This window comes from Lipophrys pholis (genome assembly GCF_963383615.2).
Source record: "Lipophrys pholis genome assembly, chromosome: 11".
Taxonomy (NCBI): Eukaryota; Metazoa; Chordata; class Actinopteri; order Blenniiformes; family Blenniidae; genus Lipophrys; species Lipophrys pholis.
Genome location: NC_137631.1, coordinates 30,795,056 through 31,083,413, shown reverse-complemented (window position 1 = coordinate 31,083,413; position 288,358 = coordinate 30,795,056). Strand labels below are relative to the sequence as shown.

The 288,358-nt window shown below is 45.1% G+C and overlaps 3 protein-coding genes across 8 annotated transcripts; 1 reads left to right on the top strand and 2 right to left on the bottom strand.

Moving 5' to 3' along the window:
• Positions 1 to 55,083: 55,083 nt before the first annotated feature.
• Positions 55,084 to 91,557, bottom strand: LOC308117063 (proton myo-inositol cotransporter-like). Of its 4 annotated transcripts, none has more exons than XM_080475701.1 (11): positions 91,317 to 91,557; positions 84,137 to 84,602; positions 77,502 to 77,661; positions 77,217 to 77,425; positions 76,980 to 77,088; positions 58,535 to 58,698; positions 58,020 to 58,125; positions 57,103 to 57,228; positions 56,365 to 56,483; positions 56,005 to 56,157; positions 55,084 to 55,916 (listed from the first exon to the last, which is right to left on the bottom strand). In XM_080475701.1, exons 2-11 carry the CDS (start codon positions 84,564 to 84,566, stop codon positions 55,699 to 55,701), a joined length of 1,794 nt encoding a protein of 597 aa, XP_080331827.1. In that variant the 5' UTR covers positions 84,567 to 84,602; positions 91,317 to 91,557; the 3' UTR covers positions 55,084 to 55,698. The 4 variants fall into 4 exon arrangements, with proteins under 4 accessions (XP_080331827.1, XP_080331829.1, XP_080331828.1 ...); XM_080475703.1 differs by having other exon boundaries at positions 77,217 to 77,377; positions 91,317 to 91,514; XM_080475702.1 differs by having other exon boundaries at positions 91,311 to 91,421.
• Positions 91,558 to 93,330: 1,773 nt separating this feature from the next.
• Positions 93,331 to 225,939, top strand: lrrk2 (leucine-rich repeat kinase 2). 3 transcript variants are annotated; one of them, XR_013935810.1, is made up of 52 exons: positions 93,331 to 93,579; positions 98,599 to 98,684; positions 100,069 to 100,178; positions 101,916 to 102,004; positions 116,339 to 116,473; positions 119,069 to 119,203; positions 120,927 to 121,058; positions 131,562 to 131,681; positions 131,839 to 131,999; positions 136,889 to 136,968; positions 137,040 to 137,146; positions 138,006 to 138,135; positions 138,224 to 138,348; positions 144,292 to 144,419; positions 146,612 to 146,756; positions 146,866 to 147,005; positions 151,204 to 151,329; positions 152,203 to 152,373; positions 155,012 to 155,273; positions 155,357 to 155,545; positions 157,147 to 157,250; positions 157,617 to 157,689; positions 157,961 to 158,151; positions 160,493 to 160,743; positions 161,147 to 161,295; positions 161,470 to 161,563; positions 161,938 to 162,124; positions 162,687 to 162,868; positions 163,529 to 163,749; positions 165,111 to 165,238; positions 165,631 to 165,849; positions 181,361 to 181,562; positions 181,914 to 182,002; positions 183,667 to 183,854; positions 183,926 to 184,080; positions 184,166 to 184,312; positions 186,184 to 186,375; positions 187,864 to 188,010; positions 188,107 to 188,219; positions 188,288 to 188,478; positions 188,999 to 189,159; positions 194,272 to 194,442; positions 196,177 to 196,277; positions 201,862 to 202,050; positions 202,868 to 203,061; positions 203,999 to 204,071; positions 204,145 to 204,335; positions 208,858 to 209,010; positions 214,212 to 214,426; positions 220,374 to 220,465; positions 220,727 to 220,859; positions 224,398 to 224,833. XR_013935810.1 is itself a non-coding variant. In XM_080475543.1 (52 exons), exons 1-51 carry the CDS (start codon positions 93,444 to 93,446, stop codon positions 220,849 to 220,851), a joined length of 7,518 nt encoding a protein of 2,505 aa, XP_080331669.1. In that variant the 5' UTR covers positions 93,331 to 93,443; the 3' UTR covers positions 220,852 to 220,859; positions 224,398 to 225,939. The 3 variants fall into 3 exon arrangements, 2 of the variants coding, with proteins under 2 accessions (XP_080331669.1, XP_080331668.1); XM_080475543.1 differs by having other exon boundaries at positions 157,201 to 157,250; positions 220,397 to 220,465; positions 224,398 to 225,939; XM_080475542.1 differs by having other exon boundaries at positions 220,397 to 220,465; positions 224,398 to 225,939.
• A 2,994-nt stretch (positions 225,940 to 228,933) lies between these two features.
• slc6a15 (solute carrier family 6 member 15) lies at positions 228,934 to 261,536 on the bottom strand (the record flags this gene model as incomplete). Its single annotated transcript, XM_080475545.1, has 11 exons — positions 228,934 to 229,314; positions 230,128 to 230,290; positions 230,527 to 230,686; positions 233,348 to 233,540; positions 233,970 to 234,168; positions 234,314 to 234,555; positions 238,840 to 238,950; positions 250,198 to 250,379; positions 254,824 to 254,950; positions 255,404 to 255,561; positions 261,233 to 261,536. The coding sequence occupies 11 exons, from the start codon at positions 261,534 to 261,536 to the stop codon at positions 228,934 to 228,936; spliced, it is 2,220 nt and encodes a 739-aa protein (XP_080331671.1).
• Between the last annotated feature and the right edge of the window lie 26,822 nt (positions 261,537 to 288,358).

Sequence of the window (288,358 nt, the reverse complement as noted above, 5' to 3'; positions counted from 1 at the left end):
AAAAAGATTAATTAAGTTTATTTTCGTTTGGTCGAAAAGAAATGTTAAGCACAGAACTTCCTGAGAGTGTTGTAATAATGCATCACACAATGCTGGAATAGTAAATATACAAATGTGGTATGACTGATTGTATAAAATGTCATTAATGCACAGAACTAAAAGTAACTTGGTTGCCCTAGTAATGATACAGTATAATACAGTCATTGTTTTTTTCTTTATTAATGAAAAGGCTGTGTGTAATACTGTCTTTCTGTTTCCTTTTACACAGACTGTACCTGTTCACGCTGTCTGGGGTGAGTACTAAATCCTACTTTGTAAAGCACATCAAGTTCTTTGCAGAAGTAAATGGTCTAAGCACATTTGAGCTCTTTTAAATGTATTTTTGTTGATCACATAATCAGTGACAGCAAATAAGAGTATCAAAACATCTCTAAATTATTTAATGTATTATTTAAAGAAAATTTTACAATATTAAAATGACGTTGTTATTGTTTGGTTCCATAACTGTCAAAATATCTATTTTATTTAAAGAAGGTACTCTTTTAGAGACTTGCAAAGGTTTAATAGTTCCATTTTTTCTACCAAAGACAATTCTTCTAAAAAAATCAAATACAATCATACCATATTAGCTAAAGTACAGTTGTGCTATTAATTCTTTGTGTTTTTAACAGAACAAAACCAAATATATCACAACCTCTGAGATTGTTCACAAGCTTCAGTCTTTAAGAGAGTTTGGCCAAACGATTGATGCAAATGCTTCAAAAGCTCAAGTCTTTGGGGGTCGGATGTGCGTCACGCTTGGGATCCCCAATAATCGGACCAATCGAGTGCGATTATTAAACACATATGGACGTCACAAGGTAAGCCATTCTGAATTCCATAGTATGACATGTCTTTTTAAAATGTACATCAATCCATCCATTGATTCATCCAATTATTTATCCATTGATCCATACATCCCGTTAGTCTTTTTAAAATGTGAAAAATAGATTTTTCCCTTATTCCAGAAGACTGGACTACAGCGAGCAGATTTTGAGCCAGATGATAATCCCTCTGACCACCACAGCACTGACAGCAGTTCTGCTGCTGTTCAGGAAGTGCACATCTCAGATCCTACGAGTGTTTAAACTAGTTAAAAACTTGGTTCCCCCAAATGTCTCACATACTACATAACCTTAATGCACCAAAGAAAAAAACCAAAACATTTCTCGTAGCTGAACAATAATATTGTGATTTTCCTTCAGGGCACCACCCCAGCACCTTCTGTTGATGGTGATGATGGAACAGGATTTATTAAAATTCCAGTTCCAGAGGAAACATTTTTTTTCATCGATCACAAAGACTGGGAAACTCTTAAAAAAACAACAACCAAGGATTTAGAACAATGGAGTGGACAAATCTAATCTCCAGAGGATTAAGGAGCATGTATCCCTACTGCTCTGTCGCTTTTAAACAACACACAGTCCAGTCTTCACAAATCAAAAGAGGCCCTGTATTCTCCAGCCACGGATACTGCAGGTTTGACGATTGTCCGGTGACTGTACAAGGTCAAGTGGACAATGAGCAGGACTTGAAGGCCACTGTTCATTTTCAGGGAGGAATGTGTAAACATAACCGGACAGAACTGAAACGCCGGCCTGTTTACACGTCCTAGGACAGAGCTGAAAAACCCAGCTTCCATGGTCCATATATCTGAACCGGTCGGCCGAAATCGATGAAGATGTGATGAAGTCTGGCTGCAGGGATATCGCTCCTTCCCCACAAGTCCTAAAAAACATTTCTTGGGAGTTGAGACAAAAAACTCGCCGGCACAGCAATCAGATATTGAGCCTCGAATTGATGGTAAAAAACAAACAAAACAGTGCTGATGAAGTACTTCAAAAAGTAATCCTCCATCCGAATAGGCTTCTCCTCTGGTCCAGGATGTACCAGAGGACATACTATATTTTGATGCAACGGAAAGTGTTATAAAAAACCCAAAAGGGCTCCCCACCATTTTCGGTTCATGAGCTTGTCATAAGAAACCAAAAGAATGTTTCGCCACTACCTGTTGCCACATATGTGACGTGACCACACAACCGCCTCGGTCACAGACTCCCTGGAGGCTTTCCAAACGCATGTGAAAAGGCACTTTGGGAAGGGAGCGTCACCCATTATGGTTGTCTGTGATGGCTCCATGCTTTTAATGCAGGCAATATGTTTTTCATTTGCCAAGAAAAACCTGACAGACACCACAAACCACTACTTCAGGATTTCGACTGGAAAAGCTTCAAAAGAAGATTTTGAGGTGCTGATTCTTCACTGCTGTCTGGGCCACGTCACGAAGAATCCAAAATAAATCTGCAGGAAATAGTAAGTCTGAACAGTTATTACTACAAATCTGAAAGGGGCTCTTCAGATTCCACTTAAAAACACATATACTGGTTAACAGTCTTTACAACATGCTGCATTTGAAACATCAGATTTTTACAAAACAATTTACAACAATATACTGCCAGTGGCAGAGCCAAATTCAAAATCTTACTAATTAAAATTTCCAATAAATGTTTAAAAGTACAATATTATTGAAAAACCTTTATGACTTGGCATACACAACCTGCACAGAGGTTAAAATACTTGAATACATTTACATTTTGCTATACCTTTTGTAAAAATGATTGTATAATATTATAGAAGACAGAGTGGGTTGCACTTGCTTTAACACTATTTTACTGAGAATGATTTCTTACAGCGCACATCAAAACTACCATCTGGCGATGCCCATCATCCGGCTTCTCACCACAGCATCGTCGCTGAAGGACAGGGACGACATGTTGTCCTTTCCAGTCCATGCAGTGGTGCTGTTGTGGAACGGCATTTCAACTACCTGCAGCAGTGGCTGAGGTATACAGGGTCGCAACAGGCTACTTCAGACAGCTGGAAAAGTTCTCCGGAGCACTTTCAGGTTAATGCAAATTATGGGTAAATGACAACACTGAATTACTAAAATGGGTGTGTATTAAGGGAAGAAATAAAAATAAAAAATTACAACTACAAATTTCACTTATAAAATATTTTCTTATTTGAAAAAGCACATTTCACTGTGTGCAGATCAATTAATAAAATAATTTCCTATTAACTGAATTGCATTGTTTTCTATTGAATATATATTGTTTTAGTCTAACATAACACTCAAAGGTATGCAAATGGTTTTCAAATTTTATAGTGTTATTCAGCCGCATGAGCAGTCCTCAAAGAACTTTAATCGTTAATCAGTCAGTCATTCACACACACATTCACACACCAACGGAGGCTGTCATGCAAGGCGCTGTCCATCCATTGGGATTCAGTGTCTTCTGTGTCATAATACTTTGGTATACACAGAAGAAATCACACACACACACACACACACACACACACACACACACACACACACACACACACACACACACACACACACACACACGCCAGTATTTTGCCCTTCATTAGAGGCACTGTTGCTCATTTGTTTGAAGGTATTGCTATAAGATCACGGCCACTGATTCATTGGTGCTGTACTATTTGAATTAAAGAATATTCAAATTATTGAAGATTTGTTTTTGGGTATATATAATCTTAATGAAAAACGTTTCTTTAAAATGTATTTTTCAGGTTGCCAAGTTTAAGTAGATACTTTTCTTTCATATGACAAAAACATTTTGGCATTTCATGCATTTTTAATGAGTACTGTGGTATTCACTATATTTGTACTTTTTTGTTTTTCATTTTAAATAATTGATTAAAAAAAAGTTTTTATGACTATTTTGTTGATTAAAACATTAAGGATAACTTTGAAAAATAAATAAATAAATTTAATATCTGACCTTAACAGGTAGTGCATGAGTAGACTGTATTGACTTTGTGAGGGAAGTTGCTCCAATATTGTACTTCTTGCCCGTCCGTTTTTAAAGCAACATCACGAGTTTATTGGCTAAATTTATGACTTTTTTGTTTGTTATATTCATGATAGATGCATAGTAGTCAAAAAGATGTAATCTATGTATGTTTTGATGCAAAAAAAACTCCTGAAAATACAAACTATTCAAGGAAATTCCAACCTTTATTCTTCATCATAGGACATCCCCAGACAAAACAACTTTGTGACACATTTTACGGAGGTGATTGACAAGGCTCCACTGGACAAGTTGGACGAGCCTCACCTCTACTTTTGCAAAGGACTGATGGACGACATCCTGAAGTATCTTCTCCCTTTTGCTGCATTGTGGAGCAGTATAATGTTGGGTGAGTCATTTTTATTAAAAACATTTTTCCTTTCAAAATTCTTTATAGCCTTTGCTCTTTTACTGTTGACTAGATTTATAAACCCTTTAGTCTTCCAAAATAATTTTGAATAGCTAACTCTTGCAAGATGCAAGAAATTCCAATTTTCTTGATTTACAGATAAGGCATTTGAGTTTCTATCATTTCTGTTTTGTGTAAATGCTAAAAGGGACCTTGGGCAACATGGGACCATATGAAGATTCCTCGAAGCGGTTCAAAGTCATAAAGAATATCAAACGACGGGTGATATATCATTTTATAAATGAATCGAGCTTTACAAATTGTGAAAAATCAAAATCAAAATGTTCCACTGCTCACCATTCAAATAATTTCCTTCCACAAGCTGCGATGACTTTAAACAAGGCAACTGAATTCTGTATGGACTTGTATGACTTTAAAGAAGATATTTTAATTTTGTATTGTGGTGAGCACCTGGAGGGAGTTCTCCCACCCAGAATGGCGTGAGTGTGTCGGTGACGTGTGGGAGCGTGTCGGTGACGTGTTGGTGAAGTGTCGGTGACGTGTGAGGGCGTGACAGTGACGTGTGGGGGTGTGTCGGTAGCGTGTGGGGGCGTGTCGGTGACGTGTGGGGGTGTGACAGTGACGTGTGGGGGTGTGACAGTGACGTGTGGGGGCGTGTCGGTTGAGTGTGGGGGCGTGTCGGTGACGTGTGGGGGCGTGTTGGTGACGTGTTGGTGAAGTGTCGGTGACGTGTGAGGGCGTGTCAGTGACGTGTGGGGGCGTGTCGGTGATGGGGAGGTGTGAAAAGAGGAAGTGCGGTGACGCACGGGAGAAATGTTTGACAGGTGAACTGTCATGCTGCTAGAGGCAATAAAGAAAAACCGACTCGACTCCGTCTGTCTCACCTTTCTCCATCTTGGTGACCCCGACATCTGAACATGTCTGTAGAAGCCAGCAGCGAGACAATCCCCGGCGGCGCGGGAGCCGGAGCCCCCGCTGTGTACACCGCTGCTGTCAAACTGCCAGAGTTTTGGCAGCACGATCCGGAGCCGTGGTTCCAACACATCGAGGCTCAGTTCCATCTCCGAGGGGTAACGGCCGACGACACGAGATACTTCCACGTGGTCGCAGCGAGGGATTCTTCCACCACCCGCCGGGTAATAGTTCTGCTTCGGGACCCGCCGGCGCACGAAAAATACATCGCGCTTAAAACTCAACTCCTCCGGCTGTTCCAGCTGTCTGATGGTGCTAACGGGACTCCCATCCGCACCTTTGGCACCAGGTTCCTGACTGTGGGGTTCAATGGCCGTCAGTTCAGATGGGATTTTGTCATGGCTGCTGTGTCTGTGTCCGTGTCCATCCTGGGAGCACATGTCCTGTGCGCTCACGGACTATTAGTGGACATGACGAATCACCGCCTGGTGGACGCCGTCTCCTTCTCCTCCTACTCCTGCACTTTGGGGAAGGGGGGGGGCGGTGTCCCTCACCAATATCTTAGCTACAGGGGATGTGTACCAGCAGCTTCTGGCTGAGTTCCCTGAACTGACAGTCCCTCCCTTCTCAGCCTCCATTGTCAAACATTGAGTGGAACATTATATCCCCATGAGTGGGCCGCCGGTTTTTGCTCGCCCTCCCTGGCTGGATGCGGCTAAGCTGGCTATTGCTAAGGAAGACTTTGCCACTATGGAGTGACTGGGTATCGTGCGGCGCTCTAACAGCCTGTGGGCCACACCTTTACACATGGTTCAAAAATCGGATGGAAGTTGGAGGCCTTGTGGGGATTTCCGGCGCCTCAATAATATCACTGCACATGATCGGTACCCCGTTCCACACATCTCTTTGAGAGACTTAATGAGCATGGGCTGATCGTGAACCCGGCTAAGTGTTGTTTTGAGAAATTGAGTTTCTGGGCCACCATGTATCCTCACGGGGAGTGGTGCCCTTACCGGCTAAGGTGGAAGCGATCACTGCCTTTCCACGTCCTCAAACCATAAAGTCACTGCAGGAGTTCCTTGGCATGGTGAACTTTTATAACCGCTTCATCGCACACACAGCTCACCTGAAGCGTCCCCTGTATTAAGCTCTGAGGGGCAGAAAGGCCAAGCAGGACGTGGACTGGTCCCCACACTCTTAAAAATGTTGGGTTAAAAATAACCCAACCTGGGTTATTTTTTAACCCAACACTGGTTAACTATTGGACAGAACACATGCTGGGTTATTTTAACCCAACACGTTGGGTTGGCCTCTTTAAACCAACAGTTGGGTTGTTTATAAAACCCAACCACAGAGTTAATATTTTGTTATAATTATATAATATTGTTATTGTCTATTTATTGAATAAATATACTCCGACACAAAAAATTAAGAATAAATATTTATTACAATTCAAAATTCACCAAATACAAAATATTTAAATTAAATTTTATCAAAAACAGGGAACGGTGATTTACACAAACTTTTAAATACTAAACATATGAACAATTTTGCAAAAAAGTTTTATGAACAATTAATTACAATTTACAGAACACAAAAATATTTTAATGAACAAAATTCCTGTAATTGTCATTTAAAAAAAACAGAACAACAATATCTACAAACAATTGTAGGATGATACCTCCGCCAAAACGTTGTCCTGGCCTAACTGGAGGCCAGTGCTAGAAGCTGGCTCCTGAGGAAGCCTGGGGAAACGGTTCCCTCCAGTTCAAAAACCACACTTTGGAGGAACTGCCATGTTGGCGTGCACTCTTTTGGATAGTGCAAATCAAAAACATTAAAAACTTTTAAAACAAACATCCACTGCTGCAAGGGCTGTTTCGGCCTCAATTGTCCTCCCCGAGATCACAGAAAATGCCTGTGAGGAGTGCGTCCCGCTCTCCAGCAGGAGGACATGGGGGCAGGATCTCGTCGTTTTTGCCTGCTCGAGGTATTCCACCATGTTGGTTCCGACCTATGATGAGAAATAAAATAGATAAGGTAAGTATCTCTACTGGGGCAAAGCAAGTATCATTAGCTCACAACTCGAGCTCTTTCAACCCATTCCTACCAAACTTTGTTGAACCCCCTTCCACTGCAGTTACATCTAAAGTCTTCTGGGGTTCTGCCTCCAGCTTTGCAAATCTACACACTGCATTTTTGTCTGTTCACAAAGACAAATATTTTTCATTGGGGTTTTCAGTGATCGACAAACACAAGGTAACACACATTTGAGTAGTGGAACAAAAATGATACATCATACTCAGTCCTCTAATACAGAGGGGGCTAAATACTTTGAACCACATTTCACTGCAGTTACAGCTAAAAGTATTCTGAGGTGTGTCTCTACCAGCTTTGCACATCTACACACTGCATTTTTTGTCCATTCTTCTTTGCACAACAGCTCCAGTTGTCAGATTGGAGAGCATCTGTGAACAGCAGTTTTCAAATCTTGCCAAAGATCCTCAGTAGGATTCACACACTTAAAAATGTTGGGTTAAAAATAACCCAACCTGGGTTATTTTTTAACCCAACACTGGTTAACTATTGGACAGAACACATGCTGGGTTATTTTAACCCAACACGTTGGGTTGGCCTCTTTAAACCAACAGTTGGGTTGTTTATAAAACCCAACCACAGGCTCAATTCTAATTATTAATATTTTGTTATAATTATATATTGTTATTGTCTATTGATTAAATATACTCCGACACAAAAAATTTAAAATAAATATTTATTACAATTCAAAATTCACCAAATACAAAATATTTAAACTAAACTTTATCAAAAACAGGGAACAGTGATTTACAAACTTTTAAATAGTAAACATGTGAACAATTTTGCAACTTTTTTTATGAACAATTAATTACAATTTACAGAACACAATATTTTAATGAACAAAATTCCTGTAATTGTAAAAAAACAGAACAACATCTAGAAACAATTGTAGGATGATACCTCCGCCAAAATGGTGTCCTGGCCTAACTGGAGGCCAGTGCTAGAAGCTGGCTCCTGAGGAAGCCAACTGCTGAGGAAACGGTTCCCTCCAGTTCAAAGATCACGCTTTGGATGAACTGCCATGTTGGCGTGCACTCGTTCGGATAGTTCAGGTCAAAAACATAAAAACTTTTGAAACAAACATCTACTGCTGCAAGGGCTGTTTCGGCCTCAATTGTCCTCCCCGAGATCACAGAAAATGCCTGTGAGGAGTGCGTCCCGCTCTCCAGCAGGAGGACATGGGGGCAGGATCTCGTCGTTTTTGCCTGCTCGAGGTATTCCACCATGTTGGTTCCGACCTATGATGAGAAATAAAATAGATAAGGTAAGTATCTCTACTGGGGCAAAGCAAGTATCATTAGCTCACAACTCGAGCTCTTTCAACCCATTCCTACCAAACTTTGTTGAACCCCCTTCCTCTGCAGTTACATCTAAAGTATTCTGGGGTGTGCCTCCAGCTTTGCAAATCTACACACTGCATTTTTGTCTGTTCACAAAGACAAATATTTTTCATTGGGGTTTTCAGTGATCGACAAACACAAGGTAACACACATTTGAGTAGTGGAACAAAAATGATACATCATACTCAGTCCTCTAATACAGAGGGGGCTAAATACTTTGAACCACATTTCACTGCAGTTACAGCTAAAAGTATTCTGAGGTGTGTCTCTACCAGCTTTGCACATCTACACACTGCATTTTTTGTCCATTCTTCTTTGCACAACAGCTCCAGTTGTCAGATTGGAGAGCATCTGTGAACAGCAGTTTTCAAATCTTGCCAAAGATCCTCAGTAGGATTCAGGCTTCATATTTAGCTCCATCCATCCTCCCATCAACTCTGAGCCGCTTCCCTGTCCCTGCTGAAGAAAAGCCCCCCGCAACTCGATGCTGCCACCATGAACCTGGACACATCATCCACCGTGTGAAACATGGTGGTGGCAGTTCACAGATGTTTTGTTTTGCTAAGAAGAATGGACAAAAAATGCAGTGTGTAGATGTGCAAAGCTGGTAGAGACACACCCCTGAATATGTTTAGCAGTAACTGCAGTGAAAGGTGATTCAACAAAGTATTTTAGCCCCCTCTGTATCAGAGGACTGAGTATCATATCATTTTTGTTTCACTTCTCAAATGTGTGTTACCTTGTGTTTGTCGATCACTGAAAACCCCAATAAAAAGTATTTAAGTTTGTGGTTGCTACATGACAAGGGGCGTATAAGTTCAAGGAGTATGAATACTTTCCCACTTGAACCCACTTCTCAAACAGCTTCGGGGCAGCCTCACCATGAAGGATAGCAAAGTCCTGTGCAATCTAAAAGATGGAGACAAATTGAGAAACAAGGTCATTTAAATAATATGTCATTATATTACAATAGTATGTCAATTTATTTATAATAGTAGTGGCTACCAAGTTAGTACCAATAAAATAATGTGACATTGAAACAACTTCAATTGACTTACCACTAAACCTGTCAATGAGCCCGGGAAGCTGCCACTCAATCAATTTGGATCTCACAAAATCATCCATGAGGTGGGAGAATCAAACTGCAAAACCAACACAAAGAATTAAAATTAAACAAACGTATCATAAATAACTCATTCAGTAACGTTAAATCAGAGGTATTTTCACTGTCGTAACAATTAACTTCTCTACGGTTTTAAACTACTTTTAGACTTGAGCAAATTAGAAAGTTACCGGTTCCGCCTCGGCAAACTCAAGCTGGCTAATACGGCGCGGACTGGCTAGCTACGTTGTTATATATGGAAGCCAAATTGATGAAAAACCTCACGTTGTCCTCCTAACTTTAAAACAAATATACTCGAGTTACTTCGAAACTGCTACGTAGCGCCCAGGCTAACATGCTAACTTGCTATGTTTAATGAAATGGAGTTTGTGCATGCTAATAACGTTAGCTAACAGCTTGCTGACTTACCAATAGATGGTAACGTTGCTCATTGGTGCGTCATTAACTCACATCTAAACCTCATATTCCCTAAAGCCCTGGCCGCAAAGGCTTCCATGTATCTATGTAGCTCACAATCACTGCTACACACGCTCATATTACGTTGAACCATTCGTATGACCCACATACACGGTTACTACAATAAGCTTTATATACATATTATTCATATAAATTAAACAATGTGGTGAAACAATAGTGCACACGTAACAAACCTTGATTTGTAAAGAGCTGAGTCTCAGTATGTCTTGGTGTAGCAAGATCTTTCCGATCCAGCATCCGGGCACTGCTCGCAACTGGTGGTCGAATGAGTGGGTGTCACCTGGGAGGAACGTTACTGTTGGTCGCGCATGCGCGATCGTCAACCCAACATGTTGGGTAGTCCGAAATAACCCAACACAGTATAATGGAAATTACAACCCAACAGCTAATAACCCAACTACCAATGACAATAACCCAGCAAGTTGGGTTCTTAGATTACCCAACTTAATGAAAACAACCCAATTAAACTACCCAACAGTCTTAACTCAGCTGTTGGGTTGAAAAATAACCCAACAATTCTTAGAGTGCAGAAAGGATCCTGGCTTTCCAGAAGGCCAAGGTTGTGCTCTCCAACACCGCCATGCTCGCCCACCCATCTCCAACGGCACCGGTATCGCTCACCACCGATGCCTCAGACTATACATTGGGGGCGGTATGTGAACAGTGGGTGGAGCCTGGCAGCCTTTGGCGTCTTTCAGCAAACAACTGCGTGACAATGAGAGGAAGTACAGCACGTTTGACAGAGAAATATTGGCTCTTTTCCTCGCCATACGTCAGGTTTCTGTTGGAAGGCCGGCAGTTTACTGCTTTTGTGGACCATAAGCCCCTCACCTTCGCCATGTCCAAGACCTCAAAACCATTGTCTGGGTGGCAGCAGCACCACCTCTCTGCCATTTCAGAGTTCACCACAGACATTCGGCATGTAGCTGGAAAAAACAATGCTGTGGCCGACTGGCACACGTGAACTCTGTGCACCTTGGAGGGGACAATGCTGGAATGGCCGGCGACCAGCTGACTGTCTGACGTAATGTCTGGATGTCAGAGTCAGAGGCTGGACAGAGGTGGCCAAAGGCCTGGGAGTGCAGCTACACAGGATGACAACTTTCAACCCTCAAGCCAATGGACTCTGTGAGCATTTCCATCGCACGATGAAGGCCACTCTCTGAGCCACCCTAACGACCTCATTGGGTCGACCGACTTCCGTGGGTCATGTTGGGCATGCGATCGTCCCCGAAGGAAGATCCCCACTCGTCGTCTGCAGAGCTGGTGTTTGGTCGGCCGCTGAGGGTCCCCGGAGAGTTCCTGCCAGAACCATCAGAACCTTGGTTGGTTATAGCAAAGCAGCCAGTCTACGAGGAGGTGGCCCACAGGTTCAACCCGGTTCCAACTCATCACTGCCTGTCCCGGTCCTATGTCCTGAAGAACCTGAAGACATCTGAATATGTGTTTATTCGGCATGACACTCACTGTTCCCCACTTCAGCCGCCGTATGACGGCCCGTTTCACGTCCTGGAAGCGGGGCCGAAGAACTTTGTGGTGGACATGGGGGGTAAACGGGTCCGGGTTTCAGTGGACCGGCTGAAACCTTCCCCTGTCATGCCGGAGCAGCCAGTGGAGGTGACGCAACCCGCGAGACATGGTTGCCCACCAAAGTCGTCAGCTGCCACTGCGTTCCCTGCACCTGCACTAACCCCGGTGCCGATACCTGCACCTACTGTGTAGTGGTGCAACGCAGCTGTTATGGTCGAGTGTGCAGACCTCCCAAACGGGACTAAAAAAACTGTTTTGTTTTGTGTTTTTTTTTCTGTGTTGTGCCATTCTGATTGTTCGCATTTCGAGTTCTGGGCAACTGCTTTGCCGATCGAACAAGCCAAAGTGTCGTTCATTATTTCCCACCTGGGTGGACAGGCAGCGATGTGGGCCGCGGCTGAGTGAATTAAGTGGGCAGCTACATTCGGCATCGCAGCCGCCTTCCTCGGGGCACTCATGGACCTGTTTCAGTGATCTCTCTTGGGCCGGGAGGCCGCTCATACCATCATGACACTGCAACAGGGATCCTTGTCAGTGGCTGATTATGCCATCGCTTTCCGCTCCACTGCCGCTGACAGCCACTGGCACCCTGAGGCTTTGTATGGTGCCTTCCTGTTTGGACTGTCTCCTCGTTTGAAGACTCTGCTCTCCTGTGAGCTACCTGCCAGTCTGGATGAGCTGGTGGGACTTGCGATCGGAGTGGCATTTGGCTGACTGGGGGGGTGCGCTTCAGGACTTACGGAGGAGAGACCCGCGAACTCCAGCATCGGTTCATGGACAACCGCTGTTGCTGCCTCATCAGCTGCCTTCTGTTCCTCCTACCTCAGCACCCTCCTCCAGCACAGAGAAACCAATGCAGCTGGGCCGGACGCGTCTGACACCCGAGGAGTGGGAGAGACAGTTCAGACTCCGTCTCTGCATTTACTGCGGTAAACCTGGGCACCGCCTCACCAACTGTCCGATACGAGGCAAGTCCTCGGATAAGATTCCTGTGTCACTTCACTCAATCTCAGATTTTAAAGACTCCCAGCGTCCAGTGTTTGCTGTTACCCTCTCGACTCTTTGTGTCTCCCTACAGGTGGAAGTGCTGGTGTGTTCCAGGGCTGATGCTAATCTCATGGACTCGCAGCTGGCTGAGAGGCTCCAATTTGAGACTTTCCCCCTCGACCCGACCCACAATTCCACGTGGCCGTCTTTACTCCCTGTCAAAACCGAAGCAGCAGGCAATGGCAAACATCATTCATCATCCCACAACATCAGTCCTCGGTCTGATCATTTCCCCAGGACATTAAGGCCTCCCTGGAAGCAGGTATTATCAGGCCATCTTCCTCCCTCGCAGGAGCTGGATTTTTAATCTTGTCAAAGAAGGATGGGTCTTTAAGACCTTGTATTGACTATCGAGCCCTTGACGCCATAACTGTTAAGAACCACTATCCTCTGCCACTTATGAAATCTGTGACATCACTTTTGAGCTTCTCAAAAATGCTAACTGCTTTTCCAAACTCGACCTAAGGAATGCTTATCATTTGGTTCGCATTCATGAGGGCAATGAGTTGAAGACGGCCTTCAGTACCTCCTCTGGCCATTATGAGGAGAACAATTAAAGCTGAGAAATGTGAGTTTCATTCCATTTCTGACAGGTGTCTTCACCTGCCTCTCAGATGCGGAGAAGAACTACTGCATGGGAGACAGGGAGCTGCTGGCCATCAAGTTGGCTTGAGGGCTCGACCCAACCCTTCATTGTGTGGACAGATCACAAGAATCACGAGTATCTTAGAACAGCGAAGAGGTTAAGTGCGTGGCAAGCCCACTGGAGTTTGTTTCTTGCACGCTTTAACTTCTTTCTGACCTTCAGAGAAGAACACCAAACCTGATGCTCTCTTTCGCATCTACGAGGACGGGGAGTCCTCCGCCCAGCCTGAGTCCGTCATTCCAGCAGCCAAGATCATCGGGGCCATCCTTTGGGAGGTGGAGCAACGGGTGTCGGACGCTGTCGTGGGACAGCAGGTACCCCATAATGTCCCCGATAACCGCCTGTTTGTTCCACAAGAGCTCTGTTCTCAGGTCCTCAATTGGGCTCACGTTTCTCGGTTGGCAGTCCACCCCAGGGTCACTCGGACCTTGGCCATGTCCAACAACGTTTTTGGTGGCCCAAACTGCGGGCGGACATCAGGGAGTATGTGGCAGCCTGTCCTGTGTGCTCCCGTTGCAAGTCCGGAAATTCACCCCCGGCAGGTAATCTCCTCCCTCTGTCTGTTCATTCTCGTCCCTGGTCCCACATTACCCTGGATTTCGTCACTGGACTTCCCGAATCCCGCGGTAAAACCATAATCGTCACTGTTGTTGACCATTATTCTAAGATTGCTCATTTCATTCTCCTCACTAAACTACCCTCTGCCAAGGAGACCACTGAATTAGTCCTTCATGTTTTCCGGCTTCACGGTCTCCCTAAGATCTTGTTTCAGATCACGGCGCCCAATTTACCTCCCACTTCTGGAAGGAGTTCTGTGCCCTCATCGGAGCCTCCCTGAGTCTCTCCTCTGGCTACCACCATTAGTCTAACGGACAGACTGAGCGAGTCAACCAAATCCTGGAGACTGGCCATCTTCTGTCCCACCAACATCACTCCTCCTGGTCCAAGAACATCATCTGGGTGGAGTACGCACAACTCTCTTCCCTCTGCATCTACTGGATGCTCACTCTTTCATTGTGTTTATGGTTTTCAGCCCCCACTCTTCCCGGCCCTGGAGAAGGTTTGTGTTCCCTCTGCAGCTGCCCTTGTCCGGAGGTGCCACAGGGTCTGGATCCAGGGCAACCAACATCTTCTCCAAGTGGCGGCGTCTCATAAGGTCTATGCTGACCGTCGTCGCTCGCAGGCACCAACCCACCGGCCAGGGCAGCGAGTGTGGCTCTCCTCCTCTCCTGTGTTCCCCTTCACTCCACCCCTGCGTTTTCCTGTTTTTCTCCTCCTGGTCACAGCTGTTTGTAATTGCCATTAGTGTCAGTATTTAGTTGCCCTCTCTTGGAGCTCTTGTTGCCAGTTCGTCTGCGTTCTTCTCACCAGCCAAACCTGCCGTTATTCCTCCTGTCTCCTTGGTGTTCTGACCTCCTGCCTGCCTGCCTGGATTTGTTCCTCCATTGGCTGTCCATTGCTGGTGTGCTGGACTGCCTGACCAAGATTCTGCCTGCGTTTTTCTTTTAAACACCTTTAAACTGTCTGCTGTGCTATTGAGTTCCACGAACCCTGACAACAGTATTGGTCATTTCATGAAAATTATTAATTCTGTTATTGAATTAAATCAATATTCTTTGCAATTTATTTTTATATAATGTTTTTTAGAACATAACAGAGGACAACAAAACTCAAGGAATCATGGAAAAATGCCAATGGGACCTGAAACACATTCAGCTTCAGTCCAGAAGGGTTAGGGTTAGCAGACTTGATGTTGTCTAGTCGCGGTCGATCCACATCGCTTGCTCAAGGAGTATGAGGACAGCCAAAGGGTTTTCTGAAGAAAGGTTTGCAAATTCAATGATTTTAGTAAATGACATTTTGAATTTCAATTGAAGGTGGTGCAAATGAGGTTAAGCAGTTATACATCAGAACACTTCACATTTTGACTATGACCGAGAAATTTAGTTGCATATATCACTGAACAATATGATGTCTTATGAAGGTGTACCGTGACCACAGTTTTACATTCTTATTTAATTGCAATGAGTCATCCTGTGATTATGGCATGTGAAAATGAACAATAAGTATTAATTGCGGTCAGTAATGAAATGATTATTTATCACACCAAGTCCGTTTCAGTCCCATGAAAGAATGGAACAATATTCTTGAACTGCCATAATTGAAATCCTATGTTTGCAAAAATTCCCCATCTGACTTTGGAAAATAATTAGAAAATTGATTTTGTCAATGATGGCGAGGTTCACCTGTAACCACCACTAATGAATTTTAGACAGTAAGCCTATTTCAAAGTTTTATTTTCTTAATGACAACCTCTGAAAAAAAGTGTGAAAACTTTGTAGGCTGCATGTTTTGTTTAAAATGGTCAAATAAATAGGCACCCCAATGTGTTTATTTTTTCTGTGCATGTTGGATGATATGCAGTCTTAAAAAGACTATTGGTGTTTGAATTTATGGAAAAACTTTCAATTTATACAAGTTAAAATATATTTGTTATAATGAAATGATCAATTACTTCAGAGAAAAGAATGACTGAACCTTTTAGCAGACACACAGGGTGATGGTGGAAAAGTGGACAGGGAGGAAGACGACAGGACAACCAGCGCCCGCGGCCCATCGTCGCCAAGTTTGACCATTTCAAACAAAAAGAGCTGGTGAAGAGTCGCGGCAGGGAACTACGAGGGACGGACTTCAGCGTCAACGACCAGTTCCCGAAGGAGATCCTGGACCGCCGCCGCCTGCTTTTTCCGGTAAGAAAGAAGTTAATCGCTGAGGGATCCCGAGCCGTCATCACCGTGGACAGGCTCTATGTCAACGGCCAGCTGTTCCGAGACCCCGCCGTCACTCCCTGGCTCTACTGATGGTCCTCACAAGCTGAGTATGACCACTCTAACACACACACATCACAGGTTTACTCAGGTCCAGGTAAGTGTTTAACAGTAACATCAGTGAACATCATGAACAACGTATATTAAAGCGAAGCGAATTAATATTACATCATTAATATACACGATGTTTGTTATATTGCTGTAGTAATAATTATTATGGACTTGCACTGTCAGCACTGGGATATTAAAAAAAAAAAAAAAAAAAAAAGCACTCGTTACGTCACTGCTAAATGTCACCTCTGGGTTTGAATTGGTTCTTTTTCTGTTTTTGGTTTCTCACTTTTCTATTCTATTTCCACCCCCCCTCCCTTGTTTTGATAACAATACATTTCCACTTTCTTTCACTACATTAAAACCTCAACATCACAATCCAACTGTCACGATATCACACACTCATATATTGGCAGACACACACTACTACGTTTGAATAGCCAGTCAGACTTAGGGATCCTAAGTACACACGCACAGATATATGCATCCACACACACACACACACACACACACACATGCGGACAGACACATTCAAAGATGCACGCATGCCCACAAACGCATGCACATAGTCGCGGACACATATACACGCACACACTCACGCATGCGCACACACACACACACGCGGACACACATACAAACACACCCGTACACGCACGCACACACACACACCCACACATACAGCATTAGAGAACCCACCTAGAAGATGAGTGTAGCTAGGAACACGCTCAAGTTTGTCACCTGGAATGTACGAGGAATGGGCACGCAAATAAAAAGACAAAAAGTTTTTGAATACTTAAACAAACTACGGGCAGACATTGTCTTGTTACAAGAGACACACGCACCTACAACAGGACATCACAAATTGATTTCACCACAATTCCCTCACACATACTCAGCTTGTTTTAACTCCAAGCAGAGAGGCGTAGCTATATTAATCAACAATAAAATACAATTCTCTTGTAAAGACACAATCACAGATCCAGAGGGAAGATTTATAATTCTCATCATCTCTCTTCAGAACATAGAGATGTGTATCGCAAACATCTATGGCCCAAATGTTGATGACCCTCCTATCATAATTTCTTCACCACCCTCTCAACACTCTGATAAAACACTGATAGTGGGAGGAGACCTCAACATCGCCTTCAATCAACAAGTAGACAGAGTTAGTAAAGCAGCAAACACCCGACACTGGGAATCTACAGACATAGTCCAGCAGTACATGAGTGACTATGGTCTTTGCGACGCCTGGCGCACCTCTCATCCCACCCTTAAAGAGTACACCTACTCAGCAGTGCACCAATCCTATTCGCGCTTAGATTACTTTCTGGTGAGTAAATCAGTGATTAAAGACATCCTGGACACACAGATTCACCCCATTACTATCAGTGACCATGCACCTGTCACTATGACAGTTACTAATAGAACAATCACCCCTCCTATTAGACAGTGGAGATTTAACACGTCACTGCTTAAGGATCCAGATTTCCGCACATTCTTTAAAAAACAATGGACAATCTTTTTAGAAACAAATGACCTGCCTGGTGTCTCTCCCTGTGTCCTCTGGGAGACGGCTAAAGTTGTCATGAGAGGTAAAATCATTTCTTATTCCTCATACAAGACCAAAAGAGAAAAAAAAAAAGGAGAAAGAACTGGAAGATAAAATCAAAACCATGGAGACAGCTCATGCTGCCTGCAAAGACGACAGCCTATTACTGGAACTAAGAAAATTGAAAATAGAGTTAAACAAAATAATTGAACATAAAACACAATTTCAACTGCAGAGACTACGCTGGGAGAACTTTGAACATGGTAATAAATCCAGCAAACTTTTAGCCAATCAGTTAAAACGAAATAAAGAAAAATGTACGATCCCCTCAGTCCAAACTCAAAATGGTAAAATCACCTTTAACCCTCAAGAAATAAACAATACCTTCAGAGAATTCTACAAAAAACTTTACTCTTCACAAATTGACCCTTCACAATCTGAAATAGACTTTCTGAGCACAGTCGACCTCCCAAAATTAAAAGAAGAACAGATCCAAGGTCTAGAAGCTTCCATCTCAGTAGAAGAACTGCAGGAAGCTCTCCAGCACATGCCTGATGGTAAAGCTCCAGGACCTGATGGATACCCCACTGAATTTTACAAAGAATTATGGTCTTTACTCTCACCTATTTTTTTCAGAATAATTGAGGAAATTAAAGAATCTTCAACTCTCCCCCAACATTGGAACTGTGCAAATATCAGTCTTCTTCTAAAACCGGATAAAGATCCCACACTACCATCTAGCTATCGGCCGATATCACTAATCAATGTAGATCTTAAAATAATTAGTAAAACATTAGCAAGCAGACTGGAAAAAATCACACCCCACATCATACACCCAGATCAAACTGGGTTTATTAAAGGACGACACTCCACTAATAATACACGTAGATTAATTAATCTTATAGACCACTCCACTAATAATACACGTAGATTAATTAATCTTATAGACCACTGCCACCACAATAAACAAAAAGCCATTATCACCTCCTTAGATGCAGAAAAAGCCTTTGATAGGGTAAATTGGAAAGTTCTACTCGCTACACCACGGAAATTTGGATTTAGAGAAAATGACCTCTCCTGGATAAAGATCCTGTCCACCTCACCCAGTGCCTGTGTTAAAACCAATGACCAAATGTCCTCAAGGTTCAATCTTGAGAGGCACCCGACAGGGGTGTCCACTCTCACCATCTCTCTTTGCAATCTTTATCGAACCACTAGCAGCAGCCATCAGACAGAACAATAACATAAAAGGAATACGAACAGCAAATGTAACACATAAACTATGTCTCTATGCAGATGATGTGCTAATTTTCCTGCAAAACGCACAGACCTCTCTTCCAGAAACAATAGGGTTGATGGACAGATTCTCCTCAATCTCAGAATATTCTATAAATTGGAACAAATCAGTCGTCTTGCCTATCAACTCTACATTTCAGCACACACCGAACACCCCACTAAAACCAGGCAACATCAAATATCTTGGCATTAACGTCTCAGCCAAACTCTCAGACTTGGTGAACTTAAACTACCCCCCCTTATTAAAGCAATAGAGGAGGACCTCACTCGATGGAGGACACTCCCAATTTCACTTATGGGGAGAGTAGCAACAATCAAAATGATGGTCTTGCCTAAAATTAACTACATCTTCTCAATGATCCCAGCAAAACCACCAAAAAGCTGCTTTAACACTCTTGATTCTCATGTCTCAAAATTCTTATGGAAAAATAAACCATCACGTATAAGTTTAAAAACACTCCAGAACACCAAGGACCAAGGTGGCTTAGAACCCCCAAATTTTTATACTTACTATCTGGCCAATAAACTACTTTATGTAGTAAAATGGATCAATCAGAAACCCCTAGATGAAGGCTGCTAGACGTTGAAAAAACTTTCTGTGAAGATCTCCAAGTCAGAGATCTTCCCTTCTTCAGTCATCCAGTCATTAAAAAGCACAGCTCCTTTAAAAGCATCAATATAAACACATCGCTGACAGCTTGGTGGGAATTTCTTAAAATAAATGGATCTTCACTCATTCCCTGCAAACTCACACCCATCTGGAACAATCCCGACATCCTGCAAAGAAAGAAACCAAGAAACTTCCGAAGATGGCAAAATAAAGGAATAAGACACTTAGAACAACTTATCTCCAATAACTCTTTTATTCCATTTAATGAGCTCATAGAAACATATGGCATCAGTCAAAGCAACTATCTGGAATACCTTCAGCTTAAGTCAATAATACAAACTAAGTTCAAACTAGAACAGATTAACCTGAACTTACCTCAGACAGTGACAAATCTCCTGACGATCTCAGATCCTAAACCTCTCTAAAATTCTCAATCCTGTCAGGTTCAAATATCTCAATATCCCTTCCCACCTCCAAATGGGAAGAAGATCTCAACATCAACAGAGACCCAACGTTTTGCTCACAAATCTGTACCAATACATTCAAAATGAGCAAAAACCCCAATATACAGCTCATACAATACAAGGTCCTTCATAGAGTTCATTACACAGGACAAAGGATGTTCAAGATGGGGCTCACTCCCACTAACATATGTTCAAACTGCACAGGTGATCTCCCAGATACCTATTTACACGCACTTTGGCTGTGTACGCCAGTCCAAACGTTCTGGCAAAAGATCAGTGAAGGTTTATCGTTATGCCTGGGCCCCCCTATTCCAGTCTCACCTTCACTTTGCTTGTTAGGAGATCTCACAGAAATTTAAAGAGAAAAAAAAAAGAGTCCTGCTGCTCCTGGTTTCCCTAAGCGTCGCAAAAAAGGCGATCCTCATGAACTGGAAATCCAAAAGTAATTTGAATATAAAGTTATTTAAAAACTTACTTCTAGACCACATCACAGTGGAGAGAATGTCTGCTTGTAGGAAAAATCATTTGACACAATTTGAGTCCACATGGTCTCCAATAATTAAATACACCATGTAGCCCTGTGGGGGGGTGGTGGCTCCACCCCGGGGCTCTGGGGACCGTCGGTGGTTGGGGCGTCGTGGCTTTGGTGGTTGGTGGCTCTGTGGGCTCGGGGGGGTCCTAGCGTCTATGCTGGGGGGCTGCGGCCTGGCCTGGGGAGTCCTGGGCGGGGGTGTGGGGGGGGGGCTCTGCCCTGGGCGAGGGTTGGGCCCGCTGGGGTGGGGTGGGGGGGCTGGGCGTCGGGCCCCGGCTTGGCTGTCGGGGGTTGGGGGCGGGTCGTCGGGGCCCTGGGGGTGCGGGGCCTCCCCCTTTCCGGCGGGGGTGCCCGCTGCGGCGCTGGGGGTGGGTCCTCCCTCTGGCCCCCTCCCCCGGTGGGGCGGGTTGGCCCCTGCTGCCGCGCTCCGGGTCTGCCTCATTCCTGGATTGGGGGGAGCGGGGGACGGGGGGGCTCTGGGTTCTGGATGGACGGTTGACTGAGAGTGACCTCCAGGGCCTGATGGGTGTGTGTGTGTGTGTGTGTGTGTGTGTGTGTGTGTGTGTGTGTGTGTGTGTGTTGGGGGGTGGGGCTGTGTGGGCGAATGAGGGGGGGTGCCCTGACCACTGGCCTCCGGCTGGGCTCGCACTGGGCCCTGCGGGTCTCAGACTCTGCTGTCTGGCCGTTGGGTGGGGTGGGGGCTCCCTGCCCGGGTCCCCTTACGGCGCCTTGTTGCGGGGGGTGTGGCTCCCCGGGTCCTAGGCCGGCCGCTCGGGGGTGGGGTGGGGCAGCGCGGGGGGTCCAGCTGGGCCAAGGTCCTAGCGACGGGGGGGACCCCCTCCCTCAGAACCCTCCCTGCCTTACCTCACCTTATATTACTCCACAATAGGGAACAGTGGGGCGGTGCCTAGGTGGGGGGTCCGGGCTACTTAACTGCGGTCTGGGTCCTCCCCCGACTTTGCACCACCCACAATTTTAACCACACTTAGTCACGCAGGGTCTTGAGGGGGTAAGCCGCTTTCGGGGTTCTGCCGCTTGTCAGCGGTAGAACGCCCGGGCCCCGCTACCCCCCAATTTTAAACCGCACCATAGACACACACATTGCATCCACCTCTTCAAAACACAAAGACACGCCCTTACATACATCCAACACACATATAGGGCGGGGGGAGGGCAGGAGACGTGGCTCCCCCCAGCACCTCCCGCTGGGGTCCCACCCCGGCCCGGGGTGAGTGCGGCTGGGATGCGGGGGGGCGCGCTCCCTCGGGCATGGCGCTCGTGGGGGGGCTGGGGCGCGGTGCTCCTTCTCCATTTGCTGTTGGATTAGTGGAGGTTGGGACACCGCGGTGGCCGGGTGGGGGCCCGGCCGGCGGCCTGGGGGGGCGAGAGTCATCGCGCCCCCACCGTCCCGAGTGTGTGTGTGTGTGTGTGTGCGTCTGCGTCAGGGGTGGGTGTCTGTGGGGGGTGGGTCAGGGGTTGGGTATTTCAATTAAAACCAGGGGGGAGGATCATGGGGCGGGTGGGATATGAGGCTCCTGGGGGTGTAGAGTTGACTGTCCTCCGACCGAGGCCTGCGCTTTCCTGGGTCTGGGGGTGGGTCCGGGGCGCGGCGGCTGGGGCCGTCTCTGCCTTGCCGGGTTGGGGGGGGGCGGTGGGTGGGCCTGTTCCCGGGGGTGCGGCGGGACTCGCCGCCGGGGTTGGGGGGGCTCTCGACCCGCTCGGCCCGGGGGCCCTGCTCCGGCCTTTTCTCGGCTTGGGTCGGGGCCTGGGGCCCTGTATCCTTCTCTTGTGGGCCCCTCTTGCCTGGGGGGGATTCCTCTCTGCATTCTCCGTCGGGTGCTTTTTGGGCGGGGACGTGGCTCTCTGGGGTCTCCCTGGGCCTGGGGGGCTTCCGTCTGCCGGGGTGGCGGTGTCCGGGCCCGATGGCCTCGGACCCCGGGACACACACACACACACACACACACACACACACACACACACACACACACACACACACACACACACACACACACACACACACACACACACACACACACACACACACACACACACACACACACACACACACACACACACACACACACACACACACACACACACACACACACACACACACGGTGCTTCTGAAGTTGCTTGTTGTCTGTCATCATTTGCTCAAACTTTAAAAATCATGTTCCTCTTTTGTTGTCGCCTCTTTGTTAATTCATGTTCCTGCTTCATGTTACTGTCTAGATAGAGCTGCTCAGGCTGGTTAATCTAAGAAATCATCTTACTGTCTAGATAGAGCTGCTCAGGCTGGTTAATCTAAGAAATCATCTTACTGTCTAGATAGAGCAGCTCAGGCTGGTTAATCTAAGAAATCATGTTACTGTCTAGATAGAGCAGCTCAGGCTGGTTAATCTAAGAAATCATGTTACTGTCTAGATAGAGCTGCTCAGGCTGGTTTTTTTTTTTTTTTAATTCTTTTGCCCTTGTCCTGTTCGGCAGCTTGGGCCAACAATATGATGTGATTGAGAGCCTTCGGAGTCAGAACAGTTTTTGGTCTTGCAACAGGGAGAGACCTGGAGTCTCCTCCTGTTGCCTTCTCCGTCAGAAGTTGGCATGGCTGCTGTACACGACCGGGGGGGAACGCACAAAGAGAGAGAGAAGAGAAGAGAGAGAAGAAAGTCGAGGGGGGAGGGGTGAGGGGGGAGGGGGGAGGGGGGTAACATACAATGTCCTTGTTGTGCTACATATATTATTTGCAATAATCACACTCATCCAAATACTTTCCAAATGTTATTAACTTGAACCAGCCTGAGCAGCTCTATCTAGACACTAAGATGATTTTCTAGATTAACCAGCCTGAGCAGCTCTATCTAGACAGTAACGTGAAGCAGGAACATGAAATAACAAAGAGGCAACAACAAAAGAGGAACATGATTTTTAAAGTTTGAGCAAATGATGACAGACAACAAGCAACTTCAGAAGCACCTTTAGTGTGTGTGTGTGTGTGTGTGTGTGTGTGTGTGTGTGTGTATGTGTGTGTGAGTGTGTGTGGCTTGTCCACTGGGTGTGGCCGGAACTGTTGTAGGGGGACCCGTGGTGACACCCCGGGGTCCGATGCCACCGCGCCCGGACACCGCCACCCCGGCAGACAGAAGCCCCCCAGGCCCGGGGAGACCCCAGCGAACCACCCCAGAGAGCCCCGCCCCCGCCCAAAAAGCACCCGACGGAGAATGCAGAGAGGAATCCCCCCCAGGCAAGAGGGGCCCACAAGAGAAGGACAAAGGGCACAGGGCCCCAGGCCCCGACCCAAGCCGCCAAGCCGAGAAAAGGCCGGAGCAGGGCCCCCGGGCCGAGCGGGCCGAGAGCCCCCCCAACCCCGGCGGCGAGTCCGACCGCACCCCCGGGAACAGGCCCACCCACCGCCCCCCCCAACCCGGCAAGGCAGAGACGGCCCCAGCCGCCGCACCCCGGACCAGCCCCGCCAGACCCAGGAAGCGAAGTCCGGCGCAGGCCCCGGTCGGAGAACAGTCAACTCTACACCCCCAGGAGCCTCATATTCCACCCGCCCCATAACCCCTCTCCCCGGGTCTTGATTGGGAAACCCAACCCATGACACACACACACACACACACACACACACACACACACACACACACACACACACACACACACACACACACACACACACACACACACACACACACACACACACACACACACACACACACACACACACACACACACACACACACACACACACACACACACACACACACACACACACACACACCGGGGGGGGGGGGGGGGAGTGATGACTCTCGCACCCTCAGGCCACCGGCCGGGCCCCCTCCCGGCCACCGCGGTATCCCAACCTCCACCAATCCAACAACAAGTGGAGAAGGAGCACCGCGCCCCAGCCCCCCCACAAGCGCCACGCCCGAGGGAGCGCGCCCCCCGCACTCCAGCCGCACTCACCCCGGGCCGGGGCGGGACCCCAGCGGGAGGTGCTGGGGGGAGCCACGTCTCCCGCCCTTCCCCTGCCCTATATGTGTGTTGGATGTATGTAAGGGTGTGTTTTTGTGTCTTGAAAAGGTGGATGCGATGTGTGCGTCTATGGTGCGGTTTAAAATTGGGGGGTAGCGGGGCCCGGGCGTTCTACCGCTGACAAGCGGCAGAACCCCGAAAGCGGCTTACCCCCTCAAGACCCTGCATGACTAAGTGTGGTTAAAATTGTGGGTGGTGCAAAGTCGGGGGAGGACCCAGACCACAGTTAAGTAGCCCGGACCCCCCACCTAGGCACCGCCCCACTGTTCCCTATTGTGGGGTAATATAAGGTGAGGTAAGGCAGGGAGGGTTCTTAGGGAGGGGGTCCCCCCGTCGCTAGGACCTTGGCCCAGCTGGACCCCCCGCGCTGCCCCACCCCACCCCCCGAGCGGCCGGCCTAGGACCCGGGGGGCCACACCCCCCCAAACAAGGCGCCGCAAGGGGACCCGGGCAGGGAGCCCCCACCCCACCCAACGGCCAGACAGCAGAGTCCCGCAGGGCCCAGTGCGAGCCCAGCCGGAGGCCAGTGGCCAGGGCACCCCCCCTCATTCGCCCACTCCACACAGCCCCACACCCCAACCCCCACACCCCAACCCACACACACACCCCTATCAGGCCCTGGAGGTCACTCTCAGTTAACCGTCCATCCAGAACCCGGAGCCCCCCCCGTCCCCCGCTCCCCCCAATCCGGGAATGAGGCAGACCCGGAGCGCGGCAGCAGGGGCCAACCCGCCCCACCGGGGGAGGGGGCCAGAGGGAGGACCCACCCCCAGCGCCGCAGCGGGCACCCCCACCGGGAAGGGGGAGGCCCCGCACCCCCAGGGCCCGGACAACCCGCCCCCAACCCCCCCCCCCCAGTCGACAGCCCAGCCGGGGCCCGACGCCCAGCCCCCCCATCCCACCCCAGCGGGCCCGACCCCGGCCCAGAGCAGAGCCCCCCCCCCACACCCCCGCCCAGGACTCCCCAGGCCAGGCCGTAGCCCCCCAGCATAGATGCCAGGACACCCCCGAGCCCACAGAGCCACCAACCACCAAAGCCACGACGCCCCAGCCACGGACGGTCCCCAGAGCCCCGGGGTGGAGCCACTACCCCCCCCCCCCCCCCCCCACAGGGCTACATGGTGTATTTGCTCAGGCTGGTTAATCTAAGAAATCATCTTACTGTCTAGATAGAGCTGCTCAGGCTGGTTAATCTAAGAAATCATCTTACTGTCTAGATAGAGCTGCTCAGGCTGGTTTAATCCAAAAACAGTTGGAAAATATTTGGATCAGTGTGATAACTGCAAATAATATATGTAGCACAACAAGGATATTGTATGTTATCCCCCCTCCTCCCTCAACCTTTTTCTCTCTTTTCTCTTCTCTCTCTCTTTGAGCGTTCCCCCCCGGTCGTGTACAGCAGCCATGCCATCTTCTGACGGAGAAGGCAACAGGAGGAGACTCCAGGTCTCTCCCTGTTGCAAGACCAAAATCTGTTCTGACGCCGAAGGCTCTCAATCACATCATATTGTTGGCCCAAGCTGCCGAACAGGACAAGGGGGGAAAAAAAAAAAAAAAAGGAAAAGTGGAAGGAACAGAAAAGAAAAAAAAAAAAGGGGGGGGGGTTATGTGACACCAATCCAAAAACCATTTCACTTCAAAAGCCAACGGAATAAGGTAAAGTGTCAAACTGTTGCTTAAATGTACCAAACACACCAAAAAAAGAAAGAGTAAAGAAATAGTATGAAGGTGAACTCAACACTCTTAATCCCCAAACGAGTCACACTCAGGTGCAGACAGAGACACGGTACCAGGAGTTCTCTCAGTGTACTTTAATAAAAAAGTGGCAGGGGACTCAAACCAATAAACAAGATAGTGGAGCTGTACAGAGTGGATAAGTAAGAGGACGGAGAAGGAAAGGAGGGGGAGATGTGACTGAACTACTAGTAAACACTAACAAAGAAACTGCTGAACTAAGCAAATAACTCCAAGACGGGACACCATCTACACTGATCCCAGGAGGAGTACAAACACAGAAACACTACCACTTCTAAGGTCACGCTCAAAAGTAACTATTAGGACCCGGCGAGAGACTGAAGTGAGACACTGCCTGGTATGAAGTGGATACCTGTGGGAGGGCGTGGTCGGCGGTGAGGGAGCTGGATGGAGCCTGATGGAGGGGGATCAGAGAGCCTCCCGTTGAGCAGTCCCAATGAATGGAGTCACAAGCAGAGGCTTAGTGCAGCAGGGTTGGTCCAGAACTTCAGCAGGGGGAAGACGGGATTAATGCAGAGCAGAGCAAGGTTCAACTAACTGTCGATAGTTTACGGTCCGGCGCCAAGTCTTGATCTGAAGCCAGTTTTATGGGGAGAGAGGGGAATTGATTGGTGTAGCCACACCCTGCCTCAGGTGAATGCACTCAGGTAATCAGACTACACTCCACACCTCACAGCATGCAGCACACGCCCACCTGAGAAAAAGGAAAGGAGGGAGGGGGCGGAAGGGAAAGATGCTGCTACGAGGCAGAGTCAGAGGTGGAGGTCATGACAATTCCTTCTTAATGAGCAAGGCATACATCAATTAATATGATTTTCAACACCTTTATTGTCTACCCAATATTTCTTTTATACAAATTAGTTATTTTCAGCAGTTTCATGAGTCATTGAACTAAATTCATAATAGTGTTCGGAATATAATAAATGCAAACTCTCTCAATAGGTTGATTCCTCATTAACTGACAGACCTTCAACACACTGAAAGTCAGACCTGCAGGGGGATACAACAGTGATGTCTGAAAGTCCAGAGGAGCTGGTAGGACAAACTGATATTTTTAAGTGTAGTGCATTACTTGAGTGATATCTAAGACTAGCAGATATTAAACATCATGGGGGCGCTACTCTGCCAGAGTGACTCCTGACACGGCTCTGAGTGTCTGCGTTTTTTATTTTATTTGGTGGTTTTGAGTGTGTTTCTGTGAAAATGGACTGTTTCAATGGAGAGCTAACAACAACAGCACCTTATTTGTTTAGCCTCTGGCTGGTTTTAATGACTCTGGCCAGGAAACAGACTCTGTTCGCCACCTACACAGGTAGGCTCAAGTATTCACAGAGTTACCTGTTGGAGCCCGGCCACCAGCTGCTGGTACCAACACCCGCACCTCTCCTCACTGACAACTTCAATTCAATTCAATTCAATTCAATTCAATTTTATTTGTAAAGCGCTAAATCACATCAACAAACATCTCAAAGCCTCTTACAATGATAGAGAACAACAGAACCCAACTAAACCTTCCAAAGCAAGCAGGTGTAACAAGCAACAGTGGAAACCAGGAAAGACTCCCTCGCATGGAGAGAAGTTCATAAGAACTTCCCTCATCAGATATTTTGCAATCAGAAGCGAAGACGCATCCAGAGGAAGAGGGGGTCCAGAGGAGGCGTAAGGAACAGACTGAGGAGGAGAGGCAGCCGGCTCCCGTTACCTGCCATTGCGCTGTCAAATGTGCGATCGTTACGGAACAAGGTAGATGAACTTTCCACCCTCCTACAGTTCGATCAGGACTACCAACAGACCAGCCTCTTCTGCTTCACGGAAACTTGGCTCACTGGGGACACAGAGCTGAAACTGGATGGCTTTAACATCGTTTGCTTTGACCGGGACGCAGCGAGAACCAGGAAGTCGATTGGGGGCGGGCTCTGTATGGCTATCAACAGTCAGTGGGCAACAAACTTTACAGCGAGAGACCGAGAGCTGTAAGCACTACGAGCTGTAGATGGTGTCTTTCAGACCGCATTATTTACCCCCAGAGTTCTCCCAGCTGACTGTCATTTTAGCATATGTCCCTGGACCGGACTTGGCGATCACAGAGCTGTCAGTCAGAGTGAAGCGCAGGCTGGATTTCTCCTGGGGGATTTTAACCTCTGTGATGCCAGACCTGGAACAATCCGTCACCACTCCCATCGCAATGAACAATATACTGGATCTATGTTATGGGAATATCCCAAACGCATATGTATCAGAGCCACTTGCAAAAAATCACTACAGGAAAAAAGTAGAGGATAAATGAACATCTGGGAATGTGAGGGAGGCATGGCAGGGAGGAAACATCGTGATGGGCGGGCCACCAAACCAACTGCAGCTGGTTGCACAGACCCTGCCTCACAGACCCTCCATCACAGACTCTGCCTCACAGACCCTCCATCACAGACCCTCCATCACAGACCCTGCATCACAGACCCTGCATCACAGACCCTGCATCACAGACCCTCCATCAGAGACCCTCCATCACAGACCCTGCCTCACAGACCCTCCATCACAGACCCTCCATCACAGACCCTGCATCACAGACCCTGCATCACAGACCCTCCATCAGAGACCCTCCATCACAGACCCTGCCTCACAGACCCTCCATCACAGACCCTCCATCACAGACCCTCCATCACAGACCCTGCCTCACAGACCCTGCCTCACAGACCCTGCATCTCAGACCCTGCCTCACAGACCCTCCATCACAGACCCTCCATCACAGACCCTGCCTCACAGACCCTGCCTCATCTGCAGAAGAACGAAACCTCTTCTTCAGTAGGTTCAACCATAACAACACATCAGGACACTTTAGTTTGAACTGTCAGACTGATGATGAAGCCATCACTGGAGATCAGCAGCTTGTGACCTCCATCCTACACAAAGCTTGTGGCCCTGACAGGCTCAGGGGCAGGGTGCTGAGAGACTGTGCTGTACTGTGGGGGCCAGTCATCACCAGACTGTTCCAGCATCTCTTGGACTCTGGCTGTTCTCCCAACCTGTGAAAAGAGTCTTTAATCATCCCCATCCCCAAAGAGGAACGGGCTAAGGACACCAAAGACTTCAGGCCTGTGGCCCTCACATCAGTCCTGTGCAAATGCATGGAGAGAGTGGTGTGTGGCTTAATGTCTGGATCCTCTCCAGGTTGCTCACAGAGCAAACCGAGGTGTGGAGGATGCAAGCCTGACTCTTCTAAATGCAGTTGCGGAAAACATGGACTCTGCACAACCACATACTCGGATTATATTTATGGACTTCTCCTCGGCTTTTAACACGGAAACACTGACACTCTGCTGCACTGCCTCCAGAACCTACAGGTCCAACCTACTTGATTTTATGGATAAAAGACTTCCTCACGGCTCGACCACAGCAGGTGCTTTTAAATGGTTTTAAATCCTGTAGACTGCTTTTAAACTTGGGGCTCCCACAAGGATGTGTTTTATCCCCCGTTCTGTCCTCTGCCTACACTAATGACATCACCTGTAGCAGGGAGGGAACAAGTCTTTTTAAATATGCTGATGACTTGGCCCTGGTGGTCCACATGGTCAGTATGGAGGCTCCCATCCAGTACCAACTGGCAGTCAATGACCTGGCCAGCACCTTCAGGGGGAAATCACTGGAGCTAAATGTCCAAAAGACAAAGGAGCTGTGCTGTGTGGACAGGGACAGGGACAGGGACAGAGCAGCGATTACACCTCAGCTTTTTAATCCTCTGATTATCCAGGTAGAACAGGTTGGACAGGTGGACTGCTTTAAGTATCGAGGGACACAGAGACACCCGCCTGTCCCTCCAAACACACTCCGACACCATTTACAGTAAAGCGCTCCAGCGTCTCCGTCTTCTCAGGAAGCTACACTCCAAAAAATCAACTATGCAGTTTTTCAGTTTACATATCAGAAATATGTTTGATTAACATGAGCATATTGAGTTTCTTCTTGTTAAATGGTTCATTCTAATACATCTTGTTCAGATAACATGAATAGATGGAATTCAATCTACTTAATATGAATAGATGGAAACGTGTGACATGATTAAATTACATTAACTCAACAAATTATTTTTGTGTTTGTGGAAATGACTGAGAATTATTTTTTTCAGTGTAAAGCACTTCAATGTCAGTAAAAAGATTCTAACAATGGTTTACCAGTCACTCATAGGATCCATTCTCACCTTCAGGATCACATCCTGGTACAACTTCCTCACCAGCAAACAGGAAATAAAATGATCCTGCGTCACCGACCAGCCGGCAGAATAAGAGGCTCAACACAAACTCTACTGTCCCTCCTGGAAGAGCGCTCTGTCATCAGGGAAGCCATCCTGATCACAGAGGAACCCCCCACCCCTCCATCACTCATCCACCCTCCCACCCCTCCGTCACTCATCCACCCTCCCACCCCTCCGTCACTCATTCACCCTCCTCCCACCCCTCCATCACTCATTCACCCTCCTCCCACCCCTCCATCACTCATTCACCCTCCTCCCATTAGGCAGAATATACAAAGTCCCACGGGCCATGGTGGTGGTTCTAATGATTCCAAGTGGGACTAGATAACACATTTTGGCCTTTTTACATTTTCTTAAATGTCTTAAATTTTTCGCCAGTCCTGATAGCATTCCAAATTTGGTGAGTTTTTCAGGGTGTTTAGGTTTAATTTAGGTCTTATGACCCAGCGGAACAATAATAAAGAAGAAACATCACAAAAAAAAATGGGGTCCTTGCCTCCGAAGGAGGCCTGGTCTTTCGGGCTCGGTCCCTAATGATAAGAAACGGAGCATGTATGCCTACCTTCCTGTTTCCAGTAGGTGGCGCTATGCCCAATGGTTGTTATCGTCATATGGCTGTGATCAGATCTGGACTGTCATGCAACACGTAAAGTTTGAGCCTGAGCGGACAATAAGGGTATTTAGAGTATACTTCCTGTTTGATAGCGAGCATTAAAGTTTGTGGCGCGGGACGTCCACGTCCTCAAGTGGAGCCAAGACTGAGATTCATGTGATGAGTACTGGACTGTGACGGACTGTGATGGACTGTGATGGACTGTGACGGACTGTGAGATGGACTGTGATGGACTGTGATGGACTGTGATGGACTGTGATGGACTGTGAGATGGACTGTGAGATGGACTGTGATGGACTGTGATGGACTGTGACGGACTGTGATGGACTGTGAGATGGACTGTGATTGACTGACGGACTGTGATGGACTGTGATGGACTGTGACGGACTGTGATGGACTGTGATGGACTGTGAGATGGACTGTGATGAACTCTGACGGACTGTGATGGACTGTGAGATGGACTGTGATGGACTGTGATGGACTGTGACGGACTGTGATGGACTGTGAGATGGACTGTGATGGACTGTGATGGACTGTGTGGAACATGTGAAATTTGAGGCAGAACAGAGCATGTTCAAATTATTTTATACTATGCTTATAAATCTTTGTTTGGACAATGAAATATTGTCTAAAGAATACTAGCGCTAGAGAGTACAGCCTGAAGTCAAATCCAAGAAACACAAGGTTTCCTGTCACAAAAAGTATTTTTATGAAGTATTTCTCCTGAGGTACAGAAACAATTCTTTTGGCTAATTATGTATATATTATGTTTTCATAAATAGCTCGATTGGAGTAGCTTTTTGTTTTCTTTTGTATTGCTGTTTAGTTTAGAATAAGAATGAAGGGGAGGACTTGATAAGCCGTGGCTGCTTCCTTTCCCTTTTCCAACCAGTCAAAGTGTTTTATATAGAAATGGGCTTTTTTTATTTCTTTTCTTTTCCATTTGTTTCATCTAATTTTAAATTGTTCATTTGTTCGAAATAAATAAATAAATGAATAAATCAAATCAAATCAAGAGCACTATATCGTATAAAAATGACCCCTAAATACGCTTGTGGCTTTCCACTTCCCAGTGGGCTGTTGTGTGGCCCTCTCACCTCTCCTGAAGCCTCACAGAGACACCGGGTCATGCCAGGGGTTAAATGGCTGTGTTGGCTGCCAAAATGGATCATTGTCCAGAGGCCGAGGGGGTTGTGAAGGACACACAGCCAGGGGGCTGAAGCAATGCGAGTGCTGCACCGGGCCCCCTCAAGCCACGGGAGTCCTCTGGGCGACCCGACAGGGTCGCTCTTACCACGTTTCATCTCCTGCCCTGTGTAATTTGAAAGGGGTCTGGAAGATAAGCAGAAAAATTGAGTGACGCTTTACCTGCTGGTGGTCTTCCACCACACAGGAGCATCAATGTGTGTGAATACTGGCGATACTGAAGGACTTGTGAAAATAGTCAGAGGTTCTCTTTGCACTGACGCCATGCGTATCAGACATAACAAGAGGAGAGCTGACATTCCTCACTGACAGGAGGATCAGCTCACCCTGAGGAACAACCTCCTGGAAACCAAACTTTTATCTACCCTTGTTTTGGTTTTTTGGTTTGTTTCTCAACAATACATTTGTTTTCACTTTTCAAACGTGTTCGTCGTGACACCTCTTGAGACACAAATATTTTAAACAGAACAATTGTTATTTCAAAGCAGAAAAAAAACTTCAGTAACCACTTTTTTTGAGTAGGACAGTGTTTCTCTAACTTGGCTCGTTTAGACCTACTGAGAACATGTTGAAGTTTATCCACTGTGACCGACCTGAACGTACTGTCTGATTATCATGTTACCTACATCAGATGATTATTTCAGGATCATTGTTACTGTACAAAGCAGCGGCTATGGAAGAGACACACAATCCTAACAAGCCTATCTCTCATAAATACAGGGAACGATAACATTAAGAACATCAATACTACATAATCTTCTGCAGCAGTTATGACCTGTACATCCAATTCCAGCCAACTATTGAGGCAAGGTAGGGTACACCTGGACATGTCTCCAGTCCCTCACAAAACAACCACAGAGACAGACAACCACTCACACTCACACCAAGGGCCAATGTAGAGTCACTAATTAGCCTCACATGCATGTTTTTGGACTGTGGGAGGAAACTAGAGCACTCAGAGGAAAGCAAAGTACACACAGGGAGAACAAACTCCTCAAAGAAAGGCCTGAACAGTATATGAGCCCATGACAATGTCACTGTGAGGCGAGGGCGCTAACGACCCCCCACTGTGTGGCTCATCTAACACATCCTGTTGCAGCTTCTTTCACCTTTTAGCCACTGAGAGTTTGAGGTCGGGTCCTCGGGTTTGTAGATTTGGGACGCGCTCGGAGGCGGTGGTGATCGATACGCTGAGATCCGAAGGTGGGTATGGTGCATTTATTGATCCCAAACCACACAGAGTTATTACAGCGCAGCACAGATGGATGAATGGAGAAATAAAAACCAGCGGATTAAATGGGAAAAGGGTGATGAATGAGTGAATGGGTGAATGAGTGAATGGGTGAATGAGTGAATGAGTGAATGGGTATCTTAGTGGTATCGTAGCAGAGCTTAGCGTCACGGAGCGGTCAACAAAGATGAAGGCTATTACCAACCCTGACTCTCTCTCATCTGTGACAGGTGAGTGTGCACCTTCACACACAACATACATAACCAACATACTTCCTCATGTGGACACACCTCCTCCCATGTGAAACCCCGCCTCCTGCAACACAGCCACTCAAACACACCCTGCTCCTCATCTTCCTCCTCTATGTTTCCTACACACCCGTGGAGAATAACTGATGCTTAATACTGTGTTTCATGTTTTATAGAGTTTCACATTATTTTTATTAATGTTAATTTTAAGGTGGGTGGCATGTTGGCACAGTGGTTGTAAGGGTCCGTGTGTGTCTGCGTGTGTGTTCGTCAAGTCCGCGTCTCTTACACAGTTTTCACTTCCTGTTTTGTTGTGTAGTCCTCCGTCTGTCTGTGCCTCTGTCACTTGCCCTTCCTGTGTCCTCCTCTGTGTCCACATCAGCCTGACGTGTCCCACCTGTGACTTCCCTCTTACATATTTAAACCTGCTCCTTCATGTCTCTCTGCTTTATAGTCTTTCACTCAAAAAAAAGATACGTTGGATTTAATGAACAATGTTTCTTCAAGTGGTTCCACATATCTTTGTTAAGTCGCTAATAATGAACCATTTTTAATACAATTTACTCAATAGATTTAAGTATATTGGACAACAGATACTTAGGTGACTTAAACTTAATTGGGTTAGTTCCTTTTTATGTATGAAGCTTACATTAAACTTATGTGACTTCGTTAACTTCAGCAAATGAACTGGATATAAATTAGAGCAATACAGGGCTATTGTGTAAGAGTAACTTGATTAGATTAAGTTAGTCTTACTCAAAAAAAAGATATGTTGGATTTAATTAAAAATGTTGTTTCAAGTGGTTCCACATAACTTTGTTAAGTATCATCTACCTAAAGTTATGTGAACCACCTGAACCAACATTTTTAATTAAGTTTAAAAAACAGAATCAAGCTGTTATAGAGGGGTAAGAATCACAAGTTTTCTCAAAACAGTACTTTTATTTGCCATTAAAAAGGCCCGTTATACAAAACACTAGAAAGCATAACAATGCTTCACATGTAAGAACATTATATGTCATTAGCTCCACATAAAATAGCTTTGTTTCTCAACCTAAAGAAAAAACAATCTAAATGAGATTTTAAGAGAACTCTTAACTTTACTTTTATAAAGTGCCACAAGAAATGTATTTCCAATAATCATATTGCTAATAAATCCTTTTTTTTTTTTTACTCCAGCCATGGCAAGGGCACATACAAAATCTTTAGATATCTATTATGAACTTCCACCTTTCAGGCACGACAGCAAAGTGTCAAACAGTCAAAACTCCACTGAGTGTCCTCCAGATCAAAACACTGCAACGGCTTCAAGCCTTCATTCCAGCAGTTTGGTTTTGAGTACCTGGATTTTGTTTGAGCCTGTGTGTGTCAAGTTCCTCCAGGATCTTTTATATAAATTCGAAAGTGAAAAGGAGCTCAGGTTCAGGTCGTACCTGATCCCAAACAGTAAGGCACAAGCAGTGGCGACATCTCTGAGACCATGAAGTACCTTTTCACCTTCAACTAAGATGAAGACATCTTCTGGAAGCTGATCAAAACCTGCATCTGGAGTTTTAACCACAAAGATACCGATGACTGTCTGATCCAAATTTCTCTGTGTCTCATCAGGGTTCTCACTCTAAAAACGCTAAAAAAAGGGCCAAGTTAATTTAATAAAAACTCTCCAATGAAAACACACCATTTTGATGAAACCTGAATATTCACCTTGATAACTGACTCCACTAGTAAGTAAAGTCAGATAAATAAAAATAAATTTTAAAAAAACTACTTTTTTAGGGAAAATGTAAAGACCTTCTCACAGGACAAAAAACCTCTAACAACTCTATTGGTTAGGTTCATCAAATACGTATAAATAGGGCTGCTCGATTATGGAAAAAAAATCATAATCACCATTATTTTGGGCAATATTGAAATCACGATTATTTACACGATTATGTCTGTGAATTTGGAACAGATGAACAGTCGGAGGCAACGTGTTCAGCAAGGAACTCCTAACTTTATTTTCCATTCAAACACACTTCTCAGTACGGAAGAGTTTTAGAGCCACTGGAGAAAAAAATTTTCGGAGGCTAAAAAAAACCAAAACCCTTCATGCACTTCAGAAAAAGACGAAAATCAAAGTCGAGATTTTTTTCTTCACGCTGGAAAAAAAGTTTATTTACAAAGTCCGTCCATCCACATGTCAGCAGTGTGACTGCTGCTATAACATGCATGGCGGTTTAATGAAGTGATGAAAAGATGCTCCAGGACAGAATGGAGCTCATAAACACAGTCAGTCATCAGTATCAGGACCAGAAGAGACAGAGCAGCTGCTGCCTGGTTCTGTCCTGGAGGTTGGTCCAGTATGAAGGACAAAGACACGGATCCCGGCTGCTTATTTAAATGTTCTTATTAATCAAGGAAATCCAGTGTAAAATCACGTCCATCAGCAGTCAGCAACCCGATATAGTCACAATTAGATGATTTAATGTGAATTCACATCGACGGACAAATGATGAGTGATGGACAGACGGTGAGGGATGGACAGACGGTGAGGGACGGACAGACGGTGAGGGACGGACAGACGGTGAGGGATGGACAGACGTCTCTCCGTGAAAAAAAAAACTCGAGTTTGATTTTCGACTTTTTCTGAAGTGCATGAAGGTTTTTGGTTTTTTTAGGCTCCGAATTTTCTTTTTCTTCAGCGGCCCTAAAACTCTACTGTATCTCAGAAACGCTTTTCTTTCCTCTATTTTTCTCTCCAACGGAGCTCAGATGCAGTGTAACAACAGAACTACTTCCACTTGGAAACCCCGCCTCTCTACAAAATAAAGTACCCTACAGTAAATGGGTGAATTATGACCTTAACAGATCACCACAGTGGGGAACTATATTTTGTGGCGAGGCGGGGTTTTTGGAAGGAAGTATTTTGGTCATGTTTTGGTCACACGTGTACCCTTGGGTACACGAGTACCCTTGGGTACACGAGTAGGAGACAAAGTACTGCTCCAATTCTTAGGCCGTTTCTCACTGAGTACACATGGAATACCCAGATGTGTTCTGACTCCGCCCATTTTATCGAGGATGCATCGACACAGACCTGTGCAGGCTCGGGAAGACAATTTACCCATAATGCATTTAGCAAGAGATGAAGGAGGAGATCCTGGAGGAGGAAACACACAATGGTGAGTAAAAACTCTGAAATATTAGCATCATTGTTTAACAGAGTGTAGTTTTAAGAGTGTTTTAGGCCAGAATATAGTTGTTTAAAATGTTGTTATGAGGTTGATATTTCAGAACATTTGTTCTGAGGTTTTCAGAGATTGTGGATCCAGACTGAGACGAGGCTGGCTGTGGTTCTCTACTGTGGTTAAACATGAGATCTAAATGTTCTAGTGTAAATCTAACAGTGTTCATGTACTTTTATATTTGCTGCTGAGGGGAAAGATCCTGTTTAAAACTATTCAACTTGACTGAGAGGTGAAGGTTCTACTGGCCATAGTGTTTTGTCTCAGTCGTACAAATGTCTTCTACTGGTTCTACTGGAGGTTCTACTGGTTCTACTGAAGGTTCTACTGGAGGTTATATTGGTTCTGCTGGAGGTTCAACTGGAGGGTCTACTGGAGGTCCTACTGTAGGTCCTACTGTAGGTCCTACTGGAGGTTCTACTGCAGGTTCTATTGGTTCTACTTGAGGGTCTACTGGAGGTTCTATTGGTTCTACTTGAGGGTCTACTGGAGGTTCTACTGGAGGTTCTACTGGAGGTTCTATTGGTTCTGCTGGAGGTTCAACTGGAGGTTCTACTGGAGGTCCTACTGGAGGTCCTACTGGTTCTACTTGAGGGTCTACTGGAGGTCCTACTGGAGGTTCTACTGGAGGTTCTATTGGTCCTACTGGAGGTTCTACTGGAGGTTCTCCTGGAGGTTCTACTGGGGGTTCTACTGGAGGTTCTCCTGGCGGTTCTACTGGAGGATGCTGTGATTCAAACTAACACCATGCAGTATTTGAATCCAGGACTCCTGAGGAACCTGAAGCCTGGTCCAGTGGAGAAGAGGAACCCCTCCAGATGAGGAGTGAGGATTGTTTTTGATGCTTGAATTATTACATGTATATATTTTATTCATACATGAGTTAATAACTTATTGAATTGGTAGTCTGTCTTTCTTTTTGTTTTAAGAATGACCTGCAGGCCTCAGAGAGGAGAACCACATCTAGACAGGAAGCTTTCCTCATGGAGTCATGTTCTCCAGTCATGTTCTCTCGTCATGTCCTCTAGTCATGTGTAAATATATGTAGATAGATGGATAAAGACAGAGAGATCAACAGACTGTAAATGATTGTTTATGACTATAAAATATAGAACTGGACATTTTTCTCTTTTATTTGATAAACAAAGTTGCTTTAAAGAAGAAATTGTTTCGGGTGAATTTAAACAATTATGAGGTCTATGAGGAGAACATAGAACAAAAAGAAAGACAGACTACCAGTTCAGTAATTGTTGTTAACTCATGTATGAATACAATATATTTGTGTCTACAGACGGTGTTGGGAATTGGTCCTCAGGTGGAGAAATGACAGAGAGGCCATGCTAACAACTAGTGCAGGTTTATTAGCACACAGCAGGAAAAACAACAACAGGCAGGCACAGTCCGCTCCTTACTAACCCATGCAAACTCTGCTTGGAGCTCCCCCTGTGGTTTCCAGGCGCCCCCTGTAGACCTAAACAGGCTATAGCAATTCACTCAGAACAGAGTTGGCTTCACTGTAAACGAATGCCCTTTTCTTTGTATTCTTTTCTCTTAAACACCACATATATACATGTAATAATTCAAGCATCAAAAACAATCCTCACTCCTCATCTGGAGGAGTTCCTCTTCTCCACTGGACCAGGCTTCAGGTTCCTCAGTAGTCCTGGATTCAAATAGTGCATGGTGTTAGTTTGAATCCACAGCATCCTCCAGTAGAACCAGTAGAACCTCCGATAGAACCTCCAGTAGAACCTCCTGTAGAACCTCCAGTATAATGGGTAGAACACTTCAGTGCAATTGAGACAAAACACTATGGCCAGTAGAACCTTCACCTCTCAGTCAAGTTAAATAGTTTTAAACAGGATCTTTCCCCTCAGCAGCAAATTTAAATGTACATGAACACTGTTAGATTTACACTAGAACATTTAGATCTCATGAAAACGCCAGAACAAATGTTTAAGTAAACGTGATCTTGAAATATCAACCTCATAACAACATTTTAAACTACTATATTCTGGCCTAAAACCCTCGGTGTCGATGCATCCTCGAAAAAGTGGGCGGAGCGAGGATACATCCGGGTATTCCATGTGTACTCGGTGAGAAACGGCCTAAGAATTGGAACAGTACTTGGTCTCCCACTGATGATAATACAGTTCAAAGGGGAGGAGGAGGTCGTTTCGGACCCCGCCCCATGCCGCAACCAAACGATGCCCGCTACACTTGCGGACAAGTTGGCCATTTTTCATGAAGCTGCCCCAACAAACCACCTTGCCGTTCACCAAACCTCTCTCTGTCACCATTGCTGGACAAGTTCATCTGCACCAGTTTGTTGTTGCTCCACACTGCCCAGTGTCCTTACTGGGAAGAGACTTGTTGTTGCTCACAAAGCCACTCATCCGTTGTACTGCTGATGGATTGTCACTGGTTTTCCCTGATGGGAGACAATTTCATTGTACGGCAGATCAAGGCTCCATGCTGGCTCTTTTCCCCTCACCAGAACAGTTGGATGACCACAGCCAGATGGCGGACATTTACTGGATGGAAATAAACCCAGATGGCTGGCCTGAGACCATGCGTCTCTATTATGATTGGTTGCCGTGGCTCAAGGGTCTGCACCTTCCCCCTGTTGATCCTTTTGAGTGCACCTTATATTATGATAGGGATGGCGATTTGCTATATCAGGAGGCTTTTCATGACATCTGTGGCACCACGTGGCAGCTGATGATTTCCACTCTATATGCCGGGCCCCAAGGGGTCGCTTTTGGTATTGATTTAACCCCTGATCAGTTTCAATGGTACATGATGACCGAGGAGTCGTTCCCTCACATAACCATGGCAGTAGCAGCGTCACACCAGGCCAAAGACCTGGGACCAATGGTGCCGCTAGATTGGACTCCAGCTGCCTCTCAAGCATTTATTCTTTTAAAGCAGTTGCTCTCTCAGGCTGCAGACACGGAGGTTCCAGATTATAAAGCTCCATTTTTTATGGATGTTTCTGAAAAAGCACAGTCCATTTCAGCTGTACTTTTCCAGAAAAGGGGGGACGGTAGAAGAGTACTAATGTATCTATTGGATCCAACAGCGGCACTTTGTGCAAAACATGCATCAGGACTGGCCAAACTCATTCAAAAAACCGCACACATAGTACTGAAACATCCACTCACAATTCTAACACAGCACGACCTGATAACCTACATATCAGGCACAGCCTTCACCATGACCGCGCAAAGACAAACAAGAGTAGAAAAAGTTCTACTCCAACCACACATAACATACACACATGATGGGATAAACATGGCAGAAGACATGAGAACAGCGGAACCCCGTCGATGTGAGGACCGAGCAGAGATCGAAACTAAATTTAGACAGGAACTCTTGGACACACCACTGACTGATCCAGACCTAACTTTATTTACTGACGGCTGCTGCTACAGACACCCTGCTAAAGGACTGATAGCATCATATGCAGTGGTAAGACTGGATGAATGGGAGGCAACTCGAGACACGTTCATTGTGGAAGAAGCAGCCACAATACCAGACGAAGACAAACCCTCAGCTCAAGTAGCTGAGCTACATGCGGTAGTAAGAGAGTTAATGGAGGCACTCCATGCGCCTCGACAAGTAGCTGTGCTGAAATGTAAAGGACATGACAAAACCCACACCACCGTGGCTCAAGGTAATGAGGCAGCAGACAGAGCAGCGAAGGAAGCAGGTGGATATAGATGTGAAATGATGATGGTGAACCAGGAAAGTGGAAAAGGAAAGGAAGTGTTGGAAAGAAGCATGATAGAGAGAGAGCAGGAACTAGCGTCCCCAGAAGAGAAGACAATGTGGATAGAAGCAGGTGCAGAGAAGGACCAGGGAATATGGCAAGGGCCGGACAGACGCCCAGTCCCAACTGCTAGGTTATTGAAGGATCTGATAAGTGAAGCACATGGGCCGTGCCATGTTGGCCAGAGTGAAGTCCAGAGGCTGTTACAGAATTGGTGGCACCCCTACCTAAACAGAAAGGTGGAGGAACAAGTGAGTCAGTGTGAAACATGTCAACAATTTAATACCAGACCCACCATCAAGGTGGGACAGGGAAAGCAGAGGTTTCCTCTGCTCCCAGGACAGGAGGTGGTAATGGATTTTACTGACATGGGAGTCAGATCTGGGGGATATATGTACCTGCTCGTCCTGGTGGATGCATACACCGGGATGGCCGGAGGCTTATCCCTGCAGAAAGGCAGACTCCCGGTCAGTAATCAATTCAATTCAATTCAATTTTATTTGTAAAGCGCTAAATCACATCAACAAACATCTCAAAGCGCTCTTACAATGATAGAGTACAACAGGACCCAACTAAACCCTTCCAAAGCAAGCAGGTGTAACAAGCAACAGTGGCCAGGAAAAACTCCCTCGCATGGAGAGAAGTTCAAGAACTCCCTCTTCAGGAAGAAACCGTGGGGCGGACCCTAGACTCTGGAAGGACGGCCATCCGCCTTGACCGGTTGGGGGGAGAAGTACATGGGATAGGACAGGGAGAGAGAGGAAAAGAAGAGGGAGAGAGAGAGTGGCAGACAGGCCAGATAAGTACAAATACTAAGAAAAGTCTATGATGAGCGTTGGTCTGATGATGAGCCAATCTCAGTCTGGAGTTTAAGGGCCGTGCCGTTGCGGTGGGGTCCCGGTGCTGTGGTGGGGTTGGGTAGTAGGACCGTCGTAACTCCACTCTGTGAGTCTTGGGTCTGATCCCCTGGATCCTGCTCTCCTCCTGTCAGGGATAAAAAAGACTGCGGCAGTGTCTGGTGGCTCCAGTAATGTTGTTACACAGAGAGAAAGAAAGAAAGACAAGAAACAGAACCTCCAAATGTAGAGTTCCTCCCTTTAACGGGAGAGAAAAAAATCCCCTCAGCAGTCTAGGCCTATAGCAGCTCAACTTAGTGGTCCTATTTTATTCCTATTTTATTCCTAAGGATAAGCTTTATCAAATAGGAATGTTTTTAGTCTACTCTTAAATAAACTAATGGTGTCGGCCTTTCGGACCGAGGCTGGTAGTTGATTCCAGAGTAAAGGAGCCATATGGCTGAAACTCCTGCCTCCTGTTTTACTTTTATGGACTTTAGGGATTACCAACAGTCCTGCATCCTCAGAGCGAAGGGCTCGTGGAGGGTGATAAACTTCTAGAAGTTTCTCGATATAGGACGGAGCCTTCTGATGAAGAGTTTTATATGTGATCAGAAGGATCTTGAATTCTATTCTAGATTTAATTGGAAGCCAGTGTAAGGATGCTAAGACTGGGGAGATGTGCTCTCTTCTTCCAGTTCTGGTTAGTAAACGTGCAGCAGCGTTCTGCTCTAGCTGGAAGATCCTAACAGAGGAGTTTGGACATCCTGACATTAGGGAGTTACAATAATCTAATCTTGAAGTCACAAAGGCATGAATAATTTTTTCTGCATCTTTGAAGGACAAGAAGTTTCTAATTTTTGCAATATTCCTTAGATGGAAGAAGGCTGTCCTGGAGACATGTTTAACATGGGAAATAAAGGACAGATCCTGATCAGAAATAACACCCAGGTTCCTAATATCACTGTTAGAGGTTAAGGTAATATTATCTAACCTAATCAGACTGTCTGAAAAGTAATCCCTGAGCTTTTTAGGACCTAGGATTAGAACCTCAGTCTTGGATGTGTTGAGCATTAAGAAGTTGATAGACATCCAGGACTTAACGTCCCTGAGGCAGGACTCTAGTTTAACAAGTTGGTCGGCCTGATTGGCTTTAATTGATAAATATAGCTGAGTATCATCTGCATAACAATGAAAGTTAATGCTGTGTTTCCTAATTATATTTCCGAGTGGCAACATATAGAGATTAAACAATATGGGTCCGAGGACGGAGCCTTGTGGTACTCCACACCGGACCCGTTCATGCATTGAAGATTTGTTATTTACATGAACAAATTGAAACCGGTCAGATAAATATGATTTAAACCAGTTTAAGGCTAAGTTTTTAATGCCGACGGCATCTTCTAATCTCCTTAAAAGTATATTATGATCGACAGTATCAAATGCGGCACTAAGGTCCAGAAGAACTAAAACCGATAGAAGACCTCTATCTGAGGCCGTTAGAAGGTCATTAGTAACTTTTAGCAGTGCAGTCTCTGTACTGTGGTTCATTCTGAAGCTGGACTGAAGGTCCTCTAACAGATTATTCTCCTGCAGATAATCCTGGAGTTGTTTAGCCACTACTTTCTCCAGAACCTTTGACAGGAAAGGAAGGTTGGAGATGGGCCTGTAGTTTGAGAGAAGGCTTGTGTCTAAGTTTGGCTTCTTAATGAGAGGTTTAATAACTGCTAGTTTAAAGGATTGGGGCACATAGCCTATTGATAGAGACTGGTTAATAATTGCGAGTATAGAATTATTAATTAGTGGCAGTGCCTCTTTCAGAATTCTAGTAGGAATTGGGTCCAACAGGCTAGTAGTTGGTTTAGCAGAAGAAATAAGGGAGTTTAGTTGGACTAGTTGTATTTGCTGAAAGCATTCCAGATGACTGTTAGGTTTAACCAGTTCCTCTGTTATGGGGCTAACGGACGGTAGGGTTTGATGGATGTTATCCCTAAGCCTTGTCATTTTATTTTGAAAGAACTTCATGAAGTCCTCACTACATATATTGTTAGGAATGGTGGGCTCAACGCTATTTTGGTTCTTGGTCAGTTTGGCTACAGTACTGAAAAGAAACCGAGGGTTGTTTTTGTTTTCCTCTATTAAGGATGAGTAGTAATTAGTTCTACTTCTACTCAGAGCTTTCTTATAAGTTTTGAAGCTATCCTTCCAGGCTATATAATCTAGCTCTGTTTTTGTTGAACGCCAAGTTCTTTCTAATCTACGGGAGCGTTGTTTAAGCTGGCGGGTTGATGAGTTAAACCATGGGGAGGACTTTTCCTGTTTTTTCATTTTCATTTTTTGAGGAGCTATGTCGTCTAGCGTTGTTTTTAGCATATCTGTCAGACTGTTTGTTAGGTATTCAATGTCTGAGCTAGCAACAGTATACGGGTCAGGAAGATCCACTACTGATTCTATAGCAGAGGGAATTCTTTCCTTGAATTTAGTTAGTATGTTATCAGAGAGAGACCTGGTTAACACGGCTTTAGCCGGAGGTTTATAACTATTTAGAACAAAGTCAAAGGTTATTAAGAAGTGATCTGACAGGAAATCATAGTGAGGAGAGATGGTCAGATGCTCTATATTCAAACCATAAGTTAGAATAAGGTCTAAGGTGTGTAGATGTTTATGGGTAGGCCCGTCTACTACCTGAGAGAAACCTAGAGAGTCAAGTGTAGATTTAAAGCTGGCACTGAAACTATCATTTTCTACGTCAACATGAACATTGAAGTCTCCTACCATGATAACCTTATCTTTAGTCAGGGCTAGATCTGACAAAAATTCAGAGAATTCAGTTAGAAAAGTTGAATAAGGTCCAGGAGGACGATAAATGATTACAAATTCTACAGAGTTTACTATTTTATTTGACGGGTGTGGCATGGTCATGCTCAGACTCTCAAAAGAACTAAAGTTGGGTTTTGGGTTCATGTTAATTAGTAACTGAGAGTTAAAGATGGCTGCCTCCACCCTCCTCGACCACTTTCACGAGCTATTTGAGTGTTAATATGACTTGGAGGGGAGGCTTCATTTAGACTAACATACTCATCTTTACGTAGCAGGTTTCTGTTCATCCAAAGAGATCAATGTTGTGTTCGGTTATCAGATCATTGACTAGAAGAGCTTTGGATGATAAAGATCTAATGTTTAGGAAACCACATTTAATTTTTTTGTCTTGATTTTGTCTAGTTTCACACTTGATACGGATTAAGTTTTTGTAGTCATTAGAAGTTATTTTCCTAGGTTTAGATAGTTTTATACTTGTGGTGGTCCGAGGGATAGACACAGTCTCTATGGGATGTTTAACTAAGTTAGCTATGGTTGGTGACTGCCCAGAGGGAAACTCAGAGAGGCGTGTAGGACTGCGACTCTGTTGCCTGGTCCCCACTCTGGTGCGTCAGGATGGAGGAGCTAATCTTTTAACTATGTTTCTAGATAAGAGGTATGCTCCATCCAACGTGGGATGGATGCCGTCCCTCCTGATGAGACCAGGCTTGCCCCAGAAGGACTTCCAATTATTAATGAAGCCTACCGAGTTACTGGGACACCACCCTGACAGCCAGCGGTTAAAAGATGACGTGCGGCTAAACATCTGGTCCCTGATGAGGTTTGGGAGGGGGGGGGGGGGGGCCAGAGAAAACTACTTCGTCTGAAATGGTCCGCGCGTATGTGCACACTGACTCTACGTTAGCTTTGAGGACCTCAGACTTCTTCAGGCGAACGTCGTTTCCACCGCAGTGGATTACAATCCGTTTAAATCTCCGTTTATTCTTGGTCATTAGCTTTAGCTGGGACTCAATGTCGCCTGCTCTGGCCCCAGGCAGGCAGCTAACTGTGGCCGCTGGTTGTCCTAGGTTAACGTGTCTCACTATTGAGGAGCCAATAACCAGCGTGTCCTTCTCAGCCAGCGTGCTGCTGAGTGGGGCAAACATATTGGAGACACTGACGGAGGCCTGTGGGGTGTAGCGGGGGTGTCCGGTAGACTTCTTGCTGCTACGTTTACCCCTGGCAGTCACCCAACCGCCCTGTTCCCCCGGCTGCTCGGGGGCCACTGAGGGGGGGTTAAAGTTAGCAGCTACCTGCGCTGCTAAGCTAGAACGCATTGGTAAACCATTATATCCCACATCATGGTTTTCCAAAAGCCATCAGGTCTGACAATGGTACACATTTCAAAAACAAAGACCTGCAGGAGGTTGAAAAACTACTAGGGCCAAAACATAGATTTGGAACAGTTTATCATCCACAATCCCAAGGGAAGGTGGAAAGAATGAACCACACATTAAAAGAAAAGATTGCCAAAGTGTGCAAAGACTCTAGTTTAGTGTGGACAGATGCTCTCCCTGTCGCACTAATGACTGTTCGAATGGCAATCAACTCACAAGCAGGGTTCACTCCTTTTGAGTTACAAACAGGAAGACCGTTTCCTGGACCTGCAAGCACCCCACCGCATCTACAACCTACAGGTAAGATCGCCCATCGACAATGCTATAAACCTGTACAGTGTATGCACTCCAGGTTCGCCAGACAGATCAGAGACCAGCAGAACCAGCCAGGGGACCAGCCAGACGTCCAACACACCACGCAGGTCTGGTTGAAGGCCATCAAAAGAAAGTGGACGGAACCAAGGTGGACAGGACCGTTCCGAGTTGTTGAAAGAACGTCTCACGCTGTGCGTCTGGCCGGAGAAGGGAACACGTGGTTCCACCTGTCTTCCTGTGCACCTGTGTGTGACACCTAAAAGGTGGACTCTCAACCACAGGGCAGAATAATCCTTGAGTCACCCCTGGCCGTCAGGTAGTCTATCCTGACCCACCCAACTCCGAAGAAAGAGGGAAAAGGTGAAAGACCTCCCCTCCAACCCAAGGGAGAGAGAAGGAGTGCTCCTCCCCGTCATGTAGCGTGGTATGTTTGACATCAGGTCTTACCAGATGTCAAAAGGGGATTAAAGGAAGAAATATATGTTATGAGCTATCAACGCACTAGCCTGATAACCAGTATAATCAGCTTGTCTTTCTTCTGCTCAGAACTGTTAATAACACGACCATATATGGGAGGATGCAACTACAAACACAGCAGTTTGTAGCATATGTCAAGGTGACATCCTGCTTGTGAGAAGATAGTACGATGGTGATGTCTAAAACTTCTCGGGACAGAACACGAGATGTAGTCAGTTTAGATAAAGACAACATGTGATCTCCGCACTATATGTGCAGGGAGGGGTGAAAGAAATGCTTATAAACCAATGTTTTCATTTACTCTGGGCTCTGGACCATCTGAAGCCTGGTCTTCCCGGACAGACTGGTGCTTGAGCCCCAGATCTGGTATTATTCCATGTATTCTGCTTAAGGTAATTATCTGTGAAACTGTGTGATTAATTCCACTCTTGTTGAGAGCACTGTGAGCCTTCGGCAGAGGAAGAGAAAAACAATTTGTATTACCAAAACAGAAGTGACACAACATGAACAACTACAAGCCGCTGCCTTAAAATGAAACCAGGGTTTAGTCAGTTCGAAGCACAGTCTTTGTCATAATTGTGTCATAATCAAAATCTTCGAAATGTGACAAAGCAAACATCAATTTTTCTGGGTGATCACTGCAAATAATACCAGCTGCCACAGTATACATGGTTTGTTTGTGACAGTCGAGTGAAGTCCTTTATTTATCACACACAACAGTTATACACAGTATAAATGTGCAGTGAAATACTCCGCAGCAAAACAACAGGATAGAGTAATAACAATTTAAAAAATTACATTTTGAACACAAATAGACAAAATAGCACACAACATGAATATATTAATAATGTTAAATAAAATTAAGGCACACGAAAGATAAATGATAGATAAATATAGGATGAATGAAAAATTTAGTATTTCTAGTTTACAAGTTTCAGGATATCTACTGTATGTTGATCTTAGACTGTGTACCCAACAAAATGACTTAAGTACCATTCTTGAATAAATATACTTAAGCATTTTTTCAGTAATCCTGGGAGGACTGTAAAAGAGAAAAAGAAAAAGCAGAAAAAAGAAAGAAAAAAAATAAAAAAAGAAAAAATTCCACTCTTGTTTCCTCATCAATAAAAGAACACACTAATGACTGTTTTTCCTTCTTATTCCAGCTGTTTGTATTTGATGTTTTAAAGCTTGTTGTGGCTGTGTGTTTATAAGAGAAGCCATCTCTCTATGATGTTTATTTCTGCTTCCATCAGGTACATACTGCTAGTTAACAATCAAAGTAATCTAGAGTTACTCAATCCAGTCTGGGTTGGAAAGAAATAACCTATAAACTAATCTGCCTTCACAGAGGTTTCTGGTTAATCACCTTCTTACAAACTATTCATGCTTAAACTTTCCAACTTGTAAACGGATCCATTGATACATTGAAAGTATTGCATAGATCTCTTGTTGAAATATTGAGTACATCAAATCCAGTCACCTGAATGTTGCTGACTCAGCAGTGGTTGTTAAAGCCATTGAGGCTGAGATGCTCTTTGTTTTTTACATTAACTTTTGACTTTTGGTGTTTTAATTGAGGACGACACAGTCGTCACAGATTCTGTTTCCTGAGCCGTGACAAGTCGTCCGATATTTGTCTCAATGTGTATGCTATATTATAATATTTTTGAAGAACCTGTTTAAATATTTGCATTTATACGGAGACTTGATTACACACAGGTGGATTCTATTGATCATCATCAGTCATTTAGGACAACATTGGATCATTCAGAGATCCTCACTGAACTTCTAGACTGAGTTTGCTGCACCGAAAGTAAAGGGGCCGAATAATATTGCACGCCCCACTTTTCAGTTTTTTATTTGTTAAAAAAGTTAAAATTATCCAATAAATTTCGTTCCACTTCACGATTGTGTCCCACTTGTTGTTGATTCTTGACAAAAAATTTAAATTTTATATCTTTATGTTTGAAGCCTGAAATGTGGCGAAAGGTTGAAAGGTTCAAGGGGGCCCAATACTTTCGCAAGGCACTGTAGTTATAAAAAAAAAAAAAGTTGAGGCATTGACAGAAGCTGTCTGCTCTCACAGTCCTACACATTTCACCCTGTGTCTTGTGGGATCCACGGGTTCTTTTATCGTACGATGTCCTCGCTGTAAACTCTGAGCCTTATGTCACCATTGAGGGGCTGCTGCACGCGTCATTTATTTACTGTTTAATGACCTTTATGAAAAATATTCACATTTTCATTAAATTACAGTAATTTTGCTCAATAGCTCCCAGTTTATGGAACCTATTGACTCCAAACTAGTGTTGGATTGTGTCAGACACATGTCGTTGAACTAGCGTAAAATGGTCTTTATGAAAATAGTTTTTTTTTAAAAAAATTTATGAAAAATACTATAGTTTTGCTCAATAGCTTCCAGGTCATGTGACCCAATGACTCCAAATCGGTTTTGGATCATGTAACTAGTCATGGTTGTTGAGACACACGTCATTGACTTAGCGTTTATTGGTTTTCATGAAAAAAGTTTCGGGTGAGACCTCGGGTAGGTCTAGTTTTTCAAACAAATAATTTAATTGACTTTCATCTGTATGAGATTCTGAGGTGTGCAGCTGGGAGAAGAATGATTTAAAGGTACTATTTATTTTGTCTGGGTCAAAGGTTATGGAGGCTGATTCTTCTACTATCTGGATCATTTGGTCCGATGCTGTTCTTGCTTTCAGCTGGTTTGCTAATAGGCGTCCAGCTTTGTCACCGTGTTCATATACGAGTCCTCCAGAGCGAAGGAGGAGCTGTTCAGCTTCAAAGGTAAGGAGGACATCGAGTTCGGTCTGGAGTCTTATTCTTTCTTTGTACAAGTCTGGTGTGCCGGCAGTTGAGAGGTTATCCAAGTCTCCGATGGATTCCTCTAATTCTTTCTGACGAGACCTCAGCAATTGATTTGCGTGTGAGGTGAAAGAAATAATTCTACCCCTTAGATAGGCTTTGAGAGTGTCCCATAATATAGACGGGGAGGTTTCATTATTCATATTAGTTTCACAGAAGAATGTAATGGAGTCAGAGACGTACTTACATAAGTTGGCATCTGCTAGTAAAAGAGGGTTCAGACTCCAATGTCCCTTTGGTTTCGTACTAAACTGGAAGTCTAATAGTACCGTGGAGTGGTCCGACACTGTGATGGGCAAATACTGGGTGGAGACAATTGCAGAAGAATGTTTTTTATCTATCAGGAAATAGTCTATGCTCGAGAAGGAACGGTGTGCATGAGAAACAAGGGAGTATTGTTTAGTGGAGGGGTGTAGAGGTGGCCAGGGGTCAACAAGTCCATATTGTGCTATAAATGTGGACAAGGCCTGGGACATTTTCGTAGATGTGGCAGATCGTGTGACAGACCTGTCCAGCTTCGGATCAATCACACTGGGTTAAACTGTACATTTTTCCTGATCAATATAGCCGTGCGCCTTGCTTTTACGTTAAATTGAGAAGGAAACTATTTGTCAATCCAAGGCCTGTTTAATTTTCTGTGATCAGAGTTACATCGGTGAGTCTCTTGAAGAAACAAGACGTCTGCGTTCAACCTTTTATGAAAAATACTGTAATTTTGATCAATAGCTTCCAGGTCATGTGACCCACTGATTCTAAATCAGTGTTGGATCATATAACTACATGATTGTTGAGACACACTTTGTTTAATAAGCATTTAATGGTAATTTTTAAAATAATATTCACATTCATTAGTAGAGGATAATTAAATTATCCGATCTCAGTGTGGCATGCACATAGTTAGATAAGTGTATAGTCACTCAGGCTGGTCTGAATAATAATTTATTTGCTGTTCAAACAGCACATTTCTTTGTAAAGAAAATACTCAGTGCAGCTAATTAACATATTCAGACACGCTATATGTTTTACTAACCTTCTGAAATGTCCAGCTGCAGCTGTAGAGTGGGAACTTCTTTAGGAGCTTCTCCTTCTGGGCCAGATTCTGGACCATATTGGTATGTTGAACGGCGCTGTCTGCTATGCTGATCTGCCATTCGTTTACCTTCCTGGCTGCTGGGAAGCTCCACCTCTGCATGCTGGGAGGCTCCACCTCTCTTTGTGATTGCTGACTGGCTCCGCCTGTGAGGAAGTCTATAGAAGCAGGCTTCCTCAATCCATTCTGCCCTCTCACCCGGACAGCCCAGATCCTGCCCGTTTCTCTTTAGTTTGGTTATTTTGTTTTACACACACGACTTTCATTGCACCCAACATGTCCACCTCATACTGATTACTGATTTAACACTGCATACCTTTTTGTTATGTAATGATTTGTTATAGTTTCAAGTAAAATTATTGTTTAAAACTTGAGCTTTCTGTGTGGCTCTCCCTTATTTGTTGTGGCCTAAACGAGCGGGCCATAACACATAGCAAGAGAATGTAAACAACACCGCATGGCATAAGGAGAGGAAGAACGTCCTCCTCTTCCCAAGACGGGCATATTGGGCGGAGCTAGTCCAGCTCCTCGAAACTCAGCAGATTCTGAATGTAGCTCTAATGATTGAATATTCAACTGGCTGAAGATCAAGGACAAGCTGGATTTGGGGCAAAGAAAATTTAATACAATGTTTATGGACCAATAAGAAGCATGTGAAAGTGTTGAAAAGTTGTGTGATATGACTCCTTTAAAGTACCATCACAGTGTTTACATTTCCAACATAATGCTGAATACAACTATCCTATTCTATATAATCTACTTGGTGTCCAATAAAAGCGGTGTAATGTTTTGAACTGCATCAGTCTCACTGTTAGGTCTCTGGATAAAGTACGACCATTAGCACAGGATTTTGCCCAATCCTAGTCATCAAAAGAAATCCCTAAATCTTTTTTCCATACTGTGGCAGAGAGGTGATGAAGCCCTGATGTGAATCAGGTGTGCTGCCTCACCTCTCTGCCCATAAAGGAGGAGCTGCCATACACACAGAGTGACAGGCAGAAGACAGGCTGAAACACTTGGGTGCAGACTTGGGGTGAGCGCTTGGTTAACTTTAATAAAATAACTATGGTTTTGGGAACTCCTGACTCCACGTCTCTGTGGTGGAATGCGGTGGTGGCATGCTCTATTGCCACACATACCCATTTCAGAATTGCTATGCTTTTATTCTCACCAAGGCTGAACAACAGCTTGAAATATTTAGTCCATACAGCAGTTTAACAGGACAGGTTCCTCTCAGAACAGGCCTGGTCTTGGTCCAAAGAAGTTGAGTGCACGGGCTCAGCGTCATATTAAGAGGCTGTCTTTGTAAAATAGACGTACGAGTGCTGCCAGCATTGCTGCAGAGGTTGAAGGGGTGGGGGGTCAGCTTGTCAGTGCTCCGGCCATATGCCGCACACTGCATCAAATTGGTCTGCATGGTTGTCATCCCAGAAGGAAGCCTCTTCTAAAGATGATGCACAAGAAAGCCTGCAAACAGTTTGCTGAAGACCAGCAGACTAAGGACATGGATTACTGGATCCATGTCTTGCGGTCTGATGAGACCAAGATAAACTTATTTGGTTCAGATGGTGACAAGCGTGTGTGTGGTGGAAACCAGGTGAGGACTACAAAGATAAATGTGTGTTGCCTCCAGTTAAACCTGGTTGTTGGGGCTGAAGATTCCATTGAACTCCTCCAAGCATTCTCCCCCGAAGGAGAATCACCAGTGACAATGAACAGGCCATAAAACCGCAGGGGAGCGAGCCACACCCCGGAAGTGGCCAATGAGGATGCTCGAATCCGACCCGAACACCACAGGGGTCCGAAATTCTAGCCTGGGTGAAACTTCTCCTTCCAAATCTCTCGACTTCTCAATCTACCCTTCGAGGGAGACACATGTCTCTTCTGCCTCAAGATGGTATAGAGCACCCAAGAGGAATAAAAGAAACAAGACACCAGCCCGCTGGACGAGCAAGACCCAGTTCGGACTACATCTTCTGTTTCCTCTATTTTTGCCTTTTTTGGGGATTCTGGAGACCAGAGCCAGCGTCTCCTCTTCTCCAAAATCATCCTCTCAGCTGTCCACTCCTGCAGCTGAAGCCAAGCCTCTGAATTCAGGACGCTGAATTCAGACCTGGTAACAACCAGTTACCAGAACCAACAGCACCACGGTGAGAGCTTTTGTCTGGGCAGAGATATATTGTTAGAATGATGTTGTGTTGAAAATGCAATGTGTTTCAATGTGCCGCTCAGAAGGCCGCCGCATCGCATATGTTTGTGTATGTGCGTTCACGCGCGCCAACCAAGTCCAGGACTCTGGTTTTCCACCTCAGAACCAGAGGTCCAAGTGAGCTCCAGGCCCACTGGGAGCTCTGTGTGGAGGAACCAGGGTTCAGAACCGAGCCTCGTCAGAATTCTCTGTCTTTCTCTGTCATTCACCCTCCTCCTTCTACTAACCCTGATCTGCCGGTGATCTGCCTGTCATCCCCCGCAGCTACGACCCCCCTTTCTTGATCAAGATATAGTCACAGACACACTCAACTGCATGTAACACCTATGTGTTATCTGCTGCAAGGTCAGAGCTGCCTTGATCACAAGAGTTCTAACTGCAGGTCCCGACCTCCACTTAGGACTCAGGTGCTCAGAACCGGGCCAACAGAACCGCCCGTTCGTTACGCCCTCGGTTGACTAACTTGCTCCGAGACCACCCTCGCGCATGCGCGCTCGACGGACGTCTTGTTTATCTGGCCGCTAAGCAATTGCCGCGTCCCCAGAAAGAGCGAGTCAAACGCCTCCAGTGGTCACGTGGGTCATCGCAATCCCTCTTGACGTCCACCTAGTGGACACATCAAGTCATTGCGCTCTCCCTCTGTGCGCCGCCCACGCACCTAGTGGTCGTCACAGTCACCGCACTGACCCAGACGTCTGCCTCCACCTGGTGGACGTTCAAGGTCATTACACCCCCTCACCTTGACCTGCGGACGTCTGCCTCCACCTGGTGGACAGTTGAGGTCATCACACCCACTCACAGCCGTCACTCCAGACCACACACACACACACTAACACTGGACACTAACGGCATTGCAACACAGCCACACACACACAAACACCTCCCCTACTGTCTGCATACACACACACACACACTCTTTGTACATAGTGTTGCTGTTTAATAGATTAGATCTCCGTGTTCGATGTCGTTCGCTACTTGAATGTGTTGATTTATGAGATGATTTCCAAATGATTGATGAATTAATACATTTTTATTAATAAACGCCTGTTAGCTGAATTGAACGATTCTTGGTGATTATTGTGTATTTATTGTTGACAATTCACTGGTTTAACAGTCTGTGCTCGGATCTCACACCTTCCCTTTTATTTAAGATTGTTATATTTTATGCAGAAATATTAACTAACTTAAACTTTTTACAAACGAGACTGATATTTTGGTATTAGCTATTTCCAGTTTATCTGGTGATGCCCCATTTTATTATTAATACATAAATAACAAATGTATGCAAATTAATAATTCTTTTATTAATAAATAATTGTTGATAATTTATTCATTTTTTTCCCTTTTTAAGTAATTACTCAATTACTTTAGGAGTTAATGAGTAAATGACGTTTACTTCCATTAATAATTTTAATTTTTCATAAATTACTTCCGTGATTTATTACTTTCAGTAATCTATTACTTACAGTAATTTAATGCTAATAACCAACCGTAAATCCCAACATGGTGGAGGGAGTGTCATGGTCTCAGGCTGCATGAGCGCTGCCGGCACTGGTGAGTTACAGTTCATTGAGGGAACCATGAATGCCAACATGCACTGTGACATCCTGACACAGTGTGATCCCCTCCTTATGGATACTGGGCCGCAGGGGAGTATTCAAACATGATAACGACTCCAAACACACCTCCAAGACAACCACTGCCTTGCTAAAAAAGTTGAAGGTTAAGGTGATGGACTGGCCAAGCATGTCTCCAGACCTAAACCCTATTGAACATCTGTGGGGCGTCCTCAAACGGAAGGTGGAGGAGCACAAGGGCTCTGACATCCACCAGCTCTGTGACGTCGTCATGGAGGAGTGGAAGAGGATTCCAGTGGCAACCGACGAAGCTCTGGTGAACTCCATGCCCAAGAGGGTTAAGGCAGTGCTGGAAAATAATGGTCGCCAAACAAAATAGACACTTTGGGCCCAATTTGGACATTTTCATTTATGGATGAATTCACTTTTGTTGCCAGTGGTTTATACATTAATGGCTGTGTATTGAATTACTTTGAGGGGACAGTAAATTTACACCGTCATACAAGCTGCACATTGACTACCTGTCAACAAATGGTTGAGAAAGTGAGGAATGGATGAAGGTGATTGTGTGCGATCGGTGGACTTTAAAGATGACAAAGAAGCAGTAGGTCTCTTCATTAGTAATGTGTGACACAACATGTCAGCACAAAGCTTTTTCAACTTAAACACTACGGTCCTGTCGGTAGTGAAGGAAATCTGAGACGTAAAACAATACAGAAAGTTTAAGTTAACCGCTGACAAAATATTGAATGAGAGAGAAACTCCACCAAAATAAACCATGAGTCATCTTAAATATGGACTTGATCTCCACAGACTGAAGCAAATGTATTTTCAAACCTCCAAAAAGCCTTTACAGAATGTCTTGGTGTGATTTTGGGACATCAGTGTTCAAACTGATACTTCCTGTAGCTGTCGATACTGTAAAACCTCCTTTCACATCATAACCTAAAGCTTCTCATCATATCTTTGTCCATGTTCCTGAGAGAAGAAAGACTAGTCTGTGTCCGAGTCCTGCACGCCAGAGGGCAGGTAGCTGCTGTCATTTACCCGGCTGTACTGAACGCCCCTGGGAGACGAGTGAGAGCAGGAGCAGAGTGGACCAGCGAACAGGTTCTCCACTTCCTCAAGTTGAAGGCCACAAGTCTCCGGGAGGCAGGTCAGGACAAAGAGCAGGGCCATGGCCACCAGCCCTGTGTACATGAAGAACACTCCTGGAAGAGCAACACACTTCAGTCAGCTAGAAACCTTTGTGTTTGTGTGATTTTAAATAGCACTTTTGGCTTCCCACTGGAGTCGTACCATAGTATGTGAGAAACTGTGCGAGATGGAGGAAGGTCAGTGATACAAGGACGTTACAGATCCAGTTGACCCCGGCGGAGCAGGCATTCCCGGTGCTACGTGCCCACACAGGGTAGATCTCAGAGTTCACTGTCCAGGGTGTGGTGCCCATTCCTTTATTATACATGGAAACATAATATCATCACATCAGTAGAGAACCATTACAACAGAATGTCTGGAAACTACATCCTGAATGTTAAGATCATCTAACCACAACACACAGAAACAGCTCCCATTGTTTCCTTAAGGACTTTCCCTCTTGGACGAATAAAGTATTTCTATATTCTATATTCTAAATTGTTAAAGTGAATCACATCATACCTGGAGCGAAGAACGCCAGGTAAAGGATCAGGCCCAGGAGGACCACCCAGGAGTAAGAGGTGGGACAGTAGTTATAAGCCCAAAGTGGGCTGTCAGCGGCCTCGCTCTGATTGGAGCACCTGGAGAAGAACCAAGAGGGGCACAAACTGCTGATCAGCGTGTTTTCATCAAGTTTTAGTTCAGTGATAAAGAATAAGAGGCCCTTTTGCTCGGGATAATAGAAATGTGATGAGAGCCACATTACATTCAGTGTGAGATGTGTTTGAATCCATGTTTGACTTTGACTTAATTCATTTGGTTTGGAGCGACACTGATTCAGATCTTAGAGCAGGGGGGTCCAAACTGGGTCCTGGAGGGCCGGCGTCCTGCAGGGTTTAGCCCCTCCCAGTTGCAAAACACACCTGATTGCCATGAAGGGCTCCTTATTGGGCTTTTTCACAACCTTGGTGATGACATGGTCATTAGATTCAGGTAAGCTGAAGCAGGGAGGAGCTAAAACCTGCAGGACAGCGGTCCTCCAGGACCGGAGCTGGACACCCCTGTCTTTTAGCATTAGCAGCTGTTACTGATCCAATAATCCACCTTCACTCTCGTCGAACATCGTACATCTCGGCAGAACCAGCAAAGCAAGACTGTCTGAATGAATGTTCAGCTGCAGACTTAGGTGAATGTGATCAACACAGAGCGGTTGAGAATAATAAAACAAACATTCACTAGTGAGGAACCACTGTGTCAGACCTGCCCCCCGCTGGCCCGTCAGTGGATGCTTCGTCAACAGGAACACAGGACGAGTCGAACACTTGTGATGCGTTTTCTCGGTAACAAAATCCACAGTGAGGATCCAGCATGCAGGACTCACAGGACCTGGAACACACAGCCAACATTCGTCATTAGAATGAAGCATTAACATAACAATGCTTTCAGTTTGTGTATTAGTGGAGTTAGCCGACATGTAACTGACGATCTGATTACAGTTCTGAATGTCCATCCATTGTACAAACACATCCAGTTCTTTATGAATTTATCAAAAGCACTCTGAACCACAAAGTCTAACTTTATAGGTCGAAATACAGACAGAAGCATGAGGGCAGCTGGAGGTGCTTCCAGAAATCTATATTGGGGAAAATAGTGTTTCAATGGGAGGCGCAGATATTTTAAGTTGGCCTGAATGAGGCTTAAATTTCTTTCTTCATAAAATAAAATTACACAAATCGATCAATGGTGCAGAATTTGGTTTGTGTTCTGGTGTTAGCAGAGAGTGCACCAGAAAACATCTGCTGTGTAAGAAGAAAGAAAGAAAAAGGGGATTTCAACCCTTCAAACACAACTAACATCCATTCTGGGTGTTTTCCTGTGACTTTGATATATTTGTAATAAATTCTTCCTGGATGTTAAAATTGGACTCAATGAATACAAGATTACAAATTAGTAAAGCCTTTGAAAGCTTGAGTAGCATCACTTTGACACCTTATCACCTTGAACATGGTATGAGAGCCGGTCAGTAACCGGTAACATGGACTTTCTGGGCTTAAATATAAAGTTTAGTCGTTTAATACAAATATACATGTCAGGAAGAAACTAAAGAAAGTATCTTTGTCCTTAATTGCGTCCAAACAGTGCAGGTCATCAGGTGTGCGGATAAATGGTATTCTTACTCATACAGGCTGCAGGTGGAGTTCTGTGGGTGGAGGCTGATGGGTGGAGAACTCAGAGCCGACAGCAAGAAGCCGACAGCCAATAACGACAGACTCAAACCAGTACCTGTGTTAGGAAGAGAAAAGAACTCATTAGATCACAAAGAAGGTTCAATGTAATGTAAACAATAAAAACTATTACTATTACCCGAGGTAGTGAATTCTCATTTCCACATTGAGAGAAGATTTATACAGCCAAGCAGATTCCTTCAAATCATGGAGAATTTTTTTTAATCTGAAAGTAACAGTCTTTTGGGGGGCTGGTTTGAGGATTTAAGACTTTTACACCAGAATGTACTTTTGATATCCATCCCAATCAATGTGAGTGAACACTGTTAAATGATCACTTTGCATTATTCTCACTTGCTGCTGAAGGTTCATTGCTCTGTAATGTGATAACAACTATCACTAAACAAAACCTGAAGATTTCATCCCATTGACGTAAACATCAGTGATCAAATGATGAAAAGACAAACCTAGAAGACTTCCCAGGGTCAGCTTCTTGCGGCCAACCCTCTCCACAAGCCACACTCCCACCAGGGTGAACATGAAGTTGGTGGCAGACGTGACCACAGACAGCCAGATGGCCTGTCTGTCGCTTCGAACGCCGGCCATCTGCAGGATGGTGGCGCTGTAGTACCTGCAGGAGAGAGGCCTTTCATCATTGTGCTCCGTGATACATGTTGAGCCCTCACACAGGTTTGTGCAGGTCACTTTTCAGTAACAACAGAGAGGACATCTTTCTTTTACATTTATTGAGTTTAATATTTATTGTATATTCATTCCTTTTCACACAACAAAGAAAATATGAATAAATGTGGTTAGTTCAATAAGATAAATGTGTGGACCCAAGCTGACCCAGGGGTTAGAAGTCCCGATGGAGATCTGCTCCAGCATCCCTGAGCGTCTCCTCTTTACCAATACCACAGCAAACACAACCAGAACATGCAATATTGACAATGTAGAAAAATATGTAACCTGTACTAAAGAAAGTCACAGCTGATAAACCTCTGCAGCAGAACATCTCGTCTCTAATAACCTGGAAGAAATCATCTGTGTTTTCCACTTCAGCAGCAGCACTTTCAAAGATCTCTGTGGTCATTTGATATATATATACAGTATATATATATACAGTATATATATATATATATATATATCAAGTCATTTTGTATTTCCCTGGAAACATTTTGGTTGCTTCTGTGTGTTTTAGAGTCGATTCCACATCTTTCTCCAGTGATTTTGTTAGGGGATTTATTTATTTATTTCGACGAATGAAGAATTTAAAATTAGATGAATGAAATGGAAAAGAAAAGAAAAGAAAAGGAAAAAAACATCTGATAAATAAAAAAACCCATTTCTATAAAAAACACTTTGACTGGTTGGAAAAGGGAAAGGAAGCAGCCTCTGCTTATCCAGTCCTCCCCCCATTCTTCACCCATTGACAATGACAAAATCCAAGAAAGTAACTAAACTGCAATACAAAAGAAAACAAAAAACAAAAAACTACTCCAATGGAGCTTTTTATGAAAACAGAATAAAAACACACAAAAAGAACAAAATGAACAAGAACCATGAACATCTGAGAGGTTTTCATTCTCATTCTTCATTTCTGTATTTTTCAAAGATATATCTTTTGTACGTGTATTTAAATTGCTTTATATTCATACTTTGTTTAATCTTGTCCACAGAACCAGTCCACAGATGGAAACACGTACTTTTTAAATTGCTCCGAGCAGAATTCTGTTTCAGGTTTAGTTTCCCTCTAAAGTCGACCCCCCCCCCCACTCTGTCTTTGAACAGTTTGTATGTTTACAGGAGCAGTTTATTTATTGCTTTATACATTATTTGTGCAGTTTTAAATTCTACCAGATCCCCAAACTTTAAGGTGTGTACTTTTAAAAACAGTGTATTGGTGTGTTCATGATGTCCTACATTATTTACTATAGGAGAGGCTCTGTGTTGTTTTGTGCTCAGTGAATGTAAGGTGCTTTTCTAGGTAGTGCCCCATACTTCCACACAGTACTTTAAATATGGTACCACCAGTGTAGAATACAGAATATACAGTACTCTGCCTTGCTTCCCATCACTCCGCTGCTCCAGCTACTTTTGATCTCACGTTTTATGTTTCCAGCAGATTTTGATGAAGAATCACACCCAGGGATTTATTCTCATACACTCGTTCTATTCCAACTTTATTTAGCAGTACTTTTACTTCTGTATTTATTTAGTGTTTTTCAAACAGCATAAGTTTGGTTTTATTTAAATTTAATGATAATTTATTCAAATAAAATAAAAAATCAGGCTCTTCTTTATATCCTCGATTTCCTCCTTCCTCTTTGGTGGCATTTTGAGTGCTGCTTAGAGATACTGGAGCCTGGTTCTGGTGGGAGCTGGAGCCTGGTTCTGGTGGGGGCTGTAACCTGGTTTTGGTCGGGGCTGGCTGCTGCTGTAGCCTGGTTCTGGTGGGAACTGGAGCCTGGTTCTGGTGGGGGCTGGCTGCAGCTGGAGCCTGGTTCTGGTGGGGGCTGTAGCCTGGTTCTGGTGGGGGCTGGCTGCTGCTGGAGCCTGGTTCTGGTGGGAGCTATAGCCTGGTTCTGGTGGGAGCTGGAGCCTGGTTCTGGCTGCTGCTGGAGCCTGGGCCGTTAGAGTAGAAGACGAGCTGATGCCAAGCAGATGCGGAACCGCCGCCTTGTCCACGGTGATCCACCTCCACGCCGCCAAGCTGACAAGGAAATGCTTCTAACTCTCAGCCGCTCTGCCGCCGGCCGCCAGCCGCTCTCCACCAAGGGAACACCAGCATCCCGGCCCTGCTTCCTTCAGGCACTAAGACAGAGAAGGCCACAGCGGAAAAACTGTCCTTCTGCTCTTTCCTCCAGCAAACAAGATCTCACAGCTTCTGCACAGACAACGACCAGGTCAAAGTGACCAGATCCTCAGGCCTGCAAGACAGACACTACAAAGACTGTTCCTGAAACACAGGTCTTTCTAGCGTCTCCTGCCAGGTTGCAACAAGCTACAAAGCCAGTTAGCACAGAGCTGCTAATAAAGAAGCTATCAACCCGTTAGCACAGAGCTGCTAATAAAGAAGCTATCAACCCGTTAGCACAGAGCTGCTAATAAAGACGCTATCAACCCGTTAGCACCGAGCTGAAAAAGGAACCACCAGCTTCCTTCGGCCAGGATGACAGACCCATTCTTCCATCCATTCAAGGACTGGTAATTATATTTACTATATAGTTAAACGAGTTAAGCTATGAGGAGAACTGTTTGATATGAAGATGTTATTGTTATTGGTATGCTATTAGGAGGACATCCCCCTTGAACTGCTACCTTATCGTGGTGGGGGAGTTTGAGTACCCGAATGATCCTAGGAGCTACGTTGTTGGGGGGCTTGCCCCCCAGTAGGGTCTCCCAAGGCAAACTGGTCCTAGGTGACGAGTCAGACCAAAAGCAGTTCAACAAGCCCCCTATGACAAAACAACAAAAGAAAAAAAATGACGTCGCCCGGCGAGGCGCAGCCGGGGCCTCACCCTGGAGCCAGGCCTGGGGTTGGGGCCTGCATGCGAGCACCTGGTGGCCGGGCCTTTGCCCGCGGGGCCCGGCCGGGCCCAGCCTGAAGGGATGACGCAGGTCCCTCCTCTTCCTCCTGTGAGCCCACCACCCACAGAGGCAACCGTAGGGGTTGGGTGCAATGTGGATTGGGTGGCAGTCGACGCCAGGGGCCTCGACGACCTGATCCCCGGACACGGAACCTAGCTTTTGGGACATGGAACGTGACCTCGCTGGGGGGGAAGGAGCCTGAGCTTGTGCGGGAGGTAGAGAGATACCGTCTAGATATAGTCGGGCTCACCTCTACCCACAGCTTGGACTCTGGAACCCAGCTCCTCCACAGGGGCTGGACACTCCACTTCTCTGGAGTTGCCCGCGGTGAGAGGCGGCGGGCTGGCGTGGGCTTGCTTATTGCCCCACAGCTCAGCCGCCATGTGTTGGAGTTCACTCCAGTGAACGAGAGGGTCGCGTCCCTACGCCTTCGGGTAGGGGACAGGTCTCTGACTGTTGTCTCGTCCTATGGACTGAACAGCAGTACAGAGTACCCGGCCTTCTTGGAGTCCCTGGGAGGGGTGCTGGATAGTGCTCCAACTGGGGACTCCGTTGTTCTATTGGGGGACTTCAATGCCCACGTGGGCAACGACAGTGAGACTTGGAAAGGGGTGATTGGGAGGAATGGCCTCCCTCATCTGAACCCGAGCGGTGTTCTGTTATTGGACTTCTGTGCTAGTCACAGTTTGGCCATAACGAACACCATGTTCGAGCACAGGGGTGTCCATAAGTGCACTTGGCACCAGGACACCCTAGGCTGGAGGTCGATGATAGACTTTGTGGTCGTGTCATCTGATCTCCGGCCACGTGTCTTGGACACTTGGGTGAAGAGAGGGGCAGAGCTGTCAACTGATCACCACCTGGTGGTGAGTTGGATGTGCTGGACGGGGAGAAAGCCGGACAGACTCGGCAGGCCCAAACGTGTCACGAGGGTCTGTTGGGAACGCCTGGCCGATCCCTCTGTCCGCGCAGTCTTCAACTCCCGCCTCCGGGAGTGCTTCTCACGGATTCCAGGGGAGGTTGGAGACATTGAGTCCGAGTGGACTATGTTCTCCACCTCCATTGTTGAAGCCACTGCTCGGAGCTGTGGTCGCAGGGTCTCTGGTGCCTGTCGTGGCGGCAACCCCCGAACCCGGTGGTGGACACCGGAAGTAAAGGATGTCGTCAAGCTGAAGAAGGAGTCCTATCGGGCGCTGTTAGCTCATAGGACTCCTGAGGCAACTGACGGGTACCGGCGGGCCAGGTGGGCCGCAGCCCGGGCCGTGGTGGAGGCAAAAACTCGGGCCTGGGATTAGTTCGGGGAGGCCACGGAGGAGGACTATCTGTCGGCCCCGAGAGAAATTCTGGCAAACCGTCCGGCGCCTCACGAGGGGGAAGCAGTTTTCCACCAACACCGTTTACAGTGGAGGTGGGGAGCTGTTGACCTCAACTGGAGATGTCGTCGGGCGGTGGAAGGAATACTTCGAGGACCTCCTCAATCCCACCATCACGTCTTCCGCTGAGGAAGCAGAGGCTGGGTTCTCAGAGGTAGACTCGTCCATTACCCAGGCTGAAGTCACCGAGGTAGTTGCTAAGCTCCTCGGTGGCAAGGCACCGGGAGTGGATGAGATTTGCCCTGAGTTCCTTAAGTCTCTGGATGTGCAGGGATTGTCCTGGCTGACACGTCTCTGCAACATCGCGTGGCGGTCGGGGACAGTGCCTCTGGAGTGGTAGACCGGGGTGGTGGTCCCTCTTTTTAAGAAGGGGGATCGGAGGGTGTGTTCCAACTACAGGGGGATCACACTCCTCAGCCTCCCTGGGAAAGTTTATTCCAGGGTACTGGAGAGGAGGACCCGGCCGTTAGTCGAACCTCGGATCCAAGAGGAACAATGCAGTTTTCGTCCAGGTCGTGGAACACTGGACTAGCTCTATACTCTCCACCGGGTACTCGAGGGTTCATGGGAGTTCGCCCAATCAGTCCACAGTTTTGTGGACCTGGAGAAGGCGTTCAACCGTGTCCCTCGGGACGTCCTATGGGGGGTGCTCCGGGAGTATGGAGTCCAGGACCCTTTGCTAAGGGCTGTCCGGTCCCTGTACGCCCGGAGCAGGAGTTTAGTTCGCATTGCCGGCAGTAAGTTGGACCTGTTCCCAGTGCACGTTGGCCTCCGGCAGGGCTGTTCTTTGTCACCGGTTCTGTTCAGAACTGTTATGGACAGAATTTCTAGGCACAGCCAGGGTCCGGAGGGGGTCCAGTTTGGGGACCACAGGATCTCGTCTCTGCTTTTTGCAGAGGATGTGGTCCTGGTGGCTTCATCAAACCTGGACCTTCAGCGTGCACTGGCACGGTTCGCAGCCGAGTGTGACGCAACTGGGATGAGGATCAGCACCTCTAAATCCGAGGCCATGGTTCTCGACCGGATAAAGGTGGCTTGCCCCCTTCAGGTTGGTGGAGAGACCTTGTCTCAAGTGGAGGAGTTCAAGTATCTCGGGGTCTTGTTCACGAGTGGGGGGAAGATGGAGCGTGAGATCGACAGGCGGATCGGTGCAGCGTCTGCAGTTATCCGGTCGCTGTATCGGTCCGTCGTGGTGAAGAAGGAGCGAAGCTAAAAGGCGAGGCTCTCGATTTACCAGTCGATCTTCCTTCCTCCCCTCACCTATGGTCATGAGCTTTGGGTCGTGACCGAAAGAACGAGATCCCGGATACAAGCGGCTGAAATGAGTTTCCTCCGTAGGGTGGCTGGGCGCACCCTTAGAGATAGGGTGAGGAGCTCAGTCACCAGGGAGGAGCTCGGAGTAGAGCTGCTGCTCCTCCACATCCAGAGGAGCCAGCTGAGGCTCGGGCATCTGTTTGGGATGCCCCCCGGACGCCTCCCTTGGGAGGTGTTCCGGGCATGTCCCTCCGGTAGGAGGCCTCGGGGCCGACCTAGGACACGCTGGAGAGACTATGTCTCTCGGCTGGCCTGGGAACGCCTTGGGGTCCCACCGGAAGAGCTGGAGGACGTGTCTGGGGCGAGGGAAGTCTGGGGTTCCTTGCTTAGACTGCTGCCCCCGCGACCCGGCCCCGGATAGGCGGAAGAAAATGGATGGATGGATGGATGGATGGATGGATATTAGGAGGAGCGAGCCAATCTGTAAATCAATGTCAGCTGTGCCTCACACCAATACAGGACTTGCATGCCAATCTTTGCTTCACAAACCTGGTAACTGACAATCCTACATAAATCATATCAAAGATAATATCATACATGTAATTCAACACCATCTGAATGACTTCAGATGTTTTTCAAAACCAGTTGCATTCACATAAACTCATCTACAAATTGGCTTTCGACAGAATTACACTAGCAGAAGTAGTGTGCGACCTGGCGATAATAGATTGCAATAGATAAGAAAGTGTTGATCTGACAAAGGAGAGAGATTATTTATGAAGGAGGGGTGGTATTTAACAAGTTATACTTCTTCCACTCCTTTTTGGATATGCAAAATGATTCTATTTTACTATTGTTAGTCACTGTTTGATTGGTTAAATATCTTTGCTTTATTGGTGTTTACTGTTGATTTTGATATTTCAATTTAAAAATGTTCAAAATAAAAAAATGCAATGAAATAAAATCATATATCTATATCCACACACACACACACGCAAACGCACACACACACGCAGTGCTCAAAAAATATAGGGAACACTAAACAACACATCCTAGATCTCGATGAAAGAAATATTGCAGTTGAAAGTCTTGATTCTATATATAGTACAGTGCGTTGAGAACAAAATAACATAAAAATGTTCAACGTAAATCAAAATGATTATCCCATGGAGGTCTGGATTTGGAATCCTATCAAAATAAAAGTGGAGAATCATATTACAGGCTGATCCAACGTCAGGTGAAATTCCTCCAGACAAGTCAGAATGAGGCTCAGTAGAGTGTGTGGTTCCACCTGCCTGTAGAACCTCCCTACAACACCTGGACATGCTTCTGATGAGATGGTGACGTTCTCCTGAGGGACCTTCTCCTGAAGGACGTTCTCCTGAGGGATGTTCTCTGAGGAATGTTCTCCTGAGGGACGTTCTCCTGAGGGATGTTCTCTGAGGTATGTTCTCCTGAGGGACGTTCTCCTGAGGGATGTTCTCCTGAGGGATGTTCTCTGAGGTATGTTCTCCTAAGGGACATTCTCCTGAGGGATGTTCTCCTGAGGGACGTTCTCCCGAGGGACGTTCTCCCGAGGAATGATCTCCTGAGGGATGTTCTCCTGAGGGATGGCCTCCTGAGGGAGGTTCTCCTGAGAGACGTTCTCCTGAAGGATGTTCTCCTGAGGGATGTTCTCCTGAGGGATGTTCTCCTGAGGGATGACCTCCCAGACCTGGATCAAAGCATCAGTCACCTCCTGGACCATCTGTGGTCAAGGTGTGGTTGGTGGATGGAACCAGACAGTTGGATTGAGGTCTGGGGAACCGGCAGGCCAGGCTTTCTCAATCAGTCGTTAGGTAACTTTTTAAAGTGAAACTTTCTGCCTTGATATTATTCCGGTAAGGGAGTACAAAAAAAATCAAACAACGGAAGTAAACAAAACTGCGTTAATTACGTTACTTTTTATTTAACTAGTTAAACATTTAAAATCAATTAATTAAAGACATTCCTTTTTGACAGCACTAATATATATATATATATATATATATGTATGTTGGGCTGCAGATTCCATTGAAGTCCTTCAAGCAGTTTTCTCTGACAGAGGAGAAACACCAGGGACAATGAACAGGACATAAAACAGCAGGGAAGAGGCCAAAGACCCCAGGAAGTCTCCACCCCCCCAGGTTGGCGGCCAACGATAATGGTCAAACCCGACCAGGACACCACAGGGGTCCAAAATTCAACTTGGTGAAACTTTTCCTACCAACTCTCTCTGCTTTTCAATCCGACCACCGAGAGGGACGCACGTCTCTGCTGCCTCGGGACGGTAAAGAGAGCACCAAGTAGGTCCAAGGGACAGAACCAAAGCCAGCCCGCTGGATGAGCAGGACCCAGTTTGCACTACTTCTTCTCTTTCCTTTCTCCTTTTTTGGGGGATTCTGGAGACCCGAGCCAGCGTCTCCTTGTCAGGATTCGGTGGATTGGTCCTGGCAGTTTTATGTTTTGTGTTCTGCTTGTTTTGGTGAGTGTCTTTCTGTTCTGTGTGTGGTGTTCCTTCCTCCCTCGCATTTTGACAGCAGAGCAGGCGCAGCCGTGGGGGAGGAGAACTCCTTTCACCTGTGGCTCATCAGCGGCTCCGCCCTTAAAAGCCTGGAGCTGCCAGTGGTCCTCGCCAGTCCGTACTCCTGTGAGGGTAGTCATCTGTGCCAGCTCTCTCTTCAGAGTTTTTCCCCCTGGTGATGATCACTGAGCTCGCAACAGTTCCTGTTTTCCTGAGGACTCCCGGTCCTCGCCATCCTCTCCCATCCTGCACCGTGGAGAAGCTTCTCTGCACTAGTTATCTGGGAGCTGAAGGATCCCCCTTGTTTAATAAACTTTTGATTTTTTCCCCTTTTAAACAAACGTGGTCTCGTGTGTTCTGCATCTTAGGTCTGCCCTCCCGGAATCATGACACTCCTCTCCTCCTCTCACCGGCACTCCTGCAGCTGAAGCCAGGCCTCTGAATTCAGGACGCTGAATTCAGACCCGGTAACAACCAGTTACCACAGCCTCACGGACAGTAAGAGCTTTGTCTGGGCAGAGATATTGTTGGATTAGCATGAAGCTAACATGCAATGTGTTTCAATGTGCCGCTGATGAAGCCGTCGCGGCCCAGATGTTTGTGTACGCACGTTCATGCGCACCAACCAAGTCCGGGACTCGGGTTTTCCACCTCAGAACCAGAGGTCCAAGTGAGCTCCAGGCCCACTGGGATCTCTGTGTGGAGGAACCAGGGTTCAGAACCGAGCCTCATCAGAACTCTTTGTCTTTCTCTTCTTTCCCCCCCTCTTTCACTAACCCGAGTCTGCGGAGCCCTGCAGTCCTGTTATCTGATCAAGATAAGCTCACACACACACACACAGGCACAGTTAGCAACCAACTGCTATCTGGTGCTGCTAGACCACCTCTGCCTCGATCAGTAGTTCTAACTGCATGTCCCGACATCCACTTAGAACTTCGGCGCTCAGAACCAGGCCAATGGAACCACCCGTTCGTTACGCCCTCGGTAGACCGCCTCGCTCCGAGATCGCCCTTGTGCATGCACGTACGATGGACGTCTTGTTTTCGTCAGGTTCCCCCAGAAAGAGCGAGTCAAACGCCTCTAGTGGTCGCGTGGGTCATCGCAATCCCCCTTGACGTCCACCTGGTGGACGCATCAAGTCATTGCGTTCTCCCTCGGCGCGCCGCCGCACGCCCCTAGTGGTCGTCACGGTCACCACACTGACCCGTCAACGTCTGCCTCCACCTGGTGGCCGTTTGGGGTCATTACGCCCATCACCCTCATCACTCCAGACCATTCTCTCACACACACACACACACACACACACACACACACACACACACACACACACACACACACACACACACACACACACTGTTTAATAGATTAGATCGCCGTGTTAGATGACGTTTGCTACTTCAATGTGTTGATTTATAAGATGATTTTTGAATTAATACATTTTATTAATAAACGCCTGTTAGCTGAATTGAACGCTTCTTGGTGATTATTGTGTATTTATTGTTGACAATTCACTGGTTTGTAACAGTCTGTGCTCGGATCTCACTACTTCCATTTTATTTAAGATTGTTATATTTTACACAGAAATATTAACTAACTTAAATAAACCTTTTACAAACGAGACTGATATTTTGGTATTAGCTATTTCCAGTTTATCTGGTGGTGCCCCCCCTTTTCATTATTAATGAATAAATAACACATTTATTCAAATTAAATTCAAAGTAATTACTTGATTACTTTAGGAGTTGTTAATGAGTAAATGACCATTTACTTCCATTAATAATTTAAATTTTTCATAAATTACTTAGTGATTTATTACTTTCAGTAATCTATTACTTACAGTAATTTAATGCTAATAACCAACCATAAATCCCAACATATATATACATACATCAACAGTAGAACCTCTGAGGAGCGGACACGTCACTGTGAACGCACACATATTTACCTGTTAACACACCTTAATGAGGACACCCTGCCTGACGAGGACAACAGACAGGTTCTCCTGGTAAATTTCAAGCTGAGCGACACTGAAACGGCCAAAATACTTGTGCTGGACCCGATTATTGGAATATTCAGATGTTGTGGTGTCAGGAGAATAGTTTAGAGATCTGAATAATGGCTGCTTCCCCACAGCACGGGGCTGCTCTGTGCAGCTCCTCTCCATCAGCCCCTCCATGCTTTCCACATTGCGTGTCCGCTGACTGTGCGCAGCCCGCCGGTGCTACATGACTGCGTCCATACTACACTGTGGGCTCACTTCCATAACTTAACGTAACGATCCAGAACCTGTCTCCACTTCTGCTGTCCGGCGTTCTCCACCGTTCCTAACGTAGTTTATGTTTCACTCCAGGAGTTTTGAGCCTCTGGATCTTTATTTTCTTTTAAATTGTCACTTTTCAGACGGAGAGACGGAGGATCTCCTCACGCATGGGCATTCGGTGTGCACAGGTCGTGCGGTCACAAAATTTGGGCAGCGCGGTTGACCGCAGAGGGTCGGTGCAGACCCTAGCGCACGGGGGCGGTGACGATATTGACGTCATGCGTACTCTGCCCACATGAAAGTTTGACTTTCCCTTTCCAGCAGAGAACATAAGGCCCGGGGGCCAAAACCCAATCTGGTCCCACCGAGCAAGGAGGTTATAGAGGATTTATACAAGTTTAATTTTGACATTTCATTGGATTTTGCATCAGAATGTATATGAATATATTGAGATTGTAATCATTTTCAGAACTGACTATTTGATCTTGCAAAAATATAGATAATCTGATTACGTACACTGTGACCACAACAAAGAAAAACTTTCATGTCTAAATTTAAAGGTTATTATAGCAATATTTTACCAGTCTGGTCCACTCAAGATGAAACTAGACTGTATGTGGTCCCTGAAGCAAATTTAATAATTATCTTGTATACATCTTATATACATCTTTGTATTGATTCAGTTATGTGCTTTTATATAACCATAACATTTGGTTCTTTCAATATCAACTGTTCCTACTCTTTGTCCTCATGACCTGTCCCTCCAAAGTGAGGACACCTGTCTTCAGGGGATATTTGGCCTTGGATTTTAAGGCGTCCCTACATCAGAGGTTGTACTGTATATATGTTAGGGATGCACCGATACCACTTTTTCCAAAATGAGGGGTGGTGTGCTCTGTAGAACAGGCCAAACACAGGCAGAATTTTTCAGTGGACTGTTTAAGGCAGCGATACTCCAACCATCATTTGGACGGTCAATTTTCAAAAAAGACAGCCGAAAAAACAGCGCACCGCTCACTGCCCGCCTGCGCCTTGCAATGAAGTGCCGTCAACCACGTGCTGCTGTAAAGTGGCATCGGTGGCAATTTTATGAGTACGAGTACTCATGCCTGGTTTCGAACCAATACTTGATCGCAGTATCAGTATACCCCTAATATATATATGTATATACACTACCATTCCAAACTTTGGGGTCAATTAGAAATGTCCTTATTGTGAAAGAAAATCTGTTTTTTCAATGAAGATACTTTAAAGTAATCAGAAATACACTCTATACATTGTTAATGTAGTAAATGACTATTCTAGCTGCAAATGTCTGGTTGTTGGTTCAATATCTACAGAGGTGTATAGAGGCCTGTCCCTCCAGTGTTCTAATGGTCCAATGTGTTGCTCGTTGTGTCAGAAGGCTGATGGATGATTAGAAAACCCTTGAGCAATCATGTTAGCACATCTGAAAACAGTTTAGCTGCTTAGAGAAGCTATAAAACTGAGCTTCCTCTGAGCAGCTTGAGGATCTGGAGCATCACGTGTGTGGTGGATTCAGGCTCCAAATGACCAGAAAAAGAACTTTCATGTGAAACTCGACAGTCTGCTCTGGTTCTTAGAAATGAAGGCTATTCCATCGCCAGGAAAGTGAAGATTTCCTCCAGCGGTGTGTCCTACTCCCTTCACAGAACAGCACTAACAGGCTCTAACCAGAGCAGGAAGAGAAGTGGGAGCAAGAAGAGAAGTACATTAGAGTCTCTAGTTTGAGAAATAGACGCCTCACAGGTCCTCAACTGGCAGCTTCATTAAATAGTACCGGCTAAACGCCAGAGTCAACATCTCCAGTGAAGAGGCCACTCCGGGATGCCGGCCTTCAGGGCAGAGTGGCAAAGAAAGAGCCAAATCTGAGACTGGCCAGTAAAAGAAAAGATTAATATGGACAAAGAACAGAGACATTGGACAGAGGAGGAGTGGACAAAAGTGTTATGGATGGAAGAATGGGAGTTCGAGGAGTTTGGATCACCTAGAAGAACATTAGTGTATAACTCTCAGTTACTAATTAATATTAACCCAAAATCCAACTTCAGTTCTTTTGAGAGTCTGAGCATGACCATGCCACACCCGTCAAATAAAATAGTAAATTCTGTAGAATTTGTAATCATTTCTCGTCCTCCTGGACCTTCTTCAACTTTTCTAACTGAATTCTCTGAATTGTTGTCCGATGTAGCCCTGACTAAAGATAAGGTTATCATGGTAGGAGACTTCAATGTTCATGTTGACCTAGAAAATGATAGTTTCAGTGCAGCTTTAGATCTACACTTGACTCTCTAGGTTTCTCTCAGGTAGTAGACGGGCCTACCCATAAACATCTCCACACCCTAGACCAGGGGTGCTCACACTTTTTCAGCATGCGAGCTACTTATAAAATGATCAAGTCAAAATGATCTACCTACTACAAAAATGCAAAACATATATTTATTTCTAAATATATTGAGGATTCTTCATATCTACAATGTATGTTGATGTACATGCATCACCGCATGAGCCAATATTGCACAACACAACACAATTAACTATGTACATTTTTTGTCATTACCCGAGTTTACTCTGATGACTTGCACTGAATTGAATCAGCCAGGGATGCATAGTCCGGACAGTAGCTGCTGACAGCCAGCCTCAAGCACACTTCCAAATGTTCAACAGTCATGGTGGAACGGTACTTGGACTTAATGATCTTCATGTGGGAAAAGGCTGACTCACATAAATAAGTGGAGCCGAATAATGCAGTCAAGGAGGTAGCACATTTCCTGATGTTGGGGTACTTTACCTCTGTGAGTAAGTTCCAGAAGTGTCCATGAGCTCTGGACTTCAGCTCAATGTCGGCTTGTAGTGTCAGAATCTCCTCTTCCACTCCAGAAGAGTTCAGGTGAAACAGTGTCAGAATCTCCTCTTCCACTCCAGAAGAGTTCAGGTGAAACAGTGTTGCAATTTGTGATGCGAGTGAATCAACCTCAGCATCTTCCCGAAAAGGATAGCACATGAATGTAGCGACTGGCTCGAGCAAAGAAAAGTCTTGAAAGCGTTTGTCAAACTCTGACAGACGATTGTCAATCTGCTCTGTGTAGCGTGCACTGTCAAGTTTCCCTGGCATCTCCAGCTCTGACGCCAGGTTCTGGAAGTTTGCCAAATCATGGCGCTGCAGCTTTGAGGAGCGATGTTGCATCTTTCGTTTGAAAGCATTAACTGGGCTGATCATATTGATCACTGTTTAGTCTTTTCCTTGCAGCTCTAGATTAAGCTCATTCAACATGTTGGTCAGATCGGTTAAAAATGCCAAGTCTAACAGCCACTGACCGTCATTTAGTTGTGTGTATTCTGCATGTCCAGCTACACGGAAAAACTCCTTAATCTCTGGACAGAGCTCTCGAAATCTTTGCAGGAATTTCCCTGGACTAAGCCATCTCACGTCAGTGTGCAGCAACAACTCAGAGTGGTCGCAGTCAGCCTTCTCCAGATGTGCAAGAAATAACCGTCTTTGAAGAGATCTGGCGCGAATAGAACAGGCGATCTTCGTTGCAACATCCATGATCTCCTTCATGTTGAGCATTTTAGCGCATAACGCTTGTTGGTGGATTATGCAATGGTAATTTAGGAAGTCCGGGAAATCATCGTCCTGCCTGCACTTGGCAATAAATCCATTCAAGCGGCCAACCATAGCGGGAGCTCCATCCGTGGTGATAGACATCAGTTTGTACACTGGGAGCTGAGTTTTCTCCATAAAGTTTTTAAACGACTGAAATATGTCCTCTCCTCGCGTCTGTTCTTTCATGGGCAGTACTGTTAATAGCTCTTCTTTTGTAGTGATGTCACTAAACACCATACCAATGAAAATGCACATCTGGGCTGTGTCACTCACGTCCGTAGATTCGTCCAACTGCAGTGAGAAACACTCGCAATCTCCGATGTCCTTCCAAGGTTGCTGGGTTAAATCCTCAGCCATGGCTTGACAGCGCCGTGTAACTGTACTTCTTGACAGCTGGAGAACTTTGATCAAAGATAATATTTCTGCCTTATTTTTAAAGTCTCGGAACAATGAGTCAGCTGCTTCAACGAATGCCTCCTTTACCATCTCTCCGTCTTGAAGGACTTCTTGTTCTTAACGATGATGTGACTCACCCGGAACGATGCTTCGGTGGCGGCCTTCACTTTTGAAGTTTGTTGTGTGAAAAATGACTGCTGTCCGGACAATTGGGATGTCAGTCCCTTCACCTTTCTCTTTCTCAGCTCGCTTTTCAGCGGGAAGTCGGTGTCGTATTTTCCATGAACAGTCCGAAAATGCCGCTCCACATTTCCCTTCTTTGGTATTGCGATGGTAGACTGGCAGATGAGGCAAACGCACTTCGAAAATGTCATCGTGAAAAAAAAGTCCTCCTCCCATTCCGTATGAAAGTGATAAGTTTTTGTCTTCTTACTTGGTCCAGCTCCCCCACTCATTTTTATACCCTTTCTTAGGTTTAAGAGAAAAAACCGAGGGCTGAAAATTGGCGGTAACTCGCTGACAAGCTTGTTAGTTTTGCTGCACTGAGCGCCGTTGTTTGCGCATGCGCAGTGACCTAAGTGTCAGAAAAACGCAGATGTCATCTGACTGGCTGTTTATCATTCAAAAGACGGGATGGATGATAGGCTGGCGTCAATTTTTTTTAATGTAATGCGATCTACCAATACTACCTTTGCGATCGACTGGTAGATCGCGATCGACGTATTGAGCACCCCTGATCTAGACCTTATTCTAACTTATGGTTTGAATATAGAGCATCTGACCATCTCTCCTCACAATGATTTCCTGTCAGATCACTTCTTAATAACCTTTGACTTTGTTCTAAATAGTTCTAACCCTCCGGTTAAAGCCGTGTTAACCAGGTCTCTCTCTGATAACATAGTAACTAAATTCAAGGAAAGAATTCCCTCTGCTATAGAATCAGTAGTGGATCTTCCTGACCCGTATACTGTTGCTAGCTCAGACATTGAATACCTAACAAACAGTCTGACAGATATGCTAAAAACAACGCTAGACGACATAGCTCCTCAAAAAATGAAACTGAAAAAACAGGAAAAGTCCTCCCCATGGTTTAACTCATCAACCCGCCAGCTTAAACAACGCTCCCGTAGATTAGAAAGAACTTGGCGTTCAACAAAAACAGAGCTAGATTATATAGCCTGGAAGGATAGCTTCAAAACTTATAAGAAAGCTCTGAGTAGAAGTAGAACTAATTACTACTCATCCTTAATAGAGGAAAACAAAAACAAGCCTCGGTTTCTTTTCAGTACTGTAGCCAAACTGACCAAGAACCAAAATAGTGTTGAGCCCACCATTCCTATCAATATATGTAGTGAGGACTTCATGAAGTTCTTTCAAAATAAAATGACAAGGCTTAGGGATAACATCCATCAAACCCTACCGTCCGTTAGCCCCATAACAGAGGAACTGGTTAAACCTAACAGTCATCTGGAATGCTTTCAGCAAATACAACTAGTCCAACTAAACTCCCTTATTTCTTCTGCTAAACCAACTACTAGCCTGTTGGACCCAATTCCTACTAGAATTCTGAAAGAGGCACTGCCACTAATTAATAATTCTATACTGGCAATTATTAACCAGTCTCTAACAATAGGCTATGTGCCCCAATCCTTTAAACTAGCAGTTATTAAACCTCTCATTAAGAAGCCAAACTTAGACACAAGCCTTCTCTCAAACTACAGGCCGATCTCCAATCTTCCTTTCCTGTCAAAGGTTCTGGAGCAAGTAGTGGCTAAACAACTCCAGGATTATCTGCAGGAGAATAATCTGTTAGAGGACCTTCAGTCCAGCTTCAGAATGAACCACAGTACAGAGACTGCTCTGCTAAAAGTTACTAATGACCTTCTAATGGCCTCAGATAGAGCTCTTCTATCTGCTTTACTTCTTCTGGACCTTAGTACTGCATTTGATACTGTCCATCATAATATACTCTTAAGGAGATTAGAAGATGCCGTCGGCATTAAAAACTTAGCCTTAAACTGGTTTAAATCATATTTATCTGACCGCTTTCAATTTGTTCATGTAAATAACAAATCTTCAATGCATGAACGGGTCCTGTGTGGAGTACCACAAGGCTCCGTCCTCGGACCCATATTGTTTAATCTCTAGATGTTACCACTCGGAAATATAATTAGGAAACACAACATTAACTTTCATTGTTATGCAGATGATACTCAGCTCTATTTATCAGTTAAAGCCAATCAGGCCGACCAACTTGTTAAACTAGAGTCCTGCCTCAGGGACGTTAAGTCCTGGATGTCTATCAACTTCTTAATGCTCAACACATCCAAGACTGAGGTTCTAATCCTAGGTCCTAAAAAGCTCAGGGATTACTTTTCAGATAGTCTGATTACCTTAGATAATATTACCTTAACCTCTAACAGTGATATTAGGAACCTGGGTGTTATTTCTGATCAGGATCTGTCCTTTATGTCCCATGTTAAACATGTCTCCAGGACAGCCTTCTTCCATCTAAGGAATATTGCAAAAATGAGAAACTTCTTGTCCTTCAAAGATGCAGAACAAATGCTTCCTGCCTTTGTGACTTCAAGATGAGATGATTGTAACTCCCTAATGTCAGGATGTCCAAACTCCTCTGTTAGGATCTTCCAGCTAGAGCAGAACGCTGCTGCAGGTTTACTAACCAGAACTGGAAGAAGAGAGCACATCTCCCCAGTCTTAGCATCCTTACACTGGCTTCACATCAAATCTAGAATAGAATTCAACATCCTTCTGATCACATCTAAAACTCTTCATCACCAGGCTCCGTCCTATATGGAGAAACTTCTAGAAGGGTCTCACCCTCCACGAGCCCTTGGCTCTGAGGATGCAGGACTGTTGGTAATCCCTAAAGTCCTATAGTCCTATATATATATATATATATATATATATATAGTTAGAATCTGTGCATTTTGTTTTGCTTTGGCCCCATTTATACAACAACACCTAATCCATTAAAAAAAAGGAGTAGGTTTACACTGCAGCAGGACACACTGACGATTAGTATGCTGGGCCACTGGAGGGCGCTGTTGCTTGAATTTCTGATGAAACAACACAGACGTTAAACATGAAGAAAATGGAGAGAACCTGACATCCACATGGACTGATGAGGAATCAGATGCTATCAGGGAGAGTCTCAACTATTAAACTACTGATCCGGACGATAAAACTAGAATACGAGTCAAACCACTACGAGGTCGGCCATGTTTGTTTCCAAGTGGATGAGCAGGAGGGAAGGGATGGAGGGCGAGAGAGATGCGCACGCACAGTAAGTGGCTCCATAGCCTCCATCAGTCGCTGCCGGAGGGAATAGCAACCATGAAAGAATCTTTCCACCTTGGGAGCCGGATTAAATACTTCAGGATACAGTGGATCAGAACACTGGTGTCGTGTAAACGGACCCCCCAAAAGTGAAGAACGTTTTGCGGATGTAAATAGGGCCTTATTAATGTTGCACAAATATGGATGAAATGTCAACCTCTTTTTCATCAAGAACTCCAAAATTCTTCGAGTTTTACTATTAATTTTGTTAATTTTTATAAATATAATTATTCCAAATGAATATTGTAGTGTACTTTACGAGACTGGGGTTATCATTAACCTGGATGGTACCCCGAGATCATCTGATGTATATCAGATCCCATTCTTAAAATAATTACTGACTATCTTTGATAATTATTCATCTTTATTGATAGCCAAACTGCCCATAACGTTTATTCCAACATGAGTGATTGAAAAATGTGTAAATACAATTAATTTTTACTGTCCAGCTCACTGCAGGTCAAACTGGGCTGAATGTGTCTCCGCTGTGCTTAGAGAGTCCACTCACATGACAGTATTGATCCCAGACAGCTGCTGAAACATCTGCAGGCCACACCCAACCATCAGAGCTCTGCGAGTGGGACCATGGCGGAGGATTCGCAAAATAACAAGGCCCCCTGAACACAGCACAAACAGAAACAACCGAGGGAGCTTGGTGAAAACACTCATTCCTCTCCCAGTGCAGTAGAGTCGCAGTGAGTCAAAACTGATGGCAGTTTTTAATTACTAGAGTGAAGTCCTTTACCTTCTCCCGCCTCCTCCTTCTCCTCCTCAATGTTGGCCTGGATCCTGTCGTACTCCTCTTTAATGTCCTGGCCTCCTCTGATCCTGCTCAGAACCTGGTGGGCTTCCTGGCTCTGGCCCTTCTGGAGGAGCCAGCGGGGACTCTCTGGCAGGAAGATGAAGCTGAAGAACTGCAGAGCAGCAGGAATGATGGACAGACCAAACATGTACCTACGAGCAGACACATCGAGGCAGAACATTGAGACAGAAGCTCATAAGTCATATCTACACAGTCACAAAAGTGTACCTCCATCCGTCATGCTTCAGATAGCTGAAAGCCCCGTCTACCACACTGGCGATGAACTGCCCCCCAGTGATGAACAGGGAGTTGATGGTGACGAGCTGCCCTCTCAGGTGAGATGGGGAAACCTCTGCGATGTACACAGGAACAGTCATAGATGCAATGCCTGATGAGAACAAGAAACCTTCATGTTTATGTTGTTGGGATCTGACAAGACCACAGACAGTCGGTTCATTTCTAATGAAAAACAATCTTCATTTGTCCCTGAGCATCTCACTGCAGGGGGGTCCTGTTGCCACTGCAGCCCCATGCATGAACCCCCCCCTGCTCAAAGGAGACTGACTGCCCCCCATGCACTCAGCCAGTCACCGATTGGTGGAGGCTCCCAGGATTCCACACCTTGGAATCCCCCACCTCACCAAAAGCCTTTTGGAGGGATTCTCTCAAAGAGCTTTGCTCCTCCGCTTCAACGGAGGAGGAGGGTTGCTGGAAGCAGCAGACCCCAGAGGTCTGCAACCAAAGACCTCAACTCCTCACCTCCTCTTCTGACCGACCACCAGGGTCAGACCTTCCCTCGGATCCAGAGACCAGAGACCAGCACCCAGAGTCTGATCTCCCATCAACCAGGGAAGACCAACCGGTTCCTCCAGGACGAGACCAGGAAACGACACCTCACAGAACCTCTTTGTGCTTTTTCCTCAACAAGCAGGAAAACCAGCACAGACCTGAGCAACCAGCTCCTCTGGTCTGGACAAGGGAACAACCAGGAGGCTGCAAAGGAAGACTCTCCTGAACCATCAACATGGTCTTCTTCTCCTCCTGAACCATCAACATGGTCTTCTTCTTCTCCTCCTGAACCATCAACTTGGTCTTCTTCTCCTGAACCATCAACTTGTTCTTCTTCTCCTCCTCCTGAACCATCAACTTGGTCTTCTCCTCCTCCTGAACCCTCAACTTGGTCTTCTTCTCCTGAACCATCAACATGGTCTTCACCTCCTTCTGAACCATCAACATGGTCTTCACCTCCTTCTGAACCATCAACATGGTCTTCTCCTCCTGCTGAACCATCAACATGGTCTTCTCCTCCTGCTGAACCATCAGCATGGTCTTCTCCTCCTGCTGAACCATCAGCATGGTCTTCACCTCCTTCTGAACCATCAACATGGTCTTCTCCTCCTGCTGAACCATCAACATGGTCTTCTCCTCCTGCTGAACCATCAACATGGTCTTCTCCTCCTGCTGAACCATCAGCATGTTCTTCTCCTCCTGCTGAACCATCAGCATGGTCTTCTCCTCCTCCTGAAGCATCAACATGTTCTTCTCCTCCTCCTGAACCATCAGCATGGTCTTCTCCTCCTCCTGAAGCATCAACATGGTCTTCTCCTCCTCCTGAAGCATCAACATGGTCTTCTCCTCCTCCTGAACCATCAACATGTTCTCCTCCTCCTCCTGCTGAACTCAGCCAACCACAGGTAGCAGGAGGAGCTACCAGCTCCAGGAGCAGCAGCTTCTCTCCAGCCTGGACAACAACCAAACTCCTTCTTCAGAGAGGTGAAGGAAGTGGTACCAACCACCTGGGTGAGAACCTGAGATCAGTTCATCCTGATGCTCTGTATGGATGTTTACCTTGATGAAGATGTGCTGCTTCTACTACAGTGACTGAGTTCTATTGATAATATTAGATTCTATTAGTGACTGACGCACACACACACACACACACACACACACACACACACACACACACACACACACACACACACACACACACACACACACACACACACACACACACACACACACACACACACAGGGTCTGCATGTTAAGCTTTGCTTCACTAACTAGTTAACTACCAACCTACACATTCCACACCATCACACAGTAACTGAACACCGTCTGACCCTCCAGATCAGCTTCACATCAACTCATGTTAGAAATGTTCCTTTAACAGAGACACTCAGGAAGCAACGCTAAAGACCAGCTTCATGTTCTATTGTTCTCCATCACCTGGTGGAGACAGAGGACCGTCTTCCTGCTCTCTGAGAACCTCCATTTGGGATGTAGTTTATTTGTAGTTCCATCACAAACACACAATGGCCGTTTTCCAATTCTTAGAGTGCCAGTGTGACTCGCCTACGTCATGAGTAACTACTTGCAGGGCGTCCTCGGAAGGAAGGAAATACTAATTTACCAGGACGTATCGATGTTAATGGAGAATTGGAACACGAGTACTTGATGACATGGTGGCTGTCATGGCTGGATGATGGACCCTGAAGCTGAGGAGGAGGAGGAGCAGGAGGAGGAGGGGGAGGATGAGAAGGAGGAGGAGGAAGAGGACGAGGAGGAGGAGGATGAGCAGGAGGAGGAGAAGGAGAAGGAGGAGGAACCTGTTGTCTCTCTGGTTCAGTAGGTGGGTGATTTGTACATTATGTTTTATATGAAGATCTAAACTTTAGAACATTATTGTAAAATAGTACCTTTTCTGTCACATACTTGCTGTGTATATTACAGTGTATTGTACTGTGTATAGTACAATGTACAGTACTGTATTTAGTACAGTGTATAGTACCGTGTATAGTACAATGTATAGTACCGTGTATAGCAGTGTTACTATTACTTCTACCTCCTATAAGCCTTTATTTTACTCTTCCTCTCCTTGGAGTTCAGTAACAATAAAAGCAGCTGATCAGAAATGTTCTACTAATACAAACTAGTATTTTACTGTTTTACTGAAGATCCCTGATGTTTATTAAATAATTAACCAGCTTTTCACATTCCTGCTGCTTGTTGTCATTAATATGTACTCTATTACTTTTGTCTAATATACATCCTACAGTTAAGCACTTCAATCATTACCTCTAATCATTTCTCCGTAGAGTAAATACATAAATACACACATGGCTTATACTGTGTGAGAGTAAATACATAAATACACACATAGCTTACACTGTCGAGTAAAGAAAGATATCAAGCAGAAGATAAAGGAAACTTTATTTAATAAACTTCAGCAGAACCTACAACAGTAAAAACACAAGTTAGAAACATTATGTACATAGAAATATGTTCTTTCTTTTATGTCCCAGGAACCCCTGCAGTGATACACAGGTCAATAATGTTCCTACCCTGGAACCTTTCTCTCCTGGAGGTGTCGTGACTCCAGCTTCAGGGTTTCCAGGAGCATCGTTATGTTGATACTGATGCTCCTGCTGGTCATCAGGTATTCTGCTGTACTGCTGGTTGATGGTGTCTCCTTCTAATTCTTCCTCCTGCTGGTCATCAGGTATTCTGCTGTACTGCTGGTTGATGGTGTCTCCTTCTAATTCTTCCTCCTGCTGGTCATCAGGTATTCTGCTGTACTGCTGGTTGAAGGTGTCACCTTCTAATTCTTCCTCCTGCTGGTCATCAGGTATTCTGCTGTACTGCTGGTTGATGGTGTCACCTTCTAATTCTTCCTCCTGCTGGTCATCAGGTATTCTGCTGTACTGCTGGTTGATGGTGTCACCTTCTAATTCTTCCTCCTGCTGGTCATCAGGTATTCTGCTGTACTGCTGGTTGAAGGTGTCACCTTCTAATTCTTCCTCCTGCTGGGGCCATTGATGGTGTCACCTAATTCTTCCTCCTGCTGGTCATCAGGTATTCTGCTGTACTGCTGATTGATGGTGTCACCTTCTAATTCTTCCTCCTGCTGGTCATCAGGTATTCTGCTGTACTGCTGGTTGATGGTGTCACCTTTTAATTATTCCTCCTGCTGGTCATCAGGTATTCTGCTGTACTGCTGATTGATGGTGTCACCTTCTAATTCTTCCTCCTGCTGGTCATCAGGTATTCTGCTGTACTGCTGATTGATGGTGTCACCTTCTAATTATTCCTCCTGCTGGTCATCAGGTATTCTGCTGTACTGCTGATTGATGGTGTCACCTTCTAATTCTTCCTCCTGCTGGTCATCAGGTATTCTGCTATACTGCTGATTGATGGTGTCACCTTCTAATTCTTCCTCCTGCTGGTCATCAGGTATTCTGCTGTACTGCTGATTGATGGTGTCACCTTCTAATTCTTCCTCCTGCTGGTCATCAGGTATTCTGCTGTACTGCTGATTGATGGTGTCACCTTCTAATTCTTCCTCCTGCTGGGGCCATTGATGGTGTCACCTTCTAATTCTTCCTCCTGCTGCTCATCAGGTATTCTGCTGTACTGCTGACTGATGGTGTCACCTTCTAATTATTCCTCCTGCTGGTCATCAGGTATTCTGCTGTACTGCTGGTTGATGGTGTCACCTTCTAATTCTTCCTCCTGCTGGGGCTGTTGATGGTGTCACCTTCTAATTCTTCCTCCTGCTGGTCATCAGATATTCTGCTGTACTGCTGGTTGATGGTGTCACCTTCTAATTCTTCCTCCTGCTGGGGCCGTTAATGGTGTCACGTTCTAATTCTTCCTCCTGCAGAGCCACAACACATCAATAAGCCTCATATATTACAGACTGGTTTTTAACCACAGTTATATGCAGGAAAGATTCTACCTTGCTGACATGTTTCAGAAGCATCTGTTAAAAAGACCGACATGTCATCACACACCAGATGAAGCTCTGAGGAAGACTACAGATGAAGCTGAAACATGTCAGCAAGGTAGAATCTTCCCTGCATATACCTGTGGTTAAAAACCAGTCTGTAATATATGAGGTTTATTGATGTGTACATTGACATCTGGGGATCTGTGCAGGATGCTCTTGTCCTGCGCAGATCCTCCATGTACCAGCAAGCACTGGTACCAGTTGAGTACTTTCTGCTGGGTGATGGGGAAGTACTGTACCCACCAGGTACTTTCTGCTGGGAGACAGAGGAAGTACTGTAAATAAATATAACTTTTGGAATCATACTTGCTGTCTTATAAATGAGCACAAAGGTGAATGAAATGTCCACTATTCTGTGTGAAGAACTCCAAGATCCTTCAAGCTTTACTGTTAATTCAGGTAATTGTAATTAATTTAATTATTAATTCAAATTCTTAATTAATTGTTTAGTGAATCTTATGAGACTGATAGAACTGAACTGGCTGTCATTTCCTGTTAAACAGGTGGCGCTCCAACACAAACTACCAAAATGCAACATAAATGGGCCCCCGTGGGTGGACTGCACTACATACATCATTACTACATGATCATTAGGAGGTAAGAATCCCCACACTGTTTTCATACAGTCACACAAATATCAGGCTGCAGACGAACCAGTAGGACCACTCTGTAACATGATTGTCAACTGTTCCTTGGTCATACAACAATATACAGCCACTGACCACTTTATCTGCTACACCTGTTCAACTCCTCATGAGCTCCAATCTGTGCTCCAGTCTCATGTCAGCAGCTCAGAGTGTTTCTGCATGGAGACATGATGAAGATGAGCTGCTGAAGGCCAAACTGAGCAAGAGAATGAAGAAGTCTTATTTAAGGGACTTTGAACCTCGTTGGTTGTTGGTAAGAGTATTTGACAAACTGCTGATCTGATGGAATTTTCACACCCAACCTTGCAGGTTTGAACACTGCAGAAGAGCCAACAGGAGCATTTCCAACAGGGTGACGCTTGAAGATGATGGTCTACTCCAGCAGTACATCCCACTGGGTGACCCTGCAGTCAGCTGAGAACCACACAATGTTGCTACAATTCACACAAAACCACCAAAACTGGACCAGAGGATTGGACGACTTTAAATGACTGATGATCTACAGATGAACACACCAAGAGAAAGATGACACTCATCTCCCATTCATAGTGAAGTTGCTTTGCAAAGAGCTTCAAAGAAGAGTCTAGCAAGAAGAAAGATTGGGGAATCAGGTGATGCATTTTCCCAGCATGCTTTTTTTCCATTTTAATTTTTAAAATAATCACATAGGAGGGTGCATTTATGACTTATTTCAATAAAACACTCTTTATGACTAAATTTAAATTGTTAAACAGATTTTAGTGCAAAACCATAAGTGTAACAACAGATACTGTATTTAAGGACCCAACAGAATCAAAATAAAACACTTAAATGAGCAAGATAAGAGCTTTTAATGCCTGTAGTTCAGGAGCCTCATTTAAAAAAACAACACTTTCCTTTCATAGATCCCAGTCCACCTGGATGGTTATGCAGTGCGAGTCCTGCCCTCAGTATGTTAATATTCTACCATAAATCCTCACAAATAGTGATTATATGGCTCTATAAGCCTGACATGTGATGACATTAATTGTATGAGATGAATCTGGCTTCAATTCTCCACCTCACCATCTGTGCCACCAGTTTCCACCATCTTTAAAATGGGTTTTTGCAAAGTCCAGAGTTGTACCGATACGCACATTTTCCTGTAAAGTTTATTTTCTTACATCACAAACGTTGCGTGGGAAGTGCGGTACGCTTCTTTCAGGACCTGTTTTGTGTGTAAGCAACTTTTATAGATGAGGTCCCAGAACTGTATCTTACAATATAAAAAAGATAAGGAGCTGTATCATGCAAAAATAAGGGACTACCTGCTGTGGGAAAGCCTGCGAGTTATGAAGTGCCGTTTATGTCACTATGGTCCATATATTCACAAGCCCTGAAGCTAACTGACAGTTGGTAAACTGTCCGAACTCTTTTGGGAGGCAGCGTGGCACACCAAACAAGAACTCACCTATGCCCAGACCAACCACGATCCTCCCGACCAGCAGGACCCCGCGGCCGGGGGCCAGACCCAGGATGAGTCCACCCACAGTGAAGATGAAGCTGGCCACCAGGATGCTGACCCTGCGGCCCAGCCAGCCATTCAGGGAGCCGCCGGCCAGCGAGGACAGAGCTGCGGCCGCCACGGTGCTGGAGATCAGCAGCTCCTGCCACAGGGTGCTCAGGTTCATCTCCTTCTTCAGGAGCAGCATGGCCCCAGACACCACCCCGGTGTCATAGCCAAAGAGGAATCCCCCCAGGGCGGAGGTGAAGGCCAGCACGTACACGAAGCCTGGCGTGGGAGCGTTCGGCTCAAGGCAACTCCCCCCTGACGCCCGGGACGGGACTCCAAGGAGGTGTTGCTCTCCATCGTCGGCCTCTGGAAGTCTCCTGCTGGTCATCTGCTCATCTCCAGCTCAGGCTACAGTCATTGAGGCCTGTTGGTGGAGAGAGAAGGTTCAGTCAGAGGGCACCTGGACACTCCATCCAGCGCTTTAAGCATTTTAACTCAAACCACTTCCTGAGGTGGTCAGGGACGTAACTGTCAACCCAGTAATGTAACAGCAGGAGAATATGTCATCAGCATGTGCTGTGTTTTCATTTCAGAGAGAGTGCTGGGCTGACTTATACAGTCTTTCCAACTTTCCAAAGAAACAATGGAAAAGAACTTGGATGTCGGTGCCCGGGGGTCTACAGACACACGGTGCTTTATAACAGACTGGGCAGAGGACGCTGTCCGGCACCAGCTGGTTGGCTCAAAACTGTGTGCCGGGCCAATTCACATAAGCAAGACTCGTTTCCTTAGCTTACAGGGTACGTCTGAATGGTCCCTCCTATCTCCTTATCCATCGACTTTACCTTAACCCCCTGGATGACGTCACAGGGTTAAGGAAAGGTGTTAGGAGGCTTCCTAAAGGAGTTAGTGAAAGGTGTTAGGAGGCTTCCTAAAGGTGTTAGGAGGCTTCCCAAAGGAGTTAGTAAAAGGTGTTAGGAGGCTTCCTAAAGGTGTTAGGAGGCTTCCAAAAGGAGTTAGTGAAAGGTGTTAGGAGGCTTCATAAAGGTGTTAGGAGGCTTCCCAAAGGTGTTAGGCTTCCTAAAGGTGTTAGGAGGCTTCCTAAAGGTGTTAGGAGGCTTCCAAAAGGTGTTAGGAGGCTTCCAAAAGGAGTTAGTGAAAGGTGTTAGGAGGCTTCATAAAGGTGTTAGGAGGCTTCCCAAAGGTGTTAGGCTTCCTAAAGGTGTTAGGAGGCTTCCTAAAGGTGTTAGGAGGCTTCCAAAAGGAGATATTGAAAGGTGTTAGGAGGCTTCATAAAGGAGTTAAGGAAAGGTGTTAGGAGGCTTCCTATAGGAGTTAAGGAAAGGTGTTAGGGGGCTTCCTAAAGGTGTTAGGAGGCTTCCAAAAGGTGTTAGGAGGCTTCCTAAAAGGTGTTAGGAGGCTTCCAAAAGGAGTTAAGGAAAGGTGTTAGGGGGCTTCCTAAAGGTGTTAGGAGGCTTCCTAAAGGAGTTAGTGAAAGGTGTTAGGAGGCTTCCTAAAGGAGTTAGTGAAAGGTGTTAGGAGGCTTCCTAAAGGAGTTAGTTAAAGGTGTTAGGAGGCTTCCTAAAGGAGTTAGTGAAAGGTGTTAGGAGGCTTCCTAAAGGAGTTAGTGAAAGGTGTTAGGAGGCTTCCTAAAGGAGTTAGTGAAAGGTGTTAGGAGGCTTCCTATAGGAGTTAGTGAAAGGTGTTAGGAGGCTTCCTAAAGGAGTTAAGGAAAGGTGTTAGGAGGCTTCCTAAAGGAGTTAGTGAAAGGTGTTAGGAGGCTTCCTAAAGGAGTTAGTGAAAGGTGTTAGGAGGCTTCCTAAAGGAGTTAAGGAAAGGTGTTAGGAGGCTTCCTAAAGGAGTTAGGGAAAGGTGTATCTAAAAGGTCCAAAGGAAGCATCAGTGGTTCCTAGGCTAAAAGAGGTTTTAAAGGAAGCATCAGTGGTTCCTAAGCTAAAGGAGGAGGTTCTAAAGGACCCATCAGTGGTTCCTAGCCTAAAGGGGGTTCTAAAAGCAGCAACGAGCCTCTTTTTCTTTCTGAATTCTCAATAAGCAAAGGAAGACAGTCCTTATCATGGCCGCAACACAAAACACTTCTGGGGTGAAGGAGAAGTGATAGAGAAGGAGACAGGAGGGACAATTTGGACGTTCCCTAACATAGCCGCCACTTCTAGGGGTTAAGGAAAAGTCGATAGGAAAGGAGATAAGAGGGACCAAAGACATGATAAAGAGGAGACGCCTCATTGGCTGACGCGGAGCAGGAAATACGGCGGCCATCTTGGTCCGGTCGTCAAGTCCGTAAAACAAACTGCAGATCCAAGACACCAGAGCACCGTGTGGAGTGTTTCTGTAGAAAGCAGGGCTCTGGGGTTACTTTTCACAGGAAAGATGGAACATTACTATTGTTTGAATTTTGCAAATATAAACTTATTGTTGTGTATTTCTGTCCACCAGTGAAGTCAGCAGCTGCCATGAGCTGGACTTTGTTTACAGCTTGTTCACCTGCTCTTAGTTTATAAATCAAATGTTCCACAATACAGACTGAGATTACAGACTGACTCAAGAATGTTATTGTAGAAATAAACCAAATATTACAGGTATAACATGGACCTGCACAGACCTTGTTCACATGTAAGATTTCTCTCATGTCTCCTGCTCCTCACAGACTGAGAGACACAGACTAAGAAACACTGACTGAGAGACACTGACTGAGAGACACTGACAGAGACACTGACTGAGAGACACTGACTGAGACACACTGACTGAGAGACACTGAGAGACACTGACTGAGACACACTGACTGAGAGACACTGACTGAGAGACACTGACTGAGAGACACTGAGAAACACTGACTGAGAGACACTGACTGAGACACACTGACTGAGACACACTGACTGAGAGACACTGACTGAGAGACACTGACTGAGACACACTGAGAAACACTGACTGAGAAACACTGACTGAGAGACACTGACAGAGACACTGACAGAGACACTGACTGAGAGACTGAGAAACACTGACTGAGAGACACTGACTGAGACACACTGACTGAGAGAGACAGACTGAGAGACACTGACTAAGAAACACTGACTGAGAAACACTGACTGAGAGACACTGACTGAGAGACACTGAGAAACACTGACTGAGAGACACTGACAGAGACACTGGCTGAGACACTGACTGAGAAACACTGACTGAGAAACACTGACTGAGAGACACTGACTGAGAGACACTGACTGAGAGACACTGACTGAGAGACAGTGACTGAGAGACAGTGACTGAGAGACACTGACAGAGAGACAGACTGAGAGAGACTGACTGAGAGACACTGACTGAGAGACACTGACTGAGAGACACTGACTGAGAGACACTGACTGAGAGACACTGAGAAACAATGACTGAGAGACACTGACTGAGACACTGACTGAGAGAGACTGACTGAGAAACACTGACTGAGAGACACTGAGAAAAACTGACTGAGAAACACTGACTGAGAGACACTGACTGAGAGACACTGACTGAGAGACACTGAGAGACACTGACTGAGAGACACTGACTGAGAGACACTGACTGAGAAACACTGAGAAACACTGACTGAGAGACACTGACTGAGAGACACTGACTGAGAGACACTGAGAAACAATGACTGAGAGACACTGACTGAGAGAGACTGACTGAGAGAGACTGACTGAGAAACACTGACTGAGAGAGACAGACTGAGAGACACTGAGAAACAATGACAGAGACACTGACTGAGAGACACTGACTGAGAAACACTGACTGAGAAACACTGACTGAGAGACACTGACTGAGAGACACTGAGAAACAATGACTGAGAGACACTGACTGAGAGACACTGACTGAGAGAGACTGACTGAGAGACACTGAGAAACACTGACTGAGAAACACTGACTGAGAGAGACTGACTGAGAGACACTGACTGAGAGAGACTGACTGAGAGACACTGACTGAGAGAGACTGACTGAGAAACACTGACTGAGACACACTGACTGAGACACACTGACTGAGAGAGACTGACTGAGAGACACTGACTGAGAGAGACTGACTGAGAGACACTGAGAGACACTGACTGAGAGAGACTGACTGAGAAACACTGACTGAGAAACACTGAGAAAAACTGACGGAGAGAGACTGACTGAGAGACACTGACTGAGAGAGACTGACTGAGAGACACTGAGAGACACTGACTGAGAGAGACTGACTGAGAAACACTGACTGAGAAACACTGAGAAAAACTGACGGAGAGAGACTGACTGAGAGAGACTGACTGAGAGACACTGACTGAGAGAGACTGACTGAGAGACACTGACTGAGAGAGACTGACTGAGAGAGACTGACTGAGAGACACTGACTGAGAGATACTGACTGAGAAACCAAATCTCTTTAATTCTCCTTCAGCCATTGTAGGTTGATCAAACCTCTATTAAATCAAAACAACTGTATTTTGTTCCTGCAGCTGCTCCAGATGCAGTCAGCTAGCTGGAGAGTGAACTCCCTGACCAGCCAATCAGAGGGCAGGAATACACTGACGTCACCCTAGGCCTTCTAGAAGGTCCTGAGTCTCAATATCTAAATCTGATTGGTTGAAGCTGCAGCGACTGACACTTGTGTTACGCTGCAGAACCATAGACATACACACTAGACGCCTCAGAGGCTTTTATAACCACTGTGTACTGGAGGCTCTGCAGTGAACCCTCCAGGCAGGTGGACTTCGAAGTAGTGCCATATGTCTTCAACTTCACAGCTCATCTTAAAAGAGGAGGTGCATCACCAAGTGATGAAGTTAAAACAATACCACACAGTTTGGAGAATGATGTAGTTTAGCCGCATGTTCGACTCAAATAAGTATTTCTACGACATTGTGTGGTCGTTAAGCAGATATAGCTTTCCAAGTGTGATTACTTTCATTTCAGCCGGTGGACACCAGGACGAGCTGGACATCCAAACAGGCAGACACTGCAGCGTCTCAGAACCAGTCAGTGTACTGTTCCCCGCCTGTTCCAGCAGGAGAACCTCAGCCTGATCCCAGTAGGAAGTTCTGTCTGGCTGTTCTCAAACAGCTGAGCAACATGTCACCCCTCACTCCTCTTAGACATACTGACATGTACACAGACAGTATTATTATATATATTGATTAGGAGAGCAGATCAACTGATTGCACGTTGAACAAGCAGTGAATGAATGTGATACCACAGGACTCTGAACAGGTCCATCTGGTCCTCACTAGGACCTCTCCTATCACTGCCCACATGTCCTGATGCTCTGACAGCCAGACTCAGTGAAGCCATGGCCGAGGTGGAGAGTCTGAGAAGAGAGGAGAGGAATGAAGAGATGGAGAACGGAGGGCAAAGAGCACAGTGGGGGGTCTTCTGGAGGAACTGAGGGAAACATCTAATAACTGAAGAGCTGGAAGAGAATATGTCATATAATATGGAATAATAGATAAATGTGTCACAATAAATAAATATGTAATGGGTAAATATCTAACTAGTATTTTCTATGTAATATTAAAGGTAACGATGTACAAATAAATGAAAGTATAATAGGTAAATATGTTAGTGTGTAAATATGTTAAAACAAATCTAAATTTGTTCCACAAGAAAGTTATAACTTTATAATGTACATGTTCATTGTACATAAATGTCTCATTGTGTGTAAATAAAGACTTTCCATATTGTTGTCATGGCTCCATCATGTTGCTCTAAAAGGAGAGGACAGCGTCCCAATGTCCCGTCTGCAAACTGCTTCCATGTCCTCTCTAGACTTTATAGAAATATGCTACATTAAATAAATAAATAAATGAAATAATTTTTAATTTAATAAATTAAAAATGAAAGCAATGATTCTTCACAGTCCTGTAAATGTATATTTGCGTGGTTTTCTTCAGAAAACACGTCGCTGTCACAGACTTGTTTAGGCTGACGGGTCAGACTTGCCCCTCACAAGATGGCGGCCGCTCTGACGTAACGGAGCGGTGGGCGGAGACAGGCTGCGCGGCGTCTGGTGTTTATGTCTACGTGCAGAATAGATCGTTTGCACCTGACATCAGATTTCCCATGATCCTCTACGATTCGCTTGGGTCCGCCATCTTTTATGTATACAGCTGCATAAGAACATAACTTCGTATCGGATTCATGTGATTTTTTTCAATACAACCTGCACCATAACCTCCCGAGCTACACCCCCGGCCTCCATCACCTCCCAGAGCGCTGCGCTGTGTGGCTGCTGAAGACGGTCCATTTGGTGAAGAAATGTCCCGTCAGATAACTAATGAGGAACTTTTAATAAATGAACTCTGCCGTCAATCTGTCCCGTGTGTGAATGTCTGCTTCAACAAGCTGACAACGTAGACATATGCTGGTAGATCGTTTCTGTATGTGTAGAGCCTCCAGTCTACACCGTATAGTTAGCGATCTAGAAGAGTATGTCTACAATCTAGTAGAGGTCTACTACTGTAAGTCTATGTATTAGATCATTCTGTGTTGAAAAGCACCAACACAATATGAAACGAAACACTTTGCGCCTTCCTCAACAGTTACCGGTTTGTTGTAATTAAAAGTGGTCATAAAAGATGGCGGACACGAGCGAATCGGAGAGGATCATGGGAAATTCGTGACGTCAGCGCAAACGATCTATTGCACGTGAAGGCCTCAGGTAGATTTCTTTACCCTGCAACAGGTGATAGCTGAAATGTGATTGGTTAAAAGCTTTAATATGGAAGCAGCGCAGCCGGGGGAGAAGCTATGAGAGGAAGCGGACAGATCATTTGGAATACTTTAACAAGTATTCATGGACAAAATATAATCAACATATATAATCAGATCTTTTTCTCAGGCCTGCAGAGAAGGTCTTGCAGGCCCTGACGCCCACCACTGCCTTTAACTTTGGGTTTTTCACACCTTCAAAAACATTGTTCAGGATTCTGGCTGGCGGCGCCTGTTGACATAGATATATGAGCACACACGCGCGCGCGCGCACGCACACACACGCACACACCGCAGTCCCTTTCTTTGGAGGAACTCGTCATGTCAGCACTTTTTCTTGATTTAAACGAGCCGAACATTGAAGATCTGCTGCGTCTTCCATTCATGCTGGAACAGGGACGGCTTACACTTACGTTCGCGTGTCCTGCTCGGAATCAGAAGAACAACTGGAATCTTGTTGACGTCTTCAGTTGAGGAACAAACAGGAAGTGTCAGTCATGGATCATACGATCCGCCACAGAGAAGGCCACGCCCACTGCCGGTCACCTGTTCCCCGCACAGACACGCAGGGAAAGCGTCCAGCCTTCCTCCAGGAGAAACAGACACTCAACCTGTAAAGTGAAAATAACACAACTTGTAGAACGAGTTTTTGACTTTTTTTCAAAATTGAAGCTCATGTTAACGAGAAGAATTTATTCAAGACATGTGAAAGTCATTCTCCAAAACCTTGAGAATGACTGACTGTGGAAGAGCCATATTCACGCAGTAAATCCTCAATACAACCCTGACATTTACCACCATACTGCTGCTACTGAACGGGAAAGACGGGTGCACACCCTATATATTAATAATAATTATCCTGATGTCCAATCTGTTAATACTGAGAGTTTGTTTGCACATTTTTCTTCCTACAGAAGCACATAGTCTTTACATGAATATGTTGCAGCCAAAATCATGCAGATAGAGCATCCAAAGGTATTTTGATTTGTAACAAAAATCGTTTGGAATAAACTTAAGTAAAAATATAAAAGTGAAAATTTCAAAAAAGTAAAAGTAATCCAACCTAAATGTACATCGGGGACAAAGATTTAAACAAAATTTTACAATCGTGACAATTTACAAGCTGACTCATTGTCCACACATTTCAAAGCTTTAGCAAATAAGTTTACATCATTTCCCCCAAAAATTATATTTGGTTTGTTCTTAAAAATATACTTTTGTGAATGAAAAAATTTTCTCAACAAAATTAAATGACTAACAAGAAAACATGTTTCTTTAATCAAAATAAAAGTACCAAATCGAATAATTGTCACTGTCAATGGGGGCAGGATCATTTCACTGTACTGCATTCAACTCCACACATCTTTCAAAAACATATGAACAAAATTACAATTGAAAAATAAATGATCCTAATCTTCCAAATCACCTCCACACAATCTACAGCTATTAACATCTCATTTGAACTTTAATTTGATGTATTCACGAGTTAAATAATCCCCATCAAGATCCTTAAACTGTAATTTCTTAACCTTAGGCGTCAGATGATAAGCTGTATATATTTTTCCCCATTTTACTAATCTGCTCCAAATTAAAATCTTTCAGATTAAACTGTCTCCTTGTTTGATTGGGGAGAAGTTCTTTCATCAACATACTTCTGATAAATGTATTAGTAATTCTTTTCTGTTAGAAAATAGAATACTTTTCATGTGGAGCTGTCTCACACCAGGAAAATCCTTGTGTGCAACACAGTTTGCTTCAATACTGAGAGTTGTGGATCGTATCTGTGCAGATCCTGGACCATCCAGCAGGGGGTGCTGCCGCCGCCGCTGCCGCTACCGCTGCTGCCGCTACCGCCGCTGCCGCTGCCGCTGCCGCTGCCGCTGCCGCTGCCGCCGCCGCCGCTGCCGCTGCCGCCGCCGCCGCCGCAGCTGCCGTCGCTGCCGCCGCCGCCGCCGCCGCCGCCGCTGCCGCTACCGCCGCTGCCGCTACCGCTGCTGCCGCCGCCGCCGCCGCCGCCGCCGCTGCTGCTGCTGCCGCCGCCGCTGCTGCTGCTCCTACTGCCGCCGCCGCCGCTGCTGCTCCTACTGCCGCCGCCGCCGCTGCTGCTGCTGCCCGGAGCCATGGCCCTTACTTCCCATCTCTGTAAAGCTCCGGAGAGATCGCCATTAATAACCGTGGTTATACAAAGCAGAAGGCGTTTCTCTCTATCTTTGACTATGAGGGCGAACAACGTAGGAAAACTGTCAGACAATCAACCAACATGAAAGCCATTAAAACTTATGCGTCTTTTAAAGCTTTTGTATAATGTAATAGTATGAGGCTGTATGTTCACTGCCCCCTGGCGGTTGTTACACGGTATGCTCCCCCCCCCCCCCCCCCCCCCCCCCCACTCAGTCACATGATGTGGCCCGAGGAAAGCAGGAACCCAAACACAATGTGTCACCGAAGCGGAAGGAGCGTCTGCGCGGTGGGAAAGTGAGCTGCCGACCGGGACAGCGGACATGTAGGCAGGGACCAGGGCTGAGTTCCTTCGTGTGACCATGGTGGACAAAGAGGAGCTGGAGGAGAAGCTGAGGAGGCTCCTGGTCCGACTGGGGACCCCCCGGGAGGACCGCCAGCTCTGCACTCTGATCCAGATCATCCAGGACCTGCTGTTCCTGGCACACACCGAGCATGGTAGGAAGGGGCTCCACACGGTCTCACATGGCTCTGCGTGGGGGGGGGGGGGGGGGGGGGGGGGGGTAAAGCTTCCCTGCCTCCTCTGCTTCTCACTGTCAGCTTCACTCATCCTCTCACTTAGAACGGTCTGGACAAAACGACTAAGACAAGATCATGAAAGAGTTCAGGAGGTCCTGGGTCCAATGTCTTTATCACAAGTTAACCAAACGTTCACGTACCTGTGGTAAAAGCAACACAAAGCTTAACGCGAGGAAGTGATATCACCTGAGAAAAGGAAGTTAACAACAAAACAACCAGATGGGAGTGAAACCAAAAGTGACTGAGCGACAAGTAGATGACTGCAGTGCTGGAACCACAAGTAAGAACCTTCCAAATGGGATGGAACTCAGCTGTCAAACCCAAATGACTGCAAACGTCAGCAGAACTACCATGAAGTTTAAAGGTAGTTTAGGATTTAGAATTAACAAACGAGTTCCGTCTCACTGCAGATTGACCCAGAGACAGAGACGTCCAGTCAGAGACGTCCAGTCAGAGACGTCCAGTCAGTCAGAGACGTCCAGTCAGAGACGTCCAGTCAGAGACAGAGACGTCCAGTCAGAGACAGAGACGTCCAGTCAGAGACAGAGACGTCCAGTCAGATACGTCCAGTCAGAGACAGAGACGTCCAGTCAGAGACGTCCAGTCAGTCAGAGACGTCCAGTCAGAGACGTCCAGTCAGAGACAGAGACGTCCAGTCAGAGACAGAGACGTCCAGTCAGATACGTCCAGTCAGAGACGTCCAGTCAGAGTCAGAGACGTCCAGTCAGGAGCCATTACCAGTTAAAAGAAGACAAACAACTGCAGCAAAAAGGAGTTTTTAACAATGAAAGAACAGAGACAGTATGTGAAGACAGACTAAAGAAGAAAGCACTAACTTATAAAACAAACTACCAAACAACCGTCCAGAATGAACCTGAACATGAGAGACTGAGCCCAGCTCCAGGGAGCTGAGAGAACACGGATCAGTACATCAGAACATCAGTACATCAGAACATCAGTACATCAGAACATCAGAACATCAGTACATCAGAACATCAGAACATCAGTACATCAGAACATCAGAACATCAGTACATCAGAACATCAGAACATCAGTACATCAGAACATCAGTACATCAGAACATCAGTACATCAGAACATAAGAACATCAGTACATCAGTACATCAGAACATCAGAACATCAGTACATCAGAACATCCTGCTGAACACAAACCAACCCAGAACACATTGAGGACCAAAAGAAGCTTACTCCAGTTAAATGATGAATTAATCAATAAGGTTTGTGCAAAATTCCAAATTGAATTGATAATTTGTCCAAGCATATATGCAAAACGTACCCCTCTTATAATCTAAAAAATTATTCAATTTGTATTTAATGAAAATATATTTACACACAATAACTATTCTTTATCCAAGTACACCCTCACCTTCACCCCGAAGTCACAGTTCTGATTTATTATGCCTGAAAAGTGGCAAGAAGAAGTAAAACATATATAATCCTACACTTCCTCCAATATTCTGGAGTCACTTTTTATGATTATCCTTTATTATAAATATATATTCTTATATATGTAAATATATACTATGTATGTAATAATGTCATCTAATGTAGAACAAACACACACATTCATATTCACAATGTGTGAATGTAAATTTATTTTAACAGAGTCTGCAAACAGTAAATAAAATTCAAATTCATATTGAAGGAAGTAAAATGTAAAAGCTCTGAAATTCCAATTGATAATCTTGGTGTTCTGCACAATCATGCTTTACAGTATATTCCACACATGACTACTTTACATATTTCATACCATTGTCATTACTATGAACTTCATGTAACGTTTGGTTTTAATTGCAGCAATGTTTTATTTCGACAATTTAGAATAATAGTTTTATCTGTAAAAGAGATTATTTAATTTTGGTGGAAAAAATGTTTTACTTGGATAAAGTAAGGCATTTCCCAGAATGCTTTACTTTATCCAAGTATTCAAAGTGGTTGTCAAGACATTTCAGGACATTAGTTTGAAAACCTCCCTGTTTCCAGAAAATGTTCCAAAGTTTGTGATAAAGGCAACAAGTTAAAGGATAATAGACCTAAAAGGCCGTCTGTCTCCATCATGCTGGTGAGCTGGTGAGCAGGACACCATCATGCTGGTGAGCAGGACACCGTCATGCTGGTGAGCTGGTGAGCAGGACACCGTCATGCTGGTGAGCAGGACACCATCATGCTGGTGAGCAGGACACCATCATGCTGGTGAGCAGGACACCGTCATGCTGGTGAGCAGGACACCGTCATGCTGGTGAGCAGGACACCGTCATGCTGGTGAGCAGGACACCATCATGCTGGTGAGCAGGACACCGTCATGCTGGTGAGCAGGACACCATCATGCTGGTGAGCTGGTGAGCAGGACACCGTCATGCTGGTGAGCTGGTGACCAGGACACCATCATACTGGTGAGCAGGACACCGTCATGCTGGTGAGCTGGTGAGCAGGACACCGTCATGCTGGTGAGCTGGTGACCAGGACACCGTCATGCTGGTGAGCTGGTGACCAGGACACCATCATACTGGTGACCAGGACACCATCATGCTGGTGAGCTGGTGAGCAGGACACCATCATGCTGGTGAGCAGGACACCATCATGCTGGTGAGCTGGTGAGCAGGACACCATCATGCTGGTGAGCTGGTGAGCAGGACACCATCATGCTGGTGACCAGGACACCATCATGCTGGTGAGCTGGTGAGCAGGACACCATCATGCTGGTGAGCTGGTGACCAGGACACCATCATGCTGGTGAGCTGGTGAGCAGGACACCATCATGCTGGTGAGCTGGTGACCAGGACACCATCATGCTGGTGAGCTGGTGAGCAGGACACCGTCATGCTGGTGAGCTGGTGAGCAGGACACCATCATGCTGGTGAGCAGGACACCATCATGCTGGTGAGCAGGACACCATCATGCTGGTGAGCAGGACACCGTCATGCTGGTGAGCTGGTGAGCAGGACACCGTCATGCTGGTGAGCAGGACACCATCATGCTGGTGAGCAGGACACCGTCATGCTGGTGAGCTGGTGAGCAGGACACCGTCATGCTGGTGAGCTGGTGACCAGGACACCATCATGCTGGTGAGCAGGACACCGTCATGCTGGTGAGCTGGTGATCAGGACACCATCATACTGGTGAGCAGGACACCGTCATGCTGGTGAGCTGGTGACCAGGACACCATCATACTGGTGACCAGGACACCATCATGCTGGTGAGCTGGTGAGCAGGACACCATCATGCTGGTGAGCAGGACACCATCATGCTGGTGAGCTGGTGAGCAGGACACCATCATGCTGGTGACCAGGACACCATCATGCTGGTGAGCTGGTGACCAGGACACCATCATGCTGGTGAGCTGGTGAGCAGGACACCATCATGCTGGTGACCAGGACACCATCATGCTGGTGAGCTGGTGACCAGGACACCAGGGATCCACTGAGCCGTCTGCAACAACTGCAATACTCCAATGTGTGGCTCCATTAAGACAAACTACAAGTTAATGATTTGTTATTTGACTTTGTTTTTACAGCCATTTCATTGGTGTTGGTATCAGTGTCACATCTCAGTTCAAAACCTCAGATACTAAACATGATTCCTTTCTTCAAACATGTACTTTACTTTACTTTACTTTACTTTACTTCCAGATGCATCAGTGCTCTCTCTCTCTCTCTCCCGCTCTCTCTGTCTGTCTGTCTGTCTGTCTGTCTCTCTCTGTCTGTCTGTCTCTGTCTGTCTGTCTCTGTCTCTCTCTGTCTGTCTGTCTCTGTCTGTCTGTCTGTCTGTCTGTCTGTCTCTGTCTGTCTGTCTCTCTCACTGTTTCCACCAATTCATGTTGAGAGTGAAGAGGATGAGGAAGATGACACCTTGGATCTAGAAGTGGTCAATGTAGAGCAGGAGATTGCGTACCTTTCTCCGGAACAAACTTCCTGTTTGTGAACATCTGTCTTTGCCTCTGCATCCACTGAGAGAATCTTTAGTGTTGCAGGAAAGATAGTCCCCCCAGAAAGATGTTGCAATGATAAATAAAGCCTTTGAGGAACTTATGACAATTAATGCATCCATCCATCCATCCATCCATCCATCTTCTCCCTCTTATCCCTCTTCTCCGTTCCCGGGTGGTGGTGGTGTCAGTCTGAGCACCGTCACCCAGATCACATTGATCCATTAAGAACCTTCCTGCGGGTGGAGAGCCCACAGGAAGGTGGAGAGCCCACAGGAAGGTGGAGAGCTCACAGGAAGGTGGAGAGCCCACAGGAAGGTGGTGAGCCCACAGGAAGGTGGAGAGCCCACAGGAAGGTGGAGAGCCCACAGGAAGGTGGAGATACCACAGGAAGGTGGAGAGCCCACAGGAAGGTGGAGATACCACAGGAAGGTGGTGTTACCCTATAAATTAAAAGGTAGAATAGTAAATGGACTTCACTGAAACACTTTTTCAACTGCAGTCCCAAAGTCCTTTGAGATATTAGAAACTCAATGAATATTCAATCTCACACTATTTTGTGTCATTTGTTCATTCTCAAATAAAAACTTGTTTTACTATTTAAGACAAAACCTTTATAAACATGACAAACTCTTCCTGTTCCTTGGCTGTAAGGAATTTCTCTGATTTGCAATGCCTTTCATTCGACTTCCTTTAATTCCAGTTTCAATTCTTCACATTGATTAAATTGAAACTCCAAAGTTTGAATTTTGACTGAATCCAGTTAAATTAAGCTGGTACATCATTCTGATGGGTTTTCTAATAACTCCAGATGTGGAGCTTTTAACTGTAAATGTGATCTTCTTGCACGTTGGGCAGTTTTTCTGTGGAAAATGTTTGCAGGTGAGTAAGGCAGGTACACGTAAGTATCCGGATCATATTCAGACTTGTGATGGGGACAAAGAATGCGGGGAAAGCTCACTGGTCTCCTTCCCAACCCTCGTTCTGTTGCAGCTGCTGAGTTGTTTGAAGGAAAAGACGTCCATGTTCCCCTCAGTGTGATGCTGTCGGCCTATGGCAGCAGCAAAGGAGTCCAGCAGGTACCTTCTCAAAGCTTCTGATATTTCATGTTGTGGATTTCAGGGTTTCCAGAGGGGAAACATCAGCCCCGTTTCAACCTCACAAAAAGTGCAGGGATGGAACGGGATGGTCCGGTCCGGACCGGTTCGGGTTTCCACCGCAACAATTGCGTATTTTACGGAAATAACCACTCCAAAGGTTGACGCTTTTGCGTCGGGGTACTCAGGACAACCCAACGGGTTAGAGGAGCCGTCTGCTGATTGGTCAGAGATTTACTCCACGCCCTCAATATTTTAATCTTTTATCTGTACTAATCCTCTGTTGTTAACATATTCAGCTTTGCACTGGTTGGTTTCTTTTTGTTTGTTTTGCTATGCGACTTTCATGTTGGTCCTTAAAGAGCAGAGGTGAGGCAGGACGGAGACCGGGACTCTGGAGCACACGCTACGGCCGGAACCGATGCTCTACCGAGTCCTCTCGTTGCGTTGCTGGCTGGTGCTCCACTGCGTGGGCCGCCTCGTGTCCGGCCCCGGAGCTCCGGTTCCCCGATGGTGGAGCTCTGGAACCTGCCGGTGTGTGCGGCGTGATGCAATGCGACGATCAGACTCGGACTGCGTCCACACACGGTGCGCTGGGCGCTGCTCTGACCCCCGAGCCCCGGTGTCTGTCCTCGCATGGCGTCCGCGATCTCGGCCCCAATGCGGAAGTTGCGGCTGTCATGTTGCTGATTACGCAGCGTCTCACGCTGCGGCACCGGAGCCCACCTGCTTGCTGCCGCCGGAGCGCGCTCGGGTGCACTTACCCGGGGCCGGCCGGCATTCACTCTCTTGGAACCAACACGGAAGTTGCAGCTGCAGCTGCAGCTCTGTGGCTGCAAAAAAAGAATAAAGTTAACTAAGCAACTAGTGCAAAGTGGAGGATGTAAACAACAGCAACAGAGGATTCATAAGGTCCAGGTCTGTCGCCCTGGCTGAGATGACTGCTGCAACATCATATATCTGCGGAGCTCTAAACCCCGCCTACATTTGAACCTACTTTGTGCGGAGGAAACGCACCAGATTTGGCTTTGGGGAGCTTTGCCATACGGCCCTGTACCGCTCCGTTCCATCCCTGCACTCTTTGTGCGGTGGAAACGGGCCTATAATAGAAGGGAGCGGTCACCTTCATTGTTTCTGTAGTTGAAGTCTCTGAGAAGCAGCTTTATGAAGCTGAACAGCAGTTAAACTTCTTCTCCTCCTCCTCCTGCTAACAAAGAGCTTTCTTTGAAAGGGTTTGGATCATTTCCCAGTAGGCCCACCCTATTATTTGTCCCACTGGAGGTGTTACTTCTGAAATCTCTGTGCTGCTGAACATCATTTTGTCCCTCATGTCTAGCTGACTGAGGCTTGCTGTGTCTCTCTCCAGGTGGGCTGGGCTCTGCTGTGTCAGCTGATTGAAATCTGCCCCACCACCCTGGAGCACCTCACCAGGCCTTTACAGGCAGGGAAGGAGTGGGAAGTTCTGGGAGTGCACCAGTAAGTGAAGGCACACTGTCTGGGTGTGTCTTAGTGCTCGTTCACACTGCAGGCAAATGTGACGCAACTCCGATTTTCTGCTCCCAAGTGACCCCTATCCCATCTGTTTTGTGACAGTGTGAATAATACAATTCAGATTTTTGCACAGCAGACCAATGCCTCAATCATATGTGGTTTCAAATGGGAGATGTATGTGATGCCTTACAATGCGACGCCCTCTGAATGATCCAGTTGCAAATATGTGACGTCCAGGTCATTGACGTGTGACTGACGTCACGAATAAGCTCCGGAGGAAGCGGCTCCGCCAAAATGTCAAAAGTTGTGCTATCTTTTACCCTTATTCCCCTTTTTCTTTCCCTCGTCATTTTGTCTCGATTCTGTCGGCTCCTATCGCACACACACTTGAAAATGCTTCTACTCACACACACCAGCGTTGCCAGATTGGGCGGGTGTCCCCCAGTTGGGGATCCAACTTCTTACCTATTTTAATTTGCTTATTTAGTGCATTTGTGTGCTTATGAGGAGTTTTTTTTGATTACACATATGATAGTTTTATGGTTTTAACATGGGTTTCTCCAGAGGTGGAAATTTGTGTTGGATGTTATTGAGGTGTGAGGGTTTTGCGTTGTGTTTGGGCTTGAAACAGTGAGTCAGATCTGGCAACCCTGGCTCTGACCACTGTGACATCCATATTTGTTTCCACATACAGTTTGCTCAGCGTGAGGTGACACCTTCTTCTGGTTCTGGAGTCCTTTAACGTTCACACTGCAGTTTGATGGAGGTCGTATTAAAGTGTAGCGTGAAGGTCGGATCCCAGCAAATCAGAATTGAACATCAGACCTACAGTGTGACTGTCGCCGCTCTGGTCTCACATGCACGTCTTCACATGTCACATTAAGGATGATTAACAGGGGACTTGTTGGGCAATTTTTTACAGTTTCTTTTTAAAGATTGTTGAGTACATTAAGCATCCATTATATTGGGGGCAAATGTAAGGACTTGATGTTTAGAGAACTTTGGTCTCTTCTTCATTTAGTTTATTCCTCATAATGAACTTGACTTATGCAAATCAAAGGATTGACAACCATTTTAAAAGCGATGGGAGTCACATGGGATTTGTTGTATACAGTGGAAACAAAGATTTATTGAGCTGCAGATATGGAAATATCTGCAGCTATTGGAGATATGGAGAGGTGAAAAAAAGTGAGACTCCTGTAAGAGAGTTGTGGTTGCACTAGTGTCCAAAGTGACTGAGTGGCGTAAGCAGAAAAAATGTTCCACATAATGAAATGTATGTTTTCATACATAGCTAGAATTACAGTAATTATTATATTTACAATTTTCCTGAGGAAATTCTAAGCCTGTAAACTGAATCAGCACATGGTTCAGCTCCTCTGGATTTGATAAAGGACTTAATGAGTTTTAAAGTAGTTTTCCTCTGAAGTTGTAACCTCCTTCTCTTTCATAAAACAATTTCTGAATCTTACCCGGCAGTAAGTTATTCTATGATCTATAAAGTATTTGAATGGTATTAAACTCCACAAGATCATTTGATTTGAACGTTTTCGACAGTAAGAACAGTAGATTGGTGTGTTCATGAAAGCCAACATTGTGTATGATTCTTATTGCGCTTTTCTGTAGGATAATACGTACGTTAAATATGGTAGAATCAGTGAATCGTAAAGAATGTGATGAAATGATGAAGTGGACTTCTCACCTGTCTGAATGTGTTTTCAGGCAGATCCTGAAGGTGCTGTCTCGGTACAGCTCAGACTGTCGAGTGACCATGGTGGGACTCCGAGCCCTGGCCCTGCTGCTCCAATCAGGTTTGAGATCCACCCTGTAGAAAAGCTTTAATACTGAAAAAAGGCCTTTATTCAGGTGTAGCAGAGGACCAAAGATGAAACCATGTGTAAGGATCCACGTCAAAAGTGACTGTCTGCACAGAAAACTACTTTATTATCAATAAGTGTGTATAATGTGAGCCACCTTACTTTTGGCTGCGATGAAGACAGAAAAATGCTGAATCAGCAGGCACACAGCAGATCTATTTGGAGCCTTTCATACATGTTTCCATGTTTGCATCATTTTAAATGTTTGGTTTTGTGGGGACAGTGTCGATAAAATCTGGATTTATAACCTCCCATCGTATCAGGACTTCCAGTGGGACGGACTGAGTGATGGACACGTAAAGCGCAGCTCTAATTTCAGCCTATTTAATATCACCAAAGTTCTTAGACTTTTGACCATAATCCAACATTACTACAGCAAACATGAGCGGAGAAAGACAGACGAGGGGAAAATCTGGGACAAGGGGCGCTACGGAGAAGAAAAGTGATAAGAGTTCCCATCCTGCAAGCCTCCGCAGCTCGAATGTGTCTTCTGAACAGCCAGCAGGATTCACAGTCAAAGCTATGGGAACTAGAGGGTAGCTCCCTGCGCAATAATTCTCAGATTTATGGGGTTCAAGAGAAGACTGAGGGCACTTCAGTGCTATGGTTTGTTGAGAACTGAACCATGACTGAACCTGGGGAGAGCCTGGACGTTCAACGGGGGGCAGAGCTTGGAGTTGAGCGAGCACACCGAGCACTGGGACCTCAGCCATCATCCGTTGTACCACCACGCTATCATTATTGGCTTCCTAAGGTTTCCGACAAAAAAAAGATGTTCGTTCAGAAGAAATGCGTTTTCATTTACCACGATTATGCAGCAGCTGTACAACAGAAATGAAAGGAATATGCTTCAATCAAGAGGGTGTTGAATAATCCACGTTCATACACCATTGACAGTGCATTTTCTCCTCGACACTGGGACTGTCACATATGATGACCCCTGTGCTGCAGCCGAGGAGGTGGTGAAGTGGCGCTTCACAGTAGGACCAATTCAAACGAAAAAACCTTTGGAGCACAAGGTGGAAACTTCTGCCATGGTGCACAGCGTGGACCCGCCGCATAGGAGCCCACGGTCAGGAGAACATAAGGGAAAAGCTGCGAGGATTTCAGAGATCTGACCACCTGACAATGAGGAAATCACTTCATCTGTTCAATGGGACAAAGCTAAAGCCTTCCTTAGATGACAGTTTATAGCCAATGCAGCATTTCTGAAAAAAACTAACATATAAAAAACTACATGACCTACATTTAGAAAACATTGCGTAGAATTCTTACTAAAAATGTACGTACGCCCAAAAGCTGAAAATGGCGTGCGCCCAAACAAATTGGGATCGGTAAAACGGTGTGTTGGGATTTATGGTTGGTTATTAGCATTAAATTACTGTAAGTAATAGAGTACTGAAAGTAATAAGTCACTGGAAGTAATTTAGGAATTTTTTTTATTATAAATGGACGTAAACTGTCATTTACTCCTTAACAACTCCTAAAGTAATTGAGTAATTACTTAAAGTTAATAAATTGTCAAAAATTATTTATTAATGAAAAATTATTTATTTAATAAATTTGTTAATTTTTCCATTAATAATAAATTGGTCAACAATAAATACACAATAATCACCAAGAATCATTCATTCAGCTAACAGGCGTTTATTAATGAAATGTATAAATTCATCAATAATTCTGAAATCATCTCATAAATCAACACATTCAAGTAGCAAACGACATCTAACACGGAGATCTAATCTATTAAACAGCAAAAGTATGTACAAAGTGTGTGTGTGTGTGTGTGCGTGCGTGCGTGCGTGCGTGCGTGCGTGCGTGCGTGCGTGCGTGCGTGCGTGCGTGCGTGCGTGCGTGCGTGCGTGCGTGCGTGCGTGCGTGCGTGCGTGCGTGCGTGCGTGCGTGTGTGTGTGTGTTGGGGTATGATAGTGATCAGAGGCGAATGGAGTCTGAGTGGGGATGTAATGACCGAACGTCTGCCAGAGGGGGAGGCAGGCCCCAGGTTTGGTGTAATGACCATGGTGACCACTAGGGGCATGCGGTGCTGAGCAGAGGGAAAGTGCAATGACTTGATGGGACCACCACGTGGGCATCAAGAGGGATTGCAATGACCCAGGCAGCCACTAGAGGCGTTTGACTCGCTCTTTCTGGGGCACGATGGTTGCCTAGCGGCCAGATAAACAAGACACCCTTTGCGGATGTGCGAGGGGGATCTCGGAGCGGGACGGTCTCGCCGACGCAAAACTCCTTCCGTAAGGACCGGACGGTGTTGTCGACCGGGTCTGAATGCTTGATTTTTAACTGGATGTCGGAACATGCACTTAAAATTCTGGTGACTGTGGGGGGGGGGCACCAGTCAGCAGTTTGGTTGCTAACTTGGCTTTGTGTGTGTGTGATCTTGATCAGATAACGACACAGGCGGTGGATGTGCGGGGGCACGCGGGTGAGCGATGTCGGGGTTAGTGAAGAGGGAGAAAAGAGAGGGACAGTTCTGGTGAGGATCGGACTGGCATCGCTGTTGCTCAGCTCATATATCAGAGGTGAAGAAACGGGAGTTTCGTACTCGCGGTAGTGCGTGTGAACGTTGCGTTCCCACAGATGCTGCAGCTTCGTGCTGCTGCAAACTTAATGACTCCTTAAACACATTGCATAGTAGCTTCATGCTAATCTAACAACTCTGCCCAGACAAAGCTCTCTTACTTGGTCGTTGTGCCGTGGGGTTTAGCACCGGGTGGTGCTGCGCGGTTCTCTGAGGCCACGGTAGCTTGTCCGTTATTACCGGTTTGTGTTCAGCGTCCCGAACCAGACTTGGGCCTTGCTCAGCTGCAAGTCAGAGTCATCCGGAGCACTATGCCGCTGTGCTCCGGATCCAAATAAAAGAAAAAGGAAAAGAGAAGAAGTAGTCCAAACTGTGTCCTGCTCGTCCAGCAGACGGAACCTCGGTTTGGTTCTGTGGTTCCACTTTTGTTCTCTCTCTTCCTTACTGATGCAGCAGAGACGTGTGTCTCTGTCGGCGTTCAGGGATGAGAAGCGAGGAGCAGTTAGTTGGAAGGGAGTTTCACCAAGTTTGAATTTCGGACACCTGTGGTGTCTGGGTCGGGTTCGACCAATGAGTGGCTGGCAGCTATGGACTCTGCATTCGCTGCACAGTTTCTATTGGTTCCCAACCTGGGGGTTGTGGCTCCCCCTGTGGAGAAGAAGAGTCTGATGTGAAGGTGGAGGTCAAGAGGAGAGTGACATCATGGGGGAGAGTGACATCATGGGGGAGAGTGACATCATGAGGAGAGTGACATCATGAGGAGAGTGACATCATGGGGAGAGGGACATCATGGGGAGAGGGACATCATGGGGGAGAGTGACATCATGGGGAGAGGGACATCATGAGGAGAGGGACATCATGGAGGAGAGTGACATCATGGGGGGCAGAGGAGAGTGACTTCATGGGGGGAGTGACAGCATGGAGGAGAGTGACATCATGGGGGAGAGTGACATCATGGGGAGAGTGACACCATGGGGGAGAGTGACATCATGGGGGAGAGTGACACCATGGGGGAGAGTGACATCATGGGGCAGAGTGACACCATGGGGGGCAGAACCCCAGCCCACTGCTGGACACAAGCCCCCCATGATAGTGACTCCACCATGTGTCAGAGTGTCGGAGAGGAAGGAGACATTTAGGTGGAGACACAGCAGACTGATAAAGTTTTATCTGGTTATTAAATGTATAAATGAAACATTAGAACGGGGACGGTGAAATTGCTCAGTGGACTTCAGTCCACTGTCCATCAGTTCTCTCCATCACTCGTTTGAAGTTAAAACCATAACATATGAGCATCATGCTGCTGATTCAGCAGTAACGTTCCACGAAAGAAACCTCTCTACCACTGCAGCTTGGCTGTTTATGATTACGTGAATCTATAAGTCTGATTTTTAAAGATTTTAAATGTATGAGATGAATCTGGCTTCAATTCTCCACCTCACATCAGCGCTGCAGGTTCCCCGTCTCCAAAATGGGTGTGCTCAAGGTTCTAAGTTGGCGTACCGATACGCACACTGTCCCGCAAAGTTTATTTTTTTAGATCACAAACTTTGCGTGGGAAGTGGCGTACGCATCTTGCAGGACCTGTTTTGTGCGTAAACAAGCTTTATAAAGAAGGTCCCTGGAAAGTAGACAGGGGGTTTTTCCACGGGAAAGAACCAGGTTCTAGTTCTGGTCCAGGACCAGACTTAGCACCAGTTCTTTGTCATTCCACTGCCAAAGCTCCGGCCTATCAGGGGCTAAACTGCTGCTACGCTGGTCCCACTTCGTTACTGGCACCAAAGAGGAGCCGGACTGGGACCAGAGAGGAGCCGGACTGGGACCAGAGAGGAGCCGGACTGGGACCAGAGAGGAGCCGGACTGGGACCAGAGAGGAGCCGGACTGGGACCAGAGAGGAGCCAGACTGGGGTCCGACACGTCATCAGCTGGGGGTGGAGGTATCTCTGGAGTTATCTCTGGAGTTATCTCTGGAGTTATGTCTACCTAAAAGGCAGAAGCGAGGCTGAACCAGCTTTCTGAAATCTCCAGCGAACACGGAACCCCAGAGTGGTTCTAGAGAAAAACATAAAAAATACATGTGGGAACGATGTAATAAGTTGTTCCCTGAAGTTAATAATACGAGGGAACGGGATTATTTAATCCGCGTTCGCGGGTCCGCGGCTCTCGAGATGCTGCAGAGCTCCACCTGTCATTCAGCTACGTCAGATAGAATTTAGAAGCAGTTTCCATTGTGGTTTATTTTACCACTTTTCATGGTGACATGATTATAACTAACGTCACGTCCAGGTCTTGTTTCACCTTCTGACCGCCGGCTGAGGAGCTGCAGCCGCTGAGCAAGGCAGTGTGAGGCAGCAGGGGGCGCTCTGCTCCGCTCCGAGACGCTCCAATATTATTTTATAACCACAGAACTTCTTTCTAATGAAGCCAGACTTCTGGTTCCTCAGGAACTACTAAACAAACTACAAACTACTGGAAATGAAAGTTGGAGTTTTTAGAGCTAAAATGAGCCTTTTAATGGCTTCATGTGAAAGAGAACTTTAATCAGAGTGTTTACCTAGGTTACCATGGAAACGGCTGCAGAGCAGTGTTCTATCATTCTACACCTCCATTCCTCCATGTTGAAGCTTTTGATTCAGACACGTCCAGAAATAAAGTGAAAGGAGCAGAAAGTCACTATGGAATGTTGGAATGGTGGAAAATAAGACCCAAACTCATACACATGTTATTATTGTCCCTCTATGTCCACTCTGGAGCTCTGGACTAGAACAAGACGGACGTGAACAAACACCAATAGAGAGACGAAGAGACGTAATGTCTTCTGGCTCTTTGGTGCATCAGAGGTTCAGGTCCGACTAGATGGAGCGACCCGGACTAAACCCATGAATCCAGTCCGTCTCCTGGTTCCTGTTTGAGCACCGTCAGCACTACAGTGGTGAAATTAGTGATGTATCACGTTTTGGAGTGACGCAGTGACGAGACTCTCACTGGCTCCGTTAACGGTGGAAAAAGAACCGGTTCTTTGGTGGTGCTCATTTAAGAACTGAACTAGAACCTGAACTAGAACCTGGTTCTATTTGGTGGAAAAGCCCTCCAGGAGACCTGGAAAGATTGCAAAGTCTAAACAAAGATCCTTCAGTATCGACCTAATAAACCCGAAGTAGACCAAATGTATAATGAAGACAAAGAGAAGAATATAAGGAACATGAAGCAGGTAAGGAAAAGGAAGAGGGCATTTCATATAATCTGAGCTCCAAACACAAACTGACAAGCAATTTAAATAAAATCCATTGATAATTTCAAAGAATTTATACTTCATGCACAGACTGGTAAAAGTAATAACGATCAAATTGAAACATCTTAAGCTCATTCGACCTCCCCTCCTTGGGTAAAAACTGCCAAAAGTCCTTTATTACTAAAATTTCAGATGTGGAAATTTAATAAAATGTTTATTTTATTTTACTTTGAGGATCCCCAATAGTGTGTGCCAATGCGAAGGCTATTCTTCCTGGGGTCCATTCACAGAAAGAAAAGAAAGAGAAAAAAGGAAAACATTTACACAATTAAAATAAAACTTTCAACAATAACAGTTAGACATCAACAACGCACATCCAGTCAACTCCAACAAAACAAAAAGCAGACAATTAAACAACAACCAGAGCTCCACTAATTCAACATTATTTCTCCACTGATCACAATGAAGTCTCACAATCCCTCTCTTTAATTTGGACTTGGCAAAGAAGATTTTTTTCAGGTACCTCCAGCTCCACCATTACTTTGTATAGGAAATGTAATGTTCTTTGACTGGAAATCTCTCTAATAATAGACTTCTATAAAGGAGCCAGCAATAAAGACATAGTAGGCAAAATGTACAAGGCTTTAAGCTTAATGAAGAATGAGACACATCTTCATGTGAAATATGGATGGGATAAAGATTTGGCGGTTGAAATACAAGAAGAGCTTTGACTGGAAGGATGAAAATCCCAAAGCGGCTCCTCTAATCCACTCACCTGGAGGGATTTCTGTTGGAAGAATGTTGTCCATTTTCTTTATTACACGTTGTTTTTAAAAATATATTTTTATTAAAATGTTGTCCAAGTTATACAATAAATAAACACAGAAAAGAAATTAGAAAAAGCAAACAGAACATTACAAGAAAAACCAGCAAAAAGCAAACAAAAAGCAGGGCGCGTTTCAAAAACAATGATTGTTGCATTGTGCTGCATCACTGACACAGAAAGCTCAGCAGAAGTATTAAACAGTGATGGTAAAGGTGGAGGGCAGTTATGAGCTCCATTGTTGAAGTTTTGTGTAGTTGTCAAGGTGAGCCAGAGATGGCTCCCAAATGTCCGATTCATCTACCAAGACTGTCCATCATGGCATATCGGATGTTTCCCATGTGCAGTACACCAAAACGCTCACTCTACCACTTCTTAAATTGAGTTTCAGTATCTGACTTCCAGAGTTTTACAATAATGTTCTTTAGCGACGTCCCGATCACACTTTCTGGCCCCCGATACCGATCCCATTTTTCAGAATTGAGTATCGGCCGATACCGATAGTTTCCCGATCCGATACTCACATTACTATTGCAAATATACTCAACAGTGTATTTTTGGATCAACTAAGATGTCTGAAGCTAAAACACTATTAGCAGAAGCTTTGTTTACCTAGAAATGATTGGAAAACTCACTTATTGAATCAAAATTCTTCTCTTTTTCTTTAGTTGTTGTTGTAAACTGAGGAACATCCACACGACGAAAAAACGATCTTTGTCCTCCCTGTCCTTCTCCCAACAAACCGTCCACACCTCACTATGAACACGGCTCAACACGAGGCTTCAGGGCATGTAGTACACATGCCAGGCCTTTAGGGGCGCTGTGACTCACCAAACACAACAAGAACACAGAAGAAGACAGACCACATAGAAATATAGAAGTAGACTCCTGCACATAAACACATAACCCACTATATATCACTCTAGTTTTATAGGTCTATGGCCCCGCTCCGCCTGCTTCTAGCTTCTGCAGCTCCACCCGAGCTTCTAGTCCCTGATTGTTCTGGTTATTAGGTGACGTAGCGGACCGTGTTTTTTTTAATTTTTTTTATTATTAATTAATTTTTTTAGATCGGTGGGGTGATCGGCTGGATTTGCCGATCCCGATCACTCACAAATCACTAATATCGGCCCCGATCCGATATCTACCGATCGGATCGGGACATCCCTAATGTTCTTTTTAATTACCATTCCATACATAATACTGCTTTGCACAGCAGCTTTATGTTTAAGCAGAGGAGATAAGCTAAATAATGTAATCATTGGGTCGGTTTCAAACACACAGCTGTACGTGTCAGAAAACCACTTAAATATGTTACTCAAAAAGTTATAGAGTTTCAGACATGTCCAAAAGAGGTGGGTCAAAGAGCCCTTTGCAGATTTACATCAGTTACACAGAAGAAATGATGGGAAACATTCTGGTTTGGTTTTTGAATAGTGAAACCTGTGCATGACTTTAAATTGGATTAACTTGTGCCTGGTGTTAATAGAGCAGGATCGGATCCTAACAAGACCTTCCCTCCAAACCTCATCTCCAATCTGGATCCAGTTTTTCAGAGAGTGAGTGGTATAGTCTGTTTGTTCCAAGAACATGCTTACAAAGCCAGAGACCAATTTTCTAGATTCTGCAAAAGGTTATAAATTGTTTGATATTCTGGGAGAGACTCAAAGTTAGGCACACATTGGCAGACCTAATTCCTAATCTGCAGATATCAGAAAAAATGTGTTAAGGGAAGAGAAATTTCGTTTTTTAATATGTAGGTCTTTCAAAGTGACCCAAACGTTTAAGTCTCCAGCAGTTAATCTGAGAGAGATGGAGAGAATGCATGATTATGGAGCATGAATGGAAATGTCTGGCAGTCTGCAGCCTTTATTAATCTGCCGCCAGATTTTTAAGCAATTGAAAATGATCACATCATTAATCGTACCAGTTGCAGGAGATCTGGATGTTGAAAAGAGAAGTGGAAGAGAACTGTTTTTAACATCACTCATTTCAATGGCAACCCGGGGGGCGTTCCAGTCGATACCTCAGTATTGTAACCTTCCAGCCAATAGACAGGAGCTCTAGTATTTGCAGTAGTAGTCCCAACCCTTCCATCTTCCCTGGTTTATGTAAATGATTTCAAAAATTCTGTGAGCTTTAAATGACCACATAAAATGTAGAACTATTGAATCAAAACATCTGAAAAAAAGATTGTGTCAAAAATTTTTTTTATAAATTTTGGGAGGGGTACATAAATCTTGGCAGGGAAACTATTTTGATGCCATGTATTCGTCCACCGTAGACAAGGGCGGGGTCCTCCATTTTTCAATGCCCCTCCTCAGTTTATTCACTTTCTCACGAAAATTCAGCTTAAAAATTAGTTTGGTGTCTTTTAGCAAAACGACACTGAGATTTTTCTGTTGTAGGTACATTGCTGCCCTCTGGTGGCACGACTGTGTAACACTAAATAAAACCAAGAGAACACACTACAGCGTATGGGCCCTGAGGTCGCTGGAAAAAGCTGCTAAATACGGATTTTGTGGGTCATAAACAGCATTGTGGGATTCACAATGGAAGATAAAGTGTTTATTGAGAAGCTGAGTGGACCTGGGAACTGGGCAAGAGGCGGAACAGTTAGCCACAGACGCTAATGCAAACACACGAGCCGAGTTTGAAAGAAAGAGAGAAAAGGCTTTTTCAGTGTTGGTGCCAAATGGAAGTACACCTCAGCTATACTGGACAGCAAGCTGCATGGGAGATGTTAAAATGACAAAAAGAGAAACTGTTGCTAACAAACTATTTCTCAAGAAAAAGTACTTCCGGTGTGAAATGAAGGAAGGAGAAGTCTCAGAGATCGTTTGAAAAGAATGAAGAAGCTTACTGATAAGCCAGGTGCAATAGGTTCTGTGATTGGAGGACCAAATTGTGACTCTTCTAGGAGTTCTACCACCCAGCTCTGCAACAGTTGTTACTGCATTGGAGAGAAAAATGGACAGTTTGACACTGCAGTTTGTCCAACAAGCGTTGATAAATGAGGAACAAAAACAAGTGCATGCTGACAACAGCACGGCGTTCAGTGGTGCATCAGCCATGTCAATTCAAGTGCATGGAAATATGCAGGAGAAGTCAAAAACAGCGGAAGCCGACAGCCCCAACTCATGGAGATGTTAAAAGTGTGGGAAGGAGGGGCATATCAAACGTGATTGGCCAAGCACTAAAAAGAAATACAAAACCCACAGGGCTAAAAACATGATGTATGAGGATACAGAAGACTCATGTGAGGGTGTCTTTGTTCTAAGCGAGTCAAGTCAAAGTGATTTACAACAAGGAAACTGGTTGATTGATTCCGGAGCATCAAAACGCTCCATGGGAGGATTTCAACACTACCAGCAAAGGTTGAGGCTCTAGGACTGGGCAACATAAAGCTGCAAATGTCATTCAGAGGTAGTGGTGGTGAAAATGCCACAGTGTATGATGTACTGTATATTCCACCTTATCTATGAATGTTTTCTCAGTGGGAGCTGCTGCCAGGAAAGGAAATGCAGTGCAGTTCAAAAAGTATCGCTGCTACATACAAGGGAAGGATGGAAGTCGTCATGGAATGGGAACACAGAGATCTGACGGCTTGTGTCAGCTGGACATCGAGGGAAGCTGCACAACCTGTCATGGAGCATCAAGTGCACCAGTTTCAGTATGTCTGTGGCATCAGCGCTTAGGCCACACTACAAAGCTGAAAGGACTTAAGCACCTGCTTAAAGGAGTGAACTTTGCTGCAGAAGAGGAGGGAACCCTCTGTGAAGCTTGTATTGAGGGCAAAATGTTCAGAAAGCCTTGCAAACCAGTGGGAGAAATCAGATCAAAACGCAAGTTACAATTAGTACATAGTGATGTCTGTGGTCCCACGCAAACTGAATCACTTGGTGGAAAGAAGTACTTTGTAAATTTCATTGATGACTTCTCCAGGTGCTGTAAAGTGTATTTCGTGAAAGAGAAAAATTAGGTTCTGAGCAAGTTCAAAGAGTTTGAGAAAATATCCTCAAATGAGTGTGCGCAGAACATGACAAGACAATGGTGGAGAATACACAGCAAGGGAGTTTCAAGAATATTTGAAAGCTCAGGGCATCCACCATAAAACAGCTATGCCACATACATACACCTCATCAAAATGGTGTTGCAGAAAGAAAGAATAGAAAGTAATGCTGTCTCACGCAAAGCTACCAAACATGTACTGGCAGAAGCTGTTGCAACCGCAGCTTACATACAGAACAGGTTACTCACTTCTGCTAGAAGGGAAGAGACGCCCTATCAAAGGTGGTATGGCAAAAGGTCGGACATTCGTCACACGAGAACATTTGGTTGTGTTGCTTATGCTCACGTCCCGGACACGGAGAGAAAGAAGCTGCACAAAAAGGCAGTTATGTGTTACTTCATGGGATATGCAACCAACTCTAAAGGTTACTGTCTGTGGAATGAAGTAAAGAGGAGAGTACTCATTCCCAGAGATGTTGTATTCAATGAAACAGACTTTGGACGCAAACAGGATGAGAAAAAAACTCTTGTTCAGAAAATGAGGTAACACTAAACACAGATGCAAGACCAACAACTACTGAGAACTCTACTGTCAATGAGGCTGCAAGAGGAAGTTGCAGGATCAGAAAACCTCCAAAGAGATCCGGACATGATGAGTTTCACGTTTTGGAGTGACGCAGTGACGAGGCTCTCACTGGCTCCGTTAATGGTGGAAAAAGAACCGGTTCTTTGGCGGTGCTCATTTAAGAACTGGCTCTGAACTAGAACCTGGTTCTATTTGGTGGAACAGCCCTGTGTGATTCTAATGGCAAGAGGCTCAATAGCAATGGCAAAGAGTGATTTGCTGAGCGGGCATCCCTGGCATATACTGCATTGTAATAGGAACGGTGCTGATATTGCTTGATTTGTGAGAATGGAGGAAGATGGATCAGCAGATAACATTTTAATCCATTATACAAACTGATTACCAAATCCAAACTCCTCCATAACCTTTATCATATAGGCCCATTCCACTGTTCTGCGTCTAGGCAGAGGACAGCCGCCCCTCATGTCCCCACTATATTTATGGTACTTTATATCCATCAATCATCTGACATTAAAAAGAGAAAAGCTGTTTGGGACAAAGCCAGTTTGATCAGTGTGAATGATGGACAATGTATATTTATTTAACCCATTTGCTAACAACTTGGTAAAAATATTTATGTCTGGGTTCAATAATGCGATAGGACCAAATGATGAAGGCTCAGTTTGGTCCCCAGCTTCCTTTAATAACCGTGAGCCTCACTCAGTTTAGGACGTTTTAAACACCCCAGCCAATCAGAAACATTCCCTTTCGATTTTGACATGTATAACTCTGTATGATATTCACTAAAAAGTTTGTTTATACCTTTAAGATAAATAAATAGTTCTCCAGTCTTTGATTTAACTTTGTTAATGGCTCTACGAACTTGCAAGTATTGCAGGCGGAGCGGGGCCATAGACCTATAAAACTAGAGTGATATGTTGTGGGTTATGTGTTCATGTGCAGGAGTCTACTTCTATATTTCTATGTGGTCTGTCTTCTTCTGCGTTCTTGTTGTGTTTGGTGAGTCACAGCGCCCCTAAAGGCCTGGCATGTGTACAGTATTCTATTCATATTTGAGTTTAAGAATGTTTTGTAAAGTGGAGGGGCAGGAGGAAGTCCTGTTGCCGAGTTCCAGGTGTGATAGTTCAGCATCAATTTCTGATAGTTGCTTCAGCCGCTTCTTCTTCAGTGAAGATTCAACAGAGATTATGTGACCCTGAACCACAACTTTAAAAGTTTCCCATAAAGTGGAATCTGTCATTACATCAAATTGTCATTACTCCCGGAATTCTGAAATCTTGGTAGATCTATAGTGACAGAATGATGCATGAGAAAACAATGATGAATGAAGACACCAGGTAAACTGCTGTTTTCTATGATTGAAAACAAGGACCAATGAAGTTGGACAGTGATCTGAAATGTATTTATTATGGTATTTGGAGGCCATCACAATTGATATCAATTTAGAATCAATTAAGAAATAATCTATTCTTGATAAGGCCTTGTGCATTTGTGAGAAAAAATAATAATCTCTATCTGCAGGATGTCCCAGCCTCCAAATCTACTCTAGATTCATAGAGGACAGTAAGTCATTTAAAACTGTGGAGGAAGTAGATGACTCACTTGACTGGCTGGACATGTACAGACTTCTACCTAGCACACAGCTAAAGTCACCACCAACAATTTAATGTGTTTCACAAAGATAAGGCAGTAAGTTAAATATCTTGCCAAATAAAGCTGGGTCATCAAAATTTGGACTGTACACATTAAGGAGCGTGACATGAACTGAGTGTAACCAGTTATCAAAATCAATCATTTGGATCAATTATAGTAGAAACGTGTCTAAAAGGAACAGTCTTGCAGATTAGAATTCCCACCCCTCTGGCTTTACTTGAGAACGTGGACTGAAAAATCGGATTGGCCCAACTACATTGAAGTAACTTTTCCTTTGTGGGTCTGATGTGCGTTTCCTGTAAATACACGATATCAGCAGACAGATTTTAAGTGGGAGAACACATTAGCTCTCTTGAGCACATGCCCCAGTCCACATGCATTCCAAGTACTAAAGTGATGCCCACACCTGGTGGAGATGTACTGGCCATCAGCTTCCTTTGAGGCTTTGTCCTGTCCCTTCACTCTTCCACACTAAGAGTTCGTCATCCTGAGGCACTTAGGTAAAAGTATTCCTTAGACAATACTGGGAAAATAGGCGAAACATTTTGTAAATGACCAAATTATTTCAGATGTGGAGAGGAGCCTAGGAAATACGCAGTTACTCTATACGGTGGTCCAGAGCCCCGTCTTTATGACACAGTCTGGCTCTTCAAATGTCCTGCTGGAGAGAATGTGGCAAACTGACTTTCAGAAAGATGTGAATGAACTAATGCACTCAGTGGTTGGTGTTCGGGCTGGTCTGTCCTCCACACAGTTTCTTGGCATACCCCCGGAAGGTCTAACTGAATGTGACACATATACATTTAGTACTGATCTTGCTGCAGGGAAAAATGCCATTACAAGATGTGTGCTCAAAAATAATGCTCACTCACTGTCTCTTCTGATTCAAGTTGAACAAGTCGGAACAATGGAGATCATGACTTTCAGCCTCTGTTTACAATGGGTTAGGGAAAATATGCTTCACACAATCCATCCACAAACCATCCATTCAGATAGTTTGGGGTTTTCATTCCTTTGCTGCCATGTGAAGCTAACCTTCCTTGTGGTAGAATAGTAAGTAAAAGCTGTGTGATGAAGCAGAAGTTTAAAAAGGTAAAGGCAGAAAGGTGGCTCCAAGCTTTCAAGGAATGAGGCAGAGTTTGGAAAACCTGAATTGAAAAAAGACAAAACTCTTTGGCCTGTTTTTATGTGACTGTTTGACTGTGACTCATGTCTGCTTTGATCTGAAGATACTTGTTATTCAGCACTTAATAAAAATACACCCTGGGTGCATGACAGAGGTTCAGAAATCTAACATCTGTCTTCTAATGAGTTCAATGCTTTTTCTATGTGAGTCTCTACCAAACTGTAAAACTGAAGCCAAGTTAAACATGAAGTCAACAGGTGTCGGGGAAGAAGTCACCACTTTTTCATGATTTCACAGACCTGACTCCTCTGATGATGCTGGAAGAGGAAGACGATGTGTTCACTCTGGTGGTGCAGGCTATGAAGATGTTTCCCACCATTGAAGAAGTGCAGCTCCAGGGCTGTGGAGCTCTGCAGCTGCTTCTGGACCGAGGTGGGCAGGCACTCATCTTCCCCTCTGACACACCAGGCACTAACCACACAAAGTGTGTTCAGGTGCAGCAGCAGCAGCAGCATTCCAGATCGAGCCACAGACAAGCAGCAGATTCTTTACATTTCACATTTGGGACTTAAATGTCCAGCATGTCCCACAGGTGTTTTCTCACTTTCAGAGCTTTGCAATTTCAAGATCACATGAACGACTTAAATTCTATAGGCTTGTTCCTCATGCTGTCTTAAAGGTTGTAGCTAGAAAACTGAAGCCTCAACACCTTGACTTCCTGTGGAGGCTGAAGAAAATCCCCTCTCGATCATGACGACACTCCACAGAGGGAATAGAATTGACTGGTGTTATTACATCTAAAATGTTCAAAATTTTCACCTTATTGGCCATTATTGTATTATTGGTTGTATCGAGCATCTTGGCTCACAGAGCTCGCCAATTCTTATCACATTGGAATAAAAGACAATTCATGGAAAAAATATTGTTTTTATTTACTGAACTCCAAATTTAGAAGAATTTAATCCTAATTTCCAGACAGACGGACAAAGACGCTGAGATAATGACTCAGAGAACAGTAGCTCCTAAAAATTGTATTTCGAAAAAGAAGAGATCATTCTTATTTAGCAAAACTCAAGTCAACCTATGTCTCGGCCTGCACATCTTTCATTAGTTCGAAACCACCTGAGACTTTCCTCTCTGTGGATAAAACCACTCCGACCAACCACATTGCTACTCACATTGACTTTTTCATGAGAGACGAGTAGGTAGTGCCCACATTGGTAGATAGTGTAGGGATTTCTTACCTCACAAGGATCACTAGGTACCATTCATGTAGTCTTTTGGCAGTTTGGCTATCGATAATGTTTAATAATTATCAAAGTTATTCTTTTATTAAATATTTAATCTGACCATCAGATACCTCGGGATCACCATGTGTTTGGAGTTGTCAGATATTGTTTGATTACATGTGTGATGTTGTCTTTGATGTGATATGTCACATGGTTGCGAGTTAGCAAGTTAATAAAACAAAGATTAGCATGCTAGAGCCCGTGTCTTTGTGCGGCAGAGCGAACATAGGTTCACAGGTTGATAACTACTCCTAATATCATTATTAATAGAACTCAATCACAAGTAACGGAATCAACACATCTTCATAAAATGTGAACAGTTCTGTGCATGCCATCATGTTTAACTGATCATCTCATGTAGAAGCCTAGTTATCGCTTCCCAGATCCTTGATGTCTTTGAAGGAGTTTGGTTGTTGTCCAGGCCTGGGACGCTGGTGGCTTCTGCGGCAGTTAGCACCTCCCTGCTAACTCGGGTGGCTTCTGAAGCCTGAAAAGACGAAGCTGGTGATTCAGGAGAGTCTTTCTTTGCAGCATCCCTTGTCCAGTCCGGAGGAGCGGGTCACTTGGAGTTTGTGGTGGCTTTTTCCTGCTTGTTGAGCGAAAAGCACAAAAAGGTTCTGTGAGCTGCAGTGTCCCAGGACCCAACCTGGGGAAACGGGTTGGATTATTCTGTGCACGAGGAGATGAGATGCTGGCTGCTGGCCTCTGGTCCCGGGGAAGCTCTGACCGTCGTTGTCTTGTCAGAAGAGGAGTTGAGGCCTTCGTTTGCAGGCTGAGCTTTCCGCTCCTGGAAGAGCAGGAGCACAGGAGGAGGAAATGAATCCCTCCAAAGCTTTTGATAAGGTGGGGGATTCGAAGGTGTCGAATCCCGGAGGCCCCAACAAATCCATGACTGGCTGAGAACATAGGGGTAATCAGTGTCCCTGAGCAGGGGAGGGGGGAGGATTTGATGTTTCCTGTCCCCCCTGCGGTGAGAGGCTCAAGCACAAATGAAGATTGTCTGTGGTCTTGTGATGTCCAAACAGTAGTGAACACATGCAGAGGTAGTGAACACACAGATAGGTAGTGACCACACGGGTATATAGTGAAAACACAACTTGGTAGTGAACACACAGATAGGTAGAGACAACACGAGTTCTGAACACACAAGTAGGTAGTGACCACATGGGCAGGTTGTGAGCACAGAGGGAGGTAGTGAGCACAGAGGGAGGTAGGGAGGTAGTGAGCACAGAGGGAGGTAGTGAGCACAGAGGGAGGTAGGGAGCACAGAGGGAGGTAGGGAGCACAGCGGGAGGTAGTGAGCACAGAGGGAGGTAGGGAGCACAGAGGGAGGTAGGGAGCACAGAGGGAGGTAGGGAGCACAGCGGGAGGTAGTGAGCACAGAGGGAGGTAGGGAGCACAGAGGGAGGTAGGGAGCACAGCGAGAGGTAGGGAGCACAGAGGGAGGTAGGGAGCACAGAGGGAGGTAGGAGGTAGGGAGCACAGAGGGAGGTAGGGAGCACAGAGGGAGGTAGTGAGCACAGAGGGAGGTAGGGAGCACAGAGGGAGGTAGTGAGCACAGAGGGAGGTAGGGAGCAAAGAGGGAGGTAGGGAGCACAGAGGGAGGTAGCTCACTACCTGTGAGCACAGAGGGAGGTAGTGAGCACAGAGGGAGGTAGTGACCATACGCTGCCTTGACTGAGTCGTGTGACCAGTTCAGTTTCTCTCTGTTAATGACATTGTGTCTCTGTATTTGCAGTGAGTGATGTCCACCTCGTGGAGTTTGTAGAGAACAAGGACCATGCTGTGGTTCTAGCCGCTCTGCAGAGGTTTCCAGACAGCTCACAGCTGCTCCTCCGGGGTTTAAAGGTGCTGCTCCCCCTAGCTGGTTCTGGTAAGGTTTGATTTCACCCATTAGTGGCAATAACCCAGATCTACATCTTACTTATCTGGTAAAAGATGAACACAAGTTTCTTTTAAACCAAAAGACTTCCAAGGTCTAATTAGTGGGGGGTTTCTCAGGATGCAAAGTTTGAGTGGACTTGACAAAGTCCTAGTCACGTTTGTTGTTTCCACTTTAATCTGCATCTAGGGACGAAATTTCCGATCCAGCCTGCAGAGGTTCCTGATCCATGATCCTGGTCTGCTTCATGATCCTGGTCTGATCCATGATCCTGGTCTGATCCATGATCCTGGTCTGCTTCATGATCCTGGTCTGATCCATGATCCTGGTCTGATCCATGATCCTGGTCTGATCCATGATCCTGGTCTGCTTCATGGTGCTGAAATGATCCCCAGTGTTTCCCTGCTGCTGCTCTGCTCGCTGGCTGCAAACTGTGGACTGGATTTCCTGAAGGGAGGCGGGTCTCAATGAGACCAGGAGGAATGAGGCAGGAAATCCATTCCACAGTTTGCAGCCAGCGAGCAGGCTAGGGAAGTAGCACTGTGCTATCCAACTTTTCATGGCAACATGTTGCTGTTTGGATGCATTTTACACTCAAAACACCACAAAGCAACACAGCAACGTGGACGTTAGCAAAGCAACACAGCAACGTGGACATTAGCAAAGCAACACAGCAACGTGGATGTTAGCAAAGCAACGCAGCAACGTGGATGTTAGCAAAGCAACACAGCAACGTGGACATTAGCAAAGCAACACAGCAACGTGGATGTTAGCAAAGCAACGCAGCAACGTGGATGTTAGCAAAGCAACACAGCAACGTGGACGTTAGCAAAGCAACGCAGCAACGTGGATGTTAGCAAAGCAACGACCTGGATGTTTGTACAGCAGGGCGGCGCTCTGCAGCCAGACGTCACCGTTTTAAAACACCAGTTCCCCGTGGAGAACAACGCTGCCAGCGACATCAGAACAATGAGCAGCAGCTCTTCCAGGCTGTCAGCAGGCGATTCACACCTCCGTGAAGCTGCGTCCTACTCCACGCTAAACTCCCTGAAAATAGTCCCGATGGTTGGAGCTGCGTTAGAGCTGGAAACATTGTGTTGCTGCTGCCTTGCTCAAGAGTTTCCCCAGAGATTAATAAAGTCATTCTGAGGTTCTAAAGATAGAACTAGTTTATTATGAGATGATGACGTCACGCAGACCCCCACATTGTCCACATGGAACAAAAATACTTAGTACTGCTTCCTTTACTGTCCTGATACTAACCTCAAGTTGTCTTTAGAGAGAATACATGTATACATTAGTACATTTCATACTTTACTGTAGAGAGGAGTTTATTACAGCCTCATATAAAGTCAGCAATAATGATAATATTAAAGCAACAGAGCTCTGCTATCAGAATAGTATTGGTATCTGCAGGTTTCCTAATTCAGGAAATGAGATCAGCTTGGAAGTGAAACAACGTGGATCGGTGCTTCCCGAGCTGCGTCCTTCACAGATCTGTGATTTAGCACAGTCACAGTTGGATTTCAGGCTGTTGGTTCACTTTCCTCTCATTTTAGAGATCTGTGTATTCTGCACATTTGTACCACTTTCTTTGTATACGACGAGTCTTTGTTAATGGGCTGAACACTGAACATTAAGTTATTTATGTAATCAAGGTTCACATTTCTGGTCATCGGCAAAATCCTCAAGTCCACATTCTACTTTTCTGCAGGCAGCAATGTGGAAGTGTTGATGTCAGGAGGCACTCGGTGTTACAGCCTCATCGTCTCCACCATGGACGCCTTCCCCAAGGTGGAGAACATCCAGGAGACAGCCTGCTGCCTGCTCAAGAGGCTCACCTCAGGTTAGACCCACTGAGACTAATGTTTGAGGAGGAGGACATCAATCCAGTAAAATTTCAGATATTTGGTAAGAACATATAAGAACTTTGCAGCTGAAATACGTTTCCTCTAAAAATGAGCTGTCATATATGACAAAGTGAAAAAGGAAAGAAAACAACTAGCACAAGGAACAAACTGGGAATTAAATGACGTCCTCTATACGTAAACCTACTAATCATAAATAGTGGTAAACCTCCATGAAATAATTTAAATTGATCTTTATTTTTCTTGTGCTAAATACAGCACAGTCATGTCAAGGTACTTTTAGAGTGAAAAACCCAACTATTAACAGTGGATAATATGCAGAACCAGGCTCAGAGGTGGAGACTGTCTGCAGAACCAGACTCTGTGATGGAGACTGTCTGCAGAACCAGGCACGGTGTCCACCGACAGGCACAATGGAGCAAAGGTTTTTGTTTCAATCAATTTGTTGTAGTTTTCTCATTCTGGATCTATTTTAAATGAAAAGCCTTTGTTTCACAATGACTCATCTGTCCAAGCGACTCATCTGTCCAAGCATACGTCCAGGAGTTGTCCATCCATCCTGAATTGAATAAATTGAAAATGAAAACAAAATGGCGGATTTTATTCATGTTGAAGGGCTAGGAGTAATGAGATCACAAATAATTGCATAAAAGAGCCTGAACTAAACAAAAATAAGTTTATAGAACACAAAGCTTTTTAAATTGGTTTGAGTAAAAACATATGTCATGAATACAGTAAAACCTCTGATGTAGGGACACCCTAAAATCCAAGGGCAATTTTCCCCTGAAGACAGGTGTCCTCTCTTCGGAGGGACGGGTAAAGAGGACAAATTGTAGGACCAGTTGAAATTAAGCGAACCAAACACCAAGTATCTTCTGGTTATTTAAAAGCACATAACTGAACCAATACAAAGATGTATAGAATATATATACATATATACAAGATGTATACAAAATAGTTATTAAATCAGATTTAATTAACTTCAGGGAGCACATACAGTGAGTGGACCAGACTGGTAAAATATTGCTATAACCAGTGTTGCCACAGTTACGTTGAAAAGGTAATCAGATCACTGATTACTTGTTACTTAGTGACTTTACTGATTGCTTGTTTTTAAAAGTAACTAAGTGAGGTTAAAAGTTACTTTTTTTAATTCCTTTCACCAGCTGCCGACCACGCCCCCCACCTTCACAAGATAAAAATGACAACTGGTTAGATCCCTGCCTGGCCTCCTGCACCGTGTTCATACATATTTTAACGTTTGACCTTTATTCTTTGTGGTATTTATATCTGACTCATGATTTTACTATCCGATTTTTACTATGACTGGTATTTATATATCTGGTGATGTAGTTTCAGTCTGTTGTTGCACTATTTATCTATTTATTTATTTGCACTACTTGCTCCATGCAACCTTTTAATTCCTCCCCTCAGGGACAAATAAAGTATTTAATTGATTGATTGATTGATTGATTGATTGATTGATTGATTGATTGATTGATTGATTGATTGATTGATTGATTGATTGATTGAAAAAGAAAAAAATACAAAAAGTGGTAACATCTCTGCAGTGTGTTATTGTTGCAATGATATTCCGATTCTTTTGTGTCACCTGAACGCACCATTAAAGCGAGTTGGCCTGTGATTGGCTGAGAGTGGAGAAGGGGGCGAGTCAGGTGAGCGTGCAGAGCATGCTGTGTGTCTGTGGGTATGTCCAAATTGTCCCTCCTGTCTCCTTCTCTGTCCGTCCTCCTTCACCCCGGAAGTGTTTAGTGTGGCAGCCATGATCAGGACTGTCTGACTTCTCAATAAGTAAAGGAAAGGAGGCTTGTTGCTTCTTTTAGAACCTCCTTTAGCCTAGGAACACCTGATGCTTCCTTTAGAACCTCCTTTAGCCTAGGAACACCTGATGCTTCCTTTAGAACCTCCTTTAGCCTAGGAACACCTGATGCTTCCTTTAGAACCTCCTTTAGCCTAGGAACACCTGATGCTTCCTTTAGAACCTCCTTTAGCCTAGGAACCACTGATGCTTCCTTTAGATCCTCCTTTAGCCTAGGAACCACTGATGCTTCCTTTAGAACCTCCTTTGGCCTAGGAACCACTGATGCTTCCTTTAGAACCTCCTTTGGCCGAGGAACCACTGATGCTTCCTTTAGAACCTCCTTTAGCCTAGGAACCACTGATGCTTCCTTTAGATACTCCTTTAGCTGAGGAACCACTGATGCTTCCTTTAGAACCTCCTTTAGCCTAGGAACCACTGATGCTTCCTTTAGAACCTCCTTTAGCCTAGGAACCACTGATGCTTCCTTTAGATACTCCTTTAGCTTAGGAACCACTGATTCTTCCTTTAGAACCTCCTTTAGCCTAGGAACCACTGATGCTTCCTTTAGAACCTTCTTTAGCCTAGGAACCACTGATGGTTCCTTTACCAAAGGAGACCAGATCATGTTTCCCCACAATTCCTTGCGGCGACAACATTTAAAGGAACCCGCTCATCGGAGCGTTCAGGGAAACTCAGGATGACTGAAAAAGGAGCAGATCATGTAAGTTACCAAAGCAATAATCTGCCTAGAACAACTTGAAATCATCTAGAACCCAGAGGAACCATTTGTAGTTCATTTTCAGAAACGTGTAGTTCTTTCCCCACCATGGCAGACGTCACTAACTAGAGCCACCGTCGCTTTATTATGACGTCTAACACCTAACGCCTTTCACTAACTCCTTTAGGAAGCCTCCTAACACCTTTCACTAACTCCTTTAGGAAGCCTCCTAACACCTTTCACTAACTCCTTTAGGAAGCCTCCTAACACCTTTCACTAACTCCTTTAGGAAGCCTCCTAACACCTTTTACTAACTCCTTTAGGAAGCCTCCTAACACCTTTCACTAACTCCTTTAGGAAGTTTCCTAACACCTTTCCTAACACCTTTAGGAAGCCTCCTAACACCTTTCCTTAACTCCTTTAGGAAGCCTCCTAACACCTTTCACTAATTCCTTTAGGAAGCCTCCTAACACCTTTCACTAACTCCTTTAGGAAGCCTCCTAACACCTTTCACTAACTCCTTTAGGAAGCCTCCTAACACCTTTCACTAACTCCTTTAGGAAGCCTCCTAACACCTTTTACTAACTCCTTTAGGAAGCCTCCTAACACCTTTCACTAACTCCTTTAGGAAGTTTCCTAACACCTTTCCTAACACCTTTAGGAAGCCTCCTAACACCTTTCCTTAACTCCTTTAGGAAGCCTCCTAACACCTTTCACTAACTCCTTTAGGAAGCCTCCTAACACCTTTTACTAACTCCTTTAGGAAGCCTCCTAACACCTTTCACTAACTCCTTTAGGAAGTTTCCTAACACCTTTCCTAACACCTTTAGGAAGCCTCCTAACACCTTTCCTTAACTCCTTTAGGAAGCCTCCTAACACCTTTCACTAACTCCTTTAGGAAGCCTCCTAACACATTTCCTTAACTCATTTAGGAAGCCTCCTAACACCTTTCACTAACTCCTTTAGGAAGCCTCCTAACACCTTTCACTAACTCCTTTAGGAAGCCTCCTAACACCTTTCACTAACTCCTTTAGGAAGTTTCCTAACACCTTTCCTAACACCTTTAGGAAGCCTCCTAACACCTTTCCTTAACTCCTTTAGGAAGCCTCCTAACACCTTTCACTAACTCCTTTAGGAAGCCTCCTAACACCTTTCACTAACTCCTTTAGTAAGCCTCCTAACACATTTCCTTAACTCATTTAGGAAGCCTCCTAACACCTTTCACTAACTCCTTTAGGAAGCCTCCTAACACCTTTCACTAACTCCTTTAGGAAGCCTCCTAACACCTTTCACTAACTCCTTTAGGAAGCCTCCTAACACCTTTCACTAACTCCTTTAGGAAGCCTCCTAACACCTTTCCTTAACTCCTTTAGGAAGCCTCCTAACACCTTTCACTAACTCCTTTAGGAAGCCTCCTAACACCTTTTACTAACTCCTTTAGGAAGCCTCCTAACACCTTTCACTAACTCCTTTAGGAAGTTTCCTAACACCTTTCCTAACACCTTTAGGAAGCCTCCTAACACCTTTCCTTAACTCCTTTAGGAAGCCTCCTAACACCTTTCACTAACTCCTTTAGGAAGCCTCCTAACACATTTCCTTAACTCATTTAGGAAGCCTCCTAACACCTTTCACTAACTCCTTTAGGAAGCCTCCTAACACCTTTCACTAACTCCTTTAGGAAGCCTCCTAACACCTTTCACTAACTCCTTTAGGAAGTTTCCTAACACCTTTCCTAACACCTTTAGGAAGCCTCCTAACACCTTTCCTTAACTCCTTTAGGAAGCCTCCTAACACCTTTCACTAACTCCTTTAGGAAGCCTCCTAACACCTTTCACTAACTCCTTTAGTAAGCCTCCTAACACATTTCCTTAACTCATTTAGGAAGCCTCCTAACACCTTTCACTAACTCCTTTAGGAAGCCTCCTAACACCTTTCACTAACTCCTTTAGGAAGCCTCCTAACACCTTTCACTAACTCCTTTAGGAAGCCTCCTAACACATTTCCTTAACTCATTTAGGAAGCCTCCTAACACCTTTCACTAACTCCTTTAGGAAGCCTCCTAACACCTTTCACTAACTCCTTTAGGAAGCCTCCTAACACCTTTCACTAACTCCTTTAGGAAGCCTCCTAACACCTTTCACTAACTCCTTTAGGAAGCCTCCTAACACCTTTCACTAACTCCTTTAGGAAGCCTCCTAACACCTTTCCTAACACCTTTCCTTAACTTCTTTAGGAAGCCTCCTAACACCTTTCCTTACTGCTTTAGGAAGCCTCCTAAAACCTTTCCTAACACCTTTCCTAACACCTTTCCTTCACCCCGTGACGTTATCTATGGGGTAAGGTAAAGTCCACAGTTAAGGAGTGAGGAGGGACATTTTGGACGTACCCTGTGTTTCCGTTTGGAGGAGAATGGAGGAGCTCCTGGTTCAGTTTAATAATAAAGAAGCTTTACAGAGAAGAAACTCTACTACGATAGTAACACAGTGACTTGGAGAAGTAACTTTGATCTGATTACTGGTTTGGAAATAGTAACGCGTTAGATTACTCGTGGTCATATGTGACTAATGCGTTACTAATGAACCCGTGACCAGCATGTCTGGCGATAATAACCTTTAATTTTACACTTGAAAGTTTTACTTTGTTGTGGTCACAGTATGTAATGAAATCGTCTATATGTTTGCAGATCAAACAGTTCGTACTGAAGATGATTCCAATCTCAACATCAAGTCAATCTTAATGAACCATTCTGGTGTAAAATACAATGAAAGGTAAAAAACAATGTGTATAAATCCTCTATCAGCTCCTTGCTTGGTGGGACCAGACTGGAGCCTCTTGGGGGGTTTCGGCCCCCGGGCCTTATGTTCTCTGCTGTTAAGGGAAAGTCAAACCTTCGTGTGCTCAGAGGACGCGTGGCGGAAAACATGGTCATCCACCCTGTGCGCTAGGCTCCGCCCCTCTGCTGGCCCAACCTTTGGGACACGTGCCAGACCCTACTGGGCACAAGTGTGAGGAGATCCTCCGTCTCTCCGTCTGAACAGTCACAATTTAAAAGAAAATAAAGGTCCAGAGGCTCAGAACTCCTGCGGGGAAACATAAACTACTTTAGGAACGGTGGAGAACGCCGGACAGCAGAAGTGGGGACAGGTTCTGGATCGTTACGTTCTGGAACGTTATGGAAGTGAGCCCACAGTGTAGTATGGACGCAGTCATGTAGCACCGGCGGGCTGCGCACAGTCAGCGGACACGCAGCGTGGGAAGCATGGAGTATGGCCTTATATTTGAGCCAAAATTCTGAGCGAGCAATGGGAAAGTTTGACCGCAAGAAAATAAATTGTGCAAGTGCACAAATAGTATTTTGAGGAAAAATTTTAATTGCATTAAGAAAAACTTAAGATTGAGTGATAAAAAGTAATTCCTGCGCTCAGCTTCTTTCCGTGCTCCAGCAGACTCTTCCTCTGCTGCCGACAGCAGCTCAACCCGTCTCTCTCTCGCGCTCTAAGATCTCTCCACCTCCGTGCTCAACTTCTGCTTCTCAAAGTCCAAATGTGACAGACACAGTTGTCCACCAATCAGAGAACTCGGGGCAGGCATTGAATTCTGATTGGTTGATTCGGATCCCGGAAGTGCCTCATATAACCAACGAAGAAGAAGCACCATGCGGAGTATTTCTGTACAAATCGACCGATTGTTGAAAGCAGGGCTGGGGGGATTACTTTTCACAGGTAAGATGGAACATTATTATTGTTTCAGTTTTGCGAATACAGACGTATTGTATTGTATTTCTGTCCTCCAGTGAACTGGTAACCAGCTGCCATAGGCTTGGTTTACAGCCTGTTCACCGACTATCAGTCCAGATGAGACTTTAGAAATCACATGTTCCACAACACAGACTTGGATCAAACTGATAAAAGAATGCTATAGTAGAAATAAACCAAATATTGCGGGTATAACATTGAGCAGCACTTTTTATCAGGGTTACAGACTAGAGTATTCACTTGTAATTCTTTCACCCTAACAGAACGTAACAGTAAGATTCCTCTCATGTCTCATCCCACCACATTGACTGAGAAACACTGACAACATGTGGCTGTAGAATAGATTGTGGCTTCGGAACCCGGAAGTACGTCATAATAATAGTAAAACACGAACAACTTACATGCATAGACATTATAAATATATATATATATATATATATATATATATATATACACACTCACTGGCCATTTTATTAGGTCCCCCTGTCAAACTGCTCTTTAACACAAATTTCTAATCAGCCAATCACATGGCAGCAACTCACTGCCTTCAGGCATGTAGACATGGTCCAGACGACCTGCTGCGGGTCAAACCAGCATCAGAATGGAGAAGAAAGGTGATTTCAGTAACTTTGAACGTGGCTTGGTTGTTGGTGTCAGACGGGCTGGTCTGAGTATTTCAGAAACTGCTGATCTACTGGGATTTTCACCCACAACCATCTCTAGTGTTTCCAGAGAATGGTCCGGAGAAGAGAAAATATCCAGTGAGCGGCAGTTCTGTGGGCCAAATGCCTTGTTGATGCCAGAGGTCAGAGGAGAATGTCCAGACTGGTTGGAGCTGATAGAACGGCAGCAGTAACTCCAGTAACCACTGGTTACACCCGAGGTCTGCAGGAGAACGTCTCTGAAGGCACAACACCTGGAACCTTGAGGGGGAGGAGCTCCAGCAGCAGAAGACCACCCCGGGTGCCACTCCTGTCAGCTAAGAACAGGAAACTGAGGCTCCAACCCCCACAGGCTCACCAACACTGGACTATAGAAGACTGGAAAAACGTTGCTTGGTCTGATGAGTCTCCAGTTCTGCTGTGACATTCGGATGGTCGGGTCAGAATCTGGTGTCAACATCATGAAAGCATGGATCCATCCTGCCTTGTGTCAACGGTTCAGGCTGCTGGTGGTGGTGGTGTCTTGGTGTGGGGGATACTTTCTTGGCGCACTTTGGGCCCCCTAGTACCAACTGAGCATCGTATCAATGCCACAGCCTCCCTGGGTATTGCTGCTGACCATGTCCATCCCTTTATGACCACAGTGGACCCGTCTTCTGAGGGCTACTTCCAGCAGGATAACACGCCATGTCATAAACCTCCAATCAACTCAGACTGGTTCTGTCATGATTCCGGGGGGAGGGGGGGGGGGGGCCAGACCCAAGATGCAGAACACACGAGACAACGTTGGACAGATTTGATGGGAAAAAATCAAAAGGGGGATCCTTCAGCTCCCAGTCAGCCACCGCTGACAAGCTTCTCCACGGCGCAGGATGGGAGAGGATGGCGAGGACCAGGAGTCCACAGGGGAACAGGAAATACTGCGAAAGCGGGGGGGGACAGCCGAAGATTAACGAAAATCCAAAGGTACAAAAACCCAGTATTGATGAATCTTGGCTAAATGCTACAACTCACAAGCTCCGGGATCACCACTAGAGAAAAACTCTGAAGAGAGCTGGACCAAACCATTACCATCGCAGGAGTACGAACTGGCGATGGACCAAACCATGACCATCGCAGGAGTACGAACTGGCGATGGACCAAACCATGACCATCGCAGGAGTACGAACTGGCGATGGACCAAACCATTACCATCGCAGGAGTACGAACTGGCGATGGACCAAACCATTACCATCGCAGGAGTACGGACTGGCGATGGACCAAACCATTACCATCGCAGGAGTATGAACTGGCGACGACCAACTGGCAGCTCCAGGCTTTTAAGGGCGGAGCCTCTGATGAGCCACAGGTGAGACGAGTTGTCCTCTCGCTCGGCTGCGCCTGTGTTGTCATCAAAATGAGAGGGGGAGGAAGGAACATTACACACAGAACAGAAAGACCACCCCCACCAAAACAAACAGATGTACTGTATGTATATGTATGTGTGTGTGTGTATATATATGTATATGTATGTGTATATACATATAAATATATTGCGGCACATCGGCCGCTGACGAGCGGTGGCCCCGCCATCTTGGTCCAGTCGCCCCCTCCGCTCAGTTTAATCTGTTTGACGGAGTCAGCGACTTTAATCAATCATAACTCTCTGAATACTAACTGATCTTCACCTGCTTTTCTTTCCTGCAAACATCATACATGTAGGACTGATACTGGACACATGGTTTGGAGTATTTTAATGTCAATAGTGGGCTACACAATAATAGAATGTTCTGATTTGTAATATATAACAGGAAAACAATACACACACACACAAGTTTGATGGAAAGGCAGAAGCAGATTGTGCACTGCTCAGCTATTTTAATGTTGAAAAATAATATGAATACATTATAAACCCATATGTAAGATACAACACAATAGACAATTTATTGATCAGAACAAAATCTAGGTTTTTCAAAAAATATTATTTTATTTCAGCCATATGGCACTTTACCTGTGTACAATCACATACTTAAAATAATATCCATATATAATTGCAAATATAGTCAGTTTAGTAGAAATATAAGTAATGAAAGACTATCAGTAGAATTAATGTATAGGGTTTTAATATTACTTAAAAAAAAAAGGTTTACGTTTCTGCAATCAACTCAGATTAAGGAACTCCAAAGAACTCTGAGGGATAACTGTGTAAGACTTACTTGCTCAGCCATGATAGCCCCATAAAAATGCTTTTCCTTTCTTTTTTCTCCCAGGAAACAGCCGCTTACTTTTCACTGTGACGACCCGCCCTACTGTTCCTCTGATTGGCTCTGAGCAGAACAAGTGACGTTTAAAGTGACCAATCAGAAAGGAGAGGGATTAAGCGGCTGACTATGCAATGCACACCCCTAAAGTGCCAAAACTCAACATCATTAATGGCGTGCAGAGAAATGACAGAATTCACTGCGCGCGCAGAGAGTGGTCTAACTGTGCGCGATTACAGTTTCTATGCCCTTGGGTTGTTGGCACTAAAATGACGCCATAAGGCAAACAGAGAAGAGCTTCACAGTGCAGCATCACGCTGCGGGGAAGCAACGATTATTCAGATCTCAAAACTAATCTCCTGACACCACTACAACATGTCAACATTCCAATAATTATTTTGGCCGTTTTAGAGCTTGAACTTTGCCAGGAAAACCTGTCCGTTTTCCACGTCGGGCAGGGTGTCCGCTCAGAAGGTGTGTTCACAGGTAAATATGTGTGCGTGAACAGTGATGTGTCCGCCCAGTACAGTGCTGACAAGCCAGCCCATAATGAATGTTACATCTGCAGATACTGACAGGAGCTTTGATTTACAAAGTAAAAGCCTCTTCAATGCCTATGGATCAGCTATTGACAATGATATATTTTATTAAAAGATACAAAACAAAATCAGACATTTCCCTAAACGTTGCTCTTTGGCGAAAATGTTCTTTGCTTCAGAGTTGGTAGAGCTGCTTCACTTAGATTTTAAATGCCATTTGAACTGTTGAACCAGCTTTAATTTTAATAACAGATCATCAGAGTTTGTCAAAGTCAGAAAATCAAGAAAAGTGACTAGAAACAACAAAAGTGCTTCCTGTCAGAAACAACTGCAGACTCATGCGATTAAAATCAGGATAAAACCAAAACATGCCATGTGAAATAGATTTTGATACTGCTTGTTGGTTGTAATTCATAAAACAGTCACAGTACTAAATATAATCACAGGTCCCATGTTACTAAACTCCTTCTATATAAGAAATGACACCCTGCCGACACTCCACAGAGTTTGAATGAAGATGAAATGTCCAAAGACCTGAAGACCTGAATCCAGGGTAGACATGTCAGTCAATATCTTGGTTGTATTTTCTCACTTGTTGACAACTGGCATTGATAACGCAGTGAACAAACCTTTTATTCCTTGCTTCGCAGTGCTGCAGTGTTTTGATTCCCAACCTTCTGATGCTATAGTTTCTTTGTTCAGATGACGTTTGAAGAGTTCTCACTGTTTGTATGTTGCCTTACAGAGAGTTACTACAACATCCTGGTAGTCAATGGCGTCCCCCGGGCTGTGCTGAGAGCCTGTCAGACGTTCCCTGACAACGCCGCTTTGCAGGCCGCCGCCCTGTCCTGCCTGGCTGACCTCAGTGAGGATTCACACTCACCAACTACATTTGAAGCTTTATTTATGCCCTCATGAGTGAACCAGACAGGAGGACGCCACAGAGCTCAGAAACAGCAGGTGGTCAGAGTTTATGTCGTAGCTGTTGATCCGTTTCCTCCGACATGAACTTTTCCTTTCAGCTGCAACCATGGTGCAGAACAAAGTGGTGGCTGAGCAGGGCCTGGAGGAAGGAGAAGAGGAGGAGAACAGGGGGAAGCAGGAGGTGGAGGACATGGGCCTGTGCTGGATGGTCGACTGCAGCACAGCACTGGAGATTCATGCTGCCGAACCGGCAGTTCATGTGAGTCCACTTTCCTCTTGCCCTTGAGACGGCAGCTAAATGTTTAAAGATAGAATCAACCTTTGTCTTTGAACAAATCACAGCTCAATTGGGAAGAAAGGCAGAGAACTGTGGGCAGAGGGAGCTGGGCAGTAGTCATAACACAACGGGTAGAAAGGTTTTCTCTTGGTTCTCCTGAAAACATCAGTGAGCTTGATTTTTGATCATCCTTCTGTTGGGGTGCCCAGCACTACAGAATGAGTCTGATAAGGAGGAGCACTATGCCGCCATCTGCTGATTGGTCAGTGATTTATGTCACTCTTTACAAAGGGCAATATTTAAATAGCTCATCGGTTGTATAAACCCTCCCGTTGTTGTTTACATACTCTGCTTTGCATACGGTTGGTGTTTAGTTAACAGGGTTTATTGACTTGTCGACACCACACAGCACCCCGGTGTGCTGACAAGCTGCAGACGCTCTTCTCAGTAACAGGAGAGGAGGACATTCAGCTGGAGGTGGACGCTGCTGTTCAGAATGAGAACGTTTTCCAAGCTGTGTCACAGAGAGTGGAGGCTCACGGCTTTAAGGCCGATTCAGACTCCATGAGAAGAAGAAGAAAGTTCACAACTCCAGGTTCTTGCCGAACAAAAAAACAAAACAAAACGTTGGCACTGCAGTGTGCTGTGCACACACGTTCCAGCTCACTAATGACTGTATCAGTCATATTTGAATCATATTTAGCATGAAACCTCACTACTGCGTTAGCACTGAAGAATGTTAAGGTGTAGAACATAGCACAGGTCTGCACCATCACTCAGGGCTGTCAGCTCCTGCCGTTAAAACTGGACCAACATCCACGTCACTTTTCTTCTTGTTCTCATGGGTTCTTATGGGTTCTTATGGGTTCTTATGGGAGTATGCAGGGGCCTGAAAAATACAGCTGCCGAACAAAAAGCTTGTTCGGCAGGAGAGTTCATAGTCCAGGAAGAAGCTGTCGAACCCGCAGGCCAGGCTCTTCCCTGCAGCCACACGTCCGTGAAGCGGCATTTTAACTTCTCTTTTTAATTTTTTAAGGATTTGGAACATTAACAGAACTTATTTATCATTTACATTAGGTACAGACATAGTAAGAAAAGGGCTGAGGTGGCAATAGAGTATAAGACATTGCTTTTTATGTCTTTATCCTTCCTCTTTTTTTTTTATCTTTTTTTTTCCTTAGAACAAGAAAAGTGCTGAACACCCAGAGAGTAAACTGCATCATTCCTGCCATTGTGCTTCATTATACATGGAATAATCAATGGTTACTTCAGAAAAAAAAGAAAAATATTCGATACAAATGCCAAAAGTAAAATGGGCAAAAGAAAAACATATGCCTCAAATGACACTGTGAGTTTGAGCAACGGTCACATTTGTCCTCTACCTCCGGGATGACTTTAGACAAATTCAATTTGGAAAAATGAACCCTGTGTATCACCTTAAACTGAATAAGTGCCAGTCGTGCACAAGATGAGACCGTGCTTGACTGACTCACCACCCCATCCCACCAATCTTCATCAATTTGAAGACCCATCTCCTCCTCCCATGCAGCCCTCGTTTTTGAGTTGGAGTGATCCCTGAGGTTCAGTATATTATACATTACCGAGATATCTCTTCTACTTGGTGTCTTAAATGTGAGTAAATCTTCCCATAACTGACGAGGGGTACAGCAGGAAAAGCAGGGAAAGATTTAGAAATAAAATGTCTGACTTGGTGTGACGAATCGTAGTGAACCCAAACGCAGACTCAGACACAGATCAGGGACTCATAGAGTTTATTTAAAACCAGGTGTGCAACCAAACAAACAAAGCCGAGGGCTGATCCAATGGCGAGTAGTTAATGTCCAGGCAAGAGTCAAAATACACAGGGAAGTACACAAGGAAACACTGGGGAAAGGCTGGGGTCACGAAGACGAGCTACGATGATGTTCGAGCAGAAACATGGGGGAAAGGGGCTTAAATACACGAGGCTGAGGAAGAGAAGACACAGGTGAAATCGTCAAAACTAATCAGACACACAGAGGGAGGGTGAACAGGAAGGACAAGTGAACAAAGACGTGGACAAGACAGGACTTCACAATAAAAACAGGAAGCGACAAACAGGTCAGCAATGCGGACTTGACAGAGACACAAACGGGACCCTTACACTTGGAAGTACCTAAACAGATGGTTTCCGGGCAAATCATATTGTGATGACAAATTGGCAAAACTATTGAAAGTACTACCTGAATACATATCAAGGAAACAATGTATACCTTTGTTACGCCATGTTGAGAAATCAGAATCCAAATGTGAGGGGAAAACAGGTGATTACTACACAATGGGCACAGAGGAGATGCCACAAGAAATTTGAAATATTTCCTGAACTGAAACCAAATCTTTAAGGTATCGAGCACAACAGGGCTTTCAATGTATTTTGGGACTTTACCTGAGCAGGCAGAGAAGATGCATTAGAACAAGATTGATTTTCCGGTTTGCGCCATATTAAATGAGGACAATCATTCCAAAAAGGTATTTTATGAATGTGTGTTGCCCATTAATAAAACTCAAGTTTGGTAGGGCGAGTCCACCACTGAACCTGCATTGTTTCAATAATGATCTCCGGACCGTCGGAGACCCCGCACCCCAAATAAAAGAACCAAACAGTTTATCTAAAGTGTCAAAGAAATGTTTAGGTAAAAATAAAGGGATTGATTGAAACAGATAGAGAAATTTTGGTAGGATGTTCATTTTAAGAACATTAATCCTTCCAATCAAGGAGAGAGGCAGACTATTCCATTTCTGAAAATCAGATTTTACTTGGGCTATAAGTGAAGCAAAATTAGCAGAAAAAAGATCAGAAAAAGCACAAATCACATGAATCCCAAGATACTTGGAAGCAGAGAGAGTGATCTTAAAAGGCAAGTCAAGTTGTTGGAGTGGTGAAGCAGCTGCATTGATGGGGAAACGTCCAGATTTAGCTTGTATGTCGAAAGAGACCTAAACTTATCCGAAACAGACAAGACACCTGGAAGACAGGAGACAGGATCTGTTCCATACAGCAACAAATCGTCAGCGTACAAAGATGAGCAGTATTCAACACCACTGCGAATAACACCTCTTAGTGAAGTGGAGGACCTTAATGTCCCACGGTGTAGAGCAAAATCCTCAGAGTGGACATTGTTTAGATGAACACTGGCTTGTGGTGAAGTGTATAGTAGACTCACCCAACTGATAAAGTTTTGTCCAAATCCGCATTTCTCCAGTACTGCAAACGGGTATCCCCACTCGACTCTATCAAACGCCTTCTCAGCATCCATTGAGAGAACAATCTCAGGTGGACTGTCTGAGTAGTTGCAGTAAATTATATTGAAATAGTGCAGGTATTAAAAAATATATGGCATCCTTATGTAAATCCTGTTTGCTCCTCAGAAATAACACAGGGCAAGACATTCTCTAAACGAATGGTGATAGTTTTAGCCAGAATCTAAACATCAGCATTGAGTAAGGAGAGGGCTCTGGAAGAGCTACACAATGTGGGGACTTTTTCACTTTTTAGGAGAAGAATTATTGAGGCTTGGGACAAAGATTCATTAAACATTGACAAAGGTAAAGGTGACAATTGATCAAAATATTTCTTCCCTCAGGACCTGGGGCCTTATTAGACTGTCAGGACCTGGGGCCTTATTAGACTGTCATGACATGGGGTGTTATTAGACTGTCAGGACCTGGGGCCTTATTAGACTGTCATGACATGGGGTGTTATTAGACTGTCAGGACCTGGGGTCTTATTAGACTGTCATGACCTGGGGTCTTATTAGACTGTCATGACCTGGGGCCTTATTAGACTGTCATGACATGGGGTGTTATTAGACTGTCAGGACCTGGGGCCTTATTAGACTGTCAGGACCTGGGGCCTTATTAGACTGTCAGGACCTGGGGTCTTATTAGACTGTCAGGACCTGGGGCCTTATTAGACTGTCATGACATGGGGTGTTATTAGACTGTCAGGACCTGGGGCCTTATTAGACTGTCATGACATGGGGCGTTATTAGACTGTCAGGACCTGGGGTGTTATTAGACTGTCAGGACATGGGGTGTTATTAGACTGTCAGGACATGGGGTGTTATTAGACTGTCAGGACCTGGGGTCTTATTAGACTGTCAGGACATGGGGTGTTATTAGACTGTCAGGACATGGGGTGTTATTAGACTGTCAGGACATGGGGTGTTATTAGACTGCATTGCTTTGATTGAAGATTTGAATTCTTCAATGGAAAGAGGAGCGTCTAATTGTTTTGCTTGATCAGGTTTAAATGTGGGAATCTGAAGTTGAGCCAGAAAGTCATTCAGTTCAGTATTGTCGGTGGGAAACTGAGATCTGTATAAGGCTGAGTAAAAAGATTTGAATGTTTTATTAATCTCAATAACACATGAGGTGGACTGACGTTTTAACTGATGTGCCAGCAGTCGGCTGGCTTTATCACCATGTTCATAATAATTACCACGGGTTTGTGATAATAAACAATCTGATAATAATTACCACATGTGCTCATGTGGCCAAATATAATAACGTCTGTTTTTTGAGTTCAGAAGTAGAAAATTACAGGTCATCCAGACTTTTAAAACACGATTCTAATTTAAAATGGTGCGTATCAAGAGTTTGCCTTATTTTAGATGAGCTAGCTTGATTTATCCACCTCTTTGATGTGACTGTCAAGCTAAAACACAAATATAAACCATGAGAAGTATCTGGATCTGTGAAGCTTGTTTATCTCAGGAGGGACTGACTACACTGTCTTATCTACCTTTTTATGTATTTATATTTTTACTGGTTACTATTTCTGACATGACACTCTTTGATCTTCTATCTTCTTGTCCTCTGCTGTGCTGCAGGAGGCTGCATGCTGGGCCATCCACAGTCTGCTGCTGCACGGAGCCACGCCACACAGTTGTGAAGAGGAGCAGAGTGGAAGGTTCGAACGCCGTCCACACAGTGTCTCAGTACTATGGCTCAGAATCAACAGTGGTGACGTCTGTTTTTCAGGACTCCGCTTCACAGTCAGCTGATGGCAGCCATGCTGCTGCACTCTTCTTCTCCAAGCGTGTTCAAAGCTGCTTCCAGTGCGATGGCCGTACTCATCACCGACCACAGTGAGAGTCTTGCAGCACTGAGCAAAGATCAACCTCTCCACTGTCTCACTGCCTTTTTATCATCGAGGGCTAAAAAAACCCTGGCATTTTATCCCAAACCTCTCAACACATTTCACAACTTATCATGTATTTCATAATGAAAAACTGCCGCTGCTGCAAGTCAGGGTAAAATGATAATAATTTTAAGAGCCATTTGATTAATCTGCAATCTGTCACAAACAGGACGGATCTGTTAAAATCAGGTTGTGTATTTCATGAGAGACAGAAATATTTTACGAATTACAATTCATATATAATGCTTGTATTGTACCACTGCATTGTTATTTTATGAAATAATGATAGAGTTCAATAGTTGGCCACCTCTCAAAAAGAAACCCCTGAAACCTGGTGAAACGGTTATAATGCACCTACATTTCTGGTTCCTTAAATAGCAAAACTATATGTACAGCTGTGACCTTTGCTGTCTTCATTTTAAAGGTTAAACATGTTGTGTGCCTGCAGATTAATTTTATTTGGTGGAAAGTGGTGAAAAATGGCTGTTTTGGTCATGATGGTTGCAGACTTCTGAGACAAACCCACAGCAGCTGAACTGAAATGGCCTCGGATGACCGGAGGCCATAGTCCAAACTGAAATATACATTTTATCAAATAGTTTCATGCTTCATCTTAGAAATAAGACATGTTAGTGCAAGGTGTGACACTAGTTCACTTGAAAAACTGATATCATTAAAATAAATCTTCAAGGAGGGACTAAGCTTCATGCACATCTTTCCCATTTGTTTACACTAAATAAAACCGCTGAGGCCAGCGCCCGAGGTGTTGAAGGTGGCGTGGCAGCTAATGTCTGCTTTGCTTGCAGGAAAAATCCGCTCTCTGTTGCTATCCAGTGGTCTTCATGTTAACTTGGTGGAGATGATGAAGAGACATTTGAACTTAGCAGAAGTTTCCATCAGCGCATGCCAACTGTTGAACCTGCTCTTCCAGGGCAGGTGGGTTCAGACACACTATGTAAGCCTCTGTGTCCACTCACCAGCTCATTGTATTGATGGGTGAATCATCCTCTCTTTCAACTTGCAGGACAGCCAGTTTGGACGAACTGAACATGGTCATGAGTCAGATCATCAGCATCATGAAGGTCCACAACTTCCAGCCTGAGCTTCAGCTGGAGGCTCTGCAGGCCAGCTTGGTCTTCCTGTGCCCAGGTACTGTCTCATGTTGGCTGGAACTTGAATTAGTCTAACTGTTTCTGCTCATGCTATACACCGAGGGAACCAGGCACTTCATGGTGCAGGAGGTAAATAATGTGGTAAGTCTCAAATATCGTTGAAAAACACACATTTATTAAAATAGTCTTCAGGGAATCAAACACATGATGGAGCATTTGAGCGGCGAGCTGAGCTGAAACAATCAACTGATTTTTAAATTCCCAGGAAGTCTATGAGTCTGCCATATTTAGACATCAAAATCAAAGGGAAGAGACATATTTCTAGAAGGGAAACACTTCACTCGAACAGGGATTCTTTTATATTGAATCTAGTACTTTCAATTGACAGCTGGATTCAACTCCATTAGTGGCTTGTTAGCCTTTGGCTTGTGCTAGAAATACTCAGCTTCATGTCCTGTTTCACAAACCAAGTTTCAGTCAACTCTAATAGAACTGAATAAAGCTGTGACGCCAAACCACTGCTTGTTTCCTTCAATGTTGGAACAATGTTATACTGTAAAATCATCTGAACAGCTGATGGTATTTTATTGAACATGGCATAGACTAAACTAGACTAGAATAGAATAGACTAGACTAGAATAGACTAGAATAGATTAGACTAGACTAGACTAGAATAGACTAGACTAGATTAGAATAGACTAGAATAGATTAGACTAGAATAGAATAGATTAGAATAGACTAGAATAGATTAGACTAGACTAGAATAGACTAGACTAGATTAGACTAGACTAGACTAGCCCATTTATTGTCAAACAGAACATAGACTAGCTGTTGTACATTTGAATGAAATTTATTGCAAAAGCAAAACTTGTTTTTAACAAAAAAAACAATATTAAAACAAATTGTCAAAATACAGTAAAAAAAAAAACATGTTTACTTACAGTATGTACATGTAAGGCTGCTCTTTTATATATTGACATACATAAATATATGTTCACACGTACATACACATCCTCCCGCATTTATTGCACAAGTTAAAGTAGAAGCAGTACTGCACAGAGTTATATTTCACAAGAAACATTGATTTGTAGCAGATTATATTTCACAGTGAACCATGAATGTCTTGTCCAGAAGGATTATTGTCAAGTCAGCTTTATTTAGATAGCACATTAAAAAAAAACAAGTCACAAGGAAAAACAAGACATAATCTATGGATGCCATATATCAGAGTGTCAACGCTCAGCTAGATAAAAGCCAGAGAGTACTTACAGTGGGGCAAAAAAGTATTTAGTCAGCCACCGATTGTGCAAGTTCTCCCACTTAAAATGATGACAGAGGTCTGTAATTTTCATCATAGGTACACTTCAACTGTGAGAGACAGAATGTGAAAAAAAAATCCAGGAATTCACATTGTAGGATTTTTAAGGAATTTATTCGTAAATTATGGTGGAAAATAAGTATTTGGTCAATAACAAAAATTCAACTCAATACTTTGTAATATAACCTTTGTTGGCAATAACAGAGGTCAAACGATTCCTAGAGGTCTTTACCAGGTTTGCACACACAGTAGCTGGTATTTTGGCCCATTCCTCCATGCAGATCTTCTCGAGAGCAGGGATGTTTTGGGGCTGTCGCCGAGCAACACGGACTTTCAACTCCCTCCACAGATTTTCTATGGGGTTGAGGTCTGGAGACTGGCTAGGCCACTCCAGGACTTTCAAATGCTTCTTACGGAGCCACTCCTTGGTTGCCCGGCGGTGTGTTTGGGATCATTGTCATGCTGGAAGACCCAGCCACGTTTCATCTTCAAAGCTCTCACTGATGGAAGGAAGTTTTGGCTCAACATCTCACGATACATGGCCCCATTCATTCTTTCCTTAACACGGATCAGTCGTCCTGTCCCCTGAGCAGGAAAACAGCCCCAAAGCATGATGTTTCCACCCCCTTGCTTCACAGTAGGTATGGTGTTCTTGGGATGCAACTCAGTATTCTTCTTCCTCCAAACACGATGAGTTGTGTTTATACCAAAAAGTTCTATTTTGGTTTCATCTGACCACATGACATTCTCCCAATCCTCTGCTGGATCATCCATGTGCTCTCTGGCAAACTTCAGACGGGCCTGGACATGCACTGGCTTAAGCAGGGGGACACGTCTGGCACTGCAGGATTTGATTCCCTGTCGGCGTAGTGTGTTACTGATGGTAACCTTTGTTACTTTGGTCCCAGCTCTCTGCAGGTCATCCACCAGGTCCCCCCGTGTGGTTCTGGGATTTTTGCTCACCGTTCTCATGATCATTTTGACCCCACGGGATGAGATCTTGCGTGGAGCCCCAGATCGAGGGAGATTATCAGTGGTCTTGTATGTCTTCCATTTTCTGATAATTGCTCCCACAGTTGATTTTTTCACACCAAGCTGCTCGCCTATTGTAGATTCACTCTTCCCAGTCTGGTGCAGGTCTACAATCCTTTTCCTGGTGTCCTTAGACAGCTCTTTGGTCTTGGCCATAGTGGAGTTTGGAGTCTGACTGTTTGAGGTTGTGGACAGGCGTCTTTTATACAGATAACGAGTTCAAACAGGTGCCATTAATACAGGTAACGAGTGGAGGACAGAAGAGCTTCTTAAAGAAGAAGTTACAGGTCTGTGAGAGCCAGAGATCTTTCTTGTTTGAAGTGAACAAATACTTATTTTCCACCATAATTTACAAATAAATTCTTTAAAATTCCTACAATGTGAATTCCTGGATTTTTTTTTTCACATTCTGTCTCTCACAGTTGAAGTGTACCTATGATGAAAATTACAGACCTCTGTCATCATTTTAAGTGGGAGAACTTGCTCAATCGGTGGCTGACTAAATACTTTTTTGCCCCACTGTATGTGTCTTCAGAAGCCGCTTGAAGGTAAAAAGAGTCTGAGCAGTTTTAATTTGTTTGTTGTTTGTTTCCTTTGTTCGTTAGAAATCAGGCATCGACATTTTGTATCAGTTGGAGACGATGAGCAGGCGTCTGATCAAGACCAGTACAATAATAATAATAATAATCACTTTATTTGTATTGCACTTTTTTAAACAATGGTACAAAGTGCTTTTACATTAAAACCACAATAAAATTACAATAATAGAATAATAAAATACAGAGACCAGAGGAAAACAGGAAATACAACAAAAGAATTTCAGTTCATAAAAGCCAAGCGATAAAAGTGAGCAGATTTAAAACAGGGTAATAAGTTAGCCTGTCTGAGCTCCTCTGGCAGAGCGGTCCAGAGCCGAGGAGCCTGAACAGCAAACGAGCCTCGTTTACAGAACCAGTAGTAGGCCCCTGCCAGCGGATCTCACACAGCCATCTGGTTATACAGCCTTAGCAGGTCTCTGATATAAGGAGGCGTCAGACCATTTAAGGCTTTAAATACAAGTAGTAAATCAATTCTAAACTTTACAGGCAGCCAGTGACGTGCAGAAAGGATTGGCGAGATGTGGTCACACGTCCTGGTTCCTGTTAGAAATCTGGCAGCCGCGTTCTACACTTACTGATGCCCGAATAAAGGGCATTACAGTAATCCAGCCTCCATGAAATAAAGGCATGTATGACTTCCTCCAGGTCTGCTGAGGAGACAAATGACCTGACCTTGGCTAGCCGTCTCAGTTGCGCAAAGCAGGATTGGACCACCCTGGTCACTTGGCAGTGAAAAGACAAGTCTGAGTCAAACATAACACCGAGATTGCGGACCTCTTTCCGCATAATGCTCGAAGAGCTACCCAGACTGTGGCAGGGGCTGTTAAAATCACTGGAACTGAAATCAACACTAGAGCTGGGTCCATTGGGGGCAATAAAAAGGATTTCAGTTTTTAAGGAATTTAATTGTAGAAGATTTTTGGTCATCCAGCACTTCACCTTTGTCAGGCAGGAAAGGATCAGGGAAGTGTCTGTGGTGCCAGGTTTTATCTGAAAATATATTTGTGTGTCATCTGCATAAAAGTGGAACTTTCTGCGCAAAATATCGCCAAAGGGAAGCATGTAAACCCAAAATAATAGGGGTGCCAAAACAGATCCCCGAGGGACTCCACTAAAAAGGGCAGCCCAAGTGGAGGAAGCTTCTGCCAGTCGAATAGAGAAAGGTCTGCCAGATAAATGGGATTAAAACCAGTTCCAAGCCACACCAGAAATGCCGATAGAATTTTTAAGACGGTTAATTAAAATGCTGTGTTCGACCGTATTAAATGCTGAGCTGAGATCCGGGAGAATTAAAATGGAGTACAGGCGATGGTCGGCTGCAAGCAGTGGGCCATTCCTGGTGACCTTGACCAGCGCAGTGTCAGTGCTGTGGTGTGAACGCAAACCTGACTGAAATGTCTCAAAGGGATTATTTCAATTCATAAATGAAATGACCCAGGAAGCAACAGATGTTTCTAAAATCTTTGATAAACAAGGAAGTTTGGAGAAAAGCCGGGGGTCCAGTCAGGCCTTCTTTAAAAGGGGGAATAGCTGCTTGTTTAAAAGATGTGGGGAAGATTCCAGTGGACAAGGAACAACTAATGATGGATCAAATGTCCTGACCAACCGTCTGAAAGACCTCCGTTAAAAAGCAGGTGCAGGAAGCAGCAACAGGGGGTTCCAGGTCTGACCAGGAGATCTCCACAAAGTGGTCCAGAGTAGAATGGGGTGGGGGGTCCTGATCTAGACCTTCATGCTTCAAGCTAATTTCACCACGAATGTCTGTAATTCTTTTGACAAAATGCAACAAAAATTCCTGGCAGCGCTCTGATGTGGGTTCCACTGGCTGGCTGGGGGATCAGTCACAGAGGGAATAGTTTTAAAAAGAGTGTGGGGGTTGTGTCCTCCCCTGGTGATGAGGTTTGAACAAATCTTTGTTCCTTGCTGTTTTAATGGACAGCTGATAATTGAGCTTTCATTTTCTTGAGAGAGTTAAGGGAGCCAATGCATTTATGTGTTTGTTTGTTTTTCCATATGCGCTCTTCCCTCCTGCATTGCCTCTTAACGTTCCTCAGGTGTTCATTCAGCCAAAGCGTACTGGGATGTTTTACGTTTTGAAATCAAATTTGGAACTATGGAGTCTAAAATGCTTGTAGAGGTATTGTTAAAAAATACTGACATGGACGCCCTAAGGGAGACCCCCTCGCTCACTTGTGCTAAGTGAAGTGGTTGTGAAAGCTTCACAGAAACGAGGAATAGATTGTGAGTTTAGTGGGCGGGAGAGAGTTTGGACAGTGGGTCTTGACTCAATAGTAGAAAGAGGAACCTGAAAGAGCACCGCTTTGTGATCAGAGACAGCACATTCCGGTACGGAGCTGACCTGTGTGCAGGTTTGAAATAAAGTGATTGACTTCCTTTAGTCCTGCACACAGAAAGGCCTCGTTATGGGTCAAATCCTCAATGTGTTTATCAGCAGGTTGTGAAAATGGAAACAGATGTGATGAGTGAAGAATGAACTTATGAGTGATAGAAAATACCTTCATCATCATAAAGGACGACTATGTTTGTGGTGAATGAGTGAACTGTATGATTGGAGCTCAGAGGGAAAACACATTTTATAACCCGATGTACATGGAGGTGAAGAGTGGAGGCATTCTTCACCTCCACTCTGTCGTCACAGGCTGCTTCGCTTCAAATCAATTAGCTTCACAGCTTCTCCAGCTGGATATTTACTCATAAAGGTCCTTCTCGTGCGAGTATTCAAATATTTCTCCTAAATCTGCAGGAACTGGTGAGGATTCAACTCCTCCCCTTGAGCCGTGTGTGTGTGTGTGTGTGTGTGTGTGTGTGTGTGTGTGTGTGTGTGTGTGTGTGTGCGTGTGTGTGTGTGTGTGTGCGTGCGTGCGTGCGTGCGTGCGTGCGTGCGTGCGTGCGTGCGTGTGTGTGTGTGTGTCGGGGGGAGGTTCAGTGGGGACATTCTGGCAGCCCTCATCACATCATTGTGTGGACGTTGGTTTGTCCTCACTCCTTTCCTTCATGTGTGGATCCTCAGACCGGAGTGTGAGGGCAGACGGCGTCTCGGTGACTGATCCAGACATGGCCGATGTGTCGCTGAAGGTTCTGAAGAACCAGTGTGTGGTGGAAGATGCCCACACGCTCTATCTGGAAGTCCTCAACAGGGTATGACCACCATCAAACCACCTCCAACCATCATCCACTCCTATTCAGAGCATGTTCATCACAGCCAGGCTGGTCCAATAACACAAAGTGACGATGATGTTTCTCCTCAAGAAAGGGAAACTCCCTCGTGGGACTATTGTATTTCGTTAAAAGAAAGAAAAAAAAGCAGTGTACAAATACTTGGCTGGTGTATAAATACAGAGACACGCATTGAACAATACTTTGTTTATTCATGATAGAAACTGTCGTCTCTTGTTCTGTGAGCAGAACGTAGGGAAGATGTAAGTACATGTCCAACCATCATTACTTCATTTGACCCAAATGAAGTAATGAGTGAGTTTTTATCCCTCTGACTAGCAAGTAAAGCGTAAGTAAGCGTTATCAGGAGTACCTTTAGAACCTTTATTACCAAATGAACCATTTTTGTGATTTTCACCCAATTAAAATTTGTCTGGATCCACAAAACTCATTAATTATCTTGAATGAAAGAAAAATGCATCCATGAAGTGTCACAGCTACAATGGAGATATACTTTATTGCATGTTTAACTATTGGAGCTATTTTTAGAGATTGCTCCTTAGTTCTCTTCCCACATTCTGGCTATTTTAGCTGCTTTTGCTATTGATAGTCGCTCTGCGTTTCCTAGCGGTTAGTTACGAGCTATTTTGGTCATTTCCCCCTTTTTTCTTATTTTTTAATCATTTTTATTTTTTATCCATTTTTATTTTCCACTTTTTTCTTCTTTTCCTGACAAAAGGCTAGACTAGCAATGTTTATCATTTTATATTGACTATTTCTCTGATTATCTTTTTAAAAGCTTTTAGCTACTGTCTGTGTTTAGCCATTGCAGCGACGCTGGCTGGTTCTGGTGTTTCACCATCTTTGGCTGGAGAGCCAGCCATTGAGTGTGGGATGCTAAGAAATGAAAAGTTTTTATTTCCAGGACATAATCTGAACGCTTCAGGTATCCACTCCAGAGCAGCCAAAGAGCCACATGTGGCTCCAGAGCTGCAGGTTGAAGACCCCTGCTTTAGAACAACTCCAGCTTTCCTGAAAATAGCATTGATTACTTGTAATTTAACACCAGCCTCATGGTTCCCGATACTTGGTGCAGAACAAGGCATAAACCACCATCGATTCTGAGTCTTGTTTTTATTGCTCTCATTGTGAATCGTAAGCTCATTGGCATATTGATGAGTATTTTACTTGAAGAAGAATTGAAGCCTCCTTTCTCTTCTTTTAGTTTGCTGCATTTTTGTTTGCATTTGCGCTGTTAAAAAGTTGCTCGGGCATCAGAAAAATGATTTAAAAGAAGCTGTTTTACTTTAATACCTCTGATCAAAGTTCACCATTCTCTGACGTGCCAGCCTCTAGAAAGTGTCTCACTCAATGATGATGGGTAATTCCTTATCCCGCCAGTTGCTTCTGTGTCTCGGAACGCTCTGTTTGTATATAATGACAAAAAGATTTTCAGTTAACTACATCATTTGAGGGTTTTTTAGTGTTTTCGTGTATGCATGACAGTGAGTCTCCAATTTCCAAACTTGTTGGTCTTAGTTTAAACAGGGAAAACTCTACTTTTCTGAAACATGGTTGTGCTTCTGTGTGAGCAGATGAAGAATGGATGATTCAGAGGAAATCTTCACTTTGTGAAATGTAATCATTTACTCCACCAGGTGGCCAACCCGCAGCTCGCAGGCCGCATGTGGTTCTTTGCCTGCTGCTGTACGGCTCTTCAGCCATTAACTGTTGACCAGGGGCCAAACTCCAACATCCTGCTTCAGAGTCCTATAGTCTACCATTTCACTATCACTGCACCAATTGCAGCTGGAATTTTTAACAAGGCTTTGGTGACTGTCACTCAGTTTCATCTGCCTGTATTCAATTTTCCCTCTATTGAAGGAAAACGACCTGAAGTGAGAGAGAGAGGATTGTGTGTAACCACTTAAGAAATGTGGCAGGCGGAAGTGGAGCAAGCAAGAGGGGCAAGAGTGCAGCAGGGCAGTAGAGAGGACGCACGCTGACAGTTGTGGTATCGAACAACAAAAAATGAAAAGGAAGAAACACGTGGAGTTAAAGTATGAAGCTGAACACAGGACATTCCACAGAGTGATTTGTGTGGGTGTGTGTGTGTGTGTGTGTGTGTGTGTGTGTGTGTGTGTGTGTGTGTGTGTGTGTGTGTGTGTGTGTAGTTCATCAGCAGCCCTGAGATTCAGAAGTGTGGAATGAAAGTGCTGTCGGCTCTGGCAGACTGCTCTGGTGCAGTGGACCTCCTGTGCCAGCAGGGGGCAATAGACACGGTGCTTCATACACTGCAGATGTTCCCACAGGAACGAGGTAAACAAATGAATGATGAGCTGTTGTAATGCACTTGTATGACTTGAAGAAAGCAGAGCTAGTATTTTTCTGCAGTCCTGTTGGAACCCAGCTCTCCTGCTCTCTGCAGAGATTCACTACTGGGGTCTGGCCCTGCTCCACGACCTCATAACCAGAAAGAAGCTGTCGAGGATGATTGTACCGGTTCTGGCCTCCGTCCTGGTGGCTTCTCTCACTCAGTACAGAGAAGACACAGAGATGCTTCTGAAGGTGAGCTCAGTGCGATGCTCAAGAACAGTTTTATGTTTTCATGGAAACATCAGAATATTGCTGCAACGACGATCACTGTGCTGCTTTGTTCTGTTGGACCACTTGAAGTTGAAACCAAATTTAAGATGAAATGAAACCGTTTCTGTGATGAGATCCAATCCGTATGTAGAAGTGGACAGGAGCTCGGCTGATGACAGATATGAATAGTCTGAGAGCTCCATGTAGAAAACATAGTGAACTTTTGACTGTAAAAATAAAGTCCCTTAAACTTAACAATATGACTTTAGTTGATGACAATATCATGTTTATTGCACTTAGAATTCAAATTTATCCAAACCCATCTATTTTAAATAAGACCTATTTGATGATTCAATCGTTTGAATTTAGCAATATTTCCTTTTTTCCAACTACAAAAATTGCTTAATTCTCAAGTGAAATACAATGTGATGTTACGGTTTGACAAAATAGATTTTCATAGCAAACGTGTAATATTTTAAGGCACAATGAAAACATTTTTTAACAATTAAAACTGTAATTTAAAAACCACAGCTTCAAATCTGATGTCCTATCACATTTTATTATTTCATAGAGAACAAACAACAGAATACAAGACAATATGCAGTAAATCAACAATATCAATAAAAATTATGATTTTTAAAGCACAGAAAACGCCTGTGTAAATGAAGGTAGCAGTTAATTTCTTTATGACACAAATAGGAGCTTATTTTACACTTTAAAATGAGAAAATTAATTTCTCATTTGTCCATCCTTATGGACGTAAAAAGACTGTTACAATATGACTCTTAACAACTGCAGCTTTTGACAATGAGTCCACTTTTTGTTCGTTCAGATAAACAATGATTTTCCCTGGAAGACACGTCTTGAACTCTTCCAACAAAACTAATTCACGGAGCTGAGCAAAGTCTCGCATTCTGCTGGCGGCGTACCACTTGTCAAATAGAAGAGATTTCTCTGGCGCAAACTCTACGTAAGTTTGGTTCATAGACTCCTCACATGAACGAACTTTTTACCGGAAGGCCTCAGGAACGAGCTCATACGCTTTTCACACTGTGGCTTTAACCACATCATTATCCAAACTTTCCCGAATTGATGATGTTGCACAGACCTGGTGAGCTTTTCCCACCAATTTACACTGAAGCAAGAGACTCCAAACATCTTTGGGTCGTTTCAAAGTTTCTGCAATGCGTTCAAAGCATTGAAATACGAATCTACCTCCCTGTCTAAAGTGAGCTACTAAAGCAGTGTGCCTGAGGACATCAAACTGCTCAGGAGTTGAGGGGACAGACGTCCTCACAGTGGTGGATGTTTTGCGGTTGGATGGATCGAGCTCCATGTCCCTTATGCAGAGATGCATAAGCTCAACCTGGCAGGTTTTTGTCTCAAGCTCCACCTCTCTCAGGTGGAGGACCAGCTTCAGATCCTCCGTGTCCTCCAGCCTGGATCAGAGCGATCAGGTCTGTGCCTCCCACACTGAAAGTTGGAGCAGAGGCAGCCTCCGCTCGGTGGCAGTGTCTGTGGCGGTGGCAATGTCTGTGGCGGTGTCTGTGGTGGTGGCAGTGTCTGTGGCGGTGGCAGTGTCTGTGGTGGTGGCGGCAGTGTATGTGGCAGTGTCTGTGGCGGTGGCAGTGGCAGTGTCTGTTGCGGTGGCAGTGTCTGTGGCGGTGTCTGTGGTGGTGGCAGTGTCTGTGGCGGTGGCAGTGTCTGTTGTGGTGGCAGTGTCTGTGGCGGTGACAGTGTATGTGGCAGTGTATGTGGCAGTGTCTGTGGTGGTGGCAGTGTCTGTGGTGGTGGCAGTGTCTGTGGCGGTGGCAGTGTATGTGGCAGTGGCAGTGTCTGTGGCAGTGTCTGTGGTGGTGGCAGTGTCTGTGGCGGTGGCAGTGTCTGTGGTGGTGGCGGCAGTGTATGTGACAGTGTATGTGGCAGTGTATGTGGCAGTGTCTGTGGTGGTGGCAGTGTCTGTGGCGGTGGCAGTGTCTGTGGTGGTGGCAGTGTCTGTGGTGGTGACAGCGTATGTGGCAGTGTATGTGGCAGTGTCTGTGGTGGTGGCAGTGTCTGTGGCGGTGGCAGTGTCTGTGGTGGTGGCAGTGTCTGTGGTGGTGACAGTGTATGTGGCAGTGTATGTGGCAGTGTATGTGGCAGTGTCTGTGGTGGTGGCAGTGTCTGTGGCGGTGGCAGTGTCTGTGGCGGTGGCAGTGTCTTTGGCAGTGTCTGTGGTGGTGGTAGTGTCTGTGGTGGTGGTGGTGGTGGTGGTGGCGGTGGCAGTGTCTGTGGCGGTGGCGGTGGCAGTGTCTGTGGCGGTGGTAGTGTCTGTGGTGGTGACAGTGTATGTGGCGGTGGCAGTGTCTTTGGCAGTGTCTGTGGTGGTGGCAGTGTCTTTGGCAGTGTCTGTGGTGGTGACAGTGTATGTGGCAGTGTCTGTGGTGGTGGCAGTGTCTGTGGCGGTGGCAGTGTCTGTGGCGGTGGCAGTGTCTTTGGCAGTGTCTGTGGTGGTGGCAGTGTCTTTGGCAGTGTCTGTGGCAGTGTCTGTGGTGGTGATAGTGTATGTGGCAGTGTATGTGGCAGTGTCTGTGGCGGTGGCAGTGTCTGTGGTGGTGGCAGTGTCTGTGGTGGTGGCAGTGTCTGTGGCGGTGGCAGTGTCTGTGGCAGTGGCAGTGTCTTTGGCAGTGTCTGTGGTGGTGGCAGTGTCTTTGGCAGTGTCTGTGGCAGTGTCTGTGGTGGTGGCGGTGGCAGTGGCAGTGGCGGTGGCAGTGTCTGTGGCGGTGGTAGTGTCTGTGGTGGTGGTGGTGGTGGTGGTGGCGGTGGCAGTGTCTGTGGCGGTGGTGGTGGTGGTGGCGGAGGCAGTGGCGGTGGCAGTGTCTGTGGCGGTGGCAGTGTCTGTGGTGGTGGCGGTGGCAGTGTCTGTGGCGGTGGCAGTGTCTGTGGTGGTGGCGGTGGCGGTGGCAGTGTCTGTGGTGGTGGTAGTGTCTGTGGCGGTGTCTGTGGCGGTGGCAGTGTCTGTGGCGGTGGCAGTGTCTGTGGTGGTGGCGGTGGCGGTGGCAGTGTCTGTGGTGGTGGCGGTGGCAGTGTCTGTGGTGGTGGTAGTGTCTGTGGCGGTGTCTGTGGCGGTGGCAGTGTCTGTGGCGGTGGCAGTGTCTGTGGCGGTGGCAGCCTCCGCTCCCACTCCCTGATCCAACCCGTCAGACACACTGACCGCCTCTCGCTCAGCCTTCCTCCCTCTACTCACCCGACAAACAGTTTATTTTCCACCTTGCAGACGTTCAAAGGAAAATCAATCTTGAAAAAATTTGCAATTAACAACAAATCTGGTTTTGTGCACTTTTCTAGCTTCGCACTTGTGGGAGTCTGTACAAAATCATCAAACTCGAAAGCCATCCCATTATTGAGAAAAACAATCAACCAAACTTACCAAAACAATCTCACAAAGGTAGAAAAATAACTGGACGAGCCTCCAGTTTATGTTCAAACACAAAAGAGTAAAAGGAAGTGAAGAATGCAAACTTTGTCCAAAAACAAACTAATGAGGTGCAAGTTCATACTTGGATTTAATAACAGAAAGAGGCCTGATTTCCAGGAAGATCTTCTGCCAAAACAAAAAGAGAGTGTTGGATATATACAATCTTATAGTCAGCAGGAGAACACCACCAGTTCAGAGACAAACTCTCACACATGAAACTCAAAGGCAACGCAGCTGCTGTCAGACCTACTAGTAACAAGCAGTTACTAGTAGAAGGTAAAAGTACTGACATCAAGCTCCCTTTACAAGATCGTCATCCCAAGCTGGCCTCTCTTTCCAAACTAAGTCCGTATTCTAACTCCTTCTCCTTCTTTGGGATTCTCTAAAAACACATAAGTGCTAGAATGGCAGGGCTCCAGTCATATTTATGTTTAGGATGTGTTATTCCTGCCATGTTAGTCCACAATCACATTGACTCTCGTCGTCGCTCCAGTTCATTGTGCAATCTGCTCACAGCAAACTTCATGTCGTGCCAAACTTTATTCAGTTCGTGTCACACAGTGGAGCGAGCTGGGATCCTATAGGATTGCTAAAATCGCAGTCTGCAAGAGCCCTAAAATATTGAAAGAGTTTTGCCCTAACTCGGTGGTCCCATCGTAGAGGGGCAGTGCTTTTTGTCTGAGTCAGTTCCCGTCCTGAGGTGACCACACGGGCCCGGTTCAGTGTTTCCAGGTGGCTCTGAGGCTGCTGGACGCCTGCTCTGGAGCAGCTGCTGAGCTGCACAGAGAAGACTTTGACAGAGAGATCTTCCACTGCCTCCGGGACCACTCCGACCACACAATCAACCCGGTGAGTGGAACTAACAACCGACACTCTGATATTTGTGGTTTGGAGCACCGCAGCCTCGTTAATGTGGCTGAAATGACATCATCAGGATAAAGTGCAATACAGAAGTTATTGGAGCTCGATCAGCCTGTACGGTTTTTCTTAGTGTGATAGTGAAGATTTCTGATTATAAACTCTGAGTGTCCTCAGCATCATAAAGAAACTAAACTGATGTCCAAAAATGAAATTGCATGTACCATTAAACATGTGTGCGTTTTTCACATCACACCAACTAGACTTTTCCTGTCCTGTACATTGTGTTATTCTGGTTAAACAGCTTTTAGCGACTTGTAGAAACAGTTCAAACTGAATGTGACCTGGAAGTTTTGGGTCCTCAGCAGTAGTCTTTGCCTTTCAGTGAGAACTGTGAAGGTTCTCAGCTGACTCTTGTTTAAATATTATTAGATCAATTGTAATGTTTTGATGTTGCATAGTAACTGTAAAATGATGAGCTTTTACAGGCACAGCAACATGTGAACACTCAGGCTGATATCACATTACAGGCATTTAGTTTACTTTCAGGAGGGTAATTAAACAACATTACTGCACAATAGATCTATCACAACTTCCTTACAACATAAATTCAGATTCTATGTTGAATATGCTGTAGACAAGTGAAAGTGGTGACTCGTCTGGTTGATGACTTTTAGTTGTTGAATTCCAAAGTTTCAGAGTAGGTTTTACCTTCTCTGTCTCGAAGAGAAGGAATTCATGTTCCGACACTGGTGATCATCAGTATGAAGATACTGTCAGCAGCCATTCAGCTGCCTGTGAAGTTCCTAGAAAATGTCTAACGCTCTGTGTGATTGGCTGGTGTGTCTCTGCAATGGCTGCCAGCTCCGCAGGCCAGTGTGTCTTGCTCTGTGCAGGATGTGGAGCCACTCAGAGCTGCACTACGACATGCTTGAGAGGGCCTGCAGGGAAGGAGATACCGCCATGGCCGAGTGTCTGGTGGAGCTGGGTGCCGACATCAACGGGAAAACCAAAAAGGAATCCCTCATTTACCAGGTCAGAGGGGGGCTCAGAGGTGGACAAAACCGACGGCATGTGGGCTAAATTACATTACTAATAGTTCTTTGTAAACTCACCAGAAACCCTTTCTTCAGTCCATGCTGATGATTTGAAAAGTGTGGGAGAGTTTGAGACATTAAATTTTCAAACAACAGCAACACTTTTTTTTTTGTATAGCGTTTTTCATGATACTCAAAGACACTTTCCATAGTAACATTATAACATCAGCAAACATTAAAATAGAGGAACTTCATAAAAACACCTCATAAAAATAAACTTCAACCGTGCATTAAAATCAGTTCAAAAGATGAACTCTTTGCTCTTAATGGCGTCCAAATTTTCATTATAACTTTAACATATCAAAGTATGCCTCCTTCATATGAGGAAACTCAGCGAAATGACAAAATAATATCTTTTTGAACAAAAAACCGTCAACAAAAGAAAAAAAAATCCTTTAGTCGTACAATGTGTTCGGTTCCCCATTGGAGTGCTTATATTTCAGAAATAAAACTTGCTGGTTTGTCTTGGCCTTCCTGGACTGCAGCCTTGTTGTGCAGTCCAGGAGTTGGTAAGGAAGAGACTCGGTAGGGCTGGCCCGTGTGGGTTAGCCTTTAGCATAGCTTTCAGTCTGCCAGATGTCTCTGGCGTTGGATCTCTGGAGGAATGAAATGGAGGTGTAGAATGATAGAACGCTGCTCTACAGCTGTTTCCATGGAAACCTAGGTAAACACTCTGATTAAAGTTCTCTTTCACATAAAGCCATTAAAAGGCTCATTTTATGGCTATAAACTCCAAGCTTTCATTTACAGTAGTTTGTAGTTTGTTTAGTAGTTCCTGACGAACCAAAAGTCTGGCTTCATTATAAATTTCTGTGGGTTAGAAAATAATAGTGGGGCGCCTGCAGACCTCAGCCTGCAGTCATAACGCGAAACAAGACATGAAAGTAAAGTTAGTTACAATGATGTTACGATGAAAAGCCTGAAAAAAACGACAACTGCTTCTAAATTATATGTCCTTTGCAGCATGCAAACATGGTTTAAATGATCTCGTTCCCTCATATTATTAACTTTAGGGAACGACTTATTATATCGTTCCCACATATTATTATTTTTTCTCTATAACCACTCTGGGGCTCCGTGTTCACTGGAGATTTCAGAAAGCCGGTTCAACCTCGCCTCCTCCTTGTAGGTAGTGATACCTCCAGAGATAACTCCGCCCCCAGCTGATGACGCGTCGGGTCCCAGTCTGGCTCCTCTTTGGTCCCAGTCCCGCTTATCTCTGGTCCCAGTCCGGCTCCTCTCTGGTCCCAGTCTGGCTCCTCTCTGGTCCCAGTCTGGCTCCTCTCTGGTCCCAGTCTGGCTCCTCTTTGGCCCCAGTTCGGCTCCTCTCTGGTCCCAGTCTGGCTCCTCTCTGGTCCAAGTCCGGCTCCTGCCTGGTCCCAGTCCGGCTCCTCTCTGTCCCAGTCCGGCTCCTCTTTGGTCCCAGTCTGGATCCTCTTTGGCCCCAGTCTGGCTCCTCTCTGGTCCCAGTCCGGCTCCTCTTTGGTCCCAGTCTGGCTCCTCTCTGGTCCCAGTCCGGCTCCTCTCTGGTCCCAGTCCGGCTCCTCTTTGGCCCCAGTCTGGCTCCTCTTTGGCCCCATTCCGGCTCCTCTCTGGCCCCAGTCCGGCTCCTCTCTGGTCCCAGTCTGGCTCCTCTCTGGTCCCAGTCCGGCTCCTCTCTGGTCCCAGTCCGGCTCCTCTTTGGCCCCATTCCGGCTCCTCTCTGGCCCCAGTCCGGCTCCTCTCTGGTCCCAGTCCGGCTCCTCACTGGTCCCATTCCGGCTCCTCTCTGGTCCCATTCCGGCTCCTCTCTGGTCCCAGTAACGACGTGGGGCTGGCTAAGCAGCAGTTTTTCCCCTGATAGGCCGGAGCTTTGGCAGTGGAAAGACAAAGAACTGGTGCTAAGTCTGGTCCTGGACCAGAAGTAGAACCTGGTTCTTTCCAGTGGAAAAACCCCCTGTGGGTCTGCGATTGGGTCCATCTGCACACGTCCTGACAACCAGTCAGTCTACATCCCCACCCTCACCTATGGTCATGAACTTTGGGTCATGCCTGAAAGAATGAAATCGCGGATTCAAGTGTTGGTAAAGAGTTTTCTCCACTGGGTGGTGGGCTTCACTCATCATGATAGAGTGATAAGCTCAGCTATGCGGAAGAGACTCAAAGTAGAGCCACTCCTCCACATTGAGAGGAGCCAGTTCAGATGTTTTGTGCATCTGATCAGGATGCCCCCGGTCGCCTCCTTTTAGCTTTACCAGGCACGTCCAACTGGGATCAGGAGGAAGTTGTGGACGACAGATGCCTGGCCTTCTTTGCTCTCTGTACTGCCACTACGACCCCATACAGATTAAGTGGTTAAGAGGATGGATGGATGGATGGATGGATGGATGGATGGATGGTTTGTCTTGACACAGTTTATGAACTTATCTCATCTCTATTTTAAAGGTTGGATGTATTGTGTGGCTCAGGATGAAATGAATTTGGTAGAAAATGAGCATGATTGGTCTGTTTTGCTCATAAAGTGTGCAGAAACTCTGAACTGAGTGTCTTCAGTTGGTTTTCTGGATGAATATGTGGACGTGTGCACTCCCTTTCAGGTCTGTGAGCGAGGTGGACCCCTGGAACTGGTGGAGCTTCTGCTCAGGCGGGGCACCCCCGAGCAGCAGCTCCGGAAAGCTCTGGCTGTGAGTGTGAAGAGGGGTGATGGACCCATCGTCATCCAGCTACTGGGCCGCCTGGGTCTGGACCTCAACAACAGTGCCCTGTGCCTGGGGGGCTTTAGGCTGGGACGCCTGGACGCCACCTGGCTCAGCTCCCTGCTGGCCAAGCGAGGCCAAGTTCACAGTCTGCGCTACAGGAGTGAGAGCCGCTAGCTGCTTCGTACTCTCTTTACCGTGGTGTAGTTTTTAAGTGACCTTTGTCTTTATCTTGCTGTCTTCAAGGTAAAGGGACAACTTTAGCCAGGTACATCCAGTCACTGCAGAGGTCCAAGTGTGCCAGTGGGGCTTCCAGACCAATGGCGAACCCGTGTCTGACCTCAGACTACATTTCTGATGAGAGCGATGACTCCAACTTCAGCTTCGTCTCCATGGAGGACAGCCTGTTCTTCAATGACGACATGGAGAGTGATGGTAAAGTCTCACAGGAATGATCAGGAGATGATGCAGCAGCCAGGCACTGTATATTTTCCACTGCTGCTGATGAACAACCCTGAGAGAATTATCACCGAAATACACTTCAGTGTAGCCATTGTTTAAGCACCAATTCAGAAAAATCTGATCTCCAGTGATTATAAACAAAATGTATTAAGATCAGTTCAAAGGTTCAGCAGTACAGGAAAGTCAAACTTCTGCAAAGGCATTTGGTCAAGCCTTTCTTCTTCATGACCTACTGAGTTGTTTTTGAAAAAGGGTAGGGTAAAGGTAAAGGGTAAAATAGGTAGTACCAGTGGCAGCTGGCCAATTAATAGCGCTTTCACCAATTACTGATTAACAATATAACTGAATATCATCAAATGAAAGCAAATCCAAAAAACATTATGAAAGAGGCTACAATTGAGTCTAAAACTGAATTGAATGACATTATCCAAATTAGAGCAGATGTGTATAAACAGGGTAAATCTCAAATTATCTCAGCTTTTTATAAAGCCTCCTAGGAAAATAGAGAAAGCTCAACACTTTACCTTAAAAACAAAAGGGAATCAGAGTTAAGGATCAACATTTCAGATGATGATTGGTACACAATGTGCATGACACGATGTTCTACGACCAGCTCTCAGATAGGGAGGGAGTTTGGTTGGAGGAATCTGCCTAGATTATTCATAACTCCCACATTAAGAGCAGGCAACTAAAAACCCAACAACCATGTTAGAGACTCTGTGGTGATCAAAAGGGACATCAGACACATGTTTTGTGGTGCTGTTCTGAATTAAAACCATTTTGGAGTATTGTAAATGCAACTATTAATAATATATTGACCTACGATAATACCAAACAACTGTGTTGTCATGTACCTTGGAAAGCTTGATGAAGCCGTGCAGAAAGAAGACAGATATCTAGTTAAGATTTTACTTATTGCTAGTAAAAAGACTATAACCAGGAACTGGCACAAAGTGGAAGCACCAAGCATGGAGCAATGGTTCAAGATCATCAGAGATACTTTCTAAACGGAAAAGACGATTCATTACTGAAAAATCAAGGGACACACATTTGAGGAAAAACTGGAAGAAATGGAATGCCTGTAAGGAACGGGACTCCAAGAACTAAATGGACTGATCTGATAGACTGAAAATGAAAAACATGCATAATGGTTAACGCCCATTTACAGGAACTTGATATGATGTGACAAACACTTGAAAGTGTGTTCACTCGAATAAATATGAACTCTTGGTATGACGAAAGCTATGTGGGTAGAGCTGGGGTAGCTCTTCAGAACTCCCAGACTGGCAGGAAGTGTACGTGAGGAGTTCTCAGACTGGGTGGAAACAGGGAACATTACTGACTGCAGGGGGAACCTCAAAATAACAGCAGGACTTTCCTGAGGAGAATTTTTTGATATGACATTTATTTTTTTTAACTGTGAACCTTTTTCCTTGGACTGCATTGGTGCATGAATGTGTGTGTGAATGGATGAGTGTGATTAATTATGTAAAGTGATTGGGAATGCTCACACAGTTGAAAGGTGCCATATGACTGACATCCATTTGCCATTTACTGTGGACTTGATTCTGTAGGAAGTGATTTTCTGTCCCGTGGCATGTCTCCAATGTCTCCGAACGATTCCACAGAAGAGCTGAGGGCCGACTCTTTCAGGAGGCAAGGACGTGCTTGTGCAGAGGTAAACCTCGTTTAGGACCGTTTCACCTGTGTTGGAGGTAACAGGGACTGCCATCCAGATTATAGTACACAGTGCTGACAGCTCAGATACAATAATACAGATATGTGATCATTGGTAACAGAGAACACACTGAAACAAGTACAAGTAAAGGAACAGAACCCCATTAAACATACAAACAAACAAAACAATAACTGTAATACATTTTTAATCTTTATTTACTAAACCTTGTGTTTGGTACAGTTTTCTACTATACAGTAAAATTTACCCTCTAAGTCAAAGATATACTTTCAAAAATCATCTCAAAACTGTATGAGTATTTGCCTGCCTTTGGGTTATCCTCTCTGATGTGTTTGTTTCTCTTTTCAGAGCGCCCATACTGAGAACGAGCCCAGTGACTCTCTGCAGAGAAGATATTTAGTTACTAGTCCCAACCAAAAAGGTAAATGCATTTTATTCTCCGCAAACTTCCAGTCATACTCTGGATCTTCTTCCACTCCTCAATTCTACTGATGCTTCAAGGTGTGAGTGACATGCAACTGTTAACTGAAGGACAATTACCTGAAGAGACACTTCTACACAGCATAGAACAACCATAACATGACTGTAACATGGTTTTCTTTTGTGAGTGTTGGAAACAGGATAGGGCAACACATAATTAACATAAGGCTGTTTAGTGTGATGCGGTGTTGGCTGTTGTCTCTCCTCTCCAGTGAAGGGCCCTGCTGACAACTTTGTGTCCAAAGAAAGAGAGCAGATCCGCCTGCTTGACCTGTCAGGCAATGAGCTGGCCTCCCTGTCCTGTCTGATTGATCATGGCTTCATCCAGCAGCAGCTGTGGCATGTGTTTCGCCTGGACCTGAGCCACAACAGCCTGTTAGAGTTTCCCCCGACACTCTGTCAGGTAACACTCCACCGGGGGACTCTGTTCTATTGGGGTTGGGTTGCTTTCACACTGCACGTTTGATAGCGGACCAAACCCCCTGGACACACTTACAATTCAATAAAATTCAATTTTATTTGTAAAGCGCTAAATCACATCAACAAACATCTCAGAACCTCTTACAATGATAGAGAACAACAGAACCCAACTAAACCTTCCAGAACCTCTTACAATGATAGAGAACAACAGAACCCAACTAAACCTTCCAGAACCTCTTACAATGATAGAGAACAACAGAACCCAACTAAACCTTCCAGAGCAGCAGATGGAACAAGCAACAGTGGAAACCAGGAAGAACTCCCTCTCAGGAAGAACAGTTCATAAGAAGTCCCTCTTCAGGAAGAAAGGGGGCGGAGCCTAGACTCTGGAAGGGGGGGGGGGCATCCGCCTTGACCGGTTGGGGGGAGAAGTACATGGGATAGGACAGGGAGAGAGGAATAGAAGAGGGAGAGAGAGAGGAATAGAAGAGGGAGAGAGAGAGGAATAGAAGAGGGAGAGAGAGAGGAATAGAAGAGAGAGAGAGAGAGAGAGGCAGACAGGCCAGAGAAGTACAAATACTAAGAAAAGTCTATGATGAGCGTTGGTCTGATGATGAACCAATCTCAGTCTACAACAGCTGCTTGTTTTTGGGACTCCCAAAAAGAACACTGACCAGAGAGGAAGAAAAGCATAACGCAGGAGAAACCCGTCTCATTGATTGGTCCAGACCGAAAATGGAAATCCCCTCCATTTTATATAGTCTTCAGACCAAATATCAGTGGGTGCCCACCTCACTATTAATTCCTCACTGCTCCACATCTGTATCCTCGAGACATTTTCCCACTTTTTCTTTGTGCGTCTGTTTTGACGGATTTGTGCTGTTAGCTTTGTTTGTCTACTACCCAAAATGCACTGCGCTCTACATCACATCTTCTCGCTCCGCCTGCTGGAAAGTCCGCTGATAGACCCTGACACATTCACACTGTCCATGAACCAGAGTTCAGTTCACTTGCAAGTAAACCAAGGCCGACGTTTTCAGGTGGAAGAGTTCATCTCTTTGGTCCGGACCAGAGTCCAGGGGAGCTTTCTCACCGGCCCAAACAAAGCAGACTTTCCCCGAAATCAACTCCGGTCCAGATCAAACTGTGGTGGTGTGAAAGTGCCCTAAGTCCACTTCAACGTGAAAACTGCTGTTGGAAACAAAAGAACCACAACAATGAGTGAAAATGGGACTGAAATCTGAATGGCTAATGATACCAACCACAGCAGAGTGGAAAGCTGGGACTCATGTGGTGGCACTCAGTTGGTAGAGCGGTCGTCTCCCACATGGGAGGTTGTAGGTTCAATTCCCATATCTGCCTACGTACATGTCCTTGGGCAAGACACTGAACCCTACACTGCCTGGTTTAATGCAGCGTGTTGGCAGTGGTCAGAACAGCCTCATTTCCATCAGTCAAAACCCATACATTATTGTGATGGATGTATGTGATATACCTCTGGTTGGTCAATGTAGGGCTTTAACCAAAACATATCTGTGAACATTTAATAACTTTAATAACTTTCGATGAACACCTTGATGCTTTAGAATTCAGACTAAAATCACGCCTCAATGTACAGACATCAAGAGGAAAATCAAAAGCTTGATAATCACCAAGATAATAATAAAAAAAATGTAAATGCTTTTATTAAGATTGACATTTTTGAAGCAAGATTTTGACAACATTGACAATCGACAAAATTTCAAGAATAGTTTAAATTAGGGATGTCCCGATCACACTTTTTTGCCCCGATACCGATCCGATTTTTCAGAATTGAGTATCGGCCGATTCCGATACTTTCCCGATCCGATACTTCCATGCAGCACTACTACTTTCACCTGCAGCATAGCACTGCTAATGTTAGCACCTTTATACGCTCCACAATGGGGTGGTGGACCTAAAGCTGATGCTGCTAAGACTGTTGCATTCAAGATCTGGTACGCGATAGGAATTTCTTGAAGAAGTTGCTACTGAAAGACAATTCTATCAGACTCGAGTCCCAGTCACTCGGGGGTTGTTCACGGGCCCTTCAGGGTTTCTTTTGGACCACCCTTCGAAAGCCTGCTCTCAAAGTAAGTTCAGCATTTAATGTGAAAAGACTTCATCACTTTATTGTAACTGCATTCGTTCCACATTGACAATCAAGTGGAGTGCAGTCAAAACAAAAACAGTTATTAAATCAGCTTCTCAGTGAGAGTGGCAGGGATCTTCATGGTGCCCATCTTGGAAGTGCTGCATGAACGCCGGGTAAAAGAAGCTCTGAGTAGGGTGCTTTTCTTTCACAGAATTTGATGAGTCTAACTCGACTAGACCTGCAGGGAAACCACCTCCAGTCGCTGCCCGAGGAGCTGCTGTCTCTGCCCCACCTCAGCACACTCAACGTATCTCGCAACTGCATCGGACCCCAAGTGGTCTTCCACCCAGTCGCCTCCTGCCCATCGCTGCGACAGCTCAACCTTTCATTCAATAAAATCACGGTATTCCCACACGAGCTGGGACGAACTGTGGACCAGCTGGAAGAGCTGCTTCTGGAGGGGTAGGCTCTTTCTGATTTACTGTAGAAGAATGTTAGATCAGATTCAGCGTCTGTGTGTTTATCTCTCCGTCTGTCCATCCATAATACTTTGTACCGGAAAAGTTCCGTATTTCTAGTGAAAACATTTACCAATAGAAGGGGAAAAGTTTTAGTTTTTTTCGAGAGAGAACAGTTTATGTCACAGACAGAAGTGGCTCCTCATTAGAAGCACAAGGCCTGTAGCTACGTTTTGATGTGTAATATGATGAGAAAGAGGAAGAAATGTGAGGACGAGCGAGAGTCAGGCTTTTTTTTGTAACTCAACAACTCATGAAAGTGATATTTATGTGTTCATTTACAGACACGTGTTCACAAATAAATATCAGTGTGCACATAAACATAGAGCTCTTCCTTCTGTGTGCAGTAACAGCATGGTGGAGCTTTCCACAGCTTTGTGCCTGTCAGCAGTCCGGCTGCTCGATGTGAGCAAGAACAAGGTGGAGAACATTGCTGCACACTTCCTGACCGGCTGCCTTAAACTGGAAACCTTAAACCTGTCCTCCAACAACATCAGTGAGTGCTGACGGGAAGTTGTGGCATTTCAATACAAAAGGTTTCTCCAAAGCCAGAACATACACATGGAGGTCTTTTGTTCTGGGGCTGATAGCAGATATCACAGCTCATCTCTGTGACCTGGAACCTTCCAGGGAACAAGTAAGATAAAACAACATGTGTGATCTTCTCCAGGTTCTTTGTCCCACCTGCCATCAAAGATCACAACATTAAAACTGGACAACAATGGCTTTACTTCCATTCCTGAGGCTGTACTCCATCTTCCCAAGTAAGAGACGCACACACACACACACACACACACACACACACACACACACACACACACACGCAACACACACGCAACACACACACACGCACACACACACACACACGCAACACACACACACACGCACACACACGCACACACACGCAACACACACACACGCAACACACACACACACGCACACACACGCAACACACACACACGCAACACACACACGCGCGCGCGCACATGCAAACACATGCACACGCACTCACACGCACACACGCACACACACACACACACACACACGCACACACACACACACACACACACGCAACACACACACACACACACACACACACACGCACACACACACACATATAATACTTGTGTCTGTGCAGCCTGCGCTCTGCAGACCTGAGGACCAACAACATCTCGGTGTTTCCTGGCCCGGGTTGCTGGAAATCCAGTAACATTCGTGAGCTGATGTTCAGTCAGAACTGTATCAGAGTTCTGGATCTAAGCGGACCGGTCCACAAGTGGGCCAGACTGGAGAAACTCCATCTGAGTGAGAACAAGCTGACTGAGGTGACCCATGCACGTTACTGAAAGCTGGGGCTTTCTTACAACTTCCTGTTACTTCATTGACATTGTGGAATTACTTTACTAGTTACTCAAAGAAGTAACTTGTAAATTTGGAAAAGTAACTTTTGTGTTACTTCCGTGACACATTAGTTGAGCTATGAGCATTGCGTGGGTCAGTGTGACTGTTACATTCATTAAGATCAGCTGGAGTGGGAGGCAGACGCGGTGTCAAACATGTTGCCCTTGGTCTAGTAACATGCATCATGTGAAAACATGCTGAAGTCTACACAAGTTCTATGAAGTTACCGTTTGATCTGGAATTTAGGACTCTTGTAAACGTGAACAATCCCATGATGTACCCATATTTGTTTTGCAATGAAACTGAGGACAAAAAGTTTGGAGTTGTCATTGCTTACAGGTTATTTTGCTGTGGGTCAGTTAGCCTAATAAGCCGAGTTCATATCAAAGTTATCTGTAAGTGGTTTTGCAACTCAAATGAATTTGACAGAATTGCTCTATAATCTGGCTGTTGGCGTCTGTGGTGTGATGCCCGCTTCTGTTGCAGGTCCCCCCTCAGATCGGCCTGCTGGAAAGCCTGACCTCCCTGGATGTGAGTCGGAACACGAGTCTGCGCTCGTTCCCGGACGAGATGGGGAAGCTGAGCCGACTGTGGGACCTTCCACTGGATGGCCTTCGGCTGCAGCTGGATCTCAAACTCATCGGCAATAAAACTAGAGACATTATCCGGTCAGGAGCTTCACAACCTCCAGCTTTCAAGCCTTACCCGCAGCACTATGTTCTTTCACCTGTAATGTCTCTGTAATCAGGAACATGAGAGTGATGCTGAAAAACTAATCCATGCATTAGTTACTTCCAGAGTAGAGTCTTGTAACTTCTTATTATCAGGGTGTCGGTAAAACTGCATAAAATGTCTTCAACTGAATCAAAATGCTTCAGGGAGAGTCTTGACAGGAACCAGCAGAAGAGATCGCATCACTCCATTATCAGTTTCTCTTCATTGGCTTTATGTTAAATCTAGAATAGAATTTAAATTCCTTGTTTTTAATTAGAAGGCTCTTAACAACAAGGCTCCATCGTATCTTAAAGAGCTGGTAGACCCATATCACCCCAGAAGAACACTTCATTCTCAGAGTGCTGCTTACTGGAGGTTCCTGTTTTCTACAAGTACAATGGGAGGCGGAGCTTTCAGCAGTCAGGCTCCTCTCATGTGGAACCAGTTCCCAGTTTCAGCATCAGATTTTCTAACTCTTTCCATTTGATGAAGCAATAAGCTTCTCTCTGCTCTTTTTAAACTTGTGCATGTTTATATGTGTCCTGTTATATGTAATTCACTCTGTCATTAGTGTGCATGTTTGACATGAGGTAACGCTGTGTCTCTGTTCTCAGCTTCCTGCAACAGCGGCTGAAAAAGGCCGTGCCATATCACCGCATGAAACTGATCGTGGTGGGGAATGCCAGCAGCGGGAAGACCACCCTAATCCAACAGCTGATGAAGTTGAAGCGTTCCCAGCTGAGCACCAAGCAGACTGCAGTTGGCATCCACATCCGGGACTGGACTATAAGGGAACGGGACAAGAAAATGTTGCTGAATGTTTGGGACTTCTCAGGTAGGTGGACACATGCTCTGACAGACCGTGAAGCAGGGAAAGAAAACTGAACTGAAAGGATGGACTTCAGAATGTCCTTCTGCTCTAGAAAGCTTTGAAGGGTCTCGGCCTAAATCATCTCAGATTGACTTGTAGAAGATCAAAGCTCCAGACCTCTGAGGTCATCAGGAAGAGGTTGACTCACTGTTCCTACAGTCAAAAGAAACAAGGTGAAGCAGCTTTTAGTTCCTACCTCCTCACCTGTGGGACAAACTTCCTGAACACATGAAGACTGCTGACACACTCACTTCTTTTAAATCAGGACTTAAAACATTCCTAGATGTACAGGATGTAGAATAAACAATAGACTTTACTTACTTTATTATATTTATCTTAATAAATCTCTTACCTTACTTAATCTACTTTTTATGTGGTTATTAAAACTTGTATGCTGTTTATAAAGCCCCTGAACTGACCACAACCACTGACTATGGCGAGAAAGTGAATTCCAAATTTAAATATTCACTTTTGTGACAATTATAATTTAATTGTAAACGTGTCAGAGAAGGTAGATTAATACTTGGGTTTTGTGTATTTATACACGGGTTTTGCTCTTTTTACCGAACAAAAGAATTTAGGGAGTTTTGCCCTTTATACCTAAACGAAAGGTTAAATTCATGGTTTTGCTCTTTGTATCTAATGAAAGAATTCTGCAGTTTTACTCTACAAAAAAACCTAAACTCCAAGTATTAATTACAGGGTTTTATTTTCCTTGTACCCCTACGAAGGAAGGGGAGCAGAGACGTCTGTCCTCTGCTTTGACTGGAGTCCCAGAAAGGGTAAAGGTCAGAGCACAGGAGGTCCACCTCCTGATTGTCCTCTGGCTAGTTTATGCTCCTGGTAAAACTTCATTATTTGTTTTCATGTATTTCTTTCATTTCTTTTAAAGCTTTAATGTATTTATTTTATTGATACACGTCTTACTGTATGTCTTTGTAAGGTTTTACTGTATTTCTTTAGTTTCTTTTATTTCTTTGTAAAGCACGGTGGATTGCCCTTTGTTTGAATCGTGTTTCATAAATAAATGTGCCTTGCCTTGCCTTGAACATCAGGGTGGGGGGGTTACCAGGTGGCCAAATACCAGATTATACAAAACAAACCAGACAAACTTTCCTCTTGGAAGCTTTTCTTTTCTGTACATTTGTCCTTTGGCACAAACTGTTCGACCAGCTGACAAAAACAAGTCATTTCTGAAGAAGTTGCAACCAAACAAGGTTCATTGAAAAGGAAGTTTTACTGAGAAATGCTCAGTACACATGTACCCAGTCCAGTATTTACCCAGGCTTTGTTAAGATTTGAAGTGTGATATGGCTTCTCCACAGGTGGTGAGGAGTTCAGTGGCTCTCACCCTCACTTCCTGACATCCAGAGCGTTGTACCTGGTGGTCTACAACCTCAGCATGGGAGCCAGCCAGGTGGATGCTCTCAAACCCTGGCTCTTCAACATTAAGGTGGGCCCTGGTGTGTGTGAGTGAGTGAACAGGCCATAAGTGTGAAAGTAAAAATGTCTTCAAGACCTCTGAAACCAGAGATCCACATGACTTCTCAGTGACATCATGAAATGACATCATATGGACAAGAAGTACTAGAAAACCAAGAGAGAATTTCTCCAGGAATCCAATTTAAAAACAAGAAATCAATGTTTTGGTGTAATGAATAGCAAGTTTTAACTTATGATCACCGGCTTTAAGGAGTTCAATGCTTTGTTTGAGGGAGTCTGAAATAAAAAGTAGATCTCACTCTTCTGAATGCAAAATGTTGTCTTGGCTTTGTGTGCTGTTTGAAATTAGATTTAACAATGTGTGGCATCGGCATACGGCACAGAACTGAATGTTTCTTTCAGGCAGTAGCGCCGCTCTCTCCGGTTATTCTGGTGGGAACCCACACCGATGTGAGCGATGACATGCAGCTGCAGGCCTGCCTTGGAAAAATCCGAGAGGAGCTGCTGAACCACCAGGGCTTCCCCACCATCAGGGATTATCACATGGTCACCGCCTGCAAGGACTCTGACGCCATCTCCAAGCTCCGCAAAGCCATCGCTCGAGAGGTCGACGGGTTCAAGGTAGGTCGTGTAGGGAAGTCTTACCTCATAAGGATCACTTGGGAATTTCAAATAATAGTGAAATTAATTAGAATTAACAGATTTAACAATAAAGCTTGAAGGATCTTGGAGTTCTTGACACAGAATAGTGGACATTTCATTCACCTTTGTGCTCATTTATAAGACAGCAAGTATGATGCCAAAAGTTATATTTATTTATACTGAAAACAAATAAAACACAGATTCTAACTACCTATATACAGCTTGGTGTGTGTGTGTGTGTGTGTGTGTGTGTGTGTGTGTGTGTGTGTGTGTGTGTGTGTGTGTGTGTGTGTGTGTGTGTGTGTGTGTGTGTGTGTGTGTGTGTGTGTGTGTGTGTGTGCGTGTGCGTGTGCGTGTGCGTCAGTCACTAATAGAATCTAATATTATCAATAGAACTCAGTCACTGTAGTAGAAGCAGCACATCTTCATCAAGGTAAACATCCATACAGAGCATCAGGATGAACTGATCTCAGGTTCTCACCCAGGTGGTTGGTACCACTTCCTTCACCTCTCTGAAGAAGGAGTTTGGTTGTTGTCCAGGCTGGAGAGAAGCTGCTGCTCCTGGAGCTGGTAGCTCCTCCTGCTACCTGTGGTTGGCTGAGTTCAGCAGGAGGAGGAGGAGAACATGTTGATGGTTCAGGAGGAGGAGAAGACCATGTTGATGCTTCAGGAGGAGGAGAAGACCATGCTGATGGTTCAGCAGGAGGAGAAGAACATGTTGATGGTTCAGGAGGAGGAGAAGACCATGTTGATGCTTCAGGAGGAGGAGAAGACCATGTTGATGCTTCAGGAGGAGGAGAAGACCATGCTGATGGTTCAGCAGGAGGAGAAGAACATGCTGATAGTTCAGCAGGAGGAGAAGACCATGTTGATGGTTCAGGAGGAGGAGAAGAAGAACATGCTGATGGTTCAGCAGGAGGAGGAGAAGACCATGCTGATGGTTCAGCAGGAGGAGAAGAACATGCTGATAGTTCAGCAGGAGGAGAAGACCATGTTGATGGTTCAGGAGGAGGAGAAGAAGAACATGCTGATGGTTCAGCAGGAGGAGAAGAACATGCTGATGGTTCAGGAGGAGAAGAAGACCAAGTTGATGGTTTAGGAGGAGGAGAAGAACATGCTGATGGTTCAGGAGGAGAAGAAGACCATGTTGATGGTTCAGGAGGAGGAGAAGAAGACCATGTTGATGGTTCAGGAGGAGGAGGAGAAGACCATGTTGATGGTTCAGGAGGAGGAGAAGAAGACCATGTTGATGGTTCAGGAGGAGGAGGAGAAGACCATGTTGATGGTTCAGGAGGAGAAGAAGACCAAGTTGATGGTTCAGGAGGAGGAGAAGAAGACCATGGTGATGGTTCAGGAGGAGAAGAAGAACATGTTGATGGTTCAGGAGGAGGAGAAGAACATGTTGATGGTTCAGGAGGAGGAGAATAAGACCAAGTTGATGGTTCAGGAGGAAAAGACCATGTTGATGGTTCAGGAGGAGGAGAAGACTATGTTGATGGTTCAGGAGGAGGAGAAGAAGACCAAGTTGATGGTTCAGGAGGAGAAGACCATGTTGATGGTTCAGGAGGAGGAGAAGAAGACCATGTTGATGGTTCAGGAGGAGAAGAAGACCATGTTTATGGTTCAGGAGGAGGAGAAGAAGAACAAGTTGATGGTTCAGCAGGAGGAGAAGAAGAACAAGTTGATGGTTCAGGAGGAGGAGAAGAAGAACAAGTTGATGGTTCAGGAGAAGAAGACCAAGTTGATGGTTCAGGAGGAGAAGAAGACCATGTTGATGGTTCAGGAGAGTCTTCCTTTGCAGCCTCCTGGTTGTTCCCTTGTCCAGACCAGAGGAGCTGGTTGCTCAGGTCTGTGCTGGTTTTCCTGCTTGTTGAGGAAAAAGCACAAAGAGGTTCTGTGAGGTGTCGTTTCCTGGTCTCGTCCTGGAGGAACTGGTTGGTCTTCCCTGGTTAATGGGAGATCAGACTCTGGGTGCTGGTCTCTGGTCTCTGGATCCGAGGGAAGGTCTGACCCTGGTGGTCGGTCAGAAGAGGAGGTGAGGAGTTGAGGTCTTTGGTTGCAGACCTCTGGGGTCTGCTGCTTCCAGCAACCCTCCTCCTCCGTTGAAGCGGAGGAGCAAAGCTCTTTGAAAGAATCCCTCCAAAAGGCTTTTGGTGAGGTGGGGGATTCCAAGGTGTGGAATCCTGGGAGCCTCCACCAATCGGTGACTGGCTGAGTGCATGGGGGGCAGTCAGTCTCCTTTGAGGAGGGGGGGGGCTCAAGAATGGGGCTGCAGTGGCTGTGAAGCTCAGGCTGATTCCTGAGTCAGACTTTTTGAAGATTGTTTTTCATCAGAAATGAACCAACTGTCTGTGGTCTTGTCAGATCCCAACAGTACCACAGGACTACATGACGTTATGTATGGACACTGTGTCTGTAGAGAAACACATCCGAGTTTTTCCAAATGAGAAACCGTGGATGACCGGACAGGTTCGCTCCCTCCTCAAAGCCCGCGACATTGCCTTCAGGTCAGGTGACAGAGCACTCTACAGCACGGCTCCAGCTGATTTGAAAAAAAGGTGTTAAAAATGCCAAAGCGGACTACAACAGAAGGACAGAGTCCCACCTCACCAGCAACAGGCCACGGGAGTGTGGCAGGGTCTACTAAGCATCACTAACTACAGAGGCTGTGATGCAGCTGTCTTCTGCAGGATCTTCAACCTCTCTTTGGCCCAAGCAGTCCTCCCTGATGGCGCAGTCCTCCCTAATGGCGCAGTCCTCCCTAATGGCGCAATCCTCCCTGATGGAGCAGTCCTCCCTGATAGAGCAGTCACCCCCACCAGCCTGAAGTCTGCCACAATCATCCTGGTACCAACAAAGTCACCTACAACCAGCTTAAATGACGACTGACCCTGTTGCCCTTACACCCATAATACTGAAGAGCTTGGAAAGGCTGGTTCTTAAACACATCAAGGACTGCTCTGCACACTGTGCTCACACATGTAGAACAACCGCAGCGCTCTGCCAGGATGCTCTTTGTGGATTACAGCTCAGCCCCCCCCCCCCCCCCCCCCCCCCCCCAACCTGCTCCTGGATCAAAGACTTTCTGACCAACAGACCCCAGACTGTGAGACTTGGTCCCCACCCGTACTCTGAGCACTGGGTCCCCACAGGGCTGTGTGCTGAGCCCCCTCCTGTTTGCCCCCTCCTGTACTGCCCCCCTCCTGTACTGCCCCCTCCTGTACTGCCTCTACCACTGCAGTCCTGGCCACAACAACAACATAACGGTCAAATTGGCTGAGGACACCACCGTGGTCAGACTGAGTTCAAAAGGAGACGAGTCAGCGTCCAGAGAGGAGGTGCAGAGACTCTCAACCTGACACTGAACACAGCCAAAACCAAGGAGATCATGGTGGACTTCAGGAGGAACAGAACCGAGCCGCTCCCCCTCTACATCAACAGCGAGTGTGTGGAGAGAGACCACACGTTCAGGTTCCTGAGAGTCCAGATGTCCCATGACCCCTCCTGGACACACAACACCACAGCCGTCTCCACTTCCTGAGAGTTCTCAGGAGGAACAACCTGGACCCAAAGCTGCTGCTGGCCTTCTACCGCTGAACCATGGAGAGCCTGCTGACGTACTGTGGAGCCCTCTGGTGGTACGGGAGCTGCACTGAGGGGGACAGAGCCAGAGGACACTTAAACAGCACAAAAGACGTTTGGCTGTCCTCTCCCCTTCATAATGGACACTAACTCCTCCCGGTGCCTCAGCAGAGCTTGCAGCATTATCAAGGACAGCTCACACCCCGCTTCTCAGCTGGTTGGACTGTTGTCCTCTGCCAGGCGCTCCAGATGGGTTAGGAGAGGACAAACAGACTGAGACACAGCTTGTCCCCAGAGCCAGCACCACCCTGAACTCTCATATGTGCAATACACATTCCATCACTGCTGCTCCTTCTCACTGTGTGATTATATACTGCGCAATACTTTGTAATAAGGGAAAGATTTTTTAACGCATTTTAAGTTTTTATTTGAGTTGTGATCCTGCACTGAATATAGGAGAATCTCTAAATGTCATTGTGCAATGTTGCATAGTGACAATAAAGTCTTTCTATCTATCAGTAGGTAGATGGATGGATGGATGGATGGATGGATGGATGGATGGATGGATGGATAAACTTAAAAAAATTTTGACAAACAATAAAATACAACACATATTTAAAACACACTGAAAGGGGACATGTCATGCAAAATTCCCTTTCTAATGGTTGTCCTACAGTAATATGTGTCCCCATACCTGGAATGACAGTCCAGAAGTGAAGAAAGTCTGTCTTTACTTTTTCTGTCTTGTTACAGTTTTTCTAAAGTGTGTTGCTCCAAGGAGCAAGTCAGAAATCAAACCCTGTGCAGCGTCACCAGGGTTTTTTAGCCAACCCCAATCCAGGTTGACCCTCCCTTTGACCCGCCCACAACCAGGCCGTTCAGCTCGCGCTACGTTTTTTCACCTGGCTACCGCTACAGGTAAAGAAACATGGCGAAGATACATGAAAACACGCTGGATGCACAGTTCTTAATTGCATCAATGAGCAGAGGAGTGGATTTTTACTGCCTTCATCTGAGCCTGTGAGGACCCAGTGCATTCATTTTATTTTTTATGGGAATCTACCAACAAGACTTCCAAAGTTTTTGCACTTCACGGAGGAGTGTTTTTATAAAGTCGGCCAGAACGATGCTGGATACGCTGCAAAACTTGTAATAAAGCATAGATCTGTACCAACTGTCCGTGACTCTATTGCAAATGTGGGACTGTAAGTAAAATGCTCTGATTCATATGCTTTCATATTACTTTTCAAAGCACCAGGCTGGTTAGGTTACAACAGCCGAGGCCACGTTTTTTTATTTATTTATTTTATTGTGAGGTATTGATCATGTCTGAAAGTTGTGCTGATAGAGGCTGTAGATCAGATGGAGGCTTTGCAGAGCCTGAGGAGTGTCTGGGCTTGAACTCATAACGATGCCCGATAGGATTTTAAACACTTAAGATAAGATAAGATATAAGATAAGATATCCCTTTACTTATCTCGCATGTGGAGAAATTTGCAGTGGTACAACAGGATAGTGCAGAGAAAGAAGCACACATAGCAGAAACTAAAAAAAAAGCAGATAAAAATACAATATAATAGAAAAATATGCACACGGTGCCTATAAGTGTGGACATGTACAGAATATGGGGGTGGATGTATTTTACATAGTAAATACGTTCTTATAGATTATTATAGTTATAGCACCACTTATTGTCCAGTTGGAGTGGAGTGATATTGTCCGGTGGTGGTGTGCAGTGGTCTCCTGGGAGCAGGCTTGGTTGAAGAGTCTGACTGCAGCAGGGAGGAAGGACCGGCGGAGTCTCTCCTTCAGACACCGCGGGTGGAGAAGCCTGTCACTGACGGAGCTGCCCAGTGATGTGACGGTACCATGTAGGGGGTGGGAGACAGTCTCCATCAGGGATGAAAGCTTCTTCAACATCCTCCTGTCTCCCACCACCTCCACAGGGTCCAGGGGGCAGCCCAGGACAGAGCTGGCCTTCCTCACCAGTTGGTTCAGTTTGTTCCTGTCTGCAGCCGGAGTGCTGCTGCTCCAGCAGACCACTCCATAGAAAATGGCTGATGCCACCACTGAGTCATAAAAGGTCCTCAGGAGCGCCCCCTGCACTCCAAAGGACCTGAGTCTCCGCAGCAGATGGAGTCTGCTCTGGCCCTTCTTGTAGAGAGCTTGGGTGGTGTCAGACCAGTCCAGTTTATTGTTCAGGTGAACACCCAGGTACTTAGAAGAGTCCACTATCTCAATTTCCTTTCCCTGAATGTTCACCGGTGGGGGGGAGTGGATCTCTGCCTGCGGAAGTCCACCACCAGCTCTTTGGTTTTACCCGCATTGATCTGGAGGTGGTTCCGCTGGCACCAGTCCACAAAGTCCAGGTTGAGTTCTCTGTACTCCCCCTCGTCCCCATTGGTGATGAGGCCGACGACGGCGGAGTCGTCAGAGAACTTCTGCAGGTGACAGGTGGATGTGTTGTCGGAGAAGTCTCAGTGTAGAGGGTGAAGAGGAAGGGAGCCAGGACTGTCCCCTGTGGAGCCCCCGTACTGCAGATGACCAGGTCAGACACACAGTCCCGTGTCCTCACAAACTGTGGCCGGTTGGTCAGGTAGTCCAGGAGCCAGGATGTGAGGTGCAGGTCGACTCCAGTGTGCTGCAACTTGTCCCCCAGAAGCGTGGGCTGGATGGTGTTGAAAGCACTGGAGAAATCCTAGAACATGATCCTCACAGTGCTCCCAGCCCTCTCCAGGTGAGAGAGAGATCTCTCCATGAGGTAGAGGATGGCGTCCTCCACCTCGATGCCTGGCTGGTAGGCCAACTGCAGCTGGTCCATCGATGAGCTCACCAGGGGGCGCAGATGGAGAAGGACCAACCTCTCAAGGTCTTCATCAGGTGTGATGTCAGCGCCACCGGCCTGAAGTTGTTGAAGTCCTTGGGGCGGGAGGTCTTCGGCACCGGTACCACACAGGTCGTCTTCCAGAGCTGTGGTACTCTCCCCAGTTGAAGGCTCAGGTTGAACATGTGCCCCATGACCCCACTGAGCTGGTCTGCACAGGTTCTGAGGAGTCTGGAGCTGATGCCATCCGGACCGGTTCCTGACCTTTAGCCTCCTCAGCTCTCTGTTCACCTGGGCTGTTGTGAAGGACAGGCTGGAGCAAATCTGTTGAAGAAAATGTTCAGATCATTCACCCCCTCCTGGTCCAGAACCAGCTCGATGTTGGAGTCCTTGTGACCCGAGATCGCTTTCAGGTCCTTCCAGACTCCGCTGACATTCCGCTGCTGCAGCTGTTCCTCCATCTTCCTCCTGTAGCTGCTTTTCCCCTCCCTGATCTTCCTCCTCAGCTCTCTCTGCACAGTCCTCATCTCCTCCCTGTCTTTTGATTCACAGGCCGTCCTTTTGTCCCTGAGGACGGCCCTTATCTCAGGAGTGATCCACGGTTTGCTGTTGGCAAACCAGCGTATGGTCTTGGTGGGAACCGTGTAATCCACACAGAAGTTTATGTAGTCTGTGATGCAGTTTGTGAGGCCGTCCATGTCCTCCCCGTGGTCCTCATAGAACACTTCCCATGCAGTTGTCTCAAAACAGTCTTTGAGAGCCTCTTCTGCCTCATCGGACCAGATTTTAATGGTGCGGGTCACAGCTGGTTGTCTGTGTACCAGAGGTTTGTACACAGGCAGGAGGTGCACAAGGTTGTGATCTGATCGGCCAAGGGGAGGGAGAGGAGATGAGAGGTATGCCCCCTTGGTGTTGGCATAGAAAAGGTCCAGTATTTTATTGTCTCTGGTGCAGCAGGTGACATATTGTTTGAAGGTGGGCAGGGTGGAGGAGATGGAGGCATGATTAAAGTCCCCGGTGATGGAGGAGATCCTGTGGGTGGTGTGTCTGCAGCCTGTTTGTGAGCGAGTGCAGGACATCACCCGCTGCGTGGGCGTTAGCAGAGGGGGGAACGTACGCAGTTATCGCCATAACGTGCGAGAATTCCCGCGGCAGGTAATACAGCCTCATGCTAACGGCTAACAGTTCAATGTCCTTACAGCAGAGTTGTTCTTTAACAGTGATGTGCCGGGATTACACCATCTATCGTTCACAAACACTGCCAGCCCTCCTCCTTTCCACTTACCACTCTCCTTTGTCCTCTCTGCCCGTGTCAGTTGGAAACCATCCAGCGTAACGTTCGAGTCCGGTGTTAGCTCCGTTAGCCAGGTCTCCGTGAATAGCATCAGGCTACATTCCCGATATTCCCTCTGATGCCGGGTTAGTGCCGCAAGCTCGTCCATCTTGTTTGTAAGGGATCTTACGTTCCCGGTGACGATCGATGGTAGGACGGGTTTGTAGCGTTGCTTCCCGTTGCGGTGTTTTACCCCGGCACGGCCTCCCCGTCGCCTTCTCTTCAGCCCGTTGGGAACATCGGGTCTTTTGCCGGTTAGCTTAGCTGCGTTACCGAGGGCTAACAGCTGATCCTTGGTGTAAACAATAGGACCGCTGCAGCGCCTGGCCTCCGCGGTCACAGGTGGAGCCAGTAAAGTTATTAAAATGAGAAAAACCAGAACAGACTTGGCCAGAGTTATATCCATCTTGTGGCAGGATGATTGTCGTACAAAGAAAATCCACTAAAAGAACAGTTAGTAGGAGAAAGTAGGAAAAAGCCAGGAGCTGTTTTACCGTGCAGCCACTTGGGTAGCGCACCGGATGTCACTTACAAAGAGTAATGATATACTGAATAAATTAGGAAGTAGGAATGTTCTGGCTCCGGAGACACTCTGCAGAGCAGTTTACAGATTACTGAAGGAGCAGTTAATCTCTGAGATTATGAAGAATTCCAACCCATCCAGCAGCTCAAAGCAACACTGCTGCTGCAGCCAAAGCCAGAACCTTCCTGACTTGGTGAGATTAGAGCAGATTAATTGATCAGTGATATAAAGGAACAGCACTGTGATCACTCAGTTCCACTTTATTCCAGCAGAACGGTTCCAGGCAGAACTTCCTCACTGCTCTTCTTTTACTTTACATTCTCCATCACTGGTTCTGAGGCGGAGGTTCTCTTGTGTTTTATGTTGAAATATCAATTCATCACCATGACGACAGGAGGAGTTCTGGTTCCATAAATTCATGGTTCTGCAGTTCTGTCAGGTGTGATCATGAACCTCATTATTCCAGATCAACCCCCGTGGAGATAAACTGACCTGGAACAAGTCCAGAACAAAAACATCCTTCAGAGCCTCAGAGACCAGGATTTATTTTATGATGTCAAAAAGACTGTTCTAGGGAGGGGCGTGGTTATGGCGCTGAGCTGAGCACACATCTTTTTGTGAGCTCCTGGCTATATTCTAATACAATCCTGTAAACTTTCCTTTAACTGCATAAACAGTGATAACTTTTTTTGCGGCGACTTAATACTGCATACCCGCGACAGTATGCCGAGGAGGAACAACTCGAAAGCACACTTTTCTCAGACTGAAGAAGACGACGTCCCAGATGCTAGCAGCCTAGCTAACTCGGAGTGTGCTGCGAGTCACGTGCCTCGTGAGAACGATGTGGACACTGGAGCACCCCAAAACGCAGACGTCATTCAGATACTCGACGGGATAAGAAAAGACTTTTCCACAAAGATAGATGTGGTCCTGAAAGCTAATCAAGATGTTAAGAGGGACGTGCAGGACTTCTCGGCACGCATGGATGTAGCGGAAGCGCGCATCAGCAGTGTAGAGGACACAGTTAACTCAGAGAAAGGCAAGGCTGATGCTCGAGCTAAACAAGTGACTCTCCTCACAAACAAACTTGACGAGCTCGAAAACCGCTCTCGCCGTTCCAACCTGCGGATTGTTAACGTGCCTGAGAGGAGGGAGGGGAGTGACGCGGTAGCTTTCCTGGAGAAGTGGCTCCCCGAGGTGCTGGGACCAGCGACATTCCCAAATCCTCCTCTGATTGAAACAGCGCACAGGTTACCTGGCCGGACGCAACCGAATCGATCAACCACTCCGAGAGTCATCATCGTGAAGTTTTTAAACTTTCAGGATAAAGTCCGAGTGATGCGAGCTTCCAGAGCCAAAGGCAAACTTATCTACGCCGGTCAACAGATCATTTTCTTCCCGGATCTTCGGCGGAGCTCCACCGACGCAGGAGGGGTTTCGACCGGGCAAAACAACAGCTGAGATCGATGAACATTCGGTACGGAATAATCTACCCAGCCAAACTACGAGTGACGTCTGATGGACAATCACGTGAGTTTGAAACCCCGGCAGAAGCTGAAAAATTCATACAAGGGTTACAGAACACAGAGGACTCACAGTCTATTTAAAGTGATTATTCGGCATACTGTCTGCTTTCCCGGAAAAGATTTAAGCCGCAAGAAAGACTATGATGAACATTTCATATATACTTGTTTATGTAGATCATGTTCTTTTGCCAGGGGACACAATGGTCCTCTGAGATCTGTTTGGTTTAACTGCTCCCTTGTTCACACTGGATCAGTTACTGCACTTATCTGCACCCCAAGTTCGGGGGGAGGGTGGGGAAAGGCGAGGGGCTGTCTTGTTCTGGTTGACAGCTCAGGGGGTTTGTTCATGGCAAAGTTTAAGTGTTTTTGTTTTTTCCACATCTTGCGATATTTCATCGGTACTCTCCCAAAATGTTACTCAGAGATACTCATCAGGTTTACAAACAACTAAAAGATGATGCTATGCTGTAAAATCTGGTATATTATTAAGACTAGATGACTGCAAATAAAAATGTTAAATTCACTTCTTGGAATGTTAGAGGGATGGTAAAGTTGACTAAATTAAAGCAAGTGATTACCAGGCTTAAACAACTCAAGTCTTCAGTAGTGTTCATCCAGGAGACTCATTTACTCAGAGAGGACTTGGTGAAAGTTCATAGGAGATGGCCAGGCAAAGTAGTAGTATCCTGTTTCCCTTCTCGTTCAAGAGGGGTTATGGTGTTAATTCATAAGTCGGTGCCTTTTCAAATAAACAATACTATTTATGATAAAAGTGGTAGATTTGTGGTGGTTCACGGAACTCTCCTGAGAGAAAATATTAATTTGGTTAATGTGTATGGCCCCAACGATGATAACCCATCATTTTTTGAGAATATATTTCTGATGCTGGCCACACTCCCTGGTAAGATTATATTGGCAGGTGACTTAAATTGTGTATTAGACCCGAAACTGGATCGATCGACAGGGATAGATGCATCCCATTCCCAATCCAGAAAAAAAATTCAACAATACATTAAAGACCTAAACCTCTGTGATCCTTGGAGGGCTCAAAACCCCAATACAAGGGAATTCTCCTGCTACTCTGCAGTATTTGAAACACACTCCAGAATAGATAATTTTTTAATTTCCTCATCTCTGCTACCTAGTATAATTGTTTATATGATAGTATTGTTTTATCTGATCACGGCCCAACATCACTTTTGTACAACATCGGACGAGGGTATAGACAATCAGCTAATTGGCGATTACATCCAAAATGGCTACACGATTCTGACTTTATAAGATTTGTAGGAGATCATATTGATCACTACTTCTCTATACAAATCAAACTTCTGCAGCCATTATATTGGAAGCTTTTAAAGCTTATATTAGAGGACAAATGATCAGCTTCACCAGCTCTAAATCTAACAAATTTAAACAAACTATGAATGAATTAGACTCTAAAATTAGAGAATTGGAGAGAGAAGTTAGCATAGATGATTCAACACAAAAGAAAAAGGAATTACAGATCCTTAAAGCAAAATATGAGGAGCTCTCCGTGCTTAAGGCTGAGGATGGTATAGTAAAACTGAAACAAACTTTTTACGATCAGGGTGAAAAGCCAGGAAAACTACTAGCTTGGCAGATAAAGAAAATTGAATCGGACAGAGTCATCAATACAATTAGAAACGAACAAGGACAATTAACTACAGATCCCTCAGAAATTAATAACACCTTTGTCTCATTTTATAAAACTCTTTATAATTCTGACACTCCTCAAGACCAGATAAACCAAAACAATTTCTTGGATGGGCTGGTCATCCCCTGTATTTCTGAGAGTACAAAAACTGAACTGGAGAGGGGATTTAATTTAAATGACATCTCTAATGCCATTACAAACATGAGAGGAGGTAAAGCGTCAGGACCAGACGGGCTTCCTATCGATATTTATAAATTATTTAAAACAAAATTATCAGCCCCTCTACTAGATGTTTATTTGGAATCTTTTGAAACTGGTTGCCTCCCTGATTCGGTTCGTAGTGCTCTGATCATTCTTATTCTAAAACCAGGCAAAGTGCCAACAGAACGTGGTTCTTACAGACCCATATCACTTTTAAATTCAGATGCAAAGATTATAGCCAAAGTTCTAGCCATGAGACTTGAGAGGGTTCTACCATCCATTATTCATGGTGACCAGAATGGCTTTGTGCAGAAGCGGCAAGGGTTCCATAATGTGAGGAGAGTTCTTAACATAATATATGAATGTGAGGAGTCCCCTGATACTGCAATATTATCACTAGATGCCGAAAAGGCATTCGACCGAGTCAAATGGCCATATCTACTCGAAGTGCTTAGGCGGTTTGGATTTGGTGAGTATTTTCGTAGATGGGTCGAAATTTTATTTGTTGATTCTTCAGCTATGGTATCTACTAATGGTCTCATCTCTCAGCCTTTCAAGTTGTTTCGAGGCACAAGGCAAGGGTCACCGATTTCACCTCTTCTTTTTGTAATAGCCATGGAACCTTTAGCAATAGCGATCATATCCCATCCCTTAATTCATGGTATTAAAATTGGGGATTTGGAACACAATACAGCAATGTACGCTGATGATACTATAGTGTTCTTATCACAACTTGCAGAATCGATACCGTCTCTCTTGGGGTTGTTTGGTCGATTTGGAAGTATCTCTGGGTTTAAAGTGAACAAAGAAAAGTCATCTATTATATTTTTAAATGAAAATGAGAGGAAGAAACCGTTAGTATCTCATCCATTTGTGAATCCTACGGAGGAATTTAAGTACTTGGGAATCAAAATAACCCCAAAGATAAGTAATCTTAGTTCAGCCAATTATGCCCATGGTACTTGATGTAACAGAAGAGATCTCGAGATGGACAACACTACCTCTTTCAATATTGGGAAGAATAAATCTAGTAAAGATGACTATACTACCAAAGTTTGTATTTGTCTTTCAATGAATTCCACTGGCTCCTCCTCTTTCTTTTTTTCCCAGGATCAGAAAGCTCCTTTCTTAATTCATCTGGAACAATAGGAAGCCAAGACTCAGACTTTCCCTCTTATATCTTCCTTATGATAGAGGAGGGCTACAGCTGCCAAATCTAGAATGGTATTATTGGGCTGCTCAGCTGAGGGCCATGATGTTTTGGTTTTCTAAAGATGTCTTCAGACCCTGGTTAGAAATTGAAAAACGGTCCTCAAAAGATTTGCCATTGAATAGCTATCTATACTCAGCTTCTTTTAAAACACTAAAGAAAGATACTACTAATCCTTTTGTAAAAAACTCTGTTGTTGTTTGGCATGAAGCACAAAAATATTTGGGTGACTCTTCAAGGTTGTCCTGTTTTGCCCCCATCTGGGGTAATGATCATTTTGCCCCAGCAAAGAATGAAATGGGATTTAAAACTTGGATGAACAAGGGCATAAAACAAATGCAGGATGTATATGTGGATTGTACTTTAATGTCATTCAGTGAGCTAAAAGCAAAGTTTTATATACCACAGAAACACTTTTTTAAGTATTTACAACTCCGAAGTTTTATTCTGGCAAATTTAAGCAACTCAGTGCAACAACCTCCACTATCCACCTTAGAAACACATGCTACAAAAAACTGTTTTGGAAAAGAGCTGATCTCCCGGTTTTATAACTTACTGGTTGAAAACCATAAGGAAAACTCTGATAATAAGAGGCAGGAGTGGATCCGTGACTTACAATCTGACATTTCACTCAGTGAATGGAGTAAATTATGTTTAAAAGCACATACTCAAACCATCAACACTCGTTTGAGAATGATACAATTTAATTGGATAATGCGAACATATATTTCCCCTGTACAATTAAATAAATTTAATTCTAATAATCTTGACCTATGTTATAAATGTAACAATCACCAGGGTACATTAATTCACTGTTTATGGAAATGTGAAGAGATTCAAAAACTTTGGAGTTCAGTGTTAAAATATGTTTCTCAAATCACGTCTTCTCCTGTACCTCTATGCCCTAAGCTCTGTATTTTAGGTATCTATCCTGAGAACTGTTCTTTATCCACCACAGAAAGGAAAATGGTTGATCTTTGTTTACTTCAGGCCAAACGCTGTATTGCATTATATTGGAAGAATGTTGGATGTCCTTCTGTTATCCACTGGTTGAATAACTTAACATCGAGTTTGGCTCTTGAGAAGCTGACCTATATTGTTAGAAAAAGGGCTTCTGAATTTTATGACATTTGGAAGATTTTTCTGGAACTGTTGGAGAGGGGAGATATGGAGGAGACATTGGGAGAGTGAGATGATAAAGATTTTTATATAAGAGTTTGTTTTGTTTTGTTTTTTGTTGGTCGTATGTTATAACTTATATTGAGAATATTATTATTCATCATTATTTTCAATGTGTATTTTCATTTATGTATTTACTTATTTATTTATTTTCTCTTCATTTATTGCTCAGAATTTTGTTGAATATTTGTTGATGTATTTTTTTTTATTATTTTGTTCAATAATGCCATATGTTGAAATTGTTGGTTGTTGTATTGTTGTATCAATACGAAAAATAATAAAGACATGTTTAAAAAAAAAAAAAAAAAAAAAAGATTGTTCTAGATTAATTTATCATCTCCTCTCTGCTGCAGCTCAGAGCTGAACCTGCCCACCAATCACCATCATTTAAGACTGGGCGGGGCATTTCCCAAGAGATCTGATTGGTCAGGAGGCGGAGCTCTGACCTCTTATCTAGAACATATCCTGCTCCGGAGCGGGTTAGACTTTCAGTGTCAGTTACCATGGTGATTTATCCTGGTGAGAAGTGAGTGAGCGTCGTACTACAGAAAACCAGAGTTAATCCTGAAGTTACCTAGATAAGAGAAAACCAGAGTTGATCCTGAAGTTACCTGGATAAGAGAAAACCAGAGTTAATCCTGAAGTTATCTGGATAAGAGAAAACCAGAGTTAATCCTGAAGTTACCTGGATAAGAGAAAACCAGAGTTAATCCTGAAGTTACCTAGATCAGAGAAAACCCAGCTTCGTAGTACAGGCCTCAGGAGAGGAAGCACTTCCTCCTCTTCCCAGGATGGGCATGTGGGGCGGAGCCAGTCCAGCTCACTGAAACTCTCTAATGATGGAATATTCAACTGGCTGAAGATCAAGGACAAGCTGGGTTTGGGGCAAAACACTTTGAATACAATGTTTATGGACCAATACGAAGCATGTGGAAGTGTTGAAAAGTTGTGTGATATGACTCCTTTAAAGTACAAGTAAGACATAAAGGAAATGTTAAACAGAAACAGGAAACAGTAGCTGATAAAAAAAGAAATATATATATTCATATGTGCAGTCCGGTTTCTTCTTTCATTTTGTTTAGAGGGGCTATTACATTTGGGGTGAATGTTTTTGCGGGCCAGAGGGTCTCTGAAGCGTCGACCTGATGGAAGCACATGGGAGGAGTGATGAAGGGGGTGAGAGCGGCTGGACAGTTCAGGGGTCTGAGTTTGTGGTGAACCTATGATCCTGCTGGCCTGTTTAACAATACGGGACAGTTTGGTTTGGTGTTTAGTTGAGAGGGAGCTATACCAGGATGCCATATTGATGGTAATGATAGATTCAGTGAGTGAGGTGTAAACTAAGAAGCCTTCAGTTTCCTCAGCAGGTGAAGGTGCTGCCCCCCCCCCCCCCCCCTTTCTCATGACCTCTGACCTCGTGTCCCTGCCTCTCAGATTCAGGACCAGCGTGTGATGGATCAGCTGGTTCCAGAGTGCTACGTGGAGCTGGAGCGTCGGCTCCTCCAGGAGAGGCTCCGGGTTCCTCCAGAGTTCCCTGTCCTCAAGCACCGTGAGCTGTTGCAGCTCATCCAGGATTTGCAGCTGCAGCTGGAGGAGGCTGAGCTGCCTCATGCCGTCCACTTCCTCAGTGAAGCCGGTCAGTGTGCCAAGCAGCAGTCCACCAATAATTCCAGCAAGCATCCTCCAGTTTTACAATTTAGACTGGAAGGTTACCAGAAAATCTAAAGTTCAGAGCGAGGAAGGCTTGAAAAATATCCATAGCGATATTGTAGTAACATGCATAGCGAAGCACTGTGCTCAGTTCTGTGGATTGTTTGTTCTCTGGATCATTGTGTGCACCGATTTGTACGAACATAACAACATGTGTGCGTGTACGATTGGTTTGGAGTGTGAGTATGTGCGTTTTGATAACAGATGATTCAGAAGTTGTGTTATTGTCGTGGTAGCTTGGACTTGGTGTATCAATAATTGTTTTTGTCACATTCAGGGGTGTTACTGCACTTTGATGATCCTGCACTTCAGCTCCAAGACCTGTACTTTATTGATCCTCAGTGGCTGTGCAACATCCTCTCCCAGGTAGGCCTTTTTAAAATTCAATTCAATTCAATTCAATTTTATTTGTTAAGCGCTAAATCACATCAACAAACATCTCAAAGCGCTCTTACAATGATAGAGTACAACAGGACCCAACTAAACACTAAAATAGACACAGAGTTCATTTAGTTTGCTGTTTCTGCCTCACCGCTGAACTCAGGCTGTTGACTGACTAAATGGTCTTGTTTGTGTCGTGTCTAATCCATCGGGTGGAGACAAAACAGCGTGTAATCCAGCCACGCCATGAGGTTTGAATGAGTTGCATTGAATTATGTGCTAAATTGTAAGATAAGTTCTCAGCTTTAAATGTAGCTGATAACATGCTGAGTGCAGGCCAGCGTCTGAGCTCCACATCTGAGGCCCCGTTTACACGACAACGAATTCCAGTGTATCCGCAAAACTTCCTTCACTTTTGGGGGGTCCGTATGCACTGTATCCTGAAGTTTTTAATCCGGCTCCCAAGGTGGAAAGATTGTTTCACGGTGCAAATCCCTCCTGCAGAGACTGACGGAGGCTACAGAGCCTGCTACTGCTCACCCCCCCCCCGCTCATCCAGTTGTAAACAAACATGGCGGCCACGTAGTGGTACGACCCGTAGTGGTACGGCCCGTAGTGGTAGTGGTACGACCCGTAGTGGTACGACCCTTAGCGGTACGACCCGTAGCGGTACGACCCGTAGTGGTACGACCCGTAGTGGTACGACCCGCGGTCCATATTCTAGTTCTATGGTCCAGATCAGTAGTTTAATAGTTGAGACTCTCCCTGATATCATCCGGTTCCTCATCAGTCCACTAGGATGTCAGGTTCTCTCCATTTTCTTCACCTTTATAGTGTTTTGTTCTCTGCACACGTCTGTGTAGTTTCATTATAAAATCAAGCAACAGCGCCCTCCAGTGGCCCGGCAGACTAACTACATCGTCTCTGTGTCCGCTGCTGCAGTGGAAACACTCCTTTTTTTAACGGATTCGGTGTTGTCACGTGAAACGTTGTCGTGTAAACGGGGCCTTAATCCATTGGCCAGAGGCCAACATGGAACCATCTGGGTGGGCAAAGGCTATCATATGTTTTCTGAAAGCTAACAGTCTCAGGTGTCTGAAAATGCATGATAACCTTTTCAACTTGGTAGATTTTAGAATTTACAGCTCAGCAAAGATCGGAAATTGTGAAAAAATATGGCAAATTGTGAAAATGTCAAATTAAATAAATAATTTATTTAAAGGTCAAGGTCATCCTCTAAGGTCAAGGTCAAAAAACGTGCAAAATTAAGGATATGACTTCATCTAACATGCTCTACCACCACATATATTTTATCGCTCCAAAAGTAATGTAATCTTGAAGGCAAGGCTACTGGCTGACACGTGTAATGTTTCCGATCTTTGCCGAGCTGTAAATTCTAAAATCTACCAAGTTGAAAAGGTTATCATGCATTTTCAGACACCTGAGACTGTTAGCTTTCTGAAAACATATGATAGCCTTTGCCCACCCAGATGGTTCCACTTTGTCAGAAGTTGGCGTCTGGCCCATGGACAAACTGTAACTTCAAGGATTTATGTAGATGTCAGCCAGGAACCAACAGATTTCTACAGTGTGTCTTTGTGCATTTCACGTTCCGAAGTGACTGGTGCTCTGTCGTGTGCTCTGTGTAGAAACAGACGCTAAAGAGCTGTGGCTTCAGGGAGCATCCTAAAGGACTCATCCAGCGTTCTACCGTGGAAAAGCTTCTGTTCGAGACCAAATGTTTTCCGAAGAGTCACCTGATGCAGTTCTTCAAGCTTCTGGAGAAGTTTCAGATTGCTATTCCCTTCAGTGAGGATCAGCTGCTGATACCCAGCAGGTACACTTGAAAGCATGAATGTTTGTAAAGATGAATCTCTGACTTTCAGTAATGCTCATTTTTGTGCACAGCTTGTCCGAATACAAGCCAGTGATCGAGCTTCCTCACTGCGAGAACTCTGAGGTGATTGTGCGTCTGTACGAGATGCCGTACTTCCCCATGGATTACTGGTCTCGACAGATAAGCCGTCTGCTGGCGTTCTCCTCATACCTGCTTTGTGGGAGAGGTGAACTGTCTGTTTTTCTGCAGTTAAACATTGGAAGACAAAACCCAGTACTTAATAAAACTGTTTAACTGTGTGCGATGTCCAGAAAAAGTGGAGCGACCAAACCGGATCTACTGGAGGAGAGGTATTTACCTGAACTGGTCACCAGAGGCGTACTGCCTGGTGGAGGCTGCGTCAGTGGAGGAGAATCCCTCCAGCTTCGTTAGGATAACCGTACCGTCTTCACACAAAGGTGCAGTTGTTTTTAAAGCATCCACTTCTAAAACTACCTGGCAAGTGAAAAATAACCCTAAAAATGGTGTGAAAAGCACATTTTTCTGTAATGTGTTCAAAAGCTTCTAGTAGAATTAGTAAAAACATTCCTAGTGAGGCATGTTGAAGTGACGTGATATACGTATTGACCTTTCAAAATATAACAGACTGCATTAATAGGTAAGAAAAGCTATTTATTATACAAGTATGATACCACTACTAGAAGGAAATATCATATCTCATAATTCACCTGCAATGCTTTAAACTCTGCATGGACTCATCCCTCGAATATATGTTCCTCACAACTATTGCACTGTTAGAAAGGGAAATACAGAAGATTCAAGCCGAGAATCATACAAGGTAGCGCAAAAGTTAATATTTGTCAGTAAAGCATCCCTTTCAAACCTGGGTCAACAAACCACTTACACCGCCATGTGAAAACTGAGCACCCAACAGTAATAGTGTCACATGTAAAACAGAACGGCACTAATGCGGATGACGTCTCTGTCAGTCGCTCTTCCACTGATTCCACTAGGTCTGCCTCCACATTAGAGAAGTAACGTTCATGAACGAGCCAGTCTTATAAACGGCTCTTTCAAAGGAACGCCTCCTCAAGATCCGGCTCCCTTCAAAGAGCCATCATTTTTATTTGGACTACTAAAGGCCCCTTCATGCTCCCTTTATGAACCCATAAGAACAAGAAGAAAATTCGGCAGTTTTCTGCAGGACTGTTACTCCGATAAGAAGCTGCCGGACTTGCAAGCCACGCCCCTCCTCGCAGGCCACGCCCCCTCACAGCAGCCACACGTCTGTGATGCGGCGTTTAAACTTTTCAGCTACACAGTTTATTTCTTTCCTCCAGAGCTTTCAGAAACACATTTCTCTGAACTGTTCCAGTAATAAAGAGAGTTTTAGTCAGAGCGCCATGTTGGTTGGAACAGCTGACAGCTGTTCGTGATGCGTTCAGGTGCATCATGTAAAAGCCTGCACTCCGACATGTTAACGAGCTGCGGTGCTCCTACAGTAGTGATGTTACAAGCTAAATATGATTAAAATGTATTTATTTGTCACATACAATGTTAACAACTACCACAGTCACTCACATGTAGTGAAATTATACCAATTTACCTTATCGGGAGTAGCCGTGCAGCACTTAGGGGGGAGCTGGGCGGGGGTCTTGCTCAGGTACCCCCAGTGCATGTTTTTTTTTTGGAGGGATGTGGGAGCAAATCCACACACACACACACACACACACACACACACACACACACACCGAGAACATGCAGACTCCACACAGAAAGGCCCCGGCTGGATTTAAACCCACAACCTTCTTGCTGTGAGGCAAGAGCGCTAACCACTGCGCCACCGTGCGGCCATATGATAGTGTAATGACTGACAGTCATTAGGGAGCTGGAACACGAGCAGCACACGGCAGAGCAGAAGGTTCAGCAGAGCAGCTCCTACTCATTCCAAACTAATTTGTTTGGCCAGAAGGAGCTGGAAGGAGGAAATGAGGTCATTTTGTTGGTCAGGACCTGCACTGCTGAACTTTCTTCTTCTTATGGAGGATGAAGAGGCCTCAAGTCTGTTTTGGCTACAGTCTGAATGCAAATGGTAGAAATGCAAATACTTGACAATCTGCTTTTAGTGGTTAATCATCCTCAAAAAGACTGCTATTGGACCATATCAATACTTGTTACATAAACAATTGTTAGGTCTCTGTAGCTGTGGTTGATGTCATTTTTGGTTGTAACTCTGTTATGTTTGATTCCTTTCTTATTGTGGTTTTATTTAAAGAGTTTCTGGGAATGTTAATGTAATGGTTGACTGTCTTTGCCTCACTCCCTCCAGGCCGGGTGCTACTGGGTCAGGTGGTGGATCAGGTGGACTCCCTGCTGGAGGAGTGGTTTCCCGGCCTGCTCAACACCGACATGCACGGCACTGGAGAAGCACTGCTGAAGAAATGGGCTTTGTACAGCTATGAGGACGGCCAGGAGTGGAGCAAGATCCTGCTGGAGGACCTCTTCAGCTGTTTCAAAAATGGTACTTAAAATCAGTGCGACTTTAGCCATAGAAGAAGCGTTGGAGCTCAAAGAGGGAAGGTCCATCTGGTCTGAAGGTGTAGAAGTTAGTTTGGCTGAATCCAAAGACATGAAGTTTTTTAGGGCTCTTGCTTTTGTATGTTTGTGAAAGTGGGCATTCAGTATCTGTCAACGCTTCACTCAGGGTTTTTTTAATCACAAACCAGATTGAGGGTCTGCAGTCTTTCTAAAAGACAAATCAGATTTTAATCAGGAGCCAGTTTGACATGTATCTGTCCCCTGCTGTATGTATCCTTCCCTGTGCTGTGACCTCCAGGGGTCAGCACACAGCTCCTGTGGGCTCAGAACAGGTACCCCCCTGTACCTGCATGGTTTTAGGCAGCAAGCTGTTCAGCCGTCATTTGGACGGTAAATTTTGTGGGAAGGCGTGTTGCTCAAAGCCTCTAAAATATGTCTACAATGACCATCACTACTTGTCACCATTTGATTTTGTTTAAATTCATCTTTTTTTGCCAAAATATAGTAAATTTTTGGCTCGAGTACACACCTTGCGACTGACTTCCGGTTTGTATCACGGTCAGTAACAAGCAACGTGATTGGTCAGTTGATACCATGTGGTATATACGTTTTGAAAGGCGGCCTCTGACTCATTCCGTAATTCGTGACTCATCCCGGTGCGTTCAAATGTTAGAGCACAGGGGAGTATTTGGACAAATTTTCGTTCTAAAATGAGAAAGAATCCGCACAGGACCTATGATCAATCTAATTTTTTCTTTCCAAAAAGTTGACACATGTTTAGATAACTGCACATCCTTCATGCTTCTGATTGAAAAACGAAATATTATTTGCTGTGAAAATGCTGATTTTGATGTAAGTATTGACAATCCTGCTTGCTCCTTCACTAATTTATGTGTGACTGTGACATTATAAAGTCTTGGCACTGAGCGATAGGAGGCCTGCAGAGGACAAATAAGCATCTAATATTCTATTAAAAACTAATAAGAGGAGAAAAGAAACTATTTCAGAGTTCAGAGTCTACAGGTGCTCAGTTTAGTGGTGCAGATAGAAGCAATGTGAAACTACAGGGGGAATAAACAAGTACATGTAGTGAAGTTTGGAGTGGGATGAGTTAGGTACAGGTACAGGTACAAGTGAAAACCTTCACCATCAACCATCAAATGTAGAGGAGAAATGGAAATATAATACTTTTAAGAAGTAAAATCTACATGTCACAATGTAATATTTAGTAGTCCAGAATGCACTACTTAGAGTTTATCTATCTCTATCGATTTTTTTTTTTTTGAAATAGCGACAACCGACCCCCCCCCCCCGCCCTCCTCCGGTCGCTTTCACTGATTTCTGCCTAAAACCATTCCCCACTTTTTACTTTGCTGATCCCTCGCTGACAGGAACTGCTGGTAAACCATGTGAACATGCTTGCTGGGTTTGTTGGATGTCACTGGAACATTGATGAGGTTCTCAATCTCAGATTTCCTGCTGGTGGACCCGGACAATCCTCGCCGCACACTCCCCATCTCCCAGATTGCCCCAGACCTGGTGCTTAGCGACCAGCCTGCAGGGACCATACTGGACAGGGAGGACCTGGTGGTAGATCTTTCTAAGGAGAACCAACTGGGTGTGTTAAAAAAAGTATAAACTATTGGAGGATGCGCCTCTATGCTCAGATCAGCTGTTTAATACTCCAAACGATGCACATACATGTTGCTTACAGGGGACGGTGGTTTTGGAACCGTTTATCGAGGAGTGTATAAAAAAGAAGACGTAGCTGTGAAGATGTTCAACAAGCATGCATCTGAACTGTACATCCACCGACTCCTCAGACAGGTCTGACTCCTCCTCTTACACACACTCTTCTCTGCTTCACCGGTGTATAATGGGTGCTCGTGTTCCAGGAGCTGACGGTGTTGGGCCGTATGTGTCACCCCAGCCTGGTGGTTCTTCTGGCTGCCAGCTCGTCTCCTCACGTCCTGGTGATGGAGCTGGCTCCCAGAGGATCTCTGGACTCGCTTTTTGAACATGAGAACGGGAGCCTCAACAAGAAGCTGCAGCACAGGATCGCCCTGCAAGTGGCAGACGGACTCAGGTGCTGTTTCTCTTACATCCCTGTGGTTCATTTTGAGCATTGAAATCACTTTAATATAATTTCACCCTAATCATCATGTAAATTGAAGCTTTTGCTTCATGACTTTGATATTATTGATCAGTTCTGATTGTCCTCAAGCTACACTACACTACAGTGAAGATAACTCCTGACAGCTCTCAGATAAAGCTCATGGTTATTTATTGTTATCCCAACATGTTCAGGACTGCATTTTCCACATCAATCTGAAGAGAAACGATTCCAGGTTGTTCAGCTGTTTATAATGACTTTTTAAAAAGTGCCTCAACTCTGAATATGTTCAAAATGTTGTTGACATTTTGACACTGAAGTGAAGAAAAATGTTTAGTTGTCAGTATTTATCAGTTACCACTGGACAGTACCTGTCTATGGCCCCTGAACTTAAACTGATATGAGCCTTAGAATCTTGATTTGATCAAATACTATCGATTTTATACTGATAAACGTGCAGTGAGAGACAGAAACCACACCTCTGTTTGATCAGGTACCTTCACTCAGCCATGATCATCTACCGGGACCTGAAGCCACACAACATCCTGCTGTTCAACCTCAAGACGGACTCTGAGGTCATCGCTAAAATCACAGACTACGGTATCGCTCAGTACTGTTGCAGCTTCGGCGTGAGGAGCTCCGAGGGCACGCCAGGTCAGACACCTCCTCGAGACTGGGCTATCTCCTCCAGGACTGTAAATCAGAGTCTGAGAAACTGCTGCAGCTTGGAGTGAACTAGACCAGGGGTCTGCAACCTGCAGTTCTGGAGCCACATGTGGCTCTTCAGCTCCTCTGTAGCGGCTCCAGGAAGCATTCAGAATATGTCATATAGATATTCTACACTGTGCATTCCACACTGATTTAGAAACATGGTCCATGGTCCAAGTACAAAACGGATAAATAAGGTAAAATGTTTTAAACAGATGTAGCATGGAGAGAAAGAAAAAGAAAACAAGAAAAAGGGGGGAAAAGAAAAACGGAATAAAGATAAAAAGGAAAATAAAGAAAAGGAAATGCAGAAGAAATTAAAGCTGCAAGCAGCATTGAACAGGTCCTCGCACCCCCACGGTGGAGCGTGGTGCATGTCAGAGTTGCTGCTTGTTGCCTGGAGCCCTGCGACCTGCGGTCGGGGATGCCAGTCATCTCGCCCTCCAAGGGCTGCAAAAGCACCGTTTCTGTGGACTTTTCATCAGAGCCGAATGGTCGGCATTCTACACCTGCTGAGTCCACTCATTGTGTTTTTTCGCCGATGCGTTATGCTTCGATTTCAGTTGTAGCCTCCGTGCTTCTAGTACTTTATTTGAAGCTGCGATTCGGCTGGTTTGGGTGATTACACGCTGTGGTGGTTGTTTGTTAAATGTTTTTCAGTCAGAATAGTTTCTCTACGGCTGCGCACTTGTTTTTATAAAAGCCTACTGGTCTACTAATATTGGATTGTTACAGAGCCGTTATGAACCGCAAGTGGCGTCTCTGCTCGACCCAGCTCGTGACACAGCGTTCAGCTTCGTGGGGAAAAAAAGAAAAGAAAAAAGTGGCGCTCGGCTTGAATGATCGGTGGAGTCTCCAGTCTCTGCTCGACCTGACTCCGTAGCGCGGTGCCGTGATAGGAGACCAACAGCATCGTTTTTTCTGAGGGGTGTTATTGGAGCACTGAAAAAAAAAAAAAAGATCGGCTCAACGTGCATGAATTGGAGTGACTAGAGGCGTTCTCAGCTCGACCTGACTCCCTAGAGCAGTACGATGATACTACAAACAGTACTGTTTAATAGAGGGGTCTCAAACTCAATGTACCTGGGGGCCGCTGGAGGCAGAGTCTGGGTGAGGCTGGGGGCATCAGGGGTTCCTCAAAACAAATCCTTATTAACAGTTTTTCTGATTTCTTCTGAACATGAAGTGTCCTGAACATGAATAGAACAGTGAATGAAGATCATGAAAGGTTCTTCTGAACATGGTTGTTTGTAGTGTCCTCCTGCCATCGTGTTCCTGTTGGTTTTAGTGTCAAAATAAAAGCCTATGCTGCTTTTTGTTTCCTTAAACAAAATTTTTAAAATGTTGGACTGCGGACCGTAAGCGCTCTTCTTCAGAGACCCAGCCTCGTCAGAGGAAGAGGAGGAGAAAGGAGGATTCTGGCAGGTTGTCCAGTTAAGTGGACAACCTCACAACAGAAGTGACCCAGAGGAAGGCTCTGCTTCAGAACCTTCCGGCTGAGCCAGGCCGCAGTGTGGTCACTCCTAGGGAGGCAGAAGTGGCTACACATGACGAGGATGTGATGTCTGTGGCTGTTTCTGATACCCTATTTCGAAGGAATTATGATGAACTGAGCTCCCCAGTCTCCGATGCATGCTCCCATACCTCTATGGGCTCTCAAGTCACGGGAGAGGAATCTGTGACTGGGGTGATAAGAACTGCCCTAAGCCGATTGGGAGTCGAGGTACCAACGGTGCAACAGGCCCCCTCTAGTGCTTTCTTCAGACCCCAAACGGCGTTTTGCATTTTCCCCTTCGGAGGAATACGTGAAGGAGCTCCACACTTGTTGGACTACCTTTTCTAGGAAGACTTCAGATGGACGGGTGTTGGCAGCGATGCAGGACAAAGTGGGCCTGGGGCAGATGTCGGCCGTAGAACCGAGCCTCCCTCCTTGTACCGAGCCTCCCTCCTTGTACGTCCTGAGGAGACTTTGAGTCAAACGCCAGGTGCCCACGACCGCAGTGTCGGCTCACAGATGACCTACTCTGCAGGGCGTATGATATGGGTGCCCGGATGGGCCACATCGGAAACTCTATGTCCCAGCTAATGTTGGGTCTGTCTGTGTCACTGGAGGAGGGGCTCCTTGACCAGCCAACACAGGGCTTCATGGACGCATCCCTGCAGGCATTTGCCTTAATGGTGAGAGAGCTCAGCCGCTTGGTGTCCACTCTGGTTCAGACCCGGCGTGAAGTTTGGCTGGCACAGTCCCCGCTGTCAGAGCCTTGCCGTAGGACATTGAGGAGCGTACCGGTGCTTCCTGGGGAACTGTTTCGTTCAGCTGCACTCTAGGCCCTCGAGCGCACTTGCACAGGCGAACTGCACTAGACAGCAGTTGGCGGGACTCCAGAGAAATGCCCCTCAGCACGTGAGAACTGGAGCCGCAGCATCTTATGGACGGAGGTATTCAGCCCCGTCCAATCCTGCTCCGGCAGGTTCATCTGGACAGAGGTATTCAGCCCCATCCAATTCTTTTTTCCTGAGCCTTGTTGGCAGGGCTTCAGTCCAGCTGAGGACCAGAGGTCACAAAGTCCTGTTCACCTTATTTTTGCAGAACAAGACAGCGGTCCAGGATGTTTTGGAGATGCTCCCACAGTTCCAGCATGGGCGGGCACTTCCGTATGTGCTATACCTTCACTTTCTTGGCAAGTTAATGGCAGCGTCAACAGTGTGGTTTTTCACATCAGCCACTGTGGGGAACCAGGTCTGGGAGCCTATTCAGGTTGGCCGCTCAGATCTTTATGTGGGCAGCACCACGTCTGGCCAGTCTGAGAGCCATGCACACACCAGGAGTCCAGAATGTGGACGTGGACATTCTGTCCTGCAAGTCACCATTGCTGGCGGAGTAGAGGCTTCACCCGACAGTGGTAGACCAGGTTTGGCAGACTTTCGGCAGGGCAGAAGTCGACCTGTTTGCTTCCACGGAGTCCACGCATTGCCCTCTGTGGTTTTCCCTCAAAGGCGAAGCCGGTTCTCTTGTCCTGAACACACTGGCACACAGCTGGCCCAGAACTGTACTATATGCCTTCCCACCGTTCCCACCGATATCCCCAACGCTGCTGAGGGTCTCTCAAGAAGCACATGTTGATCCTGATGGCCCAGTTTTTGCCAGCCCGGACATGGTTTCCACTGCTGCGCAGACTCTGTTGCAGCTCCCCAAGACGTCTACCATGAGGGATCTTCTATCCCAGTTCAGGGGGGACGATTCTCCACCCCGATCCCAGTCGCCTCCAGCGGTGGGTGTGGCTGCTGCAGGGCCGGGGGCTACTTCCTCAGTCGACAGCGAGGACGTAGCCTTTACCATCTCAAATGCTCGTGCACCATCAACACGGAGATTGTGCGCAAACGGGTGGAAATTGTTCGACCACTGGTGCCGGGAATGTGGGTTGGACACGGAAATTCTTTAAACTTCGTCTTATCAATAGGTGGTGCTATGACTGTGAACAGACATTAGTATACGGATGTGTTCAGGGCAGCACTGTGATGACAAACGCAGGCAGATATCAGCATGTGGAGCAGAGTTACACAACACTTCTGTTACATGGCAGACCGTCAGATGTTCATTGGTGCGCCGTGGCCAGGCCCTTTGAGTTCTGAGTAAGATTTTGATGTTTTTATCAGGACGGCCTGCTGTATATACTGGCCAAATGTCAGGCCTCTTGGAGTTACCATTTAAGGAGGATTGTGTTTCATGCGTGAAAGAAAAAAGAAGACAAAGTTCTCAGTGTAGGGAAACGTACATCGGTTATAAACAGCAAAATTGCTAAAGAAGCTAAAATAGCCAATATGTATAAAATGGCTGAAGCAGGAAAATCCATGAAAAAAAACTTTAATTATAGAAACAACAGCTAAAAATGCAATTGTGGCTGTGACAATTCACTAATCCAATCTTATTGTAATTTATATATAAATGTTGAGCACTTTTTTTCAATTTTTCCTTTGTTTTAGATAATTACCTTGTTTTGCAGCTTCAAACAAATTCTATTTGGTGGAAAATCGTGAAAACGGCTCATTTGTTCATGAAGGTTGCAGATTCCTGATCTAGAGGAGGCAGAGGGGCTTTCACTTTCATTCCCACCATGAGACTGGATGATGGGCCTTGTCTGACCATTTGCAGGATGGACACACACACTCACATGCACCACACTCACACGCACCACACACATCGCACCACACTCACACGCACCACGCACCACACTCACACGCACCACGCACCACACTCACACGCACCACACTCACACGCACCACACTCACACGCACCACACTCACACGCACCACACTCACACGCACCACGCTCACACGTATCACGCTCACACGCACCACGCTCACACGCACCACACATGCACCACACTCACACGCATCACGCTCACACGCACCACGCTCACACGCATCACGCTCACACGCATCACACTCACACGCATCACGCTCACACGCATCACACTCACACGCACCACGCTCACACGCATCACACTCACACGCACCACGCTCACACGCATCACGCTCACACGCACCACACTCACACGCACCACGCTCACACGCACGCATCACGCACCACACACGCACCACACTCACACGCATCACGCTCACACGCACCACACTCACACACACCACGCTCACACACATTGCGCACTACACACACACCATACACGCACGCTCTAACAGGAACATTCATAGGATTTGAGCCATAATAAGATAGAGCCAGTGCTCTATACATAAAACAGTGCGTTTGAAACTTTGAACTTCAGAACTCTGGAATGAAAAAACATGTTTAGATTTTTTGGGGGTTTTGTGTGACCAAGCTGCTTACTTGTTTCTACTCATTTCTCTCCTTTGTTGCCACTGCACATCGGACGGGTGGAGGTGGAGGAATCTCTCCTCTGAAGCACGTTCACTCAGTTGAAGTTTGACAGATTTTCATAGACGACCATGAAACTGCTTCAATGTTCCAGCTAATAAGACTCGTCATTGCATAGCTGTATGAGCTGGATCATTGTCCGGAAGTGAACTCTGCCTGTGTTGCAGGTTTCCGAGCACCAGAAGTGGCCCGAGGTAATGTGATCTACAACCAGCAGGCTGACGTCTTCTCGTTCGGCTTGCTCCTCTATGACCTGCTGACCTGCGGCGAGCGCATTTCTGAGGGCATGAAGTTCCCCAGTGAATTTGATGAGATTGCTGTACAGGGAAAGCTGCCAGGTAAGAAAACTCACCAGTATGTACACAAACCAAATCTTTTTTTTCAAGGCTTTTTTTAAAAAGCTCCCTGGAAATACTTGGAAGTTACATTTTCAACCCAATTATGTTTATGAAGGCTATTTTTAAGGTTTTTTTTCACTTTTTCTTTTAAACTTCTATGACTTTTTAAAAGCGGAAAAAAAACACTGTACTGTAAATTGGAAAAAAAAAAATTGTCACACTGATTTCATTATTTCTGGTCATAAAGAGTCCTTTAAATCAGGGGTGGCATACTCAGGTCCTGGAGAGAACTGATTGATTATCAATGGTGACAAAGTGTGTAACAATCAGTCTAATGTCAGAGTCAGTGCATAAATAGTGAGGTGACAGCCGTGAGTAAAGCTGCAGTGTGGAGGCGCTGCTGTTGTGCCAAAAACTGATTCCTGTCCAGAGGAGTGCACAGACTGTCTGTCTCCAGTCTCTGGGCACGTCCTGACTGTCTGTCTCCAGTCTCTGGGCACGTCTGTTCTGTTCCAGCTGCTTTTATTAGGATTTACAGTTATAAGGTACAAATATACTGAACTGTATGTTCACGGTAACAAAGTGAGTCTCTGGGAAAGTCTCATGCAAAAAACTGCAATTGAGATGATTTCCCACTGGGTTTGCATGTAAAATAAAGTAATTATAGAGTTTATATTGCTTATTTTATTATCATACATAGGTGATACAGGTTAGTATATATCTACGTTATGGCTGTAAATCCTGATAAAAGTCGCTGGCGGTACGGTCATGAGCTCGGAAAGCACTGCTGACGACCGCCTCCAACTCTCTAGTGACTGAGGATAAAACTCAAAGTCCACTGAGCATTTTCACCGTCCCCGTTCTAATGTTTCATTTATACATTTAATAACCAGATAAAACTTTATCAGTCTGCTGTGTCTCCACCTAAATGTCTCCTTCCTCTCCGACACTCTGACACATGGTGGAGTCACTATCATGGGGGCCTTGTGTCCAGCAGTGGGCTGGGGTTCTGCCCCCCATGGTGTCACTCTCCCCCATGGTGTCACCCTCCCCCATGATTCAGATTTTGGGCACACGGACATTTCTAGTAGGAATCCTACACAAGGTTTTATAAATGAGCCCCCTGGTCTCTGAAAATGTTGTATCGTTGCTACTTACATCTGCACTGATTAGTTACTCTAGTATTACTAAATTGTGGCTGACCGTTTGGCCTGGACACCAGAATACAAAGTAAGACACTGCTGTATAATTTATGTTTGCAGTGATTAAGTATGGAGTCAATATTTATGCTGAATACATCAGTCGCATGTATTAATAAACTAAGAGCCAAGCCAGCGGATTTTATTTATATGACTCGCGTAAAGTAGAAGTCCAATAAAAGAATCATCATGTAATTTGTCAATGGGTTGAAAAGAAATGCCTCAGTTACTCAATAAATTGCACCTCGCAGATTCAGGACTTGAATGTGACGTCCATTCATGAGGATGTGTCACATGATGTGTAGATTGAAAGACAAAAATTGTATTTAGCTATAGATACCCTTTAGTTAATGCTTTATAAATGTGCAAAACACAGCAGTTCGATTCTACCAGACAGACATAAGAGTTCTCATCATTACCACGATTAAAGGAAATTAAATTTGTATGACTGAGATTTTGGCTGTTATCTGCTTTTTGTCCACATTTCCTCCCAGATGTTAATGTCATAGCCCGGGCTGCGTTCATTCATTCACAGATCCAGTGCAGCACTACGGCTGCTCCCCGTGGCCGGGCTTCCAGGCGCTGATGAAGGATTGTCTGAGGGAGAGTCCTCAGGACCGGCCCACCTCCACTCAGGTCTGAACAGGTCCACCCATCATGCCATATCAAATATTCCTTTATGAAAACATTAAAAAAACAACAGTCTGAATGTCTTCAGGTTGATTTATCCAGAGGTCTGCTGTCTGAGCAAAGAGCCAGTTTGGGCACATTTTCAACTAATGAAATTCACCTGGAGCCTCAAAACATGTTTAACCTTCAAAATAAAGACAGTTTAGCCTTTAAAATTGGGTTTTATGTGAAGAACAGCAGATGTTTGTTGTTGTTGCATTCACCAGTTAAAACTGATTGAGTGCTTTTAGCTGTTTTGACTTTCACTAAGATCCTCTGTTTGGTAACACGCTAGAATGTGATGCATTCAAACCTTTTCGAAAAGTTAATTAAGTAATCTTTAGTCAAAACTTCATGCAGCTGCAACAGAGGAGCTGTATAGCCACATCATACAGAGCCCCCTCCCCCTGCCTAATCAGTCATAAGTCTTTGTACCACAAAATGGCAATTTGTATATCAAATTCTATCCAAAGTAATTAATACCACAAATAGAACTCAAAACATTTAAAAAGTTGAAGCTGCCTGTGTCCACAGCGAAGTGCAATTAACTGACGACAGTAAATGCACCAGTTCATCAGGTCATTTATTGTTTCATTCATGGTTTAGTCGGTCGATTGTCTCAGCAGCTCATCGATTAATCCAGAAGGACTCGGAGCTTAACTCAAACTTAAAAGTTTACATTTCTTTGGTAATCAGGGGTGGTACGTTAAAAAGGATGTTGAAATGTGACGTGATCCATAAACTTTTTCAAACTGTCGCAGGAAATGTCCAGGCAAAACCATGCACTCTCGGTCACTTTCCCTCGCCGTGCACAAATATTTGCATATCCAGTGCACATTCAAATGCTAGCTCAAATGTTGGATTTTTGCTTTCTGCAGCAGTTTATCAGGAAGTCAAGGTCAAGGTTTTTTATTTGTCATTTAAATTGTACTGAGTACAAAAAACCCCGAACTAGTGTACTCCTTGGTTAAAAGCAGTGTAAAAACAGGGAATAAATACATAAAAGAGTACAGGCAGATAAAGATAAATCAGAAGTAAAATAGTGTCCTCGTCAGTTAAGACCATTCTAAAAACAGGACAGAAAAGACAGAAAAAGAGTGCAGGTAATCAGACAGGCATTCCACATGATAAGAAGCAAAGTGCAGTCAAGGTGCAGACAGTTCTTTAGTAGTCATTTAGTCATTTTCCATTCAGTGTTCTCACTGCCTGGGGGAAGACCCTTTGTAGGAACCTGGTGGTCCTGCACCGGATGCTCCAGGGAAAACAGTCCATGAGAAGGGTGGGGAGTGTCCCTGATGATTGCTGCTGCCCTGCTGATGCAGCGTCTCTTATAAGAGAGTGTCCAGCAGCGTTGGGAGAGGGGCACCTATCATCTTGCTGGCTGTTCTCACCAGCCTGTTCAGCTGCCGCTTCTCATAGTCAGTGCAGCTGCCACACCAGGAGCTGAGGTGGTAGGTCAGGCTACTCTCCACGGTGCCCCTGCAGAAGGTGGTCAGGTGGATGGTAGGGAGACCAGCCTTCCTCAGTCTCCTGACCACATGCAGTCTCTGCTGGGCTTTCTTGGTAATGGCAGCAGTGTTGGTGGTGTAGGACGGATCCTCTGCCAGATGAATGCCGAGGTACTTGATACTGCTCACCCTCTCTACCACAGCCTCGTTGATAACCAGGGGGCTATGGTCCGGCCTGCTGTGTTTCCTGAAGTCCATCACCATCTCCTTTGTCTTGTTGACATTAAGGACCAGGTTCTGAGACCTGCACCAAGATGTCAGCCACTCCACCTCCATTCTGTATGGGGTTTCATCCTCGTTGCTGAGGAGTCCCACAACTGCTGTGTCGTCCGCATACTTGATGACCTGAATAGAGTTATGGGAAGCAGTACAGTCATGGGTGACTAGACTGAACAGCAAGGGACTCAACACGCAGCCTTGGGGGGATCCTGTGTTTACAGTGGAGGAGCTTGATGTTCTTCTCCCCATCTTGACTGTCTGCTGCCGTTGCGTGAGGAAGCTGAGGACCCAGTTGCAGATGCTAGTGTCCATATTCAGTGACTTCAGCTTCTCCACAAGCTGTTGTGGAATGATAGAATTAAAGGCAGAGCTGAAGTCAAGGAAGAGGACTCTGGCCTAGGTGTTCCTGCCCTCCAGATGGGACAGAATGGAGTGGAGAATGCTGGTGATGGCATCTTCTGAGGAACGGTTTGCCTTATAGGCAAACTGTAGGGGATCCAGGTTGGCGGGGAGGCATGACTTTATGTGCTGCATGACGAGCCGCTCAAAGCATTTCATCAACACCAGTGTGAAGGCCACAGGACGATTGTCATTCAGACTGGCCGGGTTATGCTTCTTAGGCACAGGGATGATGGTGGCTCTTTTGAGGCAGGCAGGCACCACTGACTGGCTGAGAGAGGTGTTAAAGATGTCTGTTAAGACGTCTTTCAGTTGCACAGCGCAGTGTTTCAGGACCCTTCCGGGGATGTTATCAGGCCCTGCAGGACCTTTTTTACTCCAGCTGTGGGCAGTTGTAATATCTGTTCATAACAAAGAGGGGAGAGTCTCTGTGGCTGGGTGATGTTGTCTGCCTCAAATCGTGCAAAGAAGCGGTTGAGAACATCCGGCAGGCTGGGGTCTGCGTTTGCTGTGTGGGGAGGGTTAGGTTTATAGTCCATCAGGGAGATGAAGCCCTGCAACAGTCGCCGGGTGTCCCCTGTCCCCTGGAAGTACCTCTGAGATGGCATACGTGAATCGCAGTTCTTCTCCTTTCATGAGCCAGTTCAAAGGAAATGCAAATTTCACATTTTCTACCTGTTGAATCATATCTTGCTACCATAACACATTGTTTTTACAAGGTTTCCTCATTTTAAGCCACTTTCACAGCAGCACTGTTTGATCCAGAGCAGACTTCATCTCGGGGAAAGTCTGCTTCATTTGGGCATGTGTAAAGGCTCCCCTGGATTCTGATCCGGACCAAAGAGGTGAACTCTGGTCCACTTGAAAACTTGGGTTTTGGTTCACTTGCAATTGAACTGAGATGTGATCTGGGACAGTGTGAACACATCAGGGACTACCAGTGGACTTTCCAGCAGACGGAGAGAGATGATGTAATGCGCCGTGCATTTTGGGTAGTAAACAAACAAAACCAACAGGGCAAATCCTAAGATGCAGACACAGAAAGAAAAAGTTGAAAACTATCTTGGGGGCAGACATGGAGTAGGCACTCATTGATATCTGGTCTGAGGACTACATATCGCAGTCACTTGGGGCTACAGATGAGCCACCATTGGCTTAAGGGGAGAGATTTCCGCTTCCTGTCGAGACCAATCAATGAGTTGAGTTTCTGGTCTGACTCGCCTTTCAAAGGCTTTTTTCTCCTCATTAATTATTATTATTATTATTATTATTATTATTATTATTATTATTATTATGGGTATTTATATATGGACTGTAATCAGTGACAGATCTTCATTCACTTGAGTTCTCTATCATCTCGAGATTATCTCTCCACTCAGTTACATATTTCATATGTATGGAGAATGATCCCTCTGCTCGTCAGGGTACATGGATATTTCTTTAAGACACTCCGGCTTGCCCGGTCACGCCCCACACATTACCTATAAAGCACCTGTGTGGGCGTGAATTCAGTGATAGTTTTCCACTCTGTCAGGGTGCAGTGTGTCAATCTGTTCTACTCAAAGAGAAAATCTGTGTGTGGGTTACAGCATTTATCTGTTTACCTATTGTGGTTTGGAAGTCTGTCTGCGGGCAGCCTCTCTGGATTGCTGTTTCCTTACCCATTAGACTTGTTGAGCGCTGATTCTCGAGTCGGCTAACAGCGGGATTAAACTCTAGGTCGGCGTCTCTCAAAGTTCCTACCGGTGTATTGCTGTGTTGCGCTTGGTGGGGGCCCGTGTTGCGTGCAGACTCTCCAGTTGGCGAACAGTGGGACTAAACTCCAGCCGGTCAGGACTGCGTCTCTCAAAGTTCCATGGGTGTATTGCTGTGGTGCAGTTAACGCGTCTGGTGGACTTCTTGCTGAGCTCCGCTCTGCTCCACACGGCCGCACAGTGAGCAAGGAAGCTCCCTCCGGCCGTATCGGCGTCTCACTGCCGGCGGCCCTGAAGTGTATTGCTGTGGTTCAGCTGACGCGCTCAGAAGTCGTCGGGGTTGTGTGCAAACCATGCAGCCCAAAAAGGACGACGTACACTCACCTCTTGGAAATAAATTGGCGGGATGGAAATATTTTGGATTCTGATGGAAAGACGGCTCAACTGACAAAACTCACTCCATATGCAAACAGTGTCAGTGCGAGTTAAAATACTGGGGAAACCCAAGGAACCGGGCACCTAAAGCTCGCTCCGCCGTAACCGTGTGTGATGTCACACCAGCTTTGACCAGGTTCTTTCCAACAACTCAAAAAGAGCGATAAGGATCACAGCAGCCATTTCATATTTCATTTGTAAAGATATGAGACCTGACAGTGTTTTATTGTTACACCCCGACTGTTTATGCTGTTTATTTAATGCCACATGAATGCCACAGGGGTTCTAAGTTTTATACATTTTTCAATTATAGGTTGAGTGATGAATCTTCAAACACCGTACTTTTTTGCCAGATGGATCTGAAAATAGAGTATACAAATGAGAACTGGTTAGTAATTATATCAGATAGTGGCAACAATGTAAAGGAGGCCAGAAGTAAGTTCATACAGTATCAGCTGTTGCACAGATATTATCATACTCCTACCAAACTGCACAGAATGAAACTAATGGCAGACAATTTGTGTTGGAAATGTAAAAATGATGTGGGGACATATTTAGACTGACTTGGGAATGTTCTCTGGTTACACCTTTTTGGACTAAAGTCTTGGAGGAAGGTATGGCCGGCCTTGTGACAGCATCCAGGATCATTTTAAGACACTGGAGGAGCGCTGTGTGCGCTCAGTTAAATAACTGGATCAAATCAATGGCAAACACAGCGTCATATGAGGTCATGCTCAACAAGTTGAAAGGGGACAGAGACACTGATTGGGATGGCTTTTGGGGCTCTATTAAGCTGATAGAAGTGCCGTGCACAGCCCTGCTTACAGTGATATTGTTCTGTGTTTTGAATTTTCCAAATTTTTGAATCGTCCCAGTTAATTGCTGATATTTGTTTTTCAGATCTTATTTTATTCTAATCTTTTATATGCTGTTACCTTGGGGATTGGTGCATCGGCATTTATGTCAATGTTTTGTTGTTTTTTGTTCCTGTTTCATAAATGTTTTGAAACTCACTAAAAACTTCAATTACCAAAAGAAAAAGAAAAAGAATTATGAACTAGTTCATCTTTGGAACCGTCAACTAGTTCAATTTAAAACTTGTAAACTGTACTTTGAAGTACTACATATAGAAATTGGACTTTCCCAACACTGCCCATAGGTAGTGTCTAAGTTGTAGTCCTAACAGTCCCAGGAGAAGAAACAGACCGGACAGAACTCTTGCATGGTGTGTGGTGAAAGGATTTGGCTTTGAGTGTCGTTAGTTAGGAGCAGCTGTGGTCTGTGTGCTTCATGTAGGTGTTCAAGCAGCTGAACTCGGCGGAAATGCTGTGCCTCATGAAGGAGTTTGCGGTTCCCCGGGTGTTCAGCACTGAGTGCCTCGCAGTTGGCAGCGGTCACAGGGCCTGGATCGGAGGGGGCAGCAGCAGCCAGAGGGTGGGCCACATCGCCACTGTGGACCTGGAGAGCAACACCCTGACCACACAGGTACGCCTGAATAGAAAACACCCAAATATTACTCACAGGCTGCGTCAGAAACAGCTGAGCAACACTAATCACAAGTAGTGGTGTGAATTTATCTCATTGATCAATTCAAGAAGTAATCTCAGTATTTGATACAAGAAGTAACGTTTTTTCAATTCAAAGTGATCTTAGTAGATGAATGAATGAGAAATTACTGTACATGTGTATGTTTGTATCCTCTATGTTTATAAAGGTTTTCTTGAACTGATGTGGACAGTTATGTGTAGTTTAAATAGTACAGTAGGAATAACCTTCAGGTTAGCTTGTTTGGCTGAGACCACTTGAATTTACTGGCGATGTGTACGTTTTCTCTTTCTATTTGGCTCTTATCCACGTTTTAAACTGGAGCGTTCCTCCTTTTCTTAGCTTGGCTTCTTTCCACACTGACACACTATTGTTGCTGAAAAGAGAAGTGTCTTTAACCTGCCAACACTTTATTAAAAGAAACAAACATTTCCTTATGACCATTACAATCCCGGAACAAAACCACAAGACTGACTAGCTGTGAACTCTCAGCATGCTCTGCAGCTCTCCTCTCTCACGCCTCTCCTAGGTTCACAAGGCTCTGCACACAGATATTAAATTAATAACCACCCATGATTTGTGATTTGTGCACTCTTGAATTTTATGACATTGTTACCTTAAATTCTAGTGAATGATTGCTGGATTTGCACATTAGTTGGAAAGTGAAACCACCACAGGAAGTGGAAGGTTTCTCATTTCTGTTAATGTCTGAAAATCTGACCTAGCACACTATATTGTTCCTGCTCTTTTCACACAGGAAGTGGACTCCAGCCCCGTACTTTGCTTGGTGACAGTTCACATTCCAGACGAGGCGTGCGAGTGGCTGGTAGCGGGCACCCAGTCCGGTTCCTTATTGGTCCTCAGCACACAGGACACATCATCCTGGCACTACCTGCAGGGTGTCACGGATGCAGTCACCTCGCTGTACTTCCATGTGCACCCTCGTTGCATGTAAGCACCTAAAGACACGAGTCAAAGTCTCAAGGATTACATGTACTGGATCACAAAATACAGTCATTTCACTACCTCCATTTTATGGTAAATTGATGTCACTAATATAATGCTGGTGAACTGCTTGAGCAGTCCCAAAGGCCTTTGCGCGAAAACAAACCCATCTCCAAGACGGATTCACGTCGATCCAGGAGCCGCATGTGCCTCCGTCTGGCGTCTGTTCGAGGTTGCTACACCCACTCACATTGACCCGCCAACGTCTGCCTCCACCTGGTGGACGTTCGGGGTCATCACACCCACTCACATTGACCCGCCAAGGTCTGCCTCCATCTGGTGGACGTTCGATGTCATTATGCCCATCACCCTCATTACTCCAGACCATCCACCCACACACACACACACACACACACACACACACACACACACACACACACACACACACACACACACACACACTCTTTGTACATAGTGTTGATGTTTAATAGATTAGATCTCCGTGTTCGATGTCGTTTGCTATTTGAATGTGTTGATTTATAAGATGATTTCAGAATTATTGATGAATTTATACATTTCATTAATAAACGCCTGTTAGCTGAATGAATGATTCTTGGTGATTAGTGTGAATTTATTGTTGACAATTCACTGGTTTGTAACTGTGCTCGGATCTCACACCTTCCCTTTTATTTAAGATTGTTATATTTTATGCAGAAATATTAACTAACTTAAATAAACTTTTGACAAACGAGACTGATGAAACTGTGATTCCACCGGGTGGTGTGTGACAATGAATACCATCACATGTTCAGTCTTGTTCGTTCATTCACATGCTGTTTTAAACAGGATCCTATCAATAAAACCTTACATCAACTTTCTCTGAGCGGTATGAATGTATGGAAACGGGAGCTTCAGAGTTTCTTCTGTTTTCACTGTTTTCCAGCCAAAGAAAGAACTACCTGCTTGTTGGGACAGCGGATGGAAGTGTCAGCGTTTACGAGGATTCTGTACTGAAGGTAAATTGGAGTGTGTTCTTCATGTTGGAGCATTGTGTCTTTCCCACCTCACTGCCTGTGGTTAATTTTCCAGCAGGACAATGGACAGCCAGTTAAAACTGTGTGTGTGGGCAACACCGACAACCCCGTTGTGTATCTGGGTCAGTCTGTGTGCGCACAGGACAGCAGGGCCATGTGGGCCGCCTGTGGCACCAAGATCCTCTCCTTCAGCGTAGACTACGACGTCAGCATGTCCATCGACACCAGGCCAAGCACCACCTTCCAGTGAGTCCTCAGAGGTTCACGTGTTTTCACAGAAAACATCAGAATCATTGTCTCAGTTTGTATTTGATGTTACACTGGTCAGTTAGTGAAAGGACACGGATAACAAACGTACAAGTGTATTTCAATGAATTAGAAGGACATTGGAAATTAATTTCAGTCATTCAATTTAAAAACCTATTCAGTCATCCATCTTATCTAAGTTCTGGGTCGCAGGGTGCTGGAGCCGATCCCAGCCGACTGGGCGAGGGCAGTGTACACCCTGGACAGGTTGCCAGTCTGTCACAGGGCAAACAAGCACACACACTCACATTCACACAGTTTACTGCCACCAATTAACCTCACATGCATGTGGGAGGAAACGCTGTGAGGCAAGAGCCCTGACCTCTGCTCCACCGTGCGGGCCTCGATTTAAATGTTTATTTAAAGGCAGACTTAATAGATCAATTCATGACACAGGTTTATATTTTATAATCTTGATTATTTCTTCAAGCCAATGAAGACCCGAGGTCCAGGAGCTCAGAAACTCAGACTATTGCATTAGTCCAATTTAGATAAAGGATTTAAACATAAACAAATTGGTCTACTGAAATGTCTGTCCATATACAGTTGTAACGAACAGACCGTTCGTTCCTCATTTAAGAACTCGCAGCACTTTATTCCAGCACTTTAAATGTTCACCAGCACTTTGAGTAGCACACAGCACTTTAAGACCAGGCTGCTGGAGCGTTTTATTTAATCCCGTCTGTCCTATTTTTAATCTTGTGAATATTGTTTCTTCCTTTCTGCATCGACTACCTTGACCCCCATCCCCACCCTCCCCTTGGTTCCCCCTTCCCATTTATCCTGCCAGAACTTTTTAACATATTTCCTAACTGATGACTTCGCCTCGGATTTAGCAATTTTACACTTTATAGAAACAATGTCTGCTCTTAAGGCCTGCTTTGTAATCTTATCTGCCAGCTCATTCCCACCGAGGCCCTCATGAGCTGATACTCCTTGGTACTTTCCCCTGTTCCCATACTTTATCAAATAATTCTAACAATTGATTTAGTTCTCTGTTACTAAGATGCTTTAGCATTGCATAACTTATTCTGTCTTTACCCGGAGTCGTAACTCTTGATTTATTTGTTGCTTTTTTCAGTTCACTTGTTGAAAACCTAGCAGTCAAGCTTCCATTTGAATCCTCTACATTTTCCAGGAGATCTTTATTTTGTTCTTTTGTTTCCTGTCTTTTCATTGTTTCATCATTAGTTAGATTAGACCTGCTCTGAACCTGAGCTGGAGCTCCAGCTCTCATGGCTGCTTTCTCTTCACCCTTCACTGCCACTGCCTCACTCGTTTCCCTAACAGGGAACCTTCTACCCACTGCTGGAGTCCACTCAGCTGTCCACCAAGGAACCAACTTCCTGCTCTCGTCTCTACAATAGAGGATCTACTATAGCAGCCCTCACACTTTCACTAAAAAAATCAACATTATGTGTATCCTCTACTTGATTCATATTCCTATTACTTATACAATTAAATAATGTCCAATCAGCCCTACTAAATGTCCATCTTTTAGAAAAGGTGATGTCAATATTACACTTCCTGTTTCTCAGCCTGCACCAAATCAGAAAGTGGTCACTTCCTGTTGTTGATTGACTAAAGAATTCCCAAAGTATTTTATCAGCAGGGACCTGAGACACCAAAGTTAGATCAAATACTGATGTTCCTGTTACTCCTATTGGTGTGGACGATCCATCATTTAACCAGACCAAACCTTTCCTATCCATAGATTTTTCTCAGACCAACCCATTAGGATCTGTTTTATCTCCTCAGTACTATGTGCATTAAACTCCCCAAGCCTTTTTATTTTCCTGACATCTTGTCCTTCAACTCACTCCAGATCCTCAATTTTAAGTCTTCTACAAGGATTATAAAAATGCACCACTACTAACCTCCCATTATCATACCAAATTTTTATAACTGAATATACTAATCTATCCCCCTGACCTAAGACTCTATAGGGAATCCCTTCTTTGATGAACGTAGCACATCCATTCTCACTCTTTCAGTTCTATCATTCCGCTCACACACATATCCATTTAATACAAAATGTAGATGCGGTCCCAGCCAGGTTTCTGGAATACATATTATATCAGGTTTACTATTGTCGTCACACAGAAATCTCTTGAATTCTCGACCATTTGCCAACAAGCTTCTTGCATTGCATTGTGGGAAATACATCCTTTAACTTTCCTTTTGTGGAGACACCTCAGATAGCTGTGAAGACTGGGTTTGGGAACCTAATGACTTCTCAGTCATTTCCCGGGCCTGGAGTTCCTCATACACACTTTCCCATCTTATTTCTTTAATTCCCAAATGTCTTGCAGCACTCTTCACTACAAAGGCCGCTTTCTGTGACCTATGTTTAGCCTGGAACGTACAGTTAATAACTTCCACGATGAAATAAAGGAAGTCTTTTATTTTAACAATAAGCGACTCTTCGTCTATTACAGCGTTTCGCTCCACTCTTGGAGTTTGTCTCAACATCTTTGGTTCCATCCGTACTTGTTTAACAGCCTCAGAGTACGATATTTTCTTCTCTACTCTGACCTGCTGTATTTCAGCTGCTCTCTTTCTGGCCTCACATTCTCTGTGTCCAACACTGGGAGCCCTCCACAATTCACACCACTTCTCCTGCACTCCTGCACCACATGTTCCATAATCATGTTCTCCTCCACAGCGCCCACATCTTTGAGTTCCTTGACAGTAGGCAGCAATATGCCCATACTTTTGGCATTTATAAGAACGCAAAGGTGGTGGTACATACAGCCTCACGTTGTAATTTAAGTACCCAATAGTAACATATTTTGAAAGTACTTTCTCTTGAAATTCCACCACCACAGATAAGCTGTCAACCTTTTCTCCATTTCTCCAAGTTTTGAGGCGCCTGAGCTCACTCACACGTCCTCCTTGTATGTCCTTGTTTAGTTTTCCAAGATCCTCTTTCAGAGGTATTCCATAAATAACTCCTCTACATATCTACCCTGCTCTTATTCTAAGACAGAGCTCCTGTTGAGCTCTGTCTTTGCATACAATCATCAAATCTCCATCTGAGTGCACTCAAGCTCTAAGAACATCTCCCACCTTGTTGCTCAAAAAACAGGAAAGAGTTACCGGTGCGACTGCCCTAATATCGTGACCAGACTTAAACGTAACAAGCACTTTAAATCCCTCCTGTTCCATTGTCCTCCACACAACTTTCTCATTCCCTATCATATCATCTGAGTCACTGCCTGAACCTAATGCCCTCTTCTTTTGAGCTTTTATTATCTCAGCATCTTCTTCCTCCATGCTCTCATACACATTCTCTCCTCACCCCTCCTACTCCCCCCGACCCTGCCATGCAGTGACCGTTCACAATTCTTTCTCACTTCCCTTAGATATTGTTATCGACTGCAGCTTATGCCACACCACCTCTCCAAACAGCTTCCACCTCCAGCACTGAGCTCCAAAGATCCCCCTTACACGGACACTGCTAAAGAAGCTTCCGGGCTGAACCAAGAGGAGGCGCAAAGTGGGGGGTGGCACATAGTTTTAGCAGGGTTAGGATTTAGTTTATTATTTGGGTGTTTGGTTTTTAGGTGTATTTGCTAATATAGGTTTTGTTTCTTTAAGTTATAGTTCTGGTTTTGGTTGGGAGGATTTTAACTTCATTTTAAGACACTAATGTTAACTTTTATCACCTATGGAGTTTTAATGGTTTCACCCAGTTGAGTGAACTGTATTTAAGGCGCCTTTTAACATCATTCAGGGTTCTGCTGCTGGAGAAGTCACTCCTGAATCCTCCAATACACTTTTTGGCACTTTGCACTTTTTGTTTTGCACTCATAGAAAAAATAAATAAATTACTGCATCAGTACAGCACGGAGGTGATCAGTCTGTGATCCTGCTGAAATGTTATTGATGCTGTATGGTGTGGAGGTAACCAGCATACGGTCCTGCTGAGGTGTTATTGAAGAGTAGGGGGGTTTGTTTTGTGTTGTTGGCTCTGGTGTCTTTCGTCTTCCTCTGGACGATGCTGAGAGCTCCTCGGTGGGCCTCAGGTCAGGTGAGTCTGCTGGTCACAATGTGTTCATTATAGCAGGTTCTTGTGGTTCTAGCAGTGGGTTCCGATGCCAAGATGTGCAGGAAAATGAAATCAGGATCTGCATAAAGCTCCTCAGCAGAGGAAGCATGATGTGGTCTCAAACGTCCTGGTAGACGGTTGCATTGATTTTGGACTTGATAAATCAAAGTGGACCAATAGCAGCAGATGACATGGCTCCTCAAGCCATCAGTGGCTGTGGAAACGTCACACTGGACCTCTCCCTATCTATATCTATATCTATCTCTATCTCTATATCTATAGGATTTCACTTTTGAAATTGAATCATTGAAATGAAATAACTTTTCAATGATGTTCTGATTCACTGAGATGTTTTTGTAAGTCGATGTATGGTCTCCGACAGGCACAGCAACTTTAACTTTGTGTCTCCAGTCAGCAGCGGTCACTGGGCGGTGAGGCGTGCATCTCTCGGATGGTTTTGGATAAACGGGTGTACCTGAGCAAAGCTGGAGCTCCATCGGTGGAGGTTTGGGACAAGAAGAGCGAGAAGATGGTGGACTGCATCGATTGCGCCCGAGTTATCAGGTACTCTGTCAATGGATGAGGGTTACCAGGTACTCTGTCATGATGATGATGATAATGATATTGATGGTCTTGTGTGGCTGCAATTGCTTGGCCTATCTGAGTCCAAAATCGAATCATCACATTTGAATGGGTGTTATGTAGGTGTTCAAAGTGTCAGTAGAGTCATTCCAGCCCTTATATATATATATATATAGTTCAGTGAACGCTCGTTCCTGAACTCGTTCATATTTTAGGTGAACATGAACTGAATGTTCTGGATCTCTGATGACCGTCACTGTGAGCGGCGCTCATTCTGGTGTTAGTGAGCGGCTCTCATTCTGGTGTTAGTGAGCGGCTCTCATTCTGGTGTTAGTGAGCGGCTCTCATTCTGGTGTTAGTGAGCGGCTCTCATTCTGGTGTTAGTGAGCGGCTCTCATTCTGGTGTTAGTGAGCGGCTCTCATTCTGGTGTTAGTGAGCGGCGCTCATTCTGGTGTTAGTGAGCGGCGCTCATTCTGGTGTTAGTGAGCGGCGCTCATTCTGGTGTTAGTGAGTGGCTCTCATTCTGGTGTTAGTGAGCGGCTCTCATTCTGGTGTTAGTGAGCGGCGCTCATTCTGGTGTTAGTGAGCGGCGCTCATTCTGGTGTTAGTGAGCGGCTCTCATTCTGGTGTCAGTGAGCGGCTCTCATTCTGGTGTTAGTGAGCGGCTCTCATTCTGGTGTTAGTGAGTGGCGCTCATTCTGGTGTTAGTGAGCGGCGCTCATTCTGGTGTTAGTGAGTGGCTCTCATTCTGGTGTTAGTGAGTGGCGCTCATTCTGGTGTTAGTGAGCGGCGCTCATTCTGGTGTTAGTGAGCGGCTCTCATTCTGGTGTTAGTGAGTGGCGCTCATTCTGGTGTTAGTGAGTGGCTCTCATTCTGGTGTTAGTGAGTGGCGCTCATTCTGGTGTTAGTGAGCGGCGCTCTCAGTTTAATGTTGTTTTAGAGAGTTGCCAGATTTCTGAGCCTTCCAGTCGATAACCCGGCTAAAGCTAAACGGGCCTTAACATGTAGGAGGAAAACAGCCAATCTGGCAACCGCAGCCCCCAGAGTGGCTCCACCGCCTACGTCATCAACATGTGAAGCATCACGACAAAAACAGGTAGAAGACAGCAGCTCTACCTCAGACTCTGTCTTCACCATTAATACTTCATCTTCCTATGGTTACAGTACTTTCTGGATGATAAAACACTTTTCTTTATTTCTTTACACGCTTTGAACGGAGGACGACTCGGCTTTTTAAGGGTTAACAAGCTTCATGCCGCTGAGACTGGGTGATGCGTTCAGGTGCATCACGTAACTCCATATTTCTTTTTCTTTTTTCCTTTTTAAATTTGGCAGCTGCAGTTTGTATTCCGGTGCCTCAATAGTCCAGAAATCGTGGTACTTAAAATAATTTAATGAAAAAGTCAGTGGTGATCCAGGTGAGAAAGAGCTTAGTATTTTGTATAAACTTTGCCCGCCGTGTTTCAAGAAGCAACTCCGTACATCAACATCGTTAACATCAAACCTGAGACAGCACATTGAACCTGGCAAGGGATGTGCCAGGAACTAAAACATTCCTTGAGGCTTTTACTATTTTAAGTTGTAATTTGTTTGTAGAACCTGCCTGGTATATTTTCCTTTGCACCGTAAGAACTACTGTCCTTTGTTTATGTTTAAAAAAATTCCTCATTCATAAAGTCCATTGAAGCAGCAGGTTTGTCCTCATGGTTCTGAGAATATCCTGGGGGGGGCTGCAGCTGCTACTAGTGAGGACTGACTGGGTGGGAACAATGGAGAGAAACCAGTATTCTGAGGGTAATAGCTCACAGCAACATATTGAAAAAAAAAGAAAAGGAATTATGAACTAGTTCATTTTTGGAACTGTGAATTTAGAACTATGAACTGAACTAGTTCATGTAGAAACTGAACTTTTCCAGCACTGTACATATATATATATATATTTGATTTTATTTATTTATTTATTTTATTTTCAGAAATGTGTCTTTCTGCTTGTACCACTAGAGAGCGCTCATGTAGCTCTCGTTACAAACAAGCTGCATTTTGAGAATCTAAGTAAAGCTGACAGTGCTGAGATCTTAGGGGTTTTATTCTTTATTTGTCTTTATTGATATAAAGCGGCTTTGAAAGCGCAAAAAAAGCAATATACAAGTTTAGTTTATTATCATCATCATCATCGGGTCATATATGAACAGGTTAATGCTTTCATCAGCAGTTTTCACTCATTCTCGTAAAAAGTACTCTTATAACTGAAGCTTGACATCAACCAAAAGGTTGAACAGAAAAGCAGCTTGTCATGGAGAGAGGGAACAGTGTGGAGCTTTTTGTTCAGACAACAGCAGGTCAAAGAACCAGCAGCTGTGCCTTTTAACCCCGACGTCTCCTCAGGTCGCACCTGCTGTGATCAGAGCTGTTTTCACCAGAAGCAGCTCACTGTTTCACACTGCACACTTAACACAGCACAGACACTGATATCTACTACTAACAAAATAAAATACCTTATGTGGACGGATCGTCTCTCTACTGAGCCTCTAAAGTCCCAAAAGGTGGTATTTTATTCATCTTATGCACACAAGTTAATTTCTCTCAGGACTTCCAATGCACACAGCCTCCATACAATGGAGAGAACTGCGTTACGGGACTAATTGTATTCATATGAATATTTAGCCTCTGTAGGATGTTTAAGTTCAGATTTGAGAAGTCTAGATATCGTGGTTTTTGATCTGGACCTGGTCCAAATTGGTCTACCCATGAAAAATACAGTGTAATGTGCCTTCTTTCTTTTTCACAAATACAGTTAAAGTTTCACAAATCTGAAACTTCACTTTTATCAATGTTTAGACAATCTAGTCCAGATTTGAAAAGTCCAGGTATAGTGGTCTTTGATCTAGACCTGGTCTAATGTGGTCTAGGTATGGAAAAATAAGCTGTGACATCTCCTCTCCACACGTAGAATTAAAGTTATACAAATACTATATTGGTTGTTGGACAAAGTGTGTCTTCTCTAACACGCTGACAATGTTTTACATCAATATGTAGTACAAAAAATAGATGATCAATAGACAAACAGCATGTGGAGGTATTTTCACCTTAATTCTCCCCTAAACTGCTGAATCGGGACTAAAGTTCAGCGTCGTTTGTTTCTGGATAAAGCCAAAGACATGGCTTTCACTTCATTCAATCCCATATCATTTCATTTATAGCACCAATAACACCAGAGTCATCTGAAAAACTTTTACAGAGAAAAACTAATAACTCCACAAGAGCATGAGAGCATTCTGAAGTACCGGGGGTGGAGATGTTCTGCTGAACCAGACTTTCTGTAAATCATGAAGGTTCATTCATTCAACCAACTTTCAACATGCCTGGTTACAACAGACCTGAAGTCAGAGTTTCAGTGATGCCTGCTAATGTCTGAGAAAAACTAAGTATTAAACTTTTGTTACAGTAAATAAGAAGCATCTCATGCAAATAAAACATTTTCAAGTAGTTCTAAGAATTGTAAATGTGTCATGAAGTATTTGTTGCAGTATTAGAAAGAACTCCAATGTAAGTACTTGTACTCTGTAAGAATGATTCGTGCTTCCTTCTTTATATTGACTCTGAATATCTGCAGAATCAGTCTGGTTATATTTGAACAGCAGCTCCAATCAGTGGTCAGTCGCAGTCTGACTTTTGTCCTCGGCCTGGACAGCCACGTTAAAACACTCAGCGAAGGTTTATTTGAGATTCATGTTTAACAAGTGAAGGTCATCTGTCGGTCTTCTCCACCAAATAGAACCAGGTTCTAGTTCAGTTCTTAAAAGAGCACCACCAAAGAACCGGTCGTTTCTACATCACTAATTTCACCACTGTAGTGCTGACGGTGCTCAAACAGGAACCAGGAGACGGACTGGATTCATGGGTTTAGTCCGGGTCGCTCCATCTAGTCTGACCTGAACCTCTGATGCACCAAAGAGCCAGAAGACATTACGTCTCTTCGTCTCTCTATTGGTGTTTGTTCACGTCCGTCTTGTTCTAGTCCAGAGCTCCAGAGTGGACATAGAGGGACAATAATAATAATAATGCATGAATGAGTTTGGGTCTTATTTTTCACCATTCCAACATTCCATAGTGACTTTCTGCTCCTTTCACTTTATTTCTGGACGTTTCTGAATCAAAAGCTTCAACATGGAGGAATGGAGGTGTAGAATGATAGAACGCTGCTCTGCAGCCGTTTCCATGGTAACCTAGGTAAACACTCTGATTAAAGTTCTCTTTCACATGAAGCCATTAAAAGGCTCATTTTAGCTCTAAAAACTCCAAGTTTCATTTCCAGTAGTTTGTAGTTTGTTTAGTAGTTCCTGAGGAACCAGAAGTCTGGCTTCATTAGAAAGAAGTTCTGTGGAGCGTCTCATAGCGGAGCGCCCCCTGCTGCCTCATGTAGACCTCAGCCTGCGGTCAGAACGTGATACAAGACCTGGAGGTGAAGTTAGTTACGATGACGTCACCATGAAAAGCCTGAAATAAACCACAATAGAAAACTGCTTCTAAATTATATATCAGACGCAGCTGACAGGGCAGCGCAGGAGCTCTGCAGCTCGAGAGCCGCGGTTCTGCCATCGCAGATTAAATGATCTCGCTCCCTCATATTATTAACTTGAGGGAACGACTTATTATATTGTTCCCACACATAAATATTTTTTTCTCTATAACTACTCCGGGGCTCCGTGTTCACTCTAGATTTCAGAAAGCCGGTTCAGCGTCTCTTCCGCCTCGTAGGTAGTGATACCTCCGGCAATATCTCCGGCAATACCTCCGGCGATAACTCCGCCCCCAGCTGATGACGTGTCAGGCCCCGCTCTGGCCCCCCTCTGGCCCAGCAATGATGTGGGTCCGGCTAAGTAGCAGTTTAGCGCCTGATAGGCCGGGGCTTTGGCGGTGGAAAGACAAAGAACTGGTGCTAAGGCTGACCCTGGACCAGAACTGTAATCTGGTTCTTTCTGGTGGAAAAAACCCCTGAGTGGCACCGGAATGAACACACAGTGAAAGTGATCATTCAGTGGAAAGTTGGGTTCACCTGGGCAGGTGAGCAGTCCATCATAGGATGGACACGTATACGTACACGTACGCACATTCAGGCTGTGAATGTTTCCTCCTGGTGCATCCTGACCGTGTATCCGGGTCGACTCTCTTCTCTCCACAGACATCAATCCGGATGCAGCTCAGGTCGACAACATGGCAGCGAGGCCGAGATCGCAGCGGCGTACGTCAAGGCCCTGCTGGTGCAGAGCAGCGCAGCTCTGTGGATCGGCACTAGAGGGGGCTACATGCTGCTCCTGGAGCTCCACAACTACCAGGTCTTGCAGGTGGTGGGGCCATACTGCCATTCCATCCGCTGCATGGCATCCGCGCTCATACGTAAGTCCTCAGTTCATTGCGGACAGTTTGTATTGTTTGGGTTGTTTTTTTTTTAAGTTTCATCACATACATTTTTTGGACAAAATCTTTTCTTTTTTTTTTTCTTTTTTTTTAAACCCGACAAAAACAAGACAAACGCCAACAATTGAACCCCTCACCCCCACCGTACCCATCCCCTGGCACACATCCCCAGATTAACAATAATAAAAAGTAAAAAAACACAAAATTTTTCAAGATAGATTTTCAGTCAAAATCAAGATGACATATGTACTCAGAGAAGGGCAGTGCCAGAAAGTATGTATATAATCAGCTGGAGCTTGTTTGCACCTATCACAGAGAGAGCAAACTGTGTTAAACACTTTGGACAGTCTCACTTTGGTGTAGAGGGCTCGATGTAAAATCCTACACTGAGTAAGACTGTGTTTAGCACAAATAGATGAGTTGTGAACCCTCTGCACACTTCCCTTCCAAGCGCCATCTGAAATATTCTGTCCCAAATCAGTCTCCCAAACAGTTTTAAGAGTATTTAAAGAAGAGTTTATGAATATTAGAATAAATTACAGATTTTGCACCCTTCAATGAAGGAAGAGGCACCAGGAAAATATCCAAATTTGAAGAGGAAGGGAGGGTAGGAAAAGTCAGACCCAAAGAACGAACAAATTACAAACCTGGAGGTATCTAAAAAAGTGGCTTTGAGGCAATGTTGAGTCTAAGGTCCTGTTTACACGACAACGTTTCACCTGACAACACCTAATCCGTTAAAAATATAAGTGTTTCCACTGCAGCAGCGGACACAGAGACGATGTAGTTAGTCTGCCGGGCCACTGGAGGGCGCTGTTGCTTGATTTTATAATGAAACTACACAGACGTGTGCAGAGAACAAAACACTATAAAGGTGAAGAAAATGGAGAGAACCTGACATCCTAGTGGACTGATGAGGAACCGGATGATATCAGGGAGAGTCTCAACTATTAAACTACTGATCTGGACCATAGAACTAGAATATGGACCGCGGGTCGTACCACTACGGGTCGTACCACTACGGGTCGTACCACTACGGGTCGTACCACTACGGGTCGTACCACTACGGGTCGTACCACTACGGGTCGTACCACTACGGGTCGTACCACTACGGGTCGTACCACTACGGGTCGTACCACTACGGGTCGTACCACTACGGGTCGTACCACTACGGGTCGTACCACTACGGGGCCGCCATGTTTGTTTCCAACTGGAGAGCAGGAGGGAGGGGAGATGAGCAGTAACAGGCTCTGGAGCCTCCATCAGTCTCTGCAGAAGGGATTTGCACCATGAAAGAATCTTTCCACCTTGGGAGCCGGATTAAATACTTCAGGATACAGTGGATCAGAACACTGGTGTCGTGTAAACGGACCCCCCAAAAGTGAAGAACGTTTTGTGGATAAACTCGAATTCGTTGTCGTGTAAACGGGGCCTATATATAGATCTACAAAAGTTTTTATGCCCAGCCTTGCCCACAAAGAGAATGTACTGTCTACCAGGGACGCAGGAACAGCATGATTTGCTGAGACTAGAGGCCGGACAGAAAAGGTTTGTAGCCCAAATTGGCTCCACATTTCGAGGCAAGAGGCAACAATAAAAAAAATTGAATAAGGGGAAGTGGAAGATAAAAGAGGTGAGAACAGTAAGGATTTCAATGTCACCGGAAGTGCAGAATTTGCTTCAACAACCAGCCATAATGGAGGGCTCTCAATATTCTCATAACAAAGCCAGTAGTTTAAGTTCCTTATGTTCGCCCAATGATAAAATTAAATGTTTGGCATTCCACCTAATTCTTTGGGTCGCTGTCGAATCTGAAGTCGCAACCTGGGTGTTTTTATGTTCTAAATAAAATCAGTCATAAGGCTATCTACTGTTTTGAAAAAGGAAAGAGGAAGGAAGACTGGAACACATTGTAATAAGTACAGGAAGCGTGGAAGAATATTCATCTTAATAGAATTAATTCTAGCAGCAACGGAAAGTTGAAGTAAGAACCATCTTTCAAAATCTAGTTTGAGTTGTTTAAGCAGGGTGACAAAGTTCCTCTTGCGAAGGTTAACCACTGTGTCAGCTACATATACCCCCAGATAAAACAAAGCCTGATTTAGATATCTTGAATGGAAATTTTTATATAAGAAAATCTCACTCTTCTCCAAATTTTATTTAAATCTCTCTTATTTTATCTCACTAAAGGTTTCTAAGACTGAAAGGGCTGCAGGAATGGCGCAAGATAAGTCAGACAAGAACAGTAAAAGGTCATCTGCATAAAGGGCGACCCTCAGCTCCACCCCATTTTTTGTTATACCATTGAGATCAGGGTGAGACCTTAGAGCGGCTGACAAAGGCTCCATAACCAAGGCAAACAGAAGAGGGCTTAACGGACAGCCCTGTCTAGTGGAGCAAAACAGCCGGAAGATAATTTTGACTTTGTGCTATTGGTTCTAACATAGGCTTGTGGAGACGAATAAAATATCTTAACCCAAGAAACAAATTTCGCCCCAAATCCAAATTTTCCCAAAACAAAAAACAAATAATCCCACTCCACTCCATCAGAAGCCTTCTCAGCATCAAGTGCCAACCAGGCTTCAGGAAGAGTTTTTGAAACAGGGCTATATATCACATTAAAGACCCTTCTAAGGTTAAAAAGGGAGTCTGTGGCGAATGAATCCGGTTTGGTCCTGTGAGATAACTGACGGTAGGACACCCTGTAGACGAAGAGCTAGAAGTTGAGACAACAATTTAAAGTCAACTTTTAGAGAGCAGATGGGACGATAGGAGCCACATCACAGTGGATCTTTGCCTTTCTTCCAAAGCAAAGAAATACAAGCCTGATTTAAAGTTTGAGGGAGCTCAGCCAAAACAGAAGCCTCAATAAATCTCCCTAACAAATATGGGCTAACTGTTTCCAAAATGTTTTGTAAAGCCGTCTGGACCTGGGCTTTTGCCACTTTGATTTGCCGGACCTCTATAGTTTGAGTGCTGTGATAGCGCGCTCTAGCTCCTCCCTCACAGTTCGATCCAAAACGGGAAGGGTAACTTTACTAAAGAAAGACTCAAGATCTTCAGGAACACGAGAATGGTCAGAAGCATACAGCGATTTATAAAACTCCGTAAACGTTTTATTAATTTCTGATGGGTCTGATGTGACACCTGATGCTGTTTTCACCTGTGGGATTAACTGAGATGTAGATATTTGACGCAATCAGTTGGCCAGTAGTTCACTAGTTTTATCTCCCTGCTCATAAAACTTTGACCTTGAGAGAAGTAGAAGTCTGGTGGAGTGTTGAGAGGTAAAAAGATTATATTCTGTTTGTAAGGAAACACGTTCCTTATAGATTTCCGGTAGTTTTGAAGCAGCATACTGAGAGTCTAAAACCGCTATACGGTGGGATAATTTATTCAGTTTCACTCTCATAGATCGCCTTTTGTGAACCTCATAGGAGATTACTTCCCCCCTTATAAAGGCCTTCATTGATTCCCATAATACGGAAGCTGAAATGTCTGAGGTTTTATTAATTTGAAAGAAAAAGTCTAATTGCCTCGACATAAGTTCAACAAACTGTGTGTTGAGGCACCAAGGCGGCCGTACACGTGAATTTCTGAATATATTAGCGGAGACTGATAGGTGATCCGACAAAATAATTGAATCATATTTCCAACCAGAAACTGCTGTAAGCATTAAGCTGTCTACCAAAAAGAAATCAATATGTGTAAAAGTCCGGTGGACATGAGAAAAAAAAGAGTATTCCCTTTTGCCTGGGTTAGAATAACGCCATGGATCAATAACATTAAACTCCTCCATGAAAGCTTCTATTACTTTGGCTGATTTGGATTTTGGCACTAAGGCAGAGAAGGAGCAGTCTAACGAAGGGTCCAACCAGCAATTAAAATCTCCACCCACAATGAAGCTATGTTGTGACACATCTGGCAACATCGAAAATACCCGTTTAAAGAAAACCTCATCACCCCAGTTAGGTGCATATATATTTGCAAGGACTACCTTGACGTCATAAATTTGACCAGTGACAATAATGAACCTGCCTATAGGATCAGATCTGGTTTTAATATAAACAAAAGGATGGTTTTATGTAAAAGTATCACGCCTCTCGCTTTACTGGAGAAAGAGGAGAGAAATATCTGACCAACCCAACTCCGTTTTAATCTAAGGTTGTTTGTATCTTTCAAATGGGTTTCCTGCAGAAAAATTCCATGAGCGTTAAGATGATGTAGATAATCTAGGACCTTACTCCGTTTAATCGGATTGTTCAGACCTTTGCAATTAAAACTAACAAACTTAATATCTCCACCTACATTAGGTGGTGTACTATTGGGCTGAGCTATTACGATGCAAGAGCATTACAATATTAAAATAAAGAGAGGCACCTACTGGTCTGATGGAAAAAATAAGTAGATAAAACAGACTGATAGACATATAGGAATACAAAAAGAGACATGTGCCATCCCCCATGAAAAAACTCAAACAAACAAACAAACAGTGCTACACCCCTGGGAGCACACAGTACAGTCCTGAACTAGGCATGAAGAGTATCTTATAGATAGTATCTGTAAACAATAAACAAAGTTGGAAGTCACAGTAACGGTGCATGATAACATTTGGCTGGAGTCTGTAACCTCAAAACGGCAGCTTCACTGCGCTCCCTGATGTCAGTCTCAGCCTTCATCTGACTCCTGGGTCTTCTTCAGCCTCTTAGTCACGAATTCCAGCGCCTGGTCCGGGTCGACAAATCTCTGGAAAGATATAGACCTTTTTTCCGTCGTGAATCAGAGGTGAAGCCTCCCCAGCACGACGCAGGATGAAGTTTCTGACCTGGAACTTGCTGACTCTGACCACCATTGCCGTGGTGGATCACCCCCCTGCGGCTGAGCCCGCAGAATCCGGTGGGCTCTGTCCAACTCAGGCTCAGCTTCGAGGTTCAACAAGTCTTTCAACAGTTTAGCCACAAACTCTGTGGGGTTAGGACCCTCGGTTCCTTCTGGCAGGCCCACAAGCCGAATATTATTACACCTAGAACGTGCCTCTAAGTCCTCGCATTTCTTACCCAGGAAATCCACTGTAGCCGATAGCTTAGCCACATTAGCCTTTAGGCTCGTTAGCTGGGCTTCGTGATCGTTGGCAGAACGCTCCAGGTCCGAAATAGTCTTGTTATGAGAGTCACTTTCTCCTCCAACGGTTTCAGGGCACGTGAAACTTCAGTCTTAACAGATTATAACGGATATTATAGTCTCAAACCTAGTGATGATTTCTGTCCAGAGATCGTCAATCATGCCTTTAATGTAGCGTAGCATATCCTCCTTAGCATCCGACTTGGCCGGAGACTCAGGCCCCGTGGCCTGCAGCGGCCTACCACAGCCGGCTTGAGGTGGTTCATTTGCATAGTCCGGAATAAGTCTTACCAGTGGACAGTTTTATAACTTCGAATAAATATGTAAAATATCACATGCCCACAGAGCTACCGCTACACACGTCCTACATCGTCCAATTGTTAGTATCGTCCACGGTTAGGCCTTGTGCGAGGTGTGAGTGTGAACGTAGCCAAAGTCACATCACATTGAGTCGTACAGATTCAGAATGAAAGTTTCTGATCAAACGTAATGAAATTCACCAGTTTCACACTTTATATTTTATATGGGATTTAGGTTCCATGTTCTTTTTGAAAAGCTGGAAGTCTCAGTATAGAATCTTTCCTGGCCCTATGGTGAGGTTGTCACTTGGGGTGTGTTTGGGTTATTGTGCTCACATGTCAGGAAACAAAGTGAAAGAAAACAGAGCTCGATGCAGGGTGGCGTGTTGAACAGCGGGGGTGCTGTTGTTTTGGATTCATAGTTCCTCCCCGTAGAGTGGGCCACAGTATGCTCGCTATTCAAACGCTGCACCTGTTGCGGCCTTTCTCTCTGACCTCAGTCACAGTATTTTTGTATTTTTTAAACCAGAAACACTGAACTGGAAGAACGTGGTGCTCGTGGTGGGTCGAAGACACCCACAGGACCGGCGTCCGGACGGTGAGTGAGGATGTTTCTGAGAGAACAGCTGTGTGACTCTTTCTTCGCGTTGGTCCAAAGCGAGTGTGTGTGTGTGTGTGTGTGTGTGTGTGTGTGTGTGTGTGTGTGTGTGTGTGTGTGTGTGTGTGTGTGTGTGTGTGTGTGTGTGTGTGTGTGTGTGTGTGTGTGTGTGTGTGTGTGTGTGTGTGTGTGTGTGTGTGTGTGTGTGTGTGTGTGTGTGTGTGTGTGTGTGTGTGGGCCCGCGTGTGTGTGGGCCCTCAGATGCAGAGTGTGTGCTGACGGTGTGGAACAGCATGCTGCCTGTGGAGGTCAAAGACCTGAAGAAGCACTGCGAGAAGAGAGAGCAGATCTCGGGCAGAATGAGAAAGCAGCTCCAACACGTCTGAGCCTGCAGGTTTGTGTCACAACAGATAATTAATGTTCATTCTCACACACACACACACACACACACACACACACACACACACACACACACACACATCACTTTCACCTTCTCTTCCAGTTTATTTTAGGGATTGTTTCTCACTCTGTTCCAACACACACTGTAAAAAGTTTAAAAATGTATTTACATAATATACCTTTCAGCTTTATGTTGTTATATCTCACAGAACGATCTTAACAACCTGGATTTTCCTAAAATCCAAAGACATACGATGACTGTAACCCACAGCTGTTTGATTGTGTTCAAACTGTGATGATGCAACAGTACTGATGATGGATGGATGATGAAAGGTCCCCATAATTCCCAGTCAGGACCCTCCCTCTGACCCTCTCAGCACAGGAAAACCTTTCATTCTATTGACTGATGTCAGTGAGAAGAGATAAGAAGCAGTAGTTACTTTTTTGTTCCATTTATGGCATGGGTCCAGAAAGAAAAAGCAGGGACATGACAGATACAGAACAGTGGCCATCTCTCCAGAGCAGGGGTGTCCAGCTCCGGTCCTGGAGGGACGGTGTCCTGGAGGGACGGTGTCCTGCATGTTTAGCTCCTCCCTGTTTCAGCATACTTGAATCTAATGATGATGTCATCAGCAAGGTTGTGAAAACGCTCAATAATGAGCCCCTCATTGCAACCAGGTGTGTTGCAACTGGGAGGAGCTAAACCTGCAGGACCCCGGCCCTCTACCCCTGCTCTAGTGTATTACTTTGTCACTTTCGAAAATACAGTCTCCTATAAAATCAAGGTGCATTAGAGGGAAAGTATCCACCCCTAACACAAATATAACAAAAATAACCCACAAACAGCTCACCCAATCACTTCATTTACCCCACAGTAACAACACGGGAGGGTGAACAAATGTCAGAAAGTATAAACAAGCTCAATGAAAAAAGAAAAGGGTTAGAAAAAGAAAGAAAAACTAAATAAACTAATAAATAAAATCAGTAGTTACTTTTATTTTTTCTTACCTGACCTTTGTTTTTAAATTCCTGCTGTTTCTTACAACAAATCAGTAAAAGACATCACAAACTATGTCGAGAATTTTAAGGTAAATTTCTCTCAAATCGAACATTTTTGGACTTAAACGATTGCAAAACAGAAATCTTGTAGGGACGGTTTACTTAGATTCCTCATATTAGGCTATCACAACTCTGTAATAGAAATCCTACAATATCTGCACTGTTCTCTTTATCTCCCATTAAAATAATATAAGAATAATCCTCTCAATTCTTCACCTCCTCTGAGTCCTTCACCTCCTCTCAATCCTTCACCTCCTCTGAGTCCTTCACCTCCTCTCAATCCTTCACCTCCTCTGAGTCCTTCACCTCCTCTGAGTCCTTCACCTCCTCTCAATTCTTCACCTCCTCTGAGTCCTTCACCTCCTCTCAATCCTTCACCTCCTCTGAGTCCTTCACCTCCTCTCAATCCTTCACCTCCTCTCAATCCTTCACCTCCTCTGAGTCCTTCACCTCCTCTCAATCCTTCACCTCCTCTCAATCCTTCACCTCCTCTGAGTCCTTCACCTCCTCTGAGTCCTTCACCTCCTCTCAATCCTTCACCTCCTCTCAATCCTTCACCTCCTCTGAGTCCTTCACCTCCTCTGAGTCCTTCACCTCCTCTCAATCCTTCACCTCCTCTGAGTCCTTCACCTCCTCTCAATCCTTCACCTCCTCTCAATCTGTCAGCAGCTCTGAGCTGCTCCAGTGACGTACGTTCACCTGGTGAGCAGTGAGGCTCCGCCCCTTCCTCACCTGAAGTCTGCAGCGGCGCTGAGCTCAGAAAGTTTCTGGGTGACGGTGGAGAATAAATTCAGTATAATATGAAAAACCGTAACATTTACCCGCCAGTTAGCAGGAGCTAGCGTTAGCTACTTGGTAGTAATTAACAACACGGCAAAACTAATGAACATATTCAGACACACAAGATGTTTTACTAACCTTCTGAAACGTCCTGCTGCAGCAGCAGAGTCAGAACTTCTTCAGGAGCTTCTCCTTCTGGGCCAGATTCTGGATCATATTGGTTTGGTTGAACTGTAACGTAGCAACAGATGGAATGTAAACAACACCGCATGGCATAAGGAGAGGAAGCACGTCCTCCTCTTCCCAAGACGGGCATATTGCTCCACGAAACTCAGCAGATTCTGAATGTAGCTCTAATGATTGAATATTCAACTGGCTGAAGATCAAGGACAAGCTGGATTTGGGGCAAAACACTTTGAATACAATGTTTATGGATCAATAAGAAGCATGTGAAAGTGTTGAAAAGTTGTGTGATATGACTCCTTTAAGAAAAACTTCTAAGCACATTTGTGGATAAAGTGATGATGCCAAAAGAAATTCAATATTACTTATTGCCTGTTTTTAATGTTTATGTCTGACTTTATTTTGTCACATTAACTTCCAGAATGAAGTCAAAATGTCTTAATGACAAGAAAACATCTGATTCTCTCAGAGAAAAAAAAACATAGAAATTAACTTTCAATTGGGACATTTGATGTAAAACTTTATTTAGTCCATCCATCCATCTACACCACCTCCTGGTCACTGTCACAGGGTGCTGGAGCCAATCCCAGCTAACTATGGACCAGGACAGGTTCGCCAGGACAGGCGAGGACAGGTTCGACTGGACAGGCGAGGACAGGTACGCCTGGACAGGCGAGGACAGGTACGCCTGGACAGGCGAGGACAGGTTCGCCTGGACAGGCGAGGACAGGTTCGACTGGACAGGCGAGGACAGGTTCGACTGGACAGGCGAGGACAGGTTCGACTGGACAGGCGAGGACAGGTACGCCTGGACAGGCGAGGACAGGTTCGCCAGGACAGGCGAGGACAGGTTCGACTGGACAGGCGAGGACAGGTACGCCTGGACAGGCGAGGACAGGTACGCCTGGACAGGCGAGGACAGGTTCGACTGGACAGGCGAGGACAGGTTCGACTGGACAGGCGAGGACAGGTTCGACTGGACAGGCGAGGACAGGTACGCCTGGACAGGCGAGGACAGGTTCGACAGGTCTCCAGTCCATCACCAGTGTCACAAGTCCTCAGTCTTTAAACCCGAAAGAAAAATGTAATACAAATTAGATCCCTAAAGTGACCAACAAAGTTAAAATATTTACAATTGAAGACAGAAGTCAGATAGAAAACCAAAAAAGATCAATGAAGACAAAACATACGGTGAGAATCGGGGCGACATGGAGGCTTGAGGATAAAGTGTTGGTTATGTTTTCATAATGCTGAGAAAGCCTTCATCCCTCATCTTCTCATTTGTTTTCCTCTGTCATGTCTTCACAGCTGTGGACTAACAGTTAAAAACATTGGATTGATGCTGTAGGGTCAATGTTACGAGCCTGACCCTGTCCGCTTGGACAAAAAGAGGTTCTACAATAAGCTTTGTTTGGCTAATAATCTAATTCTCATGTCAGCTTATCATCTGATGTTGACTGATATTAGCTCCTTTATTCTCCATGGTCACTGAGGTTGTTGTGTGTTTCCAGGACGCGTCAGCATCAGGAGCGGACCGCCGTACGGGCCAGGATCCGATCAAAGAGCCGTTACAGACAGCGAAGACAATCTCTGGCTGTGTTTGACTGTATGGTTCTGAAAGGGACAGAGACGGTGGCGTTGTTGTTTTCAGGGAACAACCTTTCAGCAAAGAAAACCAGAATGGGAGTATTTATTTTCATGTATGTGAGTTTCAAGCACTGAGCTCAATCACTGCACGGCGATGAACTGGACGGCTCCTCGTGCTGCTTCATCTTTTATGTAATGTGACGGTTTTTAAGAAGCTGCCACTGTGTCAGGTTTTTTTTCTTTTTCCTAAAAAAAGACTTTCATTGTAATTTTTACATGATTTCTTTCTTGAATTTCTGTTGTTCAGTGTACAGTTGAACATGAATATATTATTGAATAAATTGTGTGATGTGCAGCGCTGATGTGCCTCTGAAATCAGTAATGTTTGATTCCTGGATTCTGAACTCAGGGGAGCAGCAGGGATGTCAGCCTTATACCTTTTTTTCCTTTGTTCCTCTTTACTTTTGAGAATTCCTTATTGAAAAGAAATGAATGAAGCATGGACTTAATAATTATTTATAGGTGTTGATGGGTCCCAATTAACAATGACATATTTTAATGTTAAAAAAATTATTTATTGACACTTTTTGAAACTTTAGTTTCACATCATGTTTTGATGGATATATGGAGTTTTTTCTAAGTTGCATAATGAAGCTTCTATTCAGCTTTAGCTGATGTGTGAAAACTGGATCTGCATCAGGTTCACCAACATTTCAACAAGTTATTTTTGTCCTTTAAAGCTGGAGCAGGTATGAGCAGTCGGAATACAGGATCCTAATACTTCTCATCAGAAACTAAAGAAGACGCATCACATTTCATCAGCAGGATTGTTGTGACCATCAGCAACTGTTGGGAAAATGTCAAATTACAAATATGAATAGCAGGCACTCCGCCAGAGGGTCCAGTCATACAACTGAAAAGGAGCTTTTCCAACCTGAGAGACAAAAAAGACTCTGTACAACACATCTGGTATGTACTATGACGCCCCCGCGAGGCCTGCTGAACACACCTCTGTTCACACCTTAACGGTGACGTATGGAAGGCTCTGCCTGCACATCACAGTCATAACTCGGTTCTTATGTCACATCTCCCCAGATGATGTTTCAGGTTTTCCTCATGTTGCATGTCTTGTTTCCTGTTTAATTTTGAAATCACTCACTGCTGTCTCTCTTTCAGGTCTGTCTTCCTGCCCCTCCATCTTGTGTGTCTCACCTCGTGTTTTCAATTAACCAGTGATCTTCTTCCTCTGTGTCCTCCCATCGTTGTGTTCCACCTGTGTCTCGTCTCGTCTGAGAGTATTTAGTCTGTCCTCTCCCGTCCTCCTGTGCCAGTTCGTATGTCTTTGTCATAGCGTCCCAGTGTTTCTCTGTCCGACTCCGTGTTGCCGATCCCAGCTCTGTTTTGTGAATTTTTCTCCTTGTCTCACCCTCTGGATACCTCTGCCTTAATAAAACCCCTGAACTGTCCTTCTGCCTCGGGTCCCTCCGTCTGAGCCAAGTCCTTGACGTCTTATGCCCTTCACCTCACTAAGAACACCTCCTCAAGACAAACTAGCTGGCTTTTGCTAGTTAGCATGCTCTCGTTTCACTACTGCGACCCGAATTAGCTTAATAGTTCTTGTTAGTGTTAGCCACCGCTACTCCTGTAGCTCAGTGACTGCTCACGGAGCACTAATTCGGACCGCGGTAGGCTTCATGTCTCGCCACGAGCACCAGCAAAGTGAGGAAGAAGCCTTCCGTCTCCCTGCGTGATAAGGGCCAGCAACAGGCTGCTTAGGCCCATCCATTGGGTCATCCGAAGCATGTGAATTTTGTTTCCAGCTTCGGTGGTCGACCCTCGAGCGGCGGGTTAAGTCCCTCGAAAAGGTGCTGGGCTCAAACTGCATGACCCTCTCTTCTCCGAGTCTAAGGACCCAGGTGTGGGTGGGGCTTCCATGCTCCTGTCTAAACACTGCAGGTTCTTGACCATGAAGCTGGAAAAGCTGTACCGAGCTCAGGCAGGTGTAGCCCATACACTGAGCTCCGTAACCATACTTCAGACGTACCAGGCATTGCATTTGGCAGAGCTGCCGTCTCTGTTACCCCTTGACAGCTCGCTATAGCCTCTCCTCGACGAGGTGAGAGTCGCTTCGGACTACATTCTCCGTGGGGCCTGCGGAACGGCGCTCTTCCTCGGCAGAGGAATGACGTCTGCCGTGGTGATACAGAGACACCTGAGGCTGACTCTAACCCAGACAGAGACAGAGTGTCTTATTTGGACAAGCCAGTCACAATGCAGGGGCTGTTTTGGCAGTCACTGGACATCATCCAGGCCCAGTTTGAGATGAGGCAGAAGCAGGCCGACACTCTGCATAGCATCATCCCAAGGAGCCGCTAAGCAGGAGATGTTCAGCCCAAATTCGTCTCCAGGTCCCGCAGACCCACACAAGCTCCTCCTAAGAAGGCAGTGCCATTGGCGAGCCAAGACCCTCTGTGAGGCAGCAGAGTCCAGCCCAACCTCCATGTCACTCTGCATTGAGTAAGGACCCACCTCCCGGCCTCCGGAGAGACCCTCTGCTGAGGGGGAAGAAGAACAAACCTTCCTAACCGAGGGACTGGGATGAGAGGGACTCCAGCAGCAGGGAGACGCAAACTGAGTTTGCAAATGGTTTTACAGCTGACGGGCATGATGGCGTCCATGGTCGCCGTGGTGCCTCTCGGGCTGTTAAAAATGCAAGACTTCCAGCGATGGACTTGTTCTCATCGGCTGTGCCCTGCACGTCATCTTCAAAGAAAACTGATGACGACGCCGTCCTGCTTACAAGCTCTCCAGCGGTGTATGGAACCCAGTCTGCTGCGTCAGGATTCCCGGATAGAGTGTCTTTTTGCAAAGAGGTGTCCACAGATGCCTCTCTGAAGGGCTGGGGAGCTCTGTGCAACGGAGGGATGTGAGATGAGTCTGGTCGCCAGCTCAGTGCAGATTTCCCATCATGAAGCTGTTAGCATTTTTTTTTTGTACGGTTGTACAGGCAGTACAACCGTGGTTTCTTACATAAACAGGCAGAGAGGAACACCCTCACTTCCCCTGTTTAAACTTTCTCACTCTGTGCAATGTTCTTTTCTGGTCAATCAGAGCCACTCATCCTCTGGCCATAATCGGTCCTCAAAAGGGGACAGCCGGCTGAGACCCGTGATGAGACCCAGCGTCTTGTTGTGGGATCTGACATTGATACTGGAGGTCTTTTGTGGACCCCCATTTGCACCACCGCTTTGCTCCTAGCGCTGTGCTCTGCTAAACGAGTTGGTGATCTGCATGCTTTGTCAGTAAATCCCTCTTGTACCCAGTTCTCTGGTGCTGGCTCCAAGGTTATCTTACGCCCAAATGTGGCGTATTTACCAAAGGTCATCCCTGAGGCCTACAGTTCTATGGCCTTTGAGCTCCCGAGTTTTTGCCCCTCTCCTTTTGAGTCTGAGAAACGGAGGAGGGCACATTTATTGTGTCCAGTGCGGGCTCTATGCATGTACATTGACCGCATCCAAAGTTTTTGAAAATTTAACTAAGTCAAACACGAGAATGCAGGTTCACGTAAACGCACCGTTTTTGGCCGATCATCCACACGAGGCAGCGTTTTAGAAACCCCAAAATAAGTAAATAACTTACAAGCAAAATCATCCATAAGGCCTCAAAAAGATGTAAAATATTTCTCAAATAATTTGCAGTTTTCACTAATATTTCACTGGTTTGTTCCACCACAGATCATATCGGGCTGTATGTAGGAACCATTAAATGAAGGAGAAGAAAAAACAACAAAACATTTACTGTTTGAGCTTTAATTTTATTTCGGGGGAAAAGACATTGCATTTGAAGCTGTTTCATGGAAAAAGTATTTACAAGGAGGATTCAGAGGCCTCAGCAACATTGAAAGCACATTAGTAAAAAACAGACGAGAGTTAAGGAATTTAAGCACTTCTGAACCTTAAAAACACTGTTCTGATATCCAAACTATCCAGATAAATATATTTATAATATTTATATTATATTTACAGAATACTTGAAAAGTACAGCGTTCATGGTGTATTCTATAAACAAATATAAATGACTTAGGCACACGTTTGTCCCAGACATGGGAGATGTTGAAGGCGTTCCTCGGGCTGATTCCTCTTAGCCCACCTTCACTCGTGCTTCATCATTTGGACAAACAACACGTACAAACAACACGGCAGTTTTCCCAAAGTACTGAAAGCTGGGCTCTCAATACTTACACCATCTCATGCTCCATCATTCGAGGAAGAAGAGGAGAGACCAGGAGGATTTTTTGTAGGATTTGAATGGTGGACAGTCATATAAGTTCCAGACCCGAAAAATAAGAGCACACCTACAATATCTACAAAGAATTTACAGTACAAGTGGAATATATACTAATGATGAAAGCAGGCGGAGGGGGGAGGGGTGGCTGGATGGGGCGTACTACCACAGGATGTCTATAAGTCCGACTCGGGCGTGTCCAGCAGGTCGGCCATTAAGTAACCAATACCATAGCGGCCATTGGGTGCAGTGTCTGTGTCCGTTGGCCCCCCGCCGCTTTGCTTGCGGTAGATGGCGTTGCTGGGGATCGGCGAGGGCACTTCGCTGGGAGACTTGCCGTGGATGAGGCTGGTGTCGTCGTCCTCGCCGGGCCGGGTGCAGTCTTTGATGATGTGGCCCTTCTTGTAGGAGACGACAGAGCGGCCGCCACCATTCTCGTCGAGGATGTTGAAGTAGCGCAGGCCAAAGACAACGGGCACGGGCAGGACGGCCAGCAGCACCAGGGAGATGCAGACCACGATGCCCCACATGGGGAAGCGTAGAGACTTCTCCACCGCCTGCACAACAGGAAACACAGTAGGACACAATGTCCATTTCATTGGCGACACAATGAGAAGATGTATGTTATGACAACAACTAAGCTGATAAACATGAGGCCAGTGGTACTGCTTTTTCACCAAAAGTATCAAGAACCTTTCGTTCCAGGTCATTCTCTTCAAGGAACTAAAAAAGTTGTTGTCTGACGTCTCAGGAGGTTGACGACGTGGAGAAAAACTATAAATGAGCTACACCTCCAATCCAGAGGGGGCGATGAAATAAACTCATAACCAAAGTGAACAAAGCAGACGGAACAGCAGACATCCTGGTTTGAGTGTAAAGGTGGACGGTGATGGAGACAGAAGTAATAAGGACATGAGTCCCAAAAAGGCGGATCCAAAGAAAAAAAAAAAGTTCCTTTATTTTTGAGGCTGAGATATGATACTTAAAGTATTTATTCAATCAGATATCTTCTGCACTGCAAACCACACCCACAAAGTGTGTGAACCTTTAATGAGTACTCAGGGTTTTTGAACCTTGAACTAAATTTAGACTCTGGTAGATGAAACAAAGTTCCGGTGATGGTTTCTGGAACTTTCAGCATGTTCCTGCAGTTGAAACGCAGCATTTGTACTTCATGGCGGCTTTAAACAGACTCTTTGTGTAACTGCCCAGGTGTCTTAAAACTAAACATCCTGAAAAGAGGCGTGTGTTTACCACGCATCCGCAATTTGCTTCGTCTTCACTTTAATGTCTTGAATGGTGTCCTTTGAACTCAGCCATCCCTCGCTGATGGTCTTCCCCTGGACGGCAGGGCAGAGACGTGAACTCACCTCTTCCTGTATCCAGGCACTGTAGCTCGGCGGCGTCATGGCCAGCTGGATGAAGCTAGCGCACAGGAGGGCCAGCAGCAGGATGGGCGTGATGTACTTCCACATGTAGTAGTAGAAACGGTACGGTGTGAAGCCCAGCATGTCCTTCAGGTCTTCAAAGAACCTGGGGGGCAATAACGGAGCGGAGTAGCAATGGGGCCATATCAGATGTCTGTGGCAGATAATTCACAATGGTTCTGCTCTGTAAACCTGCTGATCTTTATACACTGACTTGATCTCATGTGGTCATTCAAACATTCTGCAACACATTCAAAAAGAAGTTGATAAAGTCTGTAACAAAAAGCTTCTCCATGCTCAGTATCATCAGCCTGTTTCCTGAGCTTTCTGTTTGGTACGTACTTGTCGATCCCGTAGACCCAAGCGATGGCCACATTCTCCAGTATGACCACAATGAGCAGGGGCAAGGTGGCCGAGTAGTCATCAAACATCGTCACAAAGTAGTTCCCCGAGCGTTGCACGAACAGGAGGCCGATGGAGAAGGCCAGCAGGCAGCATCCAACTGTGGAGGAGAGGGACAGGAAGTTGGATCAAATCAAGTCAAACTTTATTGTCATTGTACAAGTGCAACAAAATGTCATGTGAAGCTCGGGGAAAAGAGAGACGAGGTGAGGAGAGGAGAAAACGAGGCAGGTTTCAGACGGAGCTCTAAGGGAGGACAGTGTGTAATTAGGAAAAAACACCTCAAGCACACTGAAAGCATCAACACAGATAACAACATGTCTTCCAGACAAACACATGTAGGCATGGGGTGGGAGTGGGGGGAGGCGGGGACGAGGGGGTTCCAGCGCGCAGCTACTTCGAGGCACGCAGCTCGCCTAACCCGGCTGCGTCTGTGTGTGTGTGTGTGGGGGGGGGGGGGGGGGGGGGGGGGTGGTCAGAGGCGGTGAAACAGAACTGTTGCTTCTCTCTGCAGTGTCAGTCCGGCGTCTGGTGTCATGAGATGGTTCTGTGGGACGGGTGTGAGGAGACATCAGGGAAGGACAGAGCCTCCGCTATAACATCCACCTCCAGGAGAAATAGAAAAACAGTCCAGCCTTCAGTCTCTGTTCTCCATGCTGCTCCAATTCTCTGGCCATTTTAGCGTTTTCAGCAGAGCTCTGCAATTCTCCAAGTTGGTTTCCATTCCTCGTAAACGTTCTAAAGTCACGTCCTGCGTACTCTTGAGTTAGTTTATCACATGAGTTGAGGGTTCAAAGCCCTGCAGTCCCTCAGGGACGATTGGCAGCCGTCCCAATGCAGCTGCCAGCGTCTTCTCCACTTGGTGATAGATCAGGAACCCAGCAGCTCCAATCAGCAGCAGACCTGTTATCATCAATCCAATATGTAGAGGTCTTCCACATCCTCCATGGAAAGAATGGACACACACACGGACCTCCAGCTGTCCCAGGAGTCCAACGTGTATCCAGCAGCAAACGTCCCATCGGGACATGTGGGCTGTCCCTTGTCTGATCGTCTTGTCGTGGAAATTTAGTCGATTGCATTGAGAGACCAGCTGATCAATTCCATGGTTCTGTTTCGGGTCGGATGTATAGAGAGGTTCTAGTTAGATTCTGACACGGGACAGTGGAAGACAGGAGCAGCGAGCAGGGAACACGAGGGAGGGAGGGAGAAATGCGACCGCCTTCGGTGAGTGCTGGAAGAAGATGTAAGTTCATAAGTGTGGGCATTTATTTTTGATTGTGTTTGAATCCTGAGTGAGCCAGAGGAGCAGGAGAGAAATTGAGATAAAGTGGAGAATAAAGTGGAATGAGTCCGATTTGAATCTTAGTGGTTTAACGGCCTGAATGGCCCACATCTGTTCACCGTGACAGTCATTCATCAAACTACCATTGTTTCTTCGTCTGCTTTCTCTTCATCATTTTCTTCAACGTCATTATCTCCCAAACCCTCTCTCTGGGGAGCATACTGACCTTCAGGAGTACTATAAGCTTCTACACCTGTCTATGGTTTGCAGAAGGGCGGTGTTGTAAGATTCAGCAGATGTTTTCGGACTAAATGATTTCCCAAAGGAATTGCTCTAGACTCAGACATCGAGGGATTAAGCTGAACGCACAAACGCCCGACTTCATCACACAAGAAATCTACATGTTTTGGTTTTTTTTGCAATCCTCATCCACCTACTGAGAGATTGTATATAAATCATTCCTCCCTGCACATTAACAACAATACAGCTGATATTTTGGATGTGATGGTCAGAAGCCACAATAAATTTACAGATGATGCTTTGGGTGGGAAATGATTGCAGAGGATTCTTCCTTCGTTTGTAGATGTGTTTAAGAGTCTGATAAATATCATCACAATAGATACATTGGAGACGTTTGTCCACAGGGAGCTCATGGCAGTTTAGCATGCCGACTACATTGTTTTCAGCATTTTGTAATGAAACGTGTGCAGAGAACAATACACTAAAAATTCACTATAAACATTAGCACAATGGAGAGTACCTGACATTCATATGGACAAATGAAGAATTGGATGTTATTAGAGGTGAGTCTCACCTATACAACTACCAATATGGACTACACAACTAGGATACGGACTGGGTTGTCCTGTAAACGTTTTCACATGAAAACATAACTCCTTTGCTGTGTTTTGGGTGTCCGTTGATACGACAACGAGCCAATGAAAACAGAACTTTTGAAAACGGCTTCTGAGGTAGAACTTTTTGAGAATGATCAGGCTTAAATGGGAAAGACATGACTTTTCTGAAGCCCTGCAGCTGCACATGACGCTGCTACGGTCACAGCAAATAGTTCTGCTCCTGCTCCAGAAGGATTCAATCATAGCAACGAATGTGGTGTGTGCTGTTCAGTCTTGAAATCAACAGCTCTTCTAAAAGAAGTGTACATTTACTGCACCATCATCTGGATCACACGTGGCGACACATTTACATCTTACAAACAACAGACAGTGAGCGGACTAAAACAACGAAGAAAGGCCGATTGAAGGAGGTTCAATCTTTCCAGCGTACTTAAAAACACGTTGTACCTTCAGGAAAACTACATCGTTTTCAGCATTTCTGCCAGAAAGTGTTTTCAAAATGTTGACATCTCACGCAACACTTTTCTGAAACACATAAACGATGAGTTTTCGAGGCCGAATACCAAATCTATCTGTCTTTTCAGTGGAGCTCTGTGTGTTGCTGTGAAGTCTTGTTAACCTGTCAGAAACTCCTTGCGGACTTTGAAGGTGTCTATCAGCGGAGTGAGGATGCCCTCGATGGTACCAAACATGCTGCCGAGGCCGAGGTTCACCAACATGAGGAAGAACATGACGGACCAGAACGGCGAAGCCGGGAAGTGCGTCATGGCCTCAGTGAAGGCGATGAAGGCCAGGCCTGTGCCTTGGACAGCCTGTCAGTGGGAGAGATGACGGGCAATCAGTTTAATTTCATAGAAACGATGAAGATGTCACACTTCTGGCTCAGCTCAACTAAAAAAACTTTATTTTGAAAATGGACTTTTCTCATTTGTTGAAAATATCAACTAGACATAGATATTGAATAATTTGTTGAATACAGTACATACCGCTTTAGCATTAGTTACTTAGAATTTGCTCTGTTCCAGGCTACTGAAATCTTTTGGATGTTACACTGACTTACAACTTGTGGGTAAAATTAGTTTCACAGCAGTGAATATTGTTGAGCTACAACGTGGTCATAACGTCTGCAGCACAACACACCAGATTTTGCTTTAGTCTTTTCTTTGCTAGTAATCTGAGATTAAAGTAGCTTTTTGGAAGCAAAACATTATGAGGGTATATTTAAATCGATATTTTCATACCTTATTGAGTTCATCTTCAATGCTGCAGATGTCCAGTCCCAGTTTGTCGTAGTCCTTCTCCTTCACCTCTCTGAAGATGCCTGTCATCTTATGGTAGTCCTCTGCACTGACCTGACCACCCTGAGTGAGGTTGATGTGGTGGGGGATGAGGCTTGGCTCCAGGCCATTCCCCAACAAGGCCACTATCCTGTTGGTGTTCCTGTCAATGAAAACAGCACAGATGTTAACGAGGCCAACAAGTTCATATTTAACAAGTCAATGATGGCGATCAAATATCTACAACCACAATCACATCATCACGATAATCAAATAGCGAGCTAGAGGCAGAAGGAGATCGAACTCACAGAGCAACACATTTGTCGTTCATGATGTTAGCTTTGAAGCCCAGCACCGCAAACACCACCAGGGTGGCCAATACCGAAGTGAAGAAGTTGATGAATGACACTAAGACGGCGTCGAAGTGGCAGTTGTTGTCACGCTTGTTGTAGCTGGAGAAAGCGATGACGCCGCCAAAACCCAGGCCTAATGCGAAAAAGACCTGCGTGGCCGCCTCTCGCCACACTGTGGGCTCCAACATGATCTCCAGCTGAAAGAAGGAAAACAGAGAAAGTTTATAGATCAGAAGACGGAAGGGTGCACACGACCTGCAGGCAAGGAAACTCGTTTCCACTTCAACAGAGGAAGTACAAACCACTAAGATAAAGGCATTTTCAATTGCTTCAGTAAACATCCAGATTAGAGCATGAGACTCTCAGTCTCAAGGTAGAGGGTTCATGTCCCCCGTCCAGCTCAGTAGGTAGAGCATCAGACTCTCAGGCTCAAGGTAGAGGGTTCATGTCCCCCGTCCAGCTCAGTAGGTAGAGCATCAGACTCTCAGGCTCAAGGTAGAGGGTTCATGTCCCCCGTCCAGCTCAGTAGGTAGAGCATCAGACTCTCAGGCTCAAGGTAGAGGGTTCATGTCCCACGCCGGGCGCCACCTTCCTGTGGGCTCTCCACCTTCCTCTGGGCTCTCCACCTTCCTGTGGGCTCTCCACCTTCCTGTGGGCTCTCCACCTGCAGGAAGGTTCTTAATGGGTCTATGTGATCTGGGTGACGGTGCTCAGACTGACACCACCACCACCCGGGAACGGAGAAGATGGAGAAGATGGATGGATGGATGGATGGAGGAGATGGATGGATGGATGGATGAACATCCAGATTACGGAGCATCTTCCTCCCACAGATTTCAGTTAATTCTAATGAATCAGTCATCATGCTGACACAGTCCTGACAGACATTACTAAAGGTTACTTTAACTAGAACTAAAGTACTTTTTCCATCCACTAAAAAATGAAATCCACTATCTTGAAAAAGAAAACGAGTGTATCTGCGATGGAGGACTGGTTTCCTGTTCCGAGGGCGGTCTGATCGTTACAACGCATCCCATCACATCTGGAGCCGCTGGCCGGTGCACCGCAGCTCCGTGTCTGCACACGCCGGCAGTTTCCAGAACTCCGGCATCGGGGCACCAGAGCTCGGGAGCGCCGGCCCGCTGCAATGGAGCACCGGCCAGCGACACGACGTGACACGACGAACGGACCCGGTAGTGCACCAGAGCTGCTCTGAGTTGGCCATCGGACGTCGCGGAGCTCCGATCCTGGTTTGGTTATGGCCGAAGCGCCAGCGCCTGAGTCCCAGCCTCTGTCCCTGCTTCACAGCCACTCTCTCGGGACCAACATGAAAGCTGCGGCCGCAAAAAAAAAACAACCACTGCAAAGCTGAATATGTTTACAACAGAGGATTCATACAGCCGACATATTAAAATAGCTTGCCATAAATCACTGACCAATCAGCAGACGGCTCCTGAAAATTGGACCTGTTCAATTGTCCTAAGTACCCCAACGGAGGGTTCTCTGATTGACAGTCAAGATGGGAGCTGGAAAATGTCAGTGAAATGTGATAAAGTTGAGTACTGAGATCACAATGCGACTTCTGATGGATAAACGCTGAAGTTATGATGTTGATGTCTTTCTGCTTTTGTATTTGTACTTTCAATTAAGAGCTATTTCTCCTTTTGAATTCAGTTTCAACAAGATAAAACCGTATTTATTGTGTTTTTGTTGATCATATGTGTCTGCAGTCTCCTCTGCAGTGTTTCAGTTTATTGACTTTGTTTTCAGTCATTTTTAATGATTATCAGCTTCTGACTCCCATCCTGTTATATAAAGAAGTGAAATATGATTGTCAAACACAATAGTGCAGGACTCCATGTGATTGGATGGATATATGGACTCAGAGGCCATGTCTGCCTCAGTCAGCTAGTTTCAATCACTAGTGTTCTCTGCATATGCAGATAAGGTTAGTGTTTTTATAACTCACACTGACGATACTAACCACTTCCTGGAAACACGGTCTACATCCTCTATGTGGGTAAAAGGTTAACACTGGTTCAAAAGTGAGGGATTACTGGTGAGGCAATGGAGAGAGGTCTCTGTACTCTTTCTGGTGGACGTCAGTGGGACAGGACAGTCCGGGGATTGACAAACAGAAAGAAGTGTGAGGAAGGAAGTGTGTACTCGGCTATGTGCAAGTGGTTGCTGTCCTGGCATTGTTGGTGATCCCTGTAAAAGTGCATTGAGATGAGCGTTGTATTTGGTGCTATATAATTAAATTATACTGAATTGAACTGAGCAGCAAGTTTCACATCAGTGATGTTTGTTATGTGTTTTGTCTTGGATGAGAGGAAAATCTTCAGAATTACTGTAAGTGACTTGTTATAACAAGTAGACCTCTGATCATATAATCTGAATTTATTTTATATATTCAATACATGTTTTTGTCTTTTTACTGTGATATTTGAGCCTGAGATGCCAGTTTCCCTCTGAATCTGATACGATTCCAATGACATGGCCGGGGCCACAGTTCCAGTGGCTCTCACTCCAGGAAGGACCTCATAAACATCAGAGATACTACCCAAGTGGACTTATTTCCATCCTCCCTGACTACTTGCCATTTTGACCAAGAAGCCCACAACAAAGTGAAACTCTGCAGAAAAGGGAAGCGTTCAGGTGTGCATGTGCGTCTCTGCCACTTCCCAGTATTTTCCTGTCTAACGATCACTCACTTTGCAATAAAGTGGATGTGCTGAAGTTGCTGGTGAACAAGAAAATGAGACTTTTGACCTCCTGTGTGTTGTGCTTCACAGAAATGTGTCTGTGAATTTACACCAGACTCTGCGTTACAACGGAGAGGTTTCGAACAGAGGGGACAGACACACAGCTTTCTGGACAGTGTTATCTGTTTCTACATCAACTCTGGCCGGGGCATGGACGTATTGGGAATGTCCCAGCACTGTTCCCCGGACATGGAGCCCTTTACCATCATCTGTAAATCCATTCATTCATTCTCATTGGTATTTACAGCCCACCGCAGGCCAAAGTGCTTGTGTGTGTGGAACGGTCAATACCAGATGCCTTGCTTTTTGTTATTTGGGACTTTAACCAAGAAGGCTCAACAGAGTGTCAGGGAATTGCAGGAGGAACCCAAACACAGACTCACAGAGTTCCATAAAATCAGGTCTATTGCACGGAAGTAGAGGAAAGAAGAGGATGGGCAGGAGACACAAGAGTGACATGGAGACAAAACGAGCCGAGCCAGACAACAGAGGGTTTAAATACACAAGGAAGGGGTGGACACAGGGGGAACACAACAATGGGAGCACCAAGGCCATTGGTTAATTGGAAACATGATGTGAGACACACAGGGGTAGACACAGAGACCTGACAGTACCCCGCCCCCGATGGCCCAAAGACAGGAGGGGGCCACAGGGACTCAAAACAAGGCAACCCGTGCCAAAGGGACTGGGGCCGACCGGACTGGGTGGAACACAGGAACCTGGAGCACTGGAACCTAGAGACTGGGGGGGGCACTGGAACCTAGAGACTGGGGGGAGGACTGGAACCTAGAGACTGGGGGGGGGATGGAACCTAGATACTGGGGGGGGCACTGGAACCTAGAGACTGGGGGGGAAATGGAACCTAGAGACTGGGGGGGGGGGGGGGGGGGGGGTGGAACCTAGATACTGGGGGGGGGGGCACTGGAACCTAGAGACACAGGGATTCCTGAAGCAGTGGTGTGAAGTGGATGTGGGTGAGTCCGCTGGGTCCATGATGCTCGGCTGGTTCTGTCTACATGTCATTCTTGTGTCTCCTGCGTTTCCTCGTGTTCCGTGGACTTCTGTGCAATAGACCTGATTTTATGGAACTCCGTGAGTCTGCGTTTGGGTCCCTCCTGCAATTCCTATACACAGAGCCTGTACTTCCTGTACTTTGTGTACCCTGCGAAGATGGTTTTATTAGTACCGGGTAATAAGAAATCGGATTTCTGGTTGTGTCTCTCATTGTGCCGTCTTGTCACTTGACAGCAGGTTTCTTGCCAATCCAGGCTGGTTTGAAGCTTTATTATCAGCAGGTCAGTCGGCAGACAGCAGCGGTGGTCTAAAGCACCGTGTGAAGTGGCGAGCATGTTTGCTCACAAAAATGGTTCGGCAGCTCTTGTTTCCATGGTGACCTGAAATCTGCAGCTGGAGGTGTGATTGGCTGGCTGCTGTCGATGAAGCAGCCAATCAGAGAGCACTTTCAGGTTTTATGAGTTCAGAGTAGAGGAAACAATAGCCGACATTTCTTACACATGTGATCACTGTGGAGTAACTGTAGTAATACTCAAGCACACTTTGCATGTACAGTATAGTCTTTCTCTCAAATGTGAAGGAGGTACTGTATAGTAAGGTAACATAAACTTTAAAAGTCAGAATTAGATATGATCTAATTTCTTTATTAATATTATTATTAATTTATTGACAAGTAAATACTTGAAATCGTCAGTGCTTTACCTTGGGCGTGAACATGTGTCGGATCCCATCCACAGACCCCTTCAGGATCAGAGCCCGGACCAAGAAGCAGATCAGCACAACATACGGGAACAGAGAGCTGAAGTACATCACCTGCAAGCAGAGACAAACCCTGATGAGCTCCAGGTGTGTGTGTGTGTGTGTGTGTGTGTGTGTGTGTGTGTGTGTGTGTGTGTGTGTGTGTGTGTGTGTGTGTGTGTGTGTGTGTGTGTGTGTGTGTGTGTGTGTGTGTGTGAGAGAGAGAACATCATCATGTCACACGTGAATGAAGCGCAAACTAACTGCAGAATTTTATTTTCTTCATACTTTTCGAAGAACACTTGACTGCTACTTCAGGTTAAGAAGAAGTTGGTGAAAACAAACACGTGATTGCAAAACACCAATTAGATAAAGAAAACGATAAGAGTGAGAAAGAATATGCTGAAATCTTGGTGAGGCAGGCGGTGGGGCTCAGACGTCTGCTGTCCTCCAGCATCATGTCAGAGGAGCTATTTTCTCTGTGGTGGTCGCTGTCTGAGCTTATGGGGCTCCCTTGTCCTGTTATCACACTACCATACGGTGGGCCTCACAGCCTCACCCTCCCAGAGGGGAAATGAGGGCAACTCATGGGCGTGGGCGTGTGCAGACGGAGATTGTACAGGGTGGAGTCACGGACACAGGGAGGGAGTCGGTGGGATTATGGGTCTCTGATGCAGATAACAACTATCAACCCCGAGGTTAAGAGAAGAGTGAGGAGCCCTGAAGGATTTGTTTAGGATGAGGATATGATGAACAGGCCTGTTCTGAAACAAGATGTTATGTTTGATCCTTCCATGTCGGCTCTTCCTGTCATTGTGAAGCAGAATTCACCAAGCGTTGGATTGTTCACCCACTAACAGGGAATGTGAGTTGGGATTAAACCGATGTGAGACAGGCTAGTTTTACCCTGATGATGTGTTGTTGCAATAGTAATCCGTCTGATTCTGTCTCTTCAAAGACAGATTCGTACCTGAAAGCTTCTGTAGGAAATGAGCCAACTTGCAGCATTGGACATTTGAAGCTTGACAAAAAGGCCTCACTGTCCTAAAAACACATGTTAAGGAAAACCAGGAGAAGATAACACTTAAGATAAAACACTTCCAAATAGAGAAAACACCTCCCAATCCAAAAACACTTCCCACAGTCTTGATTTTTATTTACCTACTCTAAAAAATAATTTTGCCCCTAAAAATGGGTGGGTGGTCCTATATTTTTGTCAGGTACTGTATATGTAGCCTGGCGAAACCGAACGGCACAGGACACAGAAATATATCATTTTGGGGTCTTTATTCTGAACAGAAAAATTGGTGTTCAATTTAAATGTATTAAGAGAAATAAAATAAGAAATAAGGAGAAGGCTTATTGTTGTCTAATTCTTACAGAAACCAAACCAAACTAGTACCAGTGGAGGACTCGCCTCTACGCACTGGAACTCATCTGCAGGACTTCTCTTGTCTGCCTTAATAAGCAGAAGCATCGAGTGAAAACATATCTGGCAACATGTCGGCTAACTACCCAGGAGGGCAAAACAATCTAACAGCTCCTCCCTGGAACACAAATAACCCACACATTCACAGGAAACAACTTTACATTACAATACTTGAAATGTTACAGTAAACGTGTGGAGCTGGTACTAACGTGCATCTGTCCAGGAGCACAAAACAACATGGCGGCAGGGCGCTACGCCATGCTCTCGGCCTTCAACACGGACTAACGCTCTATTAACATTCAACAAATACAAACATGTCAGTGAGCAGCAGATCACAGAATTCGGTCACAAATCACTTTTTTGCCTGATATTTCACACCGCCAGCTGCATTTTACAACATATTACCTTCATAAAAGCAGTTCTTAATGTCCGGAAAACCACACTCCCAAACTGTTGGGGTCAAGCAGGATGGCGTCTCACTTCCGGGTTTCTCTGGTGTCTGTTCTTCAAAACAATGTACCCACCGAAGGTTAACCAAATGGAAACAGTGCCATCTGGTGGTGTTGTTGATTATGGTAACAGTGTTCCCACCCGGCTACATAGAGTATATGAAAAAAAAATCTAAATGCGTCTCTGGTATTGTTCAGGGGGCCGGGCCAAAGGTGGAGGCGGGCCGTATGCGGCCCGCGGGCCGTAGTTTGGGGACCACTGATTTAAATACAGCTGGTTCAGAGCTACTATAAGCATGCCACACCTCTAGGGGGCAGTATAAGGACAAGCGTGAAGCCATGATGGCCAATCAGAATCCTGAAGTACGACGTCACAAATTGTGACATAATTCTCCACCTGCTCCTCTTTCAATGCAAACAGAGACACGGTTCTGAGATGGTTTCTCATCTGAGATGGTTTCTCATCTGACCAAACGTGGCACTCGTTCCTTCCTGTGTAGAAATGCCCATAGATGTTCCTGAACGTGAGACAATATTCCCAAAGTACAGGGCCGATTTAGAAAGTCTGTGCAGCAGTGCAATCAGCACTTCCAAGGCTTCCATGCCATGCTGCCACAAGTTGCGTTATTCACAGCCCCCCTCTCTGCAGCTGTCATCGAGCAACCCCTGGAGTTGCAGCTGGAAGTGTGCCAACCTCAGTCGGACCCCTTCTTTCAGTCACAGAGAATCGAGAAGGGAATTTCATTCTGGACACTGCAACCAGAGTCCTGTTTCCCGTTACTCAGGGATTTACAGAGGAGAAAGGAGAGAGGAGCAGATGGAACTCAAAAGACTGACAGATGAAACTCTTTACCAGCTCATGCAAATTGGAAACTCTTGACAAACATTGAGAATATCTCAATAGGACAGATGTTGCTGAGCCAGGTGGAGGTGATGCAGCACCTTGAAACATCATGTGGGGGTTGTGTAGAAACAGAAATAGTTCAAATGAAACCATTGCAAACATAAATGTTAGTTGGAGTTCTGCAGTTTTACAAAAATGCATTTGAATGTTCAAAATTGTAAAAAAAAAGTACAACAAACTGCCACAATATAAGTTAATTTGTTTTTTCATAAAATTCTAAATATATTTATATGGATCAGCGTTCGGTGAAAATTCACAGCTATAGTGTGGCACAATACTACCAGCAGTGTGGGGAGAGAACAAAGTGCTTCTCACTCTGGCATAAATTCAGTAAAGTGAAAGTATGACAGGTATTCTCTTTTCTTATTATTAATGCAGATGGAAGTTACTCCAAGTTGTTGTTGCTTAAAGTAGGATTTATTTAATTACATTTGTAAAATGAGGGCACTTGATATAAAAGCAAATGAGGTTTGCTTTTCGAAAGCTTTTCATTCTTGTGCCCGACTGCATTTTTTCACATAAAATATGTTATGTGTAGCAAATGTGAACTTGAAATGTGATTACAGATCTGATTTAGTTATCCAGCCTCCATTCCCTCTCTGACTTATCCTCTATTGCGGCTTCAACTAAGCCAACAACATATCTGTATGTAGCCCCGTGGAAAATATTAATAAATATGCTCATGACAAATAAGTGAATAAATAGTTGAAAGCATATAAAAAAGGGATTAAAATACATATTTTTTTGGTTTAACAATGTATGAAATGTGTAAAAGTTTATTTGAATGTTTCATGTATTTCATTTTGTTTATTTTGTAAAGCAAATCTTAAATCTGAGTTGTCTTTGTGGACAGACGTCTGTGGTCCCGCCTGCAGCGTGCCTGCTGCTGATTGGATAATAGGGATCCTGAGGTGAACAATAGTGAGGTGCAGTTGAGCAGGTGGGTGGTTTTTTCACAAGGCTGAGGAAGAGGAGAAGGAGACGGAGCAGCAAGAAGGTGGTGTGTTAAACAAAGTTTCAGGAGTTCTGCATCGAAGTGCTGAACCGCTCCTGGTAAAGGACGGTTGACCAAACCACCTGCTTAATGACACCTCGGCTGAAGCTGCAGACAAAAGCTTCACAGTTAAACTGCTCACCTGACCGGTGTGTAGTTACTGGAGAGAAACTAGGTCTGACTGTATCCGCTCACCACCACTGGTCTCTGGACTACATCCGCTCACCACCACTGGTCTCTGGACTGCATCCGCTCACCACCACTGGTCCCTGGACTGCATCCGCTCACCACCACTGGTCTCTGGACTACATCCGCTCACCACCACTGGTCTCTGGACTGTATCCGCTCACCACCGCTGGTCTCTGGACTGTATCCGCTCACCACCGCTGGTCTCTGGACTGTATCCGCTCACCACCGCTGGTCTCTGGACTGTATCCGCTCACCACCGCTGGTCTCTGGACTGTATCCGCTCACCACCGCTGGTCTCTGGACTACATCCGCTCACCACCGCTGGTCTCTGGACTGCATCCGCTCACCACCGCTGGTCTCTGGACTGTATCCGCTCACCACCGCTCACCACCGCTGGTCTCTGGACTGTATCCGCTCACCACCGCTCACCACCGCTGGTCTCTGGACTGTATCCGCTCACCACCGCTGGTCTCTGGACTGTATCCGCTCACCACCGCTGGTCTCTGGACTGCATCCGCTCGCCACCGCTGGTCGTGGGACACCAGCCTCCTGTATCCTACCTCCTGCCCCCTGCTCCAGCTCTGGATGAACACTTGGTTTGCCCCCACCTCTGGCAAGGTATTTCTTGGATTTCCCTTTCACTTGTTTGAAGAACGAGTTTATTTTTTCTACGGAGTTCAAGTGAACAGGTCTGCAACGGGTTATTTTGATTTAAAGAACTTTTATTATGCCGACTTAGCCAAGCCTCTTGGGTTGTTTATTGGTGAACATCATTTTTGTTTTTAATAAAGTAAGACGTTATTTGGTCACTTATCATGATTCCTGTGTGACATTGTTTGAGGAAACTATATTTCAAGGGTTTAAAGTCTGTAAGTATTAATCACTTATACTCATACTCGTATATTTCATTCTGTTTTCAGTTTTTCATGAACCCAAACTAATATCATGATGATTCACTGAGTTTTCTAAAATAATACAAAAGAGCTCAGGACCCGATCTACTCGCAAGGTGATAGACGGGTTACATGTAGAGCCAAAGATCCAGTCTTGACTAGACTGTTTAAAGACATTTTCCCTCTGACCATCAATACTAAAAGAGCCAAAACAATCTTTTTTTTATCCCCGGTGTTCTAAAAACAAATTCTGTCCACACGCCACTATGAACACGGCTCACCACGATGCCGAAAGGCATGTAGTACATATGCCAGATCTTTAGGGGTGCTGTGACTCACTAAATACACCAAAAATGCAGAAGAAGACAGAGTATTGGGGTATTGCGAGATGCTGTAAGATCCCCTGAGACTTTGGAGGTTGTTTTGATTTTCCATGGCGGCACATCGTTGATTCATCAGAGAAACTTCTAAATCAACATTCTTCCAGATATTCAGCAGATCTGTTAGTCTTGCACTTTCGCAGTCATCACAGTGGAGCATCTCAAGGCGTTTATCGATCACTACTACTACCAGTGCACCATGGAGTCTACAGGCATCCCGCCCCGAGACAACCTGGTGAAGAGACACAAAGAGGACTTATCCACTGACACCGTCGACCTCGGAAACAACTCTAATGTGCTCAGTATCTTGGAAGGAAAAAGTAAAGAACTCCATGGTCTTTCTGCCTTCAACCAGGAGACCTTAAGGAATCTAGAGGTTATACATCAGCAGGACAACACCGAGCTTCGATTAGCTGTGGTCGCCATGTCATTGGAGGTGGACCGGCTGAAGGACAACTATTATGAAGTGTTAAGTCTACTATGGCACCATTGTTCTACCTTTCCACCAAGATGATAGACATAGCTAACCAGTGTTTTCCAACTCTGCCCAGTGAGTCCTGGGGGGATTCTGCAAGTCCGTGGGTCTTGTCAAGAGTCGCAGTGATTTTCACCCTGCAGGTGGAGCTACAAAAACCATCCTGAAGTCTGGTCCAGGTGAGACGGGGCTCTGCAGACAGACACCTCCCAAAGCCACAGGACACCATGCCGAGTACGGCAGTACTTACTAATCAAGCCCAACATTTTATACACTGACTACAGATGCCCCCCATAATAACAGACAGGTTAAACTGCACATATTCACACACAATGACTGCTCACATTATCAAATGTCAAAGATAACTTCATATCTAGGAATGTGCATGGCAAAAACGATTCAAGTTTTAGAATTTGTGACGGAATTAAAAGCTGATATTCTCCTACAAGAAACACATCTAGTTCCAGCTGAAGAGAAGTCCCTTGCTACCTCAAACTATAATCAAAGTTTCTCATTGTGTTACAGCAATAGAAAAGCTTCTCTCTTAAAATAATTATTTTCTCTCTATTGAAAACCTGATACTAGATCATGAAGGTAAATACATCATTGTTCAGGCAACAATATTTTGTTTTCCAACAATGTATTTATTATTTTTAGCTTTTACGACACGATACAACCTCCCAGACACACACGTGCTTCTGTTTCCTCACAAATGGCAAATTACAAAACTGTACAGACTTCAATCATTTCAAGAAAAAATAAAGGAAAGGTAAATACAAAATAAAAATAAACTCAAGCAAGGTACAGTCCCAAGTCCAATCAGTCTCTAGAGTCCTCCTCATTATGGTCCTCGGAGAGATCCAGATGTTCCACAGAGGTGATAAATAGAACCCATATAGATTCATATTACCCTGTCAGGGTTGTACTTATTCAATTTAACTGGAGTGATTTAAACTCTCAACCATTTATATTGTAGTATCCTTAACCTTGAGTTAATAGTTTGTTTTTGGGCTTTTGTACAAACAGAATGCCATTCTTCAAGAGACAGATTTATTTCCAGGTCCTTTCTCTATGCCTCAAGTTTAATAGTTGAGTTCTCTGAAGAGTTTCACACCAGTAAATTATAAAATTCCAAGATTGCTCCTTTTTTCAAACTGTCTTCAGTGATTAAAGCCTCTAATTTAGATTTAAGTGGTTTTAAAAGATTGCTTTGTTTTTTTTAATAAAGTTTCTAAGTTGAAGATATTTGAAAAGGTACTTCCTATGTATGCTATTATTAGGTTGAAGCGTTTCAAATGACATATCATCTGAACCTGCAGTATATAAATGCCCATTGTCTAAACACTATCTGCTCTGCCTTGTTTAAATTCTTCACTTGCCCATTTCGGGCTCAGCTGTGACAGTGACTGGTTCTTTCAAAAACCTTTTAGCATTGGACCACACTTTAAACATGTTCTTAACAAATTGGACTCCTAGTTTTTCTCAGTGAGTTAGCTTCTGAGTCAGAGAAAATATACAGAGGTAATGAGGGGTTTAACAGGTGATTTTCCATTACTCCAAGACTCTTCTCCTTTCTGCCTCCCTGACAAAGACTCGCCTGTCTCGACCGTCTCCCACAGGAGCCCGGTGGAAACTCCAGCTCTGAAACCCGCTCCTGCTATTCCGCTTGGAGGGACGTCAACCTTGTTCTTGGACACCAAAGTAAGACTTTCACTTTCAGTTTAATTCCTTTTCAACTCCCTCTCAGGTCTCAAAGTGAGAGGCTCCTCCTGCTTACACTAAAGACTGCATACCAGTGAACCGCTCCCACATTCCTAACTGTGAAATGGCAAGGCAATGGAATCATCTCAAGGAAATAGTGAATGAGATTCCACCACAGTTTGGAGTATTGTAGGCCCAACATCTTCTCACAGTGACTCTTTAAGCATGGATACTGTGTGTCAGAGAGTTACAGTGAAAGAGCTCCCTCTAGTGACTCCCGCTGATGCGCTCAAGGTTCTCGAATCTGACTTCAAGTATGACAACAAGGATAACAGAGTTCAAAGGATAAGGCTCTCCAGTTACCCCCAGCAGTGGAGCTATGTCCCTTCCTCGCTCATCACCTCAGACTGGCTCAAAGGGCCACAGTTTCTATGGGGCAGAGAATTACCTCCAGCAGCAGACATCAACACGAATGTACCACTCGGAGTCCCAGAGGTTAAAAAGGTATATGTGCTGAGCACACCCAAAACAGAACACAGTGGTTTTTCAGACAAGTTAAAGTTTTCTTCATGGTACAAAGCCACACAAGCCATAGCTCGACTCATTCGCTTTGTCAAAGGAGACAAAACAGGGTCACACTACAGTACCAGAAAGACAAAATGCACAATGTGAGATTTTGTGGCAAACTTTGTGCACCAATGTGTGAAGTGTTGCCGACTCGGGAGAGGCACTGGGGAACAAAAGATGCCTGATCTTCCAACGCAGCGTTTAGATCCGACTCCACCGTTCACATTTTGTGGAATGGACTGTTTGTAACCAAACAAGCTTGCAAAGTGCAGAAGCGTTATGGACTTCTTTTTACATACCTTTGCTGCAGAGCAGTGCACATAGAAATGTTGGACGACATGACTACAGACGCTTTCATCCATGTGCTCTGCTGTTTCATAGCCATAAGAGGAGCAGTCAGTGTGATAAGGTGTGATCAAGGAAGTAACGTTGCACTAAAAATTAACTGCAAGAAGCTTTAAAGCAAGTGGACTCCAACCGTATTACCACATTTCTTGCTGAAAAACAATGTGATTTCAAAATGCATACTGCTCATTCAAGCCATACAGGAGGTGTATGGGAAAGACAGATCAGGACGATTCGTGACATTCTGCGCTCAACAGCTTCCCTTTCATCAGGCAGAATGGACGACGCATCCCTACCGACATTCTTCTACGAGGCAATGGCGATTGTGAACAGCAGGGCTCTTACCATGGATAACTCAAAGTGACCCAAACAGCCCAGAGCCATTCACCCCAAATGACCTACTCACTATGAAGTCAAAGGCAGCCCTGCCCCCTCCAGGTAAATTCATCAGAGAGGACATTTACGCACGTAAAAGGTGGCGGCAGGTGCAGTACTTATCAGAACAGTTTTGGTCCCGTTGGAAAAGGGAATATCTTTCCAACATTGCAACAAGGCAGAAATGGCACACTCCAAGAAGAAACTTGAAAGTTGGAGATGGAGTTGCTGCCCAGACAAAGCTCTTACTGTCCGTGGTTCTGTGCTGGACAGCACCGTCCGTGGTGCTGTGCAGTTTTGTGAGGCAGCGGTAACCGGTCGTTACCAGGGTCTGAATTCAGAGGCCTGGCTTCAGCTGCAGGAGTGGACAGCGAGGCCGCTGAAGGTGGTGGTGGGGGGGGGGGGGGACGCTGGCCCGCGTCTCCAGAATCCCCCAAAAAAGGAAAAGAGAAGAAGTCCAAACTGTGTCCTGCTCGTCCAGCGGGCTGAACTGGGTTTGGTCCTACGGTTCCACTTGGTGCTCTCTCTTCCGTCCCGAGGCAGCAGGGACGTGTGTCCCTCTCGGTGGCCGGATTGAGAAGGCAGGTGGCAGTTGGTCGGAAAGGAGGTTCACCAAGCTTGAATTTCGGGTTCGACCATTCTCATTGGTTGCCAACCTGGGGGGTTGGAGACTTCCTGGGGTCTTTGCCTTGCTCCCTGCTGTTTTATGTCCTGTTCATTGTCCCTGGTGTTTCTCCTCTGGAGGAGAACTGCTGCAGGAGTTCACTGGAATCTTAAGCCCAACATTGCTCATGTGGAATTGTTTGATTTTCTCTGCAAAAGTGCCTTTGAAATGACTGTGTTGTATTTGGTGCTATATAGATAAAATAATTCAATTTTATGGAGAAATTAATCAATTCAGATTAATTTCTCCATAATTTCCACAAAATCGTCCCGTAAACCACCAAAAAATGCTCCACATCTCCTCTGTTTTTATTCACCCTTGACAATCAAGCGAAGCAGAAAGAACTTGTAAAAACATGGGAACCAAATGGTCTGATCTTCCACACACACACACACACACACAGGAATATGACAGATCTGGCTCCGTACTGCGGTTTATGTACTAAATCGTTGGTATGAGGGTCCCTGATTTTACAAATGGTAGGGAACAATTGTTATGTATGCGGCCATCTGGCCTAGAGTCTAGTTGCTTTAGAGCCTGATCCACATTTGGATTTTTTTTTTTTATAGCTTGTCTCAAGATGTCGTGTATTTCCTTATGCGAATTGTAGCGCCAGCAGGGCGTGCTTTGAATGGATCACTGAGGTTTTGATTGAAACTTGGAATTTGGACTTTATTAACATGAACTCAAAGGGATTACCATCTCATCGTCACTGACACCCCCCAGCCACAGCTCAGTACATGCTGCAATTATTTCCTCCTCTTCCCAAAGACTGAGAAGTCATGTGACTTCCTCAGCTGACCACTGTGCTGGATTTTCCTCCCGCCGGATCGCCTCCATGCCTCTAATTTATTTACCACGTGTTTACTATTTATGTGACAAAATAAGTGAAATGGGTGTAGATTTGATTCCGTTAGAGAAGTAATATTAACAGAATACGATCAGATTGTTTACAGGGCAGTCGTATTGGCAGATATCAGATACAGATCAAATTTATTCCTGCATATCAATGAGGCCTGTATCCGACCTGCAAATATCTGAATGCATGTGTCTTTTTCCTGCTTACTTTGTCCAAAAGCAGATATGATCTGTGCCACATAAGAGCAAAATAAATCCTAATTGGGTGACATTACACTGACAGTGTCAATGCAGCCAGAGATTAGAGTGTCATGAAGAGGCATTCATATTTCTTGACCGCAGTAGCTTGTGGTTGCAGTAGTATTGCTAGAAGGACGAGCCGTTTCAGAGAGGACAATGTTCACAAACTTCTAACACTGTCGTCTCGCTTCTCCTCTTCACATCTAGAAAGTGGAGGTTAGCTTGTTGTGACCACTTGGTGTTTTCTTGAATATAAACGAGGTAAACTACAGCGGGCACTGGGGACCTTCGCCAACGCCACATTTGTTTGCGGAAGATGAAGAAACCTGACTACTTTCGGATTTAGCGCGGACTGGACTCTGACCACATTAATGATGCAAAAAAGTGTGCAATGATAATAAATACCTGCAAAAAACAACCTGTTAGCCAGAGGGCTAATCCTTCTAAACGCCAGTCACGCTGCTGTCAGCTTAATCACACTAAGCTACGGTAAGTCCACCAAGAAATTCCATACAAGATCACATGAATCATATCTGAGCCGGTATCATTCCAAGAATCTGTCAAATAACATTACAGTCGTCACTGAGCAATGAATTTAGACGTAGCTCTGGAGTGCTCATAACGTGTGAGAAGATTTAAAAAAACAAAGAACGAAAACACGACGTAGCAAGTAAGATCATTTTGTTTCCAACATTTTCCACATTTCAAGACCTTTCAAGAACTGATTATCTGGGCCAAGCTGCTAGCGTTGTGGAACAGCCGGGCTGTGACAATTTCCTCTCGTGTTCAAGAAAATGTCTTTTCTTCAGTTATTTTAGCTCTTGGGATGCTGGACTGATGCACAAGCACATGAGTCTTACCTTCCCGGAGGACTGGATTCCCTTGATCATGGTGAGGCAAACCATGAGCCAGGCGGCGAGCAGGCACAGCGTCATCTTCCAGTTGAGTGCTCCTCCTTCAGAGATACTGTCCGAGATGTTGAGCGCCTCGCGGTACCAGTAGTAGGTGGTGGCAGAACTCTTCTCACACTCTGGGACCACATCTGAAGACAAACGTAGCATTCAAGATGCTCTTTGTTGAAAAGGTGTCCACACTGAACAAAAATTTAAACACTTTAGTTTTTGCTCCATTTTTCATGAGCTGAACTCAAAGATGTAAAACACTTTCTATAAACACAAAAGACCTATTTCTCCAAATATTGTTCACAAATCTGTCTAAATCTGTGTTAATGAGCGCAAGTTAATCCCTCCCACCTCACAGGTGTGGCAGATCAAGAGGCTGACTCGACAGCATGAATAGATTTAGACAGATTTGTGAATATTTGAGACATAGGTCATTTGTGTTTATAGAAAATTTAGATCTTTGAGTTCAGCTCCCATAAATGGGAGAAAAAACAAGTGTTTCGTTTATATTTTTGTTCAGTATATGATATTCGAGTGTGGCTCTGTGAAACTTTTGTCTTTAAGAAATCTTTGTGAAACTGTAATTTACATTTTAACTCTGAAAACTGAAAGCACTTTTCACATCCCGTTACCAGCGTTGAGCCTGAACGCTTGTTCCTGAACTCGTTCATATTTTAGGTGAACTGAACTGAACGTTCTGGATCTCTGTCTGATGACCGTCACTGTGAGCGGCTCTCATTCTGGTGTTAGTGAGCGGCTCTCTGTTTAATGTTGTTTCAGAGAGTTGCCAGATTTCTGATCCTTCCAGTCGATAACCCGGCTAAAGCTAAACGGGCCTTTTTTGATTGAAATGTTTATTTCGAATACGAATACGAAAACAATAAAAGAAAAGAAAATTGACAACAAAGTTTTCCTCTCAAATAATAAATAAATGAATAACAAAAATAAAATAAATCAAGAAAAAACATCGTCAGAGAGTATTCGAAAAGGAGTGAGAAGTAAAAACTTATTTACTCTCACCCCTTGTCACAAATAAATAATATAATTACTTCCTTCCATCTCTTACACCCACACACACACACACACACACACACACGTCCTGTGCAACACATAGAATATATATACATACACGTTCATTCATACATATCTACAGACATAAACACCTATACCCACAAACAAGCCCACAGTGCAAGGAAAGAAACGAACAATATAAATAACCAAAAGAAATGACCAGACATTTGCCCCTACAAATCGCCTAGTGATTGGCCACACCTTCTTCATCCTCGTACCTTTTGAAAATTATATTTTTATATAGTATTTTAAACTGTCTCATGTTTGGACATTGCTTCAATTCCATACTAAACCCGTTCAGTACTCTCACCCCGCATACTGATAGACAAAACCGTTTTTTGGTCGTGCGAAATCTTGGTTGTTTAAAGTTACATTTTATCCTTAGATTGTAAGACTCTTCATAATTTTTGAACAATTGTTGTATATTCCCTGGTAATAGATTATTTTTTGCTTTGAACATTGTTTGTGCTGTTTGGTACTGCACTATGTCAGTCAGCTTGAGTAATTTTGACTTCAGAAATAATGTGTTTGTGTGTTCCTGATAACCGGCTTTGTGAAGGATCCGTATTGCTCTTTTCTGAAGGATATTTATTGAAGATAATGTGGTTTTATAGTTGTTGCCCCAAACTTCAGCACAGTACTGCAAATAAGGAGAGACTAGTGAACAGTATAGAGTATGAAGCGATCTTCCATCCAAGACCTTCTTTGCTGTATTCATTACTGCGATGTTTCTTGAGACTTTACTCTGTATATGTTTGATATGTGGTTTCCAGCTCATTTTGTCGTCTATAATTACCCCCAGAAATTTAATTTCATGAACTCTCTCAATTTCTACCCCCTCCACTTTTATTTTTACCTGTGCATTCATTTTATAATTGCCAAAGAGCATTATTTTTGTCTTTTCTAAATTTAATGAGAATCTGTTGCTGTCAAACCTTTTTTTTAATTTGTTCATTTCTGTAGTTCTTTCCTCCTGCAGTTGTACTATGTTGTCCCCTGAGTGAAAAATATTAGTGTCATCAGCAAACAGTACAAAATGCAGTAGCTTAGAAACCTTATACATATCATTAATATACAAAATAAAAGGTTTGGGACCCAATACTGACCCCTGGGGGACGCCACAAACAATCTCTAGACATGATGAGGACTAGTCACCACCTTTACAAACTGCTGTCTCCCACTTAAATAACTTTTGAACCAATCAAGTACTATTCCCCGGACACCATGTCTTTCCAGCTTATTGATTAATATGTTGTGGTTGATTGTGTCAAATGCTTTCTTCAGGTCTATGAACACCCCTGCAGTATATTTCTTATGGTCTATAGTATTGGTGATTAGTTCTATTGCTTCAGTTACTGCCAGTGTTGTTGATCTATTTGATCTAAATCCATACTGATTCTCTGCAAGTATGTTGTGTTTTTCTAAGAATGAGTCCAATCTGTTGTTAAAGAGTATTTCCAGTATTTTTGAGAATTGTGGTAATAATGAGACGGTCTATAGTTAGTGAAATGATGCTTGTTCCCAGTTTTATATAGAGGTATGACCTTGGCTATTTTCATTTTATTTGGAAATGAACCAGTTTGAAATGAAACATTACATATGTATGTTACTGGTTTGGAGATGCCTTCTATTACCCTTTTCACTAGTGACACATCAATATCATTACAATCTGTAGATTTTTTATTCTTGCTTTTAGTGACTATCCAATATTTCCTGTTCTGTCGCAGCTTTAAGAAACAAAGAACCAGGATTTCTTTCTGGTATATAAGTATATAGATAGATATGTATAGCTATATGCTCTCCATAACTCCCAGTATCAGGGATCTGTTCTGCTAGTTCAGGTCCAACGTTTACAAAGAATTCATTAAATCTGTCAACTACTTCATTCATGTCATAATTTTCCACATTCTTATCAATAAAATACTTAGGTAGACTATTGTGTGTATTACTGTTTCTTATATTATTTAGTATCTTCCACGTTCCTTTAATGTTGTTTTTATTATCCTCTAATATTCTTTTATAATCTTTCTTACTCACTCTTATAATATTAGTTAACTTATTTTTATATTTTTGTTCTGCCTCTATAGTTCTCTGTCTAATGAAATCTCTGTAAAGTGTATTCTTCTTTTTACATGCATTTTGTAATCCTGTTGATATCCACGGATTACTATTAGATGCTAGTTTTTTGTTGTATTTCTTAATTGGGCAGTGTTTATCATATAAGGTAAATATTTTTAAGAATTCATTATATATATGGTCAACATTGTTATCATTATATATTGCATCCCAACTCTGTTCCAACAGTCCATTTCTTAGTGCGTTTATGGATTCCTCTGTCTTTGCTCGTCTGTATTCTGTTTTTTTGTCTATTTTTTTTCCAAGGTTTGTATTATTAACTGTAAATACTGGGAGATGGTCACTAATGTCATTAATCAGTAATCCACTAATTGCCTTATTATCAATGTCATTTGTGAATATGTTATCAATGAGAGTAGCAGAACTAGATGTAATCCTACTGGGTCTGGTGATTCTCGGAAAATAGCTCATACTGTACATCGTATCGATAAACTCATTTGTAGGTTTATGGTTGCTGGCATTTAAAAGGTCAATGTTCCAATCTGCACATATAAAAACTGTTTTACTATCGATATTTGAAAACATACTTTCCATCCATTCACTGAAGGTTCCGATGCTAGAATCTGGTGTTCTATATATACAGCTCACAATAATATTTTTCGTATTTTTCTTGCAAATTTCAATTGACAAGCATTCCAGAACATTATCCACCACAGTTGTCATTCCCTCTAGAACCTTGAAATCTAATGTTTTATCTATATATAACGCCACTCCTCCACCACCTTTGTTTTCTCTGTTTTTATATACGAATTCATAACCCTCCATTTCCTCCCGCCTTAACATGTAGGAGGAAAACAGCCGATCTGGCAACAGCAGCCACCGCCTACGTCATCAACATGTGAAGCATCACAACAAAAACCGGTAGAAGACAGCTGCTCTACCTCAGACTCTGCCTCCACCATTAATACTTCATCGACAAGCCGCTACTTTTTTTTTTTTACATGCTTTGAACACTGCGGAGGACGACTCGGCTTTTTAAGGGTTAACACGCGCCGGCGATGCGTTCAGGTGCATCACGTAACTCCCGACATTTCTTTTTCTTTTTTTCCTTTTTAAATCTGGTGTCTGCGGCTTATATTCAATAGCCCTGAAATCAGGGTACTTACAGTGTGGGGGTAGGGGGCTGCAGCTGCTACTAGTGAGGACTGAATGGGTGCAACAATGGAGAAATGCCAGTATTGTGAGGGTAATGGCTCAGAGCAACATACTGAAGAAAAAAAGAACTGTGAACTGAACTAGTTCATCTTAAAATTTGTGAACTGAACTTTGAACTCGTTCATGGAGAAACTGGATTTTCCCAACACTGCTTGTTACACCTGTTCCAGCCCCTGTTCCAGTTCCTGTCACAACCCCTGTTAAAGCTGATGGAGAACTTACACGTGCTGGTCTTGTTCTTGACAAGCGGACATTCATGCCAGGGCAAAGGCTGCTGGAAGGACTGAGAAAAGTAGAACAGGCTCCAGCTGATGATGACATTGTAGTAAAGTGCCACAAAAAAGCACACCTGCCGGAGAAGAAGCCACATTTACCACACAACACGTTTACCACACGTGACAGAAAATGTGAGAGTAATTGCTACTGAGCTTCCCCAGAGTTTCCCATGAGAACATATTTGGAACAGGACACGTTCTTTCATCTGTAGTTGTCAGAACTTTAATTTTAGACCAGTTCAGGATGTTGTAGTACAGATGCTGTTTGGTTCTTTTAGCAGTGACTGTCTTTGTGTAGGTTTCTGCAAACATTTACTTAAAGTAAAATTTCCTCAACACTCATGTCAAAGTAAAACTACGACCACAGAGGTGGCACATTTTTCTTTTCTTAATGACGTGAAACAAAGCTGTGTGACAGGCACAATAAATACTCATCAGATGCAGGTCAAATGGTTTTACAATGACAATACTCACTTTATCCATGGTTCACTTTCCAAAAGCCCCCTGAACCTCGGCACTATACTCACCACACAGCTGGCGAAGCCGATGCCACCCAGCCGGGGGCTGATGTAGTTCCACACCCCGATACTGCCCCTGCGGATCCGCTGGCCCACAGCGAGCTCCAGGAAGAAGAGCGGTATACCAATCAGGATGAGCAGGATAAGGTAGGGCACCAGGTACGCTCCTGAAGGTCCAAACAAAACTGTTAGAAAACAGGTCCTGAAACTGCTTTTTTTTTTTTACTAAAACACAATACAAAATGGGTTTTTGCTCCAAAAAACCCCCAGCAAACTGCTAAAAGTTGATTTGATTCAATTTCTTGTGCCTCACATCCAGGCCCTGGTGTCAGGCAAAACTAGTTGAACGCAGATGGAAGAAGTCGATTTTACGACAGCATCACGCTTTACATTCTTTACCTAGCATAAAGACCATAGATAATACACGGCTACGCCTCATAGACTGGCGCTACCTATTGCAGCAAATGCCTCGTGCAGCCGCCATCTTGGACAGGTCCCCGTCTGCCCCCAGTGCATTTATTTCTACTGAGGAAGGTGTAGTCCAACAATAACAATAATTATAACTTCCCGTATTTTCACACATTAAAAATACGAGCCTTCATACTGAAATACTTTATTTTATGCTCTAATGAAAGACATATGGTATGGGATATTATTAAATATATCAATTAAATTAATCTTATATGGCAATAAAGAAACAGTTGAAATATGTATTTTGAATCCCTCCCCCCCCTCTCTCTTACACACACACACACACACACACACACACACACACACACACACATTGAAGAGAGAAAGGGGGGGTAGACATACTATTGACAGTTATCACACTGATCCGAACACTTTCCAACTGTTGTTGGATTAATCGAGCCTGAGCAGCTCTATCTAGACCAGGGGTCTCAAACTCAGATCATTGAGAGCCGCAGCCCTGCATGTTTTCCAAGTCTCCCTGCTTCCACACAGCTGATTGCAATGAGCAGCTCCTTGTCTGGCTTTGTGCTGAATGTGCTGATGAACCAGCAGGACATTCGGGGTAGGGAGACATGGAAAACATGGAGGGCTGCGGCTCTCGAGGATCGGAGTTTGAGCCCCGCGGTCTCGGCAGTAACATGATTTTCAAGCAGGAGCATCAATATCAAAGTATCAAAGAAGCAACAGCAGAAGAATAACATGATTTTGATAGTTGACCGAATGATGGCAGAAAACAAGAAACATCAGCAGAACATCTCATTGATGGTGTGTGTGTGTGTGTGTGTGTGTGTGTGTGTGCGTGCGTGCGTGCGTGCGTGCGTGCGTGCGTGCGTGCGTGCGTGCGTGCGTGTCTCCATTGGGTGTGGTTGGAACTGTTGTGGGGAGGCCTGAAGCCACCGGGCCTGAACACCGCCATCCGGCGCCTGGCAGCCCCCTAGACCCGGGGAGGCTGTTACAGGGGGTGGACGGAGGCTCAAGTGCAGGAAGCAGCCAGGAACAGATTGAGCTTCAAAAAAGGTCTTTTATTTCAAACTGAATTAATGACAAGGTTGGAGTTCTCTCTCTCGGTGACCCTCCAAAGGGGTAGGTTGGGAGAGAGGTAACACACGGACTGGATCGGAGCGGCACCAGAGCGGAGCAGAGCGGGCAGAGCGGACTGTGGTGGCAGTTTGATAGCGGAGGCCGAGGTGGCAAGAAGAGAGCGGGTTTTACCGGCTGGACCCTTGACGTCAGACTGAGCCTGGTTTGTGTCCGGACGAGCAGATCCAGAGCGGCATGAACTTTAACGAGAGTAAGTGCAGAGTAATCTCAGGGGCGAGGACATATTCAGAGAAAGCTGACTGATGAGATTCTACGGTCCCGCTTCGGGTGGAGTGAGGTTAAATAGCGGAGCTTCTCATCCTGAAACCACCTCCACCTGGTAACCGCAGCTGCGCCCAATCCAGGTAATTACCCCGCCGGCTCTCCCCTCTCTGGACACTGCCGCCTGGCACGCCCACCTGAAAGCTGCAGAGGAGAGGGAGACACACCTGCAGCACCATGAACCTCCTATGAGGCTGCAGAAGGAGCAGGACATGACAGAGGCCCCCGCAAACCACTCCAGAGAGCCACGCCCCAGCCCGGAAAGCACCAGACGGAAAATGCAGAGAGGACCCCCGAGCCAAGAGGAGCCCACAAGAGAAGGTTAAAGGGCGCAGGGCCCGAACCAAGCTGCCAAGCTGAGACCGACCAGAGCAGGACCCGGGCCGAGCGGGCCGGGAGCCCCCCTACCCGACCCGGAAGGGCAGAGAAGACCCCAGTGGGAGCCCCATCCCTCGCCCCCCCACCCTGTGGAGTGTTGGATGCATGTGTGTGTCTTTGTGTTTTGAAGAGGTGAATGCAACATGTGTCTAAGGTGTGGTTTAAAATTGAGGTGTAGCGGGGTCCCGAGTGCTCCTCCGCTGCCAAGCGGCAGAACCCCGAAGGCCGGCTTTACACCCTCAAGACCCTACGTGACTAAGTGTAGTTAAAATTGTGGGCGGTGCAAAGTCGGGGGAGGGGCCAGACCGTAGTTAAGTAGCCTTGAGCCCCTAACCGAGGCACCGCCCCACTATTCCCTATTGTTGAGTGAGGTAAGTTTTTGTAGGGGGGGGGGGTTGAGGAGAAGGGAGGTCCCACCGTCACTAGGACCAGTGAGGTAAGTTTTTGTCTCTAAGGGAGGGGGGGTCGAGAGGAAGGGAGGTCCCCCCGTCACCAGGACCAGCCACAGGCATGGCCCAGCCGGAGCACGGCAGCAGGGGCCAGCCTGCTCCAGCGGGGGGAAGGAGGCAGAGGGAGCTGTATGGTGGTGTTATTAGAGTACTAATGTACTAGTACAGAGTAGTGACCAAACGTTGGGTCTGGTGATGTTGAGATCTTCTTCCCATCTGGAGGTTGAAGGGATGTTGAGATATTTGAAGCTACAGGATTGAGATGATTTTAGAAAGAGTTTAGGAGCTGAGATCTTCAGGAGCTTTGTCACTGTCTGAGGTCAGTTCAGCTCAATCTCTTCTAGTTTACACTGACTTTGGATTATTGAATGAAGCTGAAGAGGTTCCAGATACTTGTTCTGACTGATAGCAGATGGTTCTATTAGCTCATTCAATGGAACCAAAGAGTTACTGGAGGAAAGTTCTTCTAAGGTTCTTCTTCCTTTATTTTGCCATCTTGGGAAGTTTCTTGGTTTCTTTCTTTGCAGGATGTCAGGATTGTTCCAGAGGGGGTGAAGAACCTCCCAGCAAGCTGTCAGAGACCTGGTTCTATTGATGCTTTTAAAGCAGCTGGGTTCTTTGATGAAGGACTGAAGAAGGGAAGATCTCTGGTCTGGAGATCTTCACACAAGGTTTTCTCAATGTCTAGCCAGCCTTCATCTAAGGCTTTCTGATTCATCCATTTTACTACATAAAGTACTTTATTGGCCAGATAATGAGGATACAGTTTGGGAGTTCTAAGCCACTTTGGTCCTTGGTGTTCTGGAGTGTTTTTAAACTTCTACCTGATGGTTGGTTTTTCCATCAGAATGTTGAGACGTGAGAATCCAGAGTGTTAAAGCAGGTTTTTCTTTGAAGAAAATGTTTTCATAATTAGGACAATGAAGTTTGCTCTGAGTCATTGTGCTGCTTCTCAGGTGAGTTTGATCCTTTGTTCAACACACTTCATTGTTCCATGGGGCAGGGCGTCTTGTCACATCCTTCAGTGTGTGTGGTCGCACAAAGAATCGTGTGTGTGTGTGTGTGTGTGTGTGTGTGTGGTGAAAAGCTCCCTCAGAAGTTCGAACACTCTGAAGCTTTGAGGAACAAACTGCCTCCTGAGAAAAGAGACATTTGCTGTTTTGTCTCTCTCCCTCCTTAAAATAGCTTCAGTCCGTTCTCCTTTCCGCTCTGCTGTGAGGGAAGAGACACACAACAATGTGGATTTCTTTAAATCTTTCTCACATGGGTGAAAGCTCTCCAGCCACACAGGCTCCACAGCACCTCTGACGTCCTGGAGCTTGAAACAAAGTGATTCTTATCCTGAAAATTTGGTTTCATCACCAAACTTTCAGGGGGAATCTTAATCCAGAAATCACAGGCGACACATGAAACAGGTTTTAATATTAATTAATATCAGTGTGACCCCTTGGTATTCCGATGAGGCCCAGACGGGCCAGAGAGGGGCTGGGCTGTTGAGGGTCAGTGAGCCATTAAAGGATATGATGGAGGCAGCTTCCTGAGTGGTCCACTTTTCTTTTTTCTTTTTTTTTTTTTCAAAAGTGCAAAAATAATATAGAAAATGCAAATAAAATACATAAAAAATGCAAAGTGCCATAAAGTGCATCGGAGGATAACAGGAGTTCGGCTTCACCAGCAGCAGAACCTCTAATGATGTTCAAAGGTACCTTAAATACTTTCTACTGAATTGGATCAAATCATTAAAAACTCCATGGCTGATAAAAACTAACATTAGTTTGTTAAAACTATATTAAAAACCTCAAATACAAAACCTATCATCATAAGTTATAGAAAAGAAAATCCATGCTAAAGAATGAACCTGAAAGCAAACAGCTGAATAATGAACCCTGCAGCCCCCCAGCTTGCTCCTGCTTTGGGTTCAGCGCAGAAGCAGTTTAAAAGTGGGAATCATTTGCTGTGGCACTGCCCTGAACCCAGAGGAGGCGAGGTAAAAACTTTCCACTCACACACCTGAAAACATTCAGCACATGCGCATCAACTCCAACAGGTAGAAACTATTCTCATACACATATATTGAACCACGCTCAATTAATTAACTGTCTTGTTGCCTTCATCGGGCCATCTGACAGGTACTGTACCCCGACCGGACCTACGGCAACAACAAAAGTTTCAATAAATACTTTTAAAATGACAAAGGGGTGCAAAATAGCATTATCCTTAATGTGCTATGTATTAAAGTGCTTTGTGAATATCTAAAGTGACCATGTGATGAAGGAACTGGCTCTTCCTTACAATCACCAATACAATTATCCATAAAGTCACTTTCCTGACACCGTTCATAAAAACCGACTGCAATGTGATGTGCACTGACGTTATCACGATTTCTTTACCTGCATCAGTGCAACACAATTTACTGTCCATGTGAAAACCTGTCACCATTTTGAAGGTTACAGAGTTTAAGTAGCTTTAGAAAAGTTACTTTTGATTGGAGAGAAGATATAAAATGTCTCTCTTGTTCATAAAGGTCACAGATTGCTGTTAGTCATGTGACCTTCACGCAGCCCATCAGGCTGACAGGCCTTAAAACAACAATAAAGGGTCTTAGTAAGTAATAGACAGATTTCAAATAAAGCAGGAGGGGGATGAGGAGAACGATTCTGTAGAACCTCCCCGTATGAGTCCAAGTCACAGCCACAGATTGTCTTAGTCTTTACGCTCTGAGCTCTGATGAAAGTTCCTAAAATACCATCAATAATTTACCTGGTGACTTTTGGTATAGCCTACGGAGGCCCTAAAAGGACATGATTAAAAAGTTTTCCCCTGATAATGACTTAATTTCAGTAGTTTTCTCGAGATCTCATTATTTTTCTCATTATTTCAAGAAAACAAGCAGGCAGCAAGCAACCCGTCCCCAAAGCACCCAGAGCAGGTCACCGGGAGGCGCTCACCTAGAGCCGTCCCTACAGCCATCCTTACCCTAACCCAGGACTGTAATTACAGTTAAAATCAATTATTTATTAAGTCATTTCAATCTTATTCTAAGTCGGGGGTCCACTGCACTTCACTGACATTTTTCAAGATAATTTTATTTCACTCATTTTAAGGCCATTTGTGTTTTCAGTATAATAATCTGTATAATATGTCCCAGTGGTTTTCAGAGGCAGCAATGCTGACTTACCTCCTCCATTCTTCTGGCACAGGTAGGGGAAGCGCCACACATTGCCCAGGCCTACAGAGAAGCCCACCTGGGCCAGGATGTACTGGAGCTTGCTGTTCCAGGCCGGGCGTTCCTCCTCCTCCTCGCCCTCAGAGCCCCCCTCCTCAACGTCGCACTCTTTCCTGTCCCCTTCATGGTTGTTGATGATCAGTGATGGTTTCTTGAAGGAATCATCACACGTGTCCTCGTTGGACAGCAGGACTTTGACTGACTCCTTGACATCGTCGTCAAGCTCTCTCTTGACGGCCTTGCTGTTTTTGGGCATTTGATAAAGCAAACAGAGCGCGGGGAATGGAACGTCTTTCTGTCTGGTTTGGTGGAACTTGCTGAGTTTAGAGGCAGAGCTGGTGTCTGTGATAAAAACCACGGTTTATTAAAAGAACTTTCAGCAAAGCCGCTAAAGTGAAGCAGGTTGGGTTTGAAAGTCCTGAAGGATGTTTGAGACCGTCTGAAGAACTTGATGGATCAGGAGGTATTCTTCATTATCACCAAATATCTGGGAGGTAAAGAAGCAGAAACTCGAGTAAAACACACAAAGAAGTCATTATAATTTCCCTCATAGATCGACTGGCTTTCGTTTCATTTCTACATTCAAACTGACAGTGATGTAATCCACTGTAAAAAAACAACCAAACAAAAGCCTCCGATCAGAGCACTGTATAAATACAAGTGTTCATAGAAATTTGTTGAAATAAAATTGTACATGTACAATAATTATTGTATTATCCCCAAAAAATCTAACAAATCTGACATTTACTTTTTCTCAGGACATTCTTTTCTATTTACATGAAATCATTTAGAAAAGCAAAACATGAACAAATGTAAATTTCTACAATTAATAAATTTATTTAAACTTGCAGATTGTAAAATTCAGAGTTCATACTTAGCTAATCTGGTTATATAACTGTTATTGGTTCAGGGTGTGGTTTATGTATATCTTGTAACTGGAACTGTAAAGATATCATCAACAAGGTTACTGAAGAATCCCCAGTCCTTTAATAGTAGTTGAATTTAGCAATTTACTTTCTAATTTTCAAGTTGAAAAAAATGGATTCAGAATATTTAGATTTTACAATTAAGTTGTAACAGTGAGCTGCGATCTCAACCAGATCATACCGAGTGTCCTACAGGTAATCCTATTAAACGTCTTAAGGCTCCTACAGACTGGAGTTTTAACAATCTTCTAAGTTGACAGGAAGCCGCCCTGGACAACAGCAGGCTGATAAACTTCTAACCACAACATGAAGTTCAGTGTGAGCAGATTGCACAATGAAAACACAAGCTGAATCTCAGCCTGCCACCATGTGAGTTGATGTGACTGAGCAAGTACTGTATAACACTTCATAAACATAGAATAGATTAGATTATATTAGAATAGAATAGAATAGAATAGAATAGAATAGAATAGATTAGATTAGAATAGCATGAAACATTGATGGAGCCCCCACAGTTGTGGCATTTATATCCCATATTGAAGACTCTGGAGGATTGAATCTTGAGTCATATATCCACAATTTCTTTAAAAGGACACTCAGCTGATCTTCAGTCCTCTCTATGTCCTGGTCCAACACTTTGATCATTGCTATCAGACCTGGGTCGAGACCTAACTGGACCAGAACTTTCCACAGATAGAGGAGCTCAACCCGGTCCAAAGCTTTTTCTTGGTCTAAAGAAATGAGATGAACATCTGGACCTAACAAACTAAAGACGTCCAAAACATCACGAATTAGAGACACATTGTCTCTGATGGACCTACCAGGCACACAGTAGGTCTGGTCTAGATGGATAACGTCGTCCAGCACCCCTCTGAGCCTGTTAGCGAGGGCCTTGGAGAGGATCTTAGAATCGGTACACAGTAGGGAGAGCGGCCTCCAGTCCTTCATCTCTCTCAGGTCTCCTTTCTTGGGCAGCAGCATGATCACCGTCCTCCTGCAGCTAGGGGGCAGCGTCTCTTCCCTGAGGCTCTCTGTCAGGACCTCCAGGAGGTCCTCTCCTCTCAGGCTCTCTGTCAGGACCTCCAGGATGTCCTCTCCTCTCAGGCTCTCTGTCAGGACCTCCAGGAGCCCCTCTCCTCTCAGGCTCTCTGTCAGGACCACCAGGATGTCCTCTCCTCTGAGGCTCTCTGTCAGGACCTCCAGGATGTCCTCTCCTCTGAGGCTCTCTGTCAGGACCTCCAGGAGGAACCAGGGCCCCCTGGGCTGGTGTGCCTAGTAGATGCTCTATCATATTAGTTTTAGTCTTCAGAGCTTCACAATGCTCCGGATTTCCAGTAGAACCAGTGTGCAGGTTCACCAAGTCAATCTCTAGAGTTCTCAGCGATGGTGTGACGTCCCGAGGGACATTTTGAGTGTCCTGCTGACAGAGTTGTTTGAGTTTGATCTTGCCACAGTCCCACCACTGCCTCAGACACTGACAATCCTCCTTCTCACTTCTAAAACCTTTTAAAAAACGTCCAGTGTCTTTAAAGTTAGAGTCAGCGAGTAAAGGTCTGCCCCTGCTGTTCAAAGAGAAGACTAAAACATTGTTAAAGAGTTCAGGCATTGACAGAAGCTGTCTGCTCTCACAGTCCTACACATTTCACCCTGTGTCTTGTGGGATCCACGGTTTCTTTTATCGTACGATGTCCTCGCTGTAAACTCTGAGCCTTATGTCACCATTGAGGGGCTGCTGCACGCGTCATTTATTTACTGTTTAATGACCTTTATGAAAAATATTCACATTTTCATTTGTTTAACTGTGGAACTAGTCATGGTTGTTGAGACACATGTTGTTAATTTAGCGTTTTTTGGTTTTATCAAATATAGTTAAATTCTTGTGAAAAATAGAGAAATGTGTGTGTGCGTGTGTGCGTGTGTGTGTGTGTGTGTGTGTGTGTGTGTGTGTGTGTGTGTGTGTGTGTGTGTGTGTGTGTGTGTGTGTGTGTGTGTGTGTAGAAGCAGCTCAGACGCGGACACGCAGCATCCACTCTGCATCCTTCCTTCATCCCGCAACATTTACACCCTTTTTTCTGTACACCTGTTTATAAAGAGAAGCTCCGGGAAATAAACAAGACCAAGAGAATAAAGGTGCAGTTCGGTTCTCACGGAACGACGGATTAATAAGTGATTAATAGATTTTGTTCACAGATTAGCCTGGTTGGAACGAAGCAAAGGCCTCGTGTATAAGACGCTGCTCCACCAAGCCTCCACCATCACTGTTTCTTTAATATCATTGTTTTTATAAAAAAAAAAAAACAGGAGAGAGAATGACTGGAAAGAGAAATACAGAAAGTCGTAGCTGTGGTGTGGCTCTGGGTCGGGCACAGTTTGTCCGATGAGGATGACGGTCAAGTGTTTCATCATCCAGCCGCACCGCACCGCACCGCACCCTCCGCACGGCCCGGGCTCGCTCTCTCTCTCTCTCTCTCTCTCTGTCACTCACTCACTCACTCACTCACTCACACGCACGCACGCACACTCACACTCTCAGACACACACACAAACACGCACGCACGCACGCACGCACGCACTCACCTCTGTGTAATCACGGCGATTCTTCGTCTCAAGGAATGAAATTGTGGGAGCTCATGCAGGGAGACATCATCACTGCTCGCGGTCCGCCGGGTGATTGACAGAGAGCCGCCTCAGCCTCCGGCCTCAGCGCAGCCGCTCACAGCCGAGCGAGGGGGGGGGGGGGGGGGGGAGTAGAGTACCACCCTGCTATTCGCACGCCAACGTCTAGTAATTGTTACCTACTTTCTAATAAAGACTGGTATAGAGTACACTAAACTCTGCTATTGCTCAAAGTGTCTTGATTTTTAAAATTTTGATTGAAATTATCACGTTCATCCTCAACATTCCCCCTATTCTTTCTATTTGGTACATTCCACTATGGCCCATCCTGTATGGGCGGGCAGTGAAGAGGCGCAATGTGCGTCTGTTTGTAAACCTGAGGCCCTGCCACTGCACGCATCATGACAAGAATTACATTTATGTTTTTGTAAAAAAAACTAATTTTTCATTTTGGAAGGTTCTTGTGGAGTGGGTGTACACACACACAAACACACACACACACACACACACACACACACACACACACATATATATATATATATATACCACCTTTTGCTCTGATTACTGCTATGGACACACTCTACATTCTCTTGATGAGCTTCAAGAGGTAGTCACCTGAAAGGGTTTTCACTTCACAGGTGTGCCCTGTCAGGTGTAATAAGTGGGATTTCTTGTCTTATAAATGGGGTTGGGACCATCAGTTGTGTTGTGCAGAAGTCAGGTGGATACACAGCTGATAGTCCTACTGAATAGACTGTTAGAATTGGTATTATGGCAACAAAAAAGCAGCTAAGTAAAGAAAAACGAGTGGCCATCATTACTTTAAGAAATGAAGGTCAGTCAGTCCGAAAAATTGGGAAAACTTTGAAAGTGTCCCCAAGTGCAGTCGCAAAAACCATCAAGCGCTACAAAGGAACTGGCTCACATGAGGACCCCCCAGGAAAGGAAGACCAAGAGTCACCTCTGCTGCGGAGGAGAAGTTCATCCGAGTCACCAGCCTCAGAAATGGCAGGTTAACAGCAGCTCAGATTAGAGAGCAGGTCAATGCCACACAGAGTTCTAGCAGCAGACACATCTCTAGAACAACTGTGAAGAGGAGACTGTGTGAATCAGGCCTTCATGGTAGAGTAGCTGCTAGGAAACCACTGCTAAGGACAGGCAACAAGCAGAAGACACTTGTTTGGGCTAAAGAACACAAGGAATGGACATTAGACCAGTGGAAATCTGGGCTTTGGTCTGATGAGTCCAAATTTGAGATCTTTGGTTCCAACCACCGTGTCTTTGTGCGACGCAGAAAAGGTGACCGGATGGACTCTACATGCCTGGTTCCCACCGTGAAGCATGGAGGAGGAGGTGTGATGGTGTGGGGGGGCTTTACTGGTGACACTGTTGGGGATTTATTCAAAATTGAAGGCATACTGAACCAGCATGGCTGAACCAGCATGGCTACCACAGCATCTTGCAGCGGCATGCTATTCCATCCGCTTTGCGTTTAGTTGGACCATCATTTATCTTTCAACAGGACAATGACCCCAAACACACCTCCAGGCTGTGGAAGGGCTATTTGACCAAGAAGGAGAGTGATGGGGTGCTGCGCCAGATGACCTGGCCTCCACAGTCACCGGACCTGAACCCAATGGAGATGGTTTGGGGTGAGCTGGACCGCAGAGTGAAGGCAAAAGGGCCAACAAGTGCTAAGCATCTCTGGGAACTCCTTCAAGACTGTTGGAAGACCATTTCAGGGGACTACCTCTTGAAGCTCATCAAGAGAATGCAGAGTGTGTCCAGAGCAGTAATCAAAGCAAAAGGTGGCTACTTTAAAGAACCTAGAATATAAGGCGTGTTTTCAGTTGTTTCACACTTTTTTGTTAAGTACATATTTCCACATGTGTTAATTCATAGTTTTGATGCCTTCAGTGTGAATTTACAATTTTCATAGTCATGAAAATAAAGAAAACTCTTTGAATGAGAAGGTGTGTCCAAACTTTTGGTCTGTACTGTATATATATATATATATATATATATATCAGGGTTTATATATAATTATATGCTAATTTGTTTGTGAAGGGGCAACCTTGAGTCTTTCATATTACTTCTTTATATTACAATGAATACAATATAAAAAATAACTACATTTATGATACTAATGCAATCCTGGAAAGGTCTGATGTTTGTGAAGCAACCATGTGGTGATGGGGAGTACTGAGTCGTCTCGCTGTTATACTGACTTTGTGATAGTAAACACAGTCAGTTTACTCTGCTTGTCTATTGAATTCTTCATGAACAGACCTGCCTTTGGTAACATAACACTTTCCGTCTGTCATGGCTTTACCTCTTGTAGACATCTGATGGAAAGTTGAGGCGTTGGATTTCACTGTGTCAAATAGATGCAGGTTCCAGCCAGAGAGGCTTGAATAGAGCAGTAAATCAGTCATTTTGATAGAGTTTCACATGTAAAACCTGAAACCTTTTTGGTGAAAGAGATGTAGGAGCTAATCAGAGATTGGAGGAAGCTATCAGGGGCTCGATAAAAATGAACAGTTTCCAAAGTACTGTAGCAGCACTTTAACCTTTTTAAAGTGCCGCTCTGGTGAGGACGGGTAACTGTCTTCAACCCGTTCAGGGGAAACAATGATCAAGGTCCAAGGTGCAGTTTTGTCTTTGGATATGGCAATCTATTTATTGATATCCGCAGTCCAACTGTTGATGCCTATCATCAGTAACTCAGCCCACTACTGAGTTCCTATAACAAAATAAACGTTCCCTCAGTCTGCCACTCACCCTGACCCAGTCTGGAAGGCGACCGCTCTCTCTGGTCGGTCAGCAGGTGAATGCAGAAACATGAATCAGCAAATGATCAACATACACAACATAAAATGGCTCCTACAAGTACTATTTTTTATTTTTTGTTTCCAGCAAGAGGAGGGTGTTTTTAGGATTTGAAATACATTTTCCAGATAGAGGCAAGTTAGACTTTTGATCAGAATACTGTATATGACTCGAGGATTCAATGTTTTTTCATTACTACTGATATTGTTGTTTTTATGAAGGAATTTGGTTGTTTGCTGCATCCCAAAAAAATATGATTAAGCTCATGCCTTCAATGTGAAAAATGCACCCAAACGCCCTGAGCACAGGTAACCGATGACATCACAGATGATGTGTCCAGGTAACATGTAACATGAGACCCTTGTACTCCTGGGTTCTTCAAGCACAGAAATGCAGTTAGTTTCCCCTTTCAACACTTTCTTCACCAAAAACCCACACAAGTCACCCAGCATCTGCTTTTTCAGGCTCCTGCTCCTTCAGCCACTGCAGCCTGCGCCTTCAGACACTGCTCCTGCTCCTTCAGACACTGCAGCCTGCTCCTTCAGACACTGCTCCTGCTCCTTCAGACACTGCTCCTGCTCCTTCAGACACTGCAGCCTGCTCCTTCAGACACTGCTCCTGCTCCTTCAGACACTGCAGCCTGCTCCTTCAGACACTGCCGCCTGCTCCTTCAGACACTGCTCCTGCTCCTTCAGACACTGCAGCCTGCTCCTTCAGACACTGCCGCCTGCTCCTTCAGACACTGCCGCCTGCTCCTTCAGACACTGCCGCTCGCCCTTCGCCGTGTTTCCCTCAGAAATCCTCAGGACTGAACAAAGGTGTTTATCTGTAAGACAACTCCGGTGTGAAGTTTTGTTGATCTTGACCACAGAGAACAGTTCACACAGGTACGTGCTGCTAAACATCGAGAGCGTTTGAGCAGCCTGGGGGTGGAGCTGGGGCATTGTGTTGGGAACAAAACCTGGAAACTCTCCGCTCCATTTGAAGGTTTGATGCTGCACTTTGCACGTCAGATGCAAATGGCTCGCTGAGCAATTTAGATCTGCTTTCTTGGAGCTCCAAATCAGCAAATCTCCTTGTGAAGTTGTTCAGCAAACTGAGTTTGGGAAAACGGCGGTAGTGTTCTGCTCCTTCATTTTTTGGCAGTGTGGTAAATGGCTCAAGAGTTCTTCCAGCCGCTGCGTCTCCCACAGGCGCAGCTTGATATTGAAAACACTCACTGTACACTCAAAAAAGTCAACAATGTCAAAAAAGTGTCATTTGCATATTAGAAATATGTTTGATTAATACAAGCATATTGAGTTTCTCTTTATTAAATGGTTCATTGAAGTTCCATTCTATATGAATAAATCTAAATTCAGATTGACTAAATCAAGTCTTGCTGATCTAATGAGGAAGAAATACGTCAATACCACAGCTCAGGTATTGTTGCTCATTGCGCATGCTCCATTTGAGCAGATGCAGGAAATTCAAATGAGCAGGAACCAGACGTTATCTGCATGCACAACTTGTCAGGTCTCTGTGTCTGTCCCTGTGTGTCTCACCTCATGTTTCCGATTAACCAATGGCCTTGTCCCTCTGTCTGCTCCCATCATTGTGCTCCACCTGTGTCCTCCCCTTCCTTGTGTATTTAAACCCTGTCCCTCTGTTGTCCTTGTCGGATCGTCCTGTCTACTTCTCATCATGTCTCTCCTCTCGTGTCCTCTTGTTCCCTGCTCTTCAATAAACTCTGTTTTTTATGGAGCTCTGAGTCTGCGCTGGGGTCCATCCACACACCACCTGAGACAACTGACTTCTCTGGCATCCCTCTACTCTTAAGGATACTCTAAAGGACATTTAATAAGGCAAGTACTGACTCCTGACTTCGGTCTATGTTCATGTATTTCGTTGCCTGAATAGTAACGTTAACTAGCAAAACCTATTTGATGTTTCGCAGCCGACTATGCTTGTTTTGTTTTCTTAATTTAAGTTTATATACTGGAGGTAAATTGCAGTGGTTCCTTTTGTGTGAATGAAAACGTAGCTGCAAACGATTAGCCGGCAAGTCTACAATTCTGCTGAGTCACTGCACAACTATGGAGCATTGCCCCTATTGTGTCTATTTAAATTGTCCTGGAATGTTTAAGACATGGGGTGGACTTGAAAGTCACATGTATAGGGGATCATTTATCTCATTGTACACAGACCGCTATCGGTTCAGCTACTTTCAAGTGTGAGCAATGTGATTGCAGCAACCTCACCACACAGAGCTCTTTGTTCATCTTGGAACACGTTTACAAGGTAAAGACACAGTAAGCTGTGTGTTTACTGGTTGTTCTTTCATGACCAGTGTTTATAGTACATTTTACTCACATAATAATAGGAAGCATCAGGGGCACACAGTGAAAGATTATAAAACCTGTTCTGCTTCAGCTAGTTCTGAGGTTGCAGCGGAAGCTGGCTGTTCTACTGATGTGTCATATTCTGAAGCTGAGACCGAGTTAGAAAGTGACAATAGTGAAGTTACAGATGTTCCAGCACTAACTGAGAAGAGAATAGCTTCATTATTGTTGAAATTAGAACACATATTTCATATTCCAGATACAACAGTTAAGGAATTGGTGGAGGAGTTGCATTGTTTGTTGCACTCAGCTTGTGGGCCAGTAACAAAGCGCACAGTGACAGAAATGTTCAAAAGCCATAACCTCCATATTTATTCTGTTACACCGTGTGACTTCTGTCCTATCATGGGATTCGCATCCTCCAAGGAACAGGCCAGTGTTGTGGCTGATCGCATTTAATACAAAGAAGTGCGAAACTGAAATGCACATACATAAACACAGGAATACCTTTGTCAATAACAACACAAATTGCTTCCGATATATTACACATATCAGTACTATTGATTAGCAAGCTGAATATAAGCTGAAGGTAAACTACATAGTACATAACAGGTCAGCTGGAATCCTCAGAGCCGTTATTACATTATGATATACCAGGAGAATGACAGTCACAACACTGTAAACGTATAACAGCTGGAAATATACTCTAACAATATTGTCAACACATTTATTCACAGGACGTAGACTCAGAGGACGTAGACTCAGAGGACGTAGAATCAGAGGACGTAGAAAGGTCATTAGCATTCAAGCTAATGAAGCTTGGAGACTGTGCAGCCATTGGTTGAGTGAAGTTCTGCTCAACTGCTGAGTGACAGACTCAAATAATTGCGCCCCCTATAGGCCTGGCGGTAGAATCAAATAAATGAACAGTTACAACACCATTGATCAAGCTGTTATTGAAGAACTTGCCAATTCTGTGTCTGCGTCTCACCCAGTAGGTCAAGTTTTGAAAAGATGTGGTTCTTTAGGTGCCTCTTTTAATAGAAAGCTATATTACAAGCACCGTTTTAAAGTTGTAGAACCTGTTAGTATTTTGTTTATGTAGAACAGAGAAGATCATTTCAGTACATACCAATAATACATTTACTGCAGGAATTATTGAGCCAATATCAACTAGACAAAGTGATTGAGGAACTCTCAGAAAAACAGAGGGTTTGTCTGGTGGTCAGAGTGTTTACAGATCTTTTGTAGATGGCAAGCACTACACAACAAAGAGCTTTTTAGCTGCTGATGCATTGAGGATGTCCATTACCCTTTATGTTGATGAGTTTGAGGTTTGTTATCCTCTGGGGACATCACGCAAAATGCACAAGCTCTGTGGTGTGTATTGGGTTCTGGACAATTTGCCGCCAGGTTCTCATTCGACCCTTTCATCCATTTATTTAGCTGTTCTTTGTAAAAGTGAAGATTTGGAGGCGTTTGGATTTGAAAATGTTTAGATCCACTGATAAAAGATCTGTTAATCTTAGAGCAGCGTGGCGTGTTCATCACGCAGTTGAACAAGTTTATAAAGACACTGAATTGTGTAATTACTGACCACTTGGGAGCCCATGGGCTTGCTGGCTTTGTAGAACATTTTTCTGCTGAATACATATGTAGGTTCTGGACAGCAAAAGAAATCTGAAATTCAGTCTTTCACTGCTGGCACTTTTGAGTGTAGAACACTAAAACTTCATGAAGCACATTTAAAATCTGCTCTGGAGACGGAAAGTTTGTGCTGTTGTGTTAAACGGGATTGTGTTTTCAGTAAGAGTCTTTCTCATTTCCAGGTCTGTCAGGGTCCGAGGAAGACCCATAAGCAGACCACAACACAAGACTGTCTTGATCATTCAATAAAACCTGCAAACGCCAAACAGGTTTACCATCGGTGATCACAAATGGAGTCCAAGTCCAGGCAGAGGTCGGTACACAGGGAAATCCAGAACAGGAAGAACGCCAGGAAGGGGCTGGGGTCATGAAGCTGAGCAGCAATGTGACGATCGAGCACAGAGACATGAAGGAGCAGGTTTAAATACATGAGAGGGAAGACACAGGTGAGACACATCAGGCTGATCTCGCACGCACGCACGCACGCACGCACGCACGCACGCACGCACGCACGCACGCACGCACACACACACACACACACACACACACACACAGCACACACAGGAAAGGCAAGTGACAGAGACTGAGGATTACACAATAAAACAGGAAGTGAACATAGTGTGAGACACGGACTTGATGAACACACAACGACGGACCCTTACAATGTCACTGCAGGTTTTCCCCCCGATGTAGTACATGCTTTATTTCAAGGAGTTGTACCATTGGAGCTTGCTTATTGTTTTGCTCTTTTCATCTCAAAGTATTTCAACTTGGAGAAACTTACCAGTGCTATCCAGAATTGAGTACAGATGGGGAGATAAAACCAATCGCCCTCATAGAATACCCCATACGTTCACAGCTCTGCTTCGATTATTGGCCCCCTTGTTCCAGGGAATGAGCCTGCATGGCATGTTGTTCTAGATCTGAAGGAGATTGTAGAGCTTGTCATAGCTCCTGTACATTCTGATGAGTCAATAGCAGATCTTGAATGAAAGATCAATGAGCACCTTCAAAGATACAGAGGTTTCTCCAAACAACCTCAAACATCATTATTTGGAACACTATCCTGTTATGGTTCCATCTTTGGACCTCTTCTTCACAAATGGACAATGAGGTTTGAGGCAAAACATAGTTTTTTTTAAGCAGATTCTTGGCCATACGAACTGCTTTAAAAACATCCCTCTGACACTTGCTAAGAAACACCAACTCATGTGCACTCTTCTGTCCACAGAACATCACTGGTGGTGAATATTTCATCAGTACCCATTGATGTTCTGTAAAGATTACCTCATGAGACTGATGTCCACATTGCAAACAATGTATTATACCATGGAATGATACAACAGAAGGAATGATTGTTGTCCATGGGCATTCACATGCTCTGCCTGAGTTTGCAGAAATTTAGCGGCTCTGAATTTTGCAAGGCAAGGTCCATTGTAGCCAGGTTGTGTGCTCGGTATAGAGCATTCCAGAGCGTTTCAGCTGGACATGTCCCATGTAAGAGAGCTGGCCCTTCTTGAGCATGGGGGGACTGCCCATTAGCTGCCTATTCAGTGGGGGGGCCTGCGTCTCATTACACTGAGGAGACACATTGACCTGCAGCTGAAACAGAAAGAAGTTTGTAGGTATTTATTTTTCCTTTACATCTTTAAAGTCATGCAAGTCACGCCTCGCACCCCGACTGCAAATATTAATGGTAATTTTGGTTTCGATTTTACTTTTAGATTTAAGTTTTCATTAATACCATAATTATTACTTAATTTTTTTTAATCAGTGGTTAGTTAAAAAAAATCTTTAATTTTATTTACTGAAACCTAAGAATACAATATTCTCACAATTTTCAAAAACAGGTTATGTATGTTAAATGAAATTAAAATAAATATATTTTTCCAAGTAAAAAAAACACCCAAGATTTGAAAATATCCTACTTACAAATGTTTGAAACAACAAATCCCTACATTTTCTTGCTAGACCTTTGGATTGATTAAGCAACTTATCCTCACAGCTCTGCTTAGCATGAATATAGCACTGTATATCTTAATGTTTCTTCTTGTTACATGAACTAAAGTGAAACATTACAGATGGTCTCCCTCTGCTCCTTCATCAGCTCCCTACGTTTTTGACTCATTTGACAAATCAATTGGAATCTGTATCCCCTTTAGCAAAATAAGCAGGTTATTGTGTTGTTTGGCTGACACTCACTTCAAGCTTATCACGGTCCTTGTCACAGTCCTTATCACGGTCCTTGTCACGGTCCTTATCACGGTCCTTGTCACGGTCCTTGTCACGGTCCTTATCACAGTCCTTGTCACGGTCCTCACCTCGAAATAGCTTTTGTTCTACAATCAGGCCATCCTTTAAATGGTATCATACTCGAAGACGTGTTTTGTTTTTTTATACTATATAACACTCCAAGCAATTTGCAGTTCAATACTAATTAACAATTGGTTATTAAAAAATATGGTACCCCCCTGACTGTAGTTGGTTCATTTTTGGTTGTTTTGCTGAGTTGTATGTTTTTTCATTTCATATTCCGGTCCACACAACGTCCCAGCCCAGCCCATCAGACTGAGGATTGTCCCGGGAGAAGATGATGCCAAGAAGTTAATTTTGCCAGCAGGGATCCCAGACTCCACTGAGGATTTGTGCCTTCCGATAAAGACGAGCTTTGGACTGCAGCAGGATTTTCGGCTTCAGTATCAAGATGCTGATTTCGGCAATGATTTTATAAACCTCTCAGACATCTCCAAAGTATGTGACAAGGCAACCCTCAAGATCATCAATATCCTGGGTGGCAGAGAGGACAATGATCCAACAGCATGTCCAGCAGAAACAGTCCAGGGCCCAACAGATTCATCATCGTTCTCCTCAGTCGACACAGATTGCCTGTTTCTTCTTCATCTTCACCTTCTGCAAGGCTAAATCTTTAGCCAAGTGTTTTCACTATCCCAACTTTCAGCTACGATGTTTAACTTGAACTCCAGAGGGCCAATGATGTCTGCAAAATACACCCCTCACCAAAACTGAAATCCCTCATTCAGCAAAGTTTGGCACAAGAAGTTAATACATTTAAAGCATACCAACGACACTAATTTTACTGATGTTGCAGAAGCACTTGTGAAAAAACATCCTTGTCTCAGCGAGCAGGGCTCTTTTAATGGCTGTAACAGGTGGAAGATCAGCTTAAAGTATAAAATTGTAAATTTCCTGACCAAACTCAGAGGCCTGGGATGTGCTGAGGTGATGATCAATTCGCTGAAGAACGAATCAGTAGATAGACCTCTCGCCACCTCGAAGAGCTGAAATTAACTACTGTCCACAACATCCCAAAGAATGAAAGTCTGGAACAGGAGAGGGTTGCAATGCTTTCTAAAATAAAATAAAAACAATGACTCCATGCTCTGTCAGAAAATGGAAAAAACATTTTCTTCCAGACAGCAAGACGTTCTTCAAGGCCAGCCTATGGTTGCAGACTTTTTATTGAAGGCTGAAGTGCTCTTTCCAGTGTTTGAGCCAGTTTGCTTCAGTTGTTATGAGGTTGCCGTCAGAATCTTTCACCAGGGCTGTCTTGATGCGTGGGGCATTACGGGCTTGGCGCAGCAAAATGAGTACATGGCGCATGTTGTTGTTAGCCGCGGCCTCTCTGTGTTTAGCTTCAGCTTGCCAGAACTTCTCCCTATCCTCATCAAGACCAGGCCCAGAGAGAAGGAGAGTCAAAGGATTGAAATGGTAAAAACTTTTCACATTCAAAGTATTAAAATGGTTAAAACTCTTCAAATCATGTAGTTTTATGATGTGAACAGTTAAATCTCTTCAGAACATATAGAGTCAAAGTGTTGATAAAGTGTGTGTGTGTGTGTGTGTGTGTGTGTGTGTGTGTGTGTGTGTGTGTGTGTGTGTGTGTGTGTGTGTGTGTGTGTGTGTGTGTGTGTGTGTGTGTGTGTGTGTGTGTGTGTGTGTGTGTGTGTGTGTGTGTGTGTGTGTGGTGTAATGACCTCGAACGTCCACTAGGGGGAGGCAGACTTCGGAGGTTCAGTGTGATGATGTCACAGCTGCTGGAGAGTGCCAGGCGATGCAGTGACTCAAAGTGTCCACCTGGCGGCAGCACACCGAGAGAGTGCAATGACCCACTCGGCCACTAGAGGCGTTCCTCTTTCTGTGATAGTGTGAAGTCACTGGGCTTTGTGCATGGCTCATTAGGCCTGCAGAGAGCAAGCCAAATTTCTGACTGAGAAATCCGAGCTGCAGTGACCTACACACAGTGGTGGAGCTCTCAATGACAAGAGAGCAAAATATGGATCTGCTGCCCTCTTCACTAAATCTTTTACCCTCTTGATCTGCTTCACCATCGCTCTGTGGAAACTGAGGAGGGAGGATCCAGACTGTGGCTCTTTGTGGCTCTTTACTGTTTTGCCTGTTGTTGCAGCACGTTGCACATTTCAGCACCAGTTCTCAGCTGCTGGCTCAGGCCGGGACACCACACAGACTGTCTCACTTGTTCCCTGCACTTTACCAGCCCCGGGTGTCCAACATGCAGTCTTGTGAGGACATCCTTTCTCATGGCATATGGGATAACCTCCCTCCAGAGGTGGTGCTTTAAGCACTGGATGATCATCCTCATGCAGGTGGAGAATATTACAGCAACAAAGTCACTTGTGACCTCCCGGTGGCTCATGTGAGTCTATGTCGTCACGTGACACTGGAAGCTCAGTCCCTTTTCATCTTCTTGCTCGCAGGTTTGTATGTGTGGTTTGTCGGCACGATATTGCTGATTTCTACTATTGTCGAGTTGGTTGCTGCTTGTTGCCTGGAGCCCTGCGAACTGCGAACTGCAGTCGGGGATGCCAGTCATCTCGCCCTCCAAGGGCTGCAAAAGCACCGTTTCTGTGGACTTTTCATCAGAGCCGAATGGTCGGCATTCTACACCTGCTGAGTCCACTCATTGTGTTTTTTCGCCGATGCGTTATGCTTCGATATCAGTTGTAGCCTCCGTGCTTCTAGTACTTTATTTGAAGCTGCGATTCGGCTGGTTTGGGTGATTACACGCTGTGGTGGTTGTTTGTTAAATGTTCTTCAGTCAGAATAGTTTCTCTACAGCTGCGCACTTGTTTTTATAAAAGCGACCGTGGTCTACTAATATTGGATTGTTACAGAGCCGTTATGAACCGCAAGTGGCGTCTCTGCTCGACCCAGCTCGTGACACAGCGTTCAGCTTCGTGTAAGATTATTTTCTAGATTAAACCAGCCTGAGCAATTCTATCTAGACAGTAAGGTGATTTTCTAGATTAAACCAGCCTGAGCGGCTCTATCTAGACAGTAACATGATTTTCTAGATTAACCAGCCTGAGCAGCTCTATCTAGACAGTAACAAGATTTTCTAGATTGACCAGCCTGAGCAGCTCCACCTAGACAGTAACACGATTTTCTAGATTAACCAGCCTGAGCAGCTCTATCTAGACAGTAACATGATTTTCTAGATGAAACCAGCCTGAGCAGCTCTATCTAGACAGTAGCATGATTTCCTAGATTAACCAGCCTGAGCAGCTCTATCTAGACAGTAACATGATTTTCTAGATTGACCAGCCTGAGCAGCTCCATCTAGATAGTAACACGACTTTCTAGATTAACCAGCCTGAGCAGCTTTATCTAGACAGTAACATGATTTTCTAGATTAACCAGCCTGAGCAGCTCTATCTAGACAGTAAGGTGATTTTCTAGATTAAACCAGCCTGAGCGGCTCTATCTAGACAGTAACATGATTTTCTAGATTAACCAGCCTGAGCAGCTCTATCTAGACAGTAACACAATTTTCTAGATTAACCAGCCTGAGCAGCTCTATCTAGACAGTAACATGATTTTCTAGATTAAACCAGCTTGAGCAGCTCCACCTAGACAGTAACATGAATTAACAAAGAGGCAACAACAGAAGAAGAACATGATTTTGAAAGTTGAACAAATGATGGTAGAAAACAAGAAACATCAGTAACACACACACACACCATCAATAAGATGTGTGTGTGTGTGTGTGTGTGTGTGTGTGTGTGTGTGTGTGTGTGTGTGTGTGTGTGTGTGTGTGTGTGTGTGTGTGTGTGTGTGTGTGTGTGTGTGTGTGTGTGTGTGTGTGTGTGTCCCATGCAGGAGACGCATCACGTCCTCCTGCTCCCCAGGCAGTGTCATCAGACATTGAGTCCCTCAAAAAGGGTAATGGACCATAACAATGGTGAGTAAGCTGGAGACTCACTTATTTTACGAGCTATTCCTACATCACCATTCTAGTCTTTAAATATCTTTTTATCCAGTGGTTCAGCTGACCAAACCTACCAGAAGCATGTGCATGTTTGTTCTTTTGTTTTTTCTCCTTCAAGTCTGAAAGGTGAAGGTTTGGTGGGAGGAATGTCTGAGCAGCTAAACCAAACCTGAACCTCCAGAGACAATGTAAAGGTAAACATACGACAATAGGATAAGGTTTTCTTTTAATATAAATGTGACATCATATTCCATAAATAAACTAATGTTTTCATAACTAAATCATGCCATAGGTCCAAGCAGCTGCACAGGTTCAAAGTTCAGCTGCAGTCACTCACCTGTCCCTGGATCCTGTCCAATCCCATGGTCGGCCAGTTGTTCCATCCTCACACACCTTTCTGGCTCCACTGTTACCACTCACTGTGGAACCACCAGCACCTCCTCAACCTGTGGCACAGCCTGCGGTTGTGAGAAACTTCATCAAATTACAATTTCACTTTAAACTGGTGTCTCTGTGGGCCGGTGTCTCTGTGGGCCGGTCAGCAGGTCCCACCTAACATAATTATCTGGCCAATCAGCCCACACTACTGTGGGCTGACAGTGTTACAGCACAGCCCATTGGTTACCTGTCAGTCAGGGGCTTGACATTCACCCAGTTGCTGGATGGGCGGGGCTAACAGAGTCACCTTCAATCACACCGCAGGTGAGCTGAGGTCAGGAGAGGTAAGGAGACAGACAACAACATGGATAAACAACCTCCGAAAAAACACCCTGGAGGGGCAGAAAAGCAGCCACTAAAACAAATGAAAGCCCTGGAAGCAGCAACATAACCACTTTATCTGCTCCACCAGCAACATGACCACTTTATCTGCTCCACCAGCAGCAGCATGACCACTTTATCTGCTCCACCAGCACCAACATGACCACTTTATCTGCTCCACCAGCAGCAACATGACCACTTTATCTGCTCCACCAGCACCAGCATGACCACTTTATCTGCTCCACCAGCAGCAGCATGACCACTTTATCTGCTCCGCCAGCAGCAAAATGACCACTTTATCTGCTCCACCAGCAGCAGCAAAATGACCACTTTATCTGCTCCACCAGCAGCAAAATGACCACTTTATCTGCTCCACCAGCAGCAGCATGACCACTTTATCTGCTCCACCAGCAGCAACATGACCACTTTATCTGCTCCACCAGCAGCAGCATGGCCACTTTATCTGCTCCACCAGCAGCAGCAGGTGCTGCAGCACTCGCATCTGCAGCCAGAGCATCAATTCGCACAGAACCGACCCGCAGACCCAGCTTGATTCTGGCGCCCCCCTCCCGGCTTCAGGCAACTGACTGCTACTGCAGCAGGAGCAAGAGGCACAACAGACACCACAGCTGATGGAGACTGAGCCTTTAGAGGGTGGGGTAAGTAATAAAAACCAGCATGACAGATCTGTAAGCAGCACTACTTGTGAGGTTATCTGAGAGAGCTACATTTTAAAGACACAATAAGGTCAAAAGTCCAAGTGCACGCTGGCCTCCGGCAGGGCTGTCCTTTGTCACCGGTTCTTTTCATAACTTTTATGGACAGAATTTCTAGGCACAGCCAGGGACCGGAGGGGGTCCGGTTTGGGGACCACAGGATCTCGTCTCTGCTCTTTGCAGATGATGTGGTCCTGTTGGCTTCATCAAACCTGGACCTTCAGCGTGCACTGGCGCGGTTCTCAGCCGAGTGTGACGCAACTGGGATGAGGATCAGCGCCTCTAAATCCGAGGCCATGGTTCTCGACCGGAAAAAGGTGGCTTGCCCCCTTCAGGTAGGTGGAGAGACCTTGTCCCAAGTGGAGGAGTTCAAGTATCTCGGGGTCTTGTTCACGAGTGGGGGGAAGATGGAGCGTGAGATCGACAGGCGGATCGGTGCAGCGTCTGCAGTTATGCGGTCGCTGTATCGGTCCGTCGTGGTGAAGAAGGAGTGAAGCCAAAAGGCGAGGCTCTGGATTTACCGGTCGATCTTCCTTCCTCCCCTCATCTATGGTCATGAGCTTTGGGTCATGACCGAAAGAAGGAGATCCCGAATACAAGCGGCTGAAATGAGTTTCCTCCGTAGGGTGGCTGGGCGCACCCTTAGAGATAGGGTGAGGAGCTCAGTCACCAGGGAGGAGCTCGGAGTAGAGCCGCTGCTCCTCCACATCCAGAGGAGCCAGCTGAGGCTCGGGCATCTGTTTGGGATGCCCCCCAGACGCCTCCCTCGGGAGGTGTTCCGGGCGTGTCCCTCTTGTAGGAGGCCTCGGGGCAGACCTAGGACACGCTGGAGAGACTATGTCTCTCGGCTGGCCTGGGAACGCCTTGGGGTCCCACCGGAAGAGCTGGAGGACGTGTCTGGGGCGAGAGAAGTCTGGGCATCCCTGCTTAGACTGCTGTCCCCACGACCCGGACTGGATAAGAGGAGGACAATGGATGGACTTAGGTCAAAAACAAAAATGGTGTTTTTGCATGCAGACACATTCCTCATGTGTCACTATTTATTAATGTGAAAGAGCAAACAGGCCTGTTGCTTTGTCATGTGTAGCTTAGGAGTCACTGGGGTCTTTTCCACCGGAAAGAACCAGGTTCTAGTTCTGGTCCAGGACCAGCCTTAGCACCTGTTCTTTGTCTTTCCACCTCCAATGCCCCGGCCTATCAGGGGCTAAACTGCTGCTACGCTGGCCCCACTTCGTTGCTGGACCAAAGAGGAGTCGGACTGGGACCAAAGAGGAGCCGGACTGGGACCAGAGAGGAGCCAGACTGGGACCAGAGAGGAGCCAGACTGGAGTCCGACGTGTCATCAGCTGGGGGCAGAGTTATCTCTGGAGGTATCTCTACCTACAAGGCAGAAGCGAGGTTGAACCGGCTTTCTGAAATCTCCAGTGAATAGAATAGAATGCCTGTTATTGTCACTTGTACAGGTACAGTGAGATTAAAAACAACTCCAGTGACAGTGCAGCAGTTAAAAAGGGCAGAATATAGTGCAAGAAGGAGGGTGGGGGGTGTAGGGGGTAAGGTGCACGGTCCAGTCCTGTGAACGGTACAGAGTGTATTTACAGGAAATAAATAAAAACTAGAAAAATTATATTGCACATTATGAGGTAGTCTGTAAAGTAAAGTTAAGTCAGTGCATACAAGAGTTCACAGTGGTTATGGCTTTGGGGAAAAAACTGTTTTTGAATCTGTTCGTTTTAGATCTCATGACCCTGTCGCGCCTTCCCGAGGGCAGCAGGTCAAACAGGTCAGAGCCAGGGTGGGAGCTGTCCTTGATAATGTTCGTAGCTCTGCTGAGGCAGCGGGAGGTGTAAATGTCCATCAGGGAGGGGAGAGAGCAGCCGACAATCCTCTGTGCTGCCTTTACCACTCTCTGGAGCCTCTCCCTGTCTGCAATGGTGCAGCTGCCGTACCATACTGTAATACAGTAAGGCAGCAGGCTCTCGATAGATGAGCGGTAGAAGGTCAGCAGCAGGTTGGAGTCCAGGTTGTACTTCTTGAGAACTCTCAAGAAGTGCAGCCGCTGCTGAGCCTTCTTGGTGATTGCAGTGATGTTCTCTGTCCAGGAGATGTTGTTGGAGATGAGGACGCCAAGAAACCGGAAGGAGTGGACCCTCTCCACACACTCGCCGTTGATGTAGAGGGGGGCTGGGTCGGTGCTGTGTTTCCTGAAGTCGACGATGATCTCTTTAGTTTTCTTGGTGTTCAGAGCAAGGTTGTTCTCTGAGCACCAGTCTGCCAGCTTCCGGACCTCCTCTCTGTAGGCTGCCTCGTCCCCCCTCCAGATGAGTCCGACCACCGTAGTGTCGTCTTCTTCACTATGAGGTTGTTGTTGTGGGTCGGACTGCAGTCGTAGGTGTAGAGGCAGTACAGGAGAGGGCTCAGCACACAGCCTTGTGGGGAGCCGGTACTCAGCGTGCGGGTGGGGGAGAGGTGGGGGCCGAGTCTCACTGTCTGGGGCCGGTTGGAGAGAAAGTCCTTAATCCAAGCACAAGTGAGGGGGGGAGGCCAAGAGTGTCTAGTTTTGTGATGAGGATGTCCGGTATTATTGTATTAAAGGCAGAACTGTAGTCCACTAAGAGCATCCTGACATAGCTCTGCTGTTGCTCCAGGTGGTGCAGAGCATGGTGGAGAGCTGCAGCGATGGCATCTTCAGTGGATCTGTTCGCCCGGTATGCAAACTGGTAGGGGTCGAGATCTTTGGGGAGATGGTCCTTAATGTGCTGTAGAACTAGCCTCTGGAAGCACTTCATGATTACCGGGGTGAGGGCCACCGGACGGTAGTCATTCAGGGTGGTGACGGGAGACTTCTTCGGCACAGGGATTATTGTGGTTGATTTGAGGCAGGACGGGATAACTGCCTGGGTCAGGGAGAGGTAGAAGATCCTGGTGAAGGTGGTGGTGAGCTGGTTGGCGCATGCTCTGAGCACCTTGCCAGGAACTCCGTCTGGGCCCGCAGCTTTCCTGGGGTTCACTGTCAGGAGCACCCGCCTGACCTCATGCTTCTGTACAGTCAGTGGAGTGGTGGGGGAGCCTGGTGGGGGTGGAGGCACGGCTGGAACAGATGAGTGCTGCTGTGGTATCTCGAAGCGAGCAAAGAATATATTTAGCTCTTCTGCTAGCAGGGCACTCGGGTCTGCTGTTGTTACATCACAGCCTCTGAAGTTGGTGATGTGATGTATGCCCAGCCACACCTCTCCTGGGTTGTTGCTGGACAGGTGGGACTCTATTCTCATCCTGTGGTCCGCTTTAGCTTTTTTGATTCCTTTCTTCAGGTCAGCTCGAGCAGCCCTGTACAGAACTCTGTCACCTGACCTGAAGGCAGCGTCGCGGGCCCTGAGGAGTGAGTGGACCTGGCTGGTCATCCAGGGTTTGTGGTTTGGGAAAACCCAGATGGTTTTGTCGACAGTCACATTCCCGATGCAGAACTTGATGTAGTCCAGTACCGTTCCTGTGTAAGTCTCCAGTTCCTGGTATTCAAATAAGTCCCAGTCTGTTCGGCTGAATCAGTCCTGTAGGTCGCAGGAGGGAAAGATGGTCTGACTGTCCGAGGTGGGGGAGGGGTGTGGCTCTGTATGCGTGCTTGATGTTGGTGTAAACATGATCCAGAGTGTTCTCTCCCCTAGTAGAACACTTCACATGTTGGTAAAACTTCGGCAGTACAGTCTTCAGGTTGGCCTTATTAACTCACTGACTGCCAGGCATTTTCAGCTTTGGGAAGTGCGTTCTGCCAGCGTTTTCAGGGGATTTGACCCAACTTTGAAGGGCCACAGAATATGCATTTTGTTAGACTATGTAAAACCAAGGGCAGGATCTCTGCTTTCATCTGGAAAAAACTGTTTGTTTCTACCTTTCATGAGCAATCTGCCGTAGAACATAGCAAAGTTTCACCCAAAACACCTGCTTCTGACCAAAAAACAGAGAAAACAAGCTTTTTGTAAACAGTAACTTATCAAGCAGAAAAGTGACTTTTATATGCATTTTTGTTGCTTTAGTGACTCCTCAAACATCTTAACCCCTTTTCCAATATATAAATTATAAAAACATGACTCAGAAAAAATACTTTTGATGGCAAATTTTGGGAAATTTATTCACAAAACAGAAAATGCAACTTTTTTAAACCATCTCAAAAAGTACACAAATTTTGAAACAACAACAACAGAAAAATAGATAATAGAACTAGAAATGTATGAACTAGAAAAAAAGTGAGTGTGTGAGTGAGTGAGAGTGAGTTTGTGCGTGCGAGTTTGTGAAGAGTGTGTGATTGAGTTTGTGTGTGTGTGTGTGCACGTGTGAGAGTGTGTGCTTTTTCAATCCTCCCAGGCCCAGTAGTTCGGCTTTGTGTGGTAGAAGGTGAAACAGTCTCCTGTGTGCAAGGGAACACGACACGCTGCGCACCACTTGTTGGTCTCCTTGCGAAGACCCCTGCGTGCACACACCCGACATCTTCTCGTCGGTCTCTCCTTCTTGCTGGTGGCCATCAGGTGTTCCATCTTGTGCCTTTTTGTTTGTCCATCCAGCCTGCTCTCTGGGTCAACCACCTGTAAATAATAGGAATATGTATATCACAATATACAAACAAATAATATTTACAGTGGTATGAGAAGGATTTATCTTTACTTCTACGAGTTTCCACGCCTCCCCTCCTTTCAAGTTTGCATATGATAGGCAACTTAGCAAGTTCTTACCTTCAGCTCTTTCTGGAGCTTCTGGAGATGAGTCTCTGCTGGATCCAGATGGCAACCACTCATCTGAGGAATCCGGATCTGGTTCGCTGTAAGAGCCCGCGTCACTCGAGCCAGCCGGTGATACGCTCCGTGAGGCACCAGGTGTCTCCCGGCGCCGCGGTCTTCCTCCCCGATCCGCGGGTCAAACTCTCCCACAGTGTTAACTGTTTATAACCGCCCTTCTTCGCCATGTCTCTTGCTATCCTGTCTCTCTCTAAACCGCTATCTCTCGCTAATGCTAACTCCCGCCGCTCCGCTACCTGCTCACACCACGTTCTCCAAACACTCCACACACTTCCGCCTCTCGGCAGACTTTTGACCCCACCGATCGCGCAATACTGCATTCTAGTGGCATCGATTAATCATTACAGGTAATGTCTCAGTATAAAGGCTCATTCATAAGGTGCGCCAGACATTTCTACAGCCCGCTGTGTAAAAAAATGAAAAACTTGTCAAAGTCGTCAATGGCAGTGAGCGTTATTATACATTATACTCGTCAAACTCGTCAATGGCAGCCAATGAGTTAAAGTCCCCTGCAATAATGTGAACCCCATCCGGGTGGAGCCGCTGCTGTTCGTTATGGTGTTCAGCAGGAGAGAGAGCGTTGTGTTTACGTTGGCGTCGGGTGGGATGTAAACAGTCGTGACGATCACTACAGTTGGCTCTCTCGGTAGAAAAAAAGGCCGGCATCTTACAGACATGTACTTGAGGTCTGGGAAACAGTGCTGGTCTATGATTGTCCCGTTGTAACACCAGTTATCATGCACGTACATACAGAGACCCCCTCCTCTGCTCTTACCGGAGTCCACAGTCCTGTCCCAGCGGAGCAAAGTGCGGCCTGCTAGCTGCACGCTAGCATCGGGGATCCCCGGGTGAAGCCACGTTTCAGTGATCACCAGAACACAGCAGTCCCGAACATAGCGATTTCCAGCGAGTTGTAGTTCCAGGTCGTCCATTTTATGTACCAGGGATCTGGCATTGCAGAGAAACAGGCTCGGTAGAGGTGGCTTGTACCCAAACACCATAAGGATGTTATGAGCGACAGGAACCTTGTTCAGTGTGAGTCTGGCTCCACACACGAACGTGGGCATACTTTAGACCTGGTACTTTGTCATGGTCTGTCTGTGAGTAACTTGGTGATATGTGACAATGTGCTTTCTGATCATCTGCCTGTCTTATTTGATATTAGCTTTTCCCGCGCTGCAGTTAAAAACCGTGCTCCTGCTCAACTCTGTCGTACCTTTAACTCCTCCACTGCTGGGCTTTTCTCTGCTGCGTTCAACCAGCTCCGTGTCCCCCCTGAGTTTACTGATGCAGAGGAGCTCAGTTCTTGGTTTCACTCCTCCTGCACATCTATTCTGCACTCTGTGGCTCCATTAAAAACTAGGCAGCTTAAAGCCAAACCTGAGCCCTGGTTCAATGAAAGAACCCGGACAGTCAGACAGGAGTGTCGCAGAGCTGAGCGCAGGTGGAAGAAGGACAAACTGCATGTTTCCCTGCAAATCTTAAAGGAGAGCTGGCACAAATATCAGAACACTGTAAAAGAGGCTAAAAGGGAGCACTTGTCAAAACTAATCCTGGAAAACTGCCACGTCTCGCGCCTGCTTTTTAGAACCATTGATTCTGTTTTAGATGCCCCACAGTCGGTGTTCCCAGAATCCTCCCCTGAAATGTGTGAAAACTTCCTGCAATTCTTCATTGACAAGGTTCTTGACACCCGGGCCCTGATTCCAGCTCCTGGCTCTGATCCTTCTAACTCTGATCCTTGTCCGGTTACACTTGACGAGTTTGAGCCAGTGACTTTGCAACTTTTATGGGATGTGGTTGCACATTTGAAGCCCTCAGGTTCCCCCCGGGATGCTATCCCTCCTCATCTTTTTAAAGAAACCTTCCACAGCACAGGGCAGCTCATCCTCACTATTATTAACTGCAGCCTTTCATCTGGTGTTCCTGTGCTTTTTAAACATGCAGTGGTGCAGCCCCTTCTTAAGAAACCAGGCCTTGACCATGCTGTCTTCGCTAATTTTAGGCCCATCTCCAAGCTGCCTTTTATCTCAAAGATTTTGGAGAAGGTTGTCCAGGCACAGCTCAAGGACTACTTAGAGGAGCACAACATTTTAGAAGTTTTCAATCTGGTTTAAACCCCTTCACAGCACAGAGTCAGCATTGCTCAGGGTTTTTAATGACATCCTCCAGGCAAATGATTGTGGTGATCATATGGTTCTGGTTCTGCTAGACCTGACTGCTGCATTCAACACCGTGGACCACAGCATCTTGATGTCCCGGCTGCAGCAACTGGTGGGCATCCGTGGTACTGCTCTGGCCTGGTTTAAATCCTGTCTGGCAGACAGAACCATGTGTTAGCCTTGTGGGTCTGAATCCTCCTCTGCTCCTCTCACATATGGGGTTCCACAAGGCTCAATTCTAGGGCCCCTGCTTTTTTCCCTGTACCTTCTCCCACTGGGCTCTGTCCTCAGGAGACACAGCGTCTCTTTTCACTGTTATGCGGACGACAGCCAGATTTATGTCCCACTGAATAAGAAAGATATCTCCTCACTGTCTCCTCTCCTGTCATGCCTTGAGGACATTAAAGCCTGGATGGCTTTTAACTTTCTAAGTTTTAATGAAAACAAAACTGAGGTGATGGTGTTCGGGCCCAGTGGCTCCTGTAAACCCCCTCTTTTTGACCTGGGTCCCCTGGCTCCACATGTGAAGCCAGTGGTTTTGAACCTAGGTTTTAGAATGGACAGTGATTTTAAATTGGACTCTCAGATTAGGGCAGTGGTTCAGTCCAGCTTCTTCCACCACAGAAGGCTTGCAAAGGTGAAGACCATTCTGGCCCAGCAGCACTTTGAAACAGTAATCCATGCTTTTATTACATCCCGGCTGGATTACTGTAACACACTTTATGTTGGAGTCAGCCAGTCCTCCCTCGCTCGTCTCCAGTTTGTCCAGAACGCTGCAGCCCACCTTCTAACTGGAGCACCTAAGAGGGAGCACATAACACCCGTTCTGGCGTCTCTCCACTGGCTGCCTGGTCATTTTAGAATTCATTTTAAGATTCTTTTATTTACAGGGGTTGGGTATTTCAATTAAAACCGGGGGGGGTGGCTCCTGGGGGTGTAGAGTTGACTGTCCTCCGACCGGGGCCTGCGCCGGCCTTCGCTTTCCTGGGTCTGGGGGCGGGGCTGGTCCGGGGCGCGGCGGCTGGGGCCGTCTCTGCCTTGCCGGGTTGGGGGGGGGCGGTGGGTGGGCCTGTTCCCGGGGGTGCGGCGGGACTCGCCGCCGGGGTTGGGGGGGCTCTCGACCCGCTCGGCCCGGGGGCCCTGCTCCGGCCTTTTCTCGGCTTGGCGGCTTGGGTCGGGGCCTGGGGCCCTGTGCCCTTTATCCTTCTCTTGTGGGCCCCTCTTGCCTGGGGGGGATTCCTCTCTGCATTCTCCGTCGGGTGCTTTTTGGGCGGGGACGTGGCTCTCTGGGGTGGTTCGCTGGGGTCTCCCCGGGCCTGGGGGGCTTCCGTCTGCCGGGGTGGCGGTGTCCGGGCCCGATGGCCTCGGACCCCGGGGTCTCGCCACGGGTCCCCCCACAGCAGTTCCGGTCCCACCCAGTGGACAAACCACACGCACACACACACACACACACACACACACACACACACACACACACACACACACACACACACACACACACACACACACTTCCACTCCTCACGAAAGGTGCTTCTGAAGTTGCTTGTTCTCTATCATCATTTGCTCAAACTTTGGAGGTCATGTTCCTCTTTTGTTGTCGCCTCTTTGTTAATTCATGTTCCTGCTTCACGTTACTGTCTAGATAGAGCTGCTCAGGCTGGTTAATCTAAGAAATCATTTTACTGTCTAGATAGAGCTGCTCAGGCTGGTTAATCTAAGAAATCATTTTACTGTCTAGATAGAGCTGCTCAGGCTGGTTAATCTAAGAAATCATCTTACTGTCTAGATAGAGCAGCTCAGGCTGGTTAATCTAAGAAATCATTTTACTGTCTAGATAGAGCAGCTCAGGCTGGTTTAATCCAAAAACAGTTGGAAAATATTTGGATCAGTGTGATAACTGCAAATAATATATGGAGCACAACAAGGATATTGTATGTTATCCCCCTACCCCCTCCCCCATCCTCCCTCCTCCCTCAACCTTTTTCTCTCTTTTCTCTTCTCTCTCTCTTTGAGCGTTCCCCCCCGGTCGTGTACGGCAGCCATGCCATCTTCTGACAGAGAAGGCAAC

Coding starts and splice junctions, on each gene's coding strand:
- LOC308117063 (XM_080475701.1), bottom strand. CDS start 84,566: ATGACCAGCAGGAGACTTCCAGAGGCCGACGATGGAGAGCAACACCTC. Junction 77,426..77,501: donor CTGAAGCATGACGGATGGAG/GTACACTTTTGT, acceptor GTCTGCTCGTAG/GTACATGTTTGGTCTGTCCA. Junction 56,484..57,102: donor GACGGGCCAGCGGGGGGCAG/GTCTGACACAGT, acceptor GTTCTTCTCCAG/GTGCTCCAATCAGAGCGAGG.
- lrrk2 (XM_080475542.1), top strand. CDS start 93,444: ATGGTGGACAAAGAGGAGCTGGAGGAGAAGCTGAGGAGGCTCCTGGTC. Junction 136,969..137,039: donor GAAGAGGAGCAGAGTGGAAG/GTTCGAACGCCG, acceptor TCTGTTTTTCAG/GACTCCGCTTCACAGTCAGC. Junction 144,420..146,611: donor ATCTGGAAGTCCTCAACAGG/GTATGACCACCA, acceptor GTGTGTGTGTAG/TTCATCAGCAGCCCTGAGAT.